The sequence below is a fragment of the Acipenser ruthenus genome, chromosome 7 (genome assembly GCF_902713425.1).
Source record: "Acipenser ruthenus chromosome 7, fAciRut3.2 maternal haplotype, whole genome shotgun sequence".
In the NCBI taxonomy this organism is placed as follows: Eukaryota; Metazoa; Chordata; class Actinopteri; order Acipenseriformes; family Acipenseridae; genus Acipenser; species Acipenser ruthenus.
In genome coordinates this window covers 57,242,939-57,531,296 of record NC_081195.1, presented here as the reverse complement: position 1 = coordinate 57,531,296, position 288,358 = coordinate 57,242,939, and the positions used below count along the sequence as shown (strand labels likewise).

The 288,358-nt window shown below is 35.8% G+C and overlaps 2 protein-coding genes across 3 annotated transcripts; both read left to right on the top strand.

Moving 5' to 3' along the window:
- The first annotated feature begins 15,165 nt into the window (after nt 1-15,165).
- LOC117414774 (semaphorin-3D-like) lies at nt 15,166-64,904 on the top strand. Its single transcript, XM_034024570.3, has 18 exons — nt 15,166-15,536; nt 22,171-22,369; nt 35,006-35,166; nt 38,389-38,451; nt 38,766-38,885; nt 39,619-39,712; nt 42,613-42,741; nt 44,208-44,350; nt 47,075-47,189; nt 47,276-47,345; nt 47,941-48,085; nt 49,464-49,686; nt 50,719-50,807; nt 51,830-51,871; nt 55,813-55,970; nt 56,912-56,976; nt 57,981-58,120; nt 62,483-64,904. The coding sequence occupies exons 2-18, from the start codon at nt 22,213-22,215 to the stop codon at nt 62,912-62,914; spliced, it is 2,346 nt and encodes a 781-aa protein (XP_033880461.2). The 5' UTR covers nt 15,166-15,536; nt 22,171-22,212; the 3' UTR covers nt 62,915-64,904.
- A 38,453-nt stretch (nt 64,905-103,357) lies between these two features.
- On the top strand, nt 103,358-288,034 carry LOC117415946 (semaphorin-3A). 2 transcript variants are annotated; one of them, XM_034922194.2, is made up of 20 exons: nt 103,358-103,661; nt 124,177-124,287; nt 174,706-174,802; nt 234,876-235,060; nt 250,894-251,054; nt 252,400-252,462; nt 263,576-263,695; nt 268,610-268,703; nt 271,605-271,724; nt 276,404-276,546; nt 277,443-277,557; nt 277,655-277,724; nt 278,878-279,022; nt 279,300-279,519; nt 280,162-280,253; nt 281,142-281,183; nt 281,926-282,083; nt 283,909-283,976; nt 284,952-285,097; nt 286,052-288,034. In XM_034922194.2, the coding sequence occupies exons 4-20, from the start codon at nt 234,949-234,951 to the stop codon at nt 286,505-286,507; spliced, it is 2,325 nt and encodes a 774-aa protein (XP_034778085.2). In that variant the 5' UTR covers nt 103,358-103,661; nt 124,177-124,287; nt 174,706-174,802; nt 234,876-234,948; the 3' UTR covers nt 286,508-288,034. The 2 variants fall into 2 exon arrangements, with proteins under 2 accessions (XP_034778085.2, XP_058883350.1); XM_059027367.1 differs by lacking the exons at nt 103,358-103,661; nt 124,177-124,287; nt 174,706-174,802 and adding an exon at nt 197,300-197,534.
- The last annotated feature ends 324 nt before the right edge of the window (nt 288,035-288,358 follow it).

Here is a 288,358-nt window from a genome sequence, read left to right as displayed (position 1 = left end):
CGCCCTCTTGGGTCGGGAGGGAGATTTACAGCTCCAATCCTCTCGCTCCTTGTCACAATGCTATTTCGCAGAAACACATACATAATTGAATTAAGGCTTTTTTTTGGTTTTGTTTCAGTACAATACACTGTGAAGCAAGTGCTCAAGATTTAAACAAACATCTTATGCAATAGATTTTAAACACATTTCAATATGTATATACTATACTTTGTTTATACTGGTAACAGTTTTGTCAAACAATTAAAATAAACAATAAAAGGTGTTTAAAATGTGGTGTATAAGCTTTTTGTTTAACTGTTAAACATTTGGTTTTATAGTGTAGCAGTCTGTAGCTGAAATGCCATTAATCTATCACTGGCAATTAATCATTTATTAGTCACCTGGGATAAAGCCTCCTAGGGTTCTCACATTTCTCATAGACTTCATGGAAATATTTACTTTTATTGTATTATTAAATATGTTCAAATGTATTATGATTTATATGTCTGATATCTATTTATTATAACATATTTTTCAATTAATTATTTTAAGAAGGAAAACATGGATAAAGGTAGCTGTCATGTCCTACTGTGAAGTGACCCTTTTCAGAGGTTACTAAAATGTTTTGAATTACAGAGTTAAGGCTCTCCTTGTGTTCTAAGGCCATTGACTGAGCTGTTGTGGAACATACAGCATGAAGGAAACAACACATAAATGGGTCCATTAACTACATGGCAGTAAAGCCCCGCTGTGCACCATTAATTAAAATCCACATGGAAGTCATTTAACGTGTTCTAGGATGTGTTGATTTACTATAATTTAAAAGTTTTATTTAAGTTAAGAAACCACTCACAATAACCTTATAAAACTATCAATTTCAGTAAACAGTTACTGTAGTCTTCTTAAATTGTTAACAGCATTAGATAAGAAAGAACATGTATTATATATACACATGTATTATATATACATTAGCACTTTTGTTTGTCCTTTTTAAAAGTCAGATACATGTTGACCTGGTTTCTACTCACCCGACATGTAGCAAGCAAGTTTCCTTTGCGTGAGGAGTCACATCAAAAGTAGTAACTCCTTGTCCATTGCTGTTTCCACATGGTCAGTTCCAAAGCAACTGGGATAGCAATGGGAAAAAATAAAACCAATCCATTTCCAACTTTGTGTCACTCACTTGATGCCAATATATGAGGAGGGCTTTATTCTTACAGTTTTCTACATTCTTCCAATATTAAGTGGGGACATCTTTGTTAAATAGGGAATATGATCTGTTGATCGATAAACTTACCATGCACAGGGCGGGACGAGGATATGTATGGCAGTTTATTTTCAGTTGCATCTTTTCCATACAATTTTTTTAAAGTGCATTAACCTATTAATCCTCATGCTTCTTTTATTAGGATAACCAAATTCGGTGCTAGTGTGACTATTCTTTGTACAAGAGGCCCCAAAATTCAGGTAAGTGACCTCTAGATGGCTTTAGAGGTAGTAGGATACAAAGCTTTTTTTTTTTTTTTTTGTTAAATGTCAAGTCTGCTTGACGTTATGTACACTGACATAAGTAAGATGTATGGACCTTCACTCTGCCTTATGTAACCAGATCTTCACCATATATGACGGCTGTTCATGTTTCTTTTTTTTCTGGTCTACTGAAATTATGTAGATCTGTGTAAAGAATGTTCCAATATGTTTAATGTGAATGTATGCCAAGGTTAAAGGTTATCACATCCCAATGTTTCAGAATGGTTAAAAGCTGACACGCTTTACTCATACTGTCTATGCATAGGGCCTCATTTACTAAAGGGTGCTAAACATTATGGTGTGCGATAATTGAAATTAGTATGCATGTTCATGATTGTCGTATTTACTATTGCAATTTTATTCCTTATCACGTGCGATACTTGGCATATTATGGCAATCACTACATTTAGTGCTTCACACTATGGTAACCAGAACGAATACGTGATTTTTATGGTAATGAATGCTGATGTATTTAAATAAGCATCCAACGCAGAATAACGAGTATTCACATGGTATTTACTTAAGGGCATTCATTTTAGTGTGCACATTAAAGTGATCATTAATTAGTGCGTATGGAAACCAGGCTTTAACCACTGATAGGGTCACTATTTAAACCTCTTTTTCTAGCCTGAAAATTAGTGATGTGCAGTTCAGTTCTTTTTACTGACTCGATTTGTTTGATTCATTCAGTTTAGTGAATCAATTCAACAGATTTGTTTGTTTAATTCACAGATTCATTGACACAAAATGAATACATCTTGCTGAATTGCTTGGTTATGAAAATCTGTTTGAACAGAAAAAGTCCAGAAATGATCATTGATTGTCTAGGTAGTTGTGCGTACACATGAAATGGTATACAGTTAAAATAAAAATAAAAAATACTACTTTAGAGTATTAACTATTTAGTTTAAACTATGCCATTCAGCTTTAACTGCAACCTATTTAATAATCTGCAATTTACAAAATTTAGATTTATCGTGCACATTAGGCTTATTACTTTATGTGCTCACTAACTCTGAATTTAGTGCCCTTTAATGAATGAGGCCCATTATTTGGCTCATTTACATGGCTTTTTCAAGGCTAGTCCTTCAGTTTGTGCTATATTTTTTACATCCAAATAAAGACTGTTTTACTATACATCTTGAAAAGCAAAGCATTTGTATAAAATCTTGTAAGAAGACAGGGTTTTTCTTTATCTTATCAAATGAATATGCTGATAAAAAATCGTTCTTTCTTTTAGTTAAACAAAAATACTAGAGCTGCATTAGAGAAATATTTTTGTGGGTTTTTTTTAATTATGTTTTTTGAGATCAGGTGTCTGATGTAATAGTACTGTACTAGAAGCAGTGGCGCCCACAGAAATTGTATCTGTCCCCAATACTTACTCAAGGGTAGTGTGTGTGTGTGTGAGAGGGATAACTGTTTTATAATAACCCATATACACTACACTTTCATGTACAGACTAAAGAGATCTAGTACCTCTTTCACACACAAATGCCACTACTGAGCTGTCTCTAGAGGCGTTTAAAAAAATCTTTAAAATACCCATTCACACAGCATGAAATTGCACAATATGTGCTGGTATAATACCATCATAACAGCCAAAGGGATCATGTGAGTACAACTTATAAATCTGTCAGTCAACAGATCGTTTTCATGGCAACGGAAACCAAACAAAAAAAATCACAAAACATAATGGCGTTGTTTGCTTTTAATTTTCAGTTATATTATACCATGTAACAACCTATCAAGTGTCAAATTGCAGGAGCTTCAGGCACAATGTAGGTTGAGTAGTTTACTGCGAAGAAGGCAATACAATATATTTAAAAGAAAGAGAGTCCAGCTCTTCAGGCAAATGCAGAGTCCCTACTATTTGTGAATTCACCTTCTCGTCAGCCTGTAAAGTAAACAATTCATTAACCTTTTCCGGACTCCAATTACTACCTCGTTCTTAATCAGCCATTGTATTTGACAAAAATGAAAGTGTGTAAGACCTATGACAAAAAGACCCAACACCTCCGGTATACAGTGGGATGTTGACTTTCAATACACATCCACTATAGCACTTCAGTACCAGCATAGCATTTCACACAGACAGTTAAGACGGTTCAGTGCCATCTCTGAACCACCTCGCGAGGTGGTTCAGAGATGGCATAAAATGTGACGGCTCTGTAACGGTATAAGCAATTCACACAGACCAAAATGCTGTATCAGTGCCAGTTCTGAGCCGTCATAACTCACCTGTGTGAAAGGGGTATAAGATTACATTGGGTTTACAATTAGTAAGGGCAGTAATATTTGAAATGGTTCATAAACTAAAAGCTGTGTCTTTTTAAATTGTGTAACTCAAATGTAAACAAAATAGATTTACCAGTTCTTTCAACTTGATGTATTGGAAAAGTCTGGATATGATTAGCTTCTAACAGTATTGATTGGGCAAGCACTTACCTTCAACTGATCTGACCAACTGATGTTGATTAATGTAAGGCTGAGAACTTTTTGGCATACTAGATTAACTAATAATATAATTGCCTAATTCATTCATACCCCTCCCAATGAAAAGGTATTTTTCTAAGTGGAATACAGATCTTAAGTGTTCCCTAGATGAAATGCACTGGCAGACTATTAGGAGAAATGTCTGCCTTTATACTCCTGATGAATTCAGTTTAAAATGATTCCCTGATTTTACTGGATAGCTGCCACACTCACCACATTAACTCTTATCAGGATGTTGCAAATGGAAGAATGAACTTGGAGTCATGTCACACATGTAGGGACGTCTACATTGTTTTTGCTCTTTACCATACGGCTGAACAACCTTGCAAAGATTTAGAAGAAACATAGATAGATTCCTGCAGCAAATAATTAACCTCATCTGGTTTTTAACGTGACAAGTCTCAAATACTGTAATGCAGAATCACCTTGAACCAGGTTTACCACTATAGCATCCCAACTATATTGTAACCATTATATTATTCTTCTATCTGGGTAAACAAAAAAGCACCAAAGTATAATAAAGTGGAAACAGCGGAAGTGCCAATAACAAATACAGAAGTTATTGTGTTCTAATATTGTTGGAATTATAGACAGTGTGTTGAAAATGGTAGTAATGTCATGACATCAATAAAAGTATTGGAATTGTTACTATTATCATAGCTGTTGTAACATGGCAGAGGCAGGGGTCAGAATCTGTAACAGCAGTGCATCATACAACCCTGTCCATTCCACTTTACACATAATCCAAGAAGATGAAGTAAGTGTGAAGTGTTCTATAGAATGTTTATGAGTTCCAGTGGTGAGTTTCAGAGTGTCAACAGGGACACTGACTTTGACCCAGAAACAGATTAAAAGTGGCAGATGTATCAGTGTTCCACAAAGGAATGAAAACATTTTGTTTTAAATGTAAGAAAAATGTAAGTAGGCAGATGACTGTGATGCATTTCATAACATAAATATGGAAAGCTGAGAGGAATGTTTCAGAATCCGGTAGCACTGGCATGAATTAGATATTTAAAACCATCCCCAGAGCCACATATTATTATTTTAGCTTTTGAGCTGTCTGTTCTTCATACAATAGTATATTTGACTGCTTGATAGATGTCATTTGTACCACTGGATGTGGAAACTGTGAGGGATGTACCTAAACAGAAAATCAATATTTTTGCATCCTGAGCATGGCAGTGGGGTGACTGAACATTAGTGACCCAGTGCTCTCAATCTGGAGCTTGCAGGAAGTCAGAAGGGGTATCACATTTTACAGTTTATGGTCATTTAAATGGCAAGTTTGAAATATAAGAATATTGAATTTTAGAAATGGAAAAAATACAAGAACATTCTTAAGAGGATTTAAAAGGTTAGAAGTACAGGGTGATTAGAAAGTAAGTTTAGCACATCAATGATCTGGAAAAGCACCTGTATAAAAATAATGGAATTAAGAGTGTGTGTCATGTATATCTATTTAAATTTACTTAAAAAAAAAAAAGTAAATAATGGTAACACAACACCATGTAATTTATTTAGATTAGTTAAGAATGATTCAGATTGTACTGTATGTTAAAATCAACAGGCATACAGAGTGTGTAATGCAGCAGTGTGGAGTAGTCGTTAGGGCTCTGGGCGCTTGACTGGAGGGTTGTGGGTTCAATCCCAGGTGGGGGACACTGCTGCTGTACCCTTGAGCAAGGTACTTTACCTAGATTGCTCCACTAAAAACCCAACTGTATGTAAAAATAATGTGATATCTTGTAACAATTGTAAGTCGACCTGGATAAGGGCGTCTGCTAAGAAATAAATAAATAAACAAATAAATAAATAGATAAATAGATTAATAATAATAATAATAATAATAATAATAATAATAATAATAATAATAATAATAATAATAATAATAGTATAGTGTATATAGCAACTTGCTGTAAAAGAGGAGTAATGGAGAATAAAATCTGTTGAATTGAAAGGGAAATGGCAAATACAGCTGAAAAAGAATAGGGGTGTCAGTCACAGAAATGTAAGAACCAAAGATGTTCAGCACAAGAAAAGTGGAGGGATAACGTTGGCATAATGTTGGCTGCTAACAAGCCTTTTAAGCCTTGGTTCCCATTCCTTAAGTCTTCAAGGTATTGTCTCTTCAAAAAGTGTTGAAAAAATTAACTCAATCCTTGAGGAATTTCTGAAGCCATTAGTGGATATACAGTGTCTGCAAATTGTTAAACGGCAAAGAGAGACCGCTGTGAGAAATGAGGTGCACTGAACGGGTTGTACTTAAAGGGGATGAAAACATGCTTGAAAGGGCAAGCAATCTGTTCACAGACAATTACAATAAAAGTATCTGGATCTGTGAGGGAGCTAAAACAGCTGCTTGTGGCTCTTAGTGGAAACACTTTTTCCAAGGGGGTAATTAATTACCAGCAGACATTTTGAAAAATAATGTTTTATTTGACAAGATAGTAAACATGAAGTATATATTTAGTGTTAGTAATTTTATTTATATATATATATATATATATATATATATATATATATATATATATATATATATATATATATATATATATATATTTATTACCTGCAGAAACAATTAATAATTTAATGTGCCAATGTATTAAATGTTTCTCCATACACCATAAGGGCCTTTCATAAACATTCTCTACAAAATAATAGCGAACACACACTCCCTGTTCACGTGGAGCAGAATCCCCCCTGAGAAAGTGTATGCACAAATCACCTATAAACTATTGCAACATTGTTTTTACAGCCTATGTTTTAAACATGAAAATCATACCATTGTGCAGGTCTGACTAATAACATAATCAAATTGATTATTTTGTCTCTAGAGAACATAGTTCAAGGAAAGTACTGTTATGCTTTTTAGACTTGTCGGCTGGAAAAATTACTTTCGATTCAACCAACAAAGTTCTTGAGAGATTCACGAGTTACACAATTATAGCTATTGTTTATTAAAGGCAAAACAGCCTGAGCATTTTTCTGACTTTGTACAGTATATTCATAATACCTATTGCTGTTTCATGACATTATAATTAGGGGATACCCTATTACAACCTATGTATATGGCAGGTGACAGAAACAGCAATTTAATAAAATCAAGAGGATGATTGTTTAGAATGCAAACCCCCCCCCCCCCCCAAAAAAAACCCATTAATTACAATAATGTTAATTGCAACTGTTATGTACAAATTTAAATGACTTCCTTTCTCTCTTGCTGGACCCATTGTTCAAAAAGCTTCTGCATGAATATTTGTATATGGTTGTATTGCTTTTTAACATGCTGTCTGGATGAATATGAAAAACTGATGCTGCTCTCTTGCCAGAAGACCATTGTAAACATGATGTTCATACTAATCCTGGATGAATAAATTAATTCATTGAAAATTGAGAAAATACGTTCTTAGTAAGAATCTGCATAGTACTTAAATGACAAACGTATGTAGAACTGATGTTTAAAGGAACAATAACTATACATTTGGTAGTTGAATATGTTAAAACTGACATATTTTCTCATCTGTTAAACATTTTCTAATGTTCTACTGCTGCTGGTCTGTGTTTACATTGGTGCAATAAAGTTCTGAAGTCTGCGTACTTTACCAATTAAAAGATATAGATCACTGTTTAGTTGAACAGCCTTTAGCAAATAAACTGTAATTTAAGCCACTGTTTTCAGGCCTCTCTGTTCCTCTGTACATTTTCATGTGTACGTTAAACATCACACTGATTTGATTCCTAAAGCTCAACAGTTAACAGAAAGCTTTCTGAAAGTTATCTTGATCTCCCATTGGAGATTGTGTCTAGCCTTCTGTGCAGAACTTTGGTGTTTTAAGTATATTAACATACTTTTAAAGGTGATGCAAGTTTATTCACCATAGAACAATGTTATATGTATGTTATATAGCATAACGCAAAAGCAAAAGAACATGCACAACCGGCAGTTAGCTGGGGATGCACGTACAGCAAAATGTTATTGCACACTCCATATCGCTTTCCTGTAATTATTTTATTTGTCAAACATTAAAAAAATAGCATAGGGTATAAAATAAACTATACCGTAACATACCATATCAAAAGGCAGAAAAGAAGTGTTGTAAGACTAAGGATACAAATGCCATCTCATTGTTATTAACTATACTATATTTAGCTCTATTATTAAAACTGAATGTTAATGTTATAAAATGTAACAATGCAGAATGCTCACTGCCAGGTTTGCTTGTGCATGTGTGTTGTTCCTTTTCTAGATTACATGCCCAATCTTCACTGTTTATCCTTCGGATTACTTGGGGAATTGTTCCCTCAGACTGCATGTTTTGTTTTAGGCAAGTTGTTTACTGTTTAAATCTCCAATTTAGTGCATTTTAAAAGTGGACTGCAATCAGTTGCTCATTTGAAAAGCAAATACACAAACACTAATGAGAATGGTGCCACATATATCACCAAACTCCTGATCCCCTGGAACGGAACTGTTGCATGGAGTCACTAACGTGTCAAGTTTGCTGTTGTTCAAGTGTAGAATGCCACCATGTTTGAACCCTTTAGTTTATTTTCTGTGTTAAGATACAAAAGGAAAAAAATACAGCTTTTGAAATTCTAGAACAAATACTTTTTAAATATTAGGTGATGCATGATTTATGACACATAAATATGTTTAAACGTTTTTGCGATAGAACACATTAAATTTAGACACTGTCATCACTGTTCTTTTTATCGTATTATTTATTTTTCCAGTACCAGTGAGTACATCATTCATATGCATGATCACATCCAAGGAGGGCAGAACCATTTCTGAAAGGCGGTATTACTTTAGACCATTTCACATGTTAAATGTGTTTTTTTTTAAGTTTTAGCTCATGAGGGTACACTATTGAACCTATTTATACCTATAGATATGGATTCTGTAAGTGCACAACTATTAAATGTATATTATTTTTAATAGCATATTTCAAAATATAGTAGTCTAAGCTGTATCATTTTCTCAATGCTATATTACAAGATGCAGAAGACCTAAATCAGTAATTTGAAAACATACAAACTCTACGTTTATTGGTTCTGGAGCCAGGATATGTTTCTTCTTCATTGAAAAGGACTTCATGTTATGGTTGTTCTCAAGTTAATCACTGAACTTATAATTTCTCCAGACAGCAAAGTTGATATTTATGAAAACAAAGAGAGTGCTATTTATTTTTTAAGTTCTGTAGTTATTAGCAGTACATGTACTCTTAAATGATTGGCTAAAATGAAAAAAAATCAAATACATCAAATATTTATGTGATGTAATAACATCACTTGACTTGTCTGCTTATTCTGTTTGGACTATACTGTAGGTAGTGTTGATATTTTGTATCATAATCCTGTGATCAATAGAGTTAAACTGTCGATTGCAAAAATGAAATGCATATTTTTGAAAGTCCAGTGGCTGCATTAACTGCATTGAAGATTACTGCTGCACTGTAACTGAATAACTTTACACATTTTAGGCTATGCATCCTTGTACAGACTTGCTACAGGCTATGCATGCCTTTAATACTACAGGCTATGCATGCCTTTTGTACCAGTAGAGCTACAGCTTGCAACATGGGGTAATCCCTTGACACAATACATTCTTACAGGCTTTAAGTTTGTGCTTAAAGTTACTGACCCATTCTTTGAAAATGGTATGTTTGCTACACTGATATTATATGTCATAGTAAGTCATCCTGATGGGGTCTATCCTAAAACACTGATGTTTGATTATCAAAAAAGTCTTCCAGATATTGATGACTTATCCAGTGTTACAGATCTTCCATTTTCATTGCATGGCCATTCTCTCGGTTGACTAGTATTGCTAGCTAATCAGTGCACCAGTTGGAAATCAATGAACTGTGCATTTCAAGAGGGCAGTCTCCGGCTCAACCCGCATTTCACACATTCGCTGGATGTGACAGGGAGTGAAGGAAAAACATTTGGGACACATGGAAGGCCTTTGATGAAATGGCTGTCTTTATAGGAAGCAAAAAAAATAATACATTGATGGTTGAGGACAGTCAGTTATAATTTAAATACTGAAATGAGGAACAGAAAAATACTACTAATAGAAAAAAAGGAAACTCAGGAAGTCGGCGCTTCATGACCCAATTCAGCAATCTTGTGAGTGAATGACACACCTCCCACAATGAAATACTATTCAATAAAAAGAAGCTTTTGCAGATCAAATATGCTTACTGCACAGAACTCCAATTAACCAACACCGGAGCGAACAGTGGGAGCTGCTGCCTTCATTCTGGTTTGAAATGCCAGGTACTTTATGTTATTATTATTTATTTCTTAGCAGACGCCCTTATCCAGGACGACTTACAATTGTTACAAGATATCACATTATTTTTTACATACAATTACCCATTTATACAGTTGGGTTTTTACTGGAGCAATCTAGGTAAAGTACCTTGCTCAAAAGTACAGCAGCAGTGTCCCCCACCTGGGATTGAACCCACGACCCTCCGGTCAAGAGTCCAGAGCCCTAACCACTACTCCACACTGCTGTATTTAGTGACTTAGTTTTAGCAGGTAGGTTGCATTATCTACCAATAAGATAATCTGTCATTCTGGGGGACTGACCACAGTGATTAGCTAATGATGTTCAGAAAATACCAAAGATAAACAAATATTCAATTAAATAAAGCATTTTTTGGTACATTATTTAAAGAAAGATTAATTTGAGAAACACACTTACCATGCACGTATGTGCTTTAACAAGAAACTTGTACATTTTGTATTTGTCTAAACCCATGTAGTCACAGAGGGTATTTTTAATTCATGTTTGTAAAGTGGTTTCTTGATGCAAGCTTTGTTGCTATATTTACACCCAATGGTTTGGGACCTACACAGATGTTTCCCTGCACAGTACTACTAAACTACAGGCCACAAAAGCCTTAATGACACATCTTCTTTGAGGATTTTATTTTAGGGAAATACATGGACATCATAATGAATACCTGAAAAGTTTTATGTAACTAAACACACACTTCATTACATGTAAATATAATTAAAGAAGTAACCCAGCTGCGGTGGATGCTTTGTGTTTTAAATGAACATTTCAAGAGCTTTTATAGACTTGGTGGTTGTTTGGGATTACCACTAAAGATCTATAGATAACCACTGAGAATGTTCCAAAAATGTGTGGCTTTGCTGGCGTTGTTTAGAAATGTATTTATATTCTGTATAATTTTACTTTTCAATAGTAACGGCCACATGCTGTGCATTACTTACTTAAAATTTAGTTGAGACGTTTTAGAATAAAACAAAAACAGATACAGTTGATACATAAGTACATACAGTGGAATTTTTACATATTGTGGTTTTCAGTCAATGACCAAGAACCGTGATGTTTCAACCCAGTGTTAAAACATGTAATCACAATAATCCTAATCAATATTTATTAAATGTTTCATTGGCAAATATAGTAACCACTTGTAAACTGAAATGAACAGTTCCGCTGTAGTGGTGATAGTGACTTTGCTAAAGTTCTAATCAATGGAAACAAATACAAGTCAAACAAAATGTAATTTGAACTATTTTACATATTTTCTCAAATCATCCAAATCCCCCCAAAAAATTTAATTAATGTTTTTTTGTGAAATATTGTCAATGAGTAGCTTCAAGCTGTGGTTGCCACATCCCAATACTACCAGCATAATCAGTGTTGGAAGTCAAATGTTTTTATGTTGACACATATGGTTTCAATGATGTTCCATTGAAGAATACATTTAATTGTTATGTGAGAGACAGGATGGCATCCAAACTTGGCCACATACAGTAACTTTGATTGATGTTGATTTTAAATAAATTAGTTGTATCACTGAATTAATTGTTTGTATCCATTGAAACAAACCTTCTATGGGTGGACATTGTCAGGAAAAGGTTTACATGTATGGTATGCAGTATTATTATTCTTTAAATCAGTCGGAAAAGAAGAACACTAGGGTGATTAAAACGTTATGAATTGTTGAAGGCACATAGATAAGAAGACATGTATTACGTCTATGACTGAAGAAAATTTTACACTACATTGCAAAAAAGTAACTTTAATATGTTTAGCCATTTGGGATATATTGTATGTATTCGCTATGAGAATATTTATTTGATCTCCACAAATTATATTACAGATACCAGAATTCCAGGCCAAGTATTATTATTATTATTTATTTCTTAGCAGACACTCTTGTCCAGGATGACTTACAATTGTTACAAGATATCACATTATTTTTACATACAATTACCCAATACAGTTGGGTTTTTACTGGAGCAGTCTAGGTAAAGTACCTTGCTCAAGGGTACAGCAGCAGTGTGTCCTACCTGGGATTGAACCCACGATCCTCCAGGCAAGAGTCCAGAGCCCTAACCACTACTCCACACTGCTGCCCTGTATATAATGTGTTTTAATGAAGATCATGCACAATAGCGTTCTTACTGTATAGTGTGAAAGTAGGAACTTTTTCATGGTACTGGTAGTGGTTTACCCCAATCACTTAAAGCTGGGTTTTATTACCGCGTTCCATCTGTCGTGAAGTTTGTTTCCTTTTTTGTAACTGCAGCGCCCTTTTGTGGATCGATGGGTCCCATCGCCCAGCTGTCGAAGGTTTCACACTTATCGGAGGGTGGTTCCTTTCTTTACAAAAGCCAAGAACGGCTGAGGGTGGTGACGTCAGGCCAGAAGCAGGAACTACACACAGACAAGGCACTCGGGTCCAAAGCGCATTGTGGTGCTATTTTTATTGACAAACAAAGTCTCGAAACACAAAAACAAACCAATACCTAGGTCAGGCTGGGCAGTCGCCTTCACTGATCCTATATACTCTAATTTATCTTTTTACTTTTGTTTTATTCTCTCTCGCTCCCCATCCATGCTGCCAAACTATAACAAACATGGCTTTATCGTCGTCACATTTAATAACAAAACATTGTATTTTAAATAAACAAAATACATTCAAATCATACAATACATTAAATCACCGGTTTAAATAACCAAAACTATACATTTCTCTTTTAAGAAACCCACAAACCATTCTTTATGTGCAGGACTTTTCCTTCGCCCTGCCACACCCCTGTATTCACTGTATCTCATTTTTCTATGTTTGTGCTTATTGTTGAAAATATCCTCCTTAGACTAAGACGTTATACCTCTACACCTTGACTTCCCTCCTTACAACACCTATGAAAATGTTGCACTAAGAACCACTGCCTTTTTTGTTATTGCTAGGTTGACAGATAACAGCAAGCAGTTTCTTTAGAAGTCTGATGAGATTACTAACAAAAGTACAAATGGTCTTGAGAGTAAGGGAGTCCTGCCTTGTTACCACACCATTTGCTTATTAAAAAAACAAGCTAATTCTTGTGTTTCTTAATTTATGGGTTGATTATTGTGGAAATATGAGAAAACTGTACCATGAAGACCCCTGTCTGAATAATATAGACTACATCTAGACTGAAATAAAAACTTTTTTGTTTTTCCATGAGAATTATATTGTTGCTTCTTTGGTATTTTTTCTCTGTTAGCTTTACAGGTCTTATAAAACCTTCATCACCACATCTGGGTTCATTTAAGCAATAAAATGTTTTAAAAACATATCAGAATAAATTAAAATTAATAAAACAGAGGCTATATCTATAAAATAAGCTTTAGCAAAACATGTAGGACTTGGGAAGAAATTAGAGTCTTGTAAATATTGAACTAGCCATCATCCACAGGAATGTCCTGGTGTGATAGCATAATTACATTCATTGTCATGGATCTTTAAATATCCCATGTCTTCCCAAGAGTACACTAGGAGAAAAATGTACTCCAATTATTTCAATGCTGGGCCTTGAAGCTAGAAACTGCACAATGTCTAGGATACCTGGTTTTAACTTTCACCCCTTGGAATACCATTGGCATTTTATCTCAAACATAGCTACTGAATTGTATGAAGAAAGATCACTGTGATTCAATTCCTCAAAACTCTTTTTGACATGCATGTATGTTTACCGAGGTTATTTTTGACATGCATGTATGTTTACCGAGGTTATTTTTGACATGCATGTATGTTTACCAAGGTTATTTTTGACATGCATGTATGTTTACCGAGGTTATTTTCACCGACCTTCTCTTTTGATAACTAATATTTTCTCATTTAACTCATAAGTAAAACCAAAAAGATGAAACTGAATGCACAGTCTTCAATAAATACAGGTACATATTGTTAATCGTTACACAAAGCAATCTATTTTTAACTAATAAAACACCATAACTTACCTGTCATTGCATTTGGTTTTTTTGATGTACTATAATCTCAGAACAGAATGGCAGTTATAATTACTAAAGTCAATGGAAGGTAGAATATGGCTTTTACAAACCTAGAAAGGGCAAATTTGATTCTAGCATTTTGCTTTTTTTATTTCTACTGTACATTAATTATATTATTTTTGGATTATTCAGCTAATTGGTAATGACATTTCTATAAGAACGTTGGTTAAGGAGAAACATTAGTTTCTTTGACATTCAACCATGTTAATATCACAGACTGTCATTAAATAGTAATCTTTGTGTTATAAAATGTACCTACTAGAGAGCAGCCATTGCTACAAACCACTGTGGGATTTGTAGAAAATAATAACGCTTTCAATTTCAAAAAGAATACAAATATTGACAGTGAGAATAAATAACAAGTTAGGCTTTTAAAATGTTTGCATAATAAGAATAAAGCCTTTTTAAAAAGTAATACATAGTATAACAATATTTTCATCTCAGTGTGATAATAATAATAATAATAATAATAATAATAATAATAATAATAATAATAAAGTAGTAGTATGATTGTGTAAAAGCAGGACATTTGCCTTGCATACAGTATTTGCTCAACAATCAATAAACATTATATTTGTATTTTCCAACAACATCAAAGTTCATTAAACTTTTTTCAAAATTGAAATGCTATTGTGGGCATTATTATAAAGTTTCAGCTATTGTGATTTGGGGTTTTTAGTTTAAAAGTGCATTGAACATTTATTTTTCTGGATCTGGCAACGGATGGGACACTTTGCCAAGAGTCCTGTTTCCTTGGACTGGCTCTTCTCTGTCTAACCACTCCCAGCCTGCAGAACATTAAGCACTAATTGTAGGTTCCTGGAGATTCCCAGGGCTGGCTGCAGTTTGTTGACAGAAACCAATGGGTGAGAGATATACAGTAGTTCTGTTCACAAGTTTTGTGTGGTATAGAAACGGTTCTTTTAAAAAAAAAATACTAGGATAAGTATGTACTATAGAAGTATATACATTGCTTAATCGTGCTTAAAAAAAATAGACACATTTTAAAGTTATCGTTCAATAAATTAAGTGGTGGTGAAAATATAGTGCAACTTTTTTTTTCTCAAAAATGTGGAGCGCCCTCTATTAAACCTGTCGGGAAGTAGTGCAAGTGACTGCTTAAGGCTTCAGATCTCTTATCTACGAAGTTTCTTATCGCGTGGCAGGACTCACCTTTATTGACGGAAGATAACATCTCTAACAGGTATTGTGTTTACTTTTTAAAATGTTTTTACACGTGTATTTGCTATTTGTGATGTATCACTTCTCAGAAAGATTTACTTTGTAAATTAACGAGTGGTTTACACATTTGAATTCAGCTTTATTATTTACCTCCTGAATGCACTTACAGTATTCAAACACTTACGAGTAAGATAATATCATAAAGTAAATATCACGTCTTCATTTTATGTCCTTAGTTTGGTACATCAAAATATATTTTCTGTATGTTATTCATCTAGACGCCTTTGTATTTATTTATTTATTTATTTATTTATGATATGGGCAAGCTGAACTTGAAGTCTGATGTCCGTCTACACGTCTTGTACGAGTCATTTTGCCCAGCATCGCGTTTAAATATTAAAATAGTTTTATTTTGTTTCTTTTTTTGTTTGTTTCTAGTAGTTGTTTTGCAATATGTATTTTACAAGCTCTGTAATACACACATAATAATTACCCGTATCAAAAAGGTAAATTATATAATACCATTAATAATGAGCCATTTTACTACCTTTTAGAATACATTTTAGATAACAAAATGTTGATCGTCTATGTTGTTGATGTAGAGATTTCATTTCCAGGCAGTCGTTCATCATTTGCACATGTATCCTATGGTATGGTATGGTATGGTATGGGGCTGCATTTGTTGCCCCTTTTACCGCACTCAAACTGCTTTATAAATATATTTTCCCTGAATAGATAATGTCTGCTCTTGAAAACTATTGCAAATGATTTTATTGAACAAGACACCCCACAAGTTTTGAGGTACTCCAAATATTATACTACTGCAGAAGAACTGGATGGGATAGTTGCCCCAAAAGTAGGCATCTGCAATGGTGACTCCAAGACTTATTGGCAGCCACCACTGCAGAAACCCCTTTCAACTGACATCCATGGATGTCAGTTGACATCCATGGATTCTTTTAAGCCACTTAATAACTTTGCACAAAGCATGTAGTGAGATTAAGACCTTACAACTTTGCATTATGTCTGCTCCTTTTGGATTCTGTTGTATAAGAACGTTTTATGAAGCTTGGCTTTTTTCAGTGTTTGTTCCATTTTTCAATTCCTCATCTTTAACAAAACATTAACTTTTTGTGTTGGTACCTTTTTTATGTTGATTCACGACCTGACAGAACAGCCTCTCTCACTGGATTAAATGCTATTTAAACTCTACCAGCCGCTCTCTCTTTATATGTAGAGTAGGCAGGGCTGGCAGAGTTGAAAGTTCATAGTGTCATGTGACTTGAATGTAATGAGGTAGGCTGTTCAGTGCAGGTACTTAGGGTGTCCAGTGAAGCTCAGGCAAGCTCTAAGACAGGTAGAGAGAGATTGGGAAAAAGTTAACATAACATTTTAATATTGGAGTAACAGAACCCACAATCACTCAAAAAGATTGCAACTGTCATAAAGTAGTATACAATGTCACGTAATAGTTATTTTCTTTTTCATATGGATTAGATCAAATATCTATAACCACTGTGGTACAGTCACTGGTTGGGATATCTAATAGAAAATGATTTAATTAAAGTTGAACAAGTAGAAGGCAATGATGCATCTGTACTGAAATCAAAAGTCTGTCATTTAGAATGTGGTGTATACAGACATATTTAAAACTGGAAGTATGCTCTTAAGTGGTATTTCATACATCATGACAGAACACTGGAAGTACGTTTAGTGATAGTAAAGAAACTTGTGAAACTCTTTGATAATCCTCATGAGTACTTCGGAATGTTCAGAAGGCTCTGCCGTCACAGATTTAAATTGTTATGTTATTCTTCTAAAGTCTAGATTTACACTGTAATTATAGAATGTGTATAGTCCAGTTTTGCCAAGTATTTGGATGTTATTTAAAGCTTAGTTGAGATAGCGTAGTTTAACCTTGATGCGCCGGACCACTCTTATTTCGGTGCCTAAGCAACGATAATAATGCAATCTCTCTCCTGGGGTGTCTCATGACAATAATCAGCCATGGTGCAATCAAATCAGTCTTTCTGAGCCTTGTCATTAAATAAGGCTAGGCACTAGGAACAAAAAGTGAGTATCCCTACATGCCATTTTTGATGATGCACTTCAAAAACACAGGAAATGCACCTACCAGCGTGTATTTTGAAGTTGAAGAAAAGTACAAGATCGAGAGGAGGCTTGTAGTTGACGGTACATGACCACTGATCTCATCATACTTTACTATGTACTGTACACAAGAACCCCTCCCTCCCATCACAATAATAACTTGTAAATAAATTCTAATAAATAAATACATCTGGCAGGTTCGCAATCTGGGAAATCTGTTACATGTATGAGAAGTTCCCTGTTCTGTATGGAGTTCCCTGTTTCATGGATAGCACTTTGTTTGGCAGCTACCTTTAATTAGGCTTACTGCTTAGAATAAGGTGATTCAAGTGTAGTTAATATTCATTAATAAAATAGTTTATATAAAGTTATGAAGCATGAACACACAGAAAGAAAAGAAAGAAAATACTGTACTGAAATTGGAGAGTCCCTTGAGTGTGTTAATTCAAAATGAATCCATTTGATTACAGCTCTGTCTTACTTTAAATTGTGTCCAGGGTTCTTTTGTTTAGCCAGGGAATATCATTATTACTATATTATTTTCTTATTAAGAAATGAAGAACTTGAAGAAGTCAACAATAAAAGCACAAGGAATATTTAACTGCTTTTAATGGATCTGGCAATGCATTATATACTTTTCAGTAATTAGCCTACAGGATTTAGAAGTATCATATGGCAGCACTTAGTATGCCTTCTGCTAATTTAAACTAAAGCTACAAAAGAATTAACAGTTTAAGGGCACTATAACTTCACTGTTCTTTTCATATATATTATATAAAGAAATAAGCCTACATGTCAAGGCTCAATTAAATTGTCTTTGCTGTTTAACACCATATGTGTTTACTAGTCACTAATCACCAAAATAAATCTAGCAATGTCTTCAATAGAAATGAAGTACATTAAAACTATCAATGTTACAAAACATATCACACACTATTCAGAAGGTCCATTTAAAGACTCAAAAGTTTGCCTGCCATATTTGTTAAGACCTTGATAGATCTGTCCCCTGGTGTTTTTGTTTGCTGCTCGTAGAAAACTATTATATTGATATTGGAACTGGTTGACCAAAGGGACTTTTTCCTTTCGGTTTTGCCTTCGTTGAGCCTCAGGTGATGGAAGACCTTGGTTTAAATGGTTTCTCACAGATGTAAAAGACCACCCAGTTCCATTAAATGAGACACATAAAAATGTATTTTTTTTTTCTCCCTGAAGCTATGCAATGTACAATACATGATACATTCATTTTTTTTCCTTCTCATTAGGAAGTAATAAAGCATAAGAAACATACCATTTAAACAAAGAGAGCATTAAAGCCCACATATTACTAGCAGGGAACATTCAGTCACAACGTTAAATATAGAATAGAATTAAATCTTATGCTTCATGCTGACCTGAAGGGATGTTTATATATACCTTAAAGATGCCTCTTGGGCAACTTTCATTCTAACGGAATGCAAATGATATCGTACAAAGAAAGAGGCCTTTAAAACAGTGTCAACGTTAGTAAGTTATAGTAATCTTGTCTATAAAGCCCTGCTTTGGTGTTAAAAGTAACACAATGTTATGTCAATGTTTCTAGTGATTGACAACAAAAGTCTTAAGGGTATCACAGACTGGATGACCATTTTTAGAAGATGCACCTGTCTAAGTTTTGAAAAGCTGATTTGGAAAGTTGCCATAAAACACGTTTGAACTGGAAATGTGTTTATTAAGTTCACAGTCAGTAACCGTCTGTTTGAAGTGTAAACCTCTGTGCATTATCATCTACTAAATATTTTAGTTTGGCATACACTTGTCTCAAAGCATGACATAATATACAGCTGAGGACTTAAAATGTTAAGGAAATAAATACCAAAATAGCTTTTAGTAAAACAAAAAATTGAATAATAGCACTGTAACTGCTGCTGTACTGTTTAATTGCCTTCACTATACAACTATGATTTATGTTGCAACATTACATTGTTTTGGAGATATATATGATCATTAATGTTGTCCCTCAATTTTACATGGAAAATAGTAAGTAGAATTTGAATCTCCATATAAACACCTTGAGAATAGCAAATGCAATTTTTAAGTGTTCTGTTAATTGCTAGTTAGAGCCCCACAGCAAACATACAGATCGGGCCAATTCAATGCTTATTCATTACGTAATTCAATCTTGGTGTTTGTTCTTAAACCCAAAGTGAAACAAAGAAGTGCAAAATGTAATTGAATAGTACCCAAAGAACAAACCATTCCTTCCTTGGCAGAGTAAGCATAATTTCTCAGCTAAAGAGGATACTTTTGGGATTGTCACAATTTATAAGCCATTTTGAGAAAGTACAGACACATGAGCAATAGACTAAATAACTTTAATATCAACTAAATCTGCAGTGTGTGGTCAGTTTAAATTTTAGACTACTCAAGTGTTAGGGTTCTTTGTAATCTACCACACAAACCTTTTCTCATATAAAAATCCACCCAGACTGCTAATAATTCTAACATTTTGGTAGGTTTCCAATAAATTATAAACTTTTTTTTTTTTTTTTTAATGCTTTGAGTTATTTGCTTCTATGGCATTCTGCATTTTCACTGTTTTAATTTCCCACTTTGGATCCAACACTTTGGTTCTAAAAGTCATTTTTATATCACAGAATCGCAGTTTACTTATCATAGTGCATAGAGGGTTGTACTTCACGACAAAGTCAGCATTACATTCCTGTGTTCTTCTGACAACAATTGGGAAATCTAATGGGTCATTGTAATACCATGTTTCCATGAACCACAGAACTCGAGAATGTTTACTTAATTAAATATGTCTGTAAAACAGTACCTGATTTACAGTATCTCGTTATACTAACATCTACTGCAGAAACTGAACAACAAAGAAGGCCTTCTAACCTTCTAATCAGTTAGACGAGCAAGCACTGATAAAATCAGCTCTGTTTTATACGGTGCAGAACTAATTTATTTTAATGTTTTGTTTTGTTTCTGGACTTTCCGTTACCTGCACGGTGAGTGTCTTTAGTAATATCGAAAATATCGACAGTAACAATCAACCATTTTGTTACAGACTTTCTAACAAATCTGGCACAAACAATTTTGGCTGCTACTTATTTAAACCCTTGTGAAATAAAAAGAACAGGAAAAATGCTTAACATAGAACAGTCCTACTACAGTAGCAGGCGCAGTTTACAGTGCCTGTGGATTTCTGATCACATCAGATCAATTCCAGATTTTTTAAATCCATTGATGGAAATGTCCGGTCTATTTCTAATGTTTTCAAGCAAATTGGCTTCATCACAGCCATTCTCATATCCACTTTGACATGATCTAACACATTATTTCCCTGGTCCGGCGCTTCTTTCCCTGTTCTGCATACCAGTCTGCCAGGGATATATGTATCGCATGAAACAAATGCGAAAGAATATCTAAATGGATTTATCTTTTAAATCATTGACAATTTCACCGGCTGCGGTGAATGCACGTCTTGCACAAAATGTTTTCCGTTGACATCGAGGTTTGTGTATTCTGTTTTAGTGTAACCAGTGAGGTATTGGCTACACTAAAAACAACTAAACACATTTCTGCAACACTTTCGGAACACCTTAATGGCATTTAGCGTTTATTATCTAAACGCATTGGTGTTCTGTGGAAAAAAACAAACAAAAAAACACTCAATAAGCATAAGGAAAGAATTTAAGAAAGGAAATAATTGAAATGTGTATATATTTTACCTTGAATGTTGCATGTTAATGATATTCCTTACTAAATGTTAAAATTAGTAAATATTTTATTATTTCTTAAAGTAAAGCACACACAACAAACACATTGTATGTTGAGAATCTGAACAGTGAGTTGTATTTTTAATCAGTGTGTTTTAACTGATACACATCTAAGAACACTGCAACAGGTCTGTTTTTGCTTCTTTGACATGGGCTGTTAATTGTAGGGGAATAAGTATGTGCAAAACATATGAATGTGTATATCTAAATCATTTAGAAATTAATCATTCAAATAGGTTTACTGTATTTGAATCAAGATGACTATATGTCTTTGTTCATGGGTGACAAGTGAGGTTTTGTTAAAATACAAGAAAATACATTCTAAAATTAGAAGTTTCTTACAAGGTAAATTGTGTCAATGTACGCCAGGTGAATTGAGAGGGGGGCCCTTCTCATAGGACTTGTCCCGGGCCCCAAAATTCCTGGCGCGGCCCTGGGCATGTCTGTGCAATAGTTAATTTTATTTTTTTTTGCCAGTTCTTTGTTCATTGTTTTCTAACATCATGTAGTGGAGTATGATGAGAAAAATGTTTAGTTTTCTTTAGTGACAATATATTTTTTTTAATGAAAACTCATATCCAGCTTTTTGAGCTAGGAGGAATGTGAGGCACATTAAAGTAAAATGACATGCCCTAGGGTATCACAGTAAGTCAGTGGCTAAGCAGGGATTTAAAGCCTGGATTTTCTGGCTTCTGTTTCTTGATGGTCAACACAAGGCTGCCCCTCCTCCCACAGAGAGTCGTTACCCAACTCTAACCATAAGATTGAATTTTGTTCTTACAGAGAAGGAGTTGACTGACTTGTATCAGAGGCAGATATTCCATCATGGATTTAGCAATAGATGATAACAAGAGCATTGGAAGAAGATGGCATGGCAGTCCATTTCAACTTGTCCATTGGCTGTTTGGATTGCTGCTTCTGATCTCCCCACATGTCGACACCTTGAAGCAGAACATACCAAGACTCAAGCTGTCATATAAAGGTAACCATATATATTTATTTTACCACCCGTATGTGCTGTTGTTTTATATTTTATGATGAATTGTCCAAATCTAATTTGTAGGTACATTCAGATGTTGCTCTTGAACTATTGGAATTATTGAATGTGTTTTCCTAAAATGATGTGTAGTTAAGGGTTTCTTTTATTTTCTAAGATAGATGGCAAACCATCACCAGGTTATTAGCTGAATACAAATATTCAAATGTACATGTATTGTGCACTAAATTGGGTTGTATGATTAGTTAATAATAATAAAAACAATAACGCCAAGATATTTTTAGTGTATTACTTCATGTAACTTCAGAAGGCACCTTGATATCTGCAAAGCCTGAGGTTGTTAGCAATTGCTGTGATCTGCATATGTGAATATATAGTCTTTAAAGTTGTACGCTGGCTTCAGGTTAATTTGTTAAATGGAATCTAAATTGCAAAGAACAGAAGGTGCAACAGAGATGCCAAAGGGAAGTACAGTCTATTCCCTGAATAACTACATGTAGATACCTAAACAGTTGGGAGGACCTTAGTTTATTGACCCTCCACAATTTGATTTATGACTGAGGTTTAAAGGGGTCAGGAAGCAGGGACATATTTGTGAGTATATTTGTCTATTTGTGAGTATTTCAAAAAGGCATTATATAACAGACTGGCTGTATGTTTTGCATTGCTCCAGTTTCAACTGTGGTTACCTCAGTGTGACAGACAATACATTCAACTGTCATTACATTCAACCATATTCATGTTGATTGTCTCAAGACTACTTAAAAAATAAAAAACAGCATATTTGAAACCCAGGCTCATGTCTCAAATAATTACAATCAGGTAAGATGTATGTATAGCTTCTGCTGGGTGATTTTTTTAGTTTTTGACTAATGTATCCATTACTAACATGTTTATCAGGTCAGCAAATAAAAAATGCAATAATTTCCCCCTTTCAATTTGTCTGACAAGGTTTGTTTTGTAGAGCACATGTATGTATGCAAGTTAACAGTATTTCAACAAAGTGAAAGGGCAATTAAAAAGAAATCTGTTTAGGTATATAGCTAACAATGTGGAATGCAAGAATATTATGCTAAGATTATGTAATGATCTAGTTATATATGATTTGGAATAGTTTGGAAGTTCTGGTCAAGTCACAAAAAGACCATAGGTAGGTCTATTACATTTTAAGGGGTATGATAAGGTCAGCCCAAGTCACATTCCAGGCATAAAGTTGAGGGCAAGCATTTACAGAACAGAAGACAGGAAGCATGTTTCACGCAGATAATAATAAACTTGATGGAATACTTTACTGGGTGATGTTGCAGCAGTTAAAACACTGGGGTCATTCAAGAAACTATTAGACTGTAGGCTCTGCCTTAGGGCGATCGGTGTGCAGCTTGTAAAGAGGCAAGCCTTTGAGCAGAATGGCCTCTTGTTCCTTACATTTTATGTGTTCTAATCTACTGAGTACAAGGTGAGTTCAAAAAGGTGAGCAACATGTTGAGTATATGCATACAGTACATGAACTAACTGAAACATAGGCTTTACAAATAACTGCAAAATATCAGTAGTTTGGAGCTTTTGTTTTCTTGTGTTAACTTGAATATGTACATTATTTTATTTTTATGTACTCTTGTTATATTTTATTTGATTACATTTATACTGTCAAACATAAGCATTTCAGACTTTTGAATAACCAAGCCATTGTCTTTTATGAAAACTGAGCATTCAGTGCAATAGACTTTTTGTGGCAGTTGTGACAAGAGTAGGGCTGTCAAGCGATTAAAAAAATTAATTGTGATTAATCTTGAAATTAAAAAAGATTAATCTCTAATTATTCTTGGTTTTAATCCATCATCTCATGTTAGTTTTTTTTTATTACTGATGCTATTATTATTATTATTATTATTATTATTATTATTATTATTATTATTATTATTATTATTATCTTCAAAACAACCCAGCATCAAAACCCTGTTTTCCTATTTCTGGATTCTGGATCCTATTTGTTGTTTAATTGTTTGAACCTCCTGCTAAATGACAATGGAGTCAGTTTATTACTCAACATACTGCATTTAAAATGATCCGCTTCCTTTACTCATAAACTGATGTTTTTCATTGCCGTTTAAATAATAATAATAATAATAATAATAATAATAATAATAATAATAATAATAATAATTTTAAATTCTCTTTTATTAATAACTTGAAATTGCCTAAATAAAACAAAACATTCACAGAGTAATGGTTATATCTTCCATAATTGTAAATAATATTGTTCAAAATAAATGTGTTTATTGAACTAAAACAAAGCTACAGTGTTATTGGGTCTACAAAAGCGCTGGAGTAGTATTGTACAGTGAAGGCGCTTGCCCAGCCTGAAGAGTGGGAGAGGAACAAACACAAAAATAAAAGAGAGAGAGAGAAAGGGTGCACCGTGATACCCATAGCTTGGGAGCTGCTTATTTGTGTTTAAATTATGTATTTGTTTAAACCTTTTGTTTTGTTCTTGTGTTTTGTTTTGTAAATAACAAGAGTGTGCAAAGAAGCGCTGAATTGCATTCTCCGTATCTGGGTCTACTATTTCAAGGGCACATAACAGCCTTGATTGGGGGATGCCTTACCACATATGGTGTTAGAGTGGGATAGTGATCCAGTTGGGAACTGCAGATGAAAAAAAAAGTAAGCGCTAAATTGCAGAGTCTGGGTTACTATTTCAGGGGTGCAGACCAGCCTTGATCGGGGGGTGCCTTATCACACAGTATTATAGACGATTCAGACAGTCTTGACTTTATAGTTTTTCCCAGTGTAACAGGGGGATGTGTTACCTGAGTGGGTCGTCACTGAATAATGATGAGCCAGACACAGAGCAGTGGGTGTTGACACTCCGCACAGGCGCGCAGATTTAATTAACAACATAGGTGCTGCCAGTAGGATACTAGCAATGGTAGCCCTATTATCAGATTTAATAAAGAAAGCAAAACAAAACAAAGCTAAAAAGTTTGCCACACACGGCAAGTGCTAGCGTCACTAAAGAGACATCCCACTCCAGGAACCTACCCTACGAAACCCTCTCTATACTGGTTGTTGGGATCAAATCCCCTGAACTAACCTAGCCAAGTCCTGGCATCCACCCGGTGACTCTGATCTCTTCTGATGGCCTTGGCTGGGCAATGCCTTCACGAGCACCATCTTGGAGTGGAAGGGTTTCGTGCAGTAGTTCTCTCCTCTGGAGGGGATGCTTTCCTCCTTGATGTACACAAAGCAAAATTGCGCTCAGCGCCCATCTGTGCTGTGCGGCCATGGAGTTGCAGTAACCATGAATGCTGGAGCTGCTGCGTTCTTAAACAGGCGAAGGCTCCCCGGGCACGCCCCCCCCCCCCAGCCAATCAGGACATCCCGATCAGCTCAGCACTGGGCAAGCCCTCCTGCCCACTAAGCGGCAGTGCAGCTGAACCAGCGACAGAGTCCGTCCTGTCACACCCAGGTTTAAGCATCATATGACAATGCAAGCCAGTTCATAGTTCTTTTTATAGATATTTCCATTGTAAAACCTCACAGTATACACAAACACACAAATAAATTCCAGTATTTATAGTACCAGTATTGAAAAAAAAAAACTGTGTGCTTTATGACTTTCCTGATATTACATTTGACCCATCCAATATACCCTCCATATGCCCTCAGATTCAATTTTCATACCAGTTGGATAAGCGGCTGTCTGGTGTGACATAGATGCATACTTCCGCCTAAAGTGTACAGTATGTTTTTCCTGGGGATGTGCATCAGGGGAGAAAATTAACTATCCCATCAGGGGATGAAAAATATTTGTCTAGGAAAGCAAATGAGCTGGGTGGGAAACATATCTAACACTATTTGCCTATCTTCAGCTTTAAAAAAATGATATGCAATAATTTGATTTAACATATAATATGTTCAATGTAGATATATATTACATATTAAAAAATAGCTCCAGAATTAGATTACAAATACAACATTGTTTTTATTATTTACTGTTTTAGACCGGTCTTATTGTCACAGTTTTCCAATAAAGAACTAGTTCACAGATCCGTATCAATTTGAAATAAGAAACTATAAAATTGTAGGTCCATTGAAGTCCACGGAAATGTAAGAAAACCCCAATCAGTCAAAGCATTTATTTAAAACAAGCCATTCAAATATAAAGGCTGAGGAGTATGTATAACTACACAATGCAAGTTCAAGGTCAAAAGGACAGCTGTCATGCTTTGTTTAATGTTAGAGCCTTCTATAACCCAGAAAGTAAATCAGATTGATTGGGGCTGCTCTCATTCTCGTAGGGTTTGAGTTCATTTCATTATCAAGAGAAGCATCCTGTATCTAAATACATGCAAATTCAATAGTTGAAACCAGTAGAAAACTGGAAAGAAGTTAACCAGAAACTTAGTCCTGCATATAAGAATACCATGGCAGTGACAACTAAACGGGGGGTTTACACCTCTAATATCACAACACACAATTATGATAACATGGCATGATTTGTTTATTAAAGTATTATTTATCCAAGGTAAGAAATGGTCAACCAAAGCCGAGTCCATGGTTTTTTAGGGCAGGGCATCCCAATCCTGGTCCTGGGGACCTCATGTGTCTTCTGGTTTTCATTCCAACTGCTCTCAATTACTTAACTTGAACTAATAATTTGCTTAATTAGACCTTTTTACTTGTTTTCAGCTCTTAACAGTTGCAGATTTCAAGTTAGCGATAACATTTTATAAGTAACTTCAACTCAGCAACTTTTTAGGAGCTGAGAACAATTAAAAAGGTCTAATAATGCCTGGTATAGTCGTATTGTATTAGACATCAAGTCACTCTGGAAGAAAACTGTAAAAAAATGTATGGATAATAAATGGCAAGTGATTTATATTACATGGTGTTAGGGAGTTAATGGATGCATTACTCTTAGCTATTGTATGTTACGTGAAATGTTCTCACTCTGTGGGAACGAGACCAGCATTCTTATGTATTGGAAACAGCTATTAGTTTTTGACCAGCAGGAGACTGGCCGAGGTTCACATCCTGCCAGTGGTCATTTTTTGTGTTTCAAGTTTAAGTGGAATTTAGGATGATTCCAAGTGGAAAGACAACTTTTGGACCATCTATTTATTAAATAAACATATAGGTTTTGAATAGAGTTCAATGTTCAATGCCACTGAGAAACAAAACTGCTAATGGGACAGGCTGTCATCATATATTACATTTTTAACACTGTAGAATCAAACTCATCAAACGTTAAAATGTGTTGTTATTGAAGGTACTTCAGAATAAACATTTATGTTGGGTAACAGTGGGATTAAAAAAGAAGACATCAGCCTATAAGCCAATATAAAAGTAAAGAATGTTGCATCGTCATTAATAGTCATACAAACACTTCAATAACATGTCCATATGTTCCCTTCGTTCACTAAACTAAAGTGTGATGGCAGGTTAGCTGTGCTGTTTCCTTCTAGTTGTATCACATTAACATGGTTTTCTTCTTGAAGAAAGAATGATGGTGTGAACAAATGAAAATTGCTTTCACATTGTAAAGTGTAATTTATTGAAGCTAAACTGCAGTTAAATGCTCCTAAAACTAAACTGTTTACATCAAGTTATTGTACTTTCACTACAGTTGTTTTTATATGGGAGGTCTACAACTGTATATTGGTTAGTGGGGTACAGTGTTTCAATCAACTACTCTACACCAGTGTTTCTTGTTAATTAAGCCTAAGGGATAGAGGCGGGCATTGGTGTCATTCCAATCGAGAGTTACTGACCCACCTTGGAGACAAACCGTCTCAGAAATCCCACAAAACTGCATCTCATATTTCACAGCGGCTTTTGTTCATTCATTACAAGGCTTTTGTTGCAAAGGTGCCAAATACATATCTGATTGAGTCAGGCTTATTTCTGTCATTATCCTAAACTAATACATCCCAGTGATGGATAGTTTTAATTAGTTACCTTGATTTTATCATCCTCGGAGATTAAGATACAAAGCAGAAGTTTGTTCATATCTTCTTCTCCAGTATGTATGGTTTAAAGATCATTGTGGGTGTCAACCGATATGTCACAGCAAATGTATGTACTTTGTTCTATTCCATTTTAAATACAAAAAGTAGAATAAAAAATAAAATAAAAAAGGGATTATCAGAACACGAAGCAAATTGTGTTTCAAGCTGACATGTATTAACTTGCAATCGTCTGAAACGATGGTCTATTTGCATTTAGGTGATTTAACAAAGAATAGGATAAAATTAAATTAAATGGGACTATATTTTCCGGGTCAATGTACTGGGTAATTAAAAAATTCAACCGTGATTCCACAATGATTGTTAAAAAAAAAGAAAAAGAAAAAGATTGTTTAAATGCTACATTCTGTTTGTGAGAAGGTTTAAAACAAAATGGTATTGGTGTTCTGCAGCTGCTCCCCTGTTTGTATTGTGAGTGTGTGATAAAATAAATGTAACTATGGAAACTTGAATATAGTTTGTGTTTTAATGTGTTTTAATTGTGTGTCACATAATGAGTAGAAACCTTTTGAAAGTGTCTGCTGCTTATTTGAAACATTGGCTGAACTGGCTAACAAATAAAACAGCTTCTAGAAATGTGTGAGTAGTCTCATTTTGGTATAACCATCGTGATGTGTGTGACAAAAGATTCCCTCTCATATGTTTATATCTGTAGACCATGGAAAGCTGGGCACAATGTAGAACTTGATCTCTGTAAGCACTCGGTCAGAAAAGAGCCAAATCCGAAGCTGAAGGAGTTGCACATGAAAAGAAATCTCTGTGAATGAACAGCAGCAATGATTGTCAAACTAAAGGAGCACTTTTCCTGGGTACAAGATAACACAAATAAATTATGGTGCCTGCTTGTTATATAGAAAAGATAAGAAGAAGAATCGACAGTAAGGATTTCAATTGCTGCTAAGAAATGTGCCAAACATGTGTCATAGATAGATAGATAGATAGATAGAAGCTTTGAATTAGAGTTAGTTAAATATCCATTGTACTGCATGTAACATATTTTGCTAAATATGTCAGGTGTTAGATATGGTACACTGGTGGAAAAGATGATATGGGAAGTGAAATCATTTTGGGGTATAGACCAGCAGCAACCTACAATATCCAAACATTTAAGTTATTTTCTATGGGAATGCAGAGAAAACAGCGACTCTGGTTGTCCTAAAGTGAGATTGTTTGTTTTATTTGACTGACATTGAACTGATTACATACTTTTTTCAGTTCGGAGAATCCGCAATGTAGATGATTCAAATTGCATTTGAACAGACGATTTAATGATGATAATGAATTTGTCCGTGGGTGCTGACAGCTATCCTCAATGTTGGCCGGCTAGCGAAAACACGATGACATCATGTAGTCTAGTGCCGCGGATAGGACAGGGCCACCTCCCCCAAAAAGACAAGGCCGCCAAACCATGACTGGAAAAAGAAAATGATGAATGGTTATTACAACAACTGAAGGGGCGCAATGCCACCTACCCCCAAAAATAGGAAAAGGATGAATGAAAAGTAAGCAGCTGAAACACGGGCCAGCCCCCAGCACATGAAATGCACTGAGGGAGAACCAGGCCTGTCCGGCCTGCCACGCACCCTGCAGAAACTAAATACGAACCGCTTGGCAGGTAAGGAAAAAAACCCTACTCGCTGGTAGGAGGAAACCTTAGGGAATCTATGGCTGAAGGTAGCCCTTCCTCCGGGCTCTAAAGACGGTCGTCTCCCTGTTTGGCCTCGCCGTGCGTGACTGAGAGGCTAAACAAAAAAGAAGCGACATGAATGCAAGCCACACAGAGTTTTTATGGTGCTTGGATATGATGTGTTGATTGGTGGGCGAATTCTCCTTCCAGAAATACAATCAAGTTTTTCCATGAAATCAGTCTACCTGTTGTTTTCTTGTTATTATAATGAAACAGTAACATCCTGTATGATAAAACCAACTCCCGGGATAAAACCACAGCTGTAATCTTGTATGTTCTGGCAGGTACAGATTCATAGATTACCAAATTACATCTAAAACATAATGAACTTGTTTCAAGATCTGATTATTTGATGATTAGGAATTTTGAATAATTCATTTGGGCCATGTTGACAGTAAATTATACATGTGTTACACTGCAAAAGGGCCCTCAACTAATTCACTGTTTTTAATATTGCACAATGTTTTAGAGGTGAAGCCAGATTGCAAAATAACAAAATAGCACTTTCTACCTTACAAATTAAATTACAGGCTAACTTCACTATAACGAACCCTTGTTATAACAAACACCCATTTTTAACAATCCCAACAGCAAGAACCGATTTTTTCAATGCAAATTAGCCCTATTAGACCAATCACGTACAGGATCGACCCGGATACAACAATCTCAGTACTGACTGACACTGAACTTTCTCCAGTGTCAAGTGTGTTATTCTCTCAGTGAAAACAAAGACCATGGTGGACTAATTCAAAGATAACGCTAATTCAAAGATGACCTATTGTTGTACGAATCATGTATGACGAATGCAATCGTTGCCTGTCCGTCATCTTCATGCAAACTGCAACCAGGCAACAGGCATGAAGAGCAATTATGCTGGATAGCTTTTTCAAGAGAAAGGACATGTAATTACTGTATTCAGCATGTAAGCGTACATTCTTTCCTTTTTCATTTCTTTACTGTTTTATTTTAAACATACCTGTAGTAGGGCGATTGCCCTGCACAGGGGGAAATTAGTGTTGGTGTAATTTATATGTGGAAACGGGTTTGTTTTGTGTGCTTTTTGGAGCGCTCGATTGAGACTTCCTGCCTGCCTGTCTTCTGTATGGGTGCGTTCATGGAGATCATTCTGCGCAGATTCTAACCAATGATCTTCTAAGAATGATCTCCGTGAACGCACCCATTGACTAAATTGGTCAGATTCTGCACAGAATAGCGTCACATGACCCGTTTGTTTACTTTCTGTTTTGTGTTTAATAAATGCTGCGCGCCTGTGCCGGCATTTCAACTCCAACTCCCATGTCTCTCTGTTACCCACACATGTGACACGAGTACCTTGTCACAATACCGTTTAAATGTTGATCAATGTGAAGGAATCCTCTAAAAGTAATATATATATATTGATGTTCAATTCAAATTTGCTGTTTTGTCATTATTCTGATACAGAAAAATGCCAAACCCTATTGTAGTGAACACCCTACTATAACAAACCTTTCTCTAGGTCCCATGGGGGTTTGTTATAGTGAAGTTAGCCTGTGTTTTGAATGAGTTCTATTTGATTTCCTCATTCTAGAATCGTATCTCTCTATATTGGCTCCACCTGTGCTATACTATACTATACTATACTATACTATACTATACTATACTATACTATACTGTGTTGCGGGACCCTTTTAACTATGTTGTTTCCTGCATCACTTAAACATCTCCTTTCCGTGAGACTCAATAGTTCGGAATATGGTATGTAGCACCAAGATTACAGAACTTCCTGCTGGTATATGTAAATCCGATTCTTGCAGGTTCCTCAAAGCTACATTAAAAGTTTACTTATTTATCTATTTGATCATTTAAAATGATTTATGAACAATGCCAGTTTGACAAAACATATACTCAAACACAGTTTGGTGTTTGTTTGCATAATCCATCTGAGTAATAGCAGCAAAGATTACCAAAGACTTGGAGAATTGTAGTGCATTATAGAATCTTTCTTTCCTTGGTGGAAATCCAAATGTTAGAAAGGGCTTTATTTGGCTAATAAATAATATATATATATATATATATATATATATATATATATATATATATATATATATATATATATATATATATATATATATTTACCTTTCTGTAGTGTATAAACTCTTTTTTTGTAAACATGTAAAAAAGGTATCTTTAAAAAATGGAATGAAGTTTGCCCATATCTTGATACTGTATGTGATGCAAGTACTTTATTGGCAAGAATAATTAGTGGGTTGAGGTCATGATACTTAATACAGTCTTATCTTGATTCATGTTCAGAAAGCTAGAGAGCTTTTATACTGCCATTGATTGTATAAGGCTGTGGTATTAGACAAGTGAGAGTGTGATCCAAGATTTCTGTTATCTTTTACAAATAAATTGAATCATTGTATCTCTCGTGCTTGAAATAAAGGGGTTGATGAATTAGTTGCAATTATCATGGCACTTGGTAGCTTTCCAAATAGTGTTGGCCTCTAGTAGGTTTTTCATTTTAGTCTTTACACATTCTGTTTACAAAGCTGATTAGAAGTGAACTACATTTGCTGATCTCTTTGCAATAAATCAAAGAAAAATCAATGAGTGCCAGTCTCATCTGCTTCAACATTTCATGTCATGAGATCAGTACACGGTTGTACATGATAGTTTATAAGATGATATAGGTATGTGTTTGATAGCAGCTATAAAGAAGTCATACACACGTGCTGAAAGTTTAATTCATGTATTTACGCTGATCTGTTATGATGAGTTGGTCTTTTACTAGGGATGCAACTGTGTGTCCTAATGAACTACATGTCAGAAAGATATTTACACCATTCTTCTGTGACTAGTATCCATATATTTAAAAAATCTAGAACTATATGCAAAATGTTTAAGAAAAAAATAGTATCAAATATTATCATTCTAAAGATTATTTCATTTTGGAGAAAAGAAAGACTAAACATATTAGCAGTGTACCTAAAACACAGACCTTGGTAGACAGCAGTTATTTCATTCACGTGAATGGTTCTTATGACCAAGAATGGCCTACCATAAATAATTACCAAAAATGATGTATGCTTATGGCACTGTGCTTTTAAATCCATATGGAAGTGAAAGAGTGAGCTATGATGCATTAAACTATCCCACTGCAAGTTTATAAACACATATTACAACACATTATTGCTTTGCAACCACTACAAATAGAAGGTTTGGATGTTAAAATTATTGTCTGTCACATACAAATCTCACAAACAGAAGGCAAGGATCTAGGAATTTGTTTGTTTCTGCCGTTTATTGGCCAGAACTTTGATTATTTTATATTCTGAGGCCTTCTTTGACAGATGTGCCCATAGGCAATGAAAGGCTTTCATGATTTTAATGAAGTTGGCCATTTTGAATGACGACTGTCTTTGGCTGGAACCAGGCGGACCCAATCTTTCAGCTCTTCATAACATTATCGAAATGAAATATAATTTGAAAAGAGTGAATTTGTTATTTTTTGTTTGTTTTTGGCTAATTTAAACAAAGGTAATTTATAAATTAAGAGAGCAAAAGTATGAAGATATTACCTTTTATATTCTCCAATGTTTGACCATTATTTAAATGAATACAGATCCAAGTTGTTTTTAAACAGATTTCTTAAAAAAAAAAACTATTGTAAGAAAAGTAGATTTATTACTGTAACAAAACAAACAAACAAAAAAAAAACACATTCATGTATTTTGCCATTTCTGTTTAGAAGTATATGAGTAAATTTTAATGTTAGAAAACGTTATGCTGGAAGTAACGGTAAATTCACAAAATATGTTCTGGAAAATGGATCTTAGTCATTTTAGGGATCCATTTAAAGATCTAAACAGAGACTAAATAGTGTTCGATCTAAATATTGCCGGCCTTTATTAATCCTGTTTATTTTTGCTGAGGTATTCCAAGATTAGTACCAATCAGGGTCTGTGAAACTAGCTGCATACATTTTTGGGAGATGCTATTAAGATACACAGATATATTTCCTTGTTATAATACTTCCCAGTACATTTATGTATAACCCTAACAACATTCATAGACAGTATATGATAAACCAAGACTATACATAGATCATTTCCCACCTCAAATACTGATGTGCAGATTGTAATAAACTTTTAACTGAGCACAGCCAATTCAATTGAAGCAATGTATTTTGTAATTGAATTGAAATAATTTGCTGAAAGAACTGCAACATTCTAATCAGCTGTTGATTTGTGTGAACATAAAACTCTTTGCTCTTACATTTGTGTTTTACAGCGTTTCCATGCTTTCTGCTGCACTACTTCTATCAAAACAGTCTAAATGCATTGGTTCATTACTTAAAATAAATTGTCGCAGTTCACTCTTAGTGCCTGGTTTATGAAAGTTTTTGATATAATACTTATAAAGCCATTTATCAAGATGTCAAAGTGTTTGTCAACATTTATTTTTGCTATTTTAAATGGTTTAATACGTAGGAAAAATAAATACATTGATTTCCCAGAAACCCAACACATACCAAATGATTTATTATTGTAGCTGGCAAAAAATAATTAATCAAATTTGAACCATTCCACAATGTGATACTTCAAAATGACAACTTACTGGCAGCAATGCCATTTTATGGAACAAACCCCTTTCCAATAAAACACTAAAATGTATTTCTATGGACATTTCAGGAAAATCGGTTACATAGGGAATGATGCTACATGTTAGGTTGAATGTTATGCTATAAGGTGCAACTGTTTAACCTGTCAAAGTTCATTCTAAAAAACAAAACTAAGAATGAACCCTTGTATCTTATTGATTTAATGTATAAACATCAAGCTGTGCCTGTGTATTTATAAAAGAAACACAGTGAGTAATTTTCAGTCCCTGCACATAAGTAATCGCTTCTCTTTTCCACAGAACTGCAGTTCTCAAACAGTTGCATGCCGTTCTTGGGCTCAGCTGACGGGCTTAATTTCCAAACCCTGCTGCTGGATGAGGAAAGGGCACTCCTTCTGCTGGGAGCCAAAGACCACATCTTTCTGCTTGGTTTGGATGATTTAAACAAGAACCCGCGGAAGGTACTGCACCTTTATTTTGCTCCAGTTTCCCCTGACATATATTTACTTTCCATCAAATTCTGTAATGCTTTAACAGCTCTTATTGACAATTTGTGAATTTTCTCAAAACAAGTTCATAATGTGACCCTTTACCCTGAACACATAAAAAAAGGTATCATTCAGCTGTCTACAGTTTTATGTAATCTAAAGATACTTTGTTAAAGGAAGTAATTTGTCATACATTTAACACCAAGCAGTTAATAGTGGATATGTGGTCAGGCTAGATAAATATTTTTATTTGGGAAGAAAATCTAAGGTACAAGCCAGCAACAACGTGTAACATATCAAATTAAGTACATATCCCTGTATTTACACACAACTGTAGTTCACTTTATTTTGCATAGTTTCCTTCACAGGGGACCAGTCTAATAAAATCATTGGTAGAGAAACTTTGTACATCTGTTAGTATTATGCTGTTATGTACAAAATAATAGAAACAAACATGTACCATCTTAAAGTGTTGGTATAAAATGAGAACATCTAATAAACTCAGAGTAACAGCTCCTAGTTATTAAAACTAGAAGCATACATATATAAACATAATACTCTCACAAAATATAGAAATATAAAACTCTCACAAAAGTAATTGGTGGCAGTTATACAGTAAAGCATTTATATCTGCTTTACTACTTCCAGATCACACAAAGGTTGCCTTCAGTCTTTGTTTGCACGTGGTTATAAAATAAAAAATTGGCATTCTCACTGTGTAAAAACAGTTCTAATTTTCTTTGGCATGCAATTTAACTAAAATGTCAGACCTCAATTGCTCTTTGCCCTGGTATGTAAATGTAAGTTTTCTGCTTCATTTTTAACATCATGGAGTGTGACATAAAATCATACACATACATCACAGTCATTTAAAAGGGCTCCAGTTCTGTTGGATAATCTGCACTAGCAGCTAGGTGACAGAATGTGGTGTTGTGTCTGTGTAGTATTTAGACAGTTCCTTTGTTTGCCTTGGCCATGTGCCAGTGAGCTCCAATCCAGCCCAATTTTACACACACAAAAAAAATAAAACACACACATGTCAGGACTGAGGGGTTCTGAATTGTTGTCTCTGCAATTTTCTGTGTGATAGGTTCATAAAGATTAAGGGCACGAGACCAAGACAATAGGCCATTTGAAGCTGTCGCCATCTATGGATCATTTGTTGATTAATATTTTATCTCTTCCAAATACAAACCCAGATGATTTTAAATAAATATCCACATACTTATCTGTGTTGCAAGGATAGATTGGTATCGTGGTTAGTTGTGTTGACACTTTTTTTCTATAATTTTCTGCTGTAAAATGTAAATTAAGATATAAAGACTGCTGGATTAACAGGAATTACCTATTTTATCTTTTAAATTCAAACTGTTTGTGCAGTTCTCAGGATTTGGTGGGCTTTTTAAATGAAATTTTATGTAATTTCTATTGAATGTGGCACAATGTAATTTAATCACACATTCAAAAGGGAGGACATTAGCATTTACTACATTCAACAACCACAATTTTGCTTCATGACTATTTATACTGTTAAATACTTATATGGTAACATCTTATTTTGTTTTGCTAAAAATAGCAAAAAATAGCAGTACTGTAGGTACACTGCTTTACTCTACAGAGGCTGGTAGTGGGTATAGTAGTGCCATTGTTTCCCACTCTAGTACATCAGCCCTTAGAAATCCCACAGAATTAAAAACAAGATTCCGACACCACCAAACCAGCCAATTAGTTCATATAAGTTCCCAAGTCCATGAATCCTCTCAATCATTATCATGCCCACGACTGGGAGATAATGCAAGGACAGTCAGTTGCGTGTAATTTAGCATTGATAGCTGTGAGAGGCTGTAAGGATTTTGCAAGTGTCACACTGACAGTGAGTGAAGAATGTTAGTCTCAATAGAAATGTGGACTGTTTTAGTTTTTGACCACATCCAACTGTAAGATTGCTAAAAATAACTTATCTGATCGTACTGATAATCCCCGGTCAGATCTAAACTAAACCTCTTTTGTGCGGAAAAATATTGTAATGAATTGGCATCTCAGCCCATTGAATTAATTGGTAAAGTAAGGGCTGGACATGAACCGCATACCATATGGTTCAAAGACGAATGAATGTCTTACCATTCAACTAAAGCTCTGTGGATTAGAGCTAAGTACAGGTCTTATGCTGATGTCAGTATTATTAGCTCATCAGCTGCAAGGAGGAGGTTCTTTATAATATGTTTTGCCTTGTACACCTTGGGTTTAGCTAGCCCTTTGAACATTAATTTAAATGTGTTAACATGTTTCACTTGCGCGCCATGATGGGTTCAAGCCCAATTTTATTGGTATTCGTGACATTTTATAAAATCAACATGACTATTTATGGGTTGGCATAGATTGATTGAAGTAGTTGCCAGACAAATTAATGAGCTGCAAGCCTTGTGGAAGGTATTTCATATGTGCAAACTGTGTGACAGTTCCTAATTTGGCTTGCATTCCTGTTACTGGATTTGTTACAAGAAAATCCTCTAATGTTTGCCTTTGTCAGAAATGTTTTTGGCCCTCTTCTCAGCCCAAAGTATCCAATCACAGTTAATTTGCTTGAAACCAGCAGTTCTCTCTTTGTTGTATAAAAAATACATACATTGCTTCATTAACCATGTCTGCATCCCTTATGATTAATTTAAAATAAACCTCAACAAGAAAGCTTACATTTGGGAAATTCAATTAGCAAAGGTCCTTCACAGATTTGACAAATCCAGCTGACAGTAGAGCCACTAAACAACCCTACTTGTTTAACTGCTGGCCTTAAAATAAACATATTCTCAATATTTTAGTTTTTGTTGAGAACAGTACATCAGCATCTTGTTTGTAGTAGTTTGACATTATTGTTCACTGCATCTATGTTCTCACATTGACAAAATGAAGTAGCAATAATATTGACTTTCAGATTTAGATTTTTTTTACACTGCAGTATAATTAACAAGCCTTGTTCTATTTATCGACCACATTGAATATTTCTAGAACAAGACATACACAATTATGTCATCACTTGAACTCTAATCCTGCTAAAATATGCATGCTAAGATGACAGACTTGTCTTTGTTAATGCCAAAGGAGAAGGAGATTCACATAAGGGGACTGTTGTCAACATTTGCAGTTCTCCACAAAACTTGAAGTAGCATTTCAAACAATTTTTTTTGTTTTTTGCAGATTCACTGGCCAGCCTCTAAAGAAAGATTTGAACAATGTAAACTAGCTGGGAAAAATGCATATGTGAGTACAGTACGACCAAAACATTATACAGTATTTTACTAATATTTATAAACTTAATTAAAAAAAAGTATATATATATATATATATATATATATATATATATATATATATATATATATATATATAATGGAGCTTCTTATCTAGTTGTGGACTTATGCAACTCAAGTTCCTATGTGACAATCTAATTAAAAGCTGCTACATTTTTCAAATAAAATATATGGTCACACTGCGCTTTAGTAGTGCTTGCTGAGATTGAAAAAAAATAATGGTTTAGCTAACTTAACTCATTTATTTTTTTCTTTTCTCCCCTACAGACAGAGTGTGCAAATTTCATCAGGGTTCTCCACAACTATAACAAGACTCATGTGTATGCCTGTGGCACAGGAGCCTTCCACCCTGTGTGTGGATTTATTGAAACTGGAGGCCGTGGCGAGGTAAAGTAATCCTAGTCACTGACACAACATGGCAGGAAATAGACGGATATTCATCTATCAAAACCAGTTTATTTTGTCATCAGTTATTACAGCTATGGCAACATCTGGCAATGAGGCAAACTGTTAGGCATGAGAAAGGTAGAAAAATTAAAGTAAAGAAACTAGGCCGCTCATATTAACAAGAAAAATGTAGCTGTCAGCTTGACCTTTGTCTGATTATTTTGAGACTTCCCGTTCCAGTCTCTACAGTTACATTTTAAATGTAATACTTGAAAAGGTCAGTAACACACTCTAAAACCTCTTTTCCATTGTCATGTATGTTGTTAGTGATTGTTTTTACTGTGTATAATTGATGGAAATAATAACCCATACATGTTATACATTTATTATTATTATTATTTATTTCTTAGCAGACGCCCTTATCCAGGGCGACTTACAATTGTTACAAGATACCACATTATTTTTTTACATACAATTACCCCATTTATACAGTTGGGCTTTTTACTGGAGCAATCTAGGTAAAGTACCTTGCTCAAGGGTACAGCAGCAGTGTCCCCTACCAGGGATTAAACCCACAACCCTCCAGTCAAGAGCCCAAGTTAAGTTACACTCTCAAGAAATATGCTGTATGCTACTCCTTTTTATTATGCATTGGCATAATGGGAATATGCATGTTATTTTTAAAAAGACTTACATTATTAGTAATATAATTCAACTTTTTTTGTCACAACAGGAAACCACATTTCGTCTGAATAAACAGAGTTTGGAATCTGGTAGACTGAAATGCCCCTTTGATCCACGGCAGCCATTTGCTTCTGTTTTAACAGGTGATGAAGAGAAAATGAAGTTTTCTTTTTTAAATCAGTTACATAATTAAAATGCACAAATGTAAAATATATGCTATGCTAACCACAAAAAGAAAAATAAACATGCTGGTAAGGCAGGATTGTAAATCCTTAACTGATAATCATGGCTAATTAAGTGTGTTTTGTTTTTGTGGATAAATACCCCAAAATGTGTAACCAGTATTTGAGATATAGAAAATAGACCACATGATGACATCTCTAGAACCATTATGGGGAATGTTGACAGCAAAATAGAAGCCTGACAAAATATTAGGTCAGGACAAATGTGTTATCTTATAATAGGAATCCCTCTGCCATGCATCTTCATTGGGATTCCAAATCCTGCTATAAAACAACCCAGTTTGAAAAAACAAACATCACAGCAGCGTGTGTAAAGCTGAATGACTGATTCTTCTGAAGTCAGACTCAGAGCGGAAGCGACACATAACTGACTTTTTAAAAAATTAAAATCCAGGAACTTATAAAAGGAAAAATCAAAATGCTTCACATAACAGTTATAACTGCGGGACGCGTCAAGTGTACTTATCTCCTGATACACACTATGTGCCCTTTTGTTATCTCTTAATTTTACATTTTTTTAACTGTACAGTACAAATGCCCCTTCTTTCTTAATATCATAGGGATAAAAATTGTTTTTTTTAAAAACTTTTTATTAACAGAAAAATATATGGAAATATATTGCATTTGGAAAAAACAAGTCTGCAAAAAAAAAAGACAATTATCATCTTTTATCCAACATCATTGATCTGTCAGTTGTATTATTTATGCATACTGAGAGCTTTCGTTTGACCTGTATATAAAGGAATGTATGGATGTTGAATGCCATTTAATCACCACAAATCTTGACCATTCATGGTACACTACATAAAAGCCTTCACTTTGAAGTGGGGCGTCCTTGTCTGGGTTATTAAGAGAATGTGTCCTGCCATTTATCCCTTTATAGTGTGAATCATGATTTGTGATCATTACTCTGCAGATGGTCATTTATTCTGTAATACAGATTAGAGCAGTTGTAACAGCTTCTTCATGGATGTTAGTAGCTTTTTTTTTGCAATCAAACGTTTTCATTGATCTGAAGCTTTATTAAATCTGACAAAGACCACAGGAGTCTCCCAGACATATGGCAAAAAAAAGAGATAATTTATTATTAAGGTTTTTTTTTTTTTCAACAGTAAGAACATAAGATTATATTGCTGCCTTTTTCAATAAATCTTATTCCCTGTGACTCTGACCATGAGAATCATCTTCTATGTTGACAGTCCCATACTATTTAAAGTACAGTACTAGAGTTAAAAGAATGCCAAACTTAATGTTCTTGATATACAATAAAGTTTGTTGAGTTTGGCAAAAGTGACAACCTGTATTTTTTGTGCAAGTTGTACCAAGTGGAAAGGAATTTGCTGGAGAGTATAATTTCTGAAAGAGGAAGTTTAGGGTCTGTTAGTAAAGGTTACCTCTGGATGGTCTGTGGTCATTGCCTTTCTGTCAGCTAGGCAAACACTAATTATACCACCCATTCCTCATCATGACATGTAGCTTTCTGAAAATGCTATTGTTGCTTCTCTGAAGAGGAGACTGGTTTCCTGATTGATGTATATATAAACACTTGCTGTAAAGCCTGACTGAAAGGAATGATAGTAACAATGGCTATGAATCCCCTGTATTTGTTTGGGTAAAGGTCCATTGTTGGAACAGGGAGCATCTTTTACCTGAGAAGAGCCAGAACAAGACATATTGAAGCAGTATTCCCACTGAATTATAGTGTTTCTTTATAGAAACATTTGGCCAGATACAGTATGCAGACAAGTAGAGTGCAAAAGTTCATGCTAATTTAAACAAGATAGGTAACTTTAAAAAAAAAGAAACTGCAGCAGTAATATACTATACAAAGTTTTTTGTTTTTTTTTTCCCCAAGGTCTTTTACTTCAGGTTTAAGTGGCTGTTTTTCTGTGCAGACAAAATAATACTGTGGATCATTATCCTTTTGCTGTTTCTAACCAGTAGGTTGTCATGGATACTATTCACATTTGTATAAGGTAATCATATACAGTACAGTACATCTGCATTGTAATGCTTTGATATGTGTATTGCTTATCAGGGCAAAACTGTGCAATATAAAATAGTATTTATGTGTGCCAATGTTAAGTATTATGCACTCTAATGCTATTAGGAATAGCAGAACCACAGGTACTATAGCCACTCATCTGTTACAGCTCTGGTATAGTTTAGTGACCCCACTATTAGTCTCAGTGTTAGTTGCTTCTTCATTGACAAATGAAAACCCATTTTCCAATGTTTACTGATGACAAGGATCTGACACTTTTATAATGTATAGCTATCATCATCTGAACACTTGTTTGAAGCCAAATGCAGGGCTGTCACTCAAGTTCAGGTATCTTAAACGCATGGGTTTGGCTTTGTAATTGATGAATATGAGTAAGACCTGCTCAAGCAAGGCTTTTTGTGATTAAGGTCTCACCTCCTCCAGTAACATTGTCCATATCAATGTTTATGTTTCTGAAGCCCTTGCTCAGAGAGATTTTAGCTGGAATGACTTAAGCAATGGCTAAAAAAAATATGACTGCCTACAACTGAACACTGACGGTAAGGATACTGCTAGTGTTAATCGCAGCCTTTGCTTACCAAACTAATTAAAATACCCCTAATTGTGAGACAACAAATCATGCACACGTGAATAAAAAGGAGAACAGCTGTTACATGGATTCTAGTTTAACTGCATTTCGTGGACACTGCCAAGTCTTCTCAGTTTATATCTGAGACCAAAGCTGTTACTTCTCTCATTGCACACCCTGTTCTTTTTCCTTGCTCAATTAAACCTCTGCTTGTTTTCATGTTTACAGATGAGTACCTGTATGCTGGGACAGCATCAGATTTTCTTGGCAAGGATACAGCGTTCACTCGTTCTCTGGGACCACCGCATGATCGACATTACTTAAGAACTGATATTTCTGAACACTATTGGATCGATGGTAAATTGGAAAGACTATATTAGTCACTCACAAAAAAATAATAATAATAATAATAAGGTTAATAATATGTTTTAATGTGTGAATGTAAAGCTCCCTCCTCTGCTCTCCTGTTACTGGTTGTTGGTTCAATTCCAGTTTCCCATCCATACCACTGATGAAGGGCATTAACATGATCCTTTTGACTTTAATCACTGAAGTATGTGTTGTTTTTGCTTTAAAGCCTAGGTCGGTTGATCATACACTCAGGCATTGTAAGTGTCTCTCTACCTAGTTTAAGCTCTATACTTTGTTCTGCAGTTGATCTCAAATGTTCATCTGATAGTGTAAACAACCAGAGTACTGTATGACCCTCCCAATGACCCAGGAGGTCCACATTGTTTTCATTTTAACAAAGCTTGATTTAGTTCTTCACATAAGACCAAATAGGATGAAAGAGAACACATATCCTTGTGTCTGCTCTTTTTCCATAGTTTATAATCCTGTAGTTGCGTGACTCAAAGCCGGTCTCGTTCTGTGTTTTATTTTTTACAACCAATAGGCTCGCCACTAATGTTCTGCATAACCTCTGTATGCATCAAATGTTTACACATGCTTTCCAAATGCCACAGAATGCCAAGTTTTAAGCATTTTTCCCCCTACTCATTATTTTGTATTTGTTTTATTTGTAATAGAACATTTGCGATCATCTCTCAAACATTATTAATAACAGCAACCATTTTTAATTTATCAGATCACTTATACTTGCTTCCAAATGATCCCCTGGGCTGGTACATGTTCCAGAACATGATTGAATATCCTTTTCATAGACACTGATTTTTATCTTCCATGGTAGGAAATAATGATGGATGATGTCAGGTCCAGTAGCATACTTACTCTTTTGTGAATACTGCACATTTCAAGTATTTATTCCTAAATCATTTACCTAAAATAATAATGTAGTCCTTATATCCAGTATGTTTTATATTGTGCAACTCATTCACACCAGATCTGAAGGGGCTGCATTTATTAACATCTCACCAAAGTAATTTTGTTTCCTGTGTAAGCATATTGAAGTTAAATCTTTTAACCGTGCAAAAAAAAAACAAAAAAAAAACAAACAGTTGAGAATGAAGTTTAATTTACAAAAGTGTCTCTTCAAATCTATACTCGTCAATCCAGGCTATGGAATGTTGACATTTCTGCATTCTATTTAGAATGCCCTCGGAACCTTGAATTTTGCTACTGGCACTATACGTAGCAGCAAATGAGCAGCTGATATCAGATGTTGCCACAAGTAAATAATAGCCACAGCCAGTGTATCTTAGTTATATATATCACATCTTGTAATTCAGAAGCAGCACCCTCTATACTCAGTTGTGGTAACTACTAGTATTTGATGCCTATGCTATAACTTGAAATGTCTACCCTACAAGAAAGTATGGCTAGTTCTTGTTATGATAAATGTATTATTATTTATTGTATTTCAGAGGCTAAGTTTATTGCAGCGCATCCTATTCCAGACACCTACAATCCTGATGATGATAAGATCTACTTCTTCTTTCGAGAAACTTCTAGAGAGGGCAGCGTCTTTGACAAAACTGTCTTTTCAAGAGTAGCTCGAGTGTGCAAGGTAAGACCCCAGGTTTAAGATATGTATCTTCAATCCAGTATGATCACTGTCTTAAACCACTCTCAGTGGCTATTTTTCCAAACCCCTTTTAGTACATGTGCCATTTATGTGCCTTTTATTTTTTTTAATCATTTCTAATATTCCTCATTTGTTTATACACATGAAATTATTAATAAAATAAAATGTGTTCCTTCCTAAATGCATCTTCTAGGACAGAAAACATCCCCAGCCCTTAGTCTCCCTTTCCATTCTGTACTAACAAGACATCAGTCTGTTTTAGTTTACTTTTTGGGTTATATGTCAGGATGGGCTGTTCGTGTCTCGCCCTGTTTATAGCTTCCTATGTAAGGTTCACTTCAGCTTAAATGACAGGCGGATCTTCTATTTTCAGAATGTAAACTGTAAGGTTATGTGTTCTTCAATAAATAAGTATACAGTGTATTTAGCATTAAGTCAGATTAAAAATAGAAAATACAGTATGTCCTTGTGTGAAGTCTGGCCTTCCATATTTAGATGTGTATCTATTTGTTTGATTGGAAGGATCTGGATGAAAGAGGTACACAGTCTGGATTTCACAGCTGTCTGTTGATGACTGTGGCGTAGCATCCCAAGGTCAAGGTCTCTCTCTCTCTCTCTCTCTCTCTCTCTCTCTCTCTCTCTCTCTCTCTCTCTCTCTCTCTCTCTCTCTCTCTCTCTCTCTCTCTCTCTCTCTCTCTCTCCAGGCTATGGAAGTGTGCTTTCACTGAACCATCTCTCTGCCATCTGCTCCAAACAAACATTTATTTTGTCTTTATATCATATGTGACCAGAGGTTAATTGGCAGTTAATAAATCAATTAAAACATATCATACTTTTCTAGTTAAACAATTAAACAAAACACCAAACTTGATGTATACTATGTTGCTGTGCAAAGATGGCCATATTGGCCCCAGGCTGCTCCTCTGCACCTGAGCCTAAATGGCTGCCAGCCACAAAACACATATTTCGAAGTGTGCAGGACCTCTGCCCTGCCAACATGACACATAAATCAAATTAATTACAACATCCAACATGCCCAATTTTTATTTAAAAAACTTTTAAGTACATTTTTCAAAGCTGTCCCAAATCTTTTGTGGACAAAAAGAATACAGGATACATTCTTGCAACTACTTGTTATGTTTGCAAGAATGTAGTTTTTAGCCAACACAGGCTGCTGTTTAACTGGGAAAAAAAGTTGTGTGCCATTTTAAACTAGACAAACTGAAAATATGCACAGCCCAGACTATAATGGTATGATTCATGTTGAAACCTGGATAGCCTATGCAGTAATCAGTAACCATTGTGAGTCTTATTATAACGTGTCAGCTCTCTGGCAGACAACAGGTTGTTTCATTTGTGCTGTCAGCATTAAAACAAGGATGTATACATTGCTATATATGTGTAGATTGGCTTTATCGTTTTTTTTGTGTTCGTGGTTGCTCATGAAAGGTAAGGCACTGGCTTCAAGCAAGGCATTGTGTGGGTGGTCATTATTCAAGGTTCTTCCACAAACGTTTGAGAAATTACCAGGCATAGGTTCAGCAACTACAGCTACTTAAATTGTGCAAGACAGTTTAAATGTTAAATTTCAGTGGGTTTGTGCTTTTCAGTTTTATGTAGGTGCTTTATATCATTTATCGCTAAAGTTTGGTATTATTAGCTTTAGTATGTACTGTATGCTGCTGTTAAGAAACTCATTTCATTTCTAACTAGATTTGAACCATCCCTTATAAAAGTTTACCACGTTAAATTTTCACTGTCATTTTGCAGTTTTCCTGTGGTTTTAATACATAGTCAGTTGAAATGCACAGACTTAGTCAAAGTTTATTCTGAGTAATTCATAAATAAGAAAGACTTAAAAGCCTTTAGTGAGCACTAGGCGCCCTCTTCTGGTAATAGTTAGTAATTATTATTACATTAAAACCTTAATCCACCACCTTTAAGGGGCTGTCTTATATACTGACCATACATGCACTGTAATATGCTTTATTGAGGAAGTATATTGTATATGTGTTCCATGTTCCAAGACTGCTGTTTACAAAATAAAGAGCACAGTATGCTTGATAGATCTGATACCACAGTGCTGAAGAGAAATAATATAATTAATGAATATTATTTAAATGTGTTCCGTTCAGTGTTTGGTATTGAAGTGTTTGATGTATGCCCATGCTTAAATACATACACATTCGTTATCTACATTTATTTTCTTTTGGTGTGTGATGTATTTGTGCTTTCACAGTAATGTTTTACTTGTTAATAATTACAGTAGCACCTACAATATCCGATTTAATTGGTTCCAGAGATCTGTCAATATCTCAGAGGGAGTTATTACGCTACAGTACATTGTAGTTTCTTTATGTCAGTGCATTATAAATTAACAAATTCAGATACAGCAGTGTGTCTAAAACACCGAAGTACAGTGTTGCACATATACTATACAAAGAAAATCTGTAAAAATGACTGCAGAAAAGTGCAGTACTGTATAAAAACAAAGCACTGTAATACAGTATTTGGCAATTTACAAAATAGCATTAAAAACAGTTCTTACCATGCTTTCTCAGTCTATGTCCAAGTAAGTTGACAGGTTGTTTTTTTCCACCAAAAGTGTGTGTTAACCCAAGACAACAACAAAATAAAATTAGCTTTTAGAATGTCTTCATGGAAATATATTTTTAACAGAATTTATATTATTTTTTAATATTCAAGAATGATGTAGGGGGTCTGAGGAGCTTGACAAACAAGTGGACAACATTTCTTAAAGCCAGACTGGTTTGCTCCATTCCTGGGCCAGATGGTGTGGATACACATTTCGATGAATTGCGTAAGTAATGCTAAAGATCAAACATATGTCTTTTACATTTTTAAAGTTAGAATACAATGCATTATCTTTACTGGTTTTACTTGCAGAGGACATGTTCCTGCTTTCAACAAAAGATGAAAGAAATCCCATTGTCTATGGAGTGTTTACTACTACAAGGTACAGGATGTATTATCTGTTATCCAGCCTTTCCAATCCAGTACATTAAAAAAACAAAAACAGCATGGATTTCCTTGTAGTGATTTTTCATTTAGTTTTCTTGTAGAACTCTCACAGTAAGGTGTGACTTGTTTTGTGCTTTTATGTCACTGTCATGTCCTTCACCATTACATCCATGAACTGCAGTTGTTTTAAACACCTCAATTGCATGCCACACGCTCAGTGTTATTACTGTTGCACCTCACATCTGCATGAGTGTTTCCACAACTATATATAGAGATTCGTCATATACTTCATGTCTTTTACTTTGACTGTTTATATACCTTTTTAAATGATCTTGTATTAAAAAAAAACATAGCAAGTGTAGTAAAGCATAGGAGATGCATGACAAAGCATAGGCAAGCGTGGTACAGAATAGAAAGCATAGTACAAACCATCGTAAATTTATTGTATAATATAACTGATGCTAAAACAAGTACAGTTCAAATTTAAGAAGGAATAAAACTGGCCTGCCATGTGCTGCTGTCCGATTGGAACAACCTGCTTTTTTTATCCATATTAACAATATATTTGTATTAAATCGGATCCTCTTCAGTTCTATATTTAAAGGTTCTGCAGTCTGTGTGTACAGAATGGCTGATATACGAGCTGTCTTTAATGGTCCGTATGCTCATAAAGAAGGCCCAGACCATCGATGGGTAGAATATGAAGGGAAAATACCCTACCCGCGTCCTGGAACTGTAAGTATTTCAATAACCGCAGTGTACGAACTGCAAAATATCTACAGGCCTGATACTGTAACATATATTTATCAGAAACCATTATGGCTACAAAGTGTTCTAAAGTTACCATTTCACAGCTAGTTGTAAGAGTGTATGAGTAGCACATTAGTGATGCTGTCAGCACTAGATGCTTATCACAGCTTTAAAAGGAAAGCGCTGAAAGATTTCCCAATTCTGTTGAGTCTAAAGAAAATAATGAATGTGTCAAAAAAAATAACTCGCTTCATTAGGTAAAAAGTGTATTGGTAATATATCCTTGAAATATTATAAAGGCCTGAAACGTGAGGTGATGACAATCCGCAATGTTTCCTTATTGAAAATGAGGTGCAACCTGGGTAATAAAAACATGTTCGATGAAGGTGGGACGATAATTACTTATTAAATAGTTGTTTTCTCTTGTGGTGTTCTTAGCAAAGATAGAAGCAAATAAAAAGTACTTTTATGACATTTTAAAACGTGCACTGCACTGGGTCTTCATGTTTGCTTGGGTCAATATTTCAAAATGATGTACTACATACAGTACAAACACAGATCTAATACTTGACACCATTAGCAGATTCTTATAAAATATAACAAGTGAAGTGTATTCTATGCATTATATTAGTATATTTGCCTAATTTTTGGTCTGCACTTAGTGTCTGCTGGAATGTAAAGTGTAATCTCTTCATTTTTCACTGACAAATGCTGTCATCAAAATGGAAACATTGCATTTGGTGAGCAAAGTTATATTTAATTTACATTTAAATGTAAACAGCTGTAAACAGACAAATATATTGGATTGGGAAATGTGTACATATTAAGAATAAAAATAAACAGCTAAGCAGTCATCACAATGTATAGATTATGTTTTATTTGAACGAATGAACAAATGAATGAATTAGAACTGTTTTCCACATGTGTATGTTTTTGCTGCTCAGTGACCACTAGAGGGAAACATTGATTTATTTATATATATAAGTTCTACAACCATCTCCATCTATATATATTGATAATAAACTGGGATATGATGATAAAGTAAATACAAGAAACCAATGTTTACTTTAGTTTTATATATCCATTTGTTAAAAAAGCTGTTGGCAACTGTTTCTCTTTTTAAAGCTTGTTAGGCATAACTACTTAAATAACAGTTATTCACATTTTGGTTTAGTGTAGTCTCATAGTTTAGATACTACTTTGCAATTGTTTCTGTTCAGTGGAGTTATAGACTTACAATAAATATTACAAACTGCATTAAGAATCAAGTATTAATATGCATCATTTGGAACTGATTTTATTATTATTATTATTATTATTATTATTATTATTATTATTATTATTATTTGCTTCCAATCTGCAGTGTCCAAGCAGAACCTATGATCCATTGATAAAGACAACTAAGGATTTTCCTGATGATGTCATCAGCTTCATAAAATACCATCCTATGATGTATCGACCGGTCTATCCCATGACCGCAAAGCCTGTGTTCACTAGAATAAATGTGGACTACCAACTTACACAGATTGTAGTAGATCGTGTTGGGGCAGAAGATGGACAGTATGATGTTATGTTCTTAGGCACAGGTGAGAGTTACTATAGTTTTTAGTGTAACATGGGGGATATTTTAACTTGTGTGTATCAGCAGTATCATGTTATGTTGTGCTATTTTATGCTTAGCATGTAGTTAAACACAATGTATCTGTGTTTTACCTAAATATTCAGCAGTATGAATCTGAGTTTCAAATATGCTACAATTGGCAAAGTCTATATCTAAAAAATAAATGCCCCTCAAGAAAGCAGTGACATCATGGGAAATACAGCATATTATAAAAGATTATAGAAATAGATGTGTTGATTGTGCAGCAGATGGGAGTAATATTCAACATAGAGCTGGACACTTGAGAAGCCTTGAATATGTTAACAGATCCGCTTTGCCATTTTCGGTGTCCTTCTTGCCTGCTTTTCCAGCTGTCATGCCGTTGCTATGCGCTCTACGTCACTGCTATTGCTTAAAAACTTAATTATTATTATTTTTTTTAAAACACTTGAACGTTGTTTGCATTATGCAATTATCTAAATTAAAATGCAATGCACAACAATGGGCTTCGGGACCGCGCAGCTTCATGCAATTAAGCAAATTATGCATTTAGCCGATATACATTTAACCGTTTAACCGTATCATGCAATCATAGAAAATGATGCACTAAAAAACGGGACCAGCGGCATGCTATGCAATTAAGCGATTTATGCAATTATCCAATATGCAAATAAGTGGAGTCGACTGTGTGTGTGTGTGTGTGTGTGTGTGTGTGTGTGTGTGTATGTATGTATGTATTTGTGTGTGTGTGTGTGTGTGTATGGCTCTTTGAGCTAAAATATATATATATATATATATATATATATATATTGCCTGTAGATGGGGCAATTCTCCTGCAAATCTGCTAATGTACAGACAATTTTAGAGAAATTGATACAGTTTGAATCCACTATAAAATAATGAATGTGATTTTAAATTTGACAACACTATTTAATGAAACTATGTTCATTTAAAGTCTTAGGAACCATAATGTAAGTTCAGTAGTAAACTTATGATTCTTTATTCTGCCTTTCTTTAGATGTGGGTACTGTTTTAAAAGTTGTGAGCGTAACAAAGGAGAATTGGGTAACAGAAGAGGTTGTGCTTGAAGAGCTGCAGGTGTTCAAGGTAAGCAGTAAAACAACAGGAAATCGATTGGAAAGATTAGGTTTGCCAGTATAAAAAAAGTAATTTAAACCAGAACACTGTGTCTCAGGAGATAATGACACGAACAAGAAGAGGCTTATTCACAAGGCTAATGAAGTTAGCAGCAAGTGCTAGCAGATGGCAAAACAAGGTTCTTGTGATTTCTAGAAATCTATATCTCTTTACCTGAACCAGACGTGCTCCCTGACATTTACATTAAAAATTTAGAAGCTCACTCGCCACCAGTTGACAGATCAAAAAGAGCTAAACTATGAATGCCCTGTCTTAACTACAGAACAAATATTCCCAGGCCAACTCTTGCTAGGTCACGAGAGCCCAACTAGTCAACACCTTGCATTACTACAGAGCAGCTATTGAAAGATGCACATATTGTGGAAGACCTATTAGAACCTGATACTTATTTCCCATTACCCACTCCCCAACATAACCTTTTAGACAATATCCTCTTCACCTGTGGTGTTCAACCTGAATTTCATTTCGTTTAAATAAACATACAAAAAAAACCTTCCCTCAAATAATCTGGCCATGCATTTATGTTATTTAATATGATTTAAATGAAATATTTATTTTTTTCAATTCACAAAAAGGACAAACTATTGGGTCAAATTATTATGATGTTATACTGAATATGAAGTTAAAAGTGCACATACAAGGCATTGTTAAATTCAAGTCCTTGTCCTATGTAACATACAGCAATTAAATTCAAACATATACAATTTTTGCTCCACTTTTTTGTTGGAATAAATATCTATTAATGTTTCAAAATTAGAAATAAACAGGTTGTTTTTTAGAGGAACATATTCGAAGACAATTTCAGAAACAGATCTCCAGAGAGTGGATACTACACAAGTATGTTAAATTATACAGGCGTCAAAAGATTTGTATGTAATGGTTAAGTCACTTATGCAGAATTCATGAACATTTAAAAGCAAAGTTTGTTTGCCCTCTAAACCATTTCTTTTTTTTCTGTGGTATTTATTTAGGCGCCTTCACCCATTTTAAATATGGAAATGTCTTCCAAACAGGTAAGGCATTTTGCTAGAAGGTTTTACTGCTATATATATATATATATATATATATACATTTTGTTTTAATGACCTGATCCACATATGGAAATTCCTTAATGGACCTATGTGTCTGCTGAAGCCATCATTAAACAATAGTTTAGTATCAAAGGCCAGTTTCTTAATAGTATGGTATGTAGAATTGAGACTATTCCAGCATGGTATAGTGGTAGGTTGCCACATCTGGGAAGTCTCTTAGGGAAATCGCTGTCCTCACAAGTCTGTCAAAGTGCACTGCAGGGGACCTTGTTTTGAAAGACCTCCAGGTGCAGTCCTGTTGCCCCACACCCTGGGTGACCTAAGAAATGGGCAGTTCATAGTAGGAGTTTGTAGGAAAGAAGTTCACCTAAAGGTCAGAAGCACTGGCAAGCATAACTACGGCATGTGGGACCCTCAGTACTATTAAAGGCAAGATGCCACCTGCAAGCCATCTATTACTTTAGTGAATGGACTTGCTCATTTGTTTACAAAATGTACTGAAATTCAGATTATAATAGAAAACTTTACCGGTGAAAAAGGTATTTGTACCTTCAGAACTACACCATCTGAATATTAGTGTTTGTATACTTCCCTTGCTGTGAAAACACACTGGACTCTTAACCATCAAGAACTGGACATTTTAAATATGGAGAGATGTTTCCAAACAGATAAAGGCAAACTAAATATATATATATATATATATATATATATATATATATATATATATATACAGTATATATATAATATAGTATGAGTAATTATTGCTGTTTTATAAAAATACAAATAAATACATGATAGTGTAACAACCAGGTGCTGAGCCATGACCTCTAGCTGTGTTGTGCTTTAGAAGGCATCAGGTATTTTATGTTGATTTTAACATGTTGCATGTATAGACTTGGACCAGCATCACACCTACTTTAGACAAACTTGATGATAACTCAGTTTAGTTTTATGGACCTTTGTCTGTTCCACTTCAAACACTTTCAAACCGTGTTCTGTGCCTCACAGCGCACATCATTAACCAGTGGTTCCATGAAGGAAATATCCCTGTGTCCTTACTTGGATAGCCCAGAACCACTCCAAACAATGAGTAGGAAGCCCAGGTGGAGGTAGAGAGCTGCTGCGATGACATTTCCGATAGCTACATACATTATAAGAACTTGTATGGATCTATATATATATATACAGACGTGCTCAAATTTGTTGGTACCCCTCCACAAAAAACGAAGAATGCACAATTTTCTCTGAAATAACTTGAAACTGACAAAAGTAATTGGCATCCACCATTGTTTATTCCATATTTAATAGAAATCAGACTTTGCTTTTGATTTTTTATTCAACATATTATTGTAAATAATAAAACAAGTGAAAATGGCATGGACAAAAATGATGGGACCGCTAACCTAATATTTTGTTGCACAACCTTTAGAGGCAATCACTGCAATCAAACGTTTTCTGTAGCTCTCAATGAGACTTCTGCACCTGTTAACAGGTAGTTTGGCCCACTCTTCCTGAGCAAACTGCTCCAGCTGTCTCAGGTTTGATGGGTGCCTTCTCCAGACTGCAAGTTTCAGCTCTTTCCATAGATGTTCGATAGGATTCAGATCAGGACTCATAGAAGGCCACTTCAGAATAGTCCAATGTTTTGTTCTTATCCATTCTTGGGTGCTTTTAGCTGTGTGTTTTGGGTCATTATCCTGTTGGAGGACCCATGACCTGCGACTGAGACAGAGCTTTCTGACACTGGGCAGTACGTTTCGCTCCAGAATGCCTTGATAGTCTTGAGATTTCATTGTGCCCTGCACAGATTCAAGGCACCCTGTGCCAGGCGCAGCAAAGCAGCCCCAAAACATAACTGAGCCTCCTCCATGTTTCACTGTAGGTATGGTGTTCTTTTCTTTGAAAGCTTCATTTTTTCGTCTGTGAACATAGAGCTGATGTGACTTGCCAAAAAGCTCCAGTTTTGACTCATCTGTCCAAAGGACATTCTCCCAGAAGGATTGTGGCTTGTCAATATGCATTTTAGCAAATTCCAGTCTGGCTTTTTTATGTTTTTCTTTCAAAAGTGGAGTCCTCCTGGGTCTTCTTCCATGGAGCCCACTTTCGCTCAAAAAGCGACGGATGGTGCGATCAGAAACTGACGTACCTTCACCTTGGAGTTCAGCTTGTATCTCTTTGGCAGTTATCCTTGGTTCTTTTTCTACCATTCGCACTATCCTTCTGTTCAATCTGGGGTCGATTTTCCTCTTGCGGCCGCGCCCAGGGAGGTTGGCTACAGTTCCATGGACCTTAAACTTCTTAATAATATTTGCAACTGTTGTCACAGGAACATCAAGCTGCTTGGAGATGGTCTTGTAGCCTTTACCTTTACCATTCTTGTCTATTATTTTCTTTCTGATCTCCTCAGACAACTCTCTCCTTTGCTTTCTCTGGTCCATGTTCAGTGTGGTGCACACAATGATACCAAACAGCACAGTGACTACTTTTCTCCATTTAAATAGGCTGAATGACTGATTACAAGATTGGAGACATGTGTGATACTAATTAAAGAAACTAATTAGTTTGAAATATCACTATAATCCAATTATTTATTATCTTTTTCTAAGGGGTACCAACAAATGTGTCCAGGCCATTTTAGAATATCTTTGTAGAATAAGCAATAATTCATCTCTTTTCACAGCTTCTTTGCTTTATTCTATGACATACCAAAGGCATGCAAGTATACATGATAACATAGCTTTTAATTTCATCACTTTTCAGGAGGAATGAAGCATTATTTCAATGAGCTGTAAGGGTACCAACAAATTTGAGCACGTCTGTATATATATATATATATATATATATATATATATATATATATATATATATATATATATGCTTGAGTGTTGTTAATATAGTTATGCTGTGTTATAAGTAAGGGGTCTGCTTATAGGATTTAACATAAATAAAGATAAACAACACTGCAAAAAAACTAATGAAACCGACGTTTACCCTTTAAAAAGAATGCCTCAACACACTAAAATTCTGTAAGTTTAGATAATAACAGAAATCATGAACATTTCTAAAAAAAAAAACTACGAAAAGGGAAAAAATAAACACCAAAAACTGAAACCCTTGTTAAAGCAAAGAGAAACAAAATGGCTACTAAAATATACAATTGTACTGTAGCTGTTTCACAGCTGAACAGTTTTTAAGGAATGAAACACATTATAGCCACATTTTGTGTTACTATTCAATTAACACGTCTTTAACATAGAATGTAAGAAAAGGTTCTTAACTTTAGTTTTAAAATAAAATACTGTTTTCATTTTCTTCTGTGTTTACATTGCCTTTTTGGTAACATTACAATAAGGACGAAGAGGGCTATGAGCTTAAAATTGGTGACAATCCAAGACTATAGTTTCTCTGACTGGACCACTTTCAGCAGTCAAGAAATGCATGTGTTTGATGTGATTCGCATGTCAGTGGAGTAGTGGTTAGGGCTCTGGCCTCTTGACCGGAGGGTTGTGGGTTCAATCCCCGGTGGGGAACACTGCTTCTGTACCCTTGAGCAAGGAACTTTACCTAGATTGCTCCAGTAAAAATAATGTGATATCTTGTAATAATTGTAAGTCGCCCTGGATAAGGGCGTCTGCTAAGAAATAAATAAATAATAATATAAAATAAACAGAAATTATTCTCATACAGTAGCAAAGAAGCAATGTGTTGCACAATTAATAGCGTTTAATGATGTTTCAATGAAGGACTCAATTCAAAATAAATACATACAAGTAACTCTAAAAGTTGTGTGATGTATTAGAGTATTTTAAGAACTTAAAAATATGCACTGAAAATAAAGAGCCCCAACTATAAGTAGGTACATTATGTACTGTATATTGAAACTCAATAAGATTCAGCATACCGCATTGTATTTTGATTTCCAGCAACAGTTATTTATCGGGTCCAGGGATGGTCTTGTCCAGCTGTCCCTACACCGCTGTGACATCTATGGGAAGGTCTGTGCTGAGTGCTGTCTAGCAAGAGACCCCTACTGCGCCTGGGATGGATATGCCTGTTCAAGATACATCCCAGCTTCAAAAAGGTATACCCAAAGAACCTCCTTTCAGAAATGAAATCTGCCAGCTTCTCATTGCCATGCGTGATTTCAGGTTCAGTTACCAGTTCATTACTCTTACATAGAATGGGGCAGTAAGTACTTTGGAGTTTAGAATTGAAATGAGTACATACACTTCTATTTAGTGTAACCAATTTGTATTTTAACTTATTGGAAAGAGGTGACATGGAATAATATACAAAGGTGGATTACTATGAGATGGACTGTTGAAGTTTGTGGTTTCAGTTGAATTCCTAATGAGCTTTTGAGAGTAAGCGACTGCAACTGTGTCAGGGAAAATATGCCGGTATGCTGGATTTCTGAATGTTGTTTGTATCTGCCAGCTCAGAAATTGTTAACAATAAGATTAAAAGTTAAGATATACTTACCATGGGAGCAGCTCAGAAATGACAGATCTAGATTGCATTTGATTATATTTACATTATCAGATTTCTATAGTCATAATCTTCAGGCATTTCAGTCTGTTTTATACATACGGCATTGTGGTTTAGTCAAAGAATGGGTACCAAAATATACAACTGTAGATTAGAGCTATTTCACTGTTCAACAATGTATTACAAATTAAACACACTATGACCTCAGATGTTGACATTTTGAATACCTGAAGAAACCATGTATCTGAAAGACCTATTAACCAAAAATATGTTCTTTATGGAATGGACACCCATTCACTTTATGGGGGAAAAAAAAACGTAAGTATAAGGCAAAAGTAATTATATTTCAAATGTTTCTCTTTGATTACCCTCTAACACATTGATTAGTTTAGTTTAGACTCCATGCATTTTGTTATTTTTTGTCTGCAAGACAATAAAAAAAAATGTAAATGATGATTCTGGTAAGGAATAACCAGATTGCTTCTGAGTATCTGAATGAAACCTACATAGCCGTGTCTGATATTTCTTCTACAGAAGAGCAAGAAGACAAGATATAAAACACGGGGATCCTTCAAGCCAGTGCTGGGATCTGGAGGACAGTAAGTACTTTAGGTAGTTCTGAAAAGTAAGATAGAAAATAAATATTTGCATACTGCAGAGGCATGCAGGACAGTAGTCATTCGATTTAATTAATCTGCAAGGTTAGATGAGGTGAAAAGCTCTATAACTGCTTGTGCAAACCAGTCTGGCTCTCCTGCATGTTACCATGATGACAGCATCTTTATTTAGGGAAGTTTAGGGTGGAAATATGCAGGCAATGATATTTCAGATCTGCATCATGACTGAAACTGATAGATGAAGATTTTATATTTTACAGAGTACGCATAGTCGATACCATTTTACAATTGATATTTTTACCATGTTTAAAGCATAATAACCATGTTTTGTCATGGTAAAACTATAAAACATTGACATGGTGAACCCTGACTTGGAAAGGGTTAACACTTTACTGTTGATGTTTGTGAAAGTGTGTAATAAATCTGGGTGCTCTTTCATTATTCCATAGTATTCTAATATCTGGAGCTTAATATCACGGTATGTGTCCCCTACTTGCCCAGATGTTATGCTTAAAGAGTAAGTAGCGGGATTCCGGAAAGATATAGCGTAATACGTCCCCACGTGTTGCTACAACTGTTTAAATAATGTACCTGTAACTTTTTACACTTATAACTTTAAGTTTGTTTTAGAGCAGAGCTATTTTCAAAATGTTTGCTCTAGTGCACTCTAAATCACTGCAGAAAGCGATTCTATTCCGTACCACATCAGGGATCGTTATTGCTGTGTCACCTGTTTCATAAAGTGGGCAATAATCCTTACACTATCAGGGCACTAGAGCAGGAATTTTGTAAAGAGCTTTGAAACAGATTTTAAAGTTATAAGTGTAAAAAGTTGTCAGGATGTTAACAATGAAAAGAAAAAAAAAATTATTTAAACAGTTGTAGCAACACCTGGGGGACGTGTGGCATTATATTTTTCAGAATCCTGCTACTTACTTTTTAAAGAAGCATTTACCTTAATTACTGAACATGATTTCTTTTCCTAGGTATGAGCAATGAACTTGCTGAAGAGAAGCTAATATTTGGTGTTGAATATAACTCTACCTTCCTAGAATGTGTTCCTAAATCTCAGCAGGCATATACTAGATGGTTTCTTCAGAGGTCTGAGTCCGACCATCGGGAAGAGGTATGATTTAAAGGGGTAAAAATATATCTTGCTGCTCCTCCAAGTGGGATATAGCAGATTCTGCTGTGTAAACGTCCTGGTGAAGTAGTGCTGGAAAGTAGCAAAAGTATTTTATTTTTGTTGGGGCGACCATGATTTAACTTTTTTGGTCTTTTATGGCCTTCAAATTTTCTCACAGCAAATGGCAGTTGTTTCTATGCATGCACAAGACGAAATGTATTACCATTAAAAATGGAAAATGGGAAAATTCAGGGGCATCTATATAGCTGAATTCAGTATTTAAACTCATCATAGGCTTTTATTCAGCACCATTAATTTGTGGTACAGTGTCCAAATCACATTAGGTAAAGTTTTAATGAAACCTTCCTTTTAACTATTTGTTTAATTGTACCCAGCTTGCTGTACTTTACTGTACTGTATTGAAAGGTAGAATGTAGTTTTGTCCCATGTGTCATTTAATGAAACAACAGCCTGATGAATGACTGGTAACAGAAGCAGACTGTAATATATATTAAAAAAAAACTAGAAAATAATTTGAAAAAAGGTGCCTGCTGGTATAGCATTTATCATGTTTAAGTACTTTCATACAGGCATGCAAACATAAATACAGGTGCTGATACTTCAAATGACGCCAAAAGGTATGTTAGAGATTTACAAACAGTACTCTATAAAAACTAAAATACAATGCTTATTGTTAAGTAGGCAACATTTTAATTGGGGCAATCTAAAATACATGGTTAATGTAAAATAAGCCTGGCTATATAGACTCTGAACACAGTAATCCATTTTGGTTCAAGATAATCATCCTGTTTTGCTGATAATCTATTTTGTTAAAAAGGTTGCTGAACTATTTCTTATCCTGTTTCTTATTGTACTATTATATTGAAAGAGAAAAAAATCTCCTGCTTCTTTTTTTTTTATGATGACCTGTCTTAAATCGTATTGCTTCCTATATTTTAATTAACGTTTCCCTTCCTCAGACATAAAAGGTGTAGTAGAGCACTCGAGGGCTAGCAGTCATTCATGATTAATAGCCCCTGGGTTTAACAGTTTCCTTTGTGTAAGGTTTTGAACCTTTTACAGTGGCAAAGGTTGTCAGTGTTATTGATTGTTAAATTAATTAATAGCAACTGAATGGTTTACGATTGGGATTATAACTTTCAAAGCGCCTTGCTGTGATTTAGAGGCATGTCATATTGAATTAAACACAGGGATTTCAACCAGGATAACATTGTACAGTACATATCTTTTTAACGCTTTTTCAAAAATAAATTCTTAATGTATATCACTCGGGTTATTTTTTCACTGTTTATTTTAGGTTTTGTGAGGATGCCCATAAATAAGTGTTCATCTAGGTTTTTATTTTTTATAGTTTCTAGTTTGACATGGTATTGCCCAAATGTAAACTTCTGGAGCTCTAAAGTGGCGTCCTGAGAGCTTCTCAAATTACGCAAATATCATATGGGAATCACAGTTCCCATTGTCTATTGTCCTACACAACATGGAAGCTGAGCTGCAAACTCCCTCCAGTGAACACAAGCAAGTAAACGTCTAGGCCAGTGTTAGTCTGATAGAAATCGCTAACATATTGGACAACAGTGGACTAGGGTGTTTAATGGTTTATTATTATTATTATTATTATTATTATTATTATTATTATTATTATTATTATTATTATTATTATTATTGTTGTTGTTATTTTGGAGAAACCTACATTTGAAGATTAGTTATATATGGTTTCCAAATGTAATTATATGCAAATTGGTATGGCCTTTGTAACAAATGATAAATCCCATTCCATTGATAATATTTCAAACTAAGAAAACAATTGTCTCTTTTAACAACACTTTAGGCAAACTGTTAGCTTTGTTATATTAAAAAAAAAAACATTGTATAAGATTACAATGTTCTTTAAGTGAACACAGATGTAAGTATGCCACAATAAAAACACTAGAAAAATATGTATTGACATTACACATTCTTACTAAATCCTACTTAGTATTCCCAAGTCACCCATTTACAATCCAGTCATGTGTGGGAAAACCCAAGAGACCGTACTTGATTGGAACTTTAAAGAATCATTCCTCATCTTCTGGGCAGTGTTTCACCCTGAATAACTGCTGCACAATCAGATTATGAAACACAGACACTTTTCCTTAAGGGAAGGAAAGGGGAGGAAACCATTGGGCTGGATCGGAAGCAGTTGACTCAATTGGGTGTCTCCTGCCTGTCACCTTTCAGGTCTTGGCTCTGAACCTCTGAATAGCGTATGGGAGGAGACCGGATCTGGACTGGAATTCAGGTTGTCAGTGGATCATTTTGATGTTCCCTACACCACAATATACCCCTTCACATAGCCAGTTAAGCATTGCATGCAAACAGTCCATGCACTATTCTCATCATTATCAGTTGTTTATTAAACACAACCAAATGTCTAGCCATCGTATAGTTCTCAACTTTTTTTTTGTCATGAGGTTGTTTTGGAGACTTATTCTATCAAAGCAGGCCCAAGAGCCTTTGCATTTTTTGTGACCTAACCGTTTATTTATTTTTCATTGGTCTCCTACTGCCTGCGGTCCAGCAGATGGTGCCCCAGTCTGTCAGAGCTGTTATGACTGGAAACTCCCAAGTTCCCAGCAATTAAATGGATAACATATATCATATAATTAGCAACATATTTGCTCCGAACAGCACGTGAAATGTTTAACCTACTGGGTTTATTGGGAGTTTTATAGACCTCTAATATGTTTTAAAGATTTATGTAAAGGAAGGAGCGACCTTTTTCTGTGGTGTGATTTTCGGGGAAAAAGTAACAGTAATGAACTGTATCAGCTGTGGATAATTGAAAGTTATATGGGATACTATATTTCCAAACATAGGTACAATAACATTACATTTAGCTTCACTGGACCCATTTGTTACATTATGTAATATGTGAGCTTAAAACCAAATTTTAAGATAGAGAAATATAGATTGTTAAATATTGTTATAAATGATGTTGTTCTATACTCATAATCTCAGAATTCTGTGCTAAATATAAGTAGTAAATATTAATAAATGGCAACTACAGCGTAACTACATGTAGTTTATATATCTGTATTTTGGAATGTTTTCAAAATATGTGTAATGCTCTTGGCACATTTCAGTACTATGCCTCTTAGTGTGTCAGCCCTGTTTAGTACCATACATTCCAGTCCTGCTGAGAGTCTGAAACTGAGGAGAGTGGTTGTACCCTGGGGATGGAAAACAAGAACTTGAGATATCCTGCATAAGTTTTTTCAACCCACAGTGCTGGTTCCTGACAGGTTGCAGCCATGGGTGAAACTTCAAACTTGTTCACTGTAAATACTACCAGCAGTCAATTTTAGCAGTGCTGAGGAAGTGGCATGTAAATATGTAAAATGTTAATAAAAATCACACCATTCTTGTCTGGGATAAGATGTACAATCTATTTCAAAGTAAACAATTTCAAACTTTCCTGTTAACTTTCAAGGTGAAAGTGGTTAAACTTACTAGTGCTGATTTGGTTCATTCTATAACTTAAAATTACAGGGCACATTTTTTTTTTTTTTTATCAACTAAATTTCTGTATGTTCCATCTTTCACCTCAGAAGTATGCTTTGAAGCGTCTTCTTTCCTGCTGGGCAGCTGTATTGTTTTAGCTCTGACAGGACCGTGACATGTGATTCATTTGTAAAGAGGGCGCTATCTAACAGGTCATAAAAATGGTTCAGAAGGTGCTGACCCTTTACCTGATGCCATCACTGTCTTATCAACTGTCTTATACCTTCTTAATATAGAGGCATTTGGTTTGTAGCATTAGCCTCTGCTCCTTTAATCTGCTAGTCCAGTTGCCATGCACAATTTGTTTCTCATTTGCTTGTTCATTAAAACTCTAAAGCAAGGAAGAGAAAGATTGTAAATAAATGGTAAATGCATAGCTTGTTTCCACATAGATTCCTGGCTTGAACAGCTATATCTGCAATAACATTAGCTTGTGACCAAATGAATACCTCTTTTGCCTGTGAAAAGTCACCGCTATACTGTTATTGGTTGTCAAACTGTCCCCCCAAACTATGAGTGAGACATAAACATTAATCTGTATTCTGCCACCAAATCCTAATCTCTAGGGCAAGCAACTTTAAATTCAACCTGTTGGATCTTAATACAACAAACAAAAAAACATACAGTCATCTCAACTAATTTTTCAGTAGCACCTCTTAAGACAGTAGTAGTCTTAAAGTATGTAAGCCATTTTGTTTTTTGAAACTTTAAAGTCATTTAAGATTGTTGTATTGGGAACAAAGACCCTTTTTTATGTGTTGAACACTCTTGTGCATTCATCATGTGTTTTTGTTTTAGATAAAGCCTGATGAAAGAGTAATGAAGACAGAGCTGGGCCTCCTGATCCGAACGCTGCACAAAAAGGATACAGGGACATATTTCTGCACTGCCCAAGAGCACACCTTCACCCACACAGTCGTGAAACTCAATTTGAAGGTCATTGAGAATGAGCAAATGGAGAACACACCGAAGGCAGAAGATGAAGAGGGACGTGCCAGAGAGAGTACACTGGAGTCCCGCAACAGATATAAAGATTATCTCCAGCTGCTAAGTAGCCCAACCTTCACCCTAGATGACTACTGTGAGCAAAAGTGGCACCGCGAGAGAAGACGGCAAAAGCACAGAGGGTCAGCTGGCAAATGGAAACACATGCAGGAGATAAAGAAAAGCAGAAACAGAAGACACCACACTCGTCATCCAAGCCGCAATCCTGAAGATGCTGACACATAAATGAATTTGCATCTCAGGTATTCTGTTATCACCCAACAAGACGATACACATAAGTACTATATTACCTTGTGTACATTCCTAAAGAAGAACTTGAATATATAGTTGATAAAATTGTAGTATCATAAAGCCACTTCAACTGGACGTGCAACTAAAGGGACCTTCAACCTTAAGAATGTCTTTCAAGCTAAGGAACTATTTTGTTTAACACATCTGTACTTTAAAGGCTAACATCTTGGTCTGTATTCATGCTATGTAATTGTAAATATTCACGCTTGTTCCAAGGGTATGTGAGACCAAGCATTCACAGGTGCTTTTTTGACTAATAATTGGAGCTCAACCGTAACCAACAAGATTGTTTTGTTGGTATGAAACTTTTTAATATTGTTGTACAAATTCAAGGTGATATTTCGCAGCTAGTCAATGAAAGTATTAACATGCACAAGGCATTTTTTTAAATAAAAATAAGCAATTGTTTTGTATATCATGCAAATGTGTTTTTGTATTTACTATATGACAAATGAAAAACTGTTCAGCTGACCAAACACCTTTTGTCTGTACATAATGTAGAAGATTCAGTTCATTAGAAATGTAATCCGCTATTTTTATGTATAGATTTAATTTGTGATGCCTTCAAGCAACTGCAGTTTCAGTATCGGTCTAATCAAATGCTGAAGCCCACACAGCAGTCTTTTAAAACAGTGCATTTCCAGTGTTCTTCAAATTAATTCACAATTCATTATTTATACATGTATTGAGGATGTATTTCAAGGCCAGAAACACATCACGTTATACAGTATGCCTAGATTTTATAAATAACTTGGCAAATCTCCAAAAATGCTGTATTTTAAATAGTTTGGTGTTAGCTTATATTTAGAGACAGTTGGCTGGTGATTTCTGTAGACTGGCCACACTTTATTTTAATGGGATTTTTTTGTTTTGTTTATTACCGGTTAACATTAAGCTTACTAACCAGTTTATAAATGTAGCTCATTTCCTGTTAAGAAAGTAACCAAGTTATATAGCTACAAAAATGTATAGTTTTATGCAACTTGGTCTCATTTGAAAATAATTACTACAGTTACATCTTTAAAAGTGTTTTTAAAACCCAGTTTTAATAATATTAATGACTTGAATTTGACGTTTTTAGATAACCCTTTTTACTAGGTTACTACTTATATAGTACCCTGTTAATCTGTGCAGTTTGAGACCGATTTGAGCCTGAATTAGTGAAAAACATGGTTGGCTGAAATTGAGTTTACTGTTTGGGAAATCCCTGCGCTATTAAATGAAAACTCGAAAAATGCAATAATACAAATAAAATATAATATCCCAACAATGGTCAAAATATATACTGTACATAATCAGCGTTGTTCAGAGGCAGAGCTGGTTCAAAAAAGTCACTGATCTTGCTCTGAGTCTTTAATTGTCGTAACTGCTCTTCATATTCAGACTGCCAGGCTAAGAGTCTTAAGTCTGCTTTCTGCTCGCTTGTCACTGGTTTCAGTAGCTACAATACAGTGCTGTCCGTTGGCTTGCACTATACGTCACTTAATTAAATTAAGCAAATAAAGCAATAAAATAATTACTATTAATGCAAATAACTTCTTCTGTTTTTAGCTTTATCTATTATTAATGTTTAGTTTATATTGCACATTGATCCCAGAAAGGTGTGAAACAGTTCATAAACATTTATGAAGTATACATAACTAAGCATTTATGAATGCTTGTAATTTGGCTGCTGCAAAAGCCACACCTGTGTATAAGCCAAAAGAATATGTTTTAAATTTAAAGTACATCTGTTCAATGTATGGTTTTAAGCATGCTAAAGTGAAATATGAAATTTAGACTGCACTGTTGAATCCCTGTTGCGTGATGTACACAAAGATTATGAGAGTGTATGCTACAAATGGTTAAGAACAAACCAATGAATTCAAGCAAGGAAACAAAGTTGATTTGAAATAAACCTTTTTTGAAACTTTTTTTAATGAAACCAGTTGTTCTTTTTCATCTTTTAAATTGGAAACGGTCATAATGCCACAGATTCACATCAGTATATAAGTCACACTGGTATACTGTATACAATATTTTGTCTCCCTCTTTCAAAGAAAACTACAAAGAAAACTGATTAATTCTATTTTTGATTAATTCTATTTTTGTTGGTGTTTGTAGTTATAGTATTATATTCAGAGATATACAGTACACTTATGTTATCTGATATTTGTAAATACTAGTTACAAAAACTACTTTAAATACATTCTAGGATAGAAGTACAGCCATAACGGAGTTTCTAGCTACTGCCATGCCTATTCATCTCAGAATCTCTTATCATAGAAGCACAGTGGCTGTGATTCCAATGTGCACAGTCGGAGCTATGGCTGTTACAGAGCAAACAATGTCTCTTCAGATGTGGTATGAATTTGTATGTATATCATTGTATTACGTGATAAAGTATAAGGCGCTATAGAGAATTATTTCTATGAAATGGATGTAGGGGTCATTTTATTCAACGATACAGCCTATACTTTATTACTATAATACCAAATGGCTAACACATATATAATGAATCAACATATACAACACTACAGGAAAGGAAAAGTTACATTACAGTAATTTGGACTGCTTGATTTTTCTAGAACATGTAATTTGGTATAATACCAGTCAGGCAGGTTATGCACAATGTTATGTCTGATCTTGATCACTTAAACCAGGTAGATTCCAATCATGGGATTTGAAGCATAGTCCATTCTAATTGTGTTCAAAAGGCAATACATCTGTTAACTGTGGTGACAAATCATGCATCTCACACCACCTGTTATGTTCACCCCATAGGTATTTACTGTGTTATTGACAGATGGTAAAATGTGATGAAGAATGTTTTTGTAAATTCCATTAAAGCTCGGCTGAGGTTCCAAGAGGCTCACTGACAAGCCACTCCTTCAATCAGCCCTGTACTCACCTTTTATGTCATGGCTCTGCGCACCTCCACTACCTTATCGCTGTTTCTCATCCCTCTGGGGAAGGCTGGGACATTTCCCCCAAGTGGCATCTCATTTATGAGGAGGAAGGGCCAAGTCACCCAAATCTTAAAATGCATTTCTTGTCTCTATGCCTATTTGAATATGCAAATGTATGGTAACATTATTCCAATAATGATCACCAACACTGTTGAAATTCAAAACCTCAGAAGTGAATCAAGTTGGTTCTGTATGTGCTACTGCAGCAGCACATATGAGGATAGCGAAAGATGATTATGATAGAAAACCAGTCATTTCTTGCCATCTAGAGAGCAGTTGACGTATTTAATTTCACAGCTTGACAGCATAAAAAAAAAAAAAAAACCTTCAAACCTTCAGGAATTATTTGGAACAAAGGGCAAGAGCAGGTACAGAGAGTTTTAAGGGGATGTGAATTCTCATGCAAATATGTATATATACTGATTACATAAAAAAAGCTCATGAAAACAGAATTTGAAACTTGGCACTGCGCTTTAACATGCTGTGTATAGATGCAATGCCACTAATTAGTTTATGATAGCCAACTTTCTAAGCATTGCACCTCTTATAATCTTTTTTGTGCGTTTTGGTACTAATACATTGTTGTTTATGAACTCCATCTTCTTCAATATATGTATATATTGTTAATACATATACTGTACCTTATGCATTTTATAGTCTATCACTTTTAACATTTTGCAATTTTTTTTATACACATGTAATACAATGCATAACTACATAGTTTGGAAGCCCTCTGGTAACTTATTAGTTCATTATATATGGGGGTCTATTAATGATCTAAGCTGCAGTACATGTAAATACTGCATCCTTCAACTTTTTTCAATTAGTATGATTTATCGATACCCTTAATAATATCACTAAATACATAGGGAAACAGGGATGAAAGAGGTCTGCCATACAGCTGTTTTACAAATTTGCAGATGTTTAGATCATTAAAATTGACCCCTTGATCTTACAAATGTACCTCATTTAAGCTGGTTTAGAGCATTCATTCCAAGGGTTAACTAGTTATTTAGTTATCATGCTAGTTTTGGAAGTTTTGGAATTTCAACTATTTACTACTTTGACTATGTTCAGACCTCTTAAATCATTTCATTTGTCACCTGAACCAAAGGTGTAAACAAAAAGATAACCTCTTGAGCAGAAAGATATCTATATCTTTTTTAGTTTTCATTTCAATCTGATGCATGTTCTGCTAAATGGAGTACTTTATCCTGTTAAGTGGCTGCACTACAGGGTGATAGGTCTGGGGGTTAAGGTGGATATTTTAAACTTTTTGATCTGGAAAGATTTAATGGGGTCAGATGTTAAAACAATTACCAGACTCTCTGGGGAGATGTATCTGTCTAGTCACCACTGTAGATGTTTTCTACATAATGTTTTAACGTTCGATTAATTTTGGCAAAATCAAAATATTTCCAGTTGTTCAAAATCTAAATAGCAACTTCTTTACTAGCACTATTACATAAGCTGCTTGATTAAAAAAAAAATCCCTCCAATTTTATAAATTATCTCAGGTAGCTGATTATCTTTTAGGAACACCATCCATAATCAAAGGAGACAATGGGAATGTGCCAAAGTCATTCAGCATGAGGTAAATCTAGGCCTTAGGTTAGGTAGTAAGTGCATTACTGGTAACTCATTGTGCCAAATCGAGCAAAGTGAATCTTTTATGATTGCAAAAAAAAAAAAAAGTTAATCTGTTTATAGACCAATATAGCTCTTTCTTAAGTGTCCAAGTCATCTTTAGAATCTAATCAGATAAAGTGGCAATGATTTATTAAAACAAAATTATTCCAAAATTCGCTTCCCAATCAGCGTGTATTGGTAGTCTTTGATGGTAGTTCATTGTAAAGGTGAGGGAAGGACAGCTGTTCTTGTTTTTAAATCAAAACAATGAATGGATTAATTTAATAACTGCTGATAAATACTTCTTAAAGGCAATTATGGCACTTACAAATATCAGATAGCACACCCCCAATATTTAATATTTTCCTAACCTGACAAGTGTATTTGTTCTTTAACACTAGAACCGCCACGGTATTCATTTTGACGGGTTTGGATTTAAAATGTAAACAAATCTGTGTTTGTGAATGCAATGCGGTTATCCTTTTATTTTTTTTCTTTCTTGCTTTTTTTTTTTTTTTTTTTTTTTTTTAAACGGACAACCGCATTGCATTGACAGTACGCAGATTCGTTTACATTTTAAATCTCATTAATCCCGCGGCTGTTCTAGTGTTAACATTTAAACAAGGGGTTTTAGATTAGAATCAGTACCTTAAAGGTTCCTAAACATTCTGGCTCAAGAACCTCCATGACATGAGCAATCCTGACTGAGAAATGTGAACTGTAGTTATCTGTGATAACACCCTTTTGTAGTATAAAGTACTAGAAAATAAGCTTATTTTGGTGATTAAGTGATTAAGCTACCTTCTGCCATCAATGGGCCAGTTTACATGTTCACGTGAATGGACAATGCGTGTGAAACTTGGCAGGGAAAGCTCATGAAAATGCCCCAAAAAACTGTCTCAGTATTTTACCTTGAAAGTCTCCATTTCTTGTGAGATTCCAGGAAAAGCTAGTGAAATTAACACCCACTTACACATGTAAACACAAGTTTCTTGTGAAAATGTTAATTAGCTTGTTCAAGTCCTTTCCTAAAGCTGCTATAAAAGTCACATGGGAATACGTAAGTTACCATGGTCTAAAGATGGCAGCAGAGAAATTAATGTTTTTGTTTGCAGTATTTCCTTTATCAGATTGATGTTGCAATAACCCCACTTTTTTCTCCGTCTGCCCTAGAACTTTGCATAATGCTAATCACACGGATCTAAATGTGTTTGTAAAGTATCATACAGACTGTATTTACCAAGTTTCTGTTTAAAATTGTTACTAAAGGTTTGATAAACTGCATCGTGGGCTTGTGAATTCAGGTGGTTACAGCTACTGTACAGTACTTCAGAATACACTTGCAAATAACTTTCCAAACAACTGTCAAAACGATTTATTGTAAAGTACTAAGTACTTTGTTTAAATGTGTATAACTATACTCCAATGCAATTTCTCCTAGTTACTTATGTCTGAGCAAAACCCGTGTCCATCCTCCACTTACGTCCGTTGCAGTGCTGAAGAGGCTCGGGTGTTAATATCCATAAGAAGAGGATATGATGAGGCAGCTTGATACAATGCACAACACGAACATTGTTTAACCCACTCTCAAAATAAAATGTGGTGTGGAATTTTCGCGACTTGGGAATCAACAATACTACCTAATATTCCAATTCTTTATTAAGCAGAAGCAGTCATACAAGTACAGCGCAAATGAGGATGTTATGTTTGTTATAAATAGATACAAAATAAGCTAATGAAACAAAAATGCGATATAAAAAATAAAAGTACACCTTCGGGTTACAAAAACAAAGATAGCCGTGCATCTCTAATAGCAGGACCCTCTTCATATCGCTGTTGTGCAATTCTTGCTGGAGGCTGAGGTAGCTGTTCCTCTGCTTGCCTGAACACCTCCTTACGGTCCTGGCACAGACTGTGCAGGATACAGCAGGCAGTAATAATTTGGGGAACAAACTCGTGGTTCACTTCAGTACCCTTCAGTAGTATCCACCCCCTCCCTTGCAATAGCCCAAACCCCTGTTTGACTACCATTTGGATTTGGCCCAGTTTATTATTAATAAAGATCTAACACCCCCCTCACAAAATGTCTGCCTCTCAAAATGTAGAATATTACAAACAATACTGCTGCTAGAATACTATATATGGAAAAGAGCTCTAACAGCTTCTTCAGTACACTGAGAACAGAGGTAAAGAGAGCCTAGCTGTTATTGTTATTAGATTCAACAGTATAGAACTGTATACATGATTCTAGGTTCACAATGCTATAGATAATAAGCATCATACTTTTGATGACTTATTTCTCCAAAAGTTACAAAACTAGGACGGGGAAAGCAAATTGTTTCTGATCTCCTCAAGACATAAATATTGAAATCATTTAGTTGTTTTTGTTTTCTAATTTCCTTTCAGTTTGTAAACTGCTGTTTCCTTTGACCGGATGTAATAATTACTGGAATTATATATCAGATTCTCATTTAACAGAAAGGGGTGCATACATGCACAAGTCCACAGAGAGAGATTTCCTGACAGTGTCACCTGTCCCTTTCAAGGACAAGCACACTGAATTATATCTTATCACCATTTCTACTGTGAACCGTTTGCTATGGAAATTTATCAAGTTTTGTATATATTTGTGTGACAAGTGGGATAAACACACTGCTTACAGTTTCTATAGGTCAGTTGTTCTTGTGACACCTATCTTAACTTCCACTAAAAGTGCAGTGCTGGAAACCATCAAGAAATAAACAAGGACACCATTTAAATGACACAACTCCCGAAACAAAGTCAATTCTATATTTGGAAAAAAAAAAGTCAGTGTGTGTCAGTCTGGTTAAATGAATAAGTAGGTCAAATGTTTAACTCTCCATTGAAACCTTTTAAGAAATAGCAGGAGGATTTTTTAAACATGTCTTTTGCTGATCAAATATGACTAGTAGGTTTAAAATTAGTTCTGTATATTAGTCTTATGAGACAGGTAATTTCTCTTCTACATGTGTTGGCTTGTTAAGTCTTAAATAATAAATCATGTGGTCCAAAACATGACAGGCTAAAACAAGAGTGGATGGTAACAAGGCCAGAGGAGTTGTGGATTAGCCAGTTGCTCCCTGATGTCAAACTGGGAGGAACATCTGCAGAAATAAGCATTCTGGCAACAGACAGGAAAGATCTTTGGAAGAGTTAAGCAGGTGTTTATTAAGGTATCATTCAATAGTTCTGAAGAACAGAGGTAAAACTTTTCTTTTTTTTTATTTTAGACATATTTATCTCAAACTACAAGCATTCACAGCCATCATTAAGGTAGACCATGTTCTATGGCAAATGCTATTCATAAGTTAGCCTAGAAGACTTTACAGCCTCAGAAAACAAATATAAATAATATCATTATATAAACAATAAACGTCAGCATAGTTAGGAACTCGCATGCTCTAGATGGTGCCGTTTATTATGATACACACAGTTTACTTATTTGCACATGTAATACAGGCCAATTGAATTGCAGTGATGGCTTTTGTAAAGGACTCCAAGGTCACTTAGTATTGTTACCACCATTGAGTATTTTATAATTATGGAAGAAATGCTAATACTGTATACAATGTTGTTTGTTTTGTTATTTGGTACTTTTAAAAAGCTTCTGTGTAATCCCTGGGAAAGTGTATCTATGATCTCCCTATATTACCATGCATGTTTTTTACCAGGTCAAAGTTTCTGAAACACAATAGATGACACTCACATTATTGCACATAAGAGGCCTCTAGTTTTCCATGTAAAACTAACATTAGGTACATTGCAAAGATAACAAACTGGTTAACTGGCTACCATATCAAAATACACATACAATGACAGCAATAACAAAATAAATTCAAAGTTAATCCTCAACTAAAAATAAATTAAATGATTCAAAACAAAATACAATTGGTTCACCTTTTATCTTACGTATTATATGCAAACAAAAATATTTTTAAAGATGTTCATTTCAACCGCATAATGTCATAATTTAATAAACCTATGATTTAATAAAGGTTTATTTTTTGCTCTTGGCATGCTTCCATCTCCCACAGATTTGGATCTGACTTTATCACTGGGGCAAATCAACAGTCACTGTGGCCTAGTCTAATGTTATCATTTTAAATGACGTAAGTACAGGGAGGACCCTTGACTATAATTATCCAATTACTCAATTAATCGGTTGGCATAAAGAAGTTCTGTAATGTTTATGGCATGTTGAATTAGGGATTTAATAAGTACAAACTTCAACGTCTGTAGAATCTAATCCCTATAATTAATTACCAGATATTGCACTTACTCTCTCATAGTTAGAAACACTTTCAGCTAACAGGTCAATAGAAAAGCAATTATACAAGATGCCAATTTTTTTTTTTTCATATTTGGAATATAATTATACTGCTCATTGGTACCACACCTTACCAACATAAATGTAGCTAAGGTTGGGCACATGAATAAGAATCCAGGCATCTGCATTGTACACATGCTTTAATTATCAGTGGTGTTGATAATTTAATGAGGCATATTGCGGATTCAAAGTATGCAGCTGATTCTTTTTTTTTTTTTTTATGTGATCAATTGTGTCCATACCTAAAAATGCAAAACCTCTCTGAGTCTATCGTGTCAGTGAAAAGAGGTAAAATCGGAATGAATTGTAGTCTTCAGGTTACATTAATGTGAGCTTCAGGTCTGCTATGTGTGTGACTAAATGTATAGCATTGGAATCTAAGATTCTATTTACATTTTGCACTGATGAGATGGATAATGCATGGATGTGATGGCAATGCTAAGGGTAGACCGTAACAGTTTAGTAGAGCAGAGGATTATTGACACATGGAGCAGCAGGCAAAGAGGACACCAGGATGTCAGGTTCCTTAGTTTGGCTACAACCTCCTGAGGTTTCTAAAGTTTCTTGGTGGGATGCTTCATAAGTGATGTAATGTTCATTTGGAGATACCATGTCAAATAAAATTTAAGCAAATGGTGGCTCAGTCCCAAAGGGGGAAACTTTTTGAGGTGTATCCATCAGTACTTCTTGATTTAATATTACACAAACACAGCACTCCCCTGCATGCATGGTGAAGGTTAGAGAAACCATGCTGGTAATTATGTTATGCTTTCTTATGTTTGCATGTAGACTGAGTTAAGCAGAGCAATATATCAGAGCAGAGTTAATGTTAAAATGTTAAATTGTGAGTTGACCTTGGAATAATCCTACTTCAATGGCAGGATGGAATCTAAGGCACCCTGTAGACTTCAAGGAAGCTGAGATGACATTTTTAATTGGATGTGATTGGTTTAATGAGAAAGGGAAGCTTAGGATTTCATACACATGTGCTCATATTGGAAAGGGAGTTGTACACCTGAGCAGGATCATTTATTCTCTGATTTACGTACACATCAACGGTGATATATTTCATGTGACCATATGCACATTACTAAAATGACTGACATCCATAACTTATTAGCCTTTACAGCATTATCAATGAGTTTGTAGAGTTTAAATGTAATTTCTCTCAGGGCACATTGCTTGAAAATCAAACTTCACAATCAGATCTAACCCATTCACATGTGTCTTGTGACAAATCCAAATAATCCAAATAAGTAACCAAATAATTCCATTGTAAAGGCCTTATCTGACTAATAACCAGCCCGCATACACCTCCCACTACTGTACCTCTCTTCACGTTGATTTCAAACTAAGCTTAGTATAGCTTCAGGAACAATGCTGGACCTTTTAGAATCCCAATGGGTCAGTGAATCAATGGGTTAAACATAGGTACAACAACATCAGAAATAATAATAATAATAATAATAATAATAATAATAATAATAATAATAATAATAATAATAATAATAATAATATTCTCCAATAACACATATGTAATTAGAATTAATTTTAATATAATTTAAGAGCAAATGCCTTTTTCGCTAGTTCATTTTCTTTCACCCCAATCCTGTGATTAAGTTATCAAAGTTGAAGCACTATTAACCTGTCATAAAATCCTAAATGGATGCTTTGAGTCTATTGATATTGTTTTAGTTTGACATACCATTACAGAGCCATTACCTTAAACACAGGTGTTTGTGGTTCTCAGAAGTCACAAGAGAATCTTGTGCTTTTTTATTTCCTTTTGTGAACTTAAATTGAGTTGTTGATTGCTTATTATTGATAGGTGCCTCTGGCCATGAGTTCAAAAGTATGCGTAATGCAGAAAGAAACAGTTGTTCGTGTAGAGTATAATAATTACTGACATTGCACTGACAAATTGATTTATACTGACCAAGCTGAATTGTCATAACATGCACTATTTTCAAATCTATTATGTTATTTTTATATAAAAAGATCAACAGCAACAAATAATTGTATTTGAATTGTCACATAATACTATATTCACAGTTTTTGTGCATGTCATATTCCCCTAACAAAAACTAAATATGTAGAAATATATTGATATTCATAGAAACCTATAGAAATAGGCCCACATGGAACGTATAGAAATGTTACCTTGTCTTGTTTTGCTGCAAAGATAGTTTGAGCTTCTTTGCTTACAGTCCTTGGTCATAAGTCTCTGTTTTGAAACTACAGCTCCCACAATGCACTGAGCTCCTGCTACATGAATAGTCTTAGTGATGATAGAGAGATTGTCTTGTTTTTCACTAAGCAGTTGTCAAATTTGAAATGAATTAATTATTTTTGTATCTCTAATTAAAGTTCAACTAAGAGCTGCTTCACGTCCTTTTTTCTTTTGTATATCTGAAGCACTTTTGTTGCCAAAAATACATACACATGTTTGACAGTGTTGTTTTGAATCTTTGTTTCATTGTTTAACTAACTTGTACATTCCCAGGATGTCGGCTTATCCACATCATTTTGACGTGTGTAAATATTGAGTAAGTAAAAGCAGCAGTTGGTATGACCCCAACATTACATTGCTCTGTATTGAAATTAGCTGTCTGCTTTTTTTCAAGGCCCCATCTATTTCAGTGTTGCAATTCAGTTTACTGCTGGTGGTTTTCATGTTTACTAAAATACATACATAAAATAAACATGGCAGCCTCACTTCTTCAAATATTTGGTGAAAATTTAACATTTCACCAATACTACGCATTGTTCATGTTTTTCAAAGTACATTTTGAACTTTTGAAATGTTAACAGATCTAACTGGAGCCACATTTACCAAACAACTGGCCATCTGTACTTTTTGATAGACTAAAGAAAAAAAAATTATAGCATGGAATTTGAATCTGCATGATTAATGTTTTAACACCTGGCTTTGTATATGGAAGGGTTCCAAGAAGGGTTGGCTACAGGTCCAAGAAGTCCTGATGTAAATTATTGTACATAACAAAGAAGCTGACTAAAATAAATATAAAACAAAATGTATTGCTAATGCCCCAACACTATTTGTCATCCCTTTCTGACAACTTGTTTCAGAGATACGTTTGTTATATTTGTAGTTTCAGTGACAAAATGTTTAGAAGGAAACTTGTTGAGGTAGTTAACTTCTAAACATTTTAGCCTTGAAATGTACAGATAACAATCTCTTTCTTGACTAACAACTTTTATCTACAATGTCACCAGATTACATATGAATATGGCTGCCACTTTTATTTATTTTTAATAAATGTGTAAACTACCTGCAGTAAACAGAATGGCACCGGTTTAAACTATGGTCGGGGCCTTGTCCAGGAAAAAAAACAAATCCTGGTATATTAAGAAAATTTTAAAAAAAATAACAATTACATATGAATTGGATATTCTTCTCATGGTTTTTCCTTCTCAGAGCCAGTCCCAGTTTACCCCCAGATTGATATTCAACAAATAATTTGACAGGAATGACAGTAACTTACAAATAAAATTCTCCTACAGTGGCCTACCAGTACCTCCAGCCTCACATACCAACCTGAACAGGGGCTGGGGTGCAATGTCACACTCTTTGGATGTATTTGAGCAGCACAGTGCATCTGTTTGTTCACTCAGCATCAGTAATGCAAAGTGGAAAAACTTGAGCTGGGTTGATTTCAGTCCAAATTGGTTAAAATGCCATTCATATTCCATATGCAAGTTTCCACAGACCATCGCCTGCAGCAGTCTTGCGATCCTTCCGGCTGGAGGAAATAAAAGGCCCAAGAGTTTTATAGTGAACTTAATGTATTTGCACTGTATTTGCCCTGTGAGTCTCTTTAAGGTATGTAAGAGGTATATCTGTATATTCAAAAATGGATTGGAGATTCCCTTTAACCTGAAAAATATGTAAATACAGTATTATTTTATGTATTTTACCCTTTTCTGCTTGATGAAAGAAAATCTCCATTCTAGTACACACCCTCTGGACCCGGCCCTCAAAGCCCACCGATCCGGCCCGCGACGGGTATAAAACAGGAGCTTATAAATACAGCAGAGTATAGCTGGAGATACATAGTTCCGAATTGCGGCAGTACCGCAGTGATGTACAATTTGTGGAAAGAGCGTAGATCAGGGGTGGCCAATCAGCATTTCTCCAGCTCCATGCATCTCTTCCATTGTGATTTTTTTTAAACAAGTCTCACGAGACCATAAATACTGTGCACCAGATGGCATTGTGAATCCTGGCACTTCCTGCTCTGGCTCAGTAACACATTCAATTTACCACAGCTCTCCAGTCCAATATGTTGAATGTATCCCGCCTGTTGGCTGTTACAGGGGAGTGAAATCACTCTAAAAAGCATCTACAGCTTGCACCCTGCAAGATATACATACAGTTACCACAAAGTAACTTTTTGATCAAATGTCTGTATCCTACGAATGCAGCAGCAGCGGTAGAGATCTACCTGTCGCAGTAAGGATTTTGTTTTAAACCAGGTATAGTGCTTTGCTTTCAATGCCTAAAAAATCCAAATGGAGAAGAAATTCAAATTGTTTATCGGCAGAGAAGACGAATCAGAATCAAATGTGTTGTCATTAGCATTTATATCGACCGTAGCCTGCGTAATTGTACGTGAATTGTTTTCTGAAGAACATACCAGAACTGTTTCTGCTATATTTATCAAAATTAAAACCCCCATAAAATAATCAGAGAGTAGGCTACTTGTATTTGTGACATGATTCTATTGTTAATTCATAGCCCAGCTAGTACAACTAAACCAATGCGTGGTGTGGAACCCCTCTTTTTGGGCTCCTCCGTGTTTGAAAGAACCCAAGACTGTAACTTTAATTTCACTCTTTTCTGCAGCTTTTTTGAAATGGTATTGTCGTCCATGTATTGTGTGTTGGTGACAGTTTATTATCAAAGTCGCGTTAAAGAATGACAGACGATCACCTCCATGTAGTGCATAGGATTGGAGTTTCTAATCTCCAACCAGACATTGGAAAATTGGCCAGTGAGATGCAAGCACAGGGGTCACACTAACATCGACCTGCCCTTCTGGCCCCCAAAGGGGAGTCCGTTTTTTTAATATGGCTCTCCAGTCAAAAAGGTTGGGGACCCCTGCTATAGACCATGCTTGGCAGTATCTGAAACATTTAGCGAGGACATTTTTGTTTGAAATTTAATGCTTGTAAACTGTAAATATACAGGTATGTCTGGGCTCGCTTTTGTGTTCCAACTTTATTTACATTGCTAATTAAGTACTGGAAATGCACCGGTCAGTCTACAGTTTTTATTTAATTTTTTTGTGAGCAAAAACATTTCTACGTATACATGAACATAACATTGCCATTTAAAAAGAATGCTTGTTATTTCACGTTTCTGCCATTTCAGATCTGCATTTTTATGAAATAAGAAAATGAAACACTGTTTGTATGGCTTTTTTAACCATAATTAACACTAGAACTACATTTCTGAGATTTTTCATGCTTTGTTCACAATTGAGCTACCATTTTTTGAAGATCTCGCCATGATTTAGGTAGGGCCTTAATCATTTTCAATATTAACTCACAAATTGTGTTTCATTGGGAACACTGAAAATAGCTTTGCCCCTTAATCGTAAAAAGCTTCCGCCGCCACTGTATGTATTTCTTGAAAATTATTTAACTTTAGATTAAATCATCTTGTTTCTATTAAGGTATTTTGGAGCAGAAAGTAACAGAATTGCAACCCACTTTATTTAGTTTGGGGTTCAGGTCATTACCCAATAAACAAGCATCCTAGTGACATCACTACTTTAGAAACATAGCACACTTTTGAGGTTGAACAAATAATATCAGAAAACCTCGAAGCAATACAGTCATTTTAAAAACAAACACAGTGATGACCCACCCTTCCTTTCTCCAGTGTTCTATAAAAATTGTGTTTTTACATCCCTACATTATAATTCACTTATACTGCATTTTACAAAGGAAGTCATGATCCAAGTTGAGGCCTTCATTTTGAGAGTGTTCCACAGTTTTTTCCCCTGTCTATCTTTACTGCCTCTCTTGAATTTATTACTTTAATTACTAAGTTGGGATCCGGCTGTATACTATCAATACTATCTATTCAAAAGGCAACTCTGTCATTAGTGCCAGGGGTGGTTACTGTGGCTTATCACTGCACACCGTGAAATATTATGTGTTACTCAGTATGCATTAAACTCATAGCAGTGTGCTTTGACTTGCAGAACATTGTGGTTGTCTGAATCATGGTATGCAGTCATGGAAGTGTTGTAATGTGATTCATATTCCTACATGGGGGCACAGAGCGCAGGACCAACATTTTTGTTTCTAATATTAGCAAATTATCTAAGAAGTGTAGTTTTGTTTTACACACTATAGAAGACACATACATATATTTACAGATTTCATTAGTATTTAACGCACTTGTCATTTTCTATTTGTTTTTTTATCACAGTATAAAAGTGATCTTATTGTAGACTGATTTTTAACATCTTTATTTTTAAAATGGGTCACCTTACTTTACAGTATTGTAGCGTGCACGGGGGTAGGTGATGGCTGTAGTGGTGACGTCACGGGCCAGGAAGCAGTACGGACACACGGGCAAATGCGGGGCTTAAACTTCCGTAGCAGTGTATTTATTAAAGAAGAATCAAAGTAAAACCAACAAAACAGATTCTTAAACACAAAATGTAAAGGCACGTGGGCGAAACAAAACCAAGATACAAACAAACTGTACAAAAGAATACCTTCAGCAATACTGACACCGGTAGCAATCGTCTCTTTGCTTTCTTTCTCTCTCCTCCAACCCTTTCCCAGAGATGAGTCTGAGCTCTCTTATTGGAGCCCTAATTAACCATTAATTAAACCATTACCTCATTAAGGCTCCAGCCACATTCCCACGTAATTTGTCTGGGAGGAATGAATCTAACCCCTCCCTGCCAACAAAACAAAACCCAACAATTTCAATAAGAGACTATATAAAGAAAAGCACATACACAAATCATAACTAATGCAAATAAATACACAAAATGATAACAACAACAACAACAATAACAACAATAATAATAATACAGTGCACATGCTCTTTTGTACAGCGGTATCGGCGCTATGCTTCAGAGCGGGAGGTCCCGGGTTCGCGTCCCACCTCTGCCAGTGAAAAACCCCTACCTACGGGAACCGCGGTTCGTTACAATATGCTTTGCTAGATAATGACTTTCTTATGGCTGGAATAGTTTTAGTCTATCTGGAGAACTTGTATATCATATTTCAGTTGCTTGATAAGTTTAAAAAGATGTCTACATAAAACCGCTGGTGCACCATAATGCTTCATTACACATTTCCAGATCTCTAGAGAAAGGTTTTATGCTATATAGTTTCATAAAAACATGTATCCAATAAAATGCTGTATGAAACCATTTGTCAAACAAATCTTTGGTTATGTATCAGTGTCTTTCAAATAGAAACTAGTTTCCCATGATCTGAGGCCAGATGACTTCATAAGTGTGGACAGGTTATGTTCACACTGCACACACTTTAAATACAGACAAACAAACACACAAACAAACAAACACACAAACAAACAAAGACATTACGTATTGTTCTGAGGCCCCAGTGTTGTGTAACAGCTTTTTCTCCCCCTTAATGATGAATGCTGTGGTGTTTTCTTTTTTTTTACTTTAGGCTGAGCATGATCATGTGGATGTGGTTGGGTTCAGATTAATTATTATTAAAGGTCTAAAAGCTTATACAATAATGAATGTTAATTGTTATGTTTGCATTAATATCTTCAGAAAACTATAAACATCATCATAAAAAAATTGTGTTGCCAATTTACTGTATAGAATCAACAGATTCCATCAAGGCCTGCTTTTAACTAGAGCTGCGTCCAAACCATTCCCTTGCACCCTACACCCTCCGACAAGTGTACACTTCGCAAGACGTTTTACTGACGTCACAGAGTGTGCACTTGGGTGAGCAAGGGTGTAGGGTGGAGCTAAAAGCGTTAAATGGGACGCACTTCAGCATCATCATTCAGCGCCATTACCATTGACTGAGCAAGAAGCTACGCAATCTTTTGTTGTCAGATTGTAGTTTGGAAGAATGGCTGTAGCATTTGCACTATTCCCGTTCCAAAGAACTGTGGCAAGGATTTCGGCAAGTAGGAGACGTCTTCGCCGTTCTATTGACCCTACTGAGAGAACAAGGGGGATTTAGAACATTTTACGTGTATATGGTTATTTTTAAAATTTGAGAATTTTTTTTTGTTTGCTTTAAATAATATCACTGCAAAAACATATAATGGAAATGATAAAAGTGTGCAGGCTACATAAAAGTTTCAAATTTCACTCCCAGCCCAGCTCCACGGTGTTTATTTTCCCCGTGAAGAGGACATAGTTTGCCACACGCAGCTGGATCAGTTTTAGGGTCTCTTCCTCTGTCCTTGTATTTCGTAAAAAATAATAATAATAATAATAATTTTGAAATATATTGCTCGCTTATATCATCTCCTAGTTTTGTAGTTACCTATCTAGTTAATTAATTAATTAATTGATAGATCATTAATTCCAGCAATCGAAATGTACTGAAAAGATTTTTCGATGTACTTTCTATAATCATATATTTAAATCGTGATCATAGATTTAAAAAGATGAATTTTATTAGATAAGCGACTCAATACAACATACATTTCACAAATAATTTGCTTGTTAAATAACTTAACAATATCTACAATTTCCTAGCTAACTGCATTTACATTATATTTATGTGCAGCTGCGTCTGACATGTTTGAAAATTGTTCCCACTTTTCTCCGCCTTTAACGCAAAGAGTTCTGGGACTTCAGCATAAAAACACTTCCGCAGAAGTCAACTGTTTTGTGCACTCAGTCGAAGGGTGCAGTGAAGGGCACATAAAGCTCCCTTCACTCGTTCCCTAAGGAACTGGGACAACCCTTAAGATGGCGAACATAGTACTTCTGCCCCTCAAGGGAAGGTAACTAGTGAGCAAGGGTGCAGTTTGGGATGCAGCCTAGTATTGCCATACTTGTTCTCTGACTTCCTGGTTGCTGCATGGAATCTTGGGAGTCTTGTAATCATCTGATTCATAGGAGATGCCCAGAAGCCCCTGTAACTCATTTCCCATAACACGATTGTATGACTCTCCCATGACTCCAGCAACAAGGAATCAAAGGTAAAAACACATTAAGTTGTCACAGACGGTTCTGACACGTCCTTTTTGTGCTATAAGTCATTAGATCCTTTTGCATGGAAGGCCTCGGTTGCAAGGGTGTGCGGTTCTTTGATGGACCCAGATTCAGTTAAAATGTGTTTGCCCACTGACGATGAGAATGAGAATGTAGAGATGGGAGCCCAGCTAACAAGACTTAAGTTTTTGCAGGTATTATTCTTTTAAAGACGGTCACCGCTACTGGAAGCAGGACGATCTTTAGGATACAAATTGAACATTTTTGAAACTGCAACAAATATTGTAATGACTGCAATGTGTTTTAAAGAATATAAAACCAGTAGAACATATTATTAGCAGATCTGTGCAAGGTCTGTTGTGGTGTTCGCAGAGTCACTTCGAGCTGAGCCAGGAGGAGAATTCGAATCTTGCTGGGAACAAGCTGACTTATTAGATACTTTAGCTTTTTGCATTTTATAGCCTGAAGGCTAAATATATAATAACCATATTTGTATTACTGTATTGAAGTACTAATGCTGTTAAATCTGTGTAACCAACCAATCCACTTTTTAAAGCATTTAATAAACCGAAAGGGCACTACTACTGCTCTGATTCGTTAAAACTTCAAATGAAATGAGTCTGTGTGATTTTTTTGATTATTAAAAAGTTGACTGGACATATAGCACGCCCAGTGCATGAACAAAATCACTTACAGGAGTTTAAAACATCTCTGTCCTCCTTAAATGTCTCCCAAGTTTAAAAGTGTGCTCAGAGCATATATATATAAATAAAAAGTGTATGTGTGATTCTGACAAAGTACTTGTGAAATGTAAAATTAAGAATTTGTTATGGTATTTAAATCTGTCATGTATTACAAACAGAGTGCTAAACTGTGATGAGAAAATTTTCACACAAATATCAAAAGGCATTCATTCACAACTACATTTTTAACGCCTATTGTGCAATGCATAAAGGCCAAGGAAGAACCTAATGGAATACAGATGGAACTGTATGTTGTGATAATCAGCTGTATAAAGTCATTATATAGTGATCCCGAAAAAGTTAAAGTGCTGTGTTCTAATGTTATTGTTGAGCCTGATTATAATCTTTTCCTTGAAGGTAAACATTTGATTTAATCTAATTTACCGGCTCTTCTGAAGCTCAGCTTTTCTTTCAGAAATAGTCTACAAAACATGAAAGGATTCTACCTGATTGCTATCTTTTCAAATATTTCAGTGTGCTTTCAAGGTAGATATTATGTGTTCACTAAAATCACTTTGGTAACTTTAGCTCAATGAGTTGCAGCTTTTGAGACACAGAGTGGGAAGGATAATGTTAACCATATGTTCATTTCAAGAGAAAGCCTTCCCAACCTCCTTGCTCTTGTTAAGTTTTTCTCTCGGTTTCATCCGGTCCATTGTTTTCCCTTTTTTTATCCTTCTATCATATTTTTGCCGTCTTCTATTTCCATGTCCATCTGTGAATTGCATTTGTTGTGTGCTGTCTCATTGGAAAGTTCCTGGCTTTTATATCACTTTGTAATTCCAAGAATGCAAATTTATTTTACTGGTATATAACTTATTCGTGATAAGATAGATACTCTAGAATGTAAAATAATTTCCCAAAAAATAAATACTGGGTAAATGCACAACATTCTCTCCCATAAACACAACCTTTAAAAAAAAAAAAACATGTTTACTAAGTCAAGAGTTTATGTTTCACTCAATCATGCACAGAATTTTAGGACTTTCATGGGAGTAATTAAAAACAAATTTCATATCAAATTACACATAACATTCCTGTTAAACAATTACACATGGTAACATCGGAATATGCGTTTACAAGAAATATAAAAATAGAAATGCAATCTGTTCAACTAGAAAACTGTCTCACAGTATCTTAGACTCGTATGCAACTTCATTTGTGTCATTGCCACTATTTAAAATCAAAAATCATCTTTGAAACCTTCTTGAAGCACCATAAAGAATGTTAGATGTTAGCAATGCAATCATATAAGGTTTCAGATAGGTGGCCTACAGGACCCTTGAGGACCAGTAACTTGCCAGCATTTGGAAATTGATTGGTAGGACACACAGTATTAGAGTAAAGGGGTGGGGGTCAACTGACATCTGACTTGAATATGAAAAAGATGAGGACTACAGTGCAACACCAACGTCTGTGTCGGAGCACCTTTTTGTATTTTCACTTGTGAAGACACTTTTACAAATTGTTGCCTGTTTTGTTTAGATGTCTCACACCAACTCACACAAATATTGAGATGTTTACTATAATTCTGCTATAATGAAATACTGATACTATAATTTATACAATAAATATCTTGGTCACAAAATACCGGTACATTAGATATGATAATGCCATTTCTGTTCCGATTCATTATCAATTACATGTTAATAGAATCAAAAGAAAAATTGCTCCACATTTCTTGGAAAGCGCCAGTGTGGCTTTCCTTCATGTAGCCTCTCAGTCACGCACGGTGAGGCCAAACAGGGAGACGACCATGTTTAGAGACTGGAGGAAGGGCTACCCTCAGCCATGGATTCCCTAAGGTTTCCACCTACCAGTGAGTAGGTTTTTTTCCTTACCTGAGTGCTGAGCAGTTTGTATTTAGTTTCTGCAGGGTGCGTGGCAGGCTGGAGAGGCCGGGTTCTCCCTCAGTGTCATCCTTTTCCTATTTTTGGCAGTCATGGTTTTGTGGGGATGTAACCCTATGAGCCTCGTCCTATCTGCAGCACTAGACTACAGGATGTCATTGTGTAATAAATAATAATATTCGCTAGTCGGTCAACATTGTGGATAGCTGTCAGCACCCATGGACAAGGTCTCCGGCCAAATTCAACATCCGTCATTAGTTAGTCTGTTCAATTGCAATTAAATCATCCACATTGCGGATTCTCCATCCTGGATGTTTGTTGTATACATTTTCCATCCAAAATGCTTTTTTTAACCCTTTGCAGACAGCCCATTATAATTTCAGACGAATTTGTCTGATGATGTAATTGCACAGTGTGACATGCTGTGTCTTTTTTCAGAATAGCATAAAAACCTTCATCAGAATTCAGAGAATCAAACAAACAACAGTTAGTCCAGTCTGTACTTCAAGATCGATATTTTTATTTCATTTTTTAGCAAAGTTTTTCTTTTCCTTTTTTCTGCCGAGCGATTCAGCGACCACAATGCGTTCTACACGTACAAAGAATTACCTGACAGCATACTAAATCACCCAAAATGTTTAAAAATAAACAAAACATTTACTGTAGTGATATACCTTTGTGACAAACTTCAGGCATAACAAACCAATCAAAATGTATTTCACTAAAGCCCCTAGCCAATGGAGTTGAGCTTTTGGTCGCAGTGCAGCATTTCAGAATCTATGGTTGCAGTGTTTACTCAAGATTACCGTAGACCACGGCATCAAATCGCAATTCTTTACTGGAGAGGTTTCTATTGCAAGACCCAGAACGCTTACTGATGTATGGTAGAAGACATTTTTATAGATGTTGATGGAATGAATGCCAGGAGAAGAATATCGGCTGAATTCCGAACTTCTTCACACTGATATGAAGATTCTGAAGTAGATGAGCCTGGGAACGCTCCAGTTCTGCTTGTTTAGTTTCAATAGATGTTAGTCATGTGAAATAAGCCCTTGTTATAAATATACTAATGCGTATAAGGATAGTACATTGTCCAGTTGTTTAGTGTAGGCTAATGTGTTACACTTACAATATTGCATCAGACTTTGCTGTTGTTAGTGTTATCCTTTAATAATTTATTTATTTATTTATTTACATTATTGGTTCCTTTTTCATTTTGCCATTTATGAATTTGGTCCAATGTAGTATATTACTTGTATAGCTGTTAATTAGTTATTATAATGTAGTATTTAGTATTTATTTAGTTATATTGAAAATGTGTTGTTTTTTAAATATTTTATGGACAAAGTGCACTTTAAGTATTTTGGTGAAACAAAATTTGTTGAAATCTGAAATATTATTTTTATGTTTGCTGTAGCTCAGACATTATTCATATTCTAATATATGTATGTACATAAGTATAAATATGATATTTGTTATGAATTAAACATATTTATTAAGCAATTTAATAAAAAAAAACAAAGATATGCATGTTTTTCCTACTTTTGTTTTGCTTTCCAGTTGGGTAAATTAATTATAATGTAATAACTTAACAAACAATGTACTAAAAAATCTGCTCTGTAATATTTATTTACGCATAATGTATGGGCTTGCCTGATAATGTAATAACTTGCCAACCAATAATGTAATAACTGCCATGCCACCATTGCAAACCTGCTCCGATGAGTCATCTGTGATCTCCAAGCAAACCATTGTCCATGTAAATCTGATGATCTGTGACTGCTACATGTCTTCTTTATGTAGGCATATGGGCAAAACTACAAAAAGGTACAAATCCTCTGATGGTGGAAAAAAAAAAAAATTATTGAGTTTTGGAATGGAAAAAGCACAACATTCCAGATAATACAATTTTATTTTGACCAGTATTTATTACCTATTAAGTATATTAAAGGGGTAACATGGATGGCCATAGATACAGACAACTGAAGTAGAACAGCTTAGATGGTCTTTTTCTTTTATAAACCTTCAACATGTGTTTCATGAAAACAAGTATTTGGCTAAAAAAAACCATTATTGACTACAATTTTATTGGATCAATCAATAGTCTCCATGTTTGATTGAAAATACATAGCACATATTTAAAAACAATCCACAAAAATGATAACGGACATCATGATGTACATAATTCATGTACTCAATCACCATTCTATATGATGGACAGAAAAACATCTCTGACCATGTACGCCAATATCTTGTTTTTGTTAGCTAAAAAATATTTGATTCTTTTTTTCCACCATCAGAGGATTTGTACCTTTTTGTAGTTTTGCCCATATGCCTACATAAGGAAGGCACAGATCATCAGATTTACATGGACAAATGCTTGGAGATCACGGATGACTCATCGGGGCAGGTTTGCAATGGTGGCATGGCAGTTATTACATTATTGCTTGGCAGGTTATTACATTATCAGGCAAGCCGAGTTATTACATTATGCTTAAAAAATATTACATTATAGGGCAGAAATTTGTATTAGATTATTTGTTAAGTTATTACGGTATCCGGTGATTATTACATTATAGGCAAAACATTATTACATTATAGAGTATTATTACAGCATCTGTTAGTTATTACATTAATGGGCAAAATTACATTATAGAGTAAATTACACTTATGAGGACATTTCTAAAGAAAAATGAATTTTCAAGTGAATTTTTTTAAAATTTTTGTCATTTTCAAACTAGGGCTGGGCTTAACATATCTGTATTTAATAGTGTTTTCTTTTTTTTTTGTAAGTATCTTATTTCTTCTACTCATAAAAAGAAAACGCTGTTAAATACAGTTTTGTTAAGTGCAATCAGCAGGTTGTCAAAGTTTTGATTTGGTCCGGGCCTAGGTCAGTGTGGGTATACTTAATAATAGAAGTATACCCACATAATCCTGTATACTTTAAGTAGATATTTGGTCTGATACATGCTCTAAAGTTGGGTCATCTCAGTCGGCACTCAAAATGGTAGAATTACGTCCACAAAGGCTTAAGATAAGAGTTGAATTGAGCAAAATCACATACACTGTAGCCTACCTGTCTTAGCTCACACAAGGTGCTTGTTTTAATTAAATGGCTGGTGTAAAGTACTGAGTTTCAGACTTCAACTTACTTGTCTGTTTTTCTCAAACAGTAATTTTATTTTATCTTCTTTTTCTTTCACACTGTTCCCCTGGTTCAGAAAAAAAGTTACCTGTTTTTGTTTTTGTTTTGTTTTGTTTTATAGTTAATGCTCGAAATCAGTGGGTGGCATTTAGAAGCAAAATATGTTACAAAAAAGAAATATTGTAAATGATTGTCAATAATGATTTGTCAATAATTAGTTTGACTATCCGTTTTTTTTAAATTTCAAATAACCCTGTCAAGCCATAGGCAATCACTGATTGCATATTGGCCTGCACATAGTGCTGTATTGTTGTATCCGTATCTTATTTCAAAAGGTCATGTCCCTATAGATGTACTCCACCAGAAACTGAGTGAAGTCACAAACAAAAAAAAAAGCCAGATAGTGTTTTTCATGACATAGCGGAGTGAATAATTAACAAGAGGAACCTGAGTAAAGAGGAATAGCCCAGTTGATGCACTCACCTTTTCCCACGGGGTTCTGGGTAATATTTATGTACATTCATTTAAGTATTTGTCTTCATGGCTGATTTTGGTTCGAGCAACTACACTACCTCTGTGATACATTAACAGCTCCCTCATGTTGGGGTTTTAGAAATTACAAAACATCAATCGAGACAGTTGGGGAGCGTGCTTGTTTGGAAAATACACAAACCTATTGTTGTTCAAATGGAGCGGTGATATTAATGGAAAGCATATTAAGCTGCTGTTTTTGTGTATCTAATACTGATATTTTTCCTTTATTCATGAAAATGTTTATTCTACTTATGACAGTCGTGTGGGATAGCATTACTACCTGTTTTGAGGCACTGCAAGTTGTGTACAAATAATGGGCCCTAGTTGCTTTCAAACTGAGGAGCTTTAGTTTAGCTGAGATTGATGCCAATATTCAAACAAGGGGGCTGGTGTCCATTAACCACGGAAACCACACAGTAAAGGTTAGAAAGTTTAGCATAACTGAACAAAGAGTCAATGAAAATCTCTTCAGTTCTCTTCCTTTTCTTAAACACGAAATCGTATCTTTTTGGTTTGCCCAATCAAGTCCTCGTCACAGTCACTGGGGCAAAAAATGAACAAAAAAAACAAAACAATCAGCATTTGTTACAATATCTCCACAGGAGTCATCTACCATGTAATGAGCGCAAGGCAAAATGTGAGATACTTTGGTAAGCAATAAAACAAACACTTCTAATGTGTTTTGCTGTCTCCAAGATAACGATGGATAAATGTTTTCTTCACATCTAAGATATCTATTGAGTTAAGACAGAGACAGGTCAAAGTGCTTTTGACCAGTCATGCAGATGACTGCCTCAGTGTGGAAGTTCCAGCCACAGACCTTTGCATACTTATTACTTTAGAAATGCAAGTGCATGGAAAGAAACCTATTTAAAATATTAACAGCCATGTTTTATTATTATTATTATTATTATTATTATTATTATTATTATTATTATTATTATTAATACATACATAAATATCAGCATTACTTTTAACTGCACTCTGAGGATATCATATTTCTAATCACTTTTCTATACACTTTAAATCCAGACTTGGACTGGAACGTCAGCTGAACTTCAGAGTCTTTTCATGTTAGTCACAGTTAGTAGACAAAAGAAAAAAAAAATCCTTCAAAGCTGCATACTTAGTAGGGATAGTGGATGAAAATAATATACGTTACCTCTTTTATTAGAAATATAAATATGTTAATTTGTCTATAACCAATGAGAAATCCTATTGGGGATAATTTTTTATTTTTTTTTGTTTGCAATATAACTAAAGTTTTGTTTTCCCATTGAAGCTTCCGTTTCATGTTCAGTGCTTCTCAATAACTTGAACAAGACCCTGATTCAAAGGAACTGATACAATGGGAATCATTTAGTTGTTGTCCTCTTACCTATTGATTGCAAGTTTAGACCTACTGGCTCACTTGAAAAGAACTGTCTGACATTTGTGGAATGAGCTGTATTATTAAACAGGCTACCATAGAATCTGACAGGCCTTGAAAACAAAAAACAAGTTTTTTGTTTTTTTTGCAGGTCAAAATCAGTACATATTTCATGGACAATGTTCATATAGCACATTCCAAATGTTTTCAGTGCTATTCCTTTAATATACTGTATATATATATATATATATATATATATATATATATATATATATATATAATAACAACAAAAAAGACCAACAGTAAACTAAATACTGGGACAATCAAGTTTGTCTCATGGTAAGAGATATATAAATCTTTACTCACCAATTGAAACTGATATGAAATCATTTTCTTTCATCAGTGCGGTTTTATGTCTATATCTTTCATGGTTATGGTCACCAGTACAAGACATTAATCAAATGTTAGTATTACCTAGTGCCAGTGTGTTTCAAATCTAGTCAAAACATTCTGTTCTCCAAAGTTTATCTTTGTGAAACTACTCACTATTTGGACTTCATAACAAAAGGCTTTGTGTGTGAATTGTTAGTGCCATTATGGAATGCCAGCTAATTGGGTGGTATGTCTTCATCACAGAACAATGAGTTTATTATGAATACCTTTCTGAGAAACTGGATACATACATATACATTTTTTTATGTTAATGTAAAACCAGAAGTTTTAAAATGTGAACAACAGACAAGACCCATGTTACTCGACAAAGCTCATGACCTCTGACCCTGTCCATTGGAATTTTAGAGTTCTTTTCAGCCCTCCGATTGTGTGTGACTTAGGAATTGCACCCAATCACAATATAAGGAGCTTCCAGGTGCATAGCTAAGGCAGCATTCGCACTTGCACACACCGTGTCGCTGAACCAACCTAAACAAACAGGATACAAAGATGTCAGCATCTGCCATGGAAGCTGTTTACAAAAAAAAAAAAAAAAATGTCCACTCCCAGCATACCCTTACCAGATGAGCCACTGGGGACCCTGTGTTAAATCATTTCCAGCTAAATATAGCCCCAGTGAAAAACGTGGTACATTTTTACTAATTCTGTGCCAGGGCTCTGTGATTTCTGCATTTGAAAATCTTGAATTCTGCAATAGCCCTTTAAACGGAAATACAGTATATTTGTAAATGTTTATTTTTTTATAGGGCTGTTTTCAAAGTTTATCACAGTACCTGAACTATCCTCTCGAGCTTGAAACGCAACTGTGAACCTTTTAACGTGTTCTTCAATAAATTGTGACAGGTGCCAATGTGCATTTCACAACAACTGCTCCCCCCTCCCCCCCTTTAAAACAGATACCCACGTTTAGACTTCTGATTTGATTATTAGTCAACTGTTAGGGGCATGCCCTAACCAAATCCTATAAAATCACAGAAAATGGGGGGGTTCATAATTTCCGAACCAGAGCCGAAAAGTCTACAATTTTTTCATTTGATTTTGCATTCACATGTAGCTTCCTGGAAGATGTGACAGCCTGGCTGATGGTGGCATTGCTCCAAGCTTATCTTACTAAATCTTGCAAAATACTTGTAGCGTTCAGTCTTTTGGTGCGGTCCCTTTAAGAAGGGCGGGCGGCGCGTGTGTAGGTCAGCTATCTTTTTTTTTTTACAGGCTGTTGTTTCCTGTACCCATCAGAACTGTGTCTGACTTTTTGTCTAGTGGTGATTTTATTTTTGTATTATACAGTAGTTGAGTCATTCGGTGAAGCACTAGCAGCAGTTTGCAACTGTGAAAAAAAGGGCATTACAATTTCTACTGTGCAAGTAGTTTATTTGCCTTTTGTCTATCTGGTGACAAGACATCACCCACTGTCATTTACCTGCAAACAAATAATCAAAGCAAAAGCATTTTATTATGGATCCAAAAGTCCATCATGTAAGATAACACCAAAAAGAAGCCGTTGTGGTTGTATTTAAAAAGTCACATCCTATTTTTGGCACAGATGCCGATACAGATATCACTAACAAAGATACAGATACATTTACAGATACAGATATTGCCTCATTGGAACACCCCCAGTAGCTGCTCAGGTGATAGCATTGTTTGTTGTTGTTGGTTTGGATATTACGGCTTCTAATGATGCCAGGTGGTGGCAGCAAAGACTGACAGAGCTGTTCTGTTCAAATGTTGGAATCTCGGGAGATGTGTAGCTGGACAATTTGGTGTGACCACTTTGGTTGTTTCCAGATTGTGCACATGTTATCAAACCACAGATTTGTACACTAGACTTCCTGGACAAGGTTGTGGCAGGTCAACCACACCACACAATGGCCCATATCTACACAATGTGGCCCGGAGGAATTGCCAATCCACTCCACCTGGTATTACTATTCACTTCAGGACAGCAACTGGAGTTACAATAAGCGACCAAGCTGTGAGAAAGTCTGGTTTAGGGTCAAAAAGACCAACTATAGCTCCTCAATTGACCCTAAACCATGAAGAGACCACTTACTGCCTTGATCAGCAGAACTGGCAGCTCCATCATTGGGCACCTGTTTTGTTCACTGATGAATTAAGATTTAATCTGTCCACTAATGATTAATGTGTTTGAGTATGAAGAGCCAGAGAGATATTTGCCCAATTCAACATCATTGAATATGAACGCTTTGGAGGGGAGTTACTTACTTACTTACTTGAGGCATCTGCATTGGAGGTCTCACATATTTTATTGTGCTTCCAAGGGGCAGATGTATGATTTAATGTTGTACTAGCAGTACTGGTACATGTATACCCATAGACAACACAATAAGCTATGTGTCTGTAAAATAACAAATAACTAATTTTTGAAGTTGCAGATTCAATCAGCAGACATTTGCCTAATGATGAAAAAATTATCTTTTTTTGTGCACAAGCACCTCTCCATTACAATAAATACCTGAAATCTTCCAATAACACTCGCAAAATAAATACTATGTCTTGCAGATTAGTTGTTTTCTCTGACTGATCTTATCATAATCAGCTGATCTCACCATACTTTACTATGTACTGTACACAAGCACCCCCACATCATAATAATCTAAAAATTAACTGGTAAATAAATTATAATAAGTAAATGCATATTGCAGATTTGCAGTCTGGTCTAAGAGGTCTCCACTTTAACTGAGTACATTAATTACCACCCCATCACACACCCCATATAATTTCATAGAAAAAATGATAAGTATTGCTCAACAAGTATTCAAATGACACATTTGGACTTCGAAACAATCAAAATCCTTGTTAAATTAAACAAGTATCTGGTCACTTTCTGAATGAAAGAGATGCATTTAATGAAACTTCTTGCCTTAGCCCCATCTACTTCAGATGACGTAATCAGAGTAAAATGCGAGTTGGAGTATTCGTAAAAGCATTGGTTTCCAACTAAGATTACGAGAATGAGTACGATGAATGGGTTCTCTGCACACCCCTAATGTATACTGTTTCAGATACAGTAAAATGCTCCTCAAGGCTCATTGTGGGAAAGTGAGGTGGAGAAGAGTATTTGCGTTGAGCTGTGCACTAAGGCCCATTGAAGAAGAACTTTGCACTGAACACAATGATTAAACTAAAACAAAACCAACTTCATATAAATATTCATTGGATATATATACAAAACGTAATGGCATTATTGAAAAAAAAAATGTGCTATTCAATTTTTGTAATAGTATTTAATGCCTTCCCTTTTTTTCACCCCAGAGGAAAAATAATCTTCAGTTACTTTGGCAGTTCTTATGTAACAGGCATGCACAGAACAACAAACAGTTGCTACCCAAATATAGTACTGCTATTCGTCTCTTATTCAGAAAACAATTGAAGTATTATACATATGTTAATCGGAATTGAATACCAGAATACTGCCAGATGTATTCAGGATACACTAAAATGTGTTTTGACAATTTCAGAGGAAATACTCCCTGCATGTTAACTTTATATATATATATATATATATATATATATATATATATATATATATATATATATATATATATATATACAGTCCCAATCATAAACCATGCAGTTTTTATTTAAAATATTTGTTTTAGGATCAATGCAGGCTCATACTGTGCATTCCCCTGAAATATGAGTGTACAGTACATCCAGAAGAGAAGCCAAGACCCAGCAGAGATATGCCTGCGAGCCTGGCCTTGCCAAGTGTGCACATTTGAAAGCTCAGTTCACTGGGGCCACTGCAAAGTTTGCGAGGCAGCCACTTTATTTTAATTATTTTTCAAAGAATTTTGGTATGAACAAAGGGTAAGGAATTGACAGCACCAATGACTCTAATCCTCTAATGGTCCATGAATAAACTACAGCACAGGCAAGTGTACTGACAGGCTTCTCTACACTGCTTCAATCTGACTATTGAGACTACCCCCTGTTGTGCAAGAGGCTAATTAAGTCCCAGCACTTAAAACATTTTTTATTTTGTCTTTTATTACATTGACTTTTATCAAAGGAATCCTCAAATGCTGAACAAAGACTGAGATTTGACAGTAATTTTGTAAGTATTTTAGTTTTCAACTGCCCTTTTAGGTGGCATTGAGAATAGCTGGAGGGAAATAAAATAGTTATAGTTTTGCATAATATTATCTTTGTGTGGTGTGCAATATTTATGAGGGTCCTTCGGCATTTTAATGTGCAAACAGGAATGTGTAAAATCTTGCCTCAAACCATGCCTGACCCTTTTAATTCATTCTTTTATCTTGCCCTGCAGACGTGGAGGTTCTATCAGGTAAGTGCACCAAAAGGAAAAGGATTGGCCAAAGTATTTGCATAACATATTAGAGCTCAATGATGACACATGCCCTTTTACAGTCCTATCGGGTGATATATATCTGATACATTTCATTGTTTTCTACGACCAATTAAAACATATATTCTAATATATCATTTTTACAGACGGCTGGAAAAAAAATTATATTATGTATCCTGCTGTACTCAAAATTCCTAAAAGATATCTTCAACACATTATTTATGTATTTATTTCAAAACATTTCAGATACATCATAACATAAACCATTATTTCTATATAGGAAACAAACAAATCATGCATATCTTGCTTCAGCTTATTTCTGGCCTACCACCCACCAAATTAAAATCATTAATAGCTCCTGGTTCAGTAAATATTTCCCCTATCTATGTATCTATGTATCTATGTATGTATCTATCTATCTATCTATCTATCTATCTATCTATCTATCTATCTGTATAGCCTATAAATATGTTCACTTTTTGTTTACAAACGCACTTCCCCCTGACAAAGGTATGTTAAACATACTGGTATTTCTAGCAGTTGTTGGAAGTTGGCTCTTGAGCAAAAATGTATATATTGTGTGGGTGAAATTAATTTGCTATACAAACCCGTTTTGTGTTTAAATAAATGAATTAACCAGTTAGTGAATGTACAACCCTTCTGTACAAGATACAATAAAACACAACATTTCCAGGTTTCCTCATTCAGTTCACCTCATTAGGATTTTCATTTGCCTTGAGATCTCAATCATAAAGACCAGGAAATTATTTCCACAAGCGCTGCAAGACTTGGGGATTAATAGAAAGCATACATTTAGAAATTGAGCCCAGACAGGGTATTTAAAATTACTTATTAATAGACTCCAATATTTAGACTGAAAATCATGCATTGAGTCCCCTTTGCAGTTATAACCTGTTGTTGTAGGTCTCCTACAGATGAGTGGTTTAACTCTTACTGCTAGTTATTACTTATGCTGTTGCCATCAGCCAAAAGCAACTAACAATGATTTCCATTAAAAAAAACAAAAAACAAAAAATAAAACTCTTTCTGAACCATACCGTAGGTTGGAGGGTATAGATCATTTGTATTTAAAATGCTAATCAAAGATTCAATCTATTTTCTTGCCTCGTATTACCACTAGCAATAGTATCACTGTTCCCATTAGTCTAGCTACAACCAGACTGGAATGCAGCAGTTTATCTATACTGTTCTGGTTGAAAGTACCAAAATATTTGCAGCACAATGAAACTAATAAGATGTATGGATTTCATGGGTTTAAACCAGTGTTTAGCAGCTCTTCTTTAAGCATTGTGGCTTGGGAGAGATGTACAAGTTATTAATCCAACACATTGGACCCTAGTTTAAGGTCTATTGTCCTGCCCTATAGGTTGCAAATATAGGTCTAGTACCCACAGATCCAGGTTATACACCTTGTTTGACTTAAGTTTGTCAGGATATGGATTGGGTAAGATTGTAAAGTTAAGGAAAATGACCCTGTGTTCTATCAAAGGCGTATAGTTTTATTATATATATATTGAGTAGTTGGTGTATTTTTGTTAATACTGCTGGCCAGGGAACATCCATTAAAGAGAAAGTGATTCAGGTACATTTGTTTATTCCAGTAAGACAAGTTCTGAGGAAATGTCCAAATATATTTCATTAAAAGAAACAGTAAGCCTCCTTTTGCTTCATACTGCTAATCCATAAATACATACAATTTAGTAAAGCACAATATGACTCTGTTCCCATCTTAAATAATTTCCACAGCTATGCTCTGCAGCTTGTCTGTGCTGACTTCAAAAGGGTGGTTTGTTGTTTCTAAACAGTATTGTATTGCCTATCCTCTGATGATGCTGGCAGTTTTATTGTCATACCAGGAGATAACTTGGAATTAGGCACTTGCTAAGTGCCTAATTCCAAGTATAACAGCTAAGCCCTGTATAACTGTATAACAGCTAAGCCCTGTATAACTGTATAACAGCTAAGCCCTCCTGATCCGAACCTTTCCTAGAGTTAGCTTGTTCACAATTATATTTAGACAAACTTAGCGGTTAAATATAACATCAAAATGCAACCGCAATCAACTTGCACTGTTAAGTCTTCTAAATAAAATGAAGTGAAAGCTTAAAGAACACCCACATATGCTTTTGGGCAAGTTATAAAATGCATGGTAAAACTAGCAGGCATCAAGCAGACCTGCAATGAAATGACTCAACATGTTTTTTTGTTCTGCTTCTATTATATTTTTATTTCAGTGATTTTGTTTAAAATAAAGACAATGCATATTTTATCATTCCATCAGGCCTATTGTACTGCAAAATGGTATTGCTTTTATCGAAGCGAATGTATTCAAGCAAGTGCAATTAAAAAAACTGAAACCTGAAAAACACATGGAACCAAATTTTGATGAACAATTAAAAAAGGCAATGTGCAAACTCAAGAGTGCTCCTGCCATATCTCCCATGTGAGCAAACGCTGGAAAGTTAAATGCAGAAAGGATTAGAAAATCAAGAGAAGCTGACTTCCCCTTTGATGTGTAATGCTTCTTACTGTGCATGCGTTTTCTGAGATTGTTAGGTAATAATAAAATATGCTAACCCTAATAGAATACATCCCACTATGAGAGCTTATAATGAGGCCACCCCAATTTTTTTGTCCAACACCTGGCAGTAGCACAGGCATAAAAACTAGAGGAAAACCATGGTCTCAAATCGCTTCACAGGGCAAAGTCTGATTGCGCTCGTGTGTGCCCACGAAGCGCCATCAGGCACTAATGACCTTTGCCATAGTGTTAGTGCCTTGCCCAGCGAACAAAATCAGGCCCTTTATATTTACAAAGATCAGATGGAAAGAGTAGCTTGTGCTGACCCTGAGAAACAAAATTTATATTCCTTGGAATTTTTTTATTCAATTTTTATCCCTTAACAGATAAATAGGGGTGCATTCAATTGAAAAAGCTCAATGCAAATATTCATGTTTTTTTCTGTTTCTATTATTTGTGTTTTACATGTAGAAGGTAATTATTCTGTCAGTAATCAAACTGACTAAAACCGCACATTTTTTATCTGTGACTTTTTTGTCTTATTTCATTTTGATTTAAATTCCTGGTTTTTACTTAAAACACATAGGTGATAAATCAGTGGCACTTGTTAGTTTTATTTTGTGTCAATTTCTGGCCTCAGTACAGCAATAAAAATGTCATTGCCACGCATTGCCAGGAAAATTTGCTTCCAGGCGACTTTTAAATGACTCAGTTGTATGGTTGAGGGAAAGGCAGTTTTTCTTGTGAAATTAACACATTCATTAACAGGCTTATTTGTTTACCTGTTAAACAATTATAGCATTTGTTATATGTTTGTTGCATCAACAACAGCTGATTTTAAAAAAATGATTCAATTAAATCAACTATTGTGGTTTTCTACAATACATAAAACAACATACAGTGCCTTGCGAAAGTATTCGGCCCCCTTGAACTTTGCGACCTTTTGCCACATTTCAGGCTTCAAACATAAAGATATGAAACTGTAATTTTTTGTGAAGAATCAACAACAAGTGGGACACAATCATGAAGTGGAACGAAATTTATTGGATATTTCAAACTTTTTTAACAAATAAAAAACTGAAAAATTGGACGTGCAAAATTATTCAGCCCCTTTACTTTCAGTGCAGCAAACTCTCTCCAGAAGTTCAGTGAGGATCTCTGAATGATCCAATGTTGACCTAAATGACTAATGATGATAAATAGAATCCACCTGTGTGTAATCAAGTCTCCGTATAAATGCACCTGCATTGTGATAGTCTCAGAGGTCCGTTTAAAGCGCAGAGAGCATCATGAAGAACAAGGAACACACCAGGCAGGTCCGAGATACTGTTGTGGAGAAGTTTAAAGCCGGATTTGGATACAAAAAGATTTCCCAAGCTTTAAACATCCCAAGGAGCACTGTGCAAGCGATAATATTGAAATGGAAGGAGTATCAGACCACTGCAAATCTACCAAGACCTGGCCGTCCCTCTAAACTTTCAGCTCATACAAGGAGAAGACTGATCAGAGATGCAGCCAAGAGGCCCATGATCACTCTGGATGAACAGCAGAGATCTACAGCTGAGGTGGGAGACTCTGTCCATAGGACAACAACCAGTCGTATACTGCACAAATCTGGCCTTTATGGAAGAGTGGCAAGAAGAAAGCCATTTCTTAAAGATATCCATAAAAAGTGTCGTTTACAGTTTGCCACAAGCCACCTGCGAGACACACCAAACATGTGGAAGAAGGTGCTCTGGTCAGATGAAACCAAAATCGAACTTTTTGGCAACAATGCAAAACGTTATGTTTGGCGTAAAAGCAACACAGCTCATCACCCTGAACACACCATCCCCACTGTCAAACATGGTGGTGGCAGCATCATGGTTTGGGCCTGCTTTTCTTCAGCAGGGACAGGGAAGATGGTTAAAATTGATGGGAAGATGGATGGAGCCAAATACAGGACCATTCTGGAAGAAAACCTGATGGAGTCTGCAAAAGACCTGAGACTGGGACGGAGATTTGTCTTCCAACAAGACAATGATCCAAAACATAAAGCAAAATCTACAATGGAATGGTTCACAAATAAACATATCCAGGTGTTAGAATGGCCAAGTCAAAGTCCAGACCTGAATCCAATCGAGAATCTGTGGAAAGAACTGAAAACTGCTGTTCACAAATGCTCTCCATCCAACCTCACTGAGCTCGAGCTGTTTTACAAGGAGGAATGGGCAAAAATTTCAGTCTCTCGATGTGCAAAACTGATAGAGACATACCCCAAGCGACTTACAGCTGTAATCGCAGCAAAAGGTGGCGCTACAAAGTATTAACTTAAGGGAGCTGAATAATTTTGCACGCCCAATTTTTCAGTTTTTTATTTGTTAAAAAAGTTTGAAATATCCAATAAATTTCGTTCCACTTCATGATTGTGTCCCACTTGTTGTTGATTCTTCACAAAAAATTACAGTTTCATATCTTTATGTTTGAAGCCTGAAATGTGGCAAAAGGTCGCAAAGTTCAAGGGGGCCGAATACTTTCGCAAGGCACTGTAGATACAACACAATTAGGGCACAATTAGTTGTCAGCATTTTAAAGTTTATTTTCCTCTCTATTTGAAACAGAAGATACAACAGTAGCCTACATCAGTTATATTTAAAAAAGCTGTTCACTTCTCTTGTGGGCTGCTTGGCACAGGCAATTTACGTACACAGATCCCATGCAGTACATGGGGACCAGGACAGCCAAACTCCCCTATAAGTTTAAAGATACTGGAAATAATTGAAGGTTGGAGGATAAAGTAAATGGTTTTTAAAGTGTCAGCACGAAATGATTCAGAAAACTATAGACACTGAGAGAGGATGTAACTGCAGGTGGTCTTTGACTTTAGCTGAGGAAACTGGTTCCACCACAACCTAGTCCCATAGACAGCTTGTTGTTTTAAAATTTGTATATTTTTGTTGCCTGATTTTAACAGAAAAAGAGGTGAATGTTAGTTTTTATATTCCAGTCCTGGTCTGCTCAATTAGGCGGTATAAGACAGTTCTATATTAGTTTACATTCAAGTGAGATGTGGAAGACTATATGGTTTACTGATCCTAAGACATTACCTAACCAGGTTTTTAACATTATGGCTGATGTCATCCAAACAAGCTCTTTTTTATTTTTGTTACAGCAACTTAAAAAATCCAGAGGTGAAACAAAGTTCATCCATAACAATAAGCCTACTGCATTCAACTGTAAAGTTAAGACAAGTCACAAGCAGGCGAGGGGGCACAGTGGTTTCAGTGAGAGGTAGGTACCTCAACAATGCCAACCCAGGTCTTTGTTCTGAGCATATCCTTTATTAAATTAAACAATTTAAACCACTGACCAGGTCCTAAAAAATGAAATCATTTAATTATACCTATTAATACTAGAATGAACTCAAGGTGAGTTTCAGGATCTCAACTTAGCCTACAATTCACACTGGTTCCTTTTCCTGCTGTTCCCTCATTCATTGGGGAAGACTTGAGGCATGTTTGAGAGGCTATGTGGGGAAGTCACTGCTTGTACTACCCTTGCTCTGTGGATTGACTGACAGAACTGCTGTATCCGGGGCTGTCAATCTTAAATCAGCACCAAGAAAACAAAACAAAAAGCATAACATTAACCAATTAAACTATTAGATACACTTCACAAACAATGGATAGTATGATAATGCTGGTGTGCAGTCTGCTGCTTCAGTATAATAAAACGTCAACAGCTTGAATTAGATTCCCAATGGGACAAGAGAGGCCATGACCTGGTTTATCTACATATAGGCCCTGCCTTTTCAAACCCACAGGAAGACCAACAGACAATGAAATATCACGCCCTGTGATCTGTCCCCAGAACAAATCCTTATACCAATCACAGTGGTCAGCTCTAGTAAAACAGTGTATAAAGTTAGCACACCTGCTGCTGTCCACATACATGAAGTGAACATTAGCAATTGAAAAGGATTTTGACTGTCATGAAGAGATTAAACAAAAGTAAATCTGACATAATATCTGAAGTTGCAGATAAAATAACCCATTGTCTCTCCGGGTAGGGGTATGCAAGCAGATATCTTGTGACAGGGACTGCTGAGTCATATTACTTGTGAATCGGTTTTTGTTACTTGTGTGTGATGAAATATTTGGGATATTATATTTTTGTGTAGTTTTTATAGTCTTGTTTTTACCTGCAACACTGTTTTGAGTTTTTCACTGTTATAAAAAACGTAAAGTGGTCAATAATAAATGGTAGATTCCTTACACATTCTATTTAATTAATCTTAATTAGTACATTTCGCTTCAACCCATTTACCGAGGATCAATAAATAGCCTTAGTTTTCATGATCAAGCCAATCCACTTTTCTCCCACTGAGTCTCAACCTGGAGCATGATAAGACACACTTTTCCTATCCAATTTTCCACTTGCATGCCTCACCTCATGGCAGTGGTTTTACTACTCTAGGTGCGCCACTGGAGACCCTAATTGTTTCTGCTTGTTTAAAAACACAATGTTTACTTTTTTAGGTGAGTGTATAAGTCAGGAAATATTATTGATTTAAATTAGCTTGCCTAATCACCTTTAAATTAAGCAATGTTTGTTTTGCTATGGTGCCTCACCCCAATAAACTTGCTCTATCTTGTTCAATGGCTTGCCTATCTTGAATACTGACTGAGTGTTCAATCTCATTACTTCAGTCAGCATAAGTAGATGATTATTCACAAAGGTTTCTCTTGCTGTCACCTTTCATTTGTGTGTTGAATACTTTAGGAAGACAGCTTAAGTTATAGTTTGACTTGTCCTTTGTTTCAATAGTGTTCTTTCAGATTGATTGGTGAGAAGTGTCTGACCCTGTCAGTCTGGAGTTTTACTAACAAACACACTGAGCAATTAGAAAGGATAGTAAACAGCTTGTTGCACTTTCTCTGAGAGCCCCTTTATCAGTGTAAAACAAAATTGTTATCAATGTCAAATAAGTATGTTCTTTAGGACAAATTACGTAAGTAAATACGTACCCTTACCCACCCACAGACACAAGTAGATAGCCAATTTATTTGATTTGTAACAAAGAGCATTTTAATTACAAGTGTGTGAGCCATGAAAAGTTTGCCAAAGTTCTGAACTAGTTTGACCTTAAGGAATCCCCAAAATGCATTTCTTAGGTTTATGCACAAAACCTATGCAACTCAATGGTGCACCAGATTCCAAATACATTTTTACTGTCCCCTTGCATTTTATGGCCTTTGCAATCATAATGTTTAGTTTAACATTTTTACCAGTTAGCGCCATATAGAGCTGAGCTGTATATTACTAGTTATACAATAGGAAACTTTAAAAATAAGTGATCACTAGATGTAAATGTACCGGTATTACCTTAAAGTTTTTCAGAATTTCTTGTAAAAACATGAACTGTGGCTGACTTGGATTTAACCCCCTTTTACCTGCTCCCATAATGTGTTATTATTTGCTGTTTACATATGGTCTAAAACACAAAAAACCTGACTGGAGAGCAACAGTTATAGTTATATTTTCATAACAAATCTCTGAATTGCTGAAAATATTAATGCTATTATAACTGTTTTATTTTTCCCCAAACTCAGGTAATGATGTATTATTATTATTATTATTATTATTATTATTATTATTATTATTATTATTATTATTATTATTATTATTATTATTTTAGTTCACTTAATCATGGTCAAATCAATGCATTTTGTAGGGTTAGGCATTCAAACTGGCTGCCTTTCTCTTGGAGTATTCCAGAATGTTTTGCATACATTTATATAATCTGTTGTTCAATATCACGATCGAGGTCGATAATATAAGCAGGTACAGATTAGTTGCATTTAGGAGATTACAATTCCTGGTTATTTGCTCTGATTACATTATCTTGCAAGCATAAAAAAACAGTTTAAAAGCTTTTTCTTTCCTAATTAAGTTCACTGCTACAGAAAATGAAATCACAAAAAAAAGAAAAAGAAAACTGTTGTTCAGTTACTGTTCCGATTCGGTTTCAGTAACTGCCAGTGACCAGCTGTGCAATACCAGCTGTGCATTTACACTAAAACAACAGCAACGAATAACAATACATATTACTTAAGCTTTTGTAGGACCCTTTGGGTAAAATTTGTATTTTACCCAAAGGGTCCTTCACTATCATAGTGGGGACTTTCTGACTAGTATATTACACTGTTAGTAGTGCACTGTAGGAATTCTGTCGATTATGCTTAAATGTCCAGTCATTCTCCCAATAACACTGTCTAGGGGGATCACTCAGTGTTGACATTGCTTGAAGCTAGGGAAACCAATCAATTAAAAATGCCCCCTGTTACTTTAATATGCAAAGATCTTCTATGCAAGAGCCAACCTGCGCCTGCCAACCAACAAGATGCTTCAAGAAAACGATCAATGGAAGTAACCGGAAACCCCAAAACTGCCACACTGCCGGCAGAGGAGCAATTCACTAGTGTTAGCTTTGAATCGTGTCTTTGAATCGTATTGCTATCAGCATCAGCCCACATAAGTAGTAGATATTTGTTCAAAATTTTTCACATTTTAATAAGGCGCGTTTCTGGACCTGAATGTTGTAAGAAGGACAATACTGTAATATATGTGATCCTGCCTGTAAATTCAGTACATTCTATGTATTGCACTTCCCATCCCTCAAATGTAGAAACAAGCTATTGTAATTAATTTAAATAAGAACATAAGAAAGTTTATAAACGAGAGGAGCCCATTCAGCCCATCTTGCTCGTTTGGTTGTTAGTAGCTTATTGACCCAGAATCTCATCAAGCAGCTTCTTGAAGGATCCCAGCATGTCAGCTTCAACAACATTACTGGGGAGTTGGTTCCAGACCCTCACAATTCTCTGTGTAAAAAAGTGCCTCCTAGTTTCTGTTCTGAATGCCCCTTTATCTAATCTCCATTTGTGACCCCTGGTCCTTGTTTCTTTTTTACATCAGTTTTACATCAGTAAAAATTAATAAAATAAGAAATGTAAGCTTCCACCCACCAGTCATCTGACACATACACAGACAGCCATCTAATGTTCAGAAAATAATTGTTCTCTTTCAAGGGCCTAAAGAGAGTTTTCTTTCTATTGATTTATGAAAGATACATTTCCACATAATCAGCCAGCAAGGACTTGGCAAGATGTATCAGATTTGCTTAGTCGGATTAGTATCTTAGTGGTGCTTGGTAGCTGGTTGCACACAGCGTTTAAGGCTGGTGTCAGATGCTCTCACTTAAGGACTGCTAACATCGAGTAGCTGCTATATTTCTTCTACATGGGACTGCCTGTCTCCACGTTCATGCACATACACACTATGTATAGTTGATGTGGAATTGTAAGTTAAGATGTATTTTTCTTCAATTCCCTGACGCTGGCATAGTGCTGAACTTGTATTTTTCCTGTGGTTCTGGAGCTGCTCTTTCTGTCTGAGCAGGATGCTGGATTCTGAAGGCTACTTTTTCATGCTGCCAATTTTTAACTGACCCACCGTATGATATATTTCAACCTCAAGGAGTCCTAAAGAGTTGCATTCAACAGACGCTGACACTACCTTCATCAAACCACTTAGGTAAGGGCAGACATTTTTGATGGTTACTGTCGATTAAATGCATGTTATAAAAATAATAGCCATATTTTCAACTGTATTTGCATGGTTTTTGTTTTGTAGTTGAGGTTAAATGATTCCTTGACTTTTTTAGGGATATGTTTTTTAAATATCCATGTGTACCATAAGGTACAGCATGCATACAGAAACAGGATTTGACTATGTGGAACAAGATAGTATTGTTAAATACAATAAATACTTTCTACAAATGTGTTTTCTCTGTTCGATTTTAATCTTTTAAAGAGCTTAACAATTTTTGTTTGCTAAAGGAAACATTTTCTCAGCCATGTAAAATTTATTTCAGTTTTCAAAAACATAACAATAACAGTATATATTAATATATAATTAATTAGTAATATAATAATAATAATAATAATAATAATATAAATCATATAATTAATATAATGTGTATATAATAATAATAATATTAGAGAAAACACAGACATTAATAGTCAGCTGATTTTAAATATGACATGTTTTTTAAAAGTTGTTGATTATTCTTGTCTTTCTCTTGGCCTTTGAGATGTTTTTGTCCCTTCTGTGTAAGTGTGAAACCTGAAAAAATCTTTATGTATTACAGTATTTTTTAATTCTGACATTAACTAATTTGCAAAAAACTGCAACCATGGCATATTACAACATTTTTCAAGGCTGAGTAGAAGTGTTCAGTAAAGTTTCAGCTGGGAAATATACCCTTTTAATTTTTTTGTAAAATGCTTTGAAGAAAATGAATTGTGTGGCTGTAGAAATGATTTCCTCTTGGAGATGAGCTGCTACTGACTTCTTGTCTCAGGTGATACTAGCACTGCAACAGCTGAAAGTGTGACAACCACTTTATCAAATCTTTGCACGTCCACTGGATATGTAGCAGGGAATTACTAGGCCTTACAGCAACTTATTTTGACTACACAGCTTTCCTGCCCACAGAATGTCCGGTATTATATTTCTTAAAACATGAATATTGCTTAACATAGTGCTCTAGGTTGCATTATGATGAGGAGTACTGCATTGTATCCTTTTAAATGTTTGAAAAGTCAGGAATTGTATTGCCACCTTTTATGACGTTTCCATGGAGACAAACACAAATATGAGTTATTTTATTTTCTATTTTTGTTAAATAAATGTAGTAATTCCTTCACATGATGCCCACTAATGTGGCCAATGTTTGATGTGTCCGGCGCTAGTACAATCCATTGTCATGTTGTACTCAACAGATCTTGTCACCAAGTGGCATGTTCTTAGAAACTACACAACAGAATGAAAAGATGTAATTTCCCACCAGATCTGTTTGAAATAAAAATGTGGTTGTGTATACTATTTAGATTCTTCATGACATTGGAGGGATTCCAAATGGCTTGACGTGCTAAAGGCTAAACTCTTTAAATATTATATAATCTGTCAAGCCAGCTGCATAACAGTCAAACAAAATTTAGTGACTGAATGACGTTGTGAGGACTGATTTCATGAAATATTTAACGCTCCGTTTACATTAACATTATTAATCGTAAGATACAAAAAGTATCAAGTCTTGGTGCTATTTTTGCAGCATACAGTTGTTTTTCACAGTAATGTGCCAGGGGCATATTTCCAATGTGAATTGCAAAACTAACAGAGTTCAAATTAAGTTATCTACTGAGACAAAGCAATGACCTGTAGTGTTTGATAATAACTTGACATGCCACAGATTCTGTTTAAAGCTACTGGAAGAGATATCTGAAATTTGAGGAAGGGAATTATTTAGTCCATATTTATATAACGGTTGAATTCCAGTTCATCTTCAATTACATTTAGATGAATAGAAAAAAAAAAGATTTTGTGTGCACACTCCTTAATTTCTTATATGCATTAAATCCATACTCAGAGGTTCAGTTCACCAGTAAAGTATGCGTAAAAAAGTGTTAATAATTGCATATATTGCATATATATTTATTTTCCCGATTATCGGATTGATAAATATAAGTATGACAATCTTGCCTTTTAAACAAATACATAATTTTACTTAATTAATGTATTGTGTATTTAACCAAATTAAACACAATAATAGATAGGTGAACTGAATTATATTCTTCATCTTTATCTCTATTTGCTTATTTAATACTGTATCTAAAGTGCATTCCAAACGGGTACCTCTAAGGCATAAGGAAAAGGATTGTTTCACAATACATATTTAACACAATGTAAGCTCTTTATAAGTCAGTTTGCTTGCTTTGATATGCCCCTTTTGATGTCTTTAAATTATCATCTTAAACATTTATATGCAGTTTAATACTATGACTCAGTCAACATAAAATAAGTCTGCAAATATCAGTGATAGGGGTAGATTTTATTTGCACTTAAGTGTGACGAAATATAGTGCACTGAAAGATTAGTTTAGCAGTATGGATCAAGACAGTGGAATGAGTTTAACGGCAATGCCCCACTTGATTAATGGCCCCTATTCCAAGTTAAAAAAGCATTACAGGTTAATTCTAGGACTGCAATTTCCTTTTGACTGAGCTGGATTTGTAGTGTACATCTACTATAGCATCCTTGCTCTACTGAATGGTTCTGAACCAAACAATGGTACAACAGACGATTCAGATGTTTGTGCATAGCCACACTTGCCTAGCCCTCATCCTGGCTAAAAAAAAAAAAAAAAAAAAAAAGTTTGGTTTCTGGTAATGGAAGCAGATAAAATGTCAATCCCTTTATGTATTTTTATTTTTGTTTGTTCTTAATCTGAATACACACAAATAATGAAAGCCATTCTTTTTAAAATGCTTTTATTTCTTAGATTCATAATTCTAAATAACGTGTGCTTTCATTACCACTGCTTCTCAAATTCCAGTATTGACTTCTGTCATAGAAAATATAATCATCTTCACCATGGGATCACTTTGTCCATTAAGATAAACTGTTACTCTAGACAACAGAGATAATGCACTAGTGACCTCTAGGGATCCTGATGGTTCAAGTAGTGTCATGGTCATCAGAATCAACCTTTGGTCAATCAAGGTCTTCAATAGACCATAGAATGCATTTTAAATGATTGTCCTTTCAAGCATACTGAGTCTGTAGACATTTTCCTGATTTGGTTGATTGACCTATCCGATGCCACCAAAGGTATCAAGTCTGTGCTTTCTTTCTCTAAGTGAATATAGAGAACACTCCCATCCCCTGTGCTATTCTAAGTTGTGTTTTTAACTCTGACTTAACTAGTTCAGCATAGTGAGATCCTATATGGAATGTAATATAGCCCATGACATAAGCAGGCTGGGCTGGTATTTAAAAAATAACCCCTTAAGTTCCTAGGGGTTAGAGTTTAAAAATGTGTTAATGCCACTCAGATAATACTGAAATATATTATACAGATACTTTCAGCACTCACTCGAACAGAACTTTGGCATTAGTAGGCATAGGGAAATGCATAACCAATTTACAAATATAGCTGATACTGATGAAGGCACAAGCCAAACATTGTGTATACATGAATACAGGTCAAATATAATAATAATAAAAAAGTAAGCTGCCTGTGATTCGTTTGGAGAGAGTAAACTGTGTGTTCTTGCCCTAACTGTTATACAACTAAGGTGCTTAATTTAAACAAACTTTTTCCAGACAGGAAAAAATTAACACATTCTGGATGAAACAGCCTTATGAACAAATATACTGAAATTATATTTGATGTAAAAACTTAAATGTTCTAGATGCTCTAGTGTGGGAATGTTTTTGATTGTTTTGTTGTAAAATGTTGCAGTTTTTTCCCCACTGGTAATAAAAAGCATTGGCTTTTCTGCTAAAGCAAACTTGTAAAATAAGTAACGGGAACAATGTGTGAAGTACTACATCAGAGGAGCTTTTAGCATGAACTTTTGGTGAGATTGATATTTATTTTTAAGATACTGATCTTATATTACCGTTTTTAATTCATTTTACACATCATATATATTGATAGTGTGTAAACATGACAGGTATTGGGATGTGCTGGATCTGAAAAGCCACAAGTTAGTGTGCCCCTTATTTACATTTATTGTAAAAATAATGATAATATAAACACTCACAATTTGATAATTCACAAATGTGGTTATTTTTCACAATTAGTCTTTGATACTAGTAACTTGCCCTTCATTAATTCAATACCATCATTATTTTTTTAAATCATTGTATGTGCACATTATATATTTCTTACATAAATATGTGTAAAACCTTTGTCAAATTGGTAGAGGGAGTAAATATTTAATTTTCTTACCCTTTTAAATGAATACATAAAAGGGTTTTCAAAGAATGATGCAGGCACTTAACATTTAAACAAAAATGTTGTGGTTTTTTTTATATATTTCTTTTTTGCATTTGTGTCCCAACTTATATACTGTACAGTACATGTCTCAGACTCATAACTACCAGAGATACCTGGCAGCTAACGTAAGTTATTTAAACTCTGTCTGGGTGTTGGTTAAAAAAAATAGATTATATTACTAAATATATCCCGGTTATAAATTTAAAACGGGAGGCCACTGTAATTCTTCTTTTAATTATGTGGAGTCAGAATTCCCACTAAGCTATTCTGTAAGTTCCTGTTAGAAGCATGAAGTATATCCCACAAGACATTTTAGATTTAATTTATAGCAGAAGCGAATCGCCACATTTAAAATCCCAGACAAAATGATGTATAACCCTGTTCTATAAAGAGTGACACCTAGGCCTGTTATTACTTTGCCGTTATAGAGAGCTCAGTTAAAGGTTATCAATGACAGAAGATTGTAATGGATTATATTACAATTAAAGCATGTGAACACCTCTTCCACCCACCAAGACCATTACTCATCCTAAATTAATCAATCACAAGTAAATTGTTCAGTTAGGCTTGCAATTCATTTTCATTACAGCTGAGAAGTCATTAATGTATGCTAGAGAAAAATGGCTAAAACCATCTAGATCAAGTCAGTAGTTTTTTTTTTACTTTGTTGGTAAAAGTTTAGAGGTGTTAAACCATACCTAGGAGTAGTACACAATATTGTCTATAGAAAGCTAAATGTACTAATCAAGGTTTTAAAATAATTTTTATTATTAGCAATAGCAGAATTAACACTAGAACCGCCGTGGTTATACTCATACCTAAAACCTCCGCCGGCAGTCATTATGACGGTTACATTTTAAACAACATCAATATTAAAATGAAAGACAAACTATCGGATACAACTCAAAAGTGTTATGCCAGCACATCATATCAAACATCTGTACAGCCCAAACACCGTATTTAAAGGAACATTTAAACACAAAAGGCTTTGTTTTCTAACTTACCACGTATAAAGCACTACTTCAAAAAATGAAAAACTATAACAAAATAAACATTTCAAAAGAAACTACTGCGTAAACAGGTATAGGTATATACAAAACTGTAAAAACGACATTATTATTTAATTTAAAAGGAACGTGTCTCACTTGGTGCAGCACTGAATCCATGTAGAGCTGCAGCAGCCTGCTGCTCTGCAGTTTTCTAATCGAAATGTTTCTGCCGAAGCACTGTGGCTAGCTTCAAGATTAAATCTCTCCTACTGATATTTTACCCGGTGCATTCCTTGTACAAAATGAAGGAATTGATGACTGCCAGGTCCGGTAGAGATAAGAACAGGCTTGTATAGAAGTAAAATTGAATATTGCAGGTTATATTCAAAATAAAAACATGTATTGTAAAACGCAGTTAAAAGGACTGCTTTGGCGGTTCTAGGTTGGCGGGATTATAACTTACTTTTTTTCACGATCCTGCCTTTCAAACGCTGTCAGGGTATTTAATACATGTGTTTAGGAAAAGTCATAAATGGACAACTGCATAACTTTCAGACACACAGAGTAATTTAAATTTGAAAACCTCAAACTGCCAAAATGACTGCTATGGCAGTTCTAGTGGTAACACTGGTCCCTGTCAACTTAATTGCCCCAAGCAGGTATTCATTTAATCAAATAAACCTGCTAATAGTCCGTTCCCTAATTTAGACGTGACAAGAACAATGACCTGGACTGGAATGGCCCTATGGGCCGAGAGTTGAGTACTACTGGAGATCAAAATCATCCAGCTAGGGTGTACAATTCCAGTCTTCCAGTTCCGGAACTGTCCTGGTCCTTGTTCCACCTGTAATTTAAATTACTTAAGAGATCAATAAAACCTGGAGGACTCTGGACATCGAGGACCGAATTTGTGCACCCCTGAGTTAGACCTCCCAGAGTAGCAAGAGTAACGCTAGTCGTGCTGAAGGCAACTTTTGTTTGTAGTTTTGCTTTTACGATGCCACCATCATGTCACTTCCCATCTGTCAGCGGATAACCCACAACTCCCTATCACAACTTCTCATTGTGATTTTTCATAAATACCTAAATGGTATTTAATGTACATTATTGAACCAGTACAGACATAACTTGCAAACAAAAGCGTTGGATATCCAATTCAAACATTTTAACACGCGAAATATTATAATTGAATGGCGATGTTTCAATCAAAACGTGACCCCAAAGCTACATGCCTCAAGCCAGCATGACATCCCATAACCTGAGATGCTACCGGTTTACAATCCACAATCTTCTGTACTTGCAACCACAGCACACCAAATGCCTTTTGCAAAAGGTTGAGACTTCACAGCTGGACAAGACAGAGCACAGTTTGATACTACTGTTTAGCATAATAACCTCTGTGTACTGGTATGTCTTGACTACACTGGTTCAGAACAAATTAGGCAAATTATACACACACGTGTATGGAAGTATGGAAGATACTTTTGAAATGAATACACAGTGTTTACTAAATTAATATCAATGGTTCTGCTATTTGTCAGCATACTATAATGTGTTTGGTTTATTTACTGTTTAGCAAAACTTTCAGAAATGAGCTATCAGCTAGTCTATAGTTTGCTGAACCCAACTGTAGGTTGTTCAGTCTCGTTATTATTATATTGATTCCAAGACAGATTAATGTCCCAATATAGTTATTTTTATTTGAAACCCCTATTGTTTTAAAGTTGTAGTGATTTCTACAAGAACTGCATGTACAATTTAGGTCACTTTAATATTATTATTATTATTATTATTATTATTATTATTATTATTATTATTATTATTATTATTATTATTAGTCGTAGTAGTCATAGTCGTATTAAATACATGATGAACAATAATTTTACCATAAACTTCAGTGTTTTACTGTCTAAATATACACGATTACAAAATGCATGCCTTCCTCTCACAGTATTTTTTTTGCTAAATGAATGATCATGTGTTTGAGAATGTACTTTTAGACAATAGAATTGTCTGTATGGTCTGGATGGTAACTGTTTATAATTGAGTCTGTGTGTTCTGAGCTAACATACCTACTTAATCTACATTATACATAAACCATATTGATTGAAATCAAGAAACATGGTCTGGAATAAAGATATCCAAAATGTGGTTTGGCTTGATCCAACCATTTATCATACTCTTATAGCCATTTAAAATTCCTTTACATTGTCCAATATAACATTCCAGAGGAATTACAGTATCAGTTAGAGTCAACCGTAAATGTTAGATAAATAATTTTTTTGGGGGGAAAAAATGCAAACAAGCATTTAGAACTTACAGTAATTAACACCATCACAAAATTTGTGGGATGAACCAAAACAGGTTTTAACTTTTGATACCATGATCCCAATGTAACTTATTTCTTCACCATTTTTTCTAACAAGATCACCGCTGTGTTAAAATAATAAAGTACATAAGTAACAAAAACACAGCAAGTGGATATTGCATCAGATGTGTGGAATTCACATCGTCTGACACCCAGGACAACACGTTTTTCTCTCACTATGTTCATTCTGTTTCTAGAAAAACACTGGGTAGATTTCTAGAGAGCCAGGCTTATTTTCTAAACCCTGAATTGCAGAAGTCTAGCACATACACACAAACGTTTAAAAATGCATGCCTGAAACCTCAAATCAAAACTGTATACTCACATATACATATCCCTTATACATATAATTCACAAATCCTCAGTCACACACAGTAACAAATGTGCTTACATGTATGTTGTAATTTAATCATTTAATCTGTCATTTGGAAGCCCAGTGAAGAAAAATATTTTGCGTACCGTTTTATAGGGCACGGTATTCTGGCATTTTATCTGAAAATATATTTCTACGCCAAACTGGTGCTCCCATAAATATAAAAATATTACTCGGGAGGGCTCCAATTGACACAAGATGTGTCCTTCTCTTCAGCAAAGCATTTTATACCGTGCCCTATACAAACTACATACTGCCAGTAATGTGAATGGTTCATATTCCCCTGTGTCTTTAAAAGGCTGCGTGGTATATTATTTAAAGTGATGCGGCATCATAACTTGCCGTCATTCCTGAAACTAAGGCTAAAGTGTGCTGTATAATAACAGATTACGTTGAAATAAATCATTAGGAAATAACTGTAGTTTTCAACCATGTCTCGGAGTCTTTTCAACTTCGGGATCAGGAAAAAAGCATGTTTTTTGTGCGACAGGGAGGAGGCAAGTAGATTTTTAAGAAGGATAAGTATATTTTCTAGCATTTTGTCCCTTGGACAAGAAGTTCTTTTCAGAAATTCCACACTTGTATTAATGACAATGAATCTATAAACACCAGTGTAGTGAGTCACAGTACTGAAGAAAGAAAGGGTTAGAGTTGGCAGTGGGAGAAGGAATTCCTCCCAGATGCTTTACTTCCTTTTCACCATCTACTTAAACCCCTCTGTATGAGGTATTAGAGTTGAAAGGCTAACTGAGCAGGACTTTTTTCTTTAGTGCAGGTCACCTCAGGAGATTATGGGATACAGCGGTTTTATGCATTTTTATGCATAAAAAATAAAAACAGCTGTAAAGACAAAGCACATGACACTTACAATGCTTTAATTAAAACCATGTCCTCTTTTAAGTTACATGCATGTTATATATCATAAACACACTTGAAAGCCTGTTAACCCCATCATCAGACCCAACTGTGTTTTTATGCTGGTTGATACCCAGTTAAGCATCTGTTTTTTGTAACTCAAAGGGTGAAATAAATAAATAAATAACTTCTAAAAATTAATTGCCAATTGAGTAAATTTGTGTTATCACCCAATAAAGTTGTTTCTTGCAAACAGATGGCCTTGTTGGTGCTGTTCTGCTTTATTGAGATATTAACCAGAATAGCCAGGTGAGAATGACATGTCTTGTAAACAGTAAACTCTAATTGCTTATTTGGCAGGTTGTGATTGGGGGTGCAAATGTATATGTAGTGCACCACCTTAGCTCAGATGGGATAATTGTGGTATTAATACATAAAAAAACAGGGTCACCCAATTGCTTATTATCAAAGCAAAACATTGAATGTGCCACACAAAAGGTATTTTGCAACTTCTCTAACACTCACCATTACGTCAGTGGTACACATTTTCTGATGCAGTAAAGTTTGGATAGTTGTTTGTAATCCAGAAATACAGGTTTATATTCCAATATGGTAATGCCATAACAACTATTTACATGTTTTGTATCCTGATGATGCGCTCACAATAATTAAAGTCTCTATATAATTTTAAAAGTGAGTGCCTGTATTATAACCGTAGCTTTCTGTCAAAAATAGTAACGTAACTGAAATACTGTAACTTACTTACTCGTTAGGTAAGCAAGAAAATTAAGAAACAGACAACCCAGTCCCAATAACAGTTGTTTTCTCACCGCCTGTGTTGTTTTAGGTGAGATGACTTTTTCAGCAGCATGATAATTGCTGGATGAATCAGCTTTTCTGAAAACCACAGTCTTAAAAATTCTTTGTAATCCCTTTGATACTTGACCCCTTTTCAATCCAATCAATCAATCAATCAATCTTTATTTTATATAGCGCCTTTCATAATGGACCACAAAATCCATAATATTTTAAAGACAGAGAAATGCATAACGATATACAGTAAAAAACAATGCATAATACATGAAATACAGTAAAAAAAATGCATAATACATTAAATACAGTGAAAAGTGCATAATACATGATATAGAAGCATAATACATGAAATAGTAGCAACACAGCAGCTAATAGCAGATATCAGACTTAAATAGCATGGAAAAGCAAGAGAGAACAAGTGGGTCTTGAGAGTTGATTTAAAGCGAGCAACGGTGGGAGCATCATGCACCAAAGCTGGGAGAGAGTTCCAAAGAGCCATTAAGCTAAAGGTTTGGGTTAGAAAGCTTTAAATGCTGGTTCAAGAGAGAGTCGTATTTCGACAGCAGTTTTAAAAGTTCAAGAAATTTGCCCTTGTTAGTTCCTGGGGCCCCTAATCCAGCATGTTCTCTGTGGCCTCTAAATGCCAAACCCTGCTTGGCTGAGAATAGCTTAGCACCCACAAGCCTTTTTAGTATCTGACGATTCTTCAATATACGCTCTCTTTTGGCTTTCACCAGTCCTGCAATTACAGTGTTGTCTTTTTTAATCTGATACTTAGTCAGGAGAAACGTTTTTTCAGCTTGTGATGGATCTTTTCTGTACCCTTTCAAAATTTTGAAAATCCACGATTAGGATCTGCCCAATCATCAGAATAATGTACACCTTTCTGTCAGCAAAAAGCCAGCAACAGAAGCAATATAGGTGGCCTGACTTTGACGAGTAAACGAGTCAGTGCCTGTCTATGGTGCAAAAATGCCATTTGCCTGATGCTTCTACCAAGAAATATTAAATTGTCAATGATCATTGTCATAAGGAAAGTCTGAATAGCTGTCTTTAAGGCCAGGCTGACATGGGCCAAATTCGATTATAGCACGCGCTGTGGGAGGCATCAGAGGCTGATTGTTAAAAAGGTAAGGATCTGTCGGATACGATTCCTGCGTATTAAGTTCAAATACCACATCCTCCTCATCTGATTTACTATTGTGCAAGTGCAATCTGTCCTCACAGTCAATAACAGAGTTCTCTGAATCACTTACAGGAGCAGGCGTATCTTCTGAGGAGGTTGAGGATGAGGCCAGTTCAGATACCACTGTTGCAGATCCACTCGTTGAAGCCTGGGCTTCGTTTGGAAAGTTATTTAAAAAAAAAAATTATATTAAAAAAACATGTATTGTTATACATGGGTCAGATGTGGCGGTTCTAGGTAGAACTGTTTATAACTTTCTAATTTTTGTGATTCTGGCTATTAAACGCCGTTATGATATTTAATTAATATATTTAGGAAAAGTCAAAAACGGACACACACATACGATTTACAACGGAAGAGTAATTAACATTTTAAATCCAAAATGGGTCAATTGACCCACATGACGGTTCTAGTGTTAAGCAAATAATGGCAACTTAATTGAAATGTACGAGTATGTGCTGAGCCCTGCTCGAAGGGCCCTCCAACCTTCATATAGGGCCAGGCGTTTAATTTATCATTTAAAGAGACTTCATGAATTGATGTTAACACTAACATTTGTATCTTTGTTTAATTACAGAAAAACAAACAAACAAATAAACATTATTTTTAGAAAAAATGGTGTATGTTATTACTGTGTATTTAAACTTAGGATTCATTCCACACAACACAACACTACAACTTTTAGCTTTTTTTTTTTTTTTTTGCTTGAGCAGAAACATTCACAGCCAATAACCTGAACCATATGGGGGCCTGTTTGATGCATGTTCGTTATTGCATTTGGAGTCATGGTTTTGTTTTCCTCAATCTGATTTTGATAAAAAGCAGGCTTCCTTGTGGCCTGGATGGGTGCATATTTCATTTATTGCTGACTTGGGGAAGCTACACTGGGGGAGTTTAAAAGCAGTGGATTTATAATATAATTCACATTTGTCAACCTAATAATAAAAACTTTAGGGCAAAAGAAATACACACCAGATAGTCTTAGGTCTACTGCATGAAGTTTTAACATCTACTCTCGTGTAATGGAAATCAGGGGTTAGCCACATTATTAAAGACATTAGTAAGTAGTAGGCATATCACAAGGAAATTATATAACACCCACACGACATGTCACAGGCCCAACTGAGCAGTATATAAGACCGAGGGCCAGACCAAATCAAAGTTAGCACTTAGCGAACGAGGACGCGAAAGCCTTCGCGGTAATAAAACACAAGAAAAATTCCAAGCGAAATCACGCGGAACCAAAACAAGCCCTTTTCGCCCTTCAAAAAGCAGCTATCGCTTGTTGACTACAAGTTGGTTGAGAAGGAGGAGTGGTTTGCTATCGCCCAACCAAATCTACTCAATTCCAGCTATAAATCACATCACAAGACTTTCGCAGGACCAGATTTTATAATCAACTTGAAGTTGTCAAAAGCTATAGCGTATTAAGCAAATAGTAAAAAAAATAACACTAAACATCCTGATATTTGAAAAAAAAACAGTACATGCCTCAAGACGCTCCACTGACCTCATATATTGAACACTTGCACACAACACTGAATAATTTAAAATTAATAATTTACAGTATCAAATATAATATGTATTATTCTTATTATCATAATATATGTTGTGTTTGTTGCACCCTTAAACAAAACATGCACAAGACCGTTTTCTTCTTTAGCCTACTACTTTTTTTTGCCACAGTTCAAGTTAAATGTTTAATAAAGCAATACAAATTATTTCTTTAATATGTACAAACAATACACTCTTTTCTACTCACGGAGAGCTTTGCGTGGAGCAGGGTCTCTTTCAGCGATGGTAAAGTTTTTTAGATATATTTTCTTTTATTTCTTATCTTTGTAGTAAGCTACGACTACAGTACATTTTTATTTTTAAGTCCATGGACATACTCGCACGTCACCTGTGACGTCACCTACTTCTGTTCAACTGATTCATTTCTTAAAGGCACAGTGCTCTATTACATTGAACTTCGATCAAACTCAAGGCTAGCAAATGTAAAAAAACTAGAATACTAATAAAGAACGTATGAATGTTTTAACCACTTTAAAGATATTGACTTTTAGTTTTTAACATTTTGTTACTGTCATAAAGTGCTTCAACATGTAGGCCTACAAAGAAACATTACATGAAGCCCAAATTCTCGGCATGTAAGAACAAGCCCACCGTTACGGTACAAGGGAGCACAAATTTTATTTTGGCTATACCGTGTCAGCATGCCAAGCGGTCCCCTCGAAACGTATAAATCTGTGTAGATAACAAAATTACTTAATACCTATAATGGTAGCCTAACTGTCATCTCAGAAGCATCAAGATTAAGTTTTTAAATTTGCTTTGGGTTTTCGACAGAAGAAATAATAATAATAATAATAATAATAATAATAATAATAATCAGGCTCACATTTTAGGGCCCCATGCTTTTTGTCTGACCAGATGAAACCTCAATTAAAAAGGTCATAGTATGACTAGCTTATTTAGGTTCTAATTTTGACAAGAAGTCTTTTGAAATGTAGCACTATTAAGTATTTAATGGACGAGCTTCTAGCTCCACTCTGCACTATACAACTATATTTTTTGTCAGCCCATATCCATTTCTTTACATGTCACCCTGACTGACATGCTTTGGTGAGTGATGATGAGATTGTAACATAAAAAATGTAAGATGTATATGTGTGTGTGTGTGTTTAAAGTAATGAAGAGTAATCTTTTGAATGGACATGTAGCCTTTGTCTATGGTTAAGTTTTACATATACTGCAGGAACCAGCATTAGCAAGCCTTCCTACAAGACAAAGTACATTAAAAGAGAATATTATGTACAATATGTCACATTTCCCTCTAATGATAGTACACAAAAATGATACAGCAATTACTTACAAACAATATTTCTTGTCTCATAATATATTCTATGTTAAGTTAAATTATATCTGTTGTTTAACAATAGAATACATATAGAAGCCTCATAAGCTACTTTACAAACAGGATACATAGGAAATGAATCCAACAGCCTTGTTGCGTATCACAACAAGACTCATGTCTGTATCTTAGGACACAAGTAGTGGTACATATAATAAGGTGTAATCAAATCAAAACAGTGATGGCCAGTTTGGAAAAGTTATCAGTATAATCAACAGGGACCAATGAAATGAAAGAACACGTGCGACAGCATGTTGGACTTACTGAAGCCTGATAGTTGTGGTATCTGAAGGTGAATTGGAGTATGAATTTGTTAGAAAGCATCAGAAATAAGTAATGAACCAAACTGGCGGATAGATTCCCGTCGTGTTTTCTGCAGTTTTCTGCAGCTTTAGAAAATACTCGATGGGAATCGATGGGAAAAACACAATCCTCCAGCGGACCTCCTTTGAAAATAACCCCCATAATCTCAAACTAGAGCCTATATGTATGAGCACCAAAGAATAACCAAAATATTTCAAAATTTCTAGCCAGAGATCAATTAAATGAGAAGACCTACCCCAAATCTTGACTATTGCTGGACACCCAGTTCTTAATGTCAGCATGACTTGGAAACCAACCAAACCTTGTGACTAAAAAGTACAGCGTTGTCACTTCTTTTAAACTCACATGCTTTTCATATTGTAAATGATGCAGCCAACCCAGAGCTACAGCGTCGGAGGACAACGCAGCTCTGGGCAGCTTACAGGCAAGCCCACAGGTCGCCCAGTCAGTCAACAGGGGTCGCTGGTGCGCGGTGAGCCGATGACACCCTGGCCGACCTAAGCCCACTGCAGCCCAAGATCAGATCTGTACTGGTTAACAATCCCTTTCATTATGCCTTAAGTTTTCCACTTTGACTTGCATAGAACCTTGAGCATTTCATAATGTGATGTATGCCCCCATTTTCTCAGAACAGGAACCTTCGAATAGTCAAGATGAGTTGTGATATTTTTGTTCTTTATGTGCTTTGTGGTAACTGGGCTACAAAATTCCAATCTATTTTCAAGGTCCTCAACATGTTGATACATCTTTGCAGTCACATTCACTTAATTTTCTAGACAGATCTATACTTGTCACAAATCCCAAACCTTCAATCAAGGTGTCTGTTTTTATTTTATTTTTTTACTTGAGGAGTACCACACAAGCAGTTTTACACTGAAGTCTGAGGTGACTTTGATTTGGGGGGGGGGGGGGGGGGAATAACAAACATAAGTAAATGCACACACTTTTTTACGTCACACACATCCCACTGTATTAAATATGTCAGACAGTTGTGTAATTGAATTGAAATCCCCCTTGTTTCAATGACTTAGCAGGAAATATGAAAATCAGTAGACTAAACTCCAGAATGTGTTACCTGCATAGACAATGGAAAGACTTACATAATTATTTAATTAGCGTTGTGAACTTTAATGGCCAGTACCTTCATCTATTCTTTGTGTGCTTTCCTCATGTAATACTGTTTTATGTAACCTGTTCAATTCCAGTAAGGCATGTCATGACATTACTTGATTTGGATGGCTTTACTACCTTAAGATACCAGCAGCTAGAGGTACATGCATTGTGGCAGAAGTGAGCTCTGTCTTAGTTCTCAGAGAGCTAAGAAGTTTATCATTTTTTTGAGATTTTAGGTTGTTTTTGTTCTAAAAATTAGACTTTATAATGATATGTCAAGTAAGATGTATTGAACATATCAATTGTTTTGATATTTAGTGATAGGCTATTTTTTGTTAGAAAACATATGAAAGTGAATTCAAAATGTTGTAATTTGTTTACAGAATGTTCAGAACATTACAAATGTAAAATATATTTAACACATATGCTGGAATATCTATTTATGTTTCACTTTCAGTCCCACATATGCTTTTTGATGACTAACCAACAAAACTTGATGGAACTTTTGACTCAATGGGGTCAATTTTAATGCTATATACAGTGGCCTTAATACAGCTTCCATAAAATGTATTAGCCTTATTCCACTGTATTTTTATTGTGTGTAGTTATTTAATGAGTCAATATACACCCCTGGAGAAAAACACCAGCAGGATACATATAAAGGGTTATGCAGGGTATGTCCTGCACAACTAAATAATTTTTGAGGGACAACATAATGTGATCATTAAAAGAATGCATAATGTGTAAAGCAATAAATCAAAATTGTAAAAACTCAAAATAAAAAAAGCGATAATGCAGTGTTCCATGTTCACATTTGAAATAGAAAATTATGGCTGGGACCAAATCAAAACTTTAACAACCCACTAATTGCACTTAACAAAACTGTACTTAATAGCATTTTCTTTTTTTTGTAAGTATCTTATTTCTTCTACTCATACAGTTTTGTTAAGTGTGATTAGCAGGTTGTCAAAGTTTTGATTTGGTCCCAGCCTATGTTTGGGATATGCCATCTTTAAAAGTGTTTGAAATAAATCAATAGCAAAAGAATATTATTTTAAAATGTCCATTCATGTTAAAAGTTGGAAAAATAAGTCAGCATTTATGTTAAAGGACTTAAATTAGTCAACTCAAGTACTTTTACTAGAAATGTATTACAGGGTGTGCACAAAGCCAAAACCCAAGTCTGACAGTTAAGTAGTAATGAAGTAGTTGTATACAACAGTAATTCTTGAAAATGTACAGACTACAAGAGTATTTTCTTCAATGTTTGTATCATATCCAAAATGGTCATGTTTCTGAATCTTTAAGAAAATTGTCTTCATGTTACATTTAATGGCTCCTCCTTTATTGCTCAGCAGCTGTCTGCACCAGACTCAGTTAATAATAATAATAATAATAATAATAATAATAATAATAATAATAATAATAATAATAATAATAATAATACTTTTGCTTTGTGATTTATGTTATTATGTCAAGGATTTTTGGTGTTGGAAGTTTGGAAGTTGGTATAGAAACCACTGCTACCTCTTGCTACTTTTTTCTAAAGCTTTGATAATTACCTACGTTTTTGTGAAAGCTGTACACTGAGTCTACAGCAGATGTCTTATTTTTATCTGCATTGCATTAAAATAATTGATCAGGTTATAACTCATGCAGAATGTATGCTAATGAGCCATCTTGTCTCCTTAGCAAAACATTTAATATTATCTGTGCAGATGAATGTGATCTGTCGGATCTGTCTCTGTCACTCATTTACCACATTTATCTTAATTTACATTTTCTCACAGAGGTGTACTTTGAAAAAACTTGCCATCTGTGTTGTTTTGTCCTTGAGCCAATTTTTATGTAGCAAGTTTTATGTTAGAGAAAAAGTTGTTGCATTAGTTTATTTTCTTTTCCTTTTTCTATGGTATTCCAAGTCAAGTTAGTTAACAATGCAAACACTGCAGTGGTCAAAAAATATAGAAAGGCAGGCAAAGACCACGCTCAGCACTGCCCTCCAGTATCTGAGGCAAACCTGTTAAAAATAAAGTTATGAAAGTTTAGAAGGGTTCCATACTGTACGTTCATACTGAAATATTTACACAGCTATAGAATGTTGTTAGCCAATCAGGTTGCTGGGTTTTTTTCAAGCTGTTTTATAAGATGTTTATATTGGATGGAACAATGGTAACATAAACAGATATTTGAGGATACTGTTGTACTATTCATCATTAGACAACCAACATAGTATAGCTTGTGTATTATTTTGTGAGGAATTTTGGTGATAGTGAAAGGCTAATGTCATATTTTTTACCCAGAGCAAGTAAATCACAAATACAGTGATAATGCCATGTTAACATGTAGGCAAGTTCAATTTACTGAGTACTATGTAGTTTGATACAGTCACAACACATTTCGTTTTTCCAGATTTAAAATGTATTAACCCACTGTGCCACACAGACCCCTTTTTGGAGAAGCACAATGTGCTGCTGAAAGTTTATACTTTTATATTCAGTATACATTGAACACCAGAAGGCTGAATAACATTTCAGATATGCACAGTATCCTTTAACATTGCAAAATATGATCCCCAGGTACATACAGGTGCTACAGTATACACTGCAGATGCACCGTCACAATCATCTCATACCTTACTGATAGTGGTGGAATTCCATTTGTTCTTAGATTTCTTTTTTTTAATTGTTATAACCATCAACTGTTCAGCATTTAACCACCATCACACATTAAAATAACACTCACAAAATACTATTGTCTGCATAACAGCATAGTGGCAAGGAAGGGCTCAAATACAATATTTTAAGAAGCTGTCCACGTAATATTTAAACATTTGCAAATAGCTGTGCAAAGAAATAATAATAATAATAATAATAATAATAATAATAATAATAATAATAATAATAATAATAATGCTTGTTTACATCTATTTATACGTTCACATGTGTTTGATTTAGGGGCAACTGGGATGGAGGGAGGAGAAAACTTTTTATTTTAGTTGTTTGTCTTATCCATTCAAGCACGGATGAATAAATATGGTAAACATTTTTATTTGTTCTGTAATAATCCTACTTGCAGACTATGTTCCTCGAGTGAAAGTTCAATTATGTTTATCTTTAAAGTCACATCATGGTTTTTCTATCCATTTGGACTGTTACTGTGATGATACAATAAGTGTCAGTTCTGGAAAATTGATAGCATTGTTGTATTCCAGTGATTAATGGTGATAGATATGGAGAGCTATCATTCAGGATGCAGGTGTGTATGAGAAAACAGAAATGTGGATGGGTAACACCCATTATGTCCCCCATCAACACCTCCAGATCTTCCCTGTGAGCGGTAGGGATAGGTCAGGGAAAACTGTCCAAAATGCCACTGAGTTCTTGCCAAGTAAAATAATACTGTGAACCCACAGTTTGACCAGGAAACGATGAGCTGTTGAAAATGTAATTTTTTATTGAGTGACTTTATCCTCTCACACCAATTATTAAGTATGACATATTACTGTTGAGCATGATTTTATTACTTGGAAAACCTTGTAGTATCACATTGGCATTGTCCATTCATCAAGTGGTGATATAAAGATTGTATGATATATATTGTTGTATTAATTATTTGCTAAAACACTTCTGGCACAGGCTAAATTATTAAAAGCAGATCATGCTGTATATTAATAAGGAACATTTACAAAGAAGTGAATCATTTAAGTATCATTTGCCCAAACAGTCATCTATTTGCCACACTACTGGGCAGCTGAATCATAAGCATCTCAAAACATGTGGTGCTGTGCAGTATCTATCTATCTGTATGTATAGCTTTAACACAGGGCTGTCAAATTTTAAATGTTGATACCATACACTGTTTGGACAGTCATAGCTGACACGTATGATTATTAGAGGTCCACAGGAAAACACACTGAGGTCTGTTTTTGTATAATTCCTATCAGATGAATTCCACAAGGAAGTATGCTGGGTTTGCATTTCACTGATGTAGCGACTTTTCAACTTCCTACAGAAGGTCTTTCCACACAGTGAATGAAATATTTCCTGCATGGTATATAGTAAAGCAGGGTTATAATCAAATATGGGCATATAGTGTCTGTACAAGGAAGCTGATACAGTCACTTTAGAAGAAAATTGGATTGCAGTAAATGTAGGCAGTGCTGTAGTTGCTATACAGTATTTTTATTTTTTTTTTAAGGAGAGAAATGCCAATATTAATCTATTTTCACAAAATATCTTAATAGATTAACCAAAATATAAACATTTTTTTGTTCATTGATGTATTAATTTCAATTTTTAAACAGGAGGGAGATCATTTCAATCAGGTACGAACAGGCAGTATAATACCTGAGAGATTAATTCCTCATAAAGCTTTAATGGCATATAACAATTTGTCATACTTTAGATGGTTTTCTTTTTTGTTTGTTTGTTTGTTTGTTGCATTACAATTTCAGTACAACCTTTGACTTGTAAGTGGTGACTGACAGCATAAGTGAACATAACAATTTACTTCCACTAAAAATAACAGGTTGCATATAAACACAGTGAAATAGAGACACACTGAGCTTGTCAACTTATAAAGAGATCTACTGAAGCAGAAGTCAGTTTGTCATGTGGTAATCACTGCTGCTAATATTAGAAGCAGTTGTGTAAAGTCTTCAGGGGAACACTAGGGATTTTGATTATGCAGGGTATGTCCTGCACAACTAAATCATTTTTGAGGGACAACATAATGTGATCTAAATGAATGAGCTCTAGTTGTTCAAGATTAACATTCTATACATGTAACATGAAAGTTCATTATTCTTAAGACAGGCATGCATGTTTTGTTATATGTAGGCTCCTTTTCTTCTGGCATGGACCATAACAACCAGAAGTGTTGGTTTATGATCTGAGTGGAGCTCAGTTTGTAATACTGTATATTTTTATGTCATATTACTAGGTGGTGAACATTATTTCTATTTCCATGCTTCATTTGCCATGCTTCTCATTTGTGATAGGTAATTTGGTTGGATGACTTCTGAAACACTTCTACTCCTACAAATGACAATCTAATTACTTAGCTTTAAAATGGAACTCAGAAATCATTCAATGGAAATAATAGAATGTGCAATAAATTTAAATAAAAGCGTAATATGAAAGAAATGACTAAGGGTTTTAACATTTTACACTCCAGAGATAGCTAGAGCAATGGTAAGGTTATCAATTAATAGTACCACTTTTTAATTTAATTTATTTTATAATCTCTCTGGGTTTTTACACACAGGAACCTCTTCCATAATGGGACAACTCCAAACACACATTGGCCCGTACTGCAATGCCAACACCTGAGTAACAAATTGGAAGAGGAAAAGAAGAGCCTTCAGCAAGAGAACAGGTAAAATAAACAATGCTTGTTGAAAAGTTTATGGAATATGCCAACATTTAATGGCAGACAAATGTAGGCCTAATGAGTCAACGTAAAGTAATGGTGCTATCAATACTGGAGGTTGTGTATTCTGTGTCCTGGTTGTGGCAGATAGTTAAAGAAGTTAGACAGAATACCGTACTGACCTTTGCTACATCTAGGATGCATCTGGTTTTTGATGACGTGTCATCGCAGGATATTGTTGTAATAACTTCTTTATAAAGGTTAACCAAAGAGTACCATTACACTCCAGTCATGTGAATGCCATGAATTTAAATATGTAGAACAGATTGTAAACTCTCAATATGTGAGTGCATTGACCTTTTGTTTAATAAAATGTTTAATATATATGCCAAACATAATAACTTTGATTGAGCTGAGTATGGGGGTGGAATGATGCCATGTGTAGTTCTAACAGAACATGTGCAGTGTGGTAGTGAGGGGGTTATTTGTTTGCTTTGCAGCTGTTCCATGTGGAGTTATGTGGATGTGCTACATAAGCATGCTGCCAGAACGAGCTGTGAAATCAGCAATAGGACTCTAATGAGTAAAACTTTTTTTTTTTCCAACTGTTCATGTCCATATTAGTAGAAAAGTCAGTGGGGTCATCCTGATAATCAACAATGCCTCTATTGCTGGCAGAGAGGAGGAAAGTAACAAAATTCCAAGCAACAACAGTCTCTTTCTTATCGATAGTGAGTGCATTTATTTCACTGCCAACCTGTTTTAAAAGAGTGCTGAATTTCTGTAATATAATCCACTGTAGGAATTTTGACAACAACAAAAGTATTAGAAAATAGCGTCATTTGTATGAAGCAATATGAATGTGAAGTTTGCCAATCCAAACTTGAAGACCTCCAGCAGAGTTGTTATTAGTACCCAAAGATTCCTATTGTTTTACGATATTGAGACACTTTTGTTTTTGTTACAAACTAAAACACTCTCTTACTTGTGGAGACAGGTTTCAAGTAATACAAATGTGGACTCACTGTGGACATTAATATTAAAATATTCAAATTAGATATCTGTTACAGAAGGCTCTACCACCCCATAGCGGACCGCAAAGGTTATGCTGTTGATTGTTGAAAGATTAGTTTCAGCTCATCTGATTGGATGATGTGTCAGTGGTAGGCACAGGATTGGCTACTTTAGTAGTAGCACAGTGTTTTTGGCTGGCTTTGAGGGAGAGCATTGCTGGGATTATTTTGTTGCAGATGTAATTGTGACCCAATTCTGCTCAGTATACAAATTGAGCTTTCATTGTGGTGTCCTGTTATAGACAAAATGAAAAAGCTATTACTCAAGGGAATATATTTAAAAGTTGATTCACAGCTGACACACTGTCATAGCAGCGAGTTTCTACCGTCTGATAGAACCTGGTCAAGCTGGAAACAGGCTGAATGATGGTACTAAATAGTTTCCTAATACCATATATACAAGGTTTTACAACACAATATTGGATTAGGTTGCGTTTCATGCCATGCATGAAATAAGATAATAGATGCATTTTGTTTAGAGTGTAAGTGTAATAGACTGGTTCAAATAGTTCATTAACTAGTACCTGGTTTTGCCATGTTACAGCGTACTGGCAACAGTATAGTCCTATGTTAAGGTAAATGCCAACACTAAAGAATTAGCACCATAGTGGCTTGGCTTTATCTAAATGCATGTATAAATGTTTGTGCTTGTTCAATAAGTTATGGTTTCTATATGTTGGATTCGGATAAGCTGTTTCTTTTTTTCATAAGCAGTATTTACTGGGATTTATTTTCAAAACATTCTCCGTGGAGGATAACAATGTCAACTGAAACTTTGAAATTGTTATGATTTGTTTCATATTTTAAGGTAAACAGTTAATCTCTCACATAATATAGGTGATTAAAATATATGTACAACACCAAGCATTTTCAAAGAAGGTCCTATGAAAACAGAAAAATAAATCTATACCAAGTTAAATGTGATTTGTACTATTTTAAGGTAGGTGTCTAGCTTCTCCAGTATTTATCACATAGAAGAATTACCCATCAATAAAAAGCCTTTTTGTGGAAGTTTTCAAATTACTTTACAAAAATGTAAAATGCAGATAAATGGGTGTTCAGTCTTTGTTTCCAACTATTACAAGAATTCTGCGTTTCAGATTATGTTCATAATACATATACATAAAAAGGATTGACAAGAATTATGATTTTAACTTTGTAGTATTAGGTTACATTGTATATTTTGATGTATACAGTATATTCTGGACTCTGTTCAGTAACCATCTTTTTTGGCACAAGCTTGTGCCATAATGGTTAATCTGCCATTTAACTTGCTTATTCGCACCTCAATTTACTGCCAATTATCTACTCAAGATAAAGACAGGACGCGGAGGGAATTACAAGGGCTTAGGACAGGGTTGGTATGCAATGGCTCCTGAGGCAGAGCTGAGGTGTCCACAATCACTGGTAATTCCCAAAGTGGTGGAGCATATTACTATTTTATGTCAACACTATTTAGATGGTCATGAAAAGTGAGTATAATAGGCAGGCTTTTCAAGTTTTGGGTGTATTGACATATACACACTTAAAAACATTATTTTGTAACTTTTTAAACCTTCCATCAGATGCTGAAAGGTGTAAGATACTGGATTACTGTTGTAAGAGGTAATGGTCAATTGTTTAGAAATGAGAAAAGGCAGGTGGTGTATGCAAACTGTCAACACTGTGTACTTTGAAAGCATTCCTTCCATTGATCACTGAGGAGGCTGTGTGGTCCAGTGGTTAAAGAAAAGGGCTTGTAACCAGGAGGTCCCCGGTTCAAATCCCACCTCAGCCACTGACTCATTGTGTGACCCTGAGCAAGTCACTTGTGCTCTGTCTTTCGGGTGAGACGTAATTGTAAGTGACTCTGCAGCTGATGCATAGTTCACACACCCTAGTCTCTGTAAGTCGCCTTGGATAAAGGCGTCTGCTAAATAAACTAATAATAATAAACAAAACATAGATTTAAGAATTACAATGTAGTGGCACGTGTGGTTTCTTTTGGGTGGAACTTTTATTTTTTGAAAGGTGCTTCTGATTGGAAACAAGATAAATATTAAACACTCATCATAATTTTAATTACAGTTCACTGGGCGTGAGCTGGGGGGGAAAGATAAGGCAGAAGAAGCAGCAAGGAGCAGTTAGTAGGACAGAATGTGGTCACCGACTGGGGCCGACGCTGTCGACATCCCAGGGGCGGAGGACCCGGCAACCGGAAAGGATAGAAAAGAGGTCGTCGACTGGGGCCGACGCTGTCGACATCCCAGGGGCGGAGGACCCGGCAACCGGAAACGGGATAGAAAAGAGGTCGTCGACTGGGGCCGACGCTGTCGACATCCCAGGGGCGGAAGACCCGGCAACCTGAAAACACATATGAGGGTTAGACTTGAAAAGCCACCCCTCGGGAGGAGATGAGAGAGGTACCCAGCATTTGAGGCTTATGTAAGGGGCGCTCGTAAAACCCCTGATTGGCCGAGACATCACGCTGCCTGGGACCTGAAAATAGGACAGAGCATTGAGGTTAGTATAGGACTCGGCACGAGTGACCACGTCCTGAAGAGAGGCAGAATAGAAGAGAGCCTCGAGTGAGATGAGCGCAGGAGCTGCGACAGGACAGAGTTTGGCCGGGGGTCCGCTCTGACTCACGCGGTGAGAACCCCTGAAGGTAAGGGAGGCGGCTGCCTAGCCCTGAGGTCGGGGAAGTGAGCCTCACTTGCCCCCCAGAGATGACCGATGCGAAGGCATGTAGAAGGTGGAGGAGGGGAGGAGGAGGAAAAACGAAACACTAGACAGAAAAGGTGCAGGTGATCAGGTCTTAAATAGTAAATAGAACTAATTAACTGGAGATTAGAAAATTGAAAGATTAGAGATTAGCAGCCCCCCCAGCTTCACGCCCCCCGAACCTCGCAAGCTAACATTTCACTGGGCGTGAGCTGGGGGGGAAAGATAAGGCAGAAGAAGCAGCAAGGAGCAGTTAGTAGGACAGAATGTGGTCACCGACTGGGGCCGACGCTGTCGACATCCCAGGGGCGGAGGACCCGGCAACCGGAAAGGATAGAAAAGAGGTCGTCGACTGGGGCCGACGCTGTCGACATCCCAGGGGCGGAGGACCCGGCAACCGGAAACGGGATAGAAAAGAGGTCGTCGACTGGGGCCGACGCTGTCGACATCCCAGGGGCGGAAGACCCGGCAACCTGAAAACACATATGAGGGTTAGACTTGAAAAGCCACCCCTCGGGAGGAGATGAGAGAGGTACCCAGCATTTGAGGCTTATGTAAGGGGCGCTCGTAAAACCCCTGATTGGCCGAGACATCACACTGCCTGGGACCTGAAAATAGGACAGAGCATTGAGGTTAGTATAGGACTCGGCACGAGTGACCACGTCCTGAAGAGAGGCAGAATAGAAGAGAGCCTCGAGTGAGATGAGCGCAGGAGCTGCGACAGGACAGAGTTTGGCCGGGGGTCCGCTCTGACTCACGCGGTGAGAACCCCTGAAGGTAAAGGAGGCGGCTGCCTAGCCCTGAGGTCGGGGAAGTGAGCCTCACTTGCCCCCCAAAGGATGGACCCCTGGCACCTACGAAAATTCCCACACCGTGAGACAAACAAGACAGAACGTGCCAACGCATAACATAAACAAACAAACAAAAGACCAGAAGGACGAACAAAGGGGGATTAGTAAATTTGTTAATGGGATGTGACTGTGTATACTTGACTATGTGTATACCTGCCGCTCAGTGGAGAGGAAAAAAACCCTCGAAGCGAATTTAGGGGAAAACCTCAGGTGGCCCCGGCGAACAGGTAGCCCCCACTCCGGGCATGCTAGCAATTTTAAAATGGGCTGCTGCTATAACGAAGGGAGATGAATGGACGTAATAGTCTACTGCGGAAGAGGACCAGCGGCCCATGGTCTTGATCAGACTGTGATTGATGCTGGCTCTTGCAGCGGAGGTAGCTGCACCTATACGAAATGAATGGGGAGAATACAGCTGAGGAGGGAGGCCTGTTCTAGAAAGGAGGGAGGAGAGCTGGGCTGATTAGGAGATTTTCGTCGCTGCAGGGAAGCTTGAAGCTGAAGAAACTGTGTATTCTGAGCTTCCGAGGAAGCCGAAGAAGGCTGTGAGTGATGTTGGCCCTCGCAGCAGAGGGGGCTGTGCCTACGGAATGATTGGGGGGGGGAGGCCCGCTCTGGAGGCAAGGTAGGTTGGAATCCAGTGACGAGTGATCCTAGGAGTGAGAGAAATCAATGAGGGGGTGAAGTAGAGGAGGGAGGCTTGCTCTGGAGGGTGGAAGGAGGGGTGATGAGTGATGATAGGAGCGAGAGGAATCAATGAACCGAGGGTCCTGGGGGGGGGTTCTTGCTGGGGAGATACCTTGATGATGAAAAGGGGCAGATAGGGGACTCTACTTGACAGCTGAATGGACTAACCACGTTGAAATTGATCCCTCTTGGGGGTATGACCGAATGGTGAAGTAAATCAGAAGCAGAAGAAACTGCGAGTTCTGAACGTAATAATCTACTGCGGAAGAGGACCAGCGGCCCATGGTCTTGATCAGACTGTGGTTGATGTTGGCTCTCGCAGCGGAGGTAGCTGCACCTATACGAAATGAATGGGGAGAATACAGCTGAGGAAGGAGGCCTGCTCTAGAAAAGAGGGTGGAGAGGTTGGCTGATTAGGAGATCTTCGTCGCTGCAGGGAAGCTTGAAGCTGAGGGAACTGTGAAGTCTGAGCTTCTGAGGAAGCCGAAGGCGGCCGAGAAGCAGATGAGATACCTTGACGTTGAAAATAAGGGGCAGATAGGGGAATCTGCTTGACAGCTGAATTAACTGACGGCGCTGAAATGGATCCGTCTGGAGGTACACAACTGAATGATGGCGTAAATTAGAACTGTGAATTCTGAGCTCCTAAGGAGACCGAAGAGGGCTCAGATGCAGATGATCTCCATAGGTAGATCCTTGTATGGGGAGAAGCGGCGTTTCAGAAGAGTAGAATGAGCAAACTGAGAATGGTCATTGATGCGGACAGCGGGAAGGTGAGGCAGAAGGGAAGGCTCTTAATCAGCTGTTAGGCAGATGGTCTCCATGAGGAGATCTTCGTAAGGAGACAAGCAAACTTTCCAAAGAGTAGAGATAAATGAATGGAGAATGTCTGTTGATATAGGTAGGCTGGAAGGTGCAGCAGGGGAGGGGGGGGGGGGGATGAATCAGATTCTGGCACAGAATGTTTAAAACACTGACCAGGCTGTACAATATGAAGCTGTCGAAGGAGGGAGAGAGCTGCAGATACGAAATGCTAAGCAGATTGAAGGAGGTTACTGAGAGGATGATTCAGTCAAATGACAGCTGGTGAATCGGGGGGGGGGGGGGGGCACGCAGCAGACGGGACCAGTCGACGGAACTTGAACACTAAAAGTGGAGGCCGAAGGGGAGCTGGAACTGACAGTTGAGGTAGCAGCTGGAACCGACGAACGTGTGTAAATCGACTGCTGGGGAAGCTCAGCACGCTTTGTGCTCCATTTACTGGAATGGAGGGCAGAGATGAGATGTTGACTATCCTATGTGTCAGTGAATACGGGATCGATCTGTGGTCTGCTACTATCATGTCTGCTTGAAATGGAAAAGGTGAACTCACATTGAGAGACTGGGTTTCACAACTCCAGTTATTCTCCTAGAGTGGAACTCCTTAACTCATAAACAAGACAGATTTCCAGTCTCACCACGTCTCTCACCATGTATTAATGCTGTAATATTTGAGAGGATGTGTGGACATATGAATAGATTGCTGAGAAAGACAAGCACCTCGTATTTTTGATTAGATGGGGATTAGCATTAGCCTTGACTGCGGAATGCTTCCACGATCTGCGTATTGGAGGAAAGCGGAAGCGTTGGAAGATCTGGAGTAGTGCAGGTCCAGATTTAGACTGAACTAAAGCAACTTGCATGCTAGAACAGTGTGTAGATCTGAAGAGGGAGCAGAGATCTGCTGCAGGGAGGAGCAATTAACAGTAGAGGATGGGATCTGCTGGATGGTGCAGAGATCTGAGGAAGTAAACAAAGAAGTGCTGTCAATAATGAGCGGTGGTTTGCTGTAGAGAGAGATCTGCTGAAGCAGTGATCTGTTATTGTGAATGGTGGACTGCCATTGGTAGAGCGTGGTGGTCTGCTGCAGAACGCCGATATCTGCTGAAGCAGGGATCTGTAATAGTGAATGGTGGATTGCCATCGGTAGTGTGATCTGCTGTAGAGCACAGACATCTGCTGAATGCGGTGGATATTGGACTGTGAGTTAAACTGATTTAGATGAAGCCAGAGATGGAGAATACATAGAGCTGAGGCTGCTGTAGAACCTAAGAGGATGAAGAATCCACTGCTCTGAGGCTGTTGAAATATCTATAGATTTGGTCAGGAGCAGTCCGCCTCAAAAGGGGCGGGGGGAGGGGGGTAAGAGTTGAAATTGAAGAATGTCATTTGATATAGATAGACTGAGGATGAGGCAGGAGGGGGAACTCCCGAGAATCCATTCGAGTGAGAACTGCGGGAATAGATAGAAAAGCTGTAGTGTCCGAGCTTTGCAGCGAAACCAAACTGGTTTAATGTATAGAGAGAGAGCTTGTGGTATTATACTGCCATCCAGAGGTTATGATTGGAATTACATCATTGACCCGAGTGAATCAGGGTATAATCTAAGAAGTTATTACGATTAAAATCCTTGTCTATGTAGAACAACATTTGCTTATTCCTTTAGATTTGTATAATAAATATTCTAGACATGTTTAGGACAGATAGTCATGAATGGAAATAAGTTAACGCAATATTTAGATGTTATGGTTCGGCGCGTTGAATTCGTCTCTGCCAGTTGTGAAAGTGCAGCAACAGGAAGCCGGAAGATTGCGGTGCTGAGGCGCAGAGCACGCAGAGCCTGATGAAGCTGCCTGGTCACCATGACAACTTACCACTCCCCGCAGTCACTCAATAAGGGCGTTGCCGTGGTAACCATAGTCTGTGAGGCGCCGGTGGAAAAGTTACAGTACAATAGTGGAGTTGGAGAATGTTGTGACCAGTCGAGTCACGAGCCGCCGCTAGTTACAAATTGAGTTTAGAATGGGCTGGATACGTCTTTAAAATGTTGAACGTAGCTGATGGAGGTCCAGGGCAGGATCTTCTGATGAAACGGTAATTGTGCTGGCTCAGTGGGAGCGGGGGGAGGGGCGTCGAATTGCAAGCGAGGAGTAAAGAAGGATTAAACCGACAAAACTTCGTGGTAGAATTAAATAGAGCTAAGGTAAGGCAATCGCAGACAACGGGAATGTCGATGTCATGTCGAAGGAGCTTGGAAGTTTAACGGAGGACCAGACTTTCTGATAAAGTTGCAGACAAGTTGAGTATTGAAGCTGCGGTTTGGACGGCTATGAAGCCGAGGTGGAGACCGGATGGAACAGGAAAGAGTAACGTTGGAGCTCTTGGAGCCGAAAAGAGAAGCTGACTGAAAAGAAAGATCACCTGAGCAGGTAAGAAAATGATTGATAATATCTTGGCAGCGATGTGCAGAGAAACGACCTGCGTGAGCGAGGCAACGAAGTTTAGATATTAGAGGTGAAGCACGAACGACGGCGTCTAAGCGTTTGCTACAAAAACGAAACACTAGACAGAAAAGGTGCAGGTGATCAGGTCTTAAATAGTAAATAGAACTAATTAACTGGAGATTAGAAAATTGAAAGATTAGAGATTAGCAGCCCCCCCAGCTTCACGCCCCCCGAACCTCGCAAGCTAACATTTCTAATCTTTTGTCTATTTTTTTCTTTGCTCGATCTTTCTCACACACCAGAAGTCCAGAAAAATGCATGTGTTAGCTGGTGTCCTTCAGTGTTCTGTTTTGGGACCTCTCCTTTTCAGCATTTACATTTTACCCCTTGGTCAGATCATTCTTCATCATGGAATACATTTTCATTGTTTTGCTAGTGACACACAAATATAGCTGCAGACTAAACCAGGACTGGGTGTTTCTGTTCTACATGACTGTTTGTGGGAAATTAAAATATGTATGCAACAAAATTGCTTGCAGCTAAATTGTGATAAACTGAGGTGATGTTAACTGGCTCCTCAAAACAACTTTGCAAAGCCAATAGCATCAGTTTATTAATTGATGGTGTGGAAATAGATTCTACTTCTACAGCAAAAAATATTGGTGCAATTTTTGACTCTGCATTGTCTTTTGAGTCTCATGTTAAAAACAAAAATGTCATTCTTCCATTTCCGCAATATTGCACATTTAAGACTGTCTCTGTCCATCTCAGATGCAGAGAAGCTGGTTCACGCTTTTATTTCCACATACATTGATTATTGTAATGGTCTGTTGGCTGGGGTGTCTGGCAGGGTCCTTCAGAGACTCCAGCTCGTACAGAATTCAGCAGCTCGGGTTTTAACTAGAACTGCTGGACCTGAGCATATAACCCCAGTCCTGGCTTCCCTCCATTGGCTGCCAGTGAAGTTCAGGGTGGATTTCAAGATTTTACTTACCTACAGGGCACTTAATGATTTGGACATGTTTCTCACTGCCACTCACTGTAAGGGAGGCCCCTTCTCTTGATGTTTTTAAATCTTACCTGAAGGCGTACTTTTATACTAAAGCTTTTAAAATTATTATTATTTTTTTATTGCATTGGTGTTGATTTTAATTTTGTTTTGCTAGGTCTGTTGTATTGTTACTGTTGTACAGCGCCTTGAGATCCCATGAAAGGCGTTTTATACATTCAATAAATTATTATTATTATTATTATTATTATTATTATTATTATTATTATTATTATTATTATTATTATCCAAATTACTGAACTTAGAAATAGTATGATTCTTAATGTTCTCTAAAGAGTCCATATCAGTTTACGAAAACTAACTTGAACTGAAAGGAAATGTGGGTTACCAATGTAAAATAAACTGTTGGTTCAAATAGGTTGCTCCCCCTACATTTCAATTTGTCTTCAATCAGTGACCAACCAGTGACAGTCAAACTGGGAAAATGTTAACCTTCCACCACAATGGAGTCTTCCCTGTTTTAAGTTTCCCCTCTTCCTCCCTGACACCATGTTGTTTTTTGCCATACCTGATGGATTTGAAAGTCTGTGGCAAAGTGGTTAACAGTGTGCAGGTGCAAGAGTGCTGCGGTGATCAATAAACAGACAGACAATGATAATCCAGGTGCAATGGTGCTTTATTTCTATAATCTAAAGTCTGATGACAAAAACAGTAAACAATAATGATAACAGGCAATACAGCATTGTGCATTGCTCCGTTTAATCCATGGGTTGGTCCCAAAATAATAGTCCCGATATTTAAACACCCACATGTAACACAAACATGATCACAAGTCCACAGTGAGTTAACAATGGTGCAGTGTTGTCCGGGTAAGTGCTGGCCTTTGGCGACAGCTCTGGATCATGTTAACTGTCTAATAACAACAAACAAGTAATTCTTTAGACACAACAAAAACAAACAAAACACTCACAACAATAATATGGGTTTTCCTTCTGGTTCAGCATTAACCATACAAAGGAACAGATCACTTCGCTGCGTCCCCTTTTGTACCGTCAATCATGACCCCTTGGTTAACAAATGAAACCACTCCTCCAATCCGCAGATATCACATAATTCCCCTTCCGGGTCGATGATTTAGTATACCGTAGCTCCGTCCCCTTTCTAAATGGCCGACTTCCATCTAACCCTGGGAATGAATTGTCTGGCCATCCAGTCCAGGGCACTCTGTTCCTTTTACACAGCGCCCTCACAGGTCGGTAGGGAGATTTATCACCAGGAATCATTCTGTCTCTGTTACAAAGTCAAATAAAGGTAACCCTAAAAGGTGGAAGCCAAGGCTGTTGTACTGCCTGGCCTCAAGAACAAAGAACAGCATTTGGCAATGATAACATTTTTATTATTTTAAGCCACTGGAATGCATATGTTATGCTAAATTGGGACGCATGCCATTTTTATACTTTTTTTCCTGAATTTTACATAATATTTAACAAAAGACAAAAGCAGTCATTGCTAGGCGTTTCCCATCTGATGGTTTCATTGCTTCTGGGGACAGAGATAGATGGCGGTAAGCTGAAACCTTTAGATGTTGTCTTGATGAGTTGCTGACATTTTTACCTTGGAGGCTGGCAGCTGCTAATGAATATATTTTAAACATGACATCTAGGAAAAACAACAAATCCTTTCGAAAAACAGGTTAAGAAAAAAGAGACAAATTTGTGTAAAAGTAAATGCACCAGGCAGTGAAACCATATTGTATAATGTTATGTTTCCTTCCTTTTTTTCCATTACTTATATATATATATATATATATATATATATATATATATATATATATAATTTGTTTATTTAGTAGACACCTTTATCCAAGGCGACTTACAGAGACTAGGGTGTGTGAACCATGCATCAGCTGCAGAGTCACTTACAATTAGGTCTCACCTGAAAGACGGAGCGCAAGGAGGTTAAGTGACTTGCTCAGGGTCACACAATGAGTCAGTGGCTGAGGTGGGATTTGAACTGGGGACCTCCTGATTACAAGCCCTTTTCTTTAACCACTGGACCACACAGGCTCCCTACATATCTACATACCTACATACATACCTACATACATACATACATACATACATACATACATACATACATACATACATACATACATACATACATACATACATACATACATACCCCAATGGAAATGTATAATTCCTAGAAATTTCTCGACAACAAAAAAAAACATTATAGGAAAAATGTTTTGTAGCAAAAGTTGCTAAAAAATGTGCTAATTCATAAGTATTCATACCCTGACAAGGATATTGAAATCAATAGCTAGTTGAGGCACCTTTAGCAATAATAACCTCTTTTAAACTATTAGGATATTTGTCAATGAGCTTTTGGCATGATTCTTTAGTGATTTTTGACCATTCTTCAACGCAGAATTGTTCCAGTTGATTCAAATTCCGCTCTTGTGCACAGCCTTCTTTAACTCACACACCAAAGATTCTCAATCAGATTTAGATCGGGACTTTGACTAGGCCATTCAAGAACCTTGATTTTATTCTTGTTTAACCATTCTGGAGTAGATTTTGATGTGTGCTTTGGATCGTTGTCATGTTAGAACGCCCAGTTGCGCTTTAAACCAAGTTTTGTAGCGGAGGGTTTCAGATGATTGGCCAATATCTTTTGGTATGCTATGGAATAAATAAATAATTGTAGATGTATTTCTTGTAACTTTTTTTTCTCACCCACAAAAGCAAAACTTTTGCTACAAAAGATTTTTCCTGAAATTCTTGGGAAATTTCTAGAAATTGTACAATTCCATTGGGGTATATAAACTTTTGACTATATATATATATATATATATATAGAGAGAGAGAGAGAGAGAGAGAGAGAGAGAGAGAGAGAGAGAGAGAGAGAGAGAATAGTAACAATGATCCATACACACACTGTCTGGATAGTAAGGAAAACAGAGAAAAATATGTTTCTTTGATAATTATGTAATGCACGATTGATTTCACTGTAGCCTGTAGCCTAACCTGTCTATTTCAGTTGCACAATTCATATCAGCATCAATGATTTCTGCTGTTTCTGCTTCTGGACAGCCCTGTATTTAAATGGGAAAGTATATATCTTGCATTTGTAAATAACAGTTTTAAAAAAGAAAAGTTCTAACCTGTTTATAGGATCAGTAGCTTGTCCTTGAAAAAAAAGTTTACTCGTGTAGATGTGTTTTTTCGAACAAAGCATGGAGAATTAATGACAGGTTGCGATATCCAATGTATGCATAAACACATGTATTTTCGTGTTTACCCCCTAGGTTCTTCAAAACTGTAACACTTTATAAGGCTCTTCTACAGTCCTAATAGTATTTATTTTGAGGTTATTCAAGTTAAGGTTGATTTTATGTAAGATCCACAACCTTTAGAAAGCCTGCCTTTCCATGTATTTGAGTTATTATGCTGTGATGGTGTTTATAAAATATTCATTTTAGCTAACACCCCTGTCCATAAATAGAAATGAATAAGTAGTGCATGAAAAGGCAAAGTGAGCAATTCACCACTTATTAAGTTTTGTACATCTTTGTGTTGAACAGCTGTTACAATACATATTGTAGGTTGTAAAACAGTCAGTTAGAGTAGGAAGCTAGAACGCTGCAGTTTTAACTTGCCCAAAGTATGATTTAGTGTACAGGGACAAGGTGGGTGCAAGCTGCAAAAGTGAGTGCAAGCTGCAGGAGCTAATTCTGTTCACTTATTTCTATGCAGTCAAAAAAGCGGACCTGATTTTCTTACCAGATTTGAACCAATTGGTGTACTAGAGCATATATGCAGTTGGGTAATGCTTCATTTACTGTAAGTTCTATTAAGAGTAATAATAATAAATATATATTAGAAATGACAATTTAATTCATATGAAGATCACTTATGATACATTCCAGATGTAATATTCATACTGAACCTCACGTCTAACACGGATATTCTAATAGGAACATAAACAATAACTATGTATCATTGGTAAATGGTTACTTCATAAGAATTCAGTCTAGTAGGAATTCAGTTGTTACTTCATCCAGATTGTATTGTATAATGCAGGAATCCAAAATAATTACCCAGTCATATATATATAATTGTTCTTTTTTTTTTTACTTTACTGCAGTGCTGGTGTACTTTTGTCTGATCGCTAAACAACAAAATGAATCAACAGAAAGAGTAACTGTGGTACTGCTATTGCCAACAAGACTAGATTGGAAAGACAGCAATGCAGACTCACACCATGCTTGAATCAAACTTCCTGTCACCAGAAAGATTCAGATCTTTAACCCCCCGCCCCTGGGTGTATTTTGTTTATTTGGTATAGTTTGGGTTATGTAGCACGGGTGGTGTAAAATGTATTTGTATGTGGGCACTGGGAAGTCACAATTAGTTCATGTGCTCTATTTAAAGAGTCACAGATCTTGCACTCAGGGTTGGCTGTTCAGTGTGGAGAGAACAGAACAGAGAGAGAAGGAGAAATACATCTAAAGAATAAAACAATTGCTACTTGTGCTGGAAGGACCAGCATGATACTTGTTTTGGGGTTTGTGTTCACTGTTTTGTTTGTTTATTTTGGCCATCGTGCCTTTTGTTTTCGAGTGTTTTGTTTGGTTCACCTATTTGTTTTATAATAAATCTCCGCTGCCAGCACATTTACTCACAGTACTGCGTCCTGCATTTTCTGGTCTGACGTCATCCACAAAGCCATTCCTGTTACACACTGTAACCTTAACCTACATATTACAGCATTGTCTGCCTGGTGCCATCACACAGGTATTTGTATTATTTATTGTGTAAATATAATAGCAAATGACAATCCAATGCCAAGTAACTTGGTATGCTCCTATGATTTACTTGTGGTAAAAGCTGACCCAGCTATATTTTCTCTTATGGTTGACATGGGCTATTCATATCACAGTTGCCCTGGTGTCTGTACCTCACCAGACACACAGAAATGCACACACAAACCAATTTTATATATACATCAAACTTTCAATTGTTTGGTTTCTTAATGGGCTCCAATGTGTTAAGTGTTTCTGCTTGCTTGGTAATTATACACAAGGGAGTTTAAACAATGTTAAAAGAACAGACATGCTACAGCCTTCGAAGGATTTTGGAAGCCAAAGGGAACAGAAATAGTGATGCAGGATTCTTTTCTATGACAGGGTTCACTGTTAGGTATGGTGACCACCTTTTCAAAATGCAAAAGGGGGTATTGTATAGTATTTCTAAATTAAATATCAACTGATCAACTTTGAATGCTTCTTAACAACGTTTTTCACCTCAGTATCCAATTCTAAAATCTTTTCTACCTAATGTATAAAAAACTCTTGTTGAATCATTTACAGTTTTTCAAATCCATGTGTATGACCGTTATACCCATTGCTCTCTGAATTTGCACAGGTGCTTACTTTTTTTCTTTGGTGAAGTAGGCCTTATAGGGTACTCCTTCCTTTACCGAGGTATCACTATCAGTGTCACTTTTAGAGTCAGCCATTTCGCTTGAATTCATAAACATAGTGATATTTAGATCAGAAGACACCCATTGAAATCATTTTATATAGTTTTCTTTTTTGTTTAATAAAGAAATTAACCGCAATAAAGCACATCATTTTCTATGGCCTTGGTTGTGTACATGACCTAATAAATAACGTACAGTATGTTAACATACATAGGTTAGTATGTATGTGTCTGCAATTTCAAATCCCATTTACCCTTTTGAATTACCTGACATCCAAGTAGCAGTCTCAACCTTTTGAGGGGCAGATAAAACTGTCCTGGGGGGTGTCGTTGGGCTTTGAGTTGGGCCTCATATACTGAATTGTATTCAGAAGTACCATTGCTGACATGGAGGCTCATGGGGTCACATTCTTTCAATTGCTCTGCTATGTGGTTTTCTGGACTCAAATAGTATTCTGTGGTGAACAAGCATACGCGCTACAAATTGAGACAATTTTCATCTAGTCTGATTGATAAGCCAAAAAACTTCCCTTATTGCTGGGGGTATTATTTGACATGAAATTCCACTTGTTGTGAATTTGTCTTTTTTTTTGCGTAAAATACTGTATTGGTACCTTTAATTTTTTAATAAGGAGTACAATGAAATTACAGAAAAAAATACTTTTACAAGCAGAGTTAACCGTTGTACGTGGTGTGTTTCAGTATAAACTATAACATGATATTAGGCAAATGAAAATAAAAAAAGTACTACACATGCAATTATTCACATTTCATTATTTCACAATAAACATGTTTAATTCAGTATTACTTAACAAATAATGTGTGTTTTATTTTAAAACTTGGTCAACAAAAGTAACAGGTGAGAGGAGGACAGGGGATTGTCAGTGGTTTGTGTGCTTTCTTTTGTCACCTTTTACGAACACCCTTTGGATTTACAATGTTTGCTGTAAAACACAGCCACAAGGTAACAATAGAGCCATACATTAACTACAGAGACATGACAAGTATCTGAAGAAGATTGAAACACACTAGTAGCTGTTAACTTCTAGTGTAAGCCCCCAGGAAATGTCCGTGCTTGAGTGCACCTTCAAAGCAAACATCAAATCATCCATTCCACCCTTGTCAGATGGGTAGGGGAATGCAAGCACAATGGGAAATGACAGTAGTATAGACCCTTTAGATCTCCACAAATGTACATGTAATCAATACTATGAATATGCTAATAATTTTAAGTGAAAATACATATATATATATATATATATATATATATATATATATATATATATATATATATATATATATATATATATATATACTGTATATACATATATACAATTATTATTATTATTGTTATTATTTTTTTTTTTGGTAACAGCAACACTAGATTGGAGTATATTCTGTTTTGTTTAGCGGTACAAGGTTCATCCTACTGTGGTAGATCACAGGAAAATTCAGCTCTCGACTTATTAGTTGCTATTGGCACCTTATCCTAAATATCCACAATGCATTTTAGCTAGGATTACTACAATTGAATGAACACAGTGGATTCAATAGATGTTTATCCAGAGTTTGAATATGATCAATCAATTTGTGCTGAACAATCTACATAAAAAAAAACTAAATAAAAAAAAACTTGATGAATAAGGAATAAGAACTGCTGTCAAAAATAACAAGGACTTGAAGCTTACATAGAATACAAGCTAAGTACAAATGTTATTTATTTTTTTTCCTAATAAATATGCTAATCTAATCTAATCTAATCTAATTGCACAGTGTATTTAAAGCAGTTAGTATAAAGATCTTCATTTTATGCTAAGTCAGTGGTTCTTGACTAGCCTTCAGTGGCCCAGCACCAAATCTTCATTCTAATCTGCATTTATTTCCACCTCTTAAAGGGAGATTTTACATTAAAAAAAACATTGGCGTCGTTTACATGCTCAAGTCATGACAGTTTTCCTCACAACCTGTTTGCTGTACTTTTCAGGAAATGCATTGTTATGCAGTTCTGATTTAGGAACAAAATCGTCCGCACCAATGCAGATTACTCAAGTCATAGTCATTTAGGGGAGGGGATATTTAAATGTCTGTGTCTGCTTACTAAGTAGGACAAGAACGACTCTGAATATCGTGAGGAGAGCTTTGTGTGTTGCCATGAAGATAAAAACATTTAACAAGAGAAATGAATTCACGTGTTGTCATGCACATTCTGAATTACGCCACGCATTAGCTGCTTGTTTGTCTGTTTACCTTTCCAGCACACACAAACATACAATATAATTTCTACTTCTAATTTCTACTTTCTAATTTTACTACTTAGAATTTATATTTGTGTGTGTGTGTGTGTGTTTGTGGAACATCTAAAAGTCACATTTCATTAACACTAGAACTGCCTTTTACAATACATGTTTTTATTTTGAATATAACCTAAAATATTCCATTTTTTATATACAAGCCTGTTGTTATCTCAACTGGACCTGGCAGCCATCAATTCCTTCATTTTGTACAATCTAGAAGCTAGCCACAGTGCTTCAGCAGAAACATTTAGATTGGAAAACTGCAAAGCTGCAGGCTGCAGCAGCCCAACCTGGATTCTATGCTGCGAGTGACACACACACAAGATAAATCATATGTTACTTTCGTTTTAGATTAAAAACTTTTGTTTTTACAGTGCATTTACCTTTGTACACACTAGTTTCTTTTGAAATGTTTATTTTCTTACAGTTTTTCATTTTTTGTAGTGTAGTGCTTTATATGTGGTAAGTTAGAAAATAAACCCTTTTATGTCTAATTGTTCATTTAAATACCCTTAAAGTCGCACTGCCAAAAGGACGTCCTTTTGCAGTGACAACATCACACAGCCATGACTGTAGAGTCGATTTTCAAGTGCATGTAAACCAAGCCAATGTCTGTAGTAGTTATTCTGCGTAAAAAAATACTAATCCTCTCATTAAAAAAATGCTTTAGGCTTACATCATTATAAATAACAATTTAGTGTTAATAAGATACAATTAGAGTATTTAATCTGTTAAACATATCCGCATGGATGGATGTAGCCAATTACAGGTCTTTTTTTCACACTGGAAGTCACTGTGGCAGAGAGATTACCATAAAGACACAAGTAACTACATATCAAACGAAAGAAAGTAGCCTACAGAAAAATACATTTTTAATTATTACAACTTTCCTTTTACACATTAATATAAATCAGAGAAATATAACATATGACTGTAATAAACATGTACTGGTATACTAGGATGACTCCCTACTGCTTTTTTCCAAAACAAATGTTAAGGTAGCAACATATGCCCAGGAAGTTCTACATATGATATTTAAATCTATTACATTTACCTGCTTAGTATGTAGTATAAAATAACACCCAGAGGAAGTTACCATAACATAAATGTTTTATATCGTTCTGGACTCTACATATTGAGGAAATTCCAGCACTATATATAACAGTAAGCATTGGCTTCTTCTCAGTTCATATTGAAATTGAATAATTCTTTAAATATTTTTTTTAAACAAATGTCTGTGATTAATAAGGCTATGCTCCGGGACCTATCATTTTAAAACTTAATAAGGTTTTGTGGTAGTGTCTGTAGTTTTGCACTATATCTTTTTTTAAACTAGTCTAGTATATGTCTTGAATTGCTTCCAGTAATTGCAAGATTACAACATTTGATCTCTCTGATGAAATCAGAGCTAGGACTAATGAAACTGATCACCCACCTATTGAATACAGGAAGCTCAGATAATCAGGTGAATTGTGCAATGTTTTTTTTTCAAAGCTCACAGCATAAACTATTGCACCTTTAAAAGCAGATCGAGTTGTTCCATTGAAGGAACTATTTGAAGTATTCATAATTCTCGTCAGTTTAATGCCGAATTCAACATGGAGAACCAAGATGCAGAGAAACACTTCCCTCCTTGCTTTAAATTGAGGGATACACTATGGATTGATAACTCTTAGGTTTCATAAAAAGGTTTATTTCAAAGGGGTGGCAGCCTTGAACAAAGACTATGTAAAAGTAGTCTGTAGCATTTTAACCTGGCTTTGACTGCATAGAGCGATTTGTCAAAGGGTTACAAAGTGAACTGAAGTCACATTTAAACAATAAGATCTAGTTTCTGTTGTCTGTGATAGCTTGTATACTTTGAAACATTTTATAGAACTTTTGAGCTGTGCAAAATAACCTATATAAACACATATATTTATATGTTTTATTCTTTAAGAAGTCTTAGGTTGTTGAATGACTTAATCAAATTTTTTTCTCTCTTTTTTGTTTCCTTTGCAATTCTGGGCACCTCCATAACAGGAAATATGTTCCAGTTCCATATGTTTTATACTGATTGAAGTTAGGTATGAATTTTTAAATACCCAAACTAAGGAAACTGTTTTCGCCAGTACTCTCTAAAGCATAAGTCCAAGGCCGGACTATTAGGGCTTTGTTCACATTTTTTTTTTTACTGGAAATCTGGACAATGTTACATGGAGTATAAATGTGAATCTGCCCAGCACTGACTTAAAATATACAAGAGTTCAGGAAAGACAAAAATAGCTTAAACAGTACAGTAATTGTTTATTTTTTTTGTTGTTTTTTTTTTTTTTTTTTTTTAGAGATTTTTAAGATCGCTGTACAAATTGAATTGAAGGACAAAACTATTTTATAATCTTAATCTTGATGCAAATGTTTAACTGTTAGGGGCACACAGTCAGATTTAAAAACTAAAATTTATGGTGAATGCCACTTTAAGGTATTAAAAGCATGTTAGAGAATGTGCCATGATTCTATAAGCACAATCAGGTTACTTATATAATGAACTATATAACTTGAAGAACAGACTTATAATATGTATAGTTGTTGATCAGGCTAAATTGTATACCATCTACAAACATGTATAACATATTTTAATGAGGGATCTCCTAACTTCTCAAATATAACAATTTAGTCAAAACTCTTCTAACGTTCCTTCAATGGTACAGTAGGTGCTAAATTTGATACTCTTTTTGTCTGGCAATACTTAACTTGCATGTAAACCTGAAATTATATTGATTGTTCAGCTAATCAGTAGAGATTGATAAGGTATTAGGACGTGAGCCTATAAAATCAAATACCTGTTCTAACACTGCCTCTGGGAAATGTCCACTATGTTGGTACAAATGTTCAAGACCTTACGGATAGGATGGTATTTCTGTTATCATGACATTTGTTAAAATAATAACAATAATATTACTAAAGTTAATTTACAGGGGAGCTCCCGAGTGGCGCATCCAGTAAAGGCGCTCCGCGTGGAGTGCAGGATGCGCTCTATAGCCTGGAGGTCGCAAGTTCGAATCCAGGCTATTCCACTGCCGACCATGCATGAGAGCTCCCAAGAGGCGGCATACAATTGGCCCAGCGTCTCCCGGGTGGGGAGGGCTTTGGTCGGCCAGGGTGTCCTCGGCTCACCGCGCACCAGCGACCCCTGTGGACTGGCCGGGCACCTGCAGGCCTGCCTGTAAGCTGCCCAGAGCTGCGTTGTTCTCTGAGGTGGCTGCATGGTGGGCCTGCAGAGTGAAAAGAAGAGGTCGGCTGACGGCACACGCTTCGGAGGACAGAGTGTGTTCGTCTTCGCCACTCCCGAGTCAGCACAGGGGTGGTAGTGGTGAGCTGAGCCTAAAAATTATTGGCTATTTCAAATTGGGAAAAAAACGGGGTAAAAATCAATTGCCGACTACTAAATAAAAAAAAAAAAAGTTAATTTACAGTACACTTTTAAAACCCTGTTTCTGATAGATATGTTAGAAATACAACTGGGGAGAATGTAACCCAGGTCTGAAACAGCCTGCAGCCCCATTACTAAATAAAAATGCTGCTGTACTTTATTGTTTAATCATAAAACGTATAGCTGAGGTCAATTATAGAGAACATACTTCTGTTTTTCTATTTTTTTTTTAAAGCAATACCTGCTCTGTCTATTCTGTTCAGCAAAGCCTTAAAACATGTTGCCCTGTTTAAAGAAAGAAATGGTAAAGAAACCAGTAGGGTAAGACATACTTGTCTCATGTCCTATGCAAATCAATGGGTGGATCTACCCTTGAAGTAACTTTGGGTATACCTTCCGTATGATTTCATGGTAAAACCTCACACAGCTTTTTGTAATTGCTATTTTGCACTGTGGTAACAGATCTTCCCCTTGCTTAACGGCATTATCTATTCAGTTCACATATCTAGTCATTTAGTGTGGATAACATCAATGTGAGTTAAATCAGTTCACTTGTAATGCCCTATTACTAAATTCAAACACAAAAGACAATTGACCAATATAATACATACTGGAATGTAGCTCAGATTTGCAAGTCCTTGAGGGTTGCATGATATCCAAGGATGTTAGAGAACAGTGCTTTATCTAAGTCAAAGCTGCTGCTGCATTTAAGAAAGCTAATGAGGTCATGTCTGTTTGTTGCATTGTGTGATGATTTATTTCCCTAAATAGCACAGTACCTTCAAGAAGCATTCACTCTATAACCCACCTCTGAGTTGGAGGTTGCTCTCATCTTGTTTGGTCCTGCATTGCAGAGTGATCTGACAAGATGTAGCTGCTTTATTAAACAGTACATGCTCAGGAGACAATTACCTCATGCCCACCAACCTGCATGTAGAGTATGCAGCCACAATTTGAGGAATGTGGAAATACTAATAGACACCAGGGTTTTTTTTTTATTTCTTAAAATCAAAAAAATCGGATTTACTTGATTTAAATCAGATTTTTTTCTTTAAAATCGATTTTTTGTTTTTTTGTAGTACTGTAGCTCTACAGTACTGTACATTTAAGGATGTTGGAAATGGTGGTTTGTGAATAGTTACATACCAAACAAAATTACTCAATCCTAAATGAATACATAAATAAAGCAAATTATTTATCATTGTGGTATCCTCTAAATGTGAACTACAATATGTGAACTACAAGAATTAAGCGATGGAGTACAGTCATTCTTTTCTTTTACTTTTCTTTCTTTGATTTTCTTTCTGTGTCAGTCCAAACACACGCAGTTGTTACTTAAGACTGCTTTGCTTTTTATAGTGTGTTCAATTGTTAAAGTTCCTGATTGCACCACCAAATAAACCTGGTTTCAGCAGGTCTTAACACAGTGCTCAATTGTCTATTTGGGACCCCACTGCGCTGTCATCAGAATCGCTTTGGCGACTATGTTAATGATGGGGCAGGCGCTCTATAACGGGGCAATATATATATATATATTTTACGTCTTTACTCCATTTATTTATGTGCCACAGAATCATTTGCGCTGTGATCAGAATATAGCCCTAAGAGTTTTAGTTCATAGACAGTAAGAGTGTAAGATGTTTGTGTTAATAAAAGGTTTTTAAAACATACTTTTCATGTATTTTCTTTGAAAAACTACATAAAATAGGTAGTAAAGAAAACAATGATTTAAATTAATGGGTTTTTGTTGTTGTTTTTTTTTAAATCAAGTGATTGAAACCAGTAGAAACTGATAGAAACTAGTTTGACATTAGTTTCAGTGGTCTGGGTCCATCAACACTGACAAAGACTTCTAGTGTATGTTTGTTAAAGAATTTGAGTATTTCTACATATCTTTCTGTTTATGGTTATGGAGGAACTATTTAGGGAACCAGTCATGATTCTGCATCTGAGCCCTGCTGATGGACTCAGCCCACCGAAAGGTTGAGGTTAGATAGTCTCTTAAAGTAGAAATATTTTTAACAGTTTGGAAGAATAATAATATATGGTGATTCAGGATATCTGCATTTAACAAAATTATGATATGACCACAAAAAAGGGCATTTCTTTAGTCAGTCACCTTTCTTATTATTTGATAAAGTTGCATTTCTTTAGTCAGCCATTATTATTATTATAATTATTATTATTATTTGTTTATTTAACAGACGCCTATCCAATGCGACTTACAGAGACTAGGGTGTGTGAAGTATGCATCAGCTGCAGAGTCACTTACAATTACGTCTCACCCGAAAGACGGAGCACAAGAAGGTTAAGTGACTTGCTCAGGGTCACACAATGAGTCAGTGGCTGAGGTGGGATTTGAACCGGGGACCTCCTGGTTACAAGCCCTTTTTCTTTAACCACTGGACCACACAGCCTCCTCCGTTAGTTATGTATTTGACTTTTATGTTAACCATTTACATAAAAAATACAAGATATAACCCTTCAACTTATTTTTCAAATGGAAGCATGTGTATGATCTACACTGGATAAAGTTTGTGGTGATCCATAATAATTTCCTCAATAAATATTCCCACATGCTCTATCCTAAGGCAATGCGAAACATATTGTTTTGATACAACAACAATATTCCCATTTATGAAAATGTGTCTCATGCTCTGTACTAATGTGTGCTCTTTGTAGGATTCAATGCAATGCATATATTTTTACAGTAACTTTACTATCTGTCAATATATTGTACAGTCTTTAATAACTTATCTGTTATTTTTCTTATTTAAAAACAGCTAGCGAAATGTGTAAAATAACAAAATACTGTATCTCCATCTCATTGTGTACAACATGTCACAGTACAGTACTCGTATAACTAAGCTATAAAATAAAATACTGTATTGACTTTTCAAATAATAGTTACAATTGCTGAAACAAATGTTAAATATGTAGGCTAGGTATGTAAATGACTTGGAATGCATATACTACAGAATGGTTTATTTTTGTAAAATATCTAAGCAGCGAACTAGAAAAGTATTAGTAAATTGCTTTATTTTCACAGTATTTAAATTAAGTATTCATGTTAGATTAAACTGATAAATGATGATCATTGGCAAGAGATACATGCAATGTACATTGTGTCAGCCAAGCATGTCTTTTGGCAATGGTCTTAGAAGGTATTATTCTAATAAAATTAAAAGACCCTCATGTCAGATGGTTTGTGGTAAGCTAGGAAAGCATATAAAAGCTGATGACTACATTCAGGAAATTGCTTTTCGATTGTGGTAACTCTTTGAGGTTGGCAGTAGCACTCATGCTTATATAAACAAAAGGTCAGCTCCAGAGATCTGCTTTGCAAATGGTTAAGGAATGCAAGGTGTTTTAGTATTTAGTATATGTGCATAAGGTCACTGAATTGAACAGACATTTCACTGGATATTGTGTTCCTCAGTAGCACCCCATCTTAGGTTAGAATCTTAAATTCCAACTGGTGTGTATGTACTTGATACTGTATAACACAGTTGTAATGAGTCACCAAAATTGGGACTTGAGTCGAGTTGAGTCATTGGGGAGTAAAGACTCAAGTCGAATCGAGTCTTTGACATGCCATGCTCGAGTTGAGTCACTAAACTGCTCGAGTCGAGTCACCAATCTGGCTCGAGTCACTTCGAGTCATTAGTTCTGACCAGTGCTTAATTTGTAAAGAAAGAGGTGCCTGGGTGCAAGCAATGACAATAATACTGTCCTTAATAACAACACATTCAATATCATAACATGTTTATTTGAAAGAGTATTGTACTTATTAGTGTTAGATGTACAGACATGCAAAGAACCTTGACTGTAGTTTTTATTTCTACTTCTGTGACAATACTCTACATTGGATGTTAATGGGTTTAAAGAGAATTAAATCATGAGAATTAAATGGTTTTTTCTTTCATGTTTTATTATCAAGCATTTGCTTTCCTTGATACTGGTTTTTAGCACCTCAGTAAGAAAGTCCTTTGATATATATAATCTCTTGTTTTACCTCTGAGGCTTTTGGAATGCTCCTTCTTATCCATTTCACTTGTTTATATTTTCTTCTCAACATCATTATGAACAGCCATTCTAACTGATATATTTCAGTGATGCTGAACAGTTATTATCATTCTGTAACCAGAAAGCATGTGCTTTGCTACTTGCAAAATTGTCTATGTCTTTTTTTTATTTTATTGGAAAATTCATTTTCTTCACACTGTTGTTAAACCTGCTGATTTTCTAGAATGAACATTTTGGTGGTTTACTTTTATCTTGATGTTTTCAACAAGATGAAAAATAATAAGCAAACACAAGTACACGACAAACATCAAACTAGACATGGGCATTAATAACAGGGGTTTTTCTTAGCAGTACGGTCAGCAGCAAAATCTGTCCAGCATACTGTTTGTGATGCCACTGCGATTGATAAAAATCAGATTGCAGCATTGTATATACAACTGGCTTGTGTCTAGGGTTGTCAGTATCATCGAGACTTGCCCATTTGACAGAAGCCAAATGTTCAGGGTCTTCACCTCAACGGATTTCACAAGGTGGTATAAACAACAAGTCATTACACTGCAGAGTGCAAAGGAAACTTTTTCACGTTTGGCCAAGGTCTCTTCCACAGTAAGTGTAAACACTGCTAGATTCATTAGGCTAATCTGACTAAGTGGAACACCTGAGTGTCAGGGAGATATAGGTTATCTGTGAGCCATAAAAGTTGTAAGATGGTGATTCCTTTACCAGTTGTGTTATCTCCAATGCATCACTTGTCCAGGCTGCATAGGTCAGATATATGTCTTGAGAGCAAACCCTCCGGTTGCATCCCTGCTGTGTTTTCCAGCCAGTGCTAACGACTCTGTTTGTTCTCTGCATAATGTTTTCCCCGCACAACATGCAAATTGTTTTACCACTTGCGTTTGATTTCCCTTAATGGGAGCGCAAGCATTTTTTTTTGCCTATTGACACCAGTAGCTGTATTTTATAAGGCCTATAAATTAGAACCGTGTAAAGATTTTGTCCCTATAGTCATGTGTTCACTACATGTTAGGTATTAAGTCTCATGACAAATTTGCACTGCAAAAAAACAAACAAACAAACATATTGCCAACCAGATTAAACAATGCCATGTATCTAGGAGTGTTGTGTGTCCAAGTGGAAATTCTTAATGCTGTTTTTAGTGATGGAAGACGGCCTTGAGACTAATGATGGTCATGTTAAAGTTGAATAGCACCCTGTATATGTCAACCAACTTTGACTTTTTTCTTCTCTACCAGTAAAAAGTAATTGAGTGATCATTCTGAAATAATTGCAGCTCCACAACCAGTTATTAGAATCTGATTGTAGCAAATACGGTAGTAAGTTGTCTAAATAGATTACATTAATTCGGCTTTAGGATTACAAATAATAGATAAAAAATACATAGGCTATGCACCCCATAAATATTGATCCTGCAGACACTGGTTATTCAATTATACAATGAAAAAGGAACAAAAAAACTGTGACAAAAAAATCCATAGTGTTGTATTCTATGTCCGCAAATAAAAAATCAGAAATATATGTAGAAAAAATATATAAAATATGATGAATGTCCCCCATGTGCAGTTGGCCATCCCTGCGCTAAATAATCACACCCATAACTATAAGCACTCATTCTTAATATATACAACAGCACTGAAAAATGAATTTTAGTAATATATATAGATAAACATTTATTTGTCTTGTTATATTAAGACATTGAAAAGATTTGTTGTCAAAATGTTCCTTGCAGGTACCATCTTTGATTTGGCCAACACTGTTGAGTTGTGCTGGCTAGGGTTGTGCTGGCTATGGACTGCAAACGCAAATACTGTACACGATAAAGATCAAACTAGACATGGACATTAAGATCAGGGGTCTTTCTCAGCAGTGCGGTCAGCAGCAACACCTGTCCTGCATACTGTTTGTGATGCCAGTGCGATTGATTAAAAATCAGATTGCAAATGAATACGAATCAGGGATCGTTCTTCATTATCGATAAAAGGAAAGCAGTTTAAAATAAATAGCAGTGTTATATATGCGGTTGACAAAAGCTTGTCCAAGGGTTGTCAGTAAATGTACCATCCAGACATGCCCAAAAGACAGAAGCCAAATGGTTCTCACCTCAACTGATTTCATGAGGTGGTGGAAAGCAAGTCATTACACTGCAATGTGCAAAGGAAATTTTTTCACAATGCTTAGCCAAGGTCTCTTCTACATCCAAGTGTAATGTTACTTGTACCACTCTGATTCAGATTACATCTAGAGATCATACCCCCTTTGTTCCTTATGTCCTTTCTGAGGGCTTTGCCTGTGTAGAAACTATATCCGATTTCTAAATTGCTTGCATTCACCATGCTATTAGTGCTGCAACATATTCTATAACTTTAGATGCATTTATTGGAACTACCTTGGAGTCCATGTAGACCAGCATGCACATCTTTTTTTTTTTTTTTTTTTTTTTAAACATGTCTGTGCTTGCAAGTCTGTGTGTCTGACTTTTAAAAAATAATTTAAAATGAGCAAAAGATGTGAAGTGAGTGCTGTCTTCTTCTTGTAACATGTCACATTTCTCTATGAACAAAGCACCCAAAGTGAATTGTGTGAACTGAGATTCCAAGTGTTCTTTGGATTTGAGCAAGCCCTTTGATAATTTATTGAACTAACTTGGAATTCCTGGATAAAGAAGGTAACTCAGAACACAGCCCTACTATAAACACATTTTCTCAAGGTTCAAAGTTCAGGCAAGAAGATTATGGATTGCCATGCGATAAAAAAAGCTTTATTTCAAAGTATTACTGATATTTACAAACCATGTATTTTTGTTATTGCAAACATCTGTGCTCTCTGTTCAAAAACACTAAAGCAACATTTCAATGAGGTCATGCTACAAAAGCTATGCTAAAACCCTGAGGCAGGCACAAAGAATAAATCCAGAAGTCATCTGTGCAATAGAACTAACTTTGTGCATTTGTGCAATAGAACTAACTGCAAAATTTGTCCAAACAAATAATTTCACATGTATGTTTCCGGTGGCAGAAGTAATTATTTTTTATCTTCCTAGATCATGATCTCATTCGATGCTCCATTGTTTTGTTTTCCTTGCTTACAAACTCTTGTATTCTTTCATTACTTTTAGGAAGGAAAATACAGAAATATAGTTCCCTTTACCTTGCTTCCAAACCAACACATCTGACCTTCTAGTAGGAAGCATATGCTTTTTCTTCCTCACTCTTAACCACATTTTCACAGGATATCCTGCCTCTCAGAACATACAATACGTACTTTTCAAGGCCTGAAGGGACAAAGGGATAGTCAATTAACTTTGCCAATTTAACATAATAGACAATGTACTGTATAAGGAAAATAATCTGTGGATGTACATTCATCTGTACTGGTACCTTTATGTTCTCTGGAAATAATTTGCTATGAAAACAAACCTCAATACCTTTGCTAAAGACCTGAGGCTAAAAGAGATCACATCAGTTAAGGCTTCATGTCTCCAGATTCTTTAAGAAGTCATGATGTCCATTAGGAGTTTGTATACAGTAAACCATGAAAGTACAGTATTGACACGTGGTTTATTATTGTAAGTGTGGAAATCAGAACACTGTTGTTTTTAAATGCAGGCCTACTTACTATATTGTGTTTACTTCTTTAAAATAAGCATGTGTATCAAATAGAGTAATACAGATGTACTCAAATTTGTTGGTACCCCTCCACAAAAAACGAAGAATGCACAATTTTCTCTGAAATAACTTGAAACTGACAAAAGTAATTGGCATCCACCATTGTTTATTCCATATTTAATAGAAATCAGACTTTGCTTTTGATTTTTTATTCAACATAATATTGTAAATAAGAAAACAAATGAAAATGGCATGGACAAAAATGATGGGACCACTAACCTAATATTTTGTTGCACAACCTTTAGAGGCAATCACTGCAATCAAACGTTTTCTGTAGCTCTCAATGAGACTTCTGCACCTGTTAACAGGTAGTTTGGCCCACTCTTCCTGAGCAAACTGCTCCAGCTGTCTCAGGTTTGATGGGTGCCTTCTCCAGACTGCAAGTTTCAGCTCTTTCCATAGATGTTCGATAGGATTCAGATCAGGACTCATAGAAGGCCACTTCAGAATAGTCCAATGTTTTGTTCATATCCATTCTTGGGTGATTTTAGCTGTGTGTTTTGGGTCATTATCCTGTTGGAGGACCCATGACCTGCGACTGAGACAGAACTTTCTGACACTGGGCAGTATGTTTGCTCCAGAATACCTTGATAGTCTTGAGATTTCATTGTGCCCTGCACAGATTCAAGGCACCCTGTGCCAGGCACAGCAAAGCAGCCCCAAAACATAACCGAGCCTCCTCCATGTTTCACTGTAGGTATGGTGTTCTTTTCTTTGAAAGCTTCATTTTTTCATCTGTGAACATAGAGCTGATGTGACTTGCCAAAAAGCTCCAGTTTTGACTCATCTGTCCAAAGGACATTCTCCCAGAAGGATTGTGGCTTGTCGATATGCATTTTAGAAAATTCCAGTCTGGCTTTTTTATGTTTTTCTTTCAAAAGTGGAGTCCTCCTGGGTCTTCTTCCATGGAGCCCACTTTCGCTCAAAAAGCGACGGATGGTGCGATCAGAAACTGACGTACCTTCACCTTGGAGTTCAGCTTGTATCTCTTTGGCAGTTATCCTTGGTTCTTTTTCTACCATTCGCACTATCCTTCTGTTCACTCTGGGGTCGATTTTCCTCTTGCGGCCGCGCCCAGGGAGGTTGACTACAGTTCCATGGACCTTAAACTTCTTAATAATATTTGCAACTGTTGTCACAGGAACATCAAGCTGCTTGGAGATGGTCTTGTAGCCTTTACCTTTAACATGCTTGTCTATTATTTTCTTTCTGATCTCCTCAGACAACTCTCTCTCTCCTTTGCTTTCTCTGGTCCATGTTCAGTGTGGTGCACACAATGATACCAAACAGCACAGTGACTACTTTTCTCCATTTAAATAGGCTGAATGACTGATTACAAGATTGGAGACATGTGTGATACTAATTAAAGAAACTAATTAGTTTGAAATATCACTATAATCCAATTATTTATTATCTTTTCTAAGGGGTACCAACAAATGTGTCCAGGCCATTTTAGAATATCTTTGTAGAATAAGCAATAATTCATCTGTTTTCACAGCTTCTTTGCTTTATTCTATGACATACCAAAGGCATGCAAGTATACATGATAAAATGGCTTTTAATTTCATTACTTTTCAGGAGGAATGAAGCATTATTTCAATGAGCTGTAAGGGTATGTGGCAAAGCGCCCCGCCCCTGTGTGCATTTGTGTTATGTGTATGTATGTATGCATGCATATGTTAATGTTGGTGTATAGGCATTGGTACACGGGATATAAGCGGTCTGTGTTTCACGTGTGTGTAAATTGTATATTTGTATTTAGGCACGGGGATGGCACATCACATCACGTGCAAGTAAAAAGTAATATGTGAGCACGGGGAATTGCACTTTAATTAATTCACGTGCAGTTGTACCGAGATTCCAATTGAATGATTGACTAGCAATCGAATCTCGGTACAACTGCATAAAAGCTGCATGTTTTCACTCACTGGGGGTTGGTGTTCGGTGAGTGGAGAACGGGTTAGGAGACGGAGGGTATTATAAAGTAAAATAATTGTAAAAGAAGCTCACCGTGTTTGTCTGTGTAGTTCGTTTGTTTGTCTGTTTATTTTGGCTCAAGTGCCGTGTCCTGTTTTTGTGCTGTTTGAAACCTTTTATTTTGTTAATAAACGCTGAGTGCAGCCATTGCACTCAGCTCATCACAACCACTGTCTGTGTATTCCTTTTCTGGTCTGACGCCACCCACTCTGGCCGTCTTTGTGACACGTGGTGTCATCGTGGGATAATAGCGCCTCCAAGCGTCAGACCAGGAGAGGGGGTTTTGTGAAAAAAAAATAAAAAAAAATAAAGCGAGGATGGGAAGAAAGAGCTGCAGGAAGCAGCAGAAGCAGCAGCAGCAGCAACAACAACAGCTGCAGCCCTCATCCTGCATGCCGGGCTGGGAGGAGGACAGCCACAACGGGGCAGTAGCCACCCCTCTACCCCCACTGCCACCGGGTTCCCCACCGTCCCGGGAAATATGGGACTGGCTGGTGCACCCCGAGGGGAACTTCGCCAGTGACCTCCCCATGGTTATTCACGCACTGCAGATGCGAGATGGGAAACGATGGGAGGACTGGGAGCAACAGCACAACCCGGCATCCGTTCGTGACCTCACCATTGTGGTGCTGGGTTACCTAGCTGCAGACATGGGAGGGATGCCTTCCAGTGAGCAAGAGGGAGAGGAGCAGTCGCTGCCCTCTCCAGTACCTGAGCGGGAGGAGCCTGAGCATCCACAGCCCGAGTGGGAGGAGCCTGAGCGTCCACAGCCCGAGTGGGAGGAGCCTGAGCGTCCACAGCCCGAGTGGGAGGAGCCTGAGCGTCCACAGCCCGAGTGGGAGGAGCCTGAGCGTCCACAGCCCGAGTGGGAGGAGCCTGAGCGTCCACAGCCCGAGTGGGAGGAGCCTGAGCGTCCACAGCCCGAGTGGGAGGAGCCTGAGCGTCCTACGCCTGAGTGGGAGGAACCCGAACGTCCTACGCCTGAGTGGGAGGAACCCGAACGTCCTACGCCTGAGTGGGGGGAACCCGAGTGTCCACAGCCCAAAAGGGAGGAGTCGGGGCGTCCACAGCCCAAAAGGGAGGAGGTCGAGGATGATGGCTGGGAGGTTTTTTTAAAGAACCTCGCCGCAGAGTTATGCCCTGGCTGTGGGGCTTATGGGCACACGTTAGCCATATGCCCCACCCAGTATGAAGAGGAGGAACCAGCGCCCAGACGGGGGGACCGCGAGCGTCCAGCGCCCAGACGGGGGGACCGCGAGCGTCCAGCGCCCAGACGGGGGGACCGCGAGCGTCCAGCGCCCAGACGGGGGGACCGCGGGAATCCGAAGCCTGAGAGGCAGCTGTTCCCACCTTCACCAGCAGAGCAAGAATGCCTGCTGGTTTCCCCATCACAACCAGCAGAGGTAGAATGCCTGCTGGTTTCCCCAGCACAACCAGCAGAGGAAGAATGCCTGCTGGTTTCCCCAGCACAACCAGCAGAGGAAGAATGCCTGCTGGTTTCCCCAGCACAACCAGCAGAGGAAGAATGCCTGCTGGTTTCCCCAGCACAACCAGCAGAGGAAGAATGCCTGCTGGTTTACCCTTCAGAAGCAGAGCCGCACCAGTCCGCTGCAAGAGAGGCAGAGCAGCACCAGTCCCCTGAAAAAGGGGGAGACTACACGCTGCTCCCACCTCCATCGGCAGGAGACTACACGCTGCTCCCACCTTCACCGGCAGGAGCAGAGCAGCCGGAGCTGCCTCTGCCACTTCCAGGAGCAGAGGAGCAGGAGCTGCCTCTGCCTCCGCCACCTACATCGGCAGGAGCAGAGGAGCCGGAGCTGCCTCTGCCTCCGCCACCTACACCGGCAGGAGCAAAGGAGCAGGAGCTGCCTCGGCCACTTCCAGGAGCAGAGGAGCTGCCTCTGCCACTGCCAGAAGCAGAACAGCAGGAGCTGTCTCTGCTTCCCATACTTCCACCACGGGGAGTACGGGGGCCGGAGCCCCAGAAAGGGGAGCTGTCGGCCACGAAGAAGGGGGAGGAGGTCTGGAGACCACCAACCCCAGCAGCAGTTTCGCTGCCGGAGATCGTGGGGGAGGTCAGGAGACCTGCTCCCACTGCAGCAGTTTCGCTGCCGGAGATCGTGGGGGAGGTCCGGAGACCTGCTCCCACTGCAGCAGTTTCGCTGCCGGAGATCGTGGGGGAGGTCCGGAGACCTGCTCCCACTGCAGCTTCTTCGCTGTCGGCAGTACTGTGGTCGGAGCCCCACCAAAGGGAGCTACCGGCTACAAAGAAGGGGGACGAGGTCTGGAGACCACTTTCCCCAGCAGCAGTTTCGCTGCAGGAGTTCTTGTGGCCGGAGCCCCACAGGAGGGAGCTACCGGCTACGAAGAAGGGGGAGGTCGGGGGACCACCTGCCCCCGCAGCTTTTTCGCTGCAGGACGGGACCAACAGGCTGTCAGCCGTGCCACTACCGGCAGGGGTGCTGACAGCATGGCCAGCCATGGGCCCACTGAAGCCTCCCTTCCCAGCCCGAGACTTTGTCCTGGACAACTGGATTTTTAAGGGGGGAGGTGGCCGTTGAGGCCATGTGTGCTGCGCACAAGGGGGGGTATATGTGGCAAAGCGCCCCGCCCCTGTGTGCATTTGTGTTATGTGTATGTATGTATGCATGCATATGTTAATGTTGGTGTATAGGCATTGGTACACGGGATATAAGCGGTCTGTGTTTCACGTGTGTGTAAATTGTATATTTGTATTTAGGCACGGGGATGGCACATCACATCACGTGCAAGTAAAAAGTAATATGTGAGCACGGGGAATTGCACTTTAATTAATTCACGTGCAGTTGTACCGAGATTCCAATTGAATGATTGACTAGCAATCGAATCTCGGTACAACTGCATAAAAGCTGCATGTTTTCACTCACTGGGGGTTGGTGTTCGGTGAGTGGAGAACGGGTTAGGAGACGGAGGGTATTATAAAGTAAAATAATTGTAAAAGAAGCTCACCGTGTTTGTCTGTGTAGTTCGTTTGTTTGTCTGTTTATTTTGGCTCAAGTGCCGTGTCCTGTTTTGTGTTCTGTTTGTTAAACCTTTTTATTTATTGTTATTAAACGCTGAGTGCAACCATCGCACTCAGTTTCTCATCATCACCGTCTGTCTGTGTGTTTCTCTCTCTGGTCTGACGCCACCCACTCCGGCCGTCTTTGTGACAGGGTACCAACAAATTTGAGCACGTCTGTATGCCTGGCTTTGTTTAAACTGAATAGATGCCTACATCACAAGACAAAAATGTTATGCATATATTCCTATTGGTCCTATTTTAAGGAATATATATATATATATATATATATATATATATATATATATATATATATATATAAGAAAAAAGAAAAAAGAAAAGGATATTTCAGGTACTTAAAAAGGTCGACCGATGAAGGACTTGTAGTCCGAAACGTCCTGATAATTGATTTGTAATCAATTATGAAGAACTTGTAGTCCGAAACGTTCTGACAATTGATTTGCAATCAATTATTCTACCTTTTTAAGTACCTGAAATATCCTTTTCTTTTTTCTTTTTTCTTATTGATCATTTTGGTACACAGCAGTTTTCCTTTTTCTCAAACTATATATATATATATATTAATGTTACGAAACACCAAATTAAAACTGTGTGCAAGTTGAATTTTGCTAATGTTTAAAGGATAACTGAAGAAAGCCTCGTGGGCAGGATTTTCAAAAGGTCGTAAATGATAACTCCATTGTTATGAATGGAGGGCCTTCAAGTGTTTTTTGGGGGTTTTTTTTAGTGTAGGAAATTATCCTACTTAGGCTTTGTGGTCTTCAAGAGAAGCTGACCAATACTTTCTGAGGCTGTTCTTACACTGATGGCCGGTAACTGGCATAATTTCCCTAGATTGTAAACCAGCATTAGATGATATGTGGACTAAACAACTTCCGTGTCAGTTTGCACAGTCCTTCCCGTCCACGGCGAGCACAACACAATTGTATGCTGAACCCGACCTTGTTTAAAAACCCAACGGTTGTGTCAGAAGAGAGCAGGAGAGTTTAATTTTGTTTTAAATGTTTCTGAAATCGGAGTGTAGTGGTGAGTGTATCTTTTGTGTCTAATTTAAACATTGCATACTCGCTAGTCAGTTTTATAAGGCGCTATTTAGTTTAATAAGTAGATGCCGCTGCTGCATATATATTACATGCTGAGAGACTTGCGTGGTGATTTCTCAGATGTCTTTTGAATAGTGTTACTGCTATTGTTTGCCTCAGAGTTTTCTTTGTTCTGTGACTAAATAAATACCACAGTTATTTGCCAATTTTTCTGTAATTCTTAGTGACAGAGATGGAAAAAAAGAATGTTGAGTGATTTAAATGCTGTTTCAGTTTATGTTGACATTTTTACCTACAGAAACACTGTTTAAATAATTATTGCTATTAAGGCGTAGTAATATTTATAGATCAGGTAAGTTGGTCTATGTTGTCATAGCTGTGAGTTAAGACAATTATTAGTGCACGGTCATGTGATCTTGTTCAGCCAATCACAGCACTTAATTTATCCAAGCCATTTTATAAAATCAAATTGTATATTGGGTTTGGGAGTTCTGTCGTAATTTAAAAAGTTTAATAAATATATAATGAAGTGTTGCTTACATGGTATACATGTATAATAACTAACAACTACAAATGGCACTTCAAATGTATTTATTTATAGCCAGGGGTTCACAAAACTGGTACGCAGGTACGCATGCGCATCAATAAAATCCATGTTGTTTTTAAGACGGAAAGGTATACCGTCAGTCCATTTTTAACAGGAAAGCATTCTTCATAAAGGCAGCGAGGGTGCATATTATCTGGCTGTGACCCATACCTGCCTGGGCTGGGACCAAATCAAATCTTTGACAACCCGCTAATCGCACTTAACAAAACTGTATTTAATAGCGTTTTCTTTTTTTTTGTAAGTATCTTATTTCTTCTACTCATAAAAAGAAAACGCTATTAAATAGAGTTTTGTTAAGTGCGATTAGCGGGTTGTCAAAGGTTTGATTTGGCCCCAGCCCTAACCTCCCGATTTTCCATTGATTCTCAAGACCATAATTAAACACCAGTCCCCATATTGCTAGCGCTATCATTGGCTGCTTCAAGGTTTTATAAAAAATAAATGGAAAGTGACAGCTGGAAACTCCAGTTTGTAACATCATTGATTGTCTTTCATTGGACACTTGAAGCAACCAATGATAGCAGGGATATCGATTTAGCTGTCCATTCACAGAAGAAGGATATAGTTACGGGGAGTGGCAGTGTGAAAGCTCGCTAATGCCTCGCTTCCCAAACTGAGTGCGGATGAGAGGAGGTGTCGGTGTTTGAGAGCCATTATATTTCAACGTGAGTTTAAAAAAAAATAAAAAATAAAAAATGAAAAATAAATTACTTAAGCATTTTCTTAAAATAATATTTTGTTTCCCTCAGTTATATCCTTCTATAAATACTGTTGTGCTGTCAAGCTAACGTGTTCAACAACACTAATAAAGTGAAGAAGTGTTTTGCTTTTGAATCCCCGGGGCTGGGATTTGGTGGTAAGCTATTGAAAAAAACAGAAAATGCGTGATGATTTGTTCATTGTAATAACCAGCAATCCATCTTAAACATCCATAAACTATTGTTGTTGTCTCTGACACTTGTCATAAACCAAAGTTTAAGGACCGTGGTCTTGTAAACATGATATAAAAAGACTTATTGACTTACTGGGCTCCAAGTTTGCACCACTGGTCTTTGACATCCCAATTGTTTGAACTGTCTTACCAAACCATTTGTGCTGGTACTCCTGTGAGAACGTAATGATAAAAGTTATGTGAACCAGTTTGTAGCCTACAATTGTACATACTAAAATACATACAAAAGTAGATGTCAACATAAGTAAATAAACTCCAACCAAGCCTACATAGATGGCTTACAATATTTATTTTCTTTTTAACCAAAAAAAAGATTGTACATTAAAAGAGTTGTATATAGTAAGCTGTGGTAAAATATCCCCCTAATGACGGTAAATGACTAGTGGGGTTTAAGTTTTTTTTTTTTTTTTAATCTGTGCTGTCCAATTTTTACCCACACGGCAGATCACCATTTATATATGTGAAGTGTTCTAAATAAATGTATTTTCTGGATGACAAAAAACACCATTTTAAGTTAAGTTTACAAATTATATACCCATTAATTTTATTTCCATTTTGCTGCTGCTCACTGGTGGGAGACCCATCACCCTGTATGCTAGTCGTTTCCATAACAGCAAATTATATTATGCTTCCATTCATTTTTCTTGATCTCGTTAACATGCATATTCATTAACGAGTTCCTCTTAGCTAGTCGTTGAGACAGGAAGTGATGTATGTGACCTGCGACAATTAAGCTTTTTAATGAGAAATGCATTCATTAATTTATTATTATTATTATTTATTACTTAGCAGACGCCCTTATCCAGGGCGACTTACAATTGTTACAAGATATATCATATTATTTTTACGTACAATTACCCATTTATACAGTTGGGTTTTTACTGGAGCAATCTAGGTAAAGTACCTTGCTCAAGGGTACAGCAGCAGTGTCACCTACCAGGGATTGAACCCACGACCATTGCTTTTTAGATGAATGCTGATAGTATCAAAACATATTCAACTGTTTAAGAACTGTTTGCAATGTAATATACTAGATGAAACATTACAAAGGTGTTTTAAACAAACTGTGGTCCTATTTATCTATCACATATTGCACTGTGAGTAAGCAAGGATATTTATCACTATTCACACGCAACAGAACTCACATTCATCTTTGCTTCTAATTAAACACTTAGAGAGGTCTAAATGTCTAATGGCTTCCAGACATTAGATTTTTCTGCCAAATAATCGATGTAGACCCTCATGCAGAGTCATGTGTTCTTAGCCAACTCCATTGTGGGCCGTTTCCAGTTTCCAAACATTGATTGCAAGCGCTTGGAACAATAAACATCTTGCATTGCTAAAATGGATTATTGTTTCAAATTGTTTTCATATTTGGGAGAAAGCTGAGCCCATCGGATAATGACTCTCAGATGTACAGGACGTTTTGAAACAAATAGTCCTTCTAAACATGATGTTGATCTGATCTGTCAATGACACATTTGCACCCGAACCTTTTGAAAAACTGTAACCATAGCTTACGCCACATTTCATGACCACCACGTCTGGCCATAGAAGATCTACTAAAGATTGAACGCATGAGTAGGTGGAGCATTTAAGAAGTTCAATTTCTAAGGTTTCTTTTTTTAGCCAGTCACTAAACATGAAATATTCTTGTTGCTGTAACTTTGAACATCCTACATGTGTATGTACACATAGCCCTTTGGTGTATTGGATTGTTTGCAACAGTTCTCTAATGATCTACCATCTATCCCACAGAAGCCTGATTGTATTAAAGTTAAGGGATGGACAAGGCCACTGGAGAACCATACCAGTTTATTTTCATTGACCCTCCTCCATTAACGATGTAAACTGTGATTTGTCCGACCACAACATCCACAGGCACTTCCTTCTACAGTCCATATGTTTTACACTCTATGCACCCTTTATATTGGCAGGTTTTCTGAGGGCAGCCCTGTGCAGTGTATTGTGGCAGCCAGATCATAACAAACACTGTTTTTGTTTGTATGGCAGTGAATAAGGAGGGGCTTCTGTTTGTGGTCACTCTGCATTTTATTTTTTACTTTTACCTGTCTGTGAACACAAATCCTTTTGACAAATGAACATTTGCCACTTTTAAACTATTTGGAGAGACAACTAATGGTTTCCCAGAAATCTAAGCAGTTCTTGTAATGTTATTACCTGTTAGATGTGCACCCTTTTGTAATTCAGAAAGGGCTGAAAAAATACTATATATCCAAGATGTATAATACAATATGACATGGTTTCCTTTCCACTTAAAATACTGAATATTAACTGGTCAAACTGTTTGCTCTTATAATGCAGGTGTTCATAATTATATTGGTAATGAGTGCTTGTGGAAATCAGATATTTACCACCTACCAATAATGTCACATTTTGTTGAATTATAAATAATGTATGGACAGTTTTTCAAACTGACTTTTTTTTATTCAAAGCTGTAGTGGTTAAACTGAACACTGTTATGAGGAGGAGGTTAAATGTCAGCAAAATTTGCAAAGAAAATGTACAAAATGAAATTTACTGGTTGCATAAGTATTCAGCCCTTTAAGTCAGTACTTGGTAGAAGCACCTTTTGCAGCAGTTACTGCTATGAGTCTTTTTGGATAGGTCTCGAATAGCTTTGCACAGTAGGATGGTGACATTTTTTGCCCATTCTTCACGGGAAAAGTTGACCTAAAAGGAATCCTTTCTACTGAGCAAGCAGCACCTAAGATTAGATTCATAATTTACTCAGGAGTGTTGACTTACACATTTGAAATATTGTAATAGTAATAAAATAAGGTCTAAGTTGACTGGTCTTTTAAAAGTTTACTGGCTTTATATTCCTGATTAAACAAAGGTTAACCCTTGTTTGAATCAATCATGTGAGTTTGGACAATTCAGAGCCATCTTTTTATCATAATTAACAGTAATTGGCTTCGTAAAAAAACATATAAAGATTAGTTAAAAAGAAAAAGCATAAATAAGAATCAGATCCAATTATTTATTGTATTTAGCCTGTTAACACTGATTGGATTAATAAAGATAAAACCAACCTGCTGAACAGATGTTATTTTTTCCAGCAGATTTGGACCACTAAATGTAAATAACTGGATTTTGCTTTATTTTATTACATGCTTTAGCAACTCATACTTTTCCTTCACTCATTTGATGTACTATTCATAGAAAATCAAACATAAAAGGAATGTTTGCGAAGGCTCTGAAACTGTGCACAGTCACTCAAAAGAATTATATTTAAAATAGGAAAATGTGAGGCTTTTTTTTCTGAAATGTTGTTCATTGGGTCCTCTAATTTCAGTTAATTATCGGGATGTGCCCGGGCTTAGATTCTGTTCACACTACTGTGCTGGTTCAGGGCCGGCGCGTATTTAGGTCTGCAACTCTGTTCACATTTGCGGTTTAAGGTATCTTTGCGCGTTCACGTATCTGACTGAAAAGCAGGCCCAAAAGGTGGTGAATTGCTTGATGGTAAGGATGTATATAATTAAGTAAAGGTGGTTGAATGCTTGTTACTACTCTGATTTGACTGGCTAAATGACAGACTATTAGTATGATTATTATGTATTACTATTTGTCAGATAAAAAAGGCATAAATGATGATAAAAGGCAAGAAATAATGTGACACTATAAATATATATTTATACTTTTATGCCTGCACTCAGAATGGAAGAGCTACTGGGATATACAGTAATCCTTGATTTGTAGCAGATGTTTCTTATTAATATATTTTATTGCAATGCAGCATAGTAGCAATTTTATGGTATATATTGAAATAATATGTATATATATATATATATATATATATATATATATATATATATATATATATATATATATATATATAGTAAGACAGCAGGGAGGGGGTTAATTTCCTCCCTGCAGAAAAACATGTGAAAATGCACTCCCAGGGCAATTGTTAATTGATTTATTGTTTAATTATCCCCTGCACCTGGGCGGCAATTGTAAATTAGTACCAGGTGCAGGGTATAAGAGAAGAACAGTTACTTAGTTTGAGGCTGTTGAGTAGAAGGAGGCAGAAGAGGTGCTCTGCTTCCGAGCAGTCGAGAAAAAGGTGGATGCAGTTTAAACCGGTGAGGTTTTGTTTGGTTGTTCTGAGTTTGGTGGGGAAACGGCTTAGCCGTCCCACTTATAGTCAGAGTGTTCCGGAGAGTTTAGTTAGTGCTCGTAAAGAGCTAGGTGTTTGTTTTGTGTTTGTTTCATTTTTGTGAATTAAAAATAGAGCGTCAGCGCATAAAAATACATTCCTGTGTGTGTTCGGTCAGTTTTTAAAGGGGCAACGAACCCGAGTGGAAGCAGCTCGGTTACAATATATATATATATATATATATATATATATATATATTGACTTAATGTTATGGTGTAGCAACAATCTTAAAATTTAGCATTTTATGTATGTGTAAAAGCATGCAGCTAAAATGTAAAGACATTTTAATGTAAAGACACACACTTCTGTAGCTATGTATATTGTTGCGTGCAAAATAAACAATGGCAGCTGAATATGCCAAGTTGCCAGCATTATTGATCATTATTGAGATCCACAATCCTGCAGTTCTTATATTTATTGCCTAGTTACTACATTGGAAGAAAAGGTAATTGTGACAAATTAAGCTTTTTTATGAATGCACTTTTTATATTTCCGAGTGCAAGTATGGGGGTGGCTCTAAATGCCTTTTGCACGCATGGGAGTATCTACTGAGCTATGTAACCAAATTGGTCATATGATACGAACAGGCGGCCCTACGTCTGCTTTGCATTCATATATATGCAAAGGCCGGCCCTGGTCCTGCAATTGCAGGCCTTGGGCCGCCTTTTCTTCTTCTTTGGAGCATTCACATGTGAGAAAAGGTGGCCCTGAGGCGACCCTGGGCTGCCTTAAATCGCAAGTGTGAATGGGGTCTAGTTAATCATCCACTATTTTTATTTTCTTTGAACCAGGGATGCGCAGGGGTAACTTTGTAAACTTTACAATCACTATCGTGTATATTCCATAAACTACTGTATAGTACAAACACACTTTTAAAAAGTATACTTTTGCCCAACATGTATTATGACACTACTTTGCTTCAGGATTTACACCAACGTTCTGTTTAGTTTTCTAAATATTGCAAGGAATGATGTTTCTGTCAACAGACATATGGAAATTGATGTACATTTTAAAAAAAAACTATTTGTCAAATGTAAGAAAAAAAATAGGTAAATGGTTGTCTTGGAAAAACAACTACAATATCTTACTGATTTGACATTGTACAGATGCAAATATGTCTACTGCATCCTGGCTTTAGATACTGCAGGCACACATCACAGGGTTCCCATTACCCCTCTCGGAGGAAATTCCTGGAGACAGGGACACAGTGGAGGTGGTCGTACATAGGCATTTTACACTACATTTTTCCATATATCAGGAAAACCGCTAATCCAGTTGTGATGGAGATTGGTATTTACATTAAGCAGCTATTGAGGGTATTAGATTCAAGGGTATATGTGGTTGTTTGTCTATCTGTAGATTTCATCTGTATGTCACACTTATATTTTTTGCTTATGTTATTAAATTGTGATACTGAGATTATTTAGCATTAATTATAGTGAATTTCAGATTGTGGGATATGTGTTCTCTGTACATCTGTCCATCTGTATTTGACGCTTACATTTTTACATGTCTCTCTTGGGAACACAATGGGACCGATTTTTGATAAAAAAAAAAAACAAACAAAAAAAACCTCTGAAGACATGCTACTGATTGCATTTAACTAGCAATCTATGATACATTCCAACTGTTTATTCATTTTAATTATGCATTGGTTTTATAAACATATAAACCTATTTAAATAAAATATTTTGTAGACCACCCTAAATAAAAAAAAAAAAAAAAAAAAAAAAAGCTGTTTCAGTTTTGCTCCATCATTTATCAGCTTGGAATTGGGTGTCAAACCCTTTCACAGCTGGAATCGATATTTCACAAAGCGGCATCTCATGCATGAATAGATAATTACAGTAGCCGCAGCTCAGGAATACATCAAGTATCAATTCCAAGCCAAATGTAATTATGTTCAGCACATGAAACAAATGCCTGTAGTGCTTCACATGCAGGCAGGGTTCTGCAGTACATACATGCTAATGATAATTTATATGCACCTTTAAGGGATTATAGCACACATTTTATATATATATATACACACACACACACAAACACACACAATAATAGATGTTAAAAGCCTAAAAGAGCTATTAGAAATGAAAAATGTTACCTAATGCAAATTATAAAGCAATGAAACCCTATAATCCCGTCCTTTATGACTAAGGTAGTTCGTTTTTCATCTGGCCTAGGGTTTGAACCCACAAACTCTACCTATTCTAATTTACCATAATTATAACGATTGTTAAAGTTTTTTTTTTGTTTTTTTGTTTAATTTCAGTTTGACATGGTTTGATTGAATCAGATTGTGTCTGTGTCAATAGTGGAAGATATATTTTGCCTTTGGCACATTACCTTTGGCTTCCCTTTTAAATGCATCTGTCTGTTAAAAAGTCTGGAAGTACACCAGCACTTTCTTGATTTAAAACAGAGACCAAGTGTCTAGTGATAAAGAAATAAAACATAGCTGAGATGATTTTCTGACAGCTTGGAACGTTATGATTACCACGGTCCCTGTAACTTTTAGAAATCTTCGGCAACCTTCACAATCTGCATTTCAATATTAATCTAATATCATTTTGGTTTTACTTATTTTAAAAAAATAAGATGTTGCGAAGATAAAAAAAAAGGCAAAGAATCAAATAGAACTGATGGCATGACAGACACATATACATTCATAAAATGAAACGGTCTGTGTTTTTAATCTTGAATATTACTGACATGACAGACATGCATTTATAAATAACCTAAACCTCTACAACAACATTGGTAATTACTCTAATTGGCTTGGGAGAAAGGGCCTGTTGTTAAAAACAACACTTTTTTCCCTCTGCTTTTTGACAGGCTGTTCCTAGTTTAATTATAGTTTACCTCCAGAAATAGCAGGCGACAGTAATCACTAGAATCTGGAGAGCAACGGCGGGTGGCCATCTCCCGGCTGCACAGAGCTGTGGAGACAGCCAAGCCTGGATAAAATGAACCTTGCCTTTATAACTTAACAACTCAGATCTTGTCTCACACTTGAAATGCTTACACACGTATCACATGTACTTAACCTCTTTGATTGGAAGGATTCATTCAAATAAAACATGTTATAATGTACTGAGATTCAGTACATTATTACCAATGTAGACTTAATGCCCAAGGTGCACACACACACACATACATAATGACACATGCGTCAGCCTAGAATATACCGCATTTATCGCCAAATTGGACAACAGTAACTATGATGATGACAGTGGCAGTAAGGAAGATGAAACCCCAAAATTAGTTCTCCTGAGGCAGTTACTTAATGAAGTCCAGCAAACATATCTTGCCTCACTGAGACAAAAAGACTATGACAGACAATCTCAAGGTTCAAAAGAACAACTTGCAGCAGTGAATTGTTTAAAAAAGCTGTTATGAAATCCCAGAAAACTAGCAACACTTAGCTACCATTATTTAATATTAATGCGTGGAATAAATTAGCGATACCTTGTGATTTCTAGCTGCTAGACACACGACTTAGTTTAGAGGGAAATTGCAAACTCTGATGGGCTGAATAGCTTATTCCCATCATAAAATGTCTTAGGATCATGTATTTTTGACGTATTTTTATTTATTTTGCATTATTATTATTTATTTATTTGGTAACAGAAAAAGCTGACCTTTTTAACGTTGATTCTGTTTATTGGAATTTCTTACATGGTAGTAAAAGTGTCAAAGTGAAATTCTGTGAGTTGCCTATTCATAATAAGGATAAAGTCCAATAAATAAATGCAATTATCTGGAAAATTGTAAAAGAATAATTACTTCCTTACTGACAACATTGGTTTGCAATTACTGTTGTCTGTTTAAACATGTAAAGGATAGCAGATAATTGTATGCAATAAATAGGATGCAGTAATTACTAAATAGAGCTGTGTGCTGCCGAGTGTGGTTTTAGTCCCTGCTGTGTGCTCCAGTGTGCTTACCGAAAGTGAGCCTTGTTTTTATTGCTCACCCTCAACTGACCCTTGGCATGAGCTGTGTTTGTTTTTCTGTAATCTACTGATAGCTCGATTTCCTTCCAGATCTACACCAACGACACACGCTTTCCCAGCAAGTGGTCATTCCACGTTCCTGTATCGTTAACAAAGTGTTAATCCCAAGAATTTACTGTATTACAGGAAAGATGACTCTTGGGTTTGCAAACCAAGGAAGTCACAATTGAGTGTCAAAGTTTGCTAAAGGGCTGTTTGCAGGCTTTTTTTAAGGTTACTGGGTGTTATGGTTTTTTTTTAAGGTTTATTCAGCCTATAAACAAGAAATCACATAATTCTAATGATTTATGGCACAGCTAAGTAAAGCCAAGGTTGTCTATGCAATGGTCCTTTACTATTCATGTTACTGTAAATTAGAAACATGTACTATAAAAGTTAAAGTGTCATTGTTCTTTTTATTGTTAACATCCTGACAACATTGTACACTTATAACTTTAAAATATGTTCCAAAGCTCTTCAAAATGTCCGCTCTACTAGTGCACTGATAGTGTAAGGATTATTGCCCACATTGTCAAACAGGTAACGCAGCAATAACAATCCATGATGTGGTACCGAACAGAAAAGCCGGAGCACTTATGTTTTTTTCATTTTTCTTTGTAATCGCTTTTAATCTTCCTGCAGTAATTTAGAGGACAGATCTAAAACCCCAGTGTACTACAGCGGCCATTTTGAAAATAATGTAAAGTTGTCACGATGTTAACAATGAAAAGAAAAATTACAGTTATGTTATTTAAACAGTTGTAGCAACACGTGGGGACGTATGACATATATTTCTCGGAACACCGCTACTTACTCCTTAAGTAATTTAAGAGGAAAACAACAGTAAAGTTGACTTGTAGCCTTACAGCTTTGATAGGGCAGATGAAAATGCTTTTTGTGGCAGGATAGTGTTTTGTAGGCAACATTAAAATATGTTATTTTTGGCTGATTATAGGAAGCAACAGGGAATGAGAAGCTCCAAGTGCTCATTTTACAAAATAAGCCATATATTTTGCAAATACTAAGAAAACCTAGCTATACATGCTTTAAAAACACACTTCTAGTTATGAACATTTGTACATAGTTTGTAAAACAAGCTTCTAGTTATGAACCTTATAGTTTTTAAACTATAAATAGTCTGGCTAAACGGCGGTCGGGAGTTTTGTTCAAAGTGACAGACAAGCAAACCAAGTGAGAGAAGGAGAGCGGGTCCGGCGAGGGGAAGAGGGAATGGACTCGCCCCTGGTTCAGCTGCCAGAGCGGGGCTGAAGCATTTCGTCTCCCGGAGGAAGCTGTAGCTCCTCTTGTAGCAAAAAAGTAAATACACCACCCACTCGATATATCGCAGGTGTCGGGGTGCAATATAAATCTGCTATATATCGAGGGCCGCGATATAGCGAGATACCCATAGGAAAACTCCTTGCATTCCGTGGGTGACCTCAAATCTCTAAATCAGTATTTAAATTGAATTTCAGCCAATACAGGAATATAACATAGTTTAACTATTATTAATGTATTTTTAAAATGTGAACTTTGGGTATTATGAATGAGATGTACTTTTAAAACATAAAAACACATCTGAAAAATAATGGAACATTCAGCATGACATTAATACTTTTTGAGATGTCGTGTCAGCATATACACAGAGAAGATTAAATTACTTCCAGATTAGCTAGTAATCTGTGCACAGTGAAGTATATAAATATTTCGGGTTTGAGTTGGCTGATGATGGCATGGAAGGAATACTAAAACAATATAACAAGACCTTGTTTTTCTCCATGGATATTGTGAAGCAAAGCAGCACTAAGTTAAAATAAGTTATTGCTTTTCTTATGTAAATATCTGTTAAAGTCTATATGTACATATGTTTGATATTGCAATTGTACTATTATATTACTCAGTGTTTTGGAAGACTTTGATATTATCGATATCGAAATACGTGCACGGTATTGATATACAATTTTCATATCATTGCCCACCCCTAATTAAAATACATTTTTAAGGGAAACTATGTTATATTCCTGTATTGGCTGAAATTCAATTTAAATACTGACTTAGAGATTTGAGGTCACTCACGGAATGCAAGGAGTTTTTTAAAACCTTGATTGTGCTAGACAGGCTGAGAGGTTGACTACTTTGGGGGAAGATAACAAATCTTCAGCCAGCTGAAATGGCAACACTGAATGACCAGTAAGCACTCACCAATATCTTCAAATTAGTTGCAGTATATAAGCTCAGGGAGAATCACCATGATGTTATGAATATATTTACATCTTCCTTTTATTGCTAGTATTTTCTTAAACATCAAATGCATATGATTATATTTTGTGTTTTCTATCAATAATGTTTAATAAAAACTTGGGTTGTTCCAATTAACAGATTAATCGAACCGATTAATCAACTAAAGAGTTGATTGCAATTTTTTTTTTTTTACAATTTAATCGTGCATTAAAAGTGCATTCTGGGTAGAGAGAGAAATGCCTGCTGCTATTTAGGGAAGTGCTGATTTGAAGTGAACTCTGTCTCCCCGGAAGTGATAGGACACTGTGGTTTTAAGCGTGTATAAAAGGGGTTGAAGTTGTGTAAAAATCATAAGTGCTCTCCGATTTTATAAAAGGATTGCTGATATGAACATAAGAAAGTTTAGAAACGAGAGGAGGCCATTCGGCCCATCGTGCTCGTTTGGGTGTTAGTAGCTTATTGATCCCAGAATCTCATCAAGCAGCTTCTTGAAGGAACACAGGGTGTCAGCTTCAACAATACTGGGGAGTTGGTTCCAGACCCTCACAATTCTCTGTGCAAAAAAGTGCCTCCTATTTTCTGTTCTGAATGCCCCTTTATCTAATCTCCATTTGTGACCCCTGGTCCTTGTTTCTTTTTTCAGGTCTGCATATGACATGCCTTTTAAACCCGGGATAATTCTGGTCGCTCTTCTTTGAAATCTTTCTACAGCAGCAATATCCTTTTTGTAACGAGGTGACCAGAACTGAACACAATATTCTAGATGAGATTGTAAAGTTTTAACATTACTTCCCTTGATTTAAATTCAACACTTTTCACAATATGTCCGAGCATCTTGTTGGCCTTTTATTATAGCTTCCCCACATTGTCTAGATGAAGACATTTCTGAGTCAACATAAACTCCTAGGTCTGTTTCATTGATTCCTTCTCAATTTCAGTATCTCCCATATGATATTTATAATGCACATTTTTATTGCCTGCATGCAGTACCTTACACTTTTCTCTATTAAATGTCATTTGCCATGTGTCTGCCCAGTTCTGAATGCTGTCTAGATCATTTTGAATGACCTTTGCTGCTGCAACAGTGTTTGCCACTCCTCCTATTTTTGTGTTGTCTGCAAATTTAACAAGTGTTAGTGTGCTACTGATGTATATATGTAACCAGAGCTGTGGTGAACACTGTGGTAAAATCCAGCATTGCGTATGTGTCCTGATGAACATAACAAACTGTTGATTTAGTTATAAACCTCTGAGTGTTTTTTGTTTCTGTGTTTGTGCATTGATAATAATTTTGCTGTTTAGGGGTTACCCCACAGTGGTTAAACAGTAAGTGCATAACTGTGCTGCTCTGGCCCTTGGTTTGTGTGACTGAGTTATCAGGTCCCTAAATCTGTTTTATTAGGGTAGTAGGACGGTAAGGTAACATTTGTTACATTTACTAAAATAAAAATAATAATACAAATGTTTTTAAAAAGACCAAATTCCCAATGTGCTTATTTTTTTTAGATTCTATTGATTGAAGTATTACCATGCAGGGCAGCCGCTATAAGATAGTTAAAATGTGCACGGATTAATTAATTGACTAATGCCCATAAATTAACCGATCAAACATTTTAATCGAGTGACAGCCCTAATATAAACACATTTTGTCTTACAATAGCATGGTTTTAGTCTACAACAGATGTTGATGCAATGGGCATTGCTGTGTGATGCACTGTCATTATGGATTCAGACCCCATCAATGAGATAAAATGAGGTTATAAACTCTTTTACCACAAGTCTGGCTCTTTTGCATAGTGGTAAAGACACATGCTTGCAGTGTGTTTGGTCACCGGTTTGTGAGTAGCCACTGCCCTGTTACATTGAGCTATTAGAAGGGAAGTCAGTGAGACTGTACTAAATGATTGTGTTATAAAATCAATACATGACTTTGGTTTGTGGATACAAGAAAGCCAGTAAGTTTCTAACCCCACATTGATTAAAGAATAGTTATGACAGTCGTATAAAGTTTCAGTCTAGCTGATCAGACTGTTTAAGTCACCTGCCAGGGTCTGGAAAGTTTAAAAACACGATTCCTTTCTTCACATGTGTGGCCTTCATATGTTTTTGGTAAATAGGTGTAAGGATAAACTGTTAACTTTTTTTAAGCCATTTCTGACACAACCAAGTAACCAATGACAACTGAAAAGCAAGCCCTGCAATTCTTCACTGTTGTACAACTGTAAATGACTGTGATGTCTGAAGGGAAGCAAGCTGAGCTGCTGATTGCATCCTGAAGGTCAAGGATCAGCATCCTATAGGAGGCTGACTTCCAGGCCCTCTTGACATCATATGTATACATTTTCAGATATATGATACATTTATGGGGTAGTTTTCCTTAAAGTGAGGCACAGTAAACTTGAAAATAAAATAGTTATTAAAAGTTTTGGCTTGTTGAACCATTCTGTCCAACCCTGCATATACTGAATCTATTACATATTTTAAAAGTCCAATTTAAAAAAAAAAAAAAACATGTTGTCTTCCATTTCTTTAATTATGATCTGTACTGTGGAGAAGGCCAGAAGGTATACACCAAATTGCCAATTTAGCCAACACTTAAATTTAGGGGCTGATATGCACCTATGAATGTGTTATAGCATGTTATAAACACCAATATGCTATTAATAACAAAGACATGCTGTAACAATACAAGAGTGTTATACAAACATGTAATCTAGGCATTCATAAGAAACCTTACAATAATCAGCATACACATACAATAAATTAACTACCATAACTAAGCTTTAATCAATGTGGGTTTAAAAATGTGCTGGATTTCTTGTATCCACAAACCAAAGTCATATAGATTTTATGCGACAACCCTGTACTTCTGAAATACTAAACCTAAGAAGTAAAAACAGATGTTGTGGAAGATATAGCAAAAAAAAAGTACTGTATTGTGATTTTACCTCAGTATTTTTTCATTTTCTCACAATGATGTTGAAAGAACTGGCATTTGTTGCTTTGATTGGTTTATACACAATTTCTGTAACAGCTAATAGCCATTCCAAAGTACTGATACTTTTTATTGCTAAAAATAACTTAGGAATGAATCTAGTTTAACCCAAGCAATTTTAGATCTAATTGCACACAAAACATAACATTGCCTATACCACTGTCATGTACTTACTGGATCACTTACTGAAGTGTGGTTACCAATAGCTCTTCACTATACCACTAAACCTTAACTCTTACCAGTATTCTCAGTAATGTGTGCTGTACAAAATAATATTAAGACAAAAAACACATGTATTTACTTTGCAGGGACTGCCTAACCAATGTAAATACCACTCACGATTTGTATACTGAAAAAACATAACTTCAGAATTCTGAAATTAATATGGTATGGACAGTGCAATTCTACCAGTAATAATTATTTGCCCCATTTCTTGCAGTGCACACTCAGGGACTGGCGTGTGTATTACCGCACATGTCGATGTTGTTTGTGCCCTAGCACGCCCCATCTATACAATCCCCAGCTCCGCTGGGACTGCCTCACACATCTGCTAACCAGACTACCTTCTTACAATCCACTCTAAGACTTCAATAGGAAACAAGTGCAAAAAAACAGCAAGGCGGTGTCTTATACCCAAGCACCAGGGAGAATGGGCCTTTTAATAGAGAGGATGGCGCTCGATAGATTTGCCCAGGTGTAGGTGATATGGTAGAGCCACAAGGGTATTTGATGTTGCTCTGGTGTCAGAGTGAAGCGGTTTATTTTAATGGTGTTTAAATACAAGCAGCAACTTGGGCTGCCTAGGTAATAAAAAAGAAGAAAAACAAGAATGAACAACCCTATCAGTTCACTTTAGCTCTCTTTTTGTTTTAAATTCCAGTAGAAAACAACTTAGCTTGGACTGGATAAGAAATATCCTGGGCAGTAACAAAACCCCTACGGCAGCAGTTACTAAATCCAGGACTCTGCAGCACACGGTAAGTGGAAAATGTCTCTTCTTTGGAATTAGTTAGCAGTGTTTATATTCAAGCTTTGTATTAGGTTCCTGGTATATTGTGTGTGCGTGCATCATGTGTTAAGGGATGTGGTGTAGTTACTGTACCTCTGCAAGTTGAACGAAATGCAAACTACTGTTTAATTAGAACTGCACAAGGAATATGTTTTTTGTTGATAAAATGCATATATGCCTTTAGAGTACATAGTTATTTAGTTAGTTATTTTCAATTGATCATTTTCACATTCAAGAAACAGTTTTCAATTCTTAGTTTGTAAAGTAATACCAGGAAGTATTTACTCAAACTGCAGTTATAAAATCAAGCCTACTAGAACAATGAACTGCAATTACATTGATCAAATAATGTGATTAATGTATTGCTTTAAGTATTAGAATAATGCATGTGAACTTACGGTTATGCATTGTTAAAACCCATTTGGTTGTTTATTTATTTTCAGTGTATAATTTACAGACAATCATTGTCAGCAAAACTGAGCTTTTTTTGTCTAAAAGTGTAGAAATATTTGAACCAGATGTGCACTGTCTCTAACAGAGCTGTTTGATCTTTCAGACTTGCATAGAGGGCTTTAAAAATGATCCTTAGTTTAAAATGGAGTGTTATTAGAAATCCTTGGAGTAGAACTTGATCCATTAAAGCTCACCGCATGAGTTGTTTTTTGGTTTTTTTTTTAATATATCTTACCAAGGTCAGAACTTTTGTTTTGCATTTATAGTAAAGGTAACTAAATATTGCAAGACATGTTACTACAAATTACACTCTTTAAAATATGTAGTAATTCCTTTGCAGACTTCAAAGACTACATTTACTAAAATGTGTGTATAGTAATGTCAACACCTAGTTTTTGTGTGTGTTTTTGGTTTATACATTCTTTATATTGTTTAGTAAAGATTACATTTCACCTGTGCAATATAATAATGTGTAAACAGGGTTATGTAAATATGTATGCTACATTATTTCAAGAAGAGTTGATAATTCATATTTTATACTCATCGGTCCAACTTGACATGATCTCCAAGAAATGTGTCATGATGTTAGATATTTTTGTAAAACTTTTTCGTGAATATTTCAGACCTAAATGTATATGACAAAAATGTGTGTTGTATGCAGAATTAGTATTTGTTTGATGTTTATGTGAGACTTGTTTGTACAATTTCACAAACATATTTAGGGCCCTATTCTGATGAAATGAGTGCAATCGCAAACTTGGTGGTTAAAGTCAATCGCGTCTGCCCCGCAGCGAGTGAGGAGTGGCTTCTCCAAAAGTGTGATTCTGATGAAAATGATTAAAAAACCAGCGCAAGCGCTTTTAGTAGGTTGGAAATCTGCTATCCAATCAGGGCCAGGCAACAATCCCTTTAAGAGACAGAATGCGCTTGCATCACTGTATGGCTGTAGAAGTGGCGATCATGTCGAGCGACAGTAGCACAGAGCAAGAACAACCAGCGCAAATCAGAACAGCAAGTGGTAGGTCACTCGGCGAGAGAATACATAAACCACACTTCACGACACAGGAGATTGCTATATTAATATCTGTTAACATTCATTTGTCCACTACTTCTGGTTTTTGGTTTGGTGTTATAATGTGTGGTTTATGTATTCTCTCCCAATAGCCTGTCCTTGTATGTACTAGGTCCACATGCTGTACTAAACTTCATAAAATATTTTCTTTATGTACCATACTTTGTGTCAATAAACCAATTTAGCCTAACTACATTGTAATGCATTCATGAAAATAATATTACATATCTGATATAGCAAGCATTTCATCCATGATTATTAGGGGTCTACTTAAATCGTGGAGAATTTACATATTTTTCCTGGGTAGGTTACCAATTAAAATGAGGATTTCGATGACATTTCGCGGACCTGTTTAAACATTAAATAAATCTAACTAGATAATATTTCAGAGCATTATAAAATCCTAAGATAGTGGTACTTGCTTCCTTACTAAAGTGGAGTGCTGTCATTTGTTAAAGGCAAGCATGCAACATCCACCAATAGTCAACATTCTTAGTCTCTGTGTTGTGAAGACTTGCCCATACATTGAGACTGCACGTTCTGCATCCACTGAATTGGTTGGAAGTGTAAGGCAACGCTTTGCCAAGTTATACAGATGTGGAAATCTATTGAAACAGTCCCAAAACTTGGTTACCCTCAAGGGCATCTGGCATTCTTTAATAAAGGCCATATATGCAGCACATTCATTGTCATGTTGTCTGTCCCATCCAGGAATTAATTTTATCAGTACCGAGTCAAAATAAAGAAAACGTGCTATTCGGGTCTAAAAATCGAACTGTGTTTAAAAAGTAAGCAGCAGGTTGTTTGAAGCGAGGTGGCTATGTTGGATCGTACCTGTAGTACTGATTTAACTTGGCTACAACAGACAGGAATACTTTCTTTCTGCACTGACTTTCAAGTTTGTTTTCTGAAAGCTGTTATTTGTTTTACGTTCTGTTTAGCAGCCTCTGTAGTAGCCTTTTGTTTAATGATTCTGAAGCTAAGTAGCAATCGATTGTATTTTCTCCAAAGTCACATTACAAGATGTGCAAAACAATTTACCTCCATCTGCATAAATTTCTTTGGCAAATTTCTTGACACCATCCTCAACTGAAATAAACTTTGCTTTTTTTGCTTTGTCACCCAGTACAGTACAGGTCACAGAAAAGCCAGTGCAGACGCACTGATAGGCTGATTAAAACATTGTTGTCATGTGAAGAGTAAAAAAAGTTAACTTGCTTTGATTTCCTCTTCCTGTCAGTCCAAATGCACGCAGTAACACATACATACACACCAATCCACTGTGAGTGCTCTAGTGCTCATGGTGAATACAGTTCTTAGTGCTAACAAAAAGTGCAGTGTTGTTGATCCGGGTTTAGTGCTGGCCTTTGGTGACAGCTCCAGACTGTATAAGCTATCTAAATGATTACAAACAGTATTATTAACGACAAACAAAACACTCACGTTTCACAACACAGGTTCTCCTTCTGGTTATTTAATATAACCATTCACAAAGGAACAGATCACATCACTATGTCCCCTTTTTATAACGTCACCTATGACCCCTAGGTCAACGAGTGCATCCACTCCTCATATCCACAGATGCCACGCCATTTCCTGTCCGGGTCATTGAGTTCATGTACCATAGCTCTGCCCCCTTTCTAGATGGTCGACATCCACCTAACCCTGGGAATAAACTGTCATGCCATTTAGTCCAGGGTACTCTGTTCCCTTTACACAGTGCCCTCGCAGGTCAGAAGAGAGATCTAACACCAAGAATCATTCGATCTCTGTCACAGGACCCCATTGAGCAGTCATCAGAATTGCTTCAGTGAATATGTTAATGATAAAACACCCTGAAATTTATGTCGAACCATGGCGATGGGGCAGGCGCTATATAACGGTGCAGGACATGTCTTCAGAATACCATTTCAGCACAGTGTTTTTTTTTTTTTTTAACGTCTTCACTCCATTTATGTGCCACAGAATCGGGGGCAAGCGTCATTCACGCTTGCATTTGCATTTGTGCTGTGATCAGAATACAGCCCATAGTGTGATAATTGTAAGATACAGGATTTAAGGCATCGTTTCTGCTTTGTAAATTACATACTGTGCACTGTATTCCTAACTTCCTACAGATATTGATTTAAGATTATTCCTGTTTGGCTTTACACTGGTTCTGTTGTGAAACTGGAATAGTTGTGGAGGTCAGTTGGGTTATTTGAAGGAATATGTGAAAGAGACCATGTGGTATTAATAAGATTTTACTTGTATATAGTACACTGTGCTTACCTTAGTGCTCCACAAAGATGCAGTTTTCTTACTGTCAAGAAGTCATTATGCTCATACAGTCAAATATTTGTCTTTTTGCTTTTTCATTGGTTTCAGACTTGAATGTGGAAATGCAGTCATCATACTGTATTTATTCATTAGCCCATATATAATTAATTATAAACTAGACTGCCTTTCAGTTATAAACTAGACTGCCTTTTACAAACTTTGGTATAAATCAATTTGGGAACCAATAGACATAGTATGGATTTTAAACCTCCCCCAGTAGATATGCCTTAAACTTAGCTGTAAAAAAATAGCTTTATTGATGGATTAGTTGGATGATTTAATTAGAAAACAGGTTTGTTGGCATTTCATACGTCTAAGCTATTTATATCTCGTGCATGTTTTGAAAATCTAGTCTGCCCTAATGGAGGATCTCAAAGACAATACTATGAAACCTACGTAGGAAGTGGGTGTGGAGGCTTTGTGCTTTGGCAAGAAATGTAGGTAAGAAAATACCTTGTGACGTAGTAGCACTGATAAAATATACATGCGTCTGGCAACATAGAAATAACTACAGTATTAATATTTGTATTTATATTGTTGTTTTTTTTAACTTGGTTGTGAATATGCCTAAGAAAGCTGTGTTGTCTGGTGGTTAAAGAAAAGGGCTTGTAACTAGGAGGTCCCCGGTTCAAATCCCGGTGCAATCACTGACTCGCTGTGTGACCTTGAGCAAGTCACTTAACCTCCTTGTGCTTTGTCTTTTGGGTGAGACGTTGTTGTAAATGACTAGGCAACTGATGCATAGTTTCCACACCCTAGTCTCTAAGTTGCCTTGGATAAAGGCATCTGCTAAATAAAAGAAATAATAATACATTGTTAAGAGCACTGAAGACACAGAGGTGCCCTGTTCACAAACCGAATATATCACGTGCAACCAGTGGTATGTTATGGCATCCTCATTATATGGGTGGGCCCATGTCCTCTCTGGCAGCACTTTAGGGTTGGTCAGGCTACTTTAATTATTGAATGTGTTTTTAAATCTGTTTTGATTTTAATGACTCTTTCTGAGTCACAGATACATGTGAGTTTTTTTTTTTCTTGCAGATGGAATTATAATATTTAACCTTACTTAAAAGTAATAAAGACTCACAGCCTTTGCACGTGAAAGGTTTCTCATGCAAGGCAAAATATCACAGCTTTTAATCGAAAACCTCAAAACAGGTGTAATTACCACTTGATTTGGTTTTTAAAGTATTAGTAGAAACAAAACGCTGTTTGGGTGGATGTTAAAAGTACTGAACACAGAGTAAAATATTTATTTGCCTTTGCTGTTTGGCCTCCAGCTAAATGTTCAGATTTTTACAGCCTTCAGAAACACAAAGCCTTTAAGCCAACATCTGAAATACAGTACATTTTTTAAAATACGACTGGGATTACAGGGACCACATAAAAGCTGCATATCCATTTAAGAGAAACATTTAATTAAAAAGCATTGGGTTTTCTAGGTTCAATAGAGAATAGAGCTATTGATTTTTGTTCCAGTTGATTTCCCTTCGTACAGTGTGTGAATTAATTAAAATGCAATTCCAATGCAATTGTCTTTTAACAGAGAATAATTCGTCTTCTGGACAGAAAGCAATTTTTGTAACATGGTGGAATTATTCAGCAGGGTAAAAAATGAGACCATTTGTAGCAAGTATAATAATGCATATCAGAATTATCCAGTACTTTCTTCGCTTTCTGAAAATTAATAACAATTTTATCATTTCTATTTAATTAGTTTGACTGCACAGCAAGCCTGAACCTGATGCTAAATGTGTTAGGCATTGTTCTGTACTGCAGAGCACTGGTACTTTAAGACAACTGAATACACTGAAGTCAAAACTGCTGTATTATCATTATTATAATACCAGTGTATAATAATATTAGGTGCAAGACCTGTGTATAACAAGGTTAAAACTACTAACCTCAGTTTTTAAAACAAACTCTACCATAAGTACATAAACACAACAAAACACCTTCAATACCAAAACAAACAACAAAGGCCTGCAGACTTAAAGTTGTAACTACAGAAAGAAACAATCACTCTTACAGAATAATAAGTGACATACGTAATTGCTCTTAACTGAAATCATTCTCATCCATTTATTGTACTTACTATGTGCTCGTACTGGACTTTATTAGTATAAGCAAATACTTTTTTATATAAATTAACTGCTCTTAGTCAAACCCACTCTTACATGTAATTATTTACTGTATTCTCTATTTTTTGCTCTTATTTGAATTTGATCTTTTTGCTTTATACTACTTTACAACTGCTCTTATCTGTAATATCACACTCTGTAATGTGATATTCTGAAATGTGATACTTTACAATGTGATATTTTGTAACAATTGTAAGTCGCCCTGGATAAGGGTGTCTGCTAATAAATAAATAAATAAATAAATAATGCATTTTGTGAGAAACTGCCTCAGCCTCTTGCCCTCCTTGGGATGTCAGGGTGTGTACACTGATAGCCCTCTCAAAGCAGAGCTGAGGCTCTTGAGTGACGAGGAAATCATCCAGTTTTCTGGTGACATTGATAAATCACTCAAGATAGTGCTCTTCGGGGCCTCATTTACAAGGCGTTTACCATACACAAAACATGATTACTATGCGCAGTTCTGTCCCCATTTACTATTCCCATTTCCATGCGGAAAACAAAGATTTAGCTGCTGCAGAATGAAAGGGGCGGAATAGCTGCCTGATTTGCATTGAATTAATGTTTATGTATGCAAAGCAGCATGTTGAACACAGATAATGCGCTGCCATACATTCATGAGCTATTCACGAAGGTCTGACAAGCATTTTTCGCAGGCAAAAATGACCCAAAAATCCCACCGACTGAATGCTGCTGCAAAGTAGAGTGGAGAGACGGGGTGGGGTAGGGTATTTAAGGTCCTGTATAGCCATAATGTGTTAATGCAACAATATGATTTTTTTTTTGGTAAGCATCTTATTTCTTCTACTCATAAAAAGAAAACGATATTAAATACAGTTTTGTTAAGTGCGATTTAGCGGGTTGTCAAAGTTTTGATTTGGTCCCAGCCTTAGTTAAGTATTTAAGTTCACAAAATACAGATTTATTTGTGAACAGCTAAACCTTGATTCTCAAAATAAATATTTAATAAGAAAATATATATTTATTTTTAAAATAAAGATTTAGCATTTAAATGTTAAACTTGCTAAATATTTATTTTAATTACACCTGAATGTACACACATATATATATATATATATATATATATATATATATATATATATATATATATATATATATATATATTCACAGCATTTATAAATCTTGGGGAAAGAATACAAGATTTAAGTTAAATCTGGGGAAAAATACAAGATTTAAGTTTTAAATCTGGAAATGTACACATGGCACCCCATACTTGACCTCCCATCTCCAGATAAGACTGGAGAAACTCCTGATAATGTAGATTGTCGATTGTAATGCACTATTACCTTAAGTTAAGTTTGTAAAACAAGCGCTGCCACTCCCCCGCCCGCTCGCTCTACAGGGGAAACAGTAAAAAAAGGTGTGAATAGATCATAATGCACCCCCCCCCCCCCCCCCCACAAATACAAACACACCACAGGATTATTTTTTATATATTACACTTCCCCAAAACACACTTATTTGAAACTCCCTAAAAGAAGGAAAATCAATGTAATTGATGTAAAAATCATGAGGTGGTTTCAAACCACCTCATGATTTTTGTATTTTTTTTTTAGTGTGGTGGTTTCTGTTACGCATTGATTACTTGTTACCTGCAACTTGTCAGCATCAAATAATTACGCAAAACCATAGGCATATACATAAAGCCATATCTTAAAATATCCTCTTATGTAGATCCCACAGGTCAGCCATGTGAACTCATCATACAGCAGCAAATTACAGGAACCCACCAGCAAGCATTCCATAAATATGTAAATACAGTTGCACATTCATCACAACAAATTATTGGATCTGTGCTGACATTCAATCAAAAGTATGATGGCCATGAAAACACAAGCCAACTTGTCTAAGCTTGAGGACATTGTTATATATGCAAATACTACCATGGACCATAACTGGGGGTTTGTCATGCTTTTTATTGAACAGAAAGAGCTAGCTATAATAAGCTTTAGCAAACTTTGCAAAAGTTTAATACCCTAATCACATTGTTTTCATGAGTTTTTACATGAGTCAGTCCAATATCTAATTATAACATGTTAACCAGCAGTGTTTTGATGGGATTTCCACACAGTATTTGATCCATTTTACTCAATAACTACATAATGCTAATAGCATGACAGGAAGGGAATTGATGTCATCCCACCTAATAAAACAGTGCAGTATGAGGCATGATGTCATTGTGTGAACAAAGACTAAATCAAAACAATGTAAAGAAACAAACTTCCATAAAAACCTAAATACCATTAAATATTAGCAAATGACAAAACTATTTAGAAATCAAAAAGGAAAACCGATTTATTGTTTATTAAAACATATGGAAGTGGCTGTAATCCTCATCAAAACATTACGAAACATACATAAATTAGTGCTGTACAGCGGTATATTAAAGTACAGTAGCCAGTTGGCGTACATCATAATGGTGGTTCTAAGAACATTAAAGAGTATTAATAATAGAATCCTAGTGGAATTACAGTATATGTACAGAGCATACCTAAGAACACTTGTTTACAAAGCAGTTTCTCCAGGAGTCCCTTTACTTTTTAAATAATTACACCTTTTAATGTGCTGCTGTTTCTGGCTGTGTGTTTTACTGTAGCAGAGAAAAATGCAATGGAGCTGAAGGTGCCTTCTAAGACATCATCTCAGCCACACAGGTGGTTCTTGTCAGCATTTGCCAGGAAAATCCATGCGCCCTTGATCTGCCATGAATCCAGTACAGGACGGCTGTTTTATTTCACTCAAATTGACTTTTTATTTTGTAAAAAGGCACATTGAAAAAAGCTGGAAATATTTTAGATGAATGAGATTCACCAGAGGCATTGAATGTCAAAGTTACAGGTTGTTAAAGTAGACTTTGCAAGTGAAAGCTTTTTAAGCCTTTTGAACTATGAATTGTTGTCTTCACTCTAGACCTGTAAGCCTGTGGAAAGGTTATATAGGCACACCTACTATACAGTACTTGGGGAATCCATTCAAAGTGTGCTAAATCGTGTGCCGTGTAAGGAGCAAGGTAACTGGAGATTGCATGAAACCAGAGGTGCCAGAAATTGAGAGGCATTTTCATGCAGATTTCAGAATCTGGCATTAGAAAGCCTGCAAATAATTTGAAAATTAGCTCCTAGGAAAAGAGGAAATCTATGTTCTCATGTATCTGACTTAGTATGGTTAGACCTGCACAAAACATGCAATTCAAAGAGAGTTCACTTAATAAAGCTGCAGCTGGCAGTTCCTTTTCCAGTATTTGTTTTTCCATATTGCATTAATTCCATTGTATGCTTAGGACCTACTAATGAATTTGCAACTCTCCTTGTTTTATTGTTTTGATTAAAAAAAAAAAAACGCTGAAATTGTAGGGGGAAGTAGAATGATCCAGTGTATGTTTTAACTTGAGCCAGAAGCAGTTTGAAATCCGTCTTTGATCAGCTTCCTGTCTCGCCTAATATAATGGCATGCCATAGGGAAGCTACCTTTACTCTGAAAAAAAATATAGATTTTGCTTTAGTCTGTCAGTTTTTATGCAATATGGGTGAACTACCCTCCATTCATAAAGGTCAACACGCAAAGCTGTTTATTTCACCTTACATACAGCTTGCCTCAGAAACTAAACATGTTCGCCATAGAATGTTTGGTGCATGCTTTTTGTTACATCACAACTTGCCTGCCTTTTTCAAATTATAGGTAGTTCTTGTTCCAACAAACTGGATCCATACATGCAATAATTCTACTATTTTTATTCAATACTAGCATGATAATCCCACGGCTGTATTATTGTAATTATTATTTATTATTATTTATTTCTTAGCAGACGCCCTTATCCAGCGTGACTTAGAATTCTTACAAGATATCACATTATTTTTTACATACAATTACCCATTTATACAGTTGGGTTTTTACTGGAGCAATCTGGGTAAAGTACCTTGCTCAAGGGTACAGCAGCAGTGTCCCCCACAAGGGATTGAACCCATGACCCTCCGGTCAGGAGTCCAGAGCCCTAACCACTACTCCACACTGCTGCCAGACATCATGAGAAACAAAAAATTGACATAATCATGTACATGGTTTTTGTTGCTGCTCTTGTCTTAACATCTCTGAGCACTTGTATTTTGCCCCTAAGCATTTGAGAGGTCTTGAGCCTTATATTTCATTTCCAATAGAGATGCAGCATATTCCTAATATAGCATGCTAAAGAAGTCGCTCTGCAGGGGGTGTTGTGGTGTGAGGTTAAGTATTTGTCAAATTTGTCTTTACCAGTTAGTGCAGATGTATAGATGTATCTCCTTAGAGTAGTCTATAGTTTATGTTGTTGAATAATATTTATACATACAATATTATATACATATTCTATATTATTGTATGTATAACTATAACTTTATTAATCTTGTTGGTGTTTCCTCAAGTCTCAGTGATTATTTTTGCCTACGGTAATTTATTTACATCACAAAGTACAATAAAAACTAGTCCACATTAAAGTGGGTTTACAGGTTAAAAAACAATGATATTCACTGTTAAGTCATTATTCTCTTTTCATTGGGAATTTAAAAACTGTTATTGCAGTACATATCCTGTGGTCAAAAAAGAAAACATGTCCCAATGTTATTTAATTCTGTAGTTATCATTGTGATGTAATATATATATATATATATATATATATATATATATATATATATATATATATATATATATATATATATATATAGCTATAGCTATACCCTGGTACACTTGGCAATATATCAGTGTAGCTTTATAGACTTAGAAGGAAATGTAGAAAACAAGGCAGTCATTCTTCTTGAACTAAGCATGTGAAGTGTTACAAGCCATGACCCTCTGTCATTTTAAATTATGTGACAGCAAGGTTTAAAATTGCATACATGTCTCCTAGCTGTCCAGTGTGGGAAATGTAAGGCAAAGGATGTTTGCTTGGAGACCAGTTAAAAACACTTGCCAGAGGGGAAAAAAAATACAAGTAGATAATTCATTGACAACGTGTTGAGTTTATTTGCTGTTAATGCTGTGCAATCCTTCCAAAGTTTTGTGAATTAGGAATACAGTACAATAATATACAATTCATAACAGAATATTCCTAAAGCAGCGGGTGTTGATTAAAATCTAAACTATACATGTTTTTCTAGTAAGCACTGGAATAAAAGTTCATAGAAAAGTAGCTGAGACTATAGGGATTACTGTGGAAAACCGCACTGCTTGTTATGAAGATGTGTCTCCTTTAAACGGTGGGTATTGTTATGGTGATTTGCCAGCCTTCCATTTTAAAGGACAGTCAGAAAGATTTACTTCCGAAATGCTTGGCTTGCTTGCGTGAATTGCTGTCAGTGTGATGAGTGAGCAGGCAATATGAGGCAGTGGGTGCTTGGGATGGGAATGAGAAATGGTGCAAATGTTTGCTGACAGTTAAACTGTACATTTATAAGGGGACCTCAGAGCAAACAGGTAGAAACATTGTTAACTGCTTATGCCAGGCCAGTAAATAATCTGCTTTACCACACAATTCACTGCATTCTATTTGCATAAAAAAGGGACATATATCTCTCAGGCTTGACTTGAAACATGCTGACATTTTTATTACACTATTTCAAGTTAAGTTATGCATAAGCTAACACTTTAGATGACATACTAAAAAATATTTTTGTTTGGAAAGCCAAATACATGCAAGTTTAGAAAGAAAGAAGTTCTATTTGCTTTACATGCATCTAAACATCATGCGTGGCAGTAACTGAGATGCTGGTGTAACTACAGAGTAAAACTCTGAAACAGCAGCAATGCACGAATGTAAATGTATCAAAAAATCACTGTCAGAAATGGGGGATTCAGTATTCAGTTGCCTTAGAGATCAGTTGAAGAGAAATATCCTTAATTTTCCTACTGAAAAGCTTTTTCATAAGTGTTTACCACAGCATCCTCAATTGAACTTTGTTGTTTGAAAGCTTCACAAAACAGTAAGTTAGCACTGTCTTCTAAGTGCCACTAATTGTTTTCATTATCTCTTTAAAGATTAGGTGATCACTGAGATGTAACTGGAAAAGTTTATACTCCACTGCACATAGCTAGCTCTAATGACAATTAGGCCTTTTCACACATCTTTGGGGCCTAATAAGACTGCAGGCACTTTATAGTAGTCCTGACTCCTAATCTAAATCTCCTCAGTGGGTGGCTAACCCTTGTCACTTTTTCTGACAGGCTTATCCACGGTCCCAAGATGACCAACTTGTATTTTAGGCCTTGGGCCTTTCCTAATAGTTCAGTTTTTTACCTTCTGATTATAAAATTGTTGCTTTTTAAATACATGTCAAGACCTGTTAAAATTAATTACATAGAAAAATATGGAGTTTTAAGTAGTACTTATTTTTTCAGTTGATTTGCTAGAAAGTAGTTGTTTTGAGCTTGTACAGTAATAATTAACAAATTATTTATGTCAGGTCTGGATGACTTAACAGATGTGATTAAGTCATTGTATTGATCTTGCTCTTAATTGTATTATTACTTGTACTGTGATACTTGAAATGTATTTGCTTACGATTATTGTAAGTCGCCCTGGATAAGGGAGTCTGCTAAGAAATAAATAATAATAATAATTACTTTGTTATTTCATTAATGTCATATTCAAACCAGGATATTACTCACTGAGACAATATATGGTGGCCAAACCTCGGCTTGTGAGCTGCATGCGGCTCATGGGCAGTTCAAGTGGGCCCCCGGTGAATCGCTGGGTGAAACACTTTGCGGCTTGAATGAGTGGAAGAAAGAATAATAAACACAAATGAAAAGAGAAAAACTAAAGATAAACACAACAAGTTTATTATTTTTGTTCTCTATATTCTTTTGTGTTAATTATTCTTTCTTCTCTCCCGTTCTCTCTCTCCTGTTTCTTTGAGCCTGCATGTTCACTGCAAGGATATTTTGTCACTTGTTGACTTTCAATACCGCTCGCTGGCGCATGCATATTTTGATCTCCGAGTAAAAGCCGGATGTGCAGTGTAAAGTAAATTTCATAAATTTGAATTAAGTGCTCATTCGTTTCGTGGAGTGCTCAATGCCATTGCTCAATGCCATTGGCATTGAGCAAAACATCCACAAGTAATAAACAAAAGTATGACGCTTTAAACCAGACTGGGAGAAAGAGTTTGCTTTCACTGAAAACAGTGGTCTCATCTGCACCAAATCACTTACACACTGTAGTCCAGGGGTCTCTAACCATGGTCCTGGACAGCTACTGGGTCTTCTGGTTTTTGTTTCAATAGAGCTCTCAGCTACTTAATTGCATCAATTATTGGCTTAATTAGTCAAGATTAACAGGTGTTCTAGATCCTTAGCCATTGATGATGTAAAGACCTAGACCTAGGATGTCTATACAAGGTGAGCAACTTCAAACGTCATTATGAAACAAATCACAACACATTATAACATCTGAATATCCTCCTGGATCAGACTTAAGGCAGATATATGCACCTTTCGCCGTTCAGTAAAGACGCTGATTTAACGACTCAAGCGAGTTTTGTAATGCAAGCATGGAATAGGCTATAGCTTGTGCCAAACGTCCTTATTCAGATGAATGAATCTTTTTATAAAAAGATAGACTAGACTAGAGAATGTATGCTTAAATGTTATATTGCAGATCTAAAATGATGATATTTTATCTTACGTCTCGTCCTGAGCAGGTACTGTAATCCCTTTCAAAATAAATACAGTGCATTTGTCATCCACAAAGTTCTCAAAAGTATTTAATACACTCAGCAGTCATACAAAAAAAGTGTTTGTTTTTTTTAAACCAGCATTCAGATATTCAAGGGAAGAGCTTGTCAAAAAGAATCCTTACAAAAATGTGTCTTTAGTGGTGTTTTTGGTGAAATCATGTCAGTTATTGTATTTTGCTTCATAATAACTGGTTATGTTTTATTTAAATTGCATAATACATACAAACAGAAATAATGGAAAAAACACTAGTGTGTTACATTTATTTAAAGTTTAATACACTGTACAACAAAAATTACACAGAAACTGTGTGGGCTTTGCAATGTTCTAACCCTTGTTGTGTATTTTGTGTATTTTGTAACTAGTGTACCAGGGTTCCAAATTAACACCTGCCTACCCGCCAAACACGAGTTAATTTTGTCTGTGGCGGGTAAATTTCACATACTTATACACCACAGTGGAGGGTACTTAACAATACATTGCCCGACTGTCATTGAAGAGCAAGGCGACTGGCGATCATCGCTGTCATGTCGCCATGCAGTTTTGACCTTGACCTCATGGCTAGTGCATGGAAAAGTTCATTTCAAGCCCTGCTGTACTGTACAACAATGTTGCTAGTATTTAAAATGACTTGCTCGCAAATATTTCATGTTTTATAGTAGTTGTCTTGCGGCTCTCGATCATATAGAAATTTTGGTATGCGGTTCGTAGGGTCAGTGAGTTTGGCCACCACTGCAATATACCCTCACTTCACACACTGAGGTCTCTGGCATTAGGCAGCGATTACAGCCACAGTACACAACAAATGTTGTTGAAGCTGACACCCTGGGATCCTTCAAGAAGCTGCTTGATGAGATTCTGGGTTCAATAAGCTACTAACAACCAAACGAGCAAGATGGGCTGAATGGACTCCTCTCGTTTGTAAACTTTCTTATGTTCTCATGTTCTTACATGTTTTTATGTTGTAATATAATATAACTTTATAGTACACTGAAGCATTATAATACACAATGTTACACATACACATATTCAGATAGATTTTCTCATGCTTATCAGAAAAAAATCACTTCATTTTACATAAAAAGCAAAAATGATTTAGAATGGTTTGCATGACAGTTATGGTGTACATACTGTAGCAGTCTAAAACTGCACTCTGGCATTGCTATTTTGAAAGCCATTGTGGTTTTTGACAGCTCAGAAATGTCTTTGGGGAAAAAAGCCTTTTGAGTGCTTCAGCTGCTGAATACATTCCTAGTGCCGTCTGCTTGAAAATGATTGGTTTAATTTGATTGAAAACACTAATTATAAAATGCTATGGAGAGGTAATAAAGGTTTTGCTTTGTCATTTTTACATCAGCTTCAAAGTGATTTTAATACCGACAAAAAGCAGGCAATCCATTGTTCATTGCAGCTGCTGCTTCTAAATGATAGTTTTTAATGATAATGTTGTTTTTTGTTTTTTTTAAACAAGTGAGAACAATTTATACTTTTACTTGTAGAAAAATATGAATTATAATTTTACAAACATGCAATTGTGCTAATAGAAGCACTTGAGCTGTGCAATTGTTTAATTTTGTTTTATTAGACTTCCACCTAGTGACCCATTTATAGTCTGAAAATGTTACAGTATGTTTCTAAAACTCATGGAGTATTAGCAGGCATTCCACGTTGCAAGCAAACTGTCAGCCTAGCGTGTCATTTCTAGAGAGGTATTTCAGCCATTGTCATATAATCACTATGTATAAATGGGCTTCAGTGATTACTTGCACAGGCAAACTGTAATTCAGAATTGTCTAAATATACTGTTTTAATTCACAGCCTGATTCTGTTAACACAGTTTAATTTAAAGTAATGTGAGGTCCTTATGTACATTAGTGATGCATTCTCAGTTTTGAAACATATCAATAAAATGCACTCTTTTTTATATAGCGCAGAGTTTTGCATTTCTGTATACAGCTTGGTCACACAAAGTTAGTTGTCAGTTGCAATAAATGTTCTGCAACACACTGATCACAAGCAAGGGTAACCAGTTTACAAAATTGTTGATGCAAACAATTCTTTTTTTTTTTACAACTAATATCTCTTTAACTCATTTCAATGAGGGTTCGATCCTCCCATCTTCACTTTGGCTACTAGCTGCAGCCAGACAACTGAGAGGCACAGCACCAATAAAAAATGAACGCAGGCTGTGAATCTACAAGCTTGCAGTTCCCAAGCAAGTTACTTAACCCCTGTACAAAAGATCTATCCCCTGAACAAGTGTTGTTTTGTCTTCAAATCCCTTTACATTGTCACATATGCAGGGTTCAGCAGTATTCATAATAGGAGTGCATCATACCACAAGACTCAATGCAGTGGAATATTTAGCTAATATTTAGAAATTCCCAGAAAACAGAACTTATTTTCACTTACGCTGCACAATTTGGATTAAAGCAGGCTGGTGCCAGGGCTTTTAGTTGTAGATATTAGGGATGCAGATTTAGTGAAAAGCACAAACACATACTGTTTGTAGTGATGTACAGCTGTGCAGCCCAAAATCATTCACTTTAACATAAACAAAGATGGTACAGTTACACCACTGTCAGTTGCTACGTACATTATGTTTTTGGAGCAGGTAAAATAAAGAAGTCCATTCCATTTATACTAATGGGGAATGCAAACACTTGATGGTGCTTGTTGGCTTACTATGGCTTTGTAATATTTAGAGATTTCGAATCCCTGTGTCATTCACAGTGGCTTGTTAAACAGTAAAAGGGGAATAAACCTCCAACCCAAGAGGTGGAGAAATGTATGGAATCACATTACCTGCATAAAGACTGGACTGTTGTTGTTATTTCATGATGGTGTAACAGGGAGTTTCCATGGCTTTGTGTAGAGAGGATGCACACAGTATTTTGTTAATAGAAAAAACAAGGTGTAAATAGAGTCCCTGTAAAGAAAGCATTCATGTGCAACCAAAAGCTGGGCATACTCTGTCCACACTACAGGTTCTATTCAGTGGCATTGCAGGAACCGCTGCTAATGCTGTTGTATGTGTGATCAGTTGCATTGTTGCTGCACTGCTTTCTCAAGTTTCCATTACAGTTTCTACAACAGGGCCATATTCACAAAGCTGACGTAAGTCAAAGACCAAAAAATGGGCTTAAGTCGGTTTTGATTAGTAAACGCCTAAAAAAACTCTAAATGTGCACATATGTGGTATTTTTGAATTCAGGACATTCAGCAATTCAAGACTAATGTATTTTTACCTGTGGAACTAAAGCTGTCAATATTCCACCATCTTGTATGACAAGTTACATTACAAGCTACATCACTTAAAACTGCTTCACCATTGTTTGACACCCTTATGACTAATCGGTCTCAGTCAGTCTTGGTCGGCAACAGCCGCACACAGACAGACTGATCACATCTGAACGAAACTGGACTCAGGACTTAAGTCTCCTCCAGGGTAGTCTTAAAGTTAAGACCGTACTTATGACCAGAATTCCATTAGGACCATTTCCTGAATAAGACTTAAGTCCAAATGGAGGACTTATGACCAGTCTTAGACTTAAGTCAGCTTTGTGAATACAGCCCCAGGACATTAACATTTAACAGGTTACTCATTTTAATTTTAAATACTCATATCCTCGTTCAAGAAATTAAACAGTTTTACGAGTTCTAGCACTTCCCGCCATAAAGTGCATTAACACACACATGTAGTCTGTAATGGTAAGGGCGCTGCATATTACCAAGAAGGGTTTACCCATTTGGGGAAAAAAAGGGAGCTTCACTAAAACTTGAATGTACTATTGTATTGTTTTATAGACACTCACTGTTTACATGTCCTACACATGCAGGAAAGTGGTACAATTTGAGAACAGTGGATACGCATTTTCCCCATTTTTCAAGGGGTTTTGAAGAGATGTCTTTGGTAATCTCTACCTACCACACTGGTTCCATTTATACAAGTATGTTCCGTGATATCCTGGTGTTGATAAATAGATCATCACCCAATCCAATGTACGTGCAAAATATTTTCATGGTTAATCCCAGAAGTGCAGTGGTACCTCAAATATTATTTACTATCAATGCAGAACAGCTGCATGTGAAGTTCATAATACAATAATAATGAAAACACAGTAGGTCTCAAAAGGATTAAGCACATCTGCAAAAATGTGGACTTAAAAAAACCCATTCTAGAAATGTTTTATGGACCACATATTTTCAGATGTTGTAAAGTAGTTTGTTTTCAAAGAGACTTTAAAATACAACTCCCCCACCCTCAATAAAACAAACAAAAGCATTGACATTTCTACGTAATAACAAGCACCTTAATGAATAAATCAGCTCCCAGTGCGAACCATGTGACCCCTCAGGTTGTTCAACTGCATTGTTTGCAAACTGTGACAAAGTATCAGGTTCTTCCCTTTTTATCAGGTCAGTCACACTGGAACGATAATGTTCCTTGCTGTAGCCTGCTCCTTGCTTGTATATCCTGTAATTAGGGATGTTGATGGGGATGAATGACCAAGAATGCCAAGTCCATTGAGCATATTGGCCCCAACCTGAAAGATCCCTGTAACCTCTGACAGCCTCTTCTACGATCCATAAACGTTGTTGGAACCACCCTCCATGCTATTCCCTTCCCTTTCATCACTCTGCTTTTAATAAGTATGAATCTTATTTCGGAAATGTGTATGTAGTATTTTGAGATACACTTTCAGTCTTCATTTGCTGAGTGTTAAATTAGTTGCAGCAGCACATGCTATTCGAGAGTCATTTGAGCAGGTTATAAAATAGGTTGTGTTAAATGGCAGTCATCATGGTGTAATATGTGCTGTGCTTGAGGGCCTCCGTGTCTTTCAAAAGTCTTTCAAATGTCATACTTTTGAATTGCTACATAAAGCAATGGGGGTGACAGTAGTGAAATTAAACTATACAACTTCTTCTGTTAGAAAATGTAATTATTTCACAAAGGCAGCAAAATCGTTCTGTATATTTTTACCATGTTTCACTCTTGTGGTTTATTAGGACCCCTTGAATGTACAGTAATTAGTATTATCATTATTTTTGGATAAGACTGTTTTGCCCACAAGGCCCATGCTTTACACTTTTGCAGTATTTGACTGTACTGATGCGGCTTGTATTATCTTTAGCACTAATGTAATCCCATAATTCTAAAAAAAGCCCAATTGGAACATTCCTTTATATTCTTAAAAAAATAAACATTCATCAGTCGCAAGACAACTGTCACGAAAATCTCATGATGTTTTTTTTTAGTGTCTGACCTGTATGTAGGACAATGTATTTAAAAAAAAAAAAAATAATAATAATCTAGGTTTATATAAAGCCCTCATTCCCTTAAATAGATTGAAACAACAGTGTGATTTGGGATTTGCCAAAAAAAATTAACATTGAGGATCATATTGTTGAATGTTTTGGGAATAACATACTTATTTGATTAGTTTAAAGGCGCTCACAATAGATCCTCCAATCGCCACACCCAAGCAGTGAATATTGCCAAGCCTAACTTTGTCTGGCGTGTAGGGGTTGCTGTGTTTCTGTGAGGCAAACCAACCCTAGACAATGTTCCATCCCTAACCCTTGAGAGTGCAAAGCCCAATTTCCAAATAAAATGTCCTTTTTGCAAAAGACAGATTACATCTCTGTTTGGGCACTGGATATGATAAAGTTGACAGTTGTGGAAACTTTTAAGTTATGCTTCTTTTCCACAGGCTTACGAATATTGATTTTGGACTTTTCTGCCTCACTTACAGGAACTGAAAGACCAATTGTATTATAGAAAAACAAAGATCAAAAAATGGTTTCTGACAATGTTCTGTAGGTTCTAATATGCAATTAAAAAATCCAAGAAAAAGTGAGAGCATGTTTTGTTTCAGAAATATACGTCACATTTTGGATACCTTTTTATTTCCATACTGCAAACGATCCAAATGTAATCAAGAATAAATCCTACCTTATGTCAGATGAAAATGTCCACCTATTTGTTGGGTGAATTATCTTAACATTTAGTAAGCTAGTGGAGTGGCTAGGTAGCTTGTATTCTAACATTTCAATATTGGACTTCCCCTTTTCACCTACATGGACTAAAACAAAACATTTAAAATAAACCTGCTGCTTTTGTGAGAAATCACTTAATCATACATGGTTTAAAATTATGGGGGTAAACTAAACTTAGTTGCATTTTCTTTTGAACTTTGTGTCTGTGGACTGTAATTGGGGTTCAAAAGACAGCTTTCTAATATAAGCCATTGATATAAAACAGCTAGACTGTCAGATCAGTCCTCATGTCTACCCATAGTGCTGTGATCACACATAACCTGTAATGTTTCTAAGTCTGTGTGTCTGTTTTATGTAATTTATAATTAACATAGAAAAGTAAACTGAATAAAATGGTCCCTGTTCAATAAACTTAAGTGTAACTGAAATTCAGAGTCATTGCAATGACTGAGACAGTATTTTATGCATAAAAGAAAATAAACACATACAATACTGCCGTATTAACTGTCTCCATTAAGAAAGAAAAGGGGGTCTAACTACCTGTGATTAGTAGAATTATAGATCCAAAGCATGTAGGTGTTAGTGGTCATTTATTGTTAAATGTATTCTTTCAGCACTAAGTAACTACAGAAAGACTACCCTACTATTACTAATTAAATAATTTCAGTGCCATATACTTAGACGATAACTAGTCTTCAGAATGTATAAAGCTTGAGACTAGCGTCTATGGTTGTTGTCTCCAAGTACGCTAAAAGTGCCCTGTAGTTATAGCTATTAAGTCTGAACTGAATCAGTCATTTGGCTGAGTAACAGAACGCTGTTGCTATAGACCCTTTATGACATATATTTATCTAAAAGTTTACAGTGTTGTGTTTATCGTAGTATATGGCATTGAAATACATATTAGTATTTGTGTTTCTATATAAAGAAGAAGAACAGACCATTGCTGGACCAAGGAGATACTAGACTGGATCCCAACAGATATAAAGTGGCCAAGAAGACGACCTCCAGGAAGATGGCAAGATGAAATTAGGAAACACGCCGGAGCAATGTGGATGAGGGACGCAGCAGACAGGCTTTTGTGGAAAAATCTTGGGGAGGCCTTCATCCAGCAGTGGATTAAAAAAGGCTGAAGATGATGATGATGATGAGATATATATATATGGATAGATGAAGGCTATATTTGCATTAAAAAAAACAAAAGTGATAATACCACAGTAGTGACATCAAAAAGTGATAATTCCTTTAGAGGAAAATATACTTCAACTTTGACCCATTGGACTCCTCGAGACCATCACTTTCAATTCAAACACAAAATGTCTTCTTTTCAATCACTCGACAACACACCAAATGAGAATACGTTAAAACAAACAAAAAAAAAATGTCTGCACAGCACTGAAAAACACAATTAAAAAAAAAAAAAAAAAACAGAACTATACTGCTGAACCTCGTCTTCTTTAATATTAGCACAAGGGTATCCATGTATTATAAAAAAAAATAATAGATGGGCCTCTTCAGTGAGTTACAGGAAAACAATTCCATCTCGGGTTTCTGTGACAGTTTATAAATTACTCGACCTTCGGTCTCGTAATTTATGACATTACAGAAACCCTGGATGAAATCTCTCTCTCTCTCTCTCTCTCTCTCTCTCTCTCTCTCTCTCTCTCTCTCTCTCTCTCTCTCTCTCTCTCTCTATATATATATATATATATATATATATATATATATACACGCACACACAGATTTGTTACTTCACATATAATTGCATTTTTATTAATGGAACTCAATATAAAGCATGTTAACTTTCTATTGAATCAAGGATTATTTTACTGTCAGTTATATTAGGTTTTATCATCTCTCTTGGAATGGGGCACTCCATGAATCCGAGATTTTATACAAAGTTTTTCTGACACACTGTATTGGAATATAAGAGTTCTGGTCAACACTCTAAAATCCACTATATACTGTTCCACTGCTGTCTCCACCCCTGATGGATTCAACAAGCTAACAGAGAGTAAGAATGGGGATAACTTCATTATTTACAGAAGTATGCCCTCGTTATTTCACTACCTAATTTACACAGAAAACAAATCCTGAAAGATTGAGGGCAGTGAATGAATGCCCTTACAAAGTAAAGTACAGTACATGCTATTAACTGTCAATATGACTTAACCATGAATTAACCAAATTTGTGAAATAATAAGGGCGCATTGTATCATTATTACTTAACACTCGCTGTAATTTCACAGTTGAAACTACACAGAGCGAAAACCTAATTCTGCTCATTAATTTAAAAACCCAATAATAAAAAAGTTGACAGATTCATAAACATCAGTCTTTAGTCAAGTTCTGGAAGCAAAGACAGTTTCTTTTGCCCATTTTCCCTCAAAAACCACTGCAGTCGACACTAATGGACACTTAATTTGTCTCTGAGCTTGGCTTGCAGAGCAGAAAAGAGCAAGTGTTTACAGTAAGACTAACACAGCAGATGGAGCTCTGTGGAGATGGGAATGAAAGTCTGTAGATTGGAAAGTCTGTAGGTTGTTAATAAAGAGAATCCCTAAAATGTTGCTGCCTACTTAAAAGAATAACCTTATGAACACCTGATTCCTGGCACTGAATTGTATTGTACTATGCCGTACTTTTTACAACTAAGCATCCATTCTTTACAGATAGTAATCACATTTTATACAGTTAAAAAAAAAAAAAAAAATGAAACATTTTTCAAAGGCAAAACGTAACATTTTAAGTAATTAACATTGCTTGGAGTGAGTTAATGTGTCTCACTAGACACGGTGCAACTAAAAAAAAGTTATGTTGATTGACAGATTAGAATGAACCTGGGCTGCGGGTCACCGCTCGACAGGGCCCCATGCACAAGACACATCGCTCAAGATCTTTTTGAGTTATTACCGTCAGTCTGCAGTCATGAGGCTTAGAACACAGCAGATCTCCTATGGAATACTCAGGGAGCTAGAACTTCTGAGGTAAGAATGCACTTAAGACTTTTTTTGATTTAATGTAGTATTGTATGGCTACAGTTATTCCGCTTGCTTTAGGGAATTGGGCTAAAAATGAACACCAGCTATATATTTTTAGATAGACAATTAGTAGAGTTAAGTGGTAAAAGTTTCCATTTCATGCTAAAAGCTCAGTGTAGTTGTGTAGTCCTTTGCTGAGATCAAACAGAATAAGATTGGAAGCACCATCTGTAAATTGTGACTACATGTTTAAGCACTGCAAAATGTTTCTGTATACCAGGAAAGAAAAATCTGGAAATGTTTGAATACAGAAGGTTATGCCCTGTTTACTACATGTAATTTCTACTTTTTGAATTGATAAATATAAATCTTATACAGAGAAAGACAGAATGAGAGATTCACACTTTGTAAATAGATATACCTATTATATCTTATTCGCCATGTTAATGGCTATAATTTTAGTTACAATTTTGTGAATTCCCCAAATCTTAAGTAATTCGTACAGTACTAAGGAGTCTTGTCAGTGAGACAAATACTTGATGTGAGAATAACTGTGGCGCAGGTTTTAAACTGTCCAGTGAACTGCAAATTCATATAAACATGCATGTTTTTATATATTTTTTTCATACAATAGGGCTCTGTACTGGCATTACTTCACAAGAGTAGTAGTTTTAAAGTGTTCAAAGGGAAAGAGTAAGCACATTTCTCCCAGCTAGACGGTGTCTGAAATCATCTATGACTAAAATAAAACATTTCAAGGTGGACATTAGGAGTGGTATGAAAAAATACAGCATATACTTTGAATATAACTTAATATATATTAGGCATATGGGGACAAACTGATCATAGTCCTTATGCCAAAATGCAATTTGCACCATTTTTCTAAAAGTAAAATAAAACTGTGAATGTTACAAACAAAAAGAAGAAACTCACATGTTTAATTTAATGACAAAAGCATGCTAGTTGTTTGTTAGTTTGACTTGTTAGATGAAGCTGATCCATGGTTTTTAAATAGTGAACATTTATTTGGCATTTAGAATCAGATAGCATAGATGCGATAAAAAAAATGTCATTGCCTAATATTGTACGGTATGTTAATTACAGTGTACAGGCAGCACACTCCCAAAGTTGGTTCTAAGTATCAACCTCTTTCCATTGTATTGTTATTGCATTTAGTGACTAGTGATGTTAATCAGACAGACAATGAATGACCCCTTGGGGAAAACATCATCAAGATTCATTTCGAGCAGTACTTTTAATGCAGTTCAAAAGTTTATGTTTTGTATATTGGTATTTTCAGCTTAACGTGCTTATAAAATCTAATTACATATAAAATATCAAAATGTAACAATAATCAATTTGTATGCGGTGAGAAAAAAAAAAGCAGAACTTTTAAATACTAAAATGGTCCTCTTAAAGAAAAGTTTTGTTCAAAATATATTATCCAGTTCAATATAATAAATATATGCAGTTGTATTAATAACTTCAGTTTCCTAACCTCCCTACCACTAAAATGCTTTTGCCAAGCTGTGGTCATTTTATAATAACACTGACCAGTCTTTTTGCTCTTGGTGCGTAAGTCAGGATTGTTAAGCAGTTCTGTGTGGTAATCATTTTGCAGCCAATATAACTTTGGTTAAGAAAAACAACACTGTATATTGTATCCATTGCTGCTGCCCAGTTAGAGCATACCATTTTCTGTGTATATATTACAATTTTGTAATCACGGGTTAAACCACAAAACATGTCTTACAAGTAGCTAGATACACAAACTGGCATATTCATGAATAGTTTTTCATTTTCTGTAGACGAAAGCTCTCTGAACATGTGCAAGATGCTACACCAAATGTTTTTGCAGCCTGGAACATTCGGCCAGTTTAGCTGAAAGTATTTTAATGAGCTGATGAGACTTGGACTGCACATGAAAGCAAGATGCTTCTCTTTGCAGAATCTGAAGCAGCTCAGGTTTTTCTAATCATCTGTATTTATGGAGTGTTACAGGTTTAAAATCAAGAACAGGCACGCTTGTGGGTATATATCTACTAGCTGTTTTGTCAGTGATTGACATGTTACAGAAGAATTCTGCACTCATGAGAAATTCAGACATTAACATGGTAGCAAGGTAGCCTGGACTATTTACATAAATGTTAACCTTGTGAGATTTGGGGGGCGGGAGCTGGGGCCCCTTAATTATTATTATTTATTTCTTAGCAGACACCCTTATCCAGGGCAACTTACAATTGTTACAAGATATCACATTATTTTTACATACAATTGCCCATTTATACAGTTGAGTTTTTACAGGAGCAATCTAGGTAAAGTACCTTGCTCAAGGGTACAGCAGCAGCATCCCCCACCTGGGATTGAACCCACGACCCTCCGGTCAAGAGTCCAGAGCCCTAACCATTACTCCACACTGTCTATCATCATTAATTCCCTATTCAAACCTCAATCACACACACCTTCTCTGTCTTGTGTTTTTTTGCTTTCTGTTCCTCCTCCTTTCATTTCATGCAAAATTACAATTTAAAACTAGGGCAGTGCGGCTCAATACCTGCACGGAGACAGGGTTCACAAAAAAGCAAAAAAACCAATACACCCCGTCTCCAGCACTCCTCTAAAACCACAATGCCTTTTAAAATACTAGTTTAAAAACACACACGACAGAATGGAGACCAAAAGCACAGGCAGGGAGATATGCCCTTAAATTCAGCGGCTCTTTCTCTCACACTCCAGTTCCTTTACTCCTGCTGGCTGCGTGTTCAGCCTCCACTCCAAACAAGCCCGGGTTCACTTCACAATGGACAAATCAATCTCTCGAATGGATGAAATCAGGAACATTTATACCAGGTGCTCAGCTCCTCCAAATCAATCTACACTTATGGGAGCTGCGAACAGTGGAGCATTAACGTGGTAGTGTAATCAGTGCGAATCTACAGTGCCAAAATGAACATGCTTTATACAAAGTGATAAAATCAAAAAGACAGCATTAAATAAAAAGTGAATATACTACAATAATTAATGACTCAATGTGTAGCAATGTGTAATTACTCTAGTTACATGCAGACACATTTAAAAAAAAAAAAAACATTAGGCAGGAAAATTATTATTTCCTGGAACTGATTAAATTAGTGTGTGTGGATGTATGTACCTATATGTAAATACCTTACTTACTGCATGGAGTACTTGCAAAATCACAGATATGTTGAAAAGTAGTTGACAGTATCAACTGAAGGTCATACCTATTTATCTTGAATGTCCAGTATATAAGACAAAAAGATTAGTTATGACATTTTTAACATTTGACATGTATACGATTCTGTTTACTTTTTGACAGTGTTAGACTAATGTTTGACTATAAAAAGCTAAATATCTAAGGGGCCTCTAGTTCTTAATCACCTGTAATGGCATTGGAATTCACTTTTAAAAATTGTTGAGTGAAACTTGCTTTGCTCTCCATACAGTAATTGAAACTTAAAGAATGTGATGAGACTAAAAATAAGTTCTGCAAAAAATACCTTTTTGCTGAGGTAATCTGTCAGGTTAATAATAATAATAATAATAATAATAATAATAATAATAATTCTTCTTATTATTATTTCTTTTGTTCAATTTATAATGTTTACATTTTTCTTAGCATTACCTTCTTAGGTTGACCAGTTGTGTTAATAATATTAATAACAATAAAACTAAGTAAATAATAGCCAGGACAGCTGCTGATATTCATATTGCTCGTCTCAAGCAATATCACAAACACATTAAAATGGCGGTGGGTATCTTTTCTTAGACTTGTTTCTTTATTTAGAACCTTTTCAATCCAAGTTCATTCATCACAGCGACAACAGTCACGCTAAATAAATCACATTTCATCTTCAGTAAGAACACTATAAAAACATGTATCACATTTAAAGCAACACTACAGGAACGTAGAGTAATGCTGTTACATTTAGGGAAAAATCAAATCCAATTCCTTCAGATAAGACAGAATTTTTGAGAACCTTGGAGACTGATTGAGGTAGCCAGTAAGTTGATTTTATATAAATAGTTTTCACTGAATGCCAGTCATTGTTTTATTTTAGCAATGAGCAATGGGCTCAGCCCGGGACCTGTGAGACCCCTGAGGATGCGATAAAACCCAGAAATATACACTTTTTGCTATTTAATGAACATCTACCTTTACCTTGTTCTTGAGCAATATATATATATATATATATATATATATATATATATATATATATATATATATATATAATGAATGAATGATAAAACAGATTTGTAGTCAGACCAGAGCAAACTGAACCTATTAGCAAAATGATATATCAGTAACCTATGTGGCATATGTTCTCTCATTTGGTTTTAAAAGGTAATCTTCTCATTGTCTTCAGATTTCTGTTTTGTTGTCCTTCCTATGACGTTCAATAGCAATTAACAAATAAATGTATTTAGCAAAGCAAATGATGAACACATGTAGACCCTATCAAATAAATAATCTACTTGGTTAGATTAAGCTCTGCACAACACAAAAAAGAAAACTCAGTGATTGTAGATAAGCTTTACAGTAAAAGCATATGGTGTGGAACAAAACACATTACACGTGTGGCAGAAGTATCCATTAAATCCAGTTATTTAAATAGAAAACATATGTAATTGACACTGATGCAGGGGTAGTGTAGGGTAGTGACAGGCCTTAAAAGCCCACAATGCTCTGGGTCATCTCCTTGTTGAAGATTTCTGTGATTTAGATCACTGTAGCACATCTGTTACGTTTTATACCTGCAGTAGCTTACTGTATTTAAACTGCGAGTGATGTGGTATAGTCTTAACTCAGTTAAGACATTCTATAGGTTTTTCGAATGTCGATTGTGCAGGGCAAGATCAGGTTTGGTAATGGGATTAGCAGGGGCCTCCGGAAAGTTAATTCAATGCCAATGCTGACCGCTGAGGAGGCATGACCTCCGGCCGTAGCGAAGGTGGGCCAGTGGCATAGTCATTACCATCTTTTACCACAGGGCACATTTGGCTTATTTTTTTTAATGACTCGCCATACTAGAAAGAATAATTTCAAAACCATATTATATTTATTATAAAAATAATTGCTGAGAATTCTATTAACGAATTCTGTTTATTACAAATTCCACATCCATGCAGGGTCACAAAATATTTTGACAACTTTTTATTTTGCTATGTAAACCTACTGTATGGGTTGTAAATTAAATACATTACATTCTTCCAGGCTTTGTTGAGATCGCTTCTTTCCACTTGTATGTTTTTGGTTGCTTTTGATTAAGCAACACCTTTGTATTACAATGTTATTAAGTACTATTTATGGAAATATGAAGTTTGTGTCTTACAAAATTGTTTTTCTTCTTTTTTTGTATGCTTACGTGTATAGATTTTCAAGAAAAGAAAATGAAAGGGCTTTTCACACTTGCAGTCCAGCATATTAGTTCAACAATCAAACATAGAATTTAATGTAATCATTCATACCTGGGTTTAAAAGATGGCATAAACACTGGCGACATTTGCTCCTAAGATGTTTGATTTTTTGAACAAAAAACAGCAAATTCGGTACTTCTGAGTTTTATTTAAACTTTAATTTCTGGTATGGGGAAAGGGTTAACAAGCTTGTGTTCTTCAAGGTAACAGTATGTCACATGTTTTTACAGTATTGTCGTTATACCACCAACTAAGGGGCATGTACCAAACTCGCGCAACAGCGAGGGTGACAGTTTAACAAATGTCATTAAAATTCAATAGAGTACAAAACCTACTTGTTGGCAGTTATGTGTTCTGTAGTCTGGAAGATAATGTTCAAAGATTAAGCAGTTATTTTCTGCATTGTAATTGGTTATTATAAAATGGATTTCCTTTAACCTGAATGGTCAATATGAGGTCCTTAAATGTCTGGTAAAGGACCTTTAATGTTATTGTCCAAACTATGTTTAATCTCTGTTCCAAATCAATCCGCCAGAAAATACGTTATTACAGTATTCATTTATATATTATACTTTTTTCTGCTTCATGAAAGAAAATCTCCTTTCTCGTTCACGCCCTCTGACTCTGTCGATGTGTAGACTAAGGCCGGGACCAAATCAAAACTTTAACAACGCGCTAATCACACTTAACAAAACTGTATTTAACAGCGTTTTCTTTTTATGAGTAGAAGAAATAAGATACTTACAAAAAAAAAGAAAACGCTATTAAATACAGTTTCGTTAAGTGTGATTAACGGGTTGTCAAAGTTTTGATTTGGTCCCAGCCCAAGTCTGCTTCCTCACTGTCCCATCCATTCAATCAATGTATTTAAATTTAGTATAAGACACATATATACTGTGTGTGTATATATATATATATATATATATATATATATATATATATATATATATATATATATATATATATATATATACACAAATCGAGAATAGAGCAATACAGTGACCACAGCTGGTTTCCGGTTTGAATGACAAGTTGTCGAAATCAGACAACTGGATGCAGACTGATTACTTTCAGCAACTTTATTTTAGCATATCACTATTACATTTTAGGACCTAATGGTAAATTGAATTTTGAAACTTACACAAGTACACTCAAATCCTAATTACATGTTTTTTATAAGTTACCAGAACTTTTATTCTTTTACATGTTTTACAAACAGTTTGCAAACCATGTTCACTTTTGTGTACAAAGTACATGAACTAAAGAACAGCTCCAGTAAGAAGATTTTTTTAGTACTGAGGTATTATTTAGGCTATTGGAAATACCCATGACGCAACATCATCCACTGCTAGGATACTGAAGCCTGAGGGCTTCCAGACCACAGCTGGAACTCTGAGCAAAACGAATTACTCATGGAATATTGAGGAACATTTTTGTTTTCATAAGCAACAAAAACTAGTGCTGCATAAAATTTTTAATATTTCCTTTAACCTGATTGGTCAATACGAGGGCTTGAATCTGAGAAAGGACCTCAAATGTTAATCTTTCAAACTATGTTTAATCACTGTTCCAAATCAATCTGTCTGAAAATACGTAAATACAGTATCCTGTATTTTACCTTTTTTTTTTGCTCTTTGAAAGAAAATCTCCATTCTTGTACACAACCTCTGCAATGCAATGTACATTTGCTTGGCTTACTGCATTGGCAGATGGCGGACAGCAAGGGTGTATAAGTGAAAAATATTAGTGGTTTATATTAGTACAGAGCAGTATAACAAGGCAGGATGGTGTTGTCAGATTATTATAATTAACTAAAATATAATTGTATGTTGATGTTGACTCTTCAAAAGAGTAAATATGACCCTGAATTGTGATAGAAAAACTACAAATACAAATATTGTCATGGTAGAAAATGCAGCGCTAAAAGCCCTTAATTCTGTTACAAAAACTAAAAGCCTGTAAAAATTACTCAGCAGCATGTCAACAAGTAAGTATGACTAAAATGTTGAATAAAGCTATGTATATCAACATGCGAGGAATAAATCATATTAAATAAATGTATTGTCCCACATGCTGCTTTTATATACAGTATACCTTATGCATTGAAAAATGGTTATAACCATAAGTCAAACATATTTTATTTGTTTCTACAGTGCTTTTAAATTTGGACTTTCCACATATGGTTTTATTTAACTCAAGACAATTCATTGATATTGTACAGTAAGAAAGAAAAAAAGTAGGTTTGTGTTAGTAATGCATTAAAGATAAGTGCTTTAAGACATTTCAATCAGAAGGAATTCCTTGGTAAATACATCGTTGCTCTTTATCTTTATCACTGAAAGATGAAACACAAAGTAGTCCTTTTTTGCACAGGATTTTTTTTCTGTCTGTATTTTGCAGCTGGATTGTATAATGGAACAAAAGTCCAATGAAATGTGAAGTATGAAAACTCAACAGATTTTAAGGTGTACTATGGTAGCATAAAATGTCTGATACAGCTGACCTTTAAATTATTAGTACAAGGTGCTGTTTACATATTAACTCTGGATATGGACAAAACTCTCTTAATGAAAAACAATAATGGGATTTCAATATAAAAACATTTTGATAATTAATGTGCACCTTCATGTATAACACTGATAAATCTGTGAGTTTATTTCCACATTGATTACAAATCATAAAGTAAGTGGTACTGGTAATTTTGGACCAGAGGTTTCTGGAAATCTTTTTAAGTGCAGTTTGCTCATTCCTGCATTCTGAGCAGTCACTGCCTTCATGACTTATCCATTCACCCAGCAAAAGAAACAATGTTTGCTATTCTTGTTCCCCCTATAGAGAAAATGTGCCAAGGTTAAAGAGGACAGGAGAGAACAAATGGATAAAACATAAATAAATTGAAAAACAGGTACCCGTATGTCACTAGCCTGATTGAGTGTGGCATTTAGATAAGCTGATTTGTTATAAGGTTATCAGTCTCAATTTGAAGGTAATTTGGAAATGGGTCTGTAAGAGGTTCACAGTTTCTGCTTCATGGATTTCCTATATTGCGAATGGCTCAATTTTGCAACAGATTGAGCTTGGCTGGCAAAGAGCGATGCCTACCTAATGTGGCATGATGCATTGGGTACGCTTCAAAGGCAACAAGCACAGCTGGGGCTCTCTCACATTCCTGCTCTCTAAGCTATTCCACTACATGATAAAGATTTGTTTTCCAAATTAATATATATATAGTATATATATATTAATATATAAATATATATATATATATATAGTATAGTAGAGCTGGTGAAATTGTTTCCACTTATCGATAATCAGAGATAAAAAAAATAGCAGTGTTTATCTTAAATTCTGTCTTGGGGGATGTGACAGAGACAGAATGATTCTTGGTGATAAATCTCCCTCTCGACCTGTGAGGGCTCTGTGTAAACGGAACAGAGTGTCCTGAACTGGATGGCCAGACAATTCATTCCCAGGGTTAGGCGGAAGTCAGCCATCTAGAAAGGGGGCGGACCTACGGTACACTAAATCATCGACCCAGAAGGGAAATTATGTGGCAGCCACAGATTGGAGGAGCGGTTGCAATCGTTACCAAGGGGCCATGATTGACTGTATATAAAGGGACGTAGCGAAGTGATCGGTTCCTTTTTTTATGGTTAACGCTAACCGGAAGGAGAACTGTATTGTGTATTGTGAGTGTTTATTTGTTTTTGTCGTGTCTAACTATACTTGTTTGTTGTTTAGACGGCTAACACGATCCAGAGCCGTCGCCACAGGCCAGCACAAACCCAGACAACACTGCACTTTGTTTCATGATAAACTGTATTTGCACCACGAGCAATACAACACTCACTTTGGACTGGTGACTGTGTTTGCATATTGTGGGTGTATTGAAGACTGTGTTTCGGGACTGAACACCTGGGTTAAACTGTGTAGTACACAGCCTTGTGTACTACCAGTCATTATTATTTACTGTTTGTCATCAGACATTGGATTAAAAATAAAAGACAATTGCACCTGGATTATCGTTGTCTGTCTGTTATTGATCACTCCTGCACCTGCACACTGTTAACCACTTTACCACAGGGGAATATAGTGACACTGAGCTTTAACAGTAACAAATTGATACCATCAAAAAAATAATAGGGGCGTAATAGTGTCAATTTGAGAATGACACCAAACCAATGAACGAGGAACAGGAACCATCTTCTAGTACAGCTTCAAAAACAGACAGCACATGTAACAATCGCAGTGAGCAATTAAATAAATGCCTTTATACATAATTCGGGGCTTGGGTGCAAAGTATAACTTTTTACAGAACATGTTGCCTCCTCGACTGGCACAGCTCAAATGAGCTTCAAAAAGACACCATTCCCACAGAAAATAAAAAAAATGCCTAAAGCAACTCAATAGAAGCATTGTATAAATCTAATATGCCATGGCCCAACTGCAAATATGGTATTTATTTTTACTTGTTAGTCTGTCCTCTTCAACCTCACTCATGGCTCCTGGAGTGAGGGCGAATTATATATATATATATATATATATATATATATATATATATATATATTTATATTTAATTTATGGGGTGGGAACCAGGGCTCTAGAGCAGTGGAGAGAGAGAGAAAAGGATGGGCCGGACTCCAATCGAGAGAGCCTTCCCTATGGAGTTGAGGATCTGGGCCACTGAAAACACTTCTGACTTCTTGGAGGGTCATTAAAGGCATTGCCTTGCAATGCCTTTTCTTCTTTAAGGATGAAAAGAATCTGAAAGAGCACAAATAATTGTTAGTTATGGGACTCGAGCACGTCCCAGGAGGGTAAAGGAGGAAGTAAGACAGAGCCTTCTTTCTTGAGACAAGATATAGAGCGCATGAGATGCGAAAGAATAGTGTGGCCGATGATCCCCTCTGACCACACGAAGAACCTGCAGAGTTACTGGAACTCCAGGTCAGGGATGTGAGACTCACTATCCCCCCAGAGGGGACCGACACAGAGGCATGCAGCATATGAAAAAAGTGAGGAGGAGGAGGCAAAAAGCTAACACAAGAGAAAGAGCTGAGCTGTGACTGGATTTAGATACGGAGTCAATGATGATAGACAGGTGAAATTAGGAAATAGCGAAGCCCTGGTTCATGCCCCCTTAATTTCACCAAAGTTGACATTAAATATATTTTAAATAAGTATTTCGATGTGTTAAATAGTGTTCTGATCACTGGAAATGTTTTCCATGTTATGTCACAAGATTAAACATGATTCATGTTACCTACCATCCCCCTTCTTTTTCACTAACTCACTGAAAACAAGTTTATGTATTTTTCTAATGGAATGGCATCTTCGTGCACCCAATTTTAATAAAAGCACCCTCAATTTTCATTGTGTGCACTTGCGTCTTTGAAAGCTTGGCAGGTCACTGCTATTTTTATTCAGTGTTTTACCTCAATAAGAAATTATTTTACTCTCTACAGGTTTGGCAGTGACTTCATATCTTCAAGTGTATCTCCGAACATAACTTTAGATTAGTGAAGCAATCTCAAAAGTTGTTTTAAACCATTACACTAAAAGTTCAATATAAAGTTTTCAAAGGGATTTCATATGATCAGTGGTCCAGAAAAGTCTGGATTATATTTTCTGCCATCCATGAATAGTTTTCTGCAATTTCTTGAGGCACTAGTGAATAGATTTTTGACTGTCAACATAAAGACAGTCAAAATCAATATCTCATTCAAAAACCAATGTCTGCTTTTGACAACTGTGAGAATGTAATGGGATTTTAAAATCTAATCACACTTTAAAAGTTACAGATTACACAATAACCTTTTCATATTGGAACATGTTTTATTGATAGTAATAATGAAATAATCAACTATATATATATATATATATATATATATATATATATATATATATATATATATATATATATATATATATATTCAGTGAAGGTTAACGAAATGAAAATCCAATAGTCTGAGTGATCTGTGGTATTGGCAGAAATTGCATGCGCACCTGCTTTGACAAAAGGAAATTGTGTTACTTAAGCTGCACCTAATCTACTACAGAGTATTTTAATTAGAAAGTCAAGTCGTGCACAGATTGCAATCAAGTGTCAACACCTGGACCTGTTAGGAAAAAAGCATGTTGTGTCAAACGTCTGCGACTATTGAGGGGTAAAATAGAATGAGGTGCAATTTCCTGTCGTTCATTTAGCAGAAAATTGGTGCTGTCTGTGTCATCAGCTTCCATATGCTCTAAAGTTAATTACTTAAAGAACTGGACATGGTGGACTTTGCTGAAAAAAAATAAAAATAAACACTGCACATTATCTTTTTCAGGCATAACTTTAATTTACACTCAATGGCAGATTCATAAAATGAAAGCATGTTTACTAGGTGTTCAAGTTACCATGCATGCAATAAAAACTTAATTGAACCCGTATTATCCATCTTGGGCAATACTCATTGAATATTTTATTGTTTCATTGAGGTATAAAACTTTTTAGTCCACAGAATACTTGAGGTGTTATTTTCAAAGCTTGGTATCTTGTGCTAAGTTGGCTATATTTCTGTTAATAAAGTTGAATGGTGAATCACATGCTGTGCATATTTAACTAAATAGCATAACTTAACAGAACACAGAACATTCAACTTTATTAAGAATACAGTTTTAAGTGAGTACAGTATATTTACTCAAAATCTGTTTACCACATTTGGAAAATACCTCCCTCCACAGAAGAACATGCTGTACTGAATTCTTCTGACAAACACACATCTGTTGTTCAACTGACTACCCACAACACATTTTCCATTTAACTATCTTGATACCTAAAAACTGTTTATTAAAAAGTACACCTGGTAAGTTTTACATATTTTACGTCTTAAATATGTATGCAATATTTACCTGTATAATATATTTAATATAACAATGCACAAATAATCTGCTTCTGCAAAGCATATACAGTATGATTTAAAGTTCAGGGACAAAAGCCACAGTAAAGAGAATGCCACCATTTTCAGATGGTACATGTTGAGCATTATACATGAGGTGCACAGTATACTCTGTGATAATATCCTGTGTACAGTAGTATACTATATTGTTTTGACAAAATAATGTACAAAGGGTGCACATTATTCATTGTATTTTTCCCAAGGCACTTCAGTCATGGAAACTATAAATGCGGTGTGCAATACACATAGACTATTTCATAAATGATGCTGGTGTGTTTTTCTCACTCAGTGGGCTACCTTCACTGCATACATTTGATCCTGTTTAACTGGTCATTGTGTCCAAATAAACATCTGCTAATGTAGCTTGATTAACAACAAACAAAAAATCAATGGATTTGTAATATTACATAAAGGGAGGAAGCTAACCTGTTGAATAATTTACAAATAAAGAAGACATGTTGTCATGGGAATAATCGACATTGTTAATATCAAGGGCATTGAACCGAACAAACTAGAGGCCAGCAGCAAATTACATCCCATCAAGAAGTCACTGAAACCTGCTGTTTCTCTATAGGTGTTTACCAGGATTTGATTTGTCTTACATGAAGATATACACAAGCACAGCTTGAGGTTTTCATCTTCCACTGCGTGAAAACTCAGTTAGGAATAGCTGCTTTTATACCTGTCTTACAAATGTTGTGTTAGTGTCGTGGATATTTTGTACAATCACTGATTATCTTACTTTGATCAGAGGGCAGTATCTTCTGGTAGTTGACCACATCAGAAAGGTACCTAACAGACCAGATCAACTAGTAAGGGAATGCTATTAGAAACTGGTAAACAGTCTTTACAAATATTATGTGGTCATGAACAGTATCATGAGGTTTCAGACATTGTATCCTGTCAGCCCAATACAGTAAATAATCTAAACAAAAAAAAACATAACTGCTGTATACAAGAAAAGCAAAGAACTACAAAATGATTGTTGCGTTAACATGTTTATTGGACATTTAATAGTGATATATGAGGTATCCCAGAGTACAGAGATATCTTCCAGTTCATTACCAGCAGACATGTATAGGAACATGCAAGTTTGCTGTTCATAGTGAATGGAATGAATTCCATGGAAATAATATGAGGTGGTTTGCCTTTCACCCCCACTTCTCAGGGAGTAAGTGGTCTCATTTTTCAAATGCTTTACATGTTTTATTTTGTAATTAATTTAGTGTTTCTGAAAAGTGACAACTAAGCAGTACTGTTGACAACATTCCACGATTAATCTGTATATTATGAACAGCATTGGCTTCCAGTGCCTTCAGTGCTAATCTAACTTTTTGCTGACCATTTCCTTAATTGCCACCACTGAGCTTCATGCCAAGAACATATGCAATGCACTAAACGTGGCCTCTTTTGTCTACCCAGTGTGATAAATAATAGGTTTGTCAAACAGATGATTCTAGATATTATTGAGGTGGTCTCATCACAATTATATGTTAAACAGTGCAATGACATGAATACAAGAAATAATGGTATTTTTCTGAAAAGTAATTTCAGAAGGAATGTAAACACGGTTTTCAGAAAACATATTGTAATTATATATATATATATATATATATATATATATATATATATATATATATATATATATAAATATTAAAACATTAATAACTATGTAATAAAAAAATATGAATACAAAATAATGTTTACATTGGAAAACTGTGGTGAGCATTTCCCACCAAATTAACATGGCTACAGCAATGTTACAGAATTATGAGCAGCCATCATCACTTTGCAAGGGTGCAGTGCTACACAATCAGCTCAGCAATATAATTAACACACATGTTTCTCAATGAGGTAACACTGTCTAAATGAGTTTTAAGGGGGTTGCTTATACTTAATAAAAGAAGCCTTTGCATAACAGTGTGCCATTTATTGCTGTCAAACTAGATTTTATGTACTGCTCGGAGCATAGGAAATAATTTCAGTGCTTCTTCCTCTAGACTTAATTCCAACACAGTGAGCCATTATTAACCAAAAATAACCCTACAACGACTGGAATATGAGCTGACTTATCAGACGTAATTAGCAGTGATGTATTCCAATTGCACCCACATTTGTAATCCAGGATCAAAGAACAATGAAGTATTTATTTGAGCAAGGTCAATTGATTTTTTATTAAAGTCAGCCTCACCTTCCTCTGTAATGACTTTGCTGATTTACTGCATAGTGACATTTTACTGGTATATGCATCTGATGTGTTCTTTATTCACGTTGTCTAGTAGGCAGGTGGCTCAACATCAGGTTTTACTTTAATTTTGTAAAATTAAACTAGTATTTTCTAGTTGAGTGAGCAGTTAGTATGTCAAAACGTTTGTGTATTTAACATATTACTCAAGCGAACAACCCCCTCCCTCAAAATGAAAGTGGAAGATTCATTTTTAACAGGTGCATTTATATATATATATATATATATGTGTGTGCACATCTTTATGTGTAACATATTCCTGTTGTAAAATAATCTATTATTGTCATTATAACTAAAAATAATTACTGCAACTTTAACATCTCAACAACAGCGAATCTGCAGTAGATTTTCAGCAAAATCTGCACCAGCAGGGGAAAATTTAATTTCTTCAACTATGCTTTTGAAATGAATTTATTTGTCTGCTAGTTCTTGTAACATCACATGCCTGTACCCTATGATGCGAACCAAACTTGCTTCAAACTGGCACATTTCCATCATCAGGAAGTCAATCCCCTTTTTTTCCCTTCCATGCACCAGAAGAAACAGTTTTGGAGCACAGACTCCTACGCTAGCATCAAAGGTTAGGATTAGTGCCATTTATCCTGCTTCTTTTTCTAGTCCACTTTTTTAGAACTGACTGCAATGAGCTTACATCTGATGTATTTGATTAGCACAAATTAAAGCTTTGACTGCCTTAATCCCACACCACGGCTTGAAAAGTCATCTCCTGTGGGATTACTGTTTACCCTCGGGTACGCATTCCTTTTCTGTAAAGCATTGCTTTACTAAACTGTCAATCGGCTCTCCACAATACTTTCTTTTAAAGGGAATAGGAAATCTTTGCTTCATACTGTATGATACACCAGCCATTAAAGGCGAACATTGAAAAAAGGTCTAGTTAGTATTTTATGTATGTACTAGTCTCTACTTATGTTCTACTTTATGTTTATTTATTTATTTTTTGGGGGGCATTTGGAAGTTTTATGATGTCTAGACTGATGGCTTGTATTTTGACATTTTACGTCACATAAAAAAACAGCTAACATGACTCCTAAAATAACTTTTTGAAGTTTTTTCTTTGGTTTAATATTCACGGTTTTACCAAATTTTTTGTTTTTAATGTCATGTCGGTAAATACAACAGAGTTTCAATATAGATCTTTTCAGTGAAATTGAAGATGAAATCTCCATAATGTGTCACATAACCTGTATTAAGCACCACAGGGAAGAAGCAGCAAATAGTCCATATTTGTTGTGGAAAAGCAGCTGCATATATGGGCGAGCAAGGTTAACTGCCTTTTTTCACATGCCAGTTTGCAGTGCATGATTTCTGAATGATAAATAGAGAAAGCTGGGAGTTGTATCTGTAATATGTACTTAAACCCCAAGAAGTAACATGCCTGCTGATTCTTTACCTGCTTTACCCAGTTCATTGAGAAAGGCACAACAAGAAATATGTTTGTTTCCAGTAGAAAGTGCTCATATTTACAGTTGCAGTAAGCCCATCACAAATAATTATAAGCCGCTATTAAACCAGATGTTTTCACAAAATATGTTTGGGAATGGTTCTTTTTGTCTGCACACTATATCGGAATTATAGTTGAAGAGGTTGAGTGCCTGCATGTTCAAATTATTTTTAGCAGCGAGGCGCTAAATGTGACATTTACAGCACTATATGGCAAAATCACATTTTGCTGTACCTCAGCAGTCAACTACTTACCATGTCAATTATTTCCTTCAAGTCCTGTTTATTTAATTAGTTTTGGAATAATAATGCTGCTGGTCTCCACTTTATATTTAATTCATTTATATGCCTTGTTTAAATTTACCAAAGCCTCAATGTCTGAGAAACTTAACAATTGTTTACTATTCTTAGGGTCTCACTGTGCTTCTTTAACATGTATTGTGTCTTCTAATATTATATAAAACCTAAAGTTCTCTAATGTTTTAAAGATTTAGGTGTAGATGTACTAAAGTATTGCGCCTATCACAATAGTCGCAAACCTCTAGGGTGAAATGTACTAAACAAGCGCAATGCTGTTAGGGACTTATTAAGGAATGCTTTGCGACAACAATTTTTCTTTGCGGTTCAACCTTAGATGAATATATATTTATGAGCGTTCCTGCATAAATTCACAAAAAGGGGCGGAGATAGTGCAAATGAGGGTTCAAAATATTGATGATTTATATTTACATTGCGAACTATAAATGTATGTGTGTGTCATTGTATGTTTGTGTCATTTTATTGTATTGTTTTTAAACCCGACACCTCCTTATATTGGACAAACTTGTCAGATTTAGCGAGGGGCTACTGTATGATTATGAAAAGCTTTTTGGGGGTTGGCACCCCACTATAGAATCTGATGGGATTAAACTGCCTTTCATTTTTAGGTAAAATGGAGATGGAACAGAATGCATTGTACAGATTAACAAAAACAATGTTATTTTGATTCTTGCACCCTTGCATGCATAGACGTTATCCTTTATGCACCCTCTGCTGCAGCAAACCACAACTCAATTCCCGCGATTTATTTGAACAATTTGCGACATCTCACTAAGAAGACGCAACAAATATTTACATTTGTATATTACGGCTCTTTTCATTAACATATTTTCTCTTAGTACATACGACAAAATGTATACTTTGCGAATTGTCGCAATGAAAATGCAAATTGCGTTATGTTTGCACTGCAACTGGCCAATCTTAGTACATCTACCCCTTAGTCTTTTGCACAGGCCTAAAGTAAATGCTAAATCATCTTCCCATAAACCAAAGAGGTAGGTCTCTTCTATTTGAACTTCTAATGATTACCCATTTTTATAAAATCAAATTATTATAATATGTATTTTAGATGTTTTATTTACTTATTAAAAATGTAATATACTGTTCATTTTTAATCATTGTTAGTCAGACCACAAACTGTAATTGCATTGTCATCAGCAAATCACAATCATTATTGGACACATCACAAAGCATGAGTTACAGGAATATAATTCCATCTAGGGTTTCTGTGATGTCATAAATTACGAGACCAAAGGTCGAGTAATTTATAAACTGTCACAGAAACCTGAGATGGAATTGTTTTCCTGCAACTAACTGAAGAGGCCCATCTATTATTTGTTTTATAATACATGGATACCCTTGTGATGCTACTATTAAAGAAGACGAAGTTCAGCAGTACAGTTGGGGTTTTTTAAATGTAGTGTTTCAGTGCTGTATAGACGTTCTATGTCATTATCCGTTAGTTCTTCAGCTTTATTTGGATGATTGCCTTTACCTTGTTTTCATTTCCCGTTCCTCTCCAGTTTCTCTGAGATACGAATGTACCAGCTTTACATCATTTTTTTTTAACATATTCTCATTTTGTTGATCATTAATGAACATTTCTGTATTGTGGGTGTTGTCGAGTGATTGGAAATGAGACATTTTGTGTTTGAATTGAAAGTGATGGTCTCGAGTGGTCGAATGGGTCAAAGTTCAACTATATTTTCCTCTACAGCAATTATCATTTTTTGATGTCACTACTGTGGTATTATGCCGTTTTTTTTCGAATGGCTCAGCATGCAAATATAGCCTTAATCCATGTATTATATATATATATATATATATATATATATATATATATATATATATATATATATATATATATATATATATATATAATATAATGTCACATCAAATGAAAATAGTGGTTGCAGCATTGGTTTGCTTCACTTATAACACATCGCCTGAAGTTGTAAGTACAATCTGTTTATCCATATTCAAGTTTTTATGCAAGCTACTTTTCTTTTAATCATTATTAATGGTGATATCCTTCCTCAAATCATATATTACAAAAATGTATTATCATGTTCATGTATTTCTGTACAGAAAATCATTATTATTTATTTCTTAGCAAACGCCCTTATCCAGGACGACTTACAATTGTTACATATCACATTATTTTTATATACAATTACATTATTTTTTACACATTATTTTTACATACAATTACCCATTTACACAGTTGGGTTTTTACTGGAGCAATCTAGGTAAAGTACCTTGCTCAACGGTACAGCAGCAGTGTAGCCCACCTGGGATTGAACCCACAACCCTCCGGTCAAGAGTCCAGAGCCCTAACCACTACTCCACACTGTTCAATATTAAATAGTATTTTGGGTATTTGTTTTATTATAACGTGAACAATATACATGTAATAATCAATAACTATGAAAAAGCAGATGGCTCAGTCAATAGAAATGCTTTCCAAGTGATTCACCCAATGAGTTCTGACCTTGCATTGTTAAAATGCCTGTATGGCTATGGTGTCAGTTGACTATTATATAGAAGGATCATTTTAACACATGTACATTTTGAATGTTGTCATAGTGGATAAAGATTAAAAGCTGTTGTGATTTTGTATTTTATTTATTTTACAATAACAGAGCAAAAATGGTTCATGATAAGGGGAATGTGTTCTAATGCCTCTGACGTCAGCTTGCTACTGCTGATGACATTGATCTCATTGCACTCTCGTCCTGGTGACCTTTTATAGATTCACAATTCTGTGCCCCAGAGCTAGACTGCTGTTCCACAAATAGAGATACACGTACTTCATACTTCAGTCTGATTTGGTTAAAACTCAGGATGTCTAGCTTGTTACATCCACAAACTTTCTAATAGAAATTTCCAAGGCTGGCATAGACAAGTTGTAAATGTTTCATTTTCTCTTGCTGTAATGCGATTAACTTTTTGTAGTTTAAAGCACACCTTTGTTGAGCTTAAAGTGACCTGATGGGTTTAGTTAATCCCACTTCAGAAAGTCCTCCCAGGGCGATGGGAACATTTTAGCCCCTACTGCATTTTCACTAAGGGCTAGAGCTGGTCCCCTGCCAAGGCCTGTTTGAATTGTAATCTGTAATGATCATTCTATAAACATCCATTTACCATTATTAAATTAAGGATAGCCCTTTTTATTTGCATTGTCTTTGTTGAATGTTCATGGGTAATTGATAAAGTGAATGTCAAGGCGAGGAGGGGCACATGGATTTGTTTTTTTCAAAGAACTGTAAGTGCCTTTAATGCAAGTGTAAAACTTTTGTCAGCAAGACTAAATGATAATGCAAAATTAATAAAATTGCTCTCAACCATGAAAAAGAAACCAAAACATAGGAATCCCATTTAAATCCGCCAACTACAATTTCACCACATGTATTTATAGTAGAAAGCTGGAACTAGTAGTTAAGTGGTGTGCTTGGTTAATATTAATACATTAGTTCTATCACGTTTCACAAATATAATGTCAGTGATACATTGATTTATACAGATTTTATCAGTGCTTTTGTCAGTATAAATTAGATATGCATCAAGCTTAATACATTTTGTTTCTGTGTTTTAACCATTAAGTGCCAAAGGGTATGCTCTTGATTTATTCTTTAATTGCTTAAAACCCTCAATATGTTTTAAACCATCCTGTAAACCTCTTACTGTTTGGTTCTGATACAAAAACAAATGCAATACAACTCTCTTTTAAAGGCTTAAACTGGGCCCTAACATGGTATAACTCTATTATCAAGCCCATATGTCACACATATTCAGTGCACCATCAAACATACCTTCCGCTGGCTTACTATTGTTTTCTCAACCTCAAATATGCAACAAAAATTTAAATTGCTTTTTTGTAGTGCATATTCAGGGAAACTGGAAAGAATAAAAAACAGTTGAATCCATACTGCATGCCAAGCAGCTGCTTTGAAAATTACAGCTATGGAAAAAAAGTTTTGCATCACCTACAATTTTAGGATTGAGACATTATTTTTGTTTTTATTTTTTTAATTTTAGTAGTGTCCAATTATTTTTAGGCTCAGCTCACTGCTACCACCCCTGCGCCGACTCAGGAGGGGCGAAGACTAACACACACTGTCATCCGAAGCGTGTGCCGTTAGCCGCCTGCTTTTTTACACACTGCAGACTCACCATGCAGCCACCCAGAGCTACAGCATCGGAGGACAACACAGCCCTAGGCAGCTTACAGGCAAGCCCGCAGGCACTCGGCCAGACCACAGGGTTCGCTGGTGCGCGGTGAGCCAAGGACACCCTGGCCGCCCCCTGGGAGCTCCCATCCTTGGTCGGCAAAAGAATAACCTGGACTCGAACCGGCGACGTCCAGGCTGTAGGGCGCATCCTGCACTCCATGCGAAGCGCCTTTACTGGATGCGTCACTCAGGAGCCAAGACATCATTTTTAATAGAAAAAACTTTATAAACATAATGTTGATCTTTTATTTAATATCATGTAATCAAAGAAACTGCAGCTATCTTTATTTAGTACAGTTCTGTGTTGTTTTAATCTAATACCAAAATAAACTTAAAAATAAACTAAAAATATTTACCACATGCCTTCAGGAAACTTAAATGCAATACAAAAGTGAGAGTAGACACTTATTTGCGTGAAATGTACTCTTTCTGCAGTAATACAAATTCCAAAGTAACAAATATTAGCATTGGGTAGATTGTTTGTTTATGAGTCTGCTGTACGTAGATTTAACAGAGCCCATAACCTTTCAAGAATTTTAAGAGGCCATTACATCAGGACTTGAATAAATAATGGAGATACTTGGATAAAGGCGTATGCTAAATAAACAAATAAACCAATCATTTCCCATGGTCTAAGTACCTGGGTAGACTGGAGCTTCCCTTTTGGTTTTCTGGTTTCAGGTTTGAATGACTGATTAACTTGGGCCAGTAAGCCACCTTAAGAATGCGCTTTAAAGTTTTGAATTTCCCAAGGTGTCCACTCAAAGGATTGTTATGGTAGGCTAACAAGATATAATTTCTGAGTTTTTGTGGTACAAAAATGTGATACTTGTTCTGTTATTTAAACCTTTCGGTAAAGTTTGTCTTCAAGGATCACAAAGCTGGATGGAGTAAAAAAATTAAACATCAATAATAATAATAATAATAAGTATAAAATTAATATACAAACTAAACTTTAAATGTGCACTTACCTGGAAAACTTAGATGTATTTCTAGAAGGAGAATCTGCCTACTAATCAACACATCATATCCAAGCTCCAAACAAACTCTGTGTGGCTTTCATTCATGTCACTTCTTTTGTTTGGCCTCTGAGTGATGCGTGGTGAGGCCAAACAGGGCGAAGGCAGTCTTTAGAGCCTGGAAGAAGGGTTACCCTCAGCCATGGATTCCCTAAGGTTTCCTTCTACCAGCGACTAGGGTTTTTCCCTTACCTGAGTGCAGAGCGGTTCATATTTAGTTTCTACAGGGTGCGTGGCAGGCTGGAGAGGCTGGGTTTTCCCTCAGTGCATTTCATGCTCAGGGGGGCGGTCCTATGTCTCAGCTGCTTACGTTTCATTAATCCATTCCCTGTTTTTGGCGGTTAGGTGTCATTGCGCCACTGCAGTTGTTGCGTTAACTATTCATCATCTTCATTTTATCCAGTTATGGTTTGGCAGCTTTTGTCTTTTTGGGGGATGTAATGCCGTCTGCGGCACTAGACTACATGATGTCATTGTGTATTTGCTAGTTGGCCAGCATTGCGGATAGCTGTCAGCACTCATGGACAAGGTCTCCAGCCAAATTCATCATCCATCATTAAGTTGTCTATTCAATTGCAATTTAAATCATCCACATTGAGGATTCTCCGTCCTGAAATTCTCAATCCTGGAAGAGGAGTAGAATTCACATAATTAAGTAGTAACATTCAATGCTGCCAGCGTATTTTCGGCGTTTAAAACTCTACTGCCATTAATGCCAGAAACACGGTTCAGTGCTTTTACTGTTTTTTTTTTCCTTGTGACATTCTTTCTGGCTCATCAGAAGACAGATTGTTGCTCTTTTTTGAAGCTTCAACCAAACATATCTGCTTCTGTTTTCTCATTACCCCCACCAAATAAACAGTGCAATTCTATAAGCCTAAAATGTCTGTTTCGTGTCAACGGATCGCACAAGATTACATGCAAGTCCACATTATGAAGCCGAAATTTTGCAAACCAATGGTACGCACAGTGCGTAACATGCATACTGCTGCGGGAGCCAATGGTCATGTGAGTAGTCCAGACCCATTGAAAAATTATCAGCATCTATGGTTGCTGAGAAAAAAAATTAAACATGTCTACTGGCGCTATATGAGGTACCCAGGCGCTTAAATCTAGCGACATAGTGCTAAATTTGCACCCCAGTGAAGGCCGTACCAAGCAATCCTATTTGAAAGCTTTTTAGACCAAATATGAAAAACATAAGCATACAGTACGAGGTGCTTAATGTTTTGTTTTGTTTTTTGTTTTTTTACGTGACCATTTATTCAGCGTTTCAGATTATGCTTTTAGTTTTTTTTTTTTGTTTTTAGTACTGCTTTTTAGTTAAGATGTTTTATAAGCAAGGTTATAAAAAATACTGAAGCTACTGCCGTGTGGCAGCAGTGTGGAGTAGTGGTTAGGGCTATGGACTCTTGACCAGAGGATTGTGGGTTCAATCCCAGGTGGAGGACACTGCTGCTGTACCCTTGAGGAAGGTACTTTACCTAGATTGCTCCAGTAAAAGCCCAACTGTATAAATGGGTAATTGTATGTAAAAATAATGTGATATCTTGTAACAATTGTAAGTTGCCCTGGATAAGGGTGTCTGCTAAGAAATAAATAATAATAATAATAATAATAATAATAATAATAATAATAATAATAATACGCTTTGCAATAAATAAATAACGAAACAGATTACAATTACTTTTTGTTATCTTCGTGATTGGTCATCGTGATTGCTTTAGCCTAGAACAGAGGAGACCCCAAGGAAAAACACTTTCCAGAACTAGGGATGGGAGGTGGGGCAGATCATGCATGCTTGGGATTGGTGGTTGATTGGACGAGGGCACATAAGGGAGCGTGCATTTGCAGGGAGGAGATTGGGGATTAGAGATCTAGTGTGATTTGACTGCAGTTTAGCTGATAGTGTGCTGTAACACTACGTTACTCAAATAACAAAATCAAAATTCAATAATTTTGATTCTGTTACTCAAATAACAGAATCGAAATTCAAGGCTGTGTGGTCCAGTGGTTAAAGAAAAGGGCTTGTAACCAGGAGCTCCCCCGTTCAAATCCCACCTCAGCCACTGACTCGTTGTGTGACCCTGAGCAAGTCACTTAACCTCCTTGTGCTCTGTCTTTCGGGTGAGACGTAATTGTAAGTGACTCTGCAGCTGATGTATAGTTCACACACCCTAGTCTCTGTAAGTCGCCTTGGTTAAAGGCGTCTGCTAAATAAACAAATAATAAATGGGCTGGTATTGCATAATCAGTATTCCTTACAACAAAAATGGTAAGGGGAGTAGTGGAAATGGCAAGAAAATTAATTTTAAAACCTTGGCAACACCTTTAACAAGGAAAGGTTTATAGGGCTTTGTTGGTAACAAAAATACCATCTTTAAAAATCATTGTAAGCTACCCTTTCCCTGGGAAAGTTCTGGTTACACATTCACTGTATACAGCATATTATAAACACAGTGGTTGCTTTAAGATCTTTCTTCAAATTTTTATCTCAGGGCTATATTTCATACTTTATGTTCACTAGAAACAATGGTTTCCTGAAATCCTTTATAAATCTGACCACCACATGTGTGCAAGTTCACAAAAGCCCATAACTGAAACTCTGTCTTGATCCAGTTATATTGTTGAGTGAAACTAGATTAAAGGGAAGCAGTCCAATAAGAATTATATTCAGTACAAGTTTTTACCTCGCCTCTGAATGGGGGAACCTTTTTTTTAATTTAGAGTTTATTGTAAATGTTTGAGCCTAGGTTTCATTCATTCGTTAGTTGATTATTTGAGAAAATATGTTCAATACACTTAAATGCAGCAAATAATACTTCCAGGTACAAGTTTCTTAGTTCACAGTTGTGGTGTTTTATATTATATTTCTATTGTTAACAATGTAATACCACTTGAACGAACACAAAGAGAACAACTCTCCTGCTACCCGTACCAAGGGAAGGTTTCATTACAAGTGTGAGGGTTAGGTGTTTAAAGCAACTGTGTTTGGAAGCCAGTAGATTAACCTGGAAAAGGTTATGTGTAAATGGTATGTGTGCATGAAAGTAACCTTCCGAGCGTAATGTATGACCAAAGGATCTTGGTGATTTCACAATATATCAGAAACTTGCTGTAACTCCTGAGCGTCTGTCTGCTTCTTATAGCCCTATAGACGCCTTCACCTCCAAACCTCTCCCTGACAATATAACACAGTCACATCTATAATCTGCATTATTTCAATGTGGTGTTTGAAATCACCATATACAGTCAAGAGACGTCTTTCAACAGGGGAGCAATCGAGGTAGATTTGAACCTCTCACAGACAGACTTCTGGGAAAATACCTGAAGCAGAGGTCATAGTGCATTGTTAACTGAAAACTAAAAAAAGTAGTCCTGACCCATCTTACCGCGCACTGTACTTCTAACACTTCAGTTTTATCCTAAGGAACTCCAACACGTGGTCCAATAGCTTGCTGGTAGAAAAGGAGTATGTGAATCTATAAATATTTATATCTTTAACAATTGTTTTCAACAATTCCAGCTATACAGGGTCGGGTTAATTTTTCTTTTTAACACAACTCAGTTTTAATGTAACATTATTTCTGCATGTGGTGAAATTGAGGTTTTTTCTTACATAGTAAAATTCTTGGACATGCATTCAGCTAAATAACAGGGTTTTTTTATTTTTTTATTTCATAGCAGCAAACTCAATATTTATGTGCGGTTTTGTAGAGCCTGGAAAAATAGTAATTACAGGTTGACTGACAGGTTTGCTGCCAAAACACATCCAAGGTCAAAGAGTTAATAATGTGTTTTATAAAACAAGGAAGGGGACAACATTACTTAGAATTAAGTGTTGGTTAATGCATCTAGTCTCACCAGTGTCAGAAGTGAAAATAGCTACATGAGGATTTCTATTTTTTATATAAAGCAGGCCCAGGGGAGGTAGTTGTAGACAAAGTTTAAAATTTGTATAAATTATAATATATTGATGCAGCCACTGAAACAGTGAAGCATGCTTCATCGTGCTCTTCTGAAGCAGCCAGACAGCAAGAAAAAATACTTTATTCAGAAATGAAGTGCAGTACTAATGTCATAATATTTCCATTCATAGTTTAATAAGGAAGCACATCCTGCACAAAATGGGTTGTTGATATTATACAGATACTAAATCACACTATTAAACCTTGCATCTTATGTAGAATACTTCAGATGTCCCTTACAGGAAATGAGCCATTACAACAATTATTGTATTATTATTACATGTGTACTATATTTCATTTTTACTAAATTAGGAAGCCTGTGTTAAAACCATCAGGTCTGTGCGTGTTTCCTGTAAAATATATATATCATAACATATCACCATGTAGTTTATTTTAATAACTGGTTTATAGTTTTTCAATGCTGAAAAAAGCGACTACTGTTTGTGACAGGTTGTTGATGTGGAAAATGTGTGCCCTCACCTAAGACAATAATTTTAAATAGGGCATAGTGTTTGAACTAATTTATTCATGAATACTTGGTGTCTTTTTGAGTTTTCATTTATATTTGATTAAGAATGAGTAAACCGCTAGCAGCAGGAGGTCACTTTTGTCATAAATATTATATGTTAGCATTTGGCTTTTCAGCCATGTGAATATTTTTTGATACAATATAAAATGGTCTTAAGAATTAAAAAAAAAAATGAAAATAATCATATTACTAGAATTCATAAACAAGAAATTATTTAAAATCATATAATTTAAAAGAAAAAAATATGCCATTTATTATGAAAATTCTATCTTTAATACATTCAACATACTACTGACTTATTCATAAGAGAGACAGCAATGGGGTAAAACACCTATACTGCATGTGAATCACCATATTGGCACGTAGGCTCTTTCTCCCTTTCCTTTACTGACTAAATAATGCAACACTCATTTCTGAAAGAGTACATTTTTAGGGAAACATTTACATTTTGTAACATGTCTGTAAAATACATTCTGAACATTTTTAAACATTTGAAGTAAAAATTCTACTTTAAAGCTGGTTCTTCTTGCAGGAGTGGAATTATTTCTCAATAAAACACAACAGAATACAGGATATATTTTCAGAAACAAAGTAAGTCAACAGTTTTGGTTGTGAGACTTATGTTTTTGCACATGGTCAAGATTTGAAATATGAAGATGTGTTAGTGTTGGTGGACCTGTCCTGTTGTATTTGTATTGAGGTTTAAATAAACACATCAGTAAATAAATACACTCCATTGCCTCTGAGGACAAAAAAGCATTGGCTATAAAAGCTCTAAGAAAGAAAAGCCACTCAGTCTACTTTCTGAGCTCAGTAACACCTTTTTAAACATCATGTTCGTTCCACTTGGAGAACAAAACCATGCAATTAGTCATAATTACTTCCTATATAAGATAATAATAATAATAATAATAATAATAATAATAATAATAATAATAATAATAATAATAATAATTTGTTTTTCTCCAAAATTGATTCAATAGCCTATACTATACAATGAAGATAATTAAGGGAGTCTACTTTGTGTCTGTAACTTGTTAACTGTGGTAATTCAAAATTCATGGGATTGTGAAAAGGAAGTTGAGTTGTTCATTTTTACTTTTTTCTTCATTAATCTAAAATGACAGACCTGTAAAATGAGATATATACACTTTTCTTCTAAACAAAAAAAGTTGACTAAAGCTTCTTATCAAATTTCACATTAAAATGTAATTATCTAAAATAGAAGGGTTGCAGGATAACAGGTATATTATTTGTTATTTAAGTTAAATACTAGTGCTATTTTGAACATATAGCTTTTTTATACACAGTGCTTCCTTGATGGGTCAAACACCCAAATATATCTGTATATCTGTGCAACAAACAAATCATTAAAAGCAAATTTGATTCTGGTCCCTACTTGGAATATCTACATACCATCCAGAAATAAGTTACTGCAAATCATACTGACATGCATAGTGCTCCCCTTTATAACGCTGTAGTTGGGAGCCATAGGAGACCGTGCCATTTGTGTTCCGCCTTACAACGAGAATACTAGTGTTAGTGGAATGGCATTATGAGGCAAATGGGAGCCATGACCGTACCGCCTTATAACCTGTTCCGCAGTATAAAGGGCTGCCTATATCATTTACAAGAGCAATGACTTACTATCAGACTATATAAGCCAATGCTTGACTCTGCTTCAGTATATACTATGGTAGTAGAAAACAGAACCACAGTAGCAGCAACTTCCTTGGTCAAGCCAGGAAGTTCTTGTTAACTTAAAATCCACTGTGTCTGATGAAGGGGAAATGTAAGTGGTGAGATTTAAAACTGTAAAAATGTAAGGTTTCTGCTTCTTGATATTGACTCTAATTGTTTCCCATGTTCTAATATCAATTTTACATATTGAGACTGTGAGAGCCAGAGAACGTAGAGGTCAAGCTCTCTAATTTCCATGCTTAATAGAACACTGATGTAAACAAGTTATAAATCTGAATAATTATACACATGGGAGGAGTACAAGATTTGTTTTTGTCATGCTGCCATATGGTGCAGGGGCTAAGCAACTTTGACAGCTCTTGGTAATTCATTAAATGATTTTTAAATATGGTCTCGTTCATAGGAGACTGTGTGGTCCAGTGGTTAAAGAAACAGGCTTGTAACGAAGAGGTCCCCGGTTCAAATCCCACCTCAACCACTGACGCATTGTGTGACCCTGAGCAAGTCACTTAACCGCCTTGTGCTCCGTCTTTTGGGTGAGATGTAGTTGTAAGTGACTCTGCAGCTGATGCATAGTTCACACACACTAGTCTCTGTAAGTCGCCTTGGATAAAGGCGTCTGCTAAATAAACAAATAATAATAATAATATGAAGCACCAGAGGTGAAGATATGATAGTACTGGAGAGTGGAGCACCTCTCAGCAATGCCATATATATATTTATTGTAGGCCTGTATGCATGTATACCAAAAAGAAACCATCAAAATAATATATTTTGGTCATTTGGTCATAAACCTTGATTGTTACCTAGACTGTATTAGTCCAGTACAACTTAGATTTTTTTACTTGTTTCACTCAGCAGAGCCTAACAAAGCTACAGTTTATCTTGTACGTTTAAACATAATGGTCTTATTCTGAGTGTATTAAGACAACAGCTTTTGTTTGTTTGTTCTGTCAACAAGAAATAGAGGGCAGGATTTTCAAAAACCAGTATTACTGTTTTTCAAACAAAATGTGTTAATTAAATCAATCTGTTAATGCTTTGAAATTGAGTCGATGAGGTTGTTAATGAACACATTTCTTGTTAAAAAGCTTGTCACAGGTCACCTACATCACTTCCTGTCTCAACGACTACCTAAGGGGAACTCGTTGATCAAAATGCATGTTAACGAGATCAAGAACAATTAATTGAAGCATAATTCGCTGTTATGGAAACTACTAGTGTAACCGCTTGAAAATGGCCAAATCAATGCTACTTACCGATTTCTTGATTAACACTGGAGTTATCATTTACAACCTTTTGAAAATCCTGCCCAGAGTACCGGTAAGATAATTTATGCATTAGGTTCTTCTATTTGTGGATACAATGCTTATTATAATTACTAGCTTTGGACAACATTTGTTACATTGAATTGAGTACCGGTAGTCTTTTTTAAATATCCACAATGAGACTTTATTTTTACTCATACTTCAAAACCACTCCAGATACACAGCAACATCCATAATGCATGCGTGTGTGTTGTTGGATCATTTGAACCAAATAAAATACCCTCAGGCTCTATAAAACACAAATCTAACCATGACTTGACCAGTAAAAACATTCATCAATACATAAACCGTGACCATTAAAAAATGGCATTTCTGTTTTATTTGTATTATTTTTATTGAAAACTTTTTATTTTCTTATAGCGACTAGTCTTGAATAGACAATTCAGTTTAAGAAAAGTCTTTTCAAACCTGGGATTAAAGATTGAGTTACATTGAAGAATAATGGACCTTTTTGTTGTCACTGCCAATCTAATGCTAAACTTCTTCTATACCCTTACAAACTACTGCTATCTCTAATTTGCATATATATAAGACCCAAAGACTTCTTGGGTGAGGATTAGTTTTAGCTCCTCTCAGGCTCCACAGTACCCATATTGTGTTGTTGATTTGACAGCTAAATAACAGATTTAGTACATGCTTCAGTTGTTGTAAATTGCATAATCAAACCATAAATTCAACCAGATTACTTATCGTCATTATAATCCTTGAAAAGAAGCATACCTTTTGATAATGTATCTGTAGATACTGTATATATAACTTGTACTTGCAATATGTAGATTTCTATAAAGCATTGTGTGGCTGGTTGGTCTGCTGTATCTGAATAATCTGTTTTAATACACTTGGCTGTCAATTGGGGCCTCAGTGAAGACTGATTGCAAAACTATGGAATTCTCTTGTAGACTTGGCTTGGCCAGGCAGAGACGTATATGGTTTATATCAATGGCTATATATGGAATGAATTTGAGTAGTTAATGTTCTAAAACAAACATTTCAAATGACTCTTCCTTTTTTGATTTGCTGCATCAAATGTCAATGCATAATAATGATTGGTCAATACCTGAAAAAGGCTAAACTTTTAGAAGTTATGGATGATGATATGAAAGAGACAGAGACACATCTGTAAGCATTTTTAATGGGGTGATTTCAACTGGAGGGAAAGGTTAAATGAAACTGTGTATGCAGCATGGTTGGTTTCTACTGTATGATGGGAGCGGCAGAGAGAAAATGTAATGGTAAATGATTTCTAAAACCTTTGTGTATTAGAGCACATTGCAGGCGTGTTGGTCTTTTTAAGCAGAAGATAACATTTGTGTAGCAGATGTGGAGAAGGAAAAGAGATTTTCTGAAAGTTGAATTTGTGTAAACTTTAATAGTGATTACTGCTGATTAATAAAACTAAGAACATTGCAACATTGTGTGACATGCACGGTAAACAATTTGTAGCCTATTGCAGATTAATAATCTCATCAGTCCCACTGCGTACTATTTTGCATTTTTCTTGTGAAGAGTGGAAACAGGAAAGAGCCCCGCTTTGCAGTTAAACATAGCTCGTTTAAAGCCTTTTACTGTGTGGGAAAAGTGTATCGTAACAATAGATAAAGCTTCGTGTTTTTTTCATTCACACTGTTAAATGTTAACCAACCCTACTACCTTTATCTTTGGCCATTAACAAATACTAAACATACAAGTAAGTGGTAAAATAGAAAACATTTGTAACTTAATACAAATTCTTCTAATAAAAAAAATGTTTAATGACTCCGTAGGTGACCTTGGACATGTTGTGAACGGACGTGTTATCCAACAGTAAGCAGCTGTTCTTTTAGACAGGGAACTTTGTTAGGGTGGTTTCTTAGAGTAGCAGGCTGGTTGGGAGTCTTCATCTGAAATACTTTGGACAAGCTGGAAATTAATAGTAAGGCACTTATCTGAAAGAAAATGGTCTTCGTAAATAAAACCGTCAAGAAAAGAAAAGGTTCTTCAGGTTTTTGAATCCTGCTTGAAGGGAAAGCTATTTCTGACAGTGTTTGATATGTGTTCATATGATGACATTGTAATGTATATGTAAAGTATTACCAGTATTGCCAACTCTCGCAAATTCATGACCTGCTCATGATCTTGTGACAGTACTGTTGGATCTCGGGATTTTTCACTTTTTGAAAGATATACATTAGTCATGGCGGAAAACTCAAAGAAGCGCAAACACTGTAGGAGCAAATTCAACCCAGACTGGAGCAGCTGCTTTCCTTCTCCTTCATATTGTTAAACATGCAACACTCCAGTAGCTATCATCGCAGCAGCTGTCTGCGCAGCAGTAACAGGTACGATAATAGATAATGTTGTTTGTAATGCTGAATGGTGGTCTGGATTGTCTGGTTTTGTTATGCATTTTGAGAAGCACTAATAGAGATTTGTAATAGATGTGAGGTGTATAAGCTGTTAACAAGGTTTAAAAAACAACTGAAAAGCATTTAAATATTGGTTTATGTTTTGAAAAATAAAATCTCGCGAATCGAACGCCAAATCTCTTGATTTCTAAAAGTTTGTCTCATGATTTCTGCAGAGGTGTAGTTGGCAATACTGTATTACAGTAGTTTTTTTTTTCTAGAATTATATTTCAGCCTTTATTTATTTTTACCTTGTTATAGTTTTCTTTTATACAAGAATTGACCATTATAACCAAGAGATCTACAGTACAAACAGCATACATTACAGTGTTCACCAGCTTTAAACCTGTTGAAATATCCTGGCCGCACAGCCCTCATGTTTTGCCAAGCTTTAAGTCAAATTAGTATTTTAATTACACTAGAGTGAGGAAGTTCTTGGACCACACAGGGGCTGGATAAGCAACAAAAAAACAAAAAAAAACCAGATAGACCAAAACAAAAATGTTGAGTGGGAGGCTTTGAAACAAAACTGAAAAACAACTGCCAACTGAGTGATGTCTTGTTGTGCATTGGTTGATAAAGAGGGACACACAAGTGTTGTTCGGGTCACAGAAAGATGGGCATTTCTTGCAAGCTGGAACAGGTTATCTTTCAAGTGTTTAGTTTCAGGTAAGCGTTCCTTGTTAGAAAAAAACTAGCTTGGCTTCAGATTTTTGGTTTCATTTAGCCTTTGATGCAAGTGTTACTCTAATGTTGGTTTATCAGTATATTTAGTCCAGCTGCTTTTCATGTCTCTCAGTTAGATGCAGGTATTTTCTCTTTTGTTTGTTTTATACCATAGCTGAATATATACTTTTGATCTCTAAAATTTACTTTTAATTGCTTTAAAAAATGTATGTTTCAGAAAAAAGTTCATTTGAAATGGTTCAGGATAACCTTACTTGGGACATTTTGTTTTATAAATCAAGGGTGACAAGAATGACTGGTGTGGTGACGTCAGGCCAGGAAATGAATGTAACACAACACAGGCAATTGCGGGGCCAAACTGAGATGCAATGGCTCTCAGCTTTTATTAAACAAAAATAAACACTTTTCAAACAAACACAAAACAAAGGGCATGTGGGCCAAAACAAAATCAAAGAAACAAACAAATAATAACCTCTACAAGTATTGTGCTGGTAGTTCCAGCACGAGTAGCAATTGCTTTCTTCTAGTTATTACTTTACTTTACCTCTCCTCTCTCTTACACCCGTTCTTCTCTCCCTGAACACTTCACCTGTGCAGCCAAACTGCACATCTTTTATATTATGTCGAGGGGTTAACTAGCTATTAATTGTCTTATTACCCCTCGGCCATAGTCTGCACGAGTTTCATAATGTGTGTGCCAGTCAGCCAGTTAAACAGTCAGTAGCTGATAGTCACACATTCTCACGAGGTATTTTTAAAACAACAAAACAAATAAATGGCAGACGGCACCTCGCTCGTCCTGCCAAACAATAATACATAATAAAACAGTTTTTTGGCCTCATATATAATAATAATAATAATAATAATAATAATAATAATAATAATAATAATAATACAAAATAATACAAAACATGCACAGGGGTGAGGAGTACCCTGTCACAGCATGCTTTTGCAAAATAAATAAATCAAATGAATTTGCTAGTACTGATATACATCTGTCTGGATGCTGTACAGTATAGGTATATTTCAAGTGTACCTCTTCCCATGAAGCAAGTTGTATTTTGTGTTGAACATCTTTCTTGGTTAACCAAAGTTTTAATTCTGTTTACTGATGAAATAATAATAATAATAATAAAAAATAACAAAAGGTCATCTCACTTACAGATTTTTTGAGAACTGTTTAAGAAAAGATGTTCCAGTGAATCCAAGGGAAGTCTACACACCCTAAAAGCCAGAAAGTTTTGATAAATGATTGGCAGATTTTCATTTAATTGAGGGAATTACTTGAAAAAACACATGTCTGTATAGCATGCTGGACTAAGTTATTTCAACAAATAGTTTGAATGTAGCTGGCATTCCTATGAAGTGTTTAAAAAAAAAAACATCAAGGGTTTTATTTTCTACTCACTTATCTACTTGTTCTGTCTTTAAAACACTGTGTTGAAAGCTTTGGAAGCTCAAGTCAATTATATTTCATTTAGTGCCAGCACAATGTCAGCATTTATTAAAACATCATTACTTACATGTCCAATCCCACAAGCAATTTAAATTAAAATGTCTGAAGATAACTACCCAGACCAAAAGGTCAAGTTTGTCCTGTCAGTTTGGATCTTCTCTTCTATTCCACTCAGGGTAAAAAACAGATCACAGGTGTAATATGAATACCTGTATTTCTAGGTATCATGACATTTATTTAAGTTTCTTTTTTAATGATACTGGATTTTTAACAGTAGAGTCAGATTTAAATACAGTCAGATGGGAATTAAATAGCATGGGTCATGCAAAACAGGAACATTGCCAATCAAGTTCTGCAACATGTAATTACTCATTCATGTTCATCCGTGTTGCTATTTTAAATTTAATCAGCAGTTAACTACTGGGTGTATTTAGTGTGCAAGGAAATAACATTTAATAGAAGAGAGATTGTACTTTCATATAATGTGCACACATTTAATTAAATAGTGAAACATTGAACAATCTAGTAAGTCTAGTCATTTGGGGTGTACAAACAGGGTGTACAAACAGGTACAAACAGTGTGGGAACTGCAGATAAAAATGACTTAGAATGTCTATGTGATACAATTTCACATCCATCAATAAACATAAAATTCTGACATAACACATATGACAAAATATTGTATGGACAGTCAAAACTGATGCACAAAAGAAATGTAACACAGGTCTAATGGATTTAATCAAATATTTTAAACATAGATATCAAACAAAATCACAGAAAATGTGAACAGAAATACAGATCAAAGAATCATGTTAACTTTTCTGTATGAAACGTGACACACTGTCAAAATGAAAACATTACAAAGTTAGTATCGGGTATGATCTCCCTGAGCATTAACACAATCCTGGCTGCGTTGACGCATAGACCTGATCAGCCTCTGGATAGACTGCTGTGCAGGTGCAGCCAGCTGGCGAAGGTTGGCTTGTCGTGGTTGTCTCCTGTGGATGGCACTGGCGATTTGGTCCCACAGATGTTCTATTGGACTCAGGTCAGGAGAAAAAGCTGGCCACGACAAGACCGCGACATTGCTTTCTTGAAGTCGTGCAATTGTAATCCTAGCACTGTGTGGTCTTGCATTGTCTGGCTGGAAAATCGACAGTTCCAGATTGGCTTCCAGGAACGGAAAAACTGTTGCCTCAAGGACTCCGTTAATGTATCGCTGAGCAGTAAGGTTGCCCTCAATCTGCACCAAAGGCGTTATTGTGTTAAAGGAGATTCCTCCCCACATCATCACACTTCCACCGCCCCAGTGGTTGGCTTGAACAATGCAACAGTCAGCATAACGCTCACCACAACGTGGTGGGCTGGTGTGGTCACCCTCTGCCTTCCAGGACGTGGCCTGTCCCTCACAGAGCTGGTTTCCTGGTTTCTCTGGACTAGTCTGCTGATTGTTGAAGCAGAACATCTCATTTTCCAGGCAACTTCTCTCACAGACATAGTGTTATTTTACACAATCTTAAAATGAGACACTAACTGCAGTTGTTTTTTATATTTAAAAATATACAATACATAAAAATACATTTGTTGATCTTAATACATCATGCCTTCAATCATGCCAATAGCAACCAGGCAATCTTCATTACACAAGTGGAGCATGGTCGTATCTTTCACTGTTATTGCGTTAATTAAAATCATGTCTTTTTGAATGGCTATTTATACAGATTCTTAATCAACTCATTTTGGTAATTTTAACTCAACTCAAATACCAAACACTGAGCACCTGGCATTTTTTATAAAATCACATGACTTGAGCTCAGTATTTTGTTATCCCAGGAACAATACTACTCAAACAATCAACAAACCTATCTGCTCGCTATTTAAAATGTAAATAACATTATGTATGTGCCCAATGAGCTATTGGTGTAAAACTTAAACTGTTGCGTTTTCATTGTACATCAGTATATTTGCCTCAAAGTTTTTCTACATATTACTAATGTAGCTACTGTTTGACACTAATATGTTGGTTATAGTTCCTGTTACTGTCTTCAGTTTATTTTACGTTATCTGCCATGGGTTGTGAACATATGGGTTTCCAAAACTATTAGTATGTTTTTGTTTGTTTGTTTGTTTTTTCAGAATCATCTTCAAATCCTCAACCTTTGAAGGATTGAGGTCAATGGTTGTCCTTACCCCCATTTCCCTGTGGGAACAATGATCAAATTCTAAATTTAATATTAAAAAAAATAAAAAATCAAGCTGGTGTGAAATAAAAATGCATGATGAAAAGTTTAAAAAGAAAATACAATTCTAACCATCAATACAGTAGAAGTGTATATCAAGAGAAGATATTTCCACTTTTAGCATTTTTTTCAGCATTAATGCCATCATGTAGACACGTTTACACATTAAACCTATTTCATTCAAATAATTAGTACAGTTCTGTGATATAAAGTGTTTCTGCAAAATATACAGTATTTCAAAGGGCAAGGAGAGATTTCAGGTTTGTGCTTGTGGTGTGGATCATGCTTTGGAAGTTGCAAAACAGGATTTCTTTACTCTTTTACTTTAAAAAGTCAAGCAACAAATGTTAAACTGCTGAATTTCTTTAGGTTTGTTGTTTTTGAAAATGTAATTCGTAGTAATGTAATTAAAATTGACAATATATTTTGGTTTTGTGTTCAATCTGTTTTTATTTGCACATACTTTCATTTGCAAGCACAACACAATTAATCACGCCATAAAATGGTTTCTTAAATTCCTAAGCTATAGGGAGGGGGAGCCTAAGGCAATGCTAACTCTACGTTACATATATACACCTGCCAATTTCCTTATACAGTATACTAATACTTTTAAAGTTGTTCCTTTCAAAGAAAAAAAACAATATTAGTAGAGGGAACATGCTTTCTCTGTATTATTTTACACATTCTTAAAATGAGTTCTTTGTGTGAAGACACTAACTGCAGTTGTTTTTTATATTTAAAAATATACAATACATGAAACTACATTTGTTGATCTTAATACATAATGTGAACTGTAACTCTTATCTGGAAAAGCAGTGGCAGTCTGTATAGCACAGTTTCCACAGCTTCTCACCTTCAGAGAAACTGCAGGGAATGTGTGAAGCAGGCTTCCCTCAGCCCTGCTCCACATGTGTGTTTTTTTTTTTAATGTGTGCTGTAACACCACCAGAGGAAAGAGGTGGGTCAGACTTGCCTGTGTTCCTATTGTCAGACAGCCTGGAGAGAGAGAGCTGAGAAAAAACCTGTCGAGGGGGATCTTCTGTCATCTCCCTGCAGGCAGTGGAACACAGTCAAACCTACAGTGCTCTCTCAGTTGCTCACACTCTCTCTGTCGGTGTAGCTGCGCTCAGTGAACTGAAGCCGAGGACAGGATTAGCTGCTGCCAGTGGCTATAAAAAAGCTGCCTTGAGAAAAAGGCACTGCTGCAGCAGAAGCCCTCGTTAGTTTTCTTTCCACACCACAGTTGTGCCTCATTATCCACTGCATCTAGATCTTTGGACATTTTTTTATGTTGTTTGAAGTTCTCCTTTGACTTAAACCAGGAGCAATGTGAACAAAGCTTTTGGGAACTGTCTCTTCTCAGTGAAACTGACCTAAATCACCTGTTAACCTTCAGATTTTAGGATTCTGTTTTGAACTGCGTGGGGTCTTTGCTGAAGGACTGTACACTGAATTGCTACACTGGGACCATGGACTACCTCATTGGGATTGTATTGCTACTCTCCGGGGTATCTCTGCCAGCAAGTGTGCACTCTCAACAGGGAAGGAGCAATGTCCCTCGGCTCAAACTGTCTTATAAAGGTAAGTCATGTTTCTGTGTGTGCGTGCGTAAATCTGAACAGCTCTGATTCTAGTTAAGGTGAACACTGTTGTTAGGTTTTATTTATTTATTTATTTATTTATTTATTTATTTATTGTTCACAATTTTAATAGCTTCCATGTGCTCAAGTCTTACTTAAAATACTGCAGTCTTAATGCTATAAAAGTGCTTCAATGGATCCTTTAAACAGATAATGTTTAGGTATTTTTTTAAATACATTATTTTATAATACATTTTCCTTTATATATATTTTTCTTCATATTTCAGTTCTCTTTACTTTTTATTTTGATATGATTTGTAGACAGATAGGATAATGGATTTCAGTTTATCAGACAAAGTTCTAAAATCATCAGACTTGATTGATGTAAGTGAATGAAAAACAAACAAAAAATGTTTTTTCAAATAACAGGCAACTTTGCTTGAATGCTGTTTCAGTGTACATATATGGTTATTTTGACACAAACACACACTGTTGTATTTGAACAATATGAAATAATGGTGTAGTATCCCAGGGCCTAAATATAACTCTTAAATATTGTCAAAGCAAACTTAATCTTAAAACTCAGTACTGTAAGCACCACGTTTTCACTGAACTACATCCATTAAAAAGACACTTCATAATTATATGAACTAGGCAGGAATGTCTTTCTTTTATAGCATTATTTTTTTTTAAAAGTGTGTGTGTGTGTATATATATATTGTAATGACAGCTAAGATCAAGTCACTATGTTTTAACAATATTTTGAAGATTAGTAATCTATTTTCACTCAAGAACATTGTATGCATTGCTTGCCAACTGACTGAAAAGTAAGGCACATGGAGCATGTTCCGGGTGGTTTTATGGTAATATGCATGACATTTTATCCTTATGTGCGATTGATTTGATGTTTGTAATTTTATGTCCTATGTTTAAAATGATCCTGCAGTTTTCTTTTGTTTTGTTTACAAATATACAGATTGAAGGGAATCCACTCTTTCTTTGAATGTATAGTTGCAATCAGGATGGATTCATTAGTTCATATAGGAAATATATTTTTGAGGTTTGAAGTAGGGTTTGAATTCCTGTGTGTTAACTATAGTATACTGATGTCAGATATCTGTGTGTGTGTGTCTATATATATATATATATATATATCTATATATATATATATATATATATATATATATATATATATATATAGATATATAGATATATATATATATATATATATATATATATATATATATATATATACACACACTGTATATATTGTTTATTTTAAACACAACCATTGTACTTCTAATATCACATTTATTTTTGGTTATAATATACCACTACTTCACTGAAATGCATAACATATTTTTATACTGTATATTGTGTTAAGTTAGGTATAAATTAAGCATTTCTTATTTACGTCATAGACTAGGGTATAAGGTAAATTGCACAACAATAGATTAAACCTAGGTTATATTAAGATATTTATTTTGAAATTACTTTTGAGAAGGTACAGAACTATGCCAGTATAGTATATTATGTCAATATGTGACATTCTACCAAGACAATATATATATATATTATACACCTTTGTTTACTTATGACATGAAATTGTATTTTACTAAACGCCTTTTCTCAGCTTTAAAGTACATTCTCCTTCATTTCCAATATGCCCAATACACAAATACAAATATTTGCAATGGGTTGTCAAAAACAAATTGGAATACTAATGCATACTCTAACCAAATGGGGTAATATCCTGCAATGCTCCCTTCCATATACCATCTGTAAAATATATTAAGTGAGCAACACTTTTCCCTGCATTCCGAGGCAGCCAAAAAAATTTACCATCTGCTGATTTAATGGCTCTATTAGCATTTTAGCATATTGTACTAGAATGTTTGCTAAAGAAGAAGTACATTATAAGGAAAGACCACTATGATATAAAGCAGTATACAAAATTATCAAATGCTGGTGGTGTGGGTGAATTTGGGGTTTTCTTGTAATAGTCCAACATTTTATTTGAACCTCAATCTGAAAATCATTTCATCTGGATTATTCCCTCAAATTTGAAAAATGGATTCACGGTTGCCTGTTAATATATTTTCTAAGATAAGTTGTGTAATCAATTACAGTACAAAGGTTGCCGACTACCACAGATTACAAATGATGGAAAACGTATTACTGCGAGCATCCTGTGGAATATTCGGTGCCCCACAGGTGTTTAAATTGTGCTTTTTTGGTGTCTATAGAATAGGTTTCCAGCATATTCCATAGGGTGTAGTCCGGATAGATATAATGAGGAGAGTTTCCAAAAGTAAACCCAGTGGGAGAGACTGGTTGTTAAGAAAGTGCCCTTCTGTTTACATGTATCCAGCATAGTAATTAGGTAAAATAAATTGCAAGAATGTTTTGCACAGGACCGTGCAGAGAAGTAGAATGTGATACATTTTTCTTCTACTCCTTATACTGACGTGGCCTTTTTGTTTCCTGATGTATAGAAGTTTTATTAACAAAAGATATGCCTTGAAGGCACTTGTCATTGCTCTATAAACAAAGCCAGCTTTATAATTATTCATTGTATTCCCTTTCTCTGTAATTTTTCTTATTATGTTACTTGGTTCTGTATAGCAATCACCTCATATGTATCATGTGTGGCAAAATGACTTTCCTTCATTGGATCTGTAGTACACTAGAGGAAACGCTGGTTACATTGCATTTGTTGTGACCATTGCTGGTAAAAACAAACCTAGTATAATTATTTGTTTATTTATTTATTGAAATAGGTCAACAGTCGTGTGGTCACTGACAAGCGGACTTGAAGATTTTCCGCTTCCAAAAAAGCATTCATTTACTGGAAATATAGAACTTATTTATTCAATTCCCCGTTTTAGCCACATGCTGCTTTTGTTGATGTTTTTATTTGTTTATTTATTTATTTTGTACCTGGTCAGCCTTGCCGTAGTTGTGTGTGGTTTGTGCCTTTAAGTAACAACAACACTTGCTCTATGACTGTTTTTAAACATGAGAAAAAACATTAGTATTCTATTTAAATTTAGCCATGTAAATGAAGGGAGGCACTTTATTCAAACATGTTTCTAAATTGTGTTCCTTTTCAGTATTGTAAATATCTTTCAACTGGGCTTGAAATTGAAAAAACTGATGATCAAAGTTTGGAGGGAGGGGATGCACAAACAGAAAAGTGGAACAAAAAAAAATATGTTCCAAGAAATTCCTGCTAAAACTAACAGAGCTACACTAGATGAAATGGTGGCATTTATCTTTGGATAACCAGGCTTTACACAGCAATCATATCTAGGTCAAAAGTGCCATATTATTGTATCTGTCATTGACATACTTTTTACCACAGACATTTCTACATCATGTTTTATTAAGTGTATGGCTTATGGACTGCAAGAATGTTTTACGTTTTGGGTTGTTAAATTATACCACCAGTACCCATCCCAGAAAGTGTCAGCATTTCTCTTGACTCAGCCAACCTTTATAAGCCATAAGACTTCGTAAAATACAGAAATACCATGATTCATATAAAAAGCTGCATGCTATTACTTACATCCCTCCATGAAATCAAATAAACAGACTTTATGCCAAGATAAAATATTTAGCTCCCCAGAAAAAAAACAAAAAACAAAACAGAAATGTCTTATGCAACTGTGAATGTTTCAGTAACTGGTCTTGCTCACTACAGATATTGAAAGCTTGCACCTCATTTTTCAATATAATGAGCTTTAAAATAACTTTTTTTCCCCCCCTAAACAATATGTCTTATTGAGTTAATCAGGTTAAAATTGGAACTGTGCTTTATTGTTACTGGGTTCAGTCATTATGTAAACCATGAAACATGTAGAAGTTTTAAAAGAATTACAGTCTATGTCTCAGCAGGTCTCTTTTTTGTGAGTTATTACGCTTAGCAAAGCAACAACAAGGCATGCCATTTACCCATAAGGTTGACAAATGTTAAAATATGTATTATGGCATTGCTATTACTAGTATCATGCGTGCTAAGTGGATGTACTGTATACCGAATCGTCTTGTTCTTTTATTTCTGAAGATGAAAGTCTGAGATCACTTCTTTAGTTCCACAGAAATGTAGATGCATTTAATATTAAAATGTATTTTAAAATTAGCTACCACCTTGCTTTTATAGACCACTAACAAAGAAATGCTGCAGGTAATTCAGGTTAACTGTATGTCTTCCTGGGATTAATAGATTGATTTTAATACAGTTTGAGCCCCTTAAAAAGGCATGCCTAATCCAGCGCCATCACCGCTTTGCTTGTGGGACTGTACAGTAGGTAATGCGGGGAGCTCTTTGTTTATCCCACAGCTTTCTCTCATCTCCTTACCTTAAGGATAAAAGCCCACAACCAGTATGGACTGCTACTAGCCGGGAGCTCCCCTCTCACACGGAAACAGCCTTCAGCAGGAAACAAAGCCTTTCCTGGTGGGTTAGCACTATCAAAGCAAAGAGGTATAAACTTTGCTGACGTGCCAGTCGTTGTAGGCATTAATGCTGTATAAGAGGTGTGTTTTTTCAACCTTATTAGACACCCTGGCAATACAATGCAGCAGGCATCCTTTATGGCTCCACTTGAGTAAATGTAACAACTGACAAATCATTATGAAAATAATGTACTATAGTTTATGATCATTTTTCATGTTTTATTGGACTCAATTAAAATGTCAGGAGAAACGTATGCAAATATTTCCAAGCAGCACAGGTCTCTTACTGTGGAATAATGCATCTTTCAATTCATAGAGAGATATCTTTCAATCAGTAACCATTACCACTCTTCTTCAGGGATTTGTCCACGAAAAGAGCTTCTCCAAAGCAACTGCGCCTAACTACTGGCAACTGAAAGGATGAACCAGGGCCTTATAATTCCCACATTATTACATTTCTACAAAACTATTTCAACTATTAACAACATTCTGTAAAAATAAATCTCTGCAAATGCCAGACAATCAATCAACCAATAAATTACCATAATCTGTGACTAAAAATAAATATAATACAAAGTTTTGGTTTTTAAATAGACAAATAGAAAATGGTCTTGAAGGCTTGCGATTAAATTTTTGTTAAGTTAGTCCAACAAAAGGTATCATCTCTCCTCCTCTTTGCCTGTCATCTCTGGACTGATACAGTGACCATTTGACCCATGAACAAGTTTCATGGGTGACATGTAAATCAGTTTTAACATTTTGATACAATAGTAAAAAAAATATGAGAAGTTATGTGACGAAAGTCATGAGAAAACCTGATAAACCACTTAGACAAACTGACCAGTTTTTCTCACAAGCATCATTTAACCTATTCATACAATTCTACTTGCAATACAAGTTATTTTCTTTGTCTCTTCAATGCATATTTTTTCTCTTTAGATTTTGTTCATGTGGAGAACAAAACCCTGTTCACAACGTGTAGACCCAGCTTGTGTATATTTTTGTAGTATGTTTGCTTTGCACTTGGGTAAGATTTTAATCCACAGAAATGTGAAGAATCTAAAGAAGAGTGGCTGCTTGTATAATTATTGGGTTTTCTTGACTTTTCTTGGCACATTTTATATTATATTTGCTTTACATAGTATTTTAATTTGTATTATTAGATTTCTATTATTATTATAATTATTATTAGTCGTAATAGTTGCATAATTAAATAATGCAAACTGATATTTTAAAATCATACCATTCATTTTTTATTTGAAGTTAACAGGAGGTTAAACTAAAAAATAATACAATCAAGGGACCAATGTCTGCTTCTGCTTCTCTATAAACACCTGGTATTGTCAGAGGATGAGCAAGTTCTGTGATAAAAATAAAGAAGCAGTTTTAATCCAAAGGTGTCGGACACACCTGAGCGTTGTTGTTATTGTATTATTAAAGTAGAGAGAAGTGATGGAAACTAACTTCACAGCGGTAATCCCTTGTTGTACTTGTGTTCAGAACAGTGTTCTTGACATTTGACTTTGACTTGTTCATACTCTATAAGAATAGAAATCAATGGTCCTCATAGTTCCCGGTGAGCAGGTTGAAGGAGAACCTAGGAAGATAACTGTTTCATGCAGATCAAGCTGTCATCTTGTGACTTAAGACATGAAAAGGATGTGAGAAGGAGCCACATACCCTCGCTTAAGCCATTCCCCCCTTTAGAACTGCTGCAATAGAAAGAGGCTGCTTTTTAGTAACAACAGTATTTTACAGTCACTTAATAGTAACGAGTAGTTGAAAGACATCTTTTCAGGCTGCTTTTTATAGACATCATAATGTTGTTATCTACTCACCAGTGAAGGGAAAATAAGTTGTTCATATCCCTGATCCCAGATGTATTAGCAAATATGTTCACATTTGAGATATGTTGAACTGCCTGGGTCTTTTAAATTCTGCTCAGAAGAGGCTGCAGTTAAATAAATTAATTATCTTCAAGCAGAGTATGCTTGAAGATGATGAGATGAAACTAATGGCCATGAAAAGGTGACAGAATACAGAGAGCGGCAAGTCTCTTTCTATCAATCTAGCCAGTGCTCGAAGTAGCGATAATTTTAGTCGCCATGGTGACCATTTTTTTCTTTTGTCGACTGTAAATATTAAATAGGTAAGCTTCACAGCCTACAACTACTGTACAATCAGAAAAGTTTTTTTTTTTTACTTTCAGCATGTTTTCGTCCTGGCATTACAGGACAGCATAAATAAAATTAAACAGTATAAAATAAAATTACATTTTAAAAAAAAACAGATTTTGCATACCTTTTGAAAATAAAGTTTAAGAACAATTCATCTTTTTTCTTTTGTCCTCGTAGAAGTTTGTGTTTTTTTTATTTTTATTATTTATTTCTTAGCAGACGCCCTTATCCAGGGCGACTTACAATTGTTAGAAGATATCACATTATACACATTATTTTTACATACAATTACCCATTTATACAGTTGGGTTTTTACTGGAGCAATCTAGGTAAAGTACCTTGCTCAAGGGTACAACAGCAGTGTCCCCCACTGGGGATTGAACCCACGACCCTCCGGTCAAGAGTCCAGAGCCCTAACCACTACTCCATACTACTCATTTACATAATTCTGATACAGCATGTTGTACATTGAGAGGTTTCCTGGCTTTATGGAGCACCAGCTATTGTAAATTTCACACTAGTCGCGTTGGTAAAGTTGAGTGCTTTCACGTAAGTGAAAAATCACACACGTCAACAAAAATCACTTATCTATTGCAAGTCACGAGCATTAAAAAAAAAACACAACACAACAAAAAAAACACGGAATCCGTGACAAATGTGACAAAATCCTAGCCTTAATAATAATAATAATAATAATAATAATAATAATAATAATAATAATAATAATAATAATAATAAAGAATTGAGTATATTCATGTATCTGCTTATTGATAAAACCCATCACCGCACTTCTAAAGTGTTACAGTATTGTGGTTATTGTATTTTAGATTTGTCTGTGTATAAATTAGACTTGTAATTATAATTGAGTATTACTGTAACTTATACTATAATTACAACTAAGTTTACCATGAACATGTCCCCTGCTGATGGTTCTTTTTTTTCTTTAATTTAGTAATCGTCTATTATTTTATTATTTTCTCCCAATTTGACATATCCAATTATTTTTTTCTGTGCAGAAAAACAAATCTGCAAAAATATTGCATATATAGGCTATGGAAATAAAACATACTTAGAGATGAGCATTATTGTTTAAGTTAAAAATGTATACATTAATATTATATTATTTTGAACAATAGTTTTTATTCATATTTAATAAACTTCAATGCAGTTATGGGCAACAATTTTCTTTTTCTGGCGACCATAAAGAAAATAATAGGAGCCTGCTGGTGCCTAAAATAAAAAGCTTACTTCGAGCACTGGTCTAACACACTGTCACCCCTGTTAAATGCAGATTAACTCAGCACAACACATGTGCTTCTGTGGTGTCCTGGATCATTGAAGAATTGATTGTGAATCCCACGGAAGAGGGTAGATCCTATGTCACAGGGATTAGATACATCAGGAGAGTGCTGTAGGTTTCCGCAATTGAAAGGATATTATGCGCTGCCATGTTGCACGCTTTATATGAAGCAGTACATAAAAAGTATTTCTATTAGTTGCTGCCTGCAACATTTTTAGATCTCTTTTAACAGAATATATTTGTGAGATGAAGATAACAGGATGACAGAGAGGATATCAGATGGTGTTGCTTACTGTTACTATCATCTGATATAACAATCTGTCAACAGAGTAGTGATTCATCATTACCATGAGTGCTGTGCTGTGCTTCCTTTCCACACCTAGCACCAAGGTTATGCTAACAATGCCATTTTCATGAGATGTCTCATTTATCTTATCATTAAATACTTTCAGCTGTTAGGTTGATACCATCTCTTCTCCTTTTGTGTCCTTTTATCTCCCCGTTACAGCTTTATTTGTACCTTTCCTCTTTATCCTGTCCTTTTGTGTATGTGTATGTGTATGTGTGTGGGGGGGATTTTAAGGGTTTGCGGTGTTAAATTGACTTTGTATATGAATTGATCATGCATGGCCCTGATGATTCAAAACAACTTTTAGTATCAGAGAAACAATTTTCAATGTAATTCAAATATATTACCTCCATTTGTATCCATCACAGAAACTATATTTAGGGCTGATTTTCAGTTTTAACCGATAAAACCTAATAAAACACCCCTGATACAAAAAAAAAAAAATGAAATCGGTTGATAGCCAATAAACACGGGAAAACACCAGAAAAACTGTGGAAATGGTTAATCAATTCATGGTGACTTTACCCTTTTCCCATTAAAAAATAAAACCTACTACAAAAATAATAATGCTGGGCAATATCCCGCCTTCCTGACTTGTATCTATCATTGATTCGTTCTGAATACTTTAAACCCACCCCAACTACTGAGTGACAGCACATTCCTACATTTCTATTGGAAACTCCATCTGCGAGATTTAAAACAAGATTACAATAAGGAATGAAGGCTTGTTAGCGGGATTTAAAGCTGTATTACAGTTAAGATACGGAGGATTTAAAACAAATTGTGGCAAAATGTACAAACATGCCTACACACAAAAACCCCAGAAGAATGTGCCCATAGGGATGTTGCTGTGGAAGACAGCAAAGGAAAGAAGGTACAACTTAAGTGTGCAAGTACTGTTGAGTTACTACTATACATATTTTGACAGAAAAAAAAAAACGCTCAAGCATTTTGGAATGTAAACCGAAAACATTACTTTCATACAGTATATCAAAAACGAAAGCTGTTAACTACAATTAGACTATGCCTTCAAGGAACAGATTGTAAAAATGAGCTTCTATTTCCCCTTTTTTTGGTCAGAGACAAAGAAAATGCAAACATTTGTGTGAAGCATGACATAAGAGAATATTATTGTGGATCTTACTTTTCAATCCTGTCAAACAGCTCAAATTAAAGAAGGCCGGTGCAAGATTTGTTCTTTAAAATAAGGTGCATTCCTTCAGTATACACAAAGAGGGTGAGCTGGTTGAAACTTGCTGTTGGAGTGGAGGGGGTCCAGCAGTAACATCAGTGGGTTCTTCCAACTCCCTGCTTCATGTGATTTTCTCAGGTGAAAAGGAAAGCAAACGTCTAACACCTGCTTAGTGTGTTAATTGTGCCGTGACAATCTCTAAACAGAAATTCCACTATCTGGAAAAGACATAAAGCTTTGAAACAGGGTTACTTAAATTACCTTGTTGGGCATTATTAAAAAGGAATGCAATTTTATTCACAGGATAAATACTCAGCACCAAAGAAACTATTAAAAAAAAAAAAAAAAAAAAAAAACATTTTTCAAAGCGACCAGATATTCTACTGAGGATTAAGAGGAATAAAAGGCTTGGCACGTACACTGTCTTTGTGGTGGAGTCTAGTTTCAGAATTACTACACCTGTGTAATGCTTGACTGTCTGTTGTAACATAAATTAGTTATGTTAAAGACATATTCATCTTTCTACTTAGGAAGGTGAAGCCCAATTATGCTTTTAATTCCACAGGGATAAAGTCAAGAACTTCCACTCAAGAATTAAACATTCCTCCCACCCACTGCCCTCCAATATGGACAATGTGATATTATGTTCCCTTGACTAAAAATGTAGGAATTCAATTTGGTATTTTCACAAAAATGTCCATCTATTAGGTACTGTAGCTTTGGTTTTTAAGATAGCTGTATCCAAATGTCTTTTTCTTATGGAGTTTGTCTTTAAATACATTCAGTGGGAGAATATTTAACATAGTTTACTAAAATAATACAAATCTGAGATAAAGCTCATGTCATCAAGATTCCTGGTAATAGTCTTGGACAATGCAACATTTTGAAAAAACATATTGGTAAAAAGCTTAATAAACTTTAGGTGCGTACAGGTATAATACAGAGTCTGTTATATGTCTAAATCATTGTCTTTCTTTCTTTTACCTTTTTCTCAAGAGTTTAGGCTATAGCACATGCACAGGTGTGGCTAGGTATGCTTGCAGAAAGACCCACTGACCAAGGGCTAATTATAAATGAAAGCTTTAGGATTTGTTTAGCTAGTTTTGATAAAGAAAAAAAAAACTATATATATATATATATATATATATATATATATATATATATATATATATATATATATATATATATATATGTATATATATATAAGTACATAATGTAGGCCACCCTTTTTCGATGAGTATTTTTAAAATGTAAACATGGCTATCAAATAAAGGAGATCATTATTTTCTTAAAAGTACGTAACCCAAGCTGAAAACCCCAAAAAGATGGTATTTAAGCTTATACAATGTGAGTTCGGGTTACTGCTGCTCAAATAGTATAAATACCCCGCTGCTGGTAATCCTTTATGCGATGCTAGGAATAGACACAACAGTATTTTAGTTAGCAAAAAAGAAATACAAGATAGTGTGGGGAGAGGTGAAGATAACCTGTATTTTTATTGTGAACACAGTATCAGTAATTAATCTTTAACCTGTATACAAACAACATTGTGATTGCACTATTGGGTATCTGGCTTAGGTGTTTGGGAATAGCTGACTTTGTATCCTGTGAGATACATTGTGTTTTGCTCCTAGAGGTCACAGTGTGGCTTTGTTAATTGGTAGATATGCTTGTTTTCAAAAATAACATGTGCTGCAGAGAGTGAAGGGATTTAAATGAGTCGTAATTAAATTGGTAAATTAGGTTAAATTCTACACCAAGTTTGACTTAATCATAAAATCAATAGCTATCCTACCAATCATCTGTTGTATGCTTGGGAACCACCAAAGAAAAATTCTGTGCCATTATGAAGAGTTGGTGATTTTAGGTTAGCCACAAAACCATCATGATACAAGTTATTTATGTGGTCCGTTAGGGCTATCATCTCTCTTTCAGTGTGAAATTTCCTAAAAACATAGTGATCTCCCTAACGTGGATAAGCTTAAAATCTAAACATGGATAAATACAAGGCAAGTAGGATATTTTGTACACCTCGATAGGTAACATGTCCTTATTGTATTGGGAAACATATCAATTTGTACGTGATATGAAAATATACTATATTAGGCACTTCACAAAATAAAGGAAAAATACATATTTCTAAAACAAATTCAGTTTAAAATTGGATTATTTGTTCAGACCAGTTCAAAAGAATCTACTTAATTACAGTTAGACATTTAAATCAACAATTGATTGCATTAGAATGAATCAGTATTTTGTTACAGCCTGGAGTGTGCTGATTGTTTTCATGATGCAGTTTAAGTGGGTTGTGTAAGCAGCACTTAGCATTACAAAGCGGGAACACGGCTTGCTACTCACACGATCTCTCTTTCAAAAACACCCAGCAAAAATGGGGCTATTCATCAAATCCTCCCTGACCTCTTAAACATGTACATGTTCAACCGAATTCCAAGCCATAACTGCTTCAGCTGTATAGTGAACACATTGCAGGTGTTTACTTTAGGTACTGAAGGTTATTTCTACTGCTGCCAGTGATAAAAGCACATGAGTTTCCTTCTCAGCTCTGCTAGCGCAAGCCTATCCTGACCTAAACACCCTCTGCCATTTTGCCTCTCTCATGCATGGACTGCCAATTGTGTTAGATTGTGTGGTGGTTTTATGATGGACTAAAGTCCTAAATTGTGATGAACAAACTTGACCTGAGCCAGGTATGGACTCAATACAAGGCACTCAAAACTAGTGAATTAGCCCACTGCACCACCTGTGATGATGACATGGTGTATAGACTTGGTTTAGGAATTAACTGCGTCATCAAAAATTAAGTGACCAATTCTTTCTTGGGTTCAGAGTTCTCAGTCAGAAAACATTGTGTTTCTTTAACACATACCAAAGTCACACTGAAAGTTTTGTGTTGTTAAACTAAAGCCTACATTGATGAATAATAATACATTCTAATAATGGGGCCTACTGTTTAAAAAGATTGAATTAATATGCTGCTCAAACAAAGAACATACAGTTAAAAATGACTCAATCTGCTTAACATTCAGAGTAAATGCATTTATACCAGAACATACTCAGTATGTTGTGTTATTTTGTGAGTTGAAGCAGGTAGAACAAGCAACTTTCTTGGTCATCAGCTTTCCTGCCATCATTCAGAATGCAGTTGGCTTTTGCGGTTTACAGTTTAGGCCATTCCCTTCACATTATATTTAATAGGTTCTATTTTGCATATCCTTCAGGTATTATAGGTGATACAGTATACACCACCAGGTCAGTAATTGAGATGTATATAGATAGGAGAAGGACCTCCAAATGATGAAAAAATGCTTGCATCTAATGATGACCGACATGCTTCTCTTCATCTTATGTCTTTCTTTTAAAATTCATAGGCAGAGATGTGGTCATCTGCTCCTTGCTTCATTTAACATTCACAGTTTCTCTATGAAACACTTAACAGCTTAGCAGGCACTATGTTTTCAATTGGTGTGCTACATTATCCCTCGTGTGCATTCTTTGTCTGTATTACGTATTTTTAAAGATCCCTTTCTCCCCAAAGAACAAGTCCACAGGGAACGGTAAATGAGCGCATGACTTAAGCACTACACTAAAGTGAAATAATGTCAACAGTGTGTCTTTATATAAATGACAAACACCATGTGCATTTTTTTTCAACTAATTTGTTTACAAAAGAATATCACATCTTCTACCAACTAGGCCAAGTTGATTTTTTTTCTTGTTTTTTTCTTTATTTTAGTTAGCACATATATACCATGTTTTTCACAGCACAATAAAAAAGAGAGGACCAAATGCAGTAAAAGTTGCAAGTGTCATTGGAAATATATTCTACATATGTTTCTTTATATTGCAGCTGTTATTATATTAATTTCCCCAGTACAAATACCAGTTGAGATTCTGATTTGGACTTGGATCACATGTCATCACAAGGAATAAGAGTCATTATAAAGTCATCTGATAGGTAGAGTCCACATGATAACATCTTAGCATGAGAGTTATGTGGACCAGAGTCACTTCGGTAACAGTGGGAGTGTGTCCCTCAAGTGATAAATCAATTTCAATTCCCTCCCTTTACAGTACAGAAAGATTTTGATGATTGACAGATGTCAAGATAAGACATTGTGGTGCGTTGAAAGCCGAGATTGACAGAGCAGCAGTGAAAAGGATTGCAATGCATTTGCATTCAGATTATTGATAAGATAATCCTCATCAGAGATCCATCACTTGGGAATTTACAGAAGAAGGGTAACTAGCAGGGGTACATATTGCCCCTAGCTGGGTCATCAAATCATTAAGCTTATTCAATTGATTGCTTTATCTTTAAATGTGTCAAACAATGTACATTATATTTGTAATATAGTGTGGGCTGATAGTTGTTTTGGAACGGTAATTGTTAATGTGCAAGAAGAAATTTGAAGTTTAGCAGGTTAGAGGAAAGACGTTTCACATTATTATTTTTCTTAACATACTTTTTTAAATTTGCAATTTACCACTAGTGAATATTCCACAGGTACTAAATGAAACTGAGAAATGCATTTTCAAATTTTGTGATATAGTATTGTCTTTAGAAGTATTTTGATTTAAAAATATTTTTTTTGTTGTTGTTTTACTTTTTAAACTTCAGCCTTTCAAACAGAATTATCTGTCATCACAAATTGTCTTTTTATTAATGCTTGAATGAATACTGTTAACAAACATTGCTCTTTTTAGGCAAGAATCTTCATGAGTCTGATTTTAAAGAGAGACGTTTTTGTCATTGTTCAATAATTGAAAACATATAATGGATTTCTTTAGATGATACAGTGAAAGGCATGTGTAAGTTAAGTACCACTTTTCATTTGCATTAACTTAAGCATTGCATTGTGGTGCCCTTTTTTTTTTTCTTTTTTTTTTTTTACAATGCACATATGATGTGACGCCCATTAAGCATTTTAAAAAGGTGGCCACATTCCAAGTTAGATCCCAGCCTAAAACGGATTATACTACACATACTATTCAGGCAGTTCTGAGGATTGCATGTTTGCCCATCCATTTTGTATGTTTGTTCTGTATATTTAAAGAATTTTGAGCATCTTGTTGCATAAAAATAGATCAGCTTGCCAAAAGCAGAGTATCCTGAGATATCTGTTTGCTCAGATGATCCTCAGTGGGTTGCACTGTATATGTCAAATACTGTCAGTAAGGGCTACTGCTTCCTGATTCCCGTTTCCTGCTTCTTACCTCAATCCTCCCCTGCAAGGTTTATATTTATAACTACACCACTTAGGGGATTTTTAGACACATTGCACATTAAAAAAATAAAAAATAAATAAAAATCCTAACGCTTAGCAGTCTACTCCCTAGTCAAATAATAACAATAAAAAAACATCCTGAACTTGAATGCAAACCCCTAGGCTGTCATTAATTATACTATAAATATACCAGGTGATCAATAAGTCACAGGCAAAGGCATCAAATGTGGAGACAATGTGATCAAAAAGGTGCCCTGCAGTAAAACAACAACTTAATAAAATAGCGTCTCATTGTCCTGCGACTTATTGATTGATCTGTATATTGTTGAGTTACCACTCAGTTAATAAGACCACATTGGTAGATTGCAAACTGTCAACACTGGTATAACAATTATTTACTACTATATTTTTCTATTTACTAGTTTTAACTAATTTAAACCAATCAGGGCTCTTTCGATCTCCTCAAGGCTGTGACAGGTATTTTTGTACAGCAAACATGGCCTCAACAATGAGGAAATGCTTGTCACACTGAAAATCTGCTGCCTTCATAGTTGATGTACACATATCTTGATTAATTAATTAGATGTTAGTTTATTAAAACATGGGAAGTATTGGGGAATCCTGTGTTCCAGAAAAGAGATTTCATGTACCAGTCACTCAAAGCTGGATACTCAGTAATATATGGCTTTTAAAAGTCTGCATTGGATCAGCATTCATTAAGTTCATTAATCAGATGCCTGATAAATTTCACTCCAGCTACATTCATTTCCATGATAGTAACCCTCTAATTTACAATGCCATTTCAGACTCCCTGGTGTATTAATGGAAAGTATTGCAGTGGCTGTAATGTTGGAATTTAGGATGTTGATCATTTCCTCACAATCAGTGATATTTAATACAGCACCACCTGTTAACGAAAATCATGGAGATTGTACATATGTGTTTTTCAGGATGTCAGTGATGTAACAATTGGATCATTGTATAGAATCAACGTCTTCTGATGTATGTTATCATAAATGCATATGTATACATTTGTTTTATTTATCTTCAGATCAAAAGTAGACACCTAAATGCATATGTAGGTTAATTTTTATGGTTTCCTTCCTTTGCAGAAATGTTGGACTCAAACAATCTCATTACTTTTAATGGTTTGGCCAATAGTTCCAGTTATCACACTTTCCTGCTGGATGAAGAGAAAGGAAGGCTATTGGTGGGCGCCAAGGACCATATTTTTTCATTTAATCTTATTGACATTAACAAGGATTACCAAAAGGTAACAATGAATATATGATGATATTTGGGAGTGGGAAATGTAAATCCAGTCACGTTGGTGTAAATTGGTTTAATATACTGAACTGATGTACATTACATCTATACATAGCTATGTCAGACCTGCATCTTCAAATGACTTCTGTACCAGATAAGACTATATATATATACACACACACACACGCAATACATGACAAAGGGTAAAGCAATTGTACAGTTTTATATTATGACAATGTTACAATGTGAATACAGTATTTCATATTTAACCAGAATCTGCTTAACAAACTTTGCATTGCTAAACTTAAGTTGCAGTCCCATATAACTTTACTACAATTCAAGAGTAAGCTGCATGATTATCTAATTGAGAGTTGTGCTTGTTTTAAGTAGTTGATTACACCTGTATTGATTGTCACTAACTGATTGTTTATTGTATTGAGTATGACTTGCCTGTGTTTTAAAAGTATTTTATTTCTGTATTTGTATTTTTTGTATTGTAATATGTTTTATTGTATTGCTGCTAACTTTCTTGGCTGGGTCTCACTTGCAAAAGAGATTTTAATCTCAGTGTGATTTCCTAGTAAAATAAAGGTTTAATAATAATATTAATAATTTCTGGAATTACCAGACGGGTCGGTAGCCAGTAAGCGGTTTCCCCAGCTGGTTACCGGTTTGAAAGATTTATTTTACAGGCTAATTTAGCATGCCCAACAGAGGACTACCTTTCCACAATAATGCACATTGTTAATATTTAAACAAGAAGCTGTCACGAAAATCTAAAGCTATACCAAGCATGTTTGATGCACATCATACCTCTGGATGGATACTGAACCATAAACTGAAACAAAGAGAAGAGAAATGGTGCTGTAAACCCCAGAAGAATAGGTTTACTGCAGTTCTAAAATACCACAGCATTGAACCTTTCAAATCTTAAAAACAATATCTATTTTCATTCTTTGCAGAGGTCCTAAAGACGTAATTGATTATTCTTTTTAAAAAGGTTTATTGTAAGGATTTGATGGTTACCAGTGTGTAGGAATCTTGGGTAGACTCACAGAAATGGGAAATCAACCAATCACATCACATTATTTCCATGCTTTACCTGAGAATAGCACCTCGCTAAATTATACTGTTATGAGACTGACAACCAGTAGTCTCCCAAAGCCCCTTTTGACAATAATGGAGTACATTGCACAGCTTGTCAATTACAAGATTGCTTATTGGGACTGCACATAAGTTTAACAATTTCTACTGTATGTGGATTCAATGTGAATGCTGACAAGATGCTTTTAAATGGAAGCTATTTAAATCATAATTATACTGTATATAATATATGTTTATGCTAATTCTAGATTGTATGGCCTGCATCTCCAACAAGGAGGGATGAATGTAAATGGGCGGGAAAGGACATTTTGGTGAGTACATGTCACTCCTACAATTTTTATGATGTGGTTTACCTTTATGGCCAGATTCAAACAGAGCACACCAGTAGATTATCAACATAACTGGATAACTTCATGCAGTCCTTCATAATCACTTTTAAAATTGACATAACTTGCTTATAAGCATTTCTAAAATGTTGTCATGATATGTGTTACTAACTGAGGCATCTTGCAATAAAGCTGTATTTTGTGTACATTAAGGTCCTGCAAAATAAATAAATAATAATATTAAAGACCTGATTTACACAACATGCATAGGCAAGTGTAAAACATGTCTGTAAGCACAGTGAATTGCAGTTCAAAATGTATAGACAAATTTGTTCTGTTTTCCTTTGTTGGCATGGTGGTTTGATCTTTAGTCTCCAGTTCATCTGATAAAAGGGATACTAGTTCATCAAAGATAAAGCATGAGCAAGTCTATAGAAAACTGTATGATTGAGTTCACTGTGTTAGAGGTACATGAAAAGGCTTTTTTTAGCTTTTCAGGGTATGTTTAACAATGATCCGACCAGAACATCATGATCTAAAGCAGACTGTGATTATGTGGAGTGCATGGCTCATGATGTAAGCAGTGGATTTGAAGAGTTGGTGCCTTGTGGAATTAGCATGGATCAGTGAGCCTGTTGGTGTGTTTTTTTAACCATCCACAGTCCTTTTTGTTAATAGCTGTTGCAGAAGAATTTCCAATTAGGCACAGTTTTATTCCTTTATATTTCCACTTGATAAGAGCAAAGATACCAAGGGTTAAGAAGCACGTACATCAAGGCAGTGAGTCCTTCTTGTATAGGTATACTTAATTTATTTAAGATGTTATGCTGTTAGGGCTGAGATTCCCTTTTAAAAACTTAACAGATGAACACTGTTGGTAGAAATGTCAAAGACCAATGCATGGTGGGGATTGGGACAAATGGGATGAAGTGATGCGTATGTCCGTAAAATGGACGGCTGTTATAGAATGAAGAATATGCGTTGATGTGGTAAACTTACTTTCTAATCACCCTGTATAATAGACCACCACATATTTTACTTCTGTTTTGAAGCTTTATACAGTGTGGTTTGGTATATATTATATACAGTCAATTCTCATTAAAACAAACTCGGATGAAACAAATTTCCTGACACTATGAATTTTCTACATGGCTCAGACACACTTTAAAGTCGCTTATTGTAAATTACAATAATGCACCACTGTACAAGAAAGAAAGAATTAAACATTCCTGCAAACATTTTGCCAACAATTCTAAAAAGTGGAATACAATAATACAGGCCTATGAACAACGAACTGTGGGTGCAAGTCATCAATCAGCATTTCCGATTTGCTCAATACCATGGTGTTAAGGACGCCTTGCTTTTGTGGTTTAAAAATGCCTGTGATCACAATGGGACATGCAGATTTCAAGTGCAGTTCATTTGCTATGTATACTTTTTCAAAGTTCACTTACAATCGTATTTTCAAATGTATAATACTTTTCACTGTACTGTAATTGAAATTTGATTTCAGTGTTACAATAGCTTCAATAAAAACTGAAAGTATGCATTTGTTTTAGACGTCTTGGTCTAAGACACCGTTTTTTTGCTGGCCCCTTGAAATGCGTATTAATGAGAGTTGACTGTGTTTTGCTTATTATGAATCATAGAAAACAACTACTGCTAATTTTAGAATTGTAATTTATCATACAATCTATCTGTAAATTGTTTGTAATTTATGTGTAAATTAATCTGAGCGTAATTTGGGGCATTACATAGTTAATAATACACTGACTCCAGCATCCATTCTGCGAAACAGACTGATTTCTAAGTGTGTCTTGTCTCCAAAACCCTCGAGCGGACTGTACACCGCCAGCTCTCTGCTTTCCTGTCCAACCACTCTCTGCTTGACCCTCTCCAATCTGGCTTCCGCTCTGCTCACTCCACTGAAACCGCCCTCCTGTCTGTCACCAACTCACTAAAGTGTGCCCGAGCTGCCTCTCTCTCCTCTGTCCTAATTCTCCTCAACCTCTCTGCTGCCTTTGACTGTTGAGCACTCTATTCTACTATCATCTCTCGCTGACCTGGGGATCTCTGGCACTGCTCTGGCCTGGTTCTCCTCCTACCTCTCCAACCGCACTTACCAGGTAACCTGGTGTGGAGCAACCTCCACACCTCACCCTCTCTTAACTGGAGTTCCCCAAGGGTCAGTCTTGGGTCCTCTCCTATTCTCTCTCTACACCCGCTCCCTGGGCCCCCTCATCGCATCCTATGGTTTCTCATACCATTTCTATGCTGATGATGCTCAGATTTTCCTCTCCTTCCCCACCTCTGACTCCACCATCTCCTCCCGTATCTCTACCTGTCTGTCTGCTATTTCCTCCTGGATGCACTACCATCACCTCAAACTCAACCTCTCTAAATCTGACCTCCTTTTCTTTCCCTCCTCCTCCCCCTCCTCTGATCTCTCTATCTCTGTTCCTCTGGAATCTACCACACTCTCTCCCTCTTCCTCCGCTAAGAACCTCGGAGTCACCCTGGACCCCTGCCTCTCTTATTCCTAGCACATCTCCACTCTGGCACGCACTTGCCAATTCTTCCTGAGCAACATCCGAAGAATCCGACTCTTCCTCACCAACTACGCTACCCAGCTCCTGGTCCAGGCCCTGGTACTCTCCCGCCTAGACTACTGCAACTCCCTCCAGCTCCAGCTCCAGCTCATCCAGAACTCTGCTGCCCGCCTGATGTTATCTCTGCCTCGCTTCGCCCACGCTACTCCACTACTCCGCTCACTCCACTGGCTCCCGATCACCGCTCGCATCCAGTTCAAGACTCTTGTACTAGCCTACAGATGCCTTGACCAGACTGCACCCAGCTACCTCCAGACCCTCATCTCTCCCTACACCCCCACTCGACCTCTCCGCTCCGCCTGCACTAGAAGACTGGCTCTACCTCCGCTACGCTCCCCTCCTCCAGAGCCCGCTCCTTCTCCACCCTTGCTCCGCAGTGGTGGAATGACCTTCCTACAGATGTCAGGACTGCCCAGTCCCTGACCACATTCCGGTGCCTCCTTAAGACTCACCTCTTCAAGCAGCACCTGTAGAACTCCTCTGTTTATATCCTGGGACACTATCACCCTTCATTTAAATGTGCTTTATTTTGCTCTTATCTGCCCCCTATTTTACTGCATTTAATCCTGTACTTCAGAGTACTGTAATCTGCCAAGTGTTTAACCTGTAGTATTTTGTATTTAATCATATCCTGATGTAACTATCACTATTTAATCATATCCTGATGTAACTATCACTATTATCTGCTGTATTATTGAAATGTGGTTTGTCACACTTGTACTCTGCTTGAACAAAAGTTATTATTTCTTGCTCTTATTGTATTACTTGTATCGTAACACTTAATGTATTTGCTTACGATTGTAAGTCGCCCTGGATAAGGGCGTCTGCTAAGAAATAAATAATAATAATAATAATAATAATAATAATAATAATAATAATAATAATAATAATAATAATAATAATAATTATGGTATGGAAATTAGAAGATACCATTCTGGTAAATACGTGTCCTTTTATATTTCGATTGTTCATGAACAGGGATTTTCATTTTTGGCATCTGCTTTTGAAAACCCTTTAAGAATGCAGCTTGTTAAAGTCCCTTTTATCCTTGAGATTTTGCATTTCTAAATTGAAAATGGTTCTATGACTGTTATGGTTCAAGAATGATATCAAGTAGCTGCTGTTGGCATGTGAAGATTACTGTAGCATATAGCATCAATCTCCAAAGAAACGTTTTACAAAGAGTAATCCACCTTCCATTACGGAGCAGGGAAATTAACTCCAGTTGATGTAGTCTAATCGTACTTGGCACACTAAGCAGACCCACCAGTGCAAACTAAAAGCTAAAAACAACAATATGCGATGCATGAGATGTCTTTCAGTGGAAGGATAAGTAAATGCCATGAAGTCTGTGGATTACACAGCATTGTATGAAGACTGTACATCTACTATTTCATGGCCTGATGAATTCCAAGCAGATATTGCCCAGAGCGAGTCAATGAAATATGAATTTATAATAACAAAGCTTTTGCTTAGGTGGGTTCATATGGAAAAAATGTCTTGTCTCAAGTGTTTGTTTGAACTACTGTTATTTTTTCTTTTTTTTTTTACTTTTCTTTTTACTCAGATGGATGTTAGATCCCATTCAATTGGCCATTGATATTAAATGTAATTACAGTCTTGCTGTCTTGTCAAAAAAGAAAATAAAGATTCTGCAAAGACTGATAATAATGAGCACAGCAGCTGAACTTTCTACCTATTGTTACAATTGCTATTATATCATGAAAGACTTAAGCTTAAGCTTTTTATTCCATAGCGGAAATATTTTTTAATCTTTAATCCACTGAAAGCATTAGCATTATAGTTGTTTAATAATCCATTCAGCATTGTGTAACTTTATTAATTAGTTAGCTACTTAACAGTCACAAGGGTTGTAATGATTATTGCTTTGACATCTTGAAATTCTGTAAAACTGTTCAGTTGTAGATTCAGTCATAATAATAACTGAATCACTCACAGGGTCACTCAACTTTACGTGTACAGTAAATGATAGGGGGTTGAGTTAAGTTAAGGTTTATGTGAAATTTTCAGTCTTTTACGAATCTAATTTAATAAAAACCTGACATGAAAATATATACAGCATGTGGGTAAATAAATAATAATAAAACAAAGTTTAGAAAAATGTAACTGCACTTTAATAGTCATCATAAGGCCACATTACATGAGTTTGACTTTTTGAGACATCTGTTTCTCGTGAAATAAATGTAGACATGGTGCCTTTTCGTATTTACATGTATAGCCTCTAATTTCCCTTTGGAACGCCTACTCTTCCCCGAACGCTATGCAAATGAAGGAGAGGGGGAGGGGGGTCAGATTTAAATTAGCCATGCTGATGGCCCACTTAGATTCTCGTGCTGTTAACCATGAAAGTCCCCAAAATACTGTTTACTTGATCAGAGTACAGTTTCTCGAGAAAGAATCCATGCGTCAACGTGTTTGACGTAAATGATTAATAAAGATCTGATTTACTGATGGATAGTGCCTTTTTTAAATGTTTTGTTTTAGTGTTGTCGCCCACACTGTTTTTCACACATCATCTGTATGTGTGTGGTGGTGGCGGGGGGGTTATATCTTTATTAATAATAAACTGGGCCAAATCCGAGTGGTGGTTGAACAGGCATTTGGGCTATTGCAAGGGAGGTGGCGCATACTACTGAAGTGTACTGAAGTGAACCACGAGCTTGTTCACCAAATTATTACTGCCTGCTGTATCCTGCACAATCTGTGCCAGGACCGTAAGGAGGTATTCAGGCAAGCAGAGGAAACAGCTACCTCAGCCGCTAGCAAGAATTGTACAACAGTGATTAGTTTGTTTTGTATCTATTTATACCAAATATAGAATCCTCATTTGCTCTGTACTTATATGACTGCTTCTGCTAAATAAAGAATTGGAATATTGAGTATTGTTGATTCCCAAAAAATAAGTAACGAAAATTCCACACCACATTTTATTTTGGGAGTGGGTTAAACAATGTTCGTGTTGTGCATTGAATCAAGCTGCTTCATCATATCCTTCCCTTATGGATATTAACACCCAAGTCTCTTCATCACTCCAATGGACGTAAGTGAGGGTGGACACAAGTTTTGATCAGACATAACTAGGAGAAATTGCATGAGAGTATATTTATACACATTTAAACATATGGTGGTACTTAGTAGTACTTAAATCGTTTTGACAGTTGTTTGGAAAGCTATTTGCAAGTGTATTCTGAAGTACTGTACAGTAGCTGTATCCACCTGAATTCACAAACCCACGATGCAGTTTATTAAACATTTTTAGTAATAGTTTCAAACAGAAACTTGGTAAATACAATCTGTATGATACTTTACAAACACATTTAGATCCGTGTATGATTAGCATTATGCAAAGTTCTAGGGAAGACAGAGAAAAACTTGGGGTTATTATTTGTTTATTATTATTCTGCAACATCAATCTGTTAAAGGAAATACTGCAAACAAAACATTAATTTCTCTGCTGCCATCTTTGGACCATGGTAAATTACATATTCCCATGTGTCTTTTACAGCGGCTTTAGGAAAGGACTTGAACAAGTTAATTAATATTTTCACGTCAAACTCGTGTTTACATGGGTAAGTGGGCGTTGATTTCACAAGCTTTTCCTGGAATCTCACAAGAAATGGAGACTTTCACGGGTAAAATACTGGGACCGTTTTTTGGGACACTTTCACAAGCTTTCCCTGCCAAGGTTCATGTGTATTGTCCATTCACGTGAAATAATCACACATGTAAACTGGCCTATAGTTACCCCTTAGTTAAAACCTGGTTTTGGTCAGGAGTTTGCACAAGCACTTGTTAGACAGTATTTGTGAATCTGTAATCTCCTTGTTTACTGTAAACACACATCTTCTCATGTCTTCATTTACCACTTTTAGATTTGTGATTAAAGCAAGTTAGCTCTCCATGGGCTATTCAGAAGCTTGGGCCAGGTGCTGACTTTTGTTGTTTGGTAATGGGTAGAACATTTTTATCTGATAACATTTGTTATAAATTGGAATGTTGTATACACATACACAAATATATACTGTAGCTGTGCAAACTATATCCTACAAAACCTGACAAGTGTGTCAAGGGTATATCTTGTTACCTGAAATATTTTCAAAAAATTGATGAAAGCAGTCTTTTAAATTGCATTCATATGTGTGTACCAAAAGTGAAGCACAAAGACATGATGTATGACTTGTCAAACTTCAAACAGTGCAGCAGACGTACCATATTCTATAAAAAGGTAAATAACTCACTGGACAGGCGATATCCCATCTACAGTACTGGGTCTAGTATCTAGACCAACTACCTCTGTCACCTTGTACCTGACACATCAATCTTCCAAACTGAATCAAGCTTGTGAAATTGATGATATTATTTAAAACGAGTTTACTGTTGCAGCAATTGGCCTTGTATTTCCTGAAGGTTACTTTGACAAAGCTTTCTGTTTACATAAAACTGATTTTATATCCCCAAGGTCATATATATATATATATATATATATATATATATATATATATATATATATATATATATATATATATATATATATATATATTTTAACTGGTGTTGTATTTTTCATTGAAATTCAACTGGCTCCTATATTACTTAGAAGGTTGTTCCAAGGTCAAACACACGTGACTTACATGCAGTCCACTAACGTAATCATAGCAGAGGTTGTATTTCATTGCATTCTGGAATAATTAAAAGGTTATCAAAAACAATAAATACTGTATCTATTCATCACCACATTACTATGTAACCTATTGCTACAGTCCCTTATTTTACTGACTACTTGTGTGTAATTGGATCATCTAACTCCATTCTGAACTCAAACTTGTCATCAACATGGCTACTTGTACACCTATCAAATAATAATAATATTAATAATAATATAGTGAAACAACACAGGCACATTGCATTTGTGTAACTGCCCACCATTGGTAATTTGACCTCTTTAACTCTAGTAGCCATTTGGTTAAGAAGATATTCAGAGGAACAGAAAACATATTTGGTTTCCATCTGTTAGACAATGATGCAATAGATACATTTTTATTTTCATTTGAGAAGTATGTTTTGACAGATGGATGTTCTTTATTTTTGTAACAATTCAGGAAAGGACTGCATAACATTGACTGACCAGAGTGGCATATTTTAACTTTGCTTTGAAACTTGTGAAAAGCAGGCTGATAGGGCCTCTGGTTGTTTATTTTTCAGGAAACAGAATAAAAAAATAATCAGATTAAATAACTTAAATCTAAGCAAAATATATAGTGCAGGGAGTTTAAATATATTTGGAAGTAAAACAATGCTAGCAGATTCAATTTCTATTTTCCAACCTTTAAAACTCCACATTTTCTATGACTTTTATACCATTTCACGTAAAAAGGTTTATGGATGTATAAACTATCTGAGTTGTGTATCAGTCTTATTTCTAAGCCTTTCACATCTTGTACAATGCTTAGGCCCATATAATCGCTGTGTTTTGTGCTATTTACAAAGCTACTTACATTTTTAATGCATATGTTTTGGTTTCCTCATTAATGCATCCTCATTATCCACTGTTGTTTATTCCTTACTTTTAGTTTTTTTATCCTGTTTAGTATTTATATCAACTAAAAGAGGCACAACACTCAAGCTGAGTAATTTAGTCCAAGGAAAAAAAAAATCAAACATTCCTTCTGTCTTTCAACTTCAGATTTTCTTTGCTCACAAACAGAGGGAATAATGCTAAATTGGTGTCAAAAAGATTCTGAATACCTGCAGCGAGGAAAACAATATATGCAAATTAACCTAAGTTTACACCAATCACTTTCAAATGCCGTACTCTCTAACAGATGCATCTTGAATCATAAAACGTTCTATTGTACATAAATGTAGATCTCAGGCGGAAACTGTAAATATGTAAAGGTACATTTTACGCTAGGGGCACAATTTATCTGCATTTCTGTATTCACTAATAAGGTATGAATGATAATCATATTTGGGTGTGTAATCCTCAGAATTTACCTGATCAGTATGATAATCTCAGTCACTTGTCTTAAAGTTAAATAATAAGCAATGCTGGCTGCAAGTGACAAACCAATTTGAAATAATACACTTAAAGATACATTATCGTAGTTTAACCTTTATAGTGCTTTATTTTTCAATTATACACAATTTTACCTTACCTGCTGATTTTTTGCCGTTCTGTCGTTTTGGAGAGACCCACATGCTAAGGTACCTGAACAAATCTTTCATGTAGTTTCTATTTAGAAACAAATACTGCCACCTTGTCAGTTGAGGAGAATGATAGATGGGTTAACATTTTTCTAAAATGACTAGTAATTATACAAGTTCTGATCTCAACTCAAAAGTTTGATATTTAATTTACTGTAGATAATTACCACAGAAGTACGCATTTTACAGAAATGTACTTAATGGTTTTAATGGTGTCTACAAATGCAAAAATAAAACATATCTAAAACCGATAGGCAATTAAGTTTATTCATCCCAGGTGACACTTCTGCATGTGACGCCAGGCAGACCGTATCCTAACAACCTGAGAAGATATTGTCTGTAAAAGTTACCTTGGGGGAACTCTTGAGTAGGTGCATCTACTAACTTTTATTGGCGTGCACCTGATTACTCCCTGACCAGAAAAAATGACACGTGTCGTTATATCGTGGACTTGGACATGATACTGACTCTTTAAAGAGTAAATAGCAGGGTTCCAAAAAAATATAGCTTTACATGTCCCTACTTGTTGGCACAACTGTTTAAATAACGTACCTGTAATTTTTCTTTGATTTCTTAGCAGATTTATTTATTTCTTGGCAGATGCCCTTTTCCAGGGTGGCTTACAGTTGTTACAAGATATCACATTATTTTCAAATACAATTATCCATTTATACAGTAGGGTTTGGAGCTATCTAGGTAAAGTACCTTGCTCAAGGGTACAACAGCAGTGTCCTCCACCGGGGATTGAACTCACAACCCTCTGGTCAAGAGTCCAAAGCCCTAACCACTACTCCACACTGCTGCATTGTTAACAGCCTGACAACTTTTTACACATAACTTTGAAGTCTGTTCCAAAGCTCTTTTCAAAATTAGGTATCTTTTAATGATCTAAACAGCAATGGTTCTTAATATTGGTGCCTTTTAGTTATATATTAATCCTGCAAGAGATTTGTTTTATTTTCATTTTTATCAGGGGTGCTTTTTTGACCACCTTATTAACATTTCTCCCCATCACATCACTACTTTTAACACCAAGACAACACAAGTATCATGAAATCCTTGAAAGAGCACTGTTATACAGTTTTACGATGGCTGTATTAAGATCTGCCACTGCTCCGATCAGAGACCTAAATATCTTGTGGCAAATGTAGAACAGGTTTACAGGAGAGTAGATTGAAGTTAAACAAAGGGCTCCTCAGGCAGCCAGGGTCTCTGCAACAGCTTGCTGCTTGCTTTTATTCCTTTTCCATTTTCTCTGTATTGTATGGTTACAATGCAAGCATATTGTTGTCAAAGGGAAACCATCTTCCTGCCTAATTTCAATGATATGGCCCTCATTTGCATGTAGGAACTGAGCAGGTCACTGCCTATTTAGAAACCTATTTTAATTCCAGTCCATTAGCAAAACTCTGAGACTAAGCATTTTCCTAATGTGATTTTTAATTATGGGTCCTAATTTCACCAGAGTTGAACTATATTGGCGTAACTGTATAATTTCAATTTATTTATATACAGAAGTGAACAAAATAAGTAATGATTAAACTGTGTGTTCCAAATATTGAGCACATCATTTTAAGTGTTGAGTAGCGATGGAGTAAAGTACATTATGTTAAATGAACATTTGTATATATGTATGTGTGTATATAGGCATTTATATTATTTTTTTCTAAATTTTCTGAGGAAAAATAATGTCATTGTAATAATGAATTTGTTTGATTAAGCATAGAACTAGTGGGGTGAATGCCTGTCCTATTATTTTTACTCTTGAATTCCTCATTTTGTTATATATATATATATATATATATATATATATATATATATATATATATATATATATATATATATATATGTCTGTATCTTTAATTGGTGAATCATTAACCATTTTTTTTATAGATTAGCTGAAGATAAGAAAACATTTACTTATCTTGAACAGCATATAACTTTGTGTATTGATATTCTTAACTTACTGTTCTTTCTTTGTTAAGCAGCCTCCTGCTTTATCCCATTACCCTGTGAATATTAGGCATCCTACTGGAAACAGGTGGAAACAATTGATGAATTAGTTTAAGATTTATAAACCCAAAGGAACATCTTAAAGTCACTGGGAATATATATATATATATATATATATATATATATATATATATATATATATATATATATAATGTCCCAAGTAGCTGCCAAATCTAGAAACGTAATAAAACAGAACAAAGCAAATTGCCTGGTGCTGACTTTCCAAACTGATTGTTTCCCTATTATCCCTATAGAAAGAATGTTCCAATTTCATCAAAGTGCTGCAAACCTATAACCAAACACACCTGTATGTTTGTGGAACGGGGGCCTTTCATCCCATATGTGCCTATCTTGACATTGGAAAACATCTCGAGGTAGGTTTACTTTTGTGTTAATTTTGAATTTTGTGTGAGGTTGTTTCTTTGGTTTTGTTTTGGTTTTTTTTGTGTGTGTTTCTGTTCAGCAACTTTTTCCCATCTAGCTAGTGTTATGTGGAATGAGACAAAACGGTGAATAACTGCTTGAATGTTTTGTATCAAATTAGCATGGGCACTGCTTATAACTTTTGAACAACTTTTCTGGGGGGGTTGATCTGAGAATTCTATAACTTTATAATGTTGGGGGAGCAAAACAGGCTTTATTTCAGTCCAAAGGAGTATCTTGTTCTTACTGTGAGATGATAGCCGTCTGATTCCAATTCCAACCGAGTGCACATTTACCTGACAAACAAGTACATGACACTGGAGAATGGATTTCAGTGTAGGGATTTATAGCTTTGTTGTTGTTGTTTCCAAACCTAATGTAAAACAAGAATACACTTTCTGTATTTGATTAACTGTAAGGGCTTGTTTCATCTTTATTTGGCCAAAGATGACACAGGTACTCCTACAATAGAGTGCTAAGGGATAAAACATCTTTTTTTTTTTTACCTAAAAGCCTGAATGAAAGCCTGGTTGAAGCACTGTCCATAATAAATAACCTCACAATACAGTCATTGAAGCATCTTAAGTGTTAATCACTGTTGCAGTAATATGAGGATGGGATTGTGTTGTGTAATTGTTACTGAAAAGTAGTATATTAAAATATCCAATTTCCCAATTAATTAAAACACTGCAGTTGAATACAGCTTGCCATTAATAGGGTCCTCTGTGATTTGGCTGCAGCTGAAATTGTTTTTACAGAGAGGCTTTTATGAAGGAGAGTTGATTCAGACCATAGTCCTAGCAGCCTTTCAGCCTTTCAGACTTGTGGATGGTGACTAGCATAGCTGCTGAGGTCAGATCATTAAAAAAATACACAAATAAATAAAATTAGGTGTCATATTTTAACTTCTCCATTATTGTATAAATAACTAGATTGGAAGTTGTCACTAAGGATGTGCACATTTGGACATGTTATGTTATTTCTTTGATAAAGATTAATCATGTATTATCTCTTTGGTAAAATATTATCTCACAATACAGCATCAGACATCAGAATTTTGTTGTGAATAAGAATATTTGCCTCCAAAAAGTAGAAAACTTTGATATTAAGATTTTTTGTTGTAGAATTATTCGGACCTGTGTAGATTGGCAAGAAGATTTAGCTAAAAGGCATGTAAAATAATTTTCTGGCTAATTAGTAAGCAGAGAACACACAGGGAAAATGGTGGTTCTGGTATTGATTTCAGGTAAATATAAATGATTACATTTTATCTAAATATATGCATAAAAAAGATTTTTAACATGCATTTCATATTGCATATTTTTTATCCTCTAATCTGTAATTAAACTTAATGTCCCTATTGTCAACCTATGTATTTTTGCTCTCTGTAAAAGTTTGCTATCATTCATTGACTCCTGTCTTGGATGTTTTCTAAAGAAAATATACATATTCTATGTGACGAGGTAGTTGCTGTTCTTTGGCCAACAACAATTACAACCAAGTCTGTACATTTTGATTCAGTACGTATGCTTAAATTGAAGTTGCTGGTACATTATGTCCCATAAATGGTCAAACGGGTGCTTTCCTAGTGCTAATAAGTGTGAGAATGTAACTGAAAGTTAACTGTGCTTGTACCAGATGTCACTTATATAATTAATGCATTTGCTACTACAGTAGTTACATTTTCAAAGTGACAACAGCTTTTAAATTAATTTACATAATTTTATTTTAAATTAGAAAGTATGTCATTTTATTTTACTCAAAATCAGATTCAGTAAACTTTTAAGATCCAACTAATTTGGTTCCTGTTTCTATTCTTGACAGTGTAGGGAATCAGATCTCCACCATTGGGTGGGTCTCCCTTTTAATCAAAATATTCTTTTTTGAACCATTTAATCAGACCTTAACAGCATTATTATGTTGACACTGTTGTGTTCTTGCATTAAAAAAAAAAAACAGTATTGGCTAATTACGTAATTTGAGATGACTGATGTCGACAAAAGATTTCCATGACCTTCAGGTCCCAAACAAGCCACAGTGATGCCTGATTGCATTTACTTCTCAGTATGGGCACCATTCCTCTTAAGATGACTGTACAGTCTTACAGTATTACATTACACCATATACATTCTACCACCACTTTTCTCTCATTTAGTGACAGTACATCAGTAGTCGTTGGCAGGTGTATGGATGTATTATATCAAGTGTGTAAACATGTTTAACTGACAGCAGCTCTAACCTTAGGTAATATTTTTTACAGTCCTTGTAGGCAAAATCTGTTATCCTGTATGGAAAAAAATATATACAAATCATACAAGCTTCTTCTATGTTATGTATGTATAATATATTTAACATATATGTGGTGAATTTAACATACACGTGTAAACATTGTTACATACAAGGAAAAATTCAACATATAAGGCAGACATGTTGGATTTTATATGTTGACTCATATGTGACTGATTAATGTGTCTTACCTGGACATCGTATGAAGTTTGCATGGTTGTCATATATACATACTGGTACACTGGATCCAATGAGGATTTGTATGCCAAGTGTACAAATACTTATCAGAGCCACGATAAGGATAGGAATGAATAACATGGAACTTAAAATAGCACATAAAAAAAACACAATGAACAAATGTAAATTACTTTGTGAGTTTTTAATGAGTATACAGTGTACTTGCAGTGGTTCAAAGAGACTGTGTATTTAGCTTTATTTCACATAAGCATTTGTTTTAAAATGCATCACAAACAACTGCAAACTGGTCATGTTTATCAAAAAGTAATGTATATGTTCAATCTATGTGCTGACATATAAGAGAGGCAATACAGTCAAAAGTCTGCTTTATAGAAAACAAAACACAATAGCATTTTTTAAAGTGTTTTTTGTTGGTCCTATCCTATTATTAAAAAAAAGCAACATACGTTGTAGATGTATTAAAAGTATAAACTATTAAAGTCCTTGTTTAGGAAACTTAAAATAATAATATTTAATTGTATAAAAAGGAAGCATTTTAATTTTATAATTAGTCTCTATTTTTTTTTAAAGAAAAAGAATACAACTACCCAAATTTCCACAGCAATGTAAGTTGTGTGTGTTGCATTTGAAAATAAATGTATTCCTGATAAGTAAAAGTACACTTCCTAATAATGAAAGATGCAGTGACTATGTCAAGATGAACTGATTCTCTGGAAGTATGATCACAAAATATCTAAAGATTGGTGAAGATTGTGCTTTTTTTTATGTAAATGTGTATTTGTGTGTGCATGTGTTTGAATAGTCAGGTGACCAAAAGTGGCCATCATTGTACCGTAAAGCTTTTTTTCATATATGTTTTTTTATATGAGAATAGTACACCGCTTTATTGGTCAAATGACGACAAAAAAATTGTAGCGGGGGGCGCTATGCAAATAAGTTACATAGTGCATAGGATCATGGGTAACCTGTAACTAAGGAAAAAGGGGTAATTAAACATGGGGGGGGTGTTATAAATGTGGGGAGGTGGGGAGAGACCAGGCGGTGTATGCTTGTGTAAATTTGGGGGGGCAATGGGTGGCGGTGGTTTTGCGGGGGGGGGGGGGGGAGGGAGGGGGCGGTGGAACGAGGGCTGGTGGTCACCGTGAGAGGGGGGGCACTTCTCTGTTGGAAACAGTACTGTCTTATAAGAAACTGGCAATATTTGCACTACAGTGCCTATATGGTTTATACAAGTTTGCTTATATGAATCCTGTATTTAGACTATATGTTTTAATAGTTCACCGTATTTGACCACAATCACTATATGGTTCATATGAGTTTGCTTGGACATGTATAATTTTCACATAAGTGAAATCATGAGAACCTTGACAGGATAAAATGTTGTGCATATGTGATTTATATAAGTATGCTTAGATGAATATAATTTGTATATGTATACAAATTATATATATATATACAAATTGTACACATACAAATTATATATATATATATATATATATATATATATATATATATATATATATATATATATATATATTCCATAAAGGGTGAAACCGAATACAATAGAGAAGAAATGGTCATCTTTATAGCCCATTTCTTATTATATTAGGTAAGCTGCTGTGTTTGGAAAGAGAACCATGGTTCTCAGTATAGTTACAGAGCTTTCTTTGAAGTGAATGATTATTGACCATTGAATTTTCAGGGTTGGTCAGGAGTTCTGTATTTCATTACTCACATATGCATGGTATGTAATGTGTTCTTGAAATAGACAACTCCACAGCTTTTGTCTTTCTTAAAGGTCACTCTTCTTTGAGAAAGACAAAGATCTAGATGATATATTACACTTGACAATGCAGCTCGTTGCCCTATAAATGAATTGTAATTGTCAGTGATCTGGAGAATTGTTTTCCCTCGCTGGGGGATAGGAGTTCAATACTGTTGATGGAATCCAGCACCTGGTAAGTGATTGAGCTGGCCTTAATGCTGCCTTCATTAATCAGTCCAGGTAAACTTGCCATTACCACTACACTTGATTCACAATAATGTTTTAATTAGGATGCTGCAGAGTTAATTCATGCTGAGAGATGCTGTCTGAGACTTGGCTCTTGGTTTCAAAGGAATAGGAAAAAGTTGAATCATGACTCAATGGGTTTCCATCCAAGCATATACAAGCAATCAGATTATAAATGGCAATAGTCTGATTATTAACAAATCACTGTTCGCTCCAAAAAATAGTTTATGGCAGATAAAGAATATACATTTGTGAAATCTGCCGTTTTCTCACCATTTAAAAAAGCTTTAGTTGTTGCCTGTGAAACACATTTTTTTATGCTTGTTTTTATTTGTAAGTTTTAATACTCGCTTTTTACTTTTGTAACTAGGACAATGTCTTCAGATTAGAGACCTCCCATTTTGAGAATGGCCGTGGAAAGAGTCCATATGACCCAAAGCTGCAGAGTGCCTCTCTATTAATTGGTGAGTATGTCTAAATATAATGAACATCTATTTCTCTTGGGTATTTAGAATTGTTGGCAATTATAGAACGTATAGAAATGGGCTGTAAAGAACTGTAAAGCACAAAGTAAAATGCATTTCCCCCTTCGTTATAGTGATTAAAAGTTATTTGAAAAACTGCTGTCCTATAAGAATACTCAGATTTCCTTTGCATGTTTGTTCATATCTGTTTTATAAAGTTAAATATGTGTGTTTTTCTATGTTGGCCTTGCAATGTTTACCTTATTGTGCTGAACAGTAATGTTTGCAAGATGTTTTTACCTCCTGCTGATAATTATGGTAAGAGCTGCAAAAACAGGTCCTATTTCTGAAAACCAAATGTGCTTTTCCCTGAAACTTAACCTTGAAACTACTGTATCTGCATAGACATAGCTGCAACTGATTGTATCTGTGTGTGACTGTATTTTGGCTCAATGCAGACAGGATAAAAATCCTGGTCTTTTACAGGTAATAATGTAGTAAAGTGCAACCATTGTGTAAAGATTTTTTTTTTTTTAATTTGCAGTAACAGCTGCACCAGGGGATCTCAAATAAGGGATATTGCAGTATTTTTGATAATGGCATAATATTGCATTTTTTTTTTCTTTACTTAAAAAAGCTAATTTCTTATATTGCAAACCAGTTATAAGCATGTTCTCTCCCTATCTATCTATCTATCTATCTATCTATCTATCTATCTATCTATCTATCTATCTATCTATCTATCTGAGCTGTCATTAGGCTGCCAGCATACACACTGGCATTGCAAAATTTCTTTGTGGACACCAGATAAGTCATGTTGCCTCTCTGTGGCAGAAGCTCCATGCTTGATTTCTCAGCTGTTGTTCAGCTCAGTGAGGAAAGTAATTAAACTATAGATCTGCCTGTCTACCACAGATTAGGTTTACAGGCCTCAGTGGATCAGCAGTGTCCTTTAGTCTATATGCAATGAGAACTCAGTAAGAGGTAGAAACGGTTACAATTCATGCTTGGGTTGTGGTGACAGGCAAAGTCAGGCCTGTGGAAAAAAAAACCTAATATGAAAAGTGATTTGGTAAAGGTTTATAATTATAGACAATTCATATTGTGGGGAATCAGATTTCTACTAGTGTTGACCTTTATTTGCCTATGCATTCTCAAAGTATATTTGTTTGATACCTCATGCTTCCATAGGACACAATATTGTTATTGCACATCTATGTCAAATTTAGTTCACACAATGACACATTTTTTATTTAAATTTTAAAATGACGTAGTGCTGTTTACCTCTGCACTGCTCTAAAATTCAGTTTCATATATATATATATATATATATATATATAAGGTTTTTTTTTGGATGTACACAAAAGGTTTAAATGATTAAAAAAAACATTCATTCCAGGAAGTTCAGACAAAATCTCTTCTTCAGATGTGTAGAAAGAAAAGTAAGCACCGTGTTTCCTTTTCTTTCTACACAGCTGAAGAGAAGGGCTTTTGTCAGAAATGCCCTGAATAAAATGAAGTTTTAATCATTTCCCCCAAAAAAACTTTCATGTTTTATATATTTTTTTATAATGCTTATATTCCTCCTTTCAAACATTTCAAACATTCCTCCTTTCATATATTTATTTATTTTTTGCTATGTTACTCCTTGTAAGAAGTAATGTACAATCAGCTTACATACAATTGTCCACGAATGAAATAAAAAAGAGAAAGAGCATGTCTCAAGAAATTTTCCTTTTTATAAAATATTTAATTAAATCATTATCTTTTGGAATGTAAAATAGAACCAGCATGGAAGCTTGTCAAATGACTGAATTATGCACAACATGTTGACTGCTTAATTTTTTATTATTCCTCCTGCTGGGCCAGTCGGAATTAATTGTCGTAAATCTCTTCATTTGAGAGCCCTTCATATGAAACTGTTTCCACTGTGATATTTTCATCCTTCTTGATTTCCATGATTACCATATGGTTCTAGGCCTTTGCACCAGCAATTAGAAATGTCACACCCCTAATCAATTCAGCTTCCTTTTTAAATGAACATAATGTGATCTGGGTGTTCCGTTATGAAACTGTCTCCAACTACTGTGAAATCTCACATCTCCTGTATCGGGCTAATAAAGGTCAGCGTTAGAAAAGCTTTGGTTCCACTTCATCTGTAAGTGCTTTCTTTTTTCCAGTATATTTGCTTATAAGTATAGAATGTTTTTATAATTGGTTCATATTCAATGGGGAGTATCTTCAGGGAGACAAACAGAAAACATCTTGTTGAACAAGTAAGCCAGGTCTAGTAGAGACATGTATTTTATGGAAGCTTCATTAGGTGGTACATTTTCAAATTATAGATAGAAATCAACTTGTATTGCCGGTGTCAACAGGCTCGTATGCAGGTACAGCTGGTGAGGACATTCCTAAAACATTGGAAAATCATCCCTTGGGGTTTACACAAATCTAATCAATGCCATTTGCCCAGAGACACTTTATACCAAAACGTCTGTAATAAGCCACCCTTTCAACACATAACTAAAAATGTATCCATGGATTAAACTCTCATTTAACAAATATGATATCTATAGTCCTGAGAAATGCACAACTGGTCTCTAATGCACTCTTGTGATTCTGTATGTGCACAAAAAGGATTTGTTGATCATAGTCATCAGGCATCTTAACACCTGTCCTTAGTTTGTTCAGATGGCTGTTGTTAGGAATAATACAAAAGATGACCAGCTAAACGCTAAGTCATTGAGTGAGCTGGCCGTCCAGCATACATTGTTTCAGTCCAATCCCTGAAAGAATACTGTAAAAACCATCCTATAGATGACACAGTGACAAACTACTGTAAATGTATTGACATAATCCACTGTACATACCATATTGCTTAGTATTTTTTTCTACCAACAGATGGGGAACTGTACTCTGGAACAGCAGCAGATTTCATGGGAAGAGATTTCGCTATTTTCCGTACCCTGGGACAGCACCATCCAATCAGGACAGAGCAGCATGATTCAAGGTGGCTAAATGGTATGTAAAACACATCTTTAAAATAATTCCATATTCACTGACCTGAGTTTGTGTTTTGAGAGATTTGAATAAATACCCTTTTTTATATCCACCAAATTCTTGTCATGCTGCAATAAACAGAAGAGGCAGCAGTAAAGGAAGCTTAGCACTTCAGATTCAATGTAGCTTACCCTTATATCAAACTAATTGTTAGTACTGACATTTATTGAGAGCTCAACAGGTGGGCTTGTTCAAACACTATTTCTTTTTGTCTATTTAGAGTTCTTTATAATTCTACCAACCTACAGAAGCTGCTATCTGAGAACACAAAGCAGCCTTTGCTTGATTTGAATCCATCTCTAGAATGACAGACTGCTAAAAGGATAGCTGTTAGCCCAGCATACTCTCTGCATTCAGAGAGGAATTATAGTCAACAATGGCTAAATTTAGAGATTGCGGAAGGAAATCATATTCTCCCACAGTGTGAGTCCACACAGCTCTTGTTTTGAAGATTCACAGTATACAAAGCTGTTTTATCTCACATGTTTGGACTTTGTTTTCCATAAATATTGTAAAAAAAAAAAAAAAAACGTGCAGTATCTCAGCAGTAATACTCTGAGAAACCCATGCAATAGCAGGTGCTGTCTATACAATGCCCATACAAATCATTAAAAGAAGAAACATATTTTTCTTTTTTCTGTTACAATAACAGCTGTTTGGTTTGGTGGAATGTGTACACTTATCAGTTAGAAGGTTATGAAGATGTGCATATACCTTGCTAACGGCAACTCAAATTCAAAGCTACTCAAAAACATAGTCTCTATAATAGGGATGTATTTCAGAAGCCATTTTCAAGCAGGTCATCTTGAAAAATTTGGAGAGCACATGTGGCCGTATATTTGCTAAATCATTGATATATCAGAGGGGATGGAACCCAGTTTTCCGGTACTTTTATGATCTTTTGACGATTATGAACATCTGACTAACAATAGGCATATCTGAAATGATCAAAATTAATTTATTGAATTTTAGAAAGGAGAGAAAAACATGCTGACATTTTATAAATACAATTTGAGTATCTCTAATGCGTTGAGAACGTTTACTTGTTTCAGTCAGTTTAATTGGTACTCGTCTTGTCAATAACAATTTCTGCTTTGGACTCCACTTTCATTGTTTGTTTTTTTTCTCTTGCTGCTCAATAGGGTTTTACTGTTGACTGGGTAATTTGAGTTTATGTATGTATGTGTGTGTGCTGGGAGTTAGTCAGGGAGATTAAGCCTGGAGTAGATGCCACGATAGTTTGTGTCGCAGTGGTGTGACCAGCTCTGCTGACATAGCTCTTCAAGTCTCTCCCTTTGTGAAAACTGTGGTCTGTTTGCAAATTAATTAGTTTCTGGAGGCAGACCGATTGTTGACCTAAAATATTTAGAGTGGAAAAACAATCAGATTAGTGAGCTCAATAGAAAAAGGCCCAGCGTGGCACACATGAGAGTCATGTTTGCCAAATGGCTCAGGAGGTGAATGAAATTAAACAAATGTCTCTTAATGTTTTTTTAGAGAGCAAAAAATAAAGGTTAAGTGTGGCCAAGCTGTAGCAGCTTGGGGGATTCGAGGAATTGGAATGGTTGGGTTGAGGAGTGTTTAGAATTACATGAAAAAGTAGTAGACTGTGTCCATTCACAGAACATTTGCATAGCCATATGGGCTTCACATACTTTACTATAGTAAGGACAATGTCTTGTTATTTTGTAGTTTTTCCACTGTTGTACTGTTCTGGTTTAATTGGAGTTCATGCTGTCCTTGAATTTGAAACTTTCTATCTCCAAAGCATTACTGAATATCTGGTTATTTATGGGGGCTCAGTGCCAATTATAGTCCATGAAAATGGTCTACGAATGCCAATTATTTCTCCCAGCTCCCTAATATTAAATACCAGAATTTAAAAAAACCCTCATCATTCTCCTTTGCTTTTTTTTTTTTTTATATAAATGCTTGTTACTTACATTCTATGTATTAAAAATAGACTTGCAATTTTAGCTTACATAAATAAATATTACATTTGTTAAGAGAAACTCACAGAAAAAGACTACAATTCAAATTGAATGGGCCCTTTTTAGACCATATTTATTATTAGTGAAGAAGTATTAATGTGTTTAGCTTTCACAGCTTGTACTGAAAATACCACCCATGTTGCATGCTACTGAAAAGGGCATTGTTCTGTAAATAATAAGAAATGTCCAACTAAATGGCATACCATTTTTTATAAAGCATACATGCCTAATTAGGTATGTTTTCTTTGGAGGCAGTATGCAAACCATTTCCGGGCCACATTCTGTTTTCTTTTTATCTTTTGAGAGTGTCGCAACTCGCAAGTCCTTTTTGATTGAACATGCAATACGATTTTCATTAACCAGGCAATATGCTTTCATGGGATTTTTTTACACTGCTTCTGTGCTGCTTCAAAGAACATTAACAGTTGATTAACCTTCAACCATGTTAATTTGTAAAATTAAATGATGTCATGGTTGATATGAAACCTGCTGCAGCTGCTTAATTTAATATGAACCCCCGAAGAGCCTGTATCACCTTTACTGTGTGATGGTAGTGGTTAAAATATATGAAACGGTGGTCATATCTACTTCATCCACATGAATATCACATCTGTTATATTTACAAAGTGGTTTGTTTTAGGGTTTTGAAAAATGTCACAGTGTTTTAATGTGTTAAAATGCTGGCATGTGGGTTTAGAATAGTTAGCACAGCTGACATATAATCATCTTCTTTCTCATTTTTAGTACAATATATAATTGCAGCTCTTGTGTAAATTGTTCAAAGATGGCTGAAGGGACAATATGTATGTATGTATGTATGTACAGGTGTGTGTGTGTATATATATATATAGAGAGAGAGATATTGATATATATATATATGCAGTCCTCCTCCTTTATAAGGCGGCCCTTTATACTGCAGAACAGGTTGTAAGGCGGTATGGTCATGGCTCCTATTGTATTATTATTATTATTATTATTATTATTATTATTATTATTATTATTATTATTATTATTAATAATAATAATAATAATAATAATAATAATAATAATTTATTTATTTGGCAGACTCCTGTATCTAAGGTGACTTATAGTTGTTACAGGGCAGTACTGTTCAGGGTTACAATGCTAAATGTATTTTTAAATACAGTATAGTTTACATTAAGTGCAAATAATACTACAATACAATATGAGCTAGGATGCAAGTTAGGATTGCAACAAGTTATATCTACAATGACCTCTTAGTAGTGCAATAGTGCAAGGATAGTGCATCAGCTGAGGATCCAGTAACGCGGTGCTTAGGTCATGCAAGTCCAGAGCATCGGGTAGATCAAGAAATCTGCAAGTGCCGTCTAAACAGGTTTTACCCCAATTCGGCTGTTAAATGCATTTTCTGCACTAGCCAACAGAGAAAAGAAAACAGTAGCCCATCATAGTTTATTATAATATACTTAACTGTTACACACTGTCAGCATATGTTTAAAAAGGCACTGTATACAACATACATACTTAGCATTTAGATTTCAAGACCACGTCACAAACATACGTTGCATAAAATATTTTCTGAACAAAGTTGATAAAGGGTACATAAGGACCTTTTTTATTTTATTTGGTTCCATGTTCCCATTTGTTGCTACAACTGTTATGTAAGGTGTGTGTATTGTTTTAATTTTATTTTATTTATTTTACATTTTGACCACTTTATTTAAACTTTTAAATTGCATTCTCTGCCTCAAGATGGCTTCACATGTACCCACATGGACCTCTCAGAACTACATTTCCCATGTATATGTTATGGGCGAAACCAGGTGGTCTGGCGAGTTTGCCTGCGCGTGAGACTTTTTGACTTTTAACTTTCTGGGAGAGACAGCTAATAAAAAGAGTGGTTTTAACCGCTATTAAAACCAGCCCTGGTGTCCTGCCTTTTCTGCACCGCCGCTGGAAACCCAGAACACAGTCGCTACATTGTTGTCAGAAGTGGAGGCGAGGCAGGTACCCCGACACACACTTGGAAGCTGGCAAGGGATAGTGTAGAAATGCAAAACTAGAGTTGCCCAAATAATTTTCATAGGCAAAACTAAATTAGCCCAGCATCGATGTTGAAGGTTTGGACGAAACTAGACTCACCCAAATTAATGGCATGGGCGAACCACATTCGCCCAGCATCGATTTTGAAACGTTGGTCGAAACTAGACTCGTCTGGGCTAGCCCTGAAATTCAGTGAAAACTGTTGAAAATATGGGTTTCGCTCAGTCGTCTTCTTCAAGTTCTGGGCCAATCTAGATTCACCCGATTGGAAGTGGGCGAGTGCCGAAAAAAAGTGGTAACTTCGGGATTCGCCCAGAAGCCCTTTGCGAAACTAGATTGGCCCGGGCAAAACTAGAATCGCCCTTAACATCTATATATATATTATTTGTATTTATTTTTTTCCCTGAAATTTTGAGGATCTACAGCCTCCCTTGCCTCCTCTAAGGAGTCTCCACATATATATTATTGTTAAAAAATATAATTATTAATTATTATTAGTGGTAGTAATAAACATCTTCATAAACTACAGGATTTTACTTGTTGATAATTATTGTGTGACAACTGTAAGATAACTAAGATAATGTGCCTGCTGTAGTTAATAAACACAAACATTTTTTTTTTCAGATCCTAGATTTGTAAGTACCCACCTAATCCCTGAGAGCGATAACCCTGAAGATGATAAAATCTATTTATTTTTTCGTGAAAATGCAATGGATGGCGAGCACTCTGGGAAGGCAACCCATGCCAGGATAGGGCAGCTATGCAAGGTAACAAACATATTATAATTATTCACGTTTAAAAAAAAAAAAAACAACAAACCAACATGTAAAAGTGTTTAAGGCTTTTGGCATGCAAAGCATTGCATTGCAATGCTACCGGATCATTCTTTTGCAAATTAACCCCTTGGAGGTCAGGACCCACAGCGGACCTAAAACCTAAGCCATGAGAATGCAGTGTGCTTTTAAATCAAAGCAGCAATATGACCTGGGATTCATATTAATCGATGATGATGAAGAGAATTTAAACTTGAGAAACTGAATACCAATAAGGCCAGTGCATGCTGCTAATCCAAGAGTGGGTCATTTTACACTGCAGCTGTGATTTAATTGGCAGCTGCTGCAGTCTTGTCTCTCCTATCATTTATCACTAGCAAAGTATACAGCGCAGTGGTATTTCAGTAGTAATTTGGTGGGAAAGGGGAGAAAATAGGACAGATTTGGCAATAACTACATTCGTGATTTCCACGGTTTTCAGACTCGCTGACGGCTTCAATGCTATTAGCTTCCTCTTTCCCATTTCTGAGTATCACATGATTAGCGAGACAAGGAGCAGCACAGTGAGTGCATTCCTACTCTCAGCAGAGCCCTCATAAAAATACCACAGATTACCACTGTAAATACACCCAGGGGTCTTGGCACATTTTCCTGTGTTTTGATATTACAATACTTACACCATGGTCTGATAGACATAAATGCCTTCTACAAAACATTCTACTGTATGCATCAGTTACAACAACCATTACAATTTTAGAATATGTTGATTGCTCAGTAGGTGCTAGACATGGTACTGCAGGGATGCATTAAACTCTTTAGTAGACAACCTAATGAATATAAATTATGATGTTTTACTGAATATTATAATGTTTTTTTTTTTTTTTTTTCAGAACGACTTTGGAGGCCACCGAAGCCTTGTTAACAAATGGACAACCTTTCTCAAAGCACGGTTAATCTGCTCTGTGCCTGGCTCTAATGGCATTGACACCCACTTTGATGAACTCCGTGAGTATATATGCAAGAATACCTTACACTATACAATATATGCATACTGTTTATACTGATCACCCGTGATAAACTGAGATTCTGCTATTATTTTCAGAGGATGTCTTCCTAATGAGTTCCAAGGATCCTAAGAATCCACTAATCTATGCTGTGTTTACAACATCCAGGTAGATTTATTGTTATTTATTGTTGGATTTATTGTTAAGCTTATGTTTTAATACTATTTAAACTATACACTATAACTAAGAAATATGTTTAAAAAGTTCCAGAAAACCAATTGCACTAGTACATTTTAGAGAGCTTTATTTGCTCTGTAATACATTTACAGCAGCTAGCAAATCTTCTTGAGAAATTGGCCAATTCCATTTAGTACTATTCAAGTTTCAGTCAAGGCTGCAGAAAATCTTGTTAGCTTGAAACACAGGTCTGCTTTTAGACAGAAACCATGCATTTGTTGAGGGTCACCATATGTGAAACTGCAGCACGTAAGAAAGGAGAGGTATTATGCCAATAATTTTATAATTTAAGTGCTCATCAAGGTGAGAGCTAACCACATGGAAAACAGCAGATGTGCACCAATGGCATGGGATAGGCCTATACAGTGCATATACTGTACTAAAGTGTTTTCATGTGTTTTTTTATTTTTAATACTGGTGCAATTGGTACCCAATTTGAACAATAAGTAGTGTGTTCATATATTGGTCCCTTTTTGATGTTCTATGTGTTTTATTAAAAGACTTACCTGAGGGTGGTTTGAACACTGGAATTTTCAATAGTTTTTGGTCACACAGAACTGTATTTTGCCAATTTAATGTGTAATCCTGACAGTTTTAATAGTTAAAAAAATGACTTGCTGAAAATAACAATTATCACTGGCTCCTTTACCAGTACCAGAATTGAATATACACTGCAATAGCTGGATTTTTATTGTGCAGCACCTGGGAATATACATGAATAAACCTATTTGCATGGGTAACTTCTGGATAACCACAGACTTTGATGCAATCCAGGGTAATTCCCATGTAGCATGCTCTTACAATACTGCTGTGACTCATCCTGGCGGGGTATAGGTTTATATCAACCCCTTAGCATGCAGAGCCATATTTTAAATGGGGCCATTGTTTGAGTGACAACAGGAAATGCTTGGGTAATTCAATTCTAATTAAGCAATTTCTAATACATGCACTTTCCAGTGTCTTGATCAATACGCGGTGTTAATTGTATGGAGCAGGCAATTTATCAGTTAGATTAGTCTTTTCTTTAATCAGGTTTTGCTCTTAATGACTTTAATAGATTTCTTTTTTTTTTTTTTTTTTTTAGCAATATCTTCAAAGGGTCAGCAGTATGCATGTATAGCATGTCTGATGTGAGGAGAGTGTTCTTGGGCCCCTATGCCCACAGAGACGGCCCCAATTACCAGTGGGTACCATTCCAGGGGAGGGTACCTTACCCACGACCTGGAACTGTAAGTAGAACAATAGAGGTACACATAGAACAATGGAGGGTGCACACAACCTAGTTGCAGCTAGATATCAAGTTTTTCTTAATGGGATAAAAAATGGGTGGAGTTTTTGTGTGTGTTGTTCAGATGTAAATAAAGGGAAGCCATTAAACCAGAATAACATTATATATTTTTTTCTTTTTTATAAGTACAAATGTTATTATGATATATTTGCTTATCTAGTTTGTACACATCCAGTTAAATATATACATTATTTTCTAAAAAAAAATATTGCTCACAGTGCCCAAGTAAAACCTTTGGAGGGTTTGATTCTACGAAAGACCTGCCTGATGATGTCATCACTTTTGCAAGAAGCCACCCTGCCATGTACAATCCTGTCCATCCAATAAGCCACCGACCAATCATCATCAAGACTGATGTAGACTACCAGTTCACACAGATAGTTGTGGATCGTGTGGATGCAGAAGATGGACAATATGATGTCCTGTTCATTGGAACAGGTATGTGTCTTTACTACAGTTTACTGCATCTGTCACTAATTTAGTTTTCCAACCAATATTTTTGTTGATCATGTCTGAATATGTCAATATTCACCAATATTTTAACAAGTGGCTTATATTTTGTCCAATCATTTTGCATCTGTCAACAAAGTGAATTGATAAAAGTAATACAATCTTCCACTTTCATGGTAATCCCAATCTGTTTGGGGTCCCAGTGCGGCTTTGTTTGAAACATTAGGTACTATATGGCTGATCTAGCTTGTAGATTGTACCCTCATTTGTTTGTAGGGTCCTGCTCCCGATTACCATTCTGATTAAGACATACTACCTTTGACCCTAAATCATTTGGGGCTTTGTTCAAACATACCATCCTATCACATGCATTATCTTTTGATACAAGGACATTATACTTAGACATGTGCAGGATATTTGGACATATCAGGACTTTGTGGCAGCATTTTCTAAGATATAAATTAAATGTATTGGTTGCTTTATAAAATAACAGCAACAAAAAGAGTGAATCTATTATGTCATAACGTGGATATTACTTTTGAAGGCATAATAGTCTATCAGGTATTACATATACTGTAGAGAGATATGTAATGTGTTCCTTCATTAATATGTCCCCATTCTGTTTTAAAGATGTTGGCACTGTTCTAAAGGTTGTATCGATTCCCAAGGAGACCTGGCGTGACCTAGAGGAAGTCCTCCTAGAAGAAATGACTGTGTTCAGGGTAAGTGTTGTCATGCACCTTCAATTAACCTGTCGAGTTGTAAACAGCGGTTATGTTTTTAGTGTTGTCGTCACCTGCCAGCATTCAAGTGCAAGTCTCACTTGATGTGCACTATGTATTGGTACATACACAGTTTATGATTGTGGTTATAGAACAAGTATGTACAGACTCTGAAGTCTGTATGTTTGTCTCAGTAGCACAGCTCCACATGGTGGGACAATAATGTGCTCAACAAAAAGAGGTCTGTAATAAAGCAATGTTTATGGGGCTACCATAGCTATACCATAGCTGCGCCTCAGTTTTTGATTTAATCGTGGACAGAGTCTTTCGTCAACAGGCGGACGAATGAGATATTATTTATAGTGGTGAAGACAAAGACTTTGAGGGCTGTCGGGTTGCAAACAACATTCAAGAGGCAAATAGAAACATAGAGGGAAATTCTTATGTATATGCGAATAAAGTACAAATAAAGGAATTTAGTGCATTTTATTAAATCAGTACTTCAGATATAATTAATGCATTCAGTTTGTGCATGGTAACTGCACTAAAATATGAACACAAGTGAAATACAGTATTTTACACATAAACAATACACTTTTATTGATAGTCACATACTTTACATGGAACACAACTGATTATGTTTCTGCTTGTCCTTGTAATTATCCCATTTGGCATTGTCATTGTCATGTATTGATCCGTCACATTTAGCATTACTCTCTGCTTGACTGCTTACCAGTTCCACTTAGGGGGTAGCTTTCCTGTTTTCCTGTAGAGTGACTCAAGAAGCATCAGTACCTGAGGGAAACATAACCCAGTATACCTATATGATATAATGTAAGTGGTGATTGTAAAATCATGAAGCTAATAGATGTGTTTGCTTTATTTTAGGAGCCTATTGCCATTACAGCCATGGATATTTCTACAAAACAGGTAAGTTTTGGTTTGAATGGCTGCTGATTCCAGACAGCTTAGGGTATTATAGCTATCCCATTATTATTATTGTTGTTGTTGTTGTTGTTGTTGTTGTTATATAATAAGTAGTAGTTGTAATAGCAGTATTGTATGTTTTGTTAGTTTTCATGAAAAAGTTAAATGGAACTCGTTGCAGCCAGAGACAGTGGCTGTGCTCTTCTTCTTATAAATTTGCTGCTTGTACTTTTTAGTAACATTCAATATAAGGTTTATTCAATTCAGAAATATAATGTCCGGCTCCCCTACAGTATATCCTGTCACTAGTTTTATTTTACTGCAAGTCTAATGATTGGAATTAGTCACCCTGGAATGGCTGTTGGTTACATAAGGACTTTGGGTTTTCTACTTGTAAATGTCTTTGTAGGCATAAAGTATTAAATAGGCATAAAGATCTATCCTTAAACATTGTTCCTTTGTGGTCAAGAGTTGTATGTGAAATATCGTAGTGCCATATTCAAATAAAGATAGATTTTTAAGGGAAAGGGCTTTTTGGGGTTGATGATAAAGCACTGATGATGAGCATGACAGTGACCACATCAATGTTGCAAGCATTATTGCATTTTACAACCTGCTGGTATCACAACATAAAGGCCAATTTATTTAGTAAATGCATATACCCACTATAATAATGTATAAATAGACAAAGTAATAATAATAATAATAATAATAATAATAATAATAATCTTACTCTTTTTTACAGCAACAGCTATACCTTGGCTCAGCAATTGGAGTTTCACAGATGCCCTTGCACCGGTGTGATGTCTACGGAAAGGCCTGTGCCGAGTGCTGCTTAGCTAGAGACCCCTACTGTGCCTGGGATGGAACTGAATGCTCCCGCTACTTCCCCACATCAAAGAGGTCAGACGTGCTTGTATGCTTCTGGAATTCATACTGACCGTGCTAATTAAAGCAATGCAGTTTCGATGGCTCATAGTTAGAATGTGCTACAGGTGGTGCCTGTGGCAGAAAAAAATTAGAAAATGTGCTCACAGGTTTTTTTTTGACAAATTGTCTTTTCTTTTAAATTTTTTGACATGTCAGAGATATATTTCACAGCTACTTTATAATATGTGGGAATAGAGAAGTTACTGGATTTGCCAGTGGCTTTGGCATTCATTCAAGTCTTAAGACAGGACACAACATTTTTTATATCTAGGCCTATATATACAGGGTGATTTGAAAGTAAGTTTACCGTTTTATCAACGTAATCACCCTGTCTATACTGTATATACAATACACATATACTGTGAGCTTGTTTAGATGTAATTCAGCCATGTAATTTCCCAAAATGAAAATGCCATAGACATAGACTCTTATAAAACCCAAATAATGTCTTTCTTCGCATGCCAAAAAGGGGCTCAGGGTGTACTAAAAAACTTTAAAGGAGAATTTACTAGGAATGGCAAAGTATGCTAGTTGTGTTTGTCATTCTTTGTGATTATATGTTTCTTGGCAAACTTTATTGGAAACATAGGACAGATTTATAAGTACAGATTTTTCTAATTTGCTCAATTAAGTGAGCTATATTTCATTAAAGAAGCTTAAGTCATTTATTAAAACAAAACTATTGAGGTAAACTGTTCTAGAATTCACATATCATCATAATTATATCATCTACATTGAATAAAAAGTATTGGGTGGTAAAAGTATAAGACACGCCTGTCAGAAAACACAAATTCAAACAGCAGCATTCAATTCCATACCTCCGTCTGTCATACATCTGTATTTCCTTAAATTTCAGATGTGTAAAACTTGGCACTTTATGGTGCATCATGAAGATTCCTTTGGATAAGCTCTTTTCCTTCTTTTGATTGGTCTGTTTGAAATTAAGATTTTGGACCTTTCTGCATTACGCATGTTTCCCTTTTATTTTTTCCACAATACCAAGACAACATTTTAGGACACCATAAAAATCACCAGAACAGTCTAAAAAGACACTTACAGGGTACAACTAATATAATATTAGACTATAAGTGTATTCCCCCCTTTAATGTTATAGATGCTTTAAAAGAAACACATAACAAATAAAGAGTTTATCTGACTGTTTAACCATTAGCCTTTTTTTATTCATTTGACTTTGTATATGAATGAACAAGCCATTGCTCAATCAGAAAGTATGTGAAAAGCTTCTGTAATAATCTATGGGGGGAGGGCTATTGAAGTTGTCTTGATCTTAATTATATAGCCTTCTACCAGTAAATGCTCATTTGGGTTATTGATTTTAATTTCGTAGCCTCACCTCACTTTCCTGGCTGCTTAACATTTGTCCGCAGCAGCCTGAAGGGAGATGCATTACCTTGTAAAGAAGATGGTATCGCTAGTTCCATGTATTGATTAGAACATTAAACCTCTGCTACAACCTGCTACAGTTACAAACTAGTAAATGCAGGGCTGAAGAGAATGAAATCAAGCATGACATCAAGTGACCTTGGATCTAAAATAACTTAATAATGACAATACATTGCATTGTGCAGTAGGCATCAAAGCAACAGTAGCTTCATGTTTTTTTTATGTTATTCCAATGTATTAGTCTTTTTGTGATTTGAATGGATCAGCAATTATCGACACGTAATGACTGATTAGTCAACAGCATGCAAGGATTTGCATTCTCAGTACATATTCTCAGTTAAGAGTAGGTGTAATTATGTATATCTTAATATTTAATATTTTCCTTTTAATTTAGACGTACAAGAAGACAGGATATAAGAAATGGGGACCCTGTCACTCAGTGTTCTGACCTTCAACATCATGGTAAGAAGGTTTATTTAAAATATATACATGAATAAAGTTTTACCTTAAAGATTAAGGTATGTAAAACTTTATGATAATACCTGTGAAGGCTTTAGCCAAAATGTTTGTCTGCTTGACCTGATAATTTAGGATTGAGTGTTTGAATGAATGCATAAAAGTAATTTTAATAAGAACATTCTGCAGCATGGAGAACTGAAAAGAGGCCAGTCCTAGCTGGTTACCAGTCAGAATGCTGTTCATGTCATTATTTCCACTAAAGACATTATGCCCTTATCAGCCATCAGCAGTCTATTTGACATTATTGACATTAAATGGCAGCAATGGTGCTGTATATCGCTATCACTGCACTTCAGTCTCTGTAGAATAGAATATTGGCATTTATTTATTTATTGCATTTGGCTTAGAGTCTTTAGATAACCCTCTTGAAAGATGCACACTGTCAAGCAGCAATTTTATCCTGACACGCTTAGATAAGGGATGTTTGCTTCATTATATTGTTAAGTTGTGTATTTGTCTTTCTGAATTCTGTTCTATAAGAGCAGGTTTTAGCCACCCAGACGGAGGAGACCACACACTGGTTTCTCATGTATGAAAGCTTGAGGGCCAGCTCATTATTTTGTAAACTGACACCACCAGAGCACCATGCTGTGCTGCTATAACTTTAATTCAGAAACACACTGCAGAGGTTTTTAAAGTTCTTCATTTGACAACAGCCACTGAATACAGCATATTCATGCTAACAACTATATTATATCTAGTTTTCTAAATAGCTGACGGTTTTACCCTATATCCACAATTTGGGATATTTAATTTAGAGGAAACCTAGGCAATATTTACATTTGAGTAAATATCACAGATATCCTTTGCTGTGGTGTTTATATATTTTAGATTTGGGTCCCTAACTATGTTGACATTAAGAGGTTATTTAGCATTGATTTTTACCAAAAAATACTGATGTGTCTCCTTCATCTACAGATGAATTAAATGGCAAAGGGAATTTGGAAGAAAAGATTATTTATGGGGTGGAGAACAGTAGCACTTTCCTGGAGTGTAGCCCAAAATCCCAGCGTGCCCTTGTCTACTGGCAATTCCACAAACAGAATGAAGACCGGAAGGATGAGGTAAAAGGGTTTGTTTTTTTCCCCCAGTATTATGTTACTCAATATTTATGATTCACAGTATGGGATTATGCAGTAATTCTGATGTCACCAAATTATATGACAATATAATTTAAGATGTTCCAGACAAAGGTAAAGGCAGATTTAGGCTGGGACCAAATCAAAACTTTGACAACCCGCTAATTGCACTTAACAAAACTGTATTTAATAACATTTTCTTTTTATGAGTAGAAGAAATAAGATACTTACAAAAAAAAGATAACGCTATTAAATACTGTTTGGTTAAGTGTGATTGGTTGGTTGTCGAAGTTTTGATTTGGTCCTAGTCTTAGACAGAAATAATAACTCAATATTGGAGCAACAGAATCAAGAATGTCTCAGAGTGATTCAAAATACCATAAAATATTAATAGTTAAAAAAAAAGCAATTAAAATCTCACTTGAAGCTTAATATTGCTTTTAAGCTTTACTAATACCAGTAGCCTAACAACATCAAACTTTCTTACACATGAGTAGAATGTCCAACATCGGCTTACATGAATGGCTTATTATTTATTCAAAGTTAGACAATGCCCTGTCTACATTATAGTTGGTATATAAGGCTTTGCTATGGATGATTGGGCAAATACCTCTTTAGGATCAAATTCACAGCTGAAAATACAGCAATGTGGCTATTTGTTTAAGAGAATGACCTCTAACCTTTATGCTTTTGGTATAGAGTCATTCTATGTAGCACTTTTCAAGGTCCAGTGGATTTCGTATGAGCCTCAAACATCTGAGAGACTGAACCATTTAATGGTCACAAGAGCCATGAGTCAGTGTGAATTAGGTTTGGTTTAGAAATTATCAAAGCTGAAATTCACTCACTAAGCCCGGTGCTGTTCAGTAAAATAAAAATTGTTGGTAGCAAATAGTCTTACCAAAGTTTCTGTGCACTAATGTTAACTCTTAATTGCAGATAAAAGCAGATGACAGATTCATCAGAACAGAGCAAGGTCTACTCATACGCAGCCTTCAGAGGCAATATTCAGGAATCTACTACTGTCAGACTGTTGAACATGGATTCATGCAGACCTTGATCAAGGTCACCCTGGAGGTCATAGACACAGAACACCTAGAGGAACTTCTGCACAAGGATGAGGATGGTGAGGCAGCAAAACCAAAGGAAGGCCATGTCATTATCCCCCCGAATCAGAAAGTCTGGTACAGGGACTTCATGTCCCTCATCAACCACCCAAACCTCAACACCATGGATGAATTTTGTGAGCAGGTCTGGAAAAGGGACCGCAAGCAACGCAAACAAAGACCATCCAATGCCCAAGTTAATGCTAACAAATGGAAACACATTCAGGAAAACAAGAAAGGCAGAAACAGGAGGACCCATGAACTTGAGAGGTCACCAAGAAGTGTCTGATTTTGGGGTGGCATTTCACAGACTTAATCCAAGTAGACTCTTATAGGCACTCAACTGGAAACAAATGCAATATACTCCTGATTTTAGTTCATTGGATTGGTAAAGACTTGCACAATGGTTTAATGGTAATGACTGAGTGAACCACCATGTGTTAGTATCTTTTGAATGCTCTCCATTATGGAAGAATGGAAACTGACAGTTGGACTGGACTTCCTGTAAATATTCTACAGCAAAAACGATATTTGACATTTTGCTAACTATAGAGCTCAGACTTTTGTTAACACTGTACAATTAAATAACCTAACCATCAACGTTGACAATATAATTATCTCTCTGCTTGCCTTTCTGTTGTTTTTAATGCAATAGTTTATAGATGTTACCCTATCTCCTAATATGTGATAAGATTCATTAACAAATTCTTTCGGAATAAGCTCTTCCAACACTGATAAATATGTAAACTCCATGTGAAAGGTGTGTTTTATTTTTATTTTGTAGAGTTCTATCTAAAAAGTGTCTAAAATAATGTATGTTAAATATGTATATCATCCTGCCTTCCTACAAAAACTACTGCAACCCAACGTTGTTGTTTGTTTTAAACATCAGTAAGTGTATTTCATTTCTGTGCAATTGTACTCCTTAGAAGATACATTTCTAAATTATTTCAGACATATTTTTCTAACTATTCTGAGCTTTTTTGCTTGATTTACTGACAATAGCTAAATATTGAAAAGGTCTAGGCTATGTGATACAACACAAAACAATATAAATAACGTATTTTTTAAATGTATACACTTTCACAGATTATATTACACTTCTAAAAGCTGACTGCCATGCATGGCTGGTTTCAAAGACCTGGATTAGTGCTAACCTTGGACTACCTTATGTTATTTTAGGTAAGGTAGTCCAAGACTAGTGCTAATCTGTGAAACCATCTGATAAAGTATATAATTGCAATCCATTTCTTTTTTCATGTGTGGCAGTATGGCCTGGGGTGCTATGTATCAAGCCAAAAAATGTATTCCTTAATTTATTATTCCTAATAAATATTGGTCAGGTGATTAATTTTTTACAGGGTGCATTTAGTCACAGAAATCCTAATAAATAACTAGAGAACTTAATTAGAGAACTGGACCAACAAATAATCTTTTTTTATATATGAATGACAAAAAGAAAATAGCTTGCATTCTCTGTGAGGCAAATACCAATCAAGTTGACTTTTACTTCCAATTTAGTTTAGTTTTATTTGTGAGAACACAGAGTTGAAAAAGTTAAACTGTCCTATGACTTAAATTTACATATTTTGGGAGTGTATATTTCCAATGTAACACCACCTCATTACAGCTACGGTATGTATATGCCCTTATTAAGGAAAAAGAAAGATGAAATGTTATCATAGTGGTTCCCAGTAGAAATATAAATGACTGTGGTTATACACCATTAGATGTAAAAAGGTCCATAAAAGCCAAGGCATCACGACTTGATGTAATAAATCACTGTTGCAAAAACAAAACAAAACAAAAAAAAACATTACTGTAGATAAGTGGGTAGGCACCATACAAGAGTTTTTGAGGCCATTCATCTCCAAGAAGAACAATATTAAGATGACTCCTACTGAGATTGTTTAACTACACTGTCTGTCTTTGCACATGGGGTGGGAAACTGTGAAGCTGATTATATGTCAGCACAAAGGTGGAGTCAGATAGAGCAATACATCTGCTAAATACCAGCCATCTGAGCTGTCAGTTAATTAAGTCTAAACCCAAAGTCACCAGTCATCACTAAAGCTGGTAAACAGAACCAAGAAAAACCATCTGGTTAAAAAATAAGATGTGCCTTTTTTCTGTGAAACCA

What these genes read in the sequence shown, in the direction of transcription:
- LOC117414774 (XM_034024570.3), top strand. Translation starts at nt 22,213, where the DNA reads ATGGATTTAGCAATAGATGATAACAAGAGCATTGGAAGAAGATGGCAT. An exon ending in TAGCTGGGAAAAATGCATAT is followed by an intron (nt 38,452 to 38,765) that starts GTGAGTACAGTA and finishes TCTCCCCTACAG; the next exon opens with ACAGAGTGTGCAAATTTCAT. An exon ending in TGTTATGTTCTTAGGCACAG is followed by an intron (nt 49,687 to 50,718) that starts GTGAGAGTTACT and finishes GCCTTTCTTTAG; the next exon opens with ATGTGGGTACTGTTTTAAAA.
- LOC117415946 (XM_034922194.2), top strand. Translation starts at nt 234,949, where the DNA reads ATGGACTACCTCATTGGGATTGTATTGCTACTCTCCGGGGTATCTCTG. An exon ending in GCTCAAACTGTCTTATAAAG is followed by an intron (nt 235,061 to 250,893) that starts GTAAGTCATGTT and finishes CTTCCTTTGCAG; the next exon opens with AAATGTTGGACTCAAACAAT. An exon ending in GCTGTGTTTACAACATCCAG is followed by an intron (nt 277,725 to 278,877) that starts GTAGATTTATTG and finishes TTTTTTTTTTAG; the next exon opens with CAATATCTTCAAAGGGTCAG.